General features: G+C 39.9%; 2 protein-coding genes, 3 non-coding genes and 1 pseudogene across 16 annotated transcripts; 4 read left to right on the top strand and 2 right to left on the bottom strand.

The window, feature by feature from the left end:
* The first annotated feature begins 95381 nt into the window (after positions 1-95381).
* Positions 95382-95488, top strand: LOC126032875 (U6 spliceosomal RNA). Its single transcript, XR_007504035.1, has one exon. It is a non-coding gene; the product is annotated as a U6 spliceosomal RNA (small nuclear RNA).
* Positions 95489-99430: 3942 nt separating this feature from the next.
* On the top strand, positions 99431-207944 carry LNX1 (ligand of numb-protein X 1). 2 transcript variants are annotated; one of them, XM_049790121.1, is made up of 10 exons: positions 99431-99837; positions 173944-174185; positions 174692-174844; positions 178263-178465; positions 179564-179935; positions 192052-192186; positions 197065-197242; positions 199287-199512; positions 206866-207024; positions 207387-207944. In XM_049790121.1, the coding sequence occupies exons 1-10, from the start codon at positions 99446-99448 to the stop codon at positions 207520-207522; spliced, it is 2196 nt and encodes a 731-aa protein (XP_049646078.1). In that variant the 5' UTR covers positions 99431-99445; the 3' UTR covers positions 207523-207944. The 2 variants fall into 2 exon arrangements, with proteins under 2 accessions (XP_049646078.1, XP_049646079.1); XM_049790122.1 differs by lacking the exon at positions 99431-99837 and adding an exon at positions 116877-117235.
* On the bottom strand, positions 153835-154086 carry LOC126032535 (proteasome subunit beta type-2-like; annotated as a pseudogene).
* Positions 161633-161739, top strand: LOC126032925 (U6 spliceosomal RNA). Its single transcript, XR_007504084.1, has one exon. It is a non-coding gene; the product is annotated as a U6 spliceosomal RNA (small nuclear RNA).
* On the top strand, positions 190604-190767 carry LOC126033077 (U1 spliceosomal RNA). The gene has a single exon (XR_007504233.1). It is a non-coding gene; the product is annotated as a U1 spliceosomal RNA (small nuclear RNA).
* Positions 207945-208921: 977 nt separating the features above from the next.
* FIP1L1 (factor interacting with PAPOLA and CPSF1) lies at positions 208922-286844 on the bottom strand. 11 transcript variants are annotated; one of them, XM_049790132.1, is made up of 19 exons: positions 286731-286840; positions 285205-285249; positions 285065-285104; positions 275500-275557; positions 273666-273769; positions 266993-267057; positions 265804-265911; positions 264893-265023; positions 264549-264617; positions 253605-253714; positions 247485-247592; positions 238847-238940; positions 236037-236193; positions 224580-224606; positions 222553-222607; positions 219975-220030; positions 217057-217270; positions 211804-211941; positions 208922-209248 (listed from the first exon to the last, which is right to left on the bottom strand). In XM_049790132.1, the coding sequence occupies exons 1-19, from the start codon at positions 286813-286815 to the stop codon at positions 209101-209103; spliced, it is 1812 nt and encodes a 603-aa protein (XP_049646089.1). In that variant the 5' UTR covers positions 286816-286840; the 3' UTR covers positions 208922-209100. The 11 variants fall into 11 exon arrangements, with proteins under 11 accessions (XP_049646089.1, XP_049646099.1, XP_049646090.1 ...); XM_049790142.1 differs by lacking the exon at positions 217057-217270 and having other exon boundaries at positions 286731-286842; XM_049790133.1 differs by lacking the exon at positions 224580-224606.
* Between the last annotated feature and the right edge of the window lie 1514 nt (positions 286845-288358).

Below are 288358 nucleotides of genomic sequence, written 5' to 3'. Positions count from 1 at the left end.
GGAAAAAAAAACACATTGGTTCCCAGTCTACACAGGCCCACCCTCCAGAAGTAAAAGAAAGTGGTTCCTGGAAGGGCAGTCTAGCTTAGCATTTCAAAGGCCACTTCTTCAAAGTGGCAGCTATAGCCACATCTATAAAGGATGAGTAATTGAGCCAGAGAAATAGCACAAAAATTAAGGCACTTGCCTTGCACATAGCTGAATTCATTTCAATCCCCAGCACCACATATGATTGATTCCCTGAACCCAGTGAGAGTGACCTCTTTAAATAAAGAAAAAAATTAATAAATACTTCTCAGCCACTATTTAAGAAACTTTATATCAGTGATTCAAGTGGAAAGGAAAAATTTTTCTAATTAAATAGCAAGTTTCTTCATTTAATTTTGTTATGCATGTTTTTAATTTAAAATCTATTATCCACCAGGCCCTGGACACGAAGTTGTGAATACAAAACAAAGTTTTTGCCTTATGGAAAGTGTATTTCTAGGAAATATTTCGACTAGACCTGAATGAGAAAGCTAAGCAGAAAGAGAGAGAGATACAGTTTTTGTGTTTGGAACAAGATAGGTAGGGGTCAGCATAAGTCACTGACCTCAAGTCACAAGCAATCTATTCTTTACCAATAAAATGGGTTTATTCAGAATAGGGATGATGTTGACCTCAAATAAAAAGCAATCAGTTATTTTACCAACAGAATGGGTTCACTAAGATGTGAGCAAATAAAAAAGGTATCACTTAAAGCATGGTTTTATGGCATGACACACAACTCGTCAGGACTAAAGTCAGCACCTCCTTCTGAGGGTGTCTTACTTACGGGGGCAAGGCACCCTTATGGGGTGCCTTTATTGAGGAGTGTATAAAGAGGCTCCTTCTTCCACTGGATAGAGAAGCAATACCACTTCCTGTTGGAGGCACACAGCCTGTTGAGTCCTATAGTTTTCTTATTGTGCAGACATGGGAACTCTTCTAGTCTTCAACCTTATAAATGTATAAATCTTCTTTATATAAATTGTTTTTACACACAGAAAAAGGTGGGAAATAGTTTGGCTTGTGCAAGGAGCTGACAGCATATTAGTGTGATGAAGTGTTAGAACTAAAGAGGAATAGGTGTACTGAAGTTACTGGTGAGGTAAGTAGAGGTCAAACTCAGTGGGCTAAGTTTGGGGTTTTATACTTCCTCCTTAAAATTGTGGGAAACCCTGAGGCCTTTAGATAGACATTATCTGAACTACTCTTTTAGAATATCTTATCTGACTGCCATATGTCCTATAAGCTCTGACAGGGGCAGAGGGCAAAAAGGGACACAAAGACACCAGTCAGGAGACTAGTATAAAATAATTCAGGTAGAAGACAGCAGAGAGTAGCCAATTGTGTTGCAAATAGAAGGCAAATGTTGCCATTAGTAAAAATTATGGAGTGGGATTGAGGGAAAGTACTCATAGGTTGGGTGGGACATGGAGGGTGGGAAGGTTGAGATGGACTGGCTCCTAAAATACCTGAAAGGTACATTTGTTAACTTGGAAACAAAGAAAACAAAGGGGTGAAGAGTTGTTGGCTTTGGGTCTTAGGTGATGTTTGAGAGGGTTAAGGGACATGAGAACACAGGAGGAAACTTGGAAGAATTGTCTGCTTTGGAACTAGAGGTACAGGATTTATTGGCCCAGGTGATATTTAAAGTCCCAAGATGAGGCTCTGGGCTATAAATCCCCAATTTATAGGTATGAGTAGATGGATTATAATTTATGTGCTATTGGTCAGGAAAGTTCATAATGGTTCAAAGAAACTTTTCTGATTCTTCTTATAAATGATGAATCTGCATTCACCCTGAGTAGCTTGTAGAGTGAGACTAGCTCAGATTCTGATTGTTTTGTCACAGAATACTGAAATGACTCCTCTATCATTTCACATTTTCCAGACTCACATTTCCAGTCCTCCAATAAAATGTACCAAAAATTAGAACAATAAAAAAATGAGAACATTTTGTCAGCACAAAACTAAGCATGTTGCTTTTCTAGAACACTCTATAAATGGGCCATTTATTTTATAGGGAGGTTGAGCAGTGCTTAAGGGTTACCCTTGGCTCAATGCTTGGGTTTGTGCTCCTTTGAATAATCTGCCATTCCCCTAGTTTTTGTTGGTTCTATTTTTCCTTTCTGTGAAAGTTACATTTGCTTCCTCATGCTAAGTAGGATTTTCATTACATCTAGACTTTTTTTTTTTTTTTTTTTTTTTGCTGACTTAGAACCTAACTATCACTCACCTACCATGTCCTCTACCAATAGAAAGGACATTCTCCAGCTATGAAGTTTAAGTTGACCCAGGACTCCATGCTGTGAGCTGCCAAAGAGTGAGTAATTTGGTTTTGGAAAGGGCACATTTGTAAAGTTAAATTAATACATCCTGTCTTTCATTCGTGACTTTTCTCTATTTCCAGTTTTAAACTGTCAGCTGCTTTGATTACATGATCATGCCAAAAAAAAAAAAAAAGTTTGGAGGTGTGTATGTTTATTGTCAATTGCAAGATGGATCAGCTCTTGGCACCAAATCAATCAGTACTGATCCAGATGCTTAAGGAAAAGGAAAGAGAAATAAAGTCCATCTACCATACTTTTCTGAATGGAAAACCCCAAAGATTCTGACAGTTACCAAATCTGCTATCTTTGCTTCCTGGCAGTGAAAAGCTGTGGGACAGATAAGAAATAGCAAAATGTCCAGGAAACTCAGCTCCTTTCCAAATTTTTGGTTTTTAATTTTATACCATAAGATTGAAAAGACCCATTTGATTGTTACAAACTGCCTTTTCTCATTGAGAAACTCTACGTGCAGAATCTATAAATATATCTAGACTGTGTGTTTAGCTGTAAAACATGGGGAAAGAAAAAGAAAATGATGTCTAAATTACATGCTCAGCCCCTACTCAGTCTTCATCTTAATTGCCATAATTTCAAGAAATAAGTCTTCAGTTAACACTAAGAGCAGAAAACTGACCAACCTCAAATTTAAAGTTTTGTATGGGCCCAGAACAAAATACCCCAGAGGTCCACCATACTAAACAGGCAAGAAACTAGGAGAAGTAGTTGTCCTGATATTGTAACTGTTGCAATTACAAAAGGAGCCAGTTTGGACCCTGCTGGGAGATATCTCCTTGTCTCCTAATAAACAATTTTACTTTACTTTGGTGGTTTGCTGCCCATAGTAACGGTCACGGCACCAGAAAGCTAATTGCTAATCCTGGAAGTTAAAAAATCAAGACAAGGGGCCAGAGCAATAGGGCGTTTGCCTCCGATACAAGACAGACCTGGGTTCCATCCCCAGCGGCATCCCTTATGGTCCCCAAGCCAGGAGTGATTTCTGAGCGCATAGCCAGGAGTAACCCTTGAACGTCACCAGGTGTGGTCCAAAAAACAAAACAAACAAACAACCAGGACAATAATCTTCTCAAAAAAGGGCAGTACAACCTGAGAACTAAATACGCATATATTTCTATCTTCTTATGAAGCGGAAGCTTCCAGGTGGGGAACTAAGTGTGTCATTCATTGCATGAGTTATTGATTAAAAGATACTTGTAATAGAGACTCATAAAGTTGAAAAGTACAATTGGAGCCAGACCAAAGCACACAGAGACCGAAAGATAGAAAGTGAATGTACTTCCTTGTTGGTCAGTCTGAAACACATGGCAAATTCTATGCTCAGGGCTTACTCCTAGCCGTCTTGGGACCATATGGATGGTGGGGACCAAATTCAGGTCAACTTCCCTACCTGCTGTACTATCACTCTGACCCCTGGCAAGTACTGAGACAGCGATCAGCACAGCTCTTGGATTCCAGAGGACAGAGAAAGAGCAAGCTACATGCACTGACCCCATGCCTGCTGTATAATGAATGATAAGAGACACACACTGATGGTTCTGGACTGTGATTAACTTAATAAGGACCTGTCTCACAATGAATCACAATTCTGAAGAGAGATCACTAAAATAGCAGATAAGTGGGGCCGAAGAGATAGCATGGAGGCAAGGTGTTTGCCTTTCATGCAGAAGGTCATCAGTTCGAATCCGGCTTCCCATATGGTCCCCCGTGCCTGCCAGGAGCAATTTCTGAGCATGAAGCCAGGAGTTTTCCCTGAGCACTGCTGGGTGTGACCCAAAAACCATACAAAAAATAGCAGATGAGTAATATTTCTGTTGAAAAATGTATTTCTCAGAAGTCTGGGAAATATTACAGGAGTTAAGGCAATTGTCTTGCATGAAGCTGCAATAGCCAAGACTTTGGTTCAAGTTCCAAGCACCATATGTGGCCAAAACACCACCAGAGGTCACTCCTAATCACAGAGTCAGGAATAATCCCTGAGCATTGTCAATTATGGCCCCCAAAACAAATATATATGATCCTCTTGCCAGAGTTAAGAGTGTGTCTAAGCAAACACATTTACTATTGCAAGAGCTACCAGTCAATAGGCGGGAACTTAGAAAATCTCACATCCCAAAAGGCAAGCTCACAGTTTTAAAATGGAGCTAGGTCACTTGAATGGAGTAACTTCAACTCTGTAATACTTACAAGTCTTCATTGATAAAATGAGAATGAGAAAAACAGAGCTGGTAGAAAATGAAGTGAAATAATGCAGTTGACCAGATGCTCAACAATAGATGAGTGGCTAAAGAAACTGTGATACATATACCCAATGAAATACTATGCAGCTGTTAGAAAAGTGAAATCATGAAATTTTTTTATATATGAATGACATGAAAACTATTATGCTGAGTGAAACCAGTCAGAGGGAGAGAGATAGACACAGAAGAGTCTCATTCATTTATCTAAGGAATTTAAGAGAAATAAAAGACAGTATGAGACAATAGAGATTAGGTTTGAAAGAACCAGTCCATGATATGAAGCTTACCACTTCTGGCCACATATGGTGCTTGGAACTTGAACCAAAGTCTTGGCTATTGCAGCTTCATGCAAGACAATTGCCTTGCCTCCTGTAAGATTGGTGAGTGCAGTTAGAGAAATAACTACAACAACTATCATGATAATGGTAGTGAGTAAGAGAAATAGAATGTCTTGAATTTAGGCAGGTAGTGGGGGAGGATGGAAATAGGGAGCATTGGTGCTGGGAACATTGCACTAATGAAGTGGGGTGTACTTTCTTATGATTGAAACCCAAATACAAACATGTTTGTGATCATGGTGCTTAAATAAATATATTAATTATATATTATATATATATAATATTATATATTATATTAATATATAATTATATATATATAATTATATATATAATTATATATTATTATATATATAATATATTAATTAGAATATATAAATATATATAAAATATATTAATTAAAAAATAAAAAATCTATGAGAAGGACCAGATCAAAAGTACAGATGATGGGGTGTTTACCTTGCATGTAGCTGACCTAGGTTTGATCTCTGGCACCCTCTGGTTTCCAGGAGTGATCTCTGACTACAGAGTAAGAAGTTAGCATGATCACTACCAGATATGACCCAAAAATCTCCCCCACCCCAAACATCTATAAGATTCTGTATTATATATCTCTAAGATTCTTGAATCTTAATGACAAAAAACAATTTTAATTAAGATTAAGAGAAAATGGAAGTTCGTTGGTTCATATAATTTGAACAAGGCAGATCTCAGGCAACCATGGATCCAAAGACTCGAGTGCTAGATAGGAACTCTTAATTTCTCTCATCATCTTTTCTCTATATTGCCCATTCTTTAACTTTCTTTCTTCTCTTCCATTTTATTTTTTCTATTAGAAATTCAGTTGAAAAGGGGGATAATTACCATCAAAAATGGGGAGAAGAAATGAGCAGACATTCCCTCAAAGAATAAATACAGATAGCTAAAAGGCACATAAAAGGCACATCACTAAACATCAGGTAGATGCAAATCATAACAACTATGAGGTATCACCTCACACCACAGAAACTGGCACAAAGGACAAGATCAACCAGTGCTGTTGTGAATGTAGGGAAAAAGAAACTTCCATTCACTGTTGGTGGAAATGCCCTCTACTCCAGCAAACAGTATGGATATTCCTCAAAAAACTGGAATTGAGCTCCCATATGATGCAGCAATACCAATCCTAGGTATATACTCTAGGAATACAATACAAAAATGCTCTTTGCATGCTTATGTTCATTGCAGCACTATTAACAATAGCCAGAATATAGAAACAATCCAGATGCCCAACAACAGATGAATGGCTAAAGAAACTATGGCATATCTACACAATGGAATACTATGCAGCTATTAGGAAAAAAGTTTGCCTATGCATGGATGGATATAGAGACTATCATACTGAGTGAAATGAATCAGGGAGAGGAATAGATGTAGAATAGTCTCATTGATCTGTGGGATTTAAGAAAAATAAAAGACAGTATGGTAACAATGCCCAAAGACCATAAAGAAAGACCAATCCATGATCTGAAATTTATCACAAAGAGTGGTGAGCACAATAAGAGAAATATGACAGTGATAGTGAAAGAAAGAGAAAGAACTAGAATGAGTGTTTTGAAAACAGGTAGGGGGTAGGGGAGAAGGGAAATGGGGAACACTGGTGGTGGAAAAGTTTTATTGATGAAGGAAAGTGTACATTCTATGACTGAAACCCAACCACAAACATTTTTGTAACCACAGTGCTTAAATAAAGGAATTATAAATTTTAAAAAATCAAAAAAAAAAAAAGAAGAAAAGAAGAAATAAAAACCAAAGGGGGGGGCAATTAGAACAGGGTCTAGCAGAGTCAGTTCCATGAACAAGCTTCATGAATGGAGCCAAGGTGCCATTGTGATTTCTGCTGTTGCAGAAAATGGCTATGTGGGGATAGACAGTAGAGAAAATTCTCACATAAAAATGAACCCTGTCACTGTAGAACTGAAAGTATCGACTAGTGCCAGTCAGAAACATACTCATTCTGCTTTTTTGTCTGCAAACATTAGTCAGTGTTCAGTTAAGAGAAACTTCCTACAGAAAAAGTCATTTAAGTTTTAGCCAAGCAGATGGCTTGATTTGTTAGATTCAAATTTAGGTGCATACACTTCTTTCCATATTTGTGAGAATAAAAAATCGCCCTGAGTTTTGAGACCCATGCAACACCAGCTAAGGAAGTGATTATCTAGGAACAGGTCCCTGCTTGATGATGTCCCTGGTCTAAGGATGACCTGAAGGGGCAAGTGACCCTATGTTTATTTCCTTTCTGATTTCCCTTCCCTGGCTCCAAACTCATTTTCCCACTGCGTGCAGGAAAACAACATGCAGGGGTGCGGTAAGCCTGACTTGGCAGCCCTTAAGGTGAACAAAAGGATTCTGCCTTTTGGCACAAGCAGAAGGAAGTTGCAGGGCTTCTTAGTCCCATCTAAAGCAGAACAAATCTATTGCTGATGCTAAGGCAAACTCCCTGTGGGCTGCTCTCAGGTTAGTGGAGCTGCTCAGCCCACAGCCCCACAGTAGGGACAGAGGGTAAACTGATTAACCCCTGAATATACCAGGTGAAGTGACTTTCATATATGTCTGGAAGACAGGTCACAACACAGAAAATAAATATTTCCCATGCTACAGCTAAATCAGAAGAACTCAACACCCCCGAAGAAAAAGTCTTCCTGCAGCCTTGCTCAACTGGGAACCTCACTGCAATGCAAGAAGGTAAGAAGGTGGGTTCCTCCTGCAGGAGACAGTTCTCATAATTTGAGAGCACTGTGGCTACCTAGCCCAGCCTCCCAGCCCAGCTTTCTTTGTCTCTCTCTGTCTCTATCTCTCTCCTCCCCCTCTTCTGCACATATGCACACACACCCCTTGTGATTGAGGAGGACATAGATAATTTAGAAATATTCATATATTGTTTCAAAACACCCTGGAAAGGCCTTCAATCATTTTCTCTCTTTATGTTTGGTTATTTTTTTTCTACACTGGTCTTCATAGAAAACTTGTTTACTTAACAATATATATATGTATATATTTATATAAGTTACTTTAAAATTGTAGTCTTTACTGGTATTTCATGGGCATTTGACTCATGTCTATGCTCTGTTATAAAAATAGGCATTGTATCTATAGATTTTCCCATGGAGACAGCAAGGTCTACAGAAATTGTGATTTGTCTAAGAGCTTTGTGGGTAGGTAAGTACGAACAGATTCAGCTCTTCCACTCCTGTGTTTTCACTAGTATTGTAGGCCTCTCAATTTTCTAAATGAAATAATATTAAACCACATTTTCTGCTATATATTCCAACACATGGTTTGATGATAGAATAAAACTTTAGAAACTAGAGCATACCTGGAAAATCCAGAAACAGACATCACAACCACCATTTAATTTATTTCTGTCTACTTGCAATCCTAAGCAGGTAACCCAGTGCAATAGTTTCTGAGACACTAAATGCCATGGGTCAATTTGGGGTCACATCTCAAGGGCTGCTGCAAACTATGTAGCTAAGGCACTAAATATATAAATATTGAAAGAGGCCACAGAGATAGTACAACAGACAGGGCTCTTGCCTTGCATGCAAGATCTCCGGCACCACAAATGGTTCTTGGAGCACTGTCAGGAGTGATTCCTGAGTGCAGAACCAGGAGTAATGCTTATGCATTGCCAGATGTTGCTCCCCTCCAAATGTGAGAATGGAAACGTGTGTAAGTCTTGTGTGTAGGAAGATGCTTCATAGCAGGTGTACTTTATACTTATACTTTATACTTGTCTAAAGTGTGGACTTGGATTCAGGAAGCACATCTCAGATGAGCACCTATAAATTTCTAAGCAAGACTTTGGCAGTGGAGCACAGACTAGGGAATTAGTTCATCTGAACTTGACTCTTGGTTCCACCACCTACTACCATAATAAGATGTAATTCGTCTAACCTGCTAGTCTTCTGATATGAAAATGAGAACATGGAAATTCCTAAATCAGATAGTTGTCTTAAGGTTTAAATCAGAGAATGCACATGTGGTCTCTGCAGGCACATAAATGTTCACTAAATACTAAACCTCTGCTCTGTTTGATCAGACATAGAAAGTTATATGCAAGTAATGCCAAGAGAAGATCTGGTGCCCTCTGGGCACTAATAAAAGATGATAAATGAGCAACTAAATAAACAATCCATTGTTCTATGGGTTTGTCTGAATTTCTTCATGTTTATATTCAAGTTCTTGACTATGTTGTCAAAAGCATCACAGAAATGATGTCGCATTGCTCACTTCATTCTGTAGTGATTTATAATCTTGCTGAATCTTTTAATTAGACTTTTGTTCCCAGGGATCTCCACTATAAAGTTTTTCTCCTTCCTTTTATTTAATTTAAACTAATTTGGGAGGATTTCAAAATCACACCTAGCAGTATTCAGGTCTCTGTGCTCAGAAATCATTCAGGCCCCACCCAGGAAGCCATAGACAGTGCCAGGGACTAAACTGGGTCAACAACCCAGTTGCAGGACATTATCTTACCATTATACTATTTCTTAAGCCCTCCCTTTCTTTGTAAAAACTCATTAATAACAATTCTATAGAGGAGTACTTTGAGATTATATTACTAATCTTATTTTTTGCTGCTGCATATTTCAGTCTGCCTGTGATTCTTTTTTTTACATTTTTAATATATTTTTTATTTAACTAATATGATTATAGTTGGGTTACAGTCTCAAACAGAACACCCCCCTTCACCAGTGTAACATCCCCCCTCAATATCCCTCTCCCCCCTTCCCATCCCCTGCCTGTTCGAAACAGGCATTCTACTATAGTTTTTTGCTTTTAAGTTCAGTAAATTGTTTATTTTTCTTAAAGAATAAGGGTTAAAAAAAAAAAGTAAAGGTTCGACAGTGGCAATCGCCATTGTTTGCATAGGCCCAGAAAAATATGGGGAAAACGGAAAAAATCCTTGGCCTGATTACAAGAAGGCCTCACCCCTGAAGTTTATTGGCATAAGACTGACTCTGGGCTCCAGGCATTCCAATCTGTCCAACCCGAGTCATTTTTCGTGGTCCCGGTGAAACTTTTTCACACTTTAGCTGTTGTTGGTATCACGTTCCTATATTTAAAGATTCTGGATTCTATTCATTTCTTTCATCGAAGTCAGGCTGATGTGAAGCATCCTCTAGTTTCAGCACACCATTAGATGCAGAGCGATCTGCCCTGCAAGCAGGCTGTTGCTGAGTCGTCTGGGTGTTGAGAGCACTCTTTGGAGTAAGTCAATGCCAAAGCAGTGGTAGGTCTTCCCTGGTAGAGGTTTGGATCCTGATAACGTTATAGACAATTGTGGTTGTCCATAGATGGTATACATTGTTCAGGGGTGTATGGGCAATGCCCATTCTTCTGAGGCCTAAGCCAAATCATTATGCTAATGTTCAGGGTATAAAGCCTAACTGCATTACCAAATTTGTGTTCCCATCTCTATTAGATAAGAACTTTTTTGCATATGTATTATTTTCCCATTTTAATGTGCCTATGCAAAAGAGAAACAATGCCACAAGATATTGTTGGTGCATCTGGGGGCTGACGAATAAAATCAAACCTTCCCCATAACTTGGTTCAAACATGAATTTTATACAGAGATACTCTTCTACCAGTATTGCTTATAAAACAGATCTCAAAGGGGGAAAAGCAATCAATCAATCAAATAAAAAAAAACGGTGGACAAAATTGTCACTATATAAGAGGGTATTCGAAAAGAGTTATAGATGTTAAGGGAATACATCTGAGATATACAAAGGAGATACACATGTCCCTTTTATATTTTAAAAATAGTCAAGAGGGATGGTATTGTTTCCGAGACACCACTTTGGTCTGTGATTTGGCCAAACGAAGAGCGCATGGAGCCATGTCATCCCCGTGTTGCCTGCTGAAATTATGACTCCCCTAGAAGTGTTTGCTTCCTAGTTGCTGGAAGCCGGAAGTTCACCAGTCCCCTCCCCACCCCCTGCAGGAACGGGGAAGCCAGGGGTCTCCTTTAAACTGCTCCTCATCGGAACCCATTTTCTGGGACCCTGAGCAGGCAGCCAGGGGTAATGCTGGGGACTGGGAGGAAGGAGAGAGAAGGCTGTGGGGGGCAGTCGAGACTGCATCTTCCCTAAGCTTGGCCAAAAAGCCTACCGCATGGAGCCCCGTGTTGCCTGCTGAAGTTCCAACTCCCCGAGAGGCGTTTGCTTCCTAATTGCTGAAAGCTGGAAGTTCACCAGTCCCCTCCCCGCCCCCTGCAGGAACGGGGAAGCCTGGGGTCTCCTTTAAACTGCTCTTCGCTAGAATCCACTTGCTGGGACCCTGAGCAGGTGGCCAGGGGTAACCCTGGGGACCGGGAGGAAGGAGAGAGAAGGCTGTCGGGGACAGCCGAGACTGCATTATGCTACTTATCTTTTAGCTTTTAATGTGCCCTTTGGAACTTTTTCATAATCTGAAGAATTCTTTCTTAACTTCCTGGTACAAGGAAATACTCCAGGCTTTCTATCCACTTCTTCTCTAAGGGTCTCTAGTACTTCGCATGGAGAATTGTAGAGAATCCCAAATTTGACTGTTGGATATCACTGTTCCCTTGAGCAAATAGCTGAGGGTGTGTATGTGCGTGTGTGTGGTGTCTGTATGTTTAAGTGTGTGATATGAGTATATGAAATAATGTGCATGTGAATATACATGCATGTGAGAATATATGTGTGAAAATATATGTGTGAGAATATATGTGAGAATGTATTTCTTAACCCATATGTATTGAGAACTATAAATACACAGTGATGTGCCTGTTCCAATCTCATGCTCTATATTTCATTCTGCTTTTTTCTCTTCCCATAGCTCTAAGTTTCTTCTCACTCATCCTTTAGAACCATGACTCTATTTAATTTGAATTCATTGCCCCAGTTCTCTGAATTGAGCCAACTACTCTCACTACCACTTGACTTCTCACTGAAGTGCCTTCCTAGCCTTACTCAGATTCCAGTGTTCCATACCAGGCTGCCCCTCCCTGGCAGTACCAGTCTCTGCCCTACGTTCTGGCACTTGGGCTGGGCAGCTTTTGTATGTCTGGGCTGCCTTATCTCCTCCACCCTTACACAGTGACTTCATTTCTCATCCCCACCTAATGACTTTAGAACTAAATGGTTCAGGAAAGAAGGGAACAGGAATATGACATTCAGTCCATTTTGACATTTTTGAGAAGCTCCAAAGTCATAGTGTTCCATGAGACATATTTGTGCACTTATTTAAGTTGTCGTTGTCTTTGCTGATTTTCCTATAGCCAGTGTGAGTCTAAGCTTGACTTTATGTACTATAGAACAGATAGTAAGAAAGCACTTCTAGGACCTGCATACTTGGCTATGTTGGAACATTTCAGACCTTGTTCTCTGTATTCAAAAAAAACCACACACACATAATCCACAGCAAAAGCAATATTTGTCAAACAGTTAAATTTCTGATGGCAAGATACAAAATCAACTAACCCAATAGCCTGCCTTATAAGGCCATCTAAGCAAGAATGGGAGAGCAGAAAGGAAGTCAGAGGTCAACAATGGAAGGATGGGGCCAAAGAGAGTCATGTACAAGGGGTCAATATATACAGAGGGGTTGTAAGGGTAGATGAAGGACAATATGGCTGTATGTTAAACTGGAAGACAAGAGGATTTGAGAGATTTCTGAGTTCAAATTCTGGCTCTTTCATTTATTTACTATATTCTTTTAGGTGAGTTATTATTCTGGGCTGCCATCTCTTTACTGTAAAGCTGGTAATTATAATTTACCTCATGGGATTTGCATCATGATTAAATTAGATTTTTTCCCACAGGAAAAAATGCACGACATAAAAAACATATTGTACATATGTACATATTGTACATAAAAAACATATTGTACACAAGGTTTTATTATTATTTTCAATAGATGAATCATAAAGATACTAAGGAACTCACAAAACAGAAGTGCCATACAATATCATTACTATAAATAATAAGAAATATAAGGGCAGGAAGATAGTTCAAGAGCTGGATAGCTTAGTTTGCATGCTGGAGATCTAGGTTCAATTCCTCATACCAAATGATCACTTGAGCACTGAAGGGAGGATCCTCAAGCTGGTTTGAGGTTGTTTTATTTTATTTTATTTTATTTGGAGTTTTTGTTTGTTTATTTTTGGGCCACACCTAGTAGTGCTAAGAGATTACTTCTGGTCTGCACTCAGGATTTACTCCTGATTGGTTCCTATGGGTTCCAGATATTGAACCCTGGCCAGCCTCATGCAAGGCAAATGCCCTATCTGCTATACTATTGTTCCTGCCCCAAGGATCCCCAAGCAGCCCCTGAACACAGCTAGGAATTATCCAAAAATGTGCCACATTTTAAAAAAATAATAAGATTTGTGCATTAAAAAGAAAAAAAATATCAAGTAATTATCTTAAGAAAAGATCAAACTTTATTTCACTACTATCAGATCATCTTGTGATTTATTACTGTTTTTCTTTTGATATATCTTGGGAGAGAGGAAGTCACCATTATCTCAGGGTTTTGGTCTTTAAATGGCCAAGTCTAAAATAAAATTATTTATTGAAGTATTTTTCTTCTTTAGTGGTACCAGGTGATTAAACCCATGATCTTACATATGCTATATGCTTGTGAGGAACCATCCCCAGCAGTGCTTAGGACTTGTTCTTGACTCTACAGAACTCCTGGGACCATATGTGTTGCTAGAGATAGAACCCAGGTTGACTGCATTAAAGTCAAGCCCCCTATCTGCTGTACTATCACCTCTGTTATTACAATTTAAGCTGCCATTGTTAACTGGTGACAAATAAGGCAGAGTGGTTAAGTGAATGGATCCACCTAGATTGTGTCTTTCTAGACCAAAAGGTGAACAGACAGCTCCAGCTTGATGTTGAATCTGAATCTATAATCAAGGCTTGGCTGAGGGGAAGTTTCCACACATTTGGCTCAGGGGTAGGAAATAGTAAATGAAGCCAAGACTGCTCTTCCTTGATACCTGACAGTCAGCACTGGCTTTCAATCCTGTGACTCATCTCCTGACTTCACTGTATTTCCACAGGGCAGGTGTGGGGTACAGGTAAAGGGGATGGGGTGTCATATATTAGACACAAAAATAGGATGGTAACTAAATGATAGTGGAAGGAAAGACCTTAAAGAGGAAAACAGAAGAGTTTTTGTTCATGGGAAAATCTAGCTATCCTGGTTCTCCATTTATTCATGAATTCACTCAATAAATGGGGAGTGGATTTGTCCTTGACAGGCACTATTCTGGGTGCTAGGAATCTAGAGGAGCAAGATAGACTATGATCAAGTAAACAGATGAATAATTATAGCAATGGTCACTGTTATTAAAAGACAGAGTTGGGAATAAAGTAACACTGCTACATCACAGAATGATCAAAGAAAACCTTTACAAAGCCATAGGCCACACCATGCCCTACTGTTCCACTTATTTTATTGCTTCCTGCAACTTGCCAGGCAATTGGAAGCATCTGAGGTCAAGAGCTCTGGGAAAAGTTATAAAAGGAAATGTAATCAATATTTAAAGTTAGAAACAGGGGAAATACAAATAAGGCATGGAGGAAATAAGAACCTAGTATGGCTGCTTTAAAACCTCAAGTTCTTGGGGCCCGAAGAGATAGCACAGCGGTGTTTGCCTTGCAAGCAGCCGATCCAGGACCAAAGGTGGTTGGTTCGAATCCCGGTGTCCCATATGGTCCCCCGTGCCTGCCAGGAGCTATTTCTGAGCAGACAGCCAGGAGTAACCCCTGAGCAACGCCGAGTATGGCCCAAAAACAAAAAAACAAAACAAAACAAAAAAAACACCTCAAGTTCTTGCAACCAGAGTGGTAGGAAGATATGTCTGATGATGACATTTTCAGAAAATAATAAATAATGTAAGTCAGTCATTTTGGGGTGGGGTCATCCCCAGTAGTACTTAAGGTTACCACCAATGGTTCTCTGTGGACAATGAGGGTCAAATCTGGGTAAAAAACACTTCGTTCTAGCGCTCTGCATTATGTTCCCCATACTAAAGGCATTCCTTTATCGGTACAAAGTTTTCTTCACCTGAACTAAGAGTAGAAGTGGACTGTACCATGCTTTATAATGGGACCCTATCTGTATGTACACATAGTACTCTAGTACATACTCATATGGTAACTCCCACTGTTTAGTTCAATCAAATCACCTTCATTTAGAACTTCATTTAGACCTTCATTAAATGTCTTACATTTAAACTGAGTTTGACCAGCATTGGAAAAAAGAAACAAGATGAAATATAATCACCTTACTCAGACCAAAGTCAAGATAACCAATACAGGCCCCTGCTCCTGTTAATCTCAATCCATGGAGTATTAAGGACAGAGTATTTGTCACTCAAATTATCTTCTTTCCGTCACTCTATCTTTTCTCAGTTGTTAGAGAGTGAGGAGTAGAATTATAATTCTTTGTGTCATTCCTCAATGACAGCCACACCTATTATCGAAAGACAATTTCTGTGACCCTTGGACTTTTGATTAAATAAATAAACTGTCCTTTTTTTTCTGGAACAGCCCAGTGAGAAAACTGATAGCTACACTTTAGTACTGAGAACTGTCTATTTAGAGAATAAAATCCTTAAATTTATTTATCCCTTTCCTACACAAGAGAACTCTGGCAGTCCTGGACTGATCATTACAGTCCAGGAAACCTAGTCTGTCTCCTAGAACATCCCTAGGAAGAGGGATAACCTTTAACCTTCTGGTATCTAAAGTCTTGTAGGATTTCGCTTGCCAAAGAAAGCCAAATGATTCGTTTGTATCAACTCTAGTACTATCCCTCAATGCAGAATTTATCTAGCTTTTACAATGTGTTTTCTGTCCGTGAAAAAATACACTGGAAAAAATACTATTAAGTCAAAATTTTTTGTCTTTAATTTTTGGCTTGGATGCTGCTGGCTGAGTTCTTATCACTTGGATTATCTCTGGCTCATGGGGGGAGGGGTGCGGGGGTGTTTGTGGGCTCCCTCTCCTGCAGTTGGCAAGAATCAAAAGGCACTATCTGCAGGCCAAGGGGAAAGCATTACTTCGCCCTAGCTCTTGAAAACCAAGAACATTTCAACTCTGATGCTTGTAATCCTTACCCAGACTTCCTCCACTCCGTTACCACACCTCTTTGTTTCCTTGACTAAATATCCCCTTTGAGCCAGCCTCGCAGAACAGGTTCTCTGAGTCTGCAACAATGATCTTCCAGAAACACCTTGAGCTCACATGAGCCTGCCAGTCTCTAACTTGACTGTCTAGCCAGAATGCCTTTCAGGTGCCCAAGTAACTGGACCCACCTGAGATGTTTATCCAAGTCATGAGACATGTCCTGGAATAGGATCAGCCATGAGTTCCCAAGGATTTATTGTCACAGATCCAGCTAGTGCTTTTTTTTTTTTTTTTTTTTTTTTTTTTTTTTTTTTTTTTTAATAAATATCCTTTACTGTGCTAGTGCCTGGGTGTGTGTTTTTGCTCTAATTATCATACGATGTAACACACAGGTCCTCAATATTCAATTCAATGAGTTCTGACTATGTATTCACTAATCTTTTTTACTGTCTCTGTGGTTTCACCTTTTGTTTGCTTTTGGATCACACCACTGGGGGGCACTTGGGAGATGGGGGTAGTGAAGTATTTTCTAACAAATCTCATGTCTATTTCTTTCCATGGGCTGCAAACAAATATAAGAAATAGGAGCCGGAGCGGTGGTGCAAGTGCTTGTGCACACGCAGTTCGATCCCCCCCCCCCCCCCGGCGTCCTATATAGTTTCTCAAGCCCAGAATGATTTCTGAGAGCCTAGACAGGAGTAACCCCTGAGCATCACTGGGTGTAGCCAAAAAATTAAAAAGAAAGAAAGAAAGAAAGAAAGAAAGAAAGAAAGAAAGGAAGGAAGGAAGGAAGGAAGGAAGGAAGGAAGGAAGGAAGGAAGGAAGGAAGGAAGGAAGGAAGGAAGGAAGGAAGGAAGGAAGGAAGGAAGGAAGGAAGGAAGGAAGGAAGGAAGGAAGGAAGGAAGGAAGGAAGGAAGGAAGGAAGGAAGGAAGGAAGGAAGGAAGGAAGGAAGGAAGGGAGAAAGAAAAGAGAGAGAAAGAAAGAAAGAGAAAGAGAAAGAAAGAAGAAAGAAATGCAGCTATTCATGTGTGTAATCATGAATATTCACAATATATTGTTTTAGATTAAAACACTTTTTATTCATTTCTTTTATTACTAAAGCAAAGTACAAAATAAAGTGAGTTCAACTTACCATCAGAAATTATGTCTAAAAGGCAAGAAATACCATTCTTAAGACTCTTTTACATACAGGTTTTCACAGACTAATAAAAAATTTGTTACTTACTGGTTAGGAAACACCTACTAGGGTGTTTATGTACAGCAGGTGCTCAGTTCCTGGGGTTATAATCATCAAAGTGTGTCTCTTGCACCACACTCTTCCAAGCTCTTCCCATGGCTTTATGTATGTTGTTTAATTCTCACAGTTCTTTAAAAAATGCTGCTGTGATTTCCATTTGTCAACTAGAGAAATCAAGGTTTCAAAAAATTAAGTAGCTCACGCAAATCACAAAACAAAAAGACCTGGGTTCAAAACTACAGCGTTTACCTTTCAAAACTCAAAGGGAAGGAGAAATGGGAAGATGAGAAAGAATTTGGGGTGAGGAGATCAGCTCTTCATGCTTCCTGAAGTTTCCAGATCAATTCTCTATAACCAAATGATACCCTGGGTCTGATCTGTGAGCAAAACAACTCAGAACGCCCATCCCTCATTTTTTCTGACTATTTCAGTTACCATCTGATTAAATCATCAAGTTCAAGGGTTTTCATTGGAGGGGATGGATCTTTCTTGACTGTGTGACAACTGTCTTACACACAATAGGGTATTTAGCAGTATCCCTGACCTCTATCTATTGGAGAGTTACAACCATATCAAGCTATAACCCTCAAAAAAGATCTCTAGATAATGTCAATTGTCCCCTTAATGGCAAACTATCCAGGTCACACTAGACCAAGGTAGAAGATAAAAGTTTCTAGAGATAATGGGGGAAGGAACCTAGGCAAAAGGTTGTGAGAAGTGTAGGAATTCAAGTGAAGCAATCTCTCTCCACCAGAACCATTCTGACCTCAAAAAATGAAAAAGGCCAAAGGCAGCCTCAGCTCTCCCACCCCATCCCATTCCCAGACTCACAGGTGGTGGAACAAGGGATCACTTTCAAAGATCCCAGTGTCACTTCCCTAAGATACTTCCCAATGTCATCTGTCCAGCAGGAAATTTATGTGTAACTGGGAAATGGCCTTTCTTTCATAGCAGTCTCTGGAGTACTCATTTGTCCTCAAGCACTAACAGATAAAAAGCATCTGTATCAGATACAACTTTAAAAGTACGGAGGGTTTTGTCACATAGGACTTCAGGAGTATGAAGGATTGTGAGAAGTGTCCCAAGCTAGTGCTGTCTCTCATGTTTATTACTAAAAGAGATCTCTGTCATAAGTCCTACATTAGACTAGAATTAAAAATTAGGATATTGTTGTCTTCAATGCTAAAGAGATACATAATTTTGATTGTGTTCCAAAACACTATTTAATTATTACATTTAAAATGTAACATACTTAAATATATTTCTTATTGAAATGACCTTCATTTTTAATATTGCAAGGGCCTCAGAAGGTGGAGTGGCTTAGAACTTCTAGCATGCCCTGTAAAGGAAAGTTAGGCATATGAACAGTGTGATCTCCAAGTCCTAAAAACCCTGCTTCCCCTCATGACCTATGATTTATTTCTCATAATCTCTAATAAGTGCAAAAAATTCTATGAAAGATTTCTATGCGTGCCTTGCATTCAAGATAATGCTTTAAATAGAAAATTTTGGAGAGTACAAAATTTAATCATGAGAAAATAAACAAGTCAGTTTAAGGAAAGGTAAAAGGACATAAATAGTTACTTTGCCAAGTGAAGAAACACAAGTAAACATATGAGAAAGATGGTTATCATTAACTACTCATTACTGAAAAGGAAATTAAAACAAAATGGATACCATTACATATAAATCAGCATGGATAAGCTTAAAAGTGGGCCAACGTTTGTTAAGGAGATGTAGGAGCAAAACTGTGGTAAGAAAGTAAAATAGTGCAATGACTTCAGATAACAGTTTGCCAGTGTCTCAAAAAATTCCATGTACATCAGCCATATGATCTAGCAGTTGCATTTTTATACTTACCCAAGAGTAATAAAAGTTGTGTCTTTAGCTTAGTAGCAGTCTAGCCTAGTGTTTATCAACATTTCTCTGACTGTGGCCTTCTTTTGATCTTATTTTCTTCCTGTGGCCTGCATTTTAACAATTTTCATCCCTTGCCCCCTTGGAATATCTTGGGTGCTCTTAGTTGAGAAAAACGTTTGCAAACCTATTTACAACAATGGAAATATCCCATAATCTTGCCTGTAGTCACCCATTGCATGCACACATGAAGTGAGGCTAATATGAAAAAGAAAGGAGTGGATCATTATTATATAATACATGCTGTTAACATTGATAAAAACAGACAAATAAGAAAGAAAAGAAAAAATAAAAATATGTTACTATATATGCCTAGTAACTACCATATTGGACAGCTTGAGCTGTTTTTGCAGCAAAACTGGAAAAAAGTTTGTGTCCATACAAACACTTATACAGATATTTCATAACATTTTTATTTATGATTGCCCCAAATTGGAAACAACATAAATGCCTACCAACAGATTAACAGGAGGACATAATGTGGTACATCTTTACAATGGACTATTAGCAATTAAACAGAACAGACTGTTGATGTGCAAAATATGAGGGAATCTCAGAATTATTAAATTGAGTATAAAAGGTAATCAAAAAGAATACACGTTGTCTGCTTCCATTTATCTAGAATGCTAAATTATTCAAAGAATGTATAGTAAAAGAAAATAGACTAGATACCAGAGCAATAGCACAGAGGGTGGAGCATTTACCTTGCACACAGCCAACCTTGGTTCTATCCCCAGCATCTCACTTGGTCCCCCAGTCTGCTGGAGTAATTTCTGAGAGCAGAACTAGAATAACTCCTGAGCACCTCAGGGAGTGGCCTCCCCCCTCCCCCAAAATAGATTAAAGGTTGTCTGGTGATAAGATGGTGGAGAAGACTGAAGAAAGAGATTGCCAAAGAGAAAAAGAACACCTGGGGAGGGGAGTGTTATAGGTCATGTTCATTATTTTCACAGTAGTGATGGTTTTAGGGCATATTTGGGTATCTGAATTTATTGCTTGCATTAAAATAGAGGTGTGTATCCCTAAGAGGGATACAGGCACACATTCGCTTGGGCAGTCTCTATTTTCCTCTCCTCAGACTGAGTACTGTGGCCTTGACTCTTTGACACTGCCTGGGTGGTTTTGCCAGAGTGAAATGTGAAACACTCAGAAAAATGAAACCCCTTATAAAGAGGTAAAAGCCTAGTTGTGACACCTACTCAGACTTACTGTAGGATGCCCTTTATCTGGGTGAATCTTCCTGGGAATAAGAGTTTAGGTACAAACACATCAGATATACTTGCCCTAGATAGTGTATTCGTAGAGAATAAAGAGAGTACCTCCTTCTCAGAAAGTGGTCAGGCAGTTTGGGTCCTCTTCAGTATATTTAGCCCAAAAAAAGTTGTACAGTGTCCCAGATTCCATTGAGAAAATCAAACAGAGAGAGAGAGAGAGAGAGAGAGAGAGAGAGAGAGAGAGCAATAACACAGCTTAATCCCTAAGGCTTGGAATTCTGCAGGTGCAGAATCTAATTAGAGCAGTTAAAGTTCCAATACCTTGTCAACTCAAACTAGTGTTGGACCTCAGCCCTGCCAGAGTTCAAGGACTCTCATCCAGGCCAAAAGCATAATAAAACAAAACAAACAAACAAACAAACACTCTCCAAATAATATCAGTTTATAAGAATTGAGCCTGAAGCCATACCTTCATTTTCAGAACCTCTTGTGACCATTAGCTATTGTGCAATATTGTGGAAAATCGTTCATTGATCCCAGAGTAACACCTCCCAACACCCTTCATTTATGAGATAACTTATCATGGGGAGTTTTCTCCTGCAAAGCAAGGTATATATGCATAGTGGTGCACCATTAGTTGTTTCTATCACTAACATCGGGTCCCCCAAGAATAATGTCTTGTTCAGGGTTTTAGATGCAGGGTGATTCTTTTGTAATTGGTGGCTCTTTATCATTGCCAACACATCAAAGTTGAAAACAAAAGTGCTTGTGACCCTTTAATTTTAGCAAAGCGGTGTGTGTTTGATGTGCTTGCCAGTCCTCTATCCTCAGCTGAACAACAGTTAAGACCATCATCATTTTTCCTCATGTTTCCTTCAATAGCTTTTTAAGGAGAAGGTGATGTTGTGACACTCAGTTTAACTCTCAGCAGGCAGCTCTTTTCTGGGGAAGCAGGTTATCTTGCAGCCAAATAGTCCTGTGTGAGCTATCTAGGTTCCTTTACCACCACCACCTTTACTTAAGGGTTGCGTCCAGTCTTCCTGACAATCTCTTTCTTGTTTTTGGTATCTAACTCTTCAAAAGTTAGAAATATTAACAGAAGAGTGTTAGAAACATATACTCCCACCATCCCTGCTATTGTTTTTGTGTGTCCTTCTAGATCTGAGCACTGAGCATATTTTTTGTTTTGTATGTGTGTATAAGAACAAGAGAGAAAGAGAAAGAGAGAGAGAAACAGAGAGAGAACATAAAATTCCTGATTATTCCTCTAATTTGACTTCACTTTGTACTCACAAGATAGGATATAGGCCAGAGAGATATGCCACAGCAGTAAGGCATTTGCCTTGCACATGGCTGGCCCAAAAGGAATCCGGTTTGATTCCCAGTATCCCATATGGTCCCCCAAGCCTGCCAGGAGAGATTTCTGAGCATAGAGCCAGGAGTAACCCCTGAGCACTGCTGGTGTGACCTAAAAACAAACAAATAAACAAACAAAGATTAGATATGAACATATGAATGGCTGATTCAACAATAGAAGAAATGATTCTCTGACATTTCAATGTCCTGACCAGTCCCTTCATGCTAGAGTATAGTAACTGCTCCCAGGAGAAGTAAAGTCTCTGAAATCCTTTCTCTAATTATAATTTTCTCTTTCAACTTGTTTGTTGTTGTTACTGATGTAGTTGCTGAAATTAAACCCAGGACCCCATACAAGCAAAGCATATTCCCAACAATAAAGACAAAGATTTCACTAATTGATCAACTCATAATGTTGGTTGTCATGTCTCTATTGATACATGCATAGTTTAATATGTATTTTGATTTATTAACATAGAACTCATAGCAGTGGCTCTGTACTGGTCCTGAATGAAGTTTAGCTAATACACCACTCTCAGTCAGGTACATGACAGTGTCTTGTGCTTAGAAACAGGAAACGATCCTTCAGAACTACATTTGGAAGCCATTTTAAAACAGTGAAATTTGAACAATTTTAACCAATTAAAAGAAATGTGGCCCAAAAAGTCTGTGAGAAGGAGACTTGTTGAGGGATGAGACTGACACAGCAAATGAAGCACCATCTTCTTCACCTTCAACAGTTTGTGCTCAGGTGACTCCACCTTCCTGCCCATGTTCATAAGTGACCAAAAAGGCTATGTGGACAGATCAATCGTTTATTTCAGTACGATTATTCATAAATGCTTGGTGAGAGCCTATTTCCCTGTTTCTCAAGTCAGCCTCAAAATTGCAAGGCCTAACTGAGTAGGGTCCATTTGGGTTGAAGTCAGACAGTCTGAGTTGGAGTTGAGTGCTGAGTCTTCAGACACAGTTTCTGTTAATGGCCTCACCTTAAACAAGAGATGAATTTTCTCATCTACAAAAGGGAAGTTTATCAATTGCTAAGACACTCCCTTCACTATTTTATCATATCAGAAGCTGTGTGGCCTTTAAGTTTTCTGTGACCATTTAATGATGTGCTGTTTTCTGTTTTCTTTTTGAGTGGTTTATAAAATGCAGAAGCAAATTCCACCTTGTGGCATCTCAGAAATGTACATGAATAGTGATATCTACCTTGTGATATTGGAAAGTAGAGAAAAGTCACAACTTCTCAGAGTTCTGAAAATGTGAATACCGCATATTCAATAAAAGGCACAATCAATGTGAGATGAATTAGCATCACAATGGGAGCTTTTCCTTGCTTCTCTACAAATTGCTCTTTTTCTCTTGAAGTTGCTCAGGAAATTCATAAAGTTTACACCCTGATCTGTTACAACTTTAATTATATTTTTCAAGCAATGGTTGGTATGAACAACTTAGTTTATGGAAGACATTATGTGTATGATCAGAAATATATTCATGAACAGTTTGAGGGGGCAGAGCAATAGAGCAATGGTACGGCGTTTGCCTTGCACACAGTTTATCCAGGATGGACCTGGGTTCCATCCCTGGCGTCCCTTATGGTCCCCCAAGCCAGGAGTGATTTCTGAGCGCATTGTCAGAAGTAATGCCTGAGCATCACCAGGTGTGGCCCAAAAACCAAAAAAAAAAAAAGAAAAGAAAAGAAAAAAGAAAAAAGGCAAAACAAAAACAGTTTGAGAACTTCAAAGTTTTCAGGAAAAAAGTTTCTGGGTAGATTTGAACTGTCGTTCATCTCCATGCCTGTGATGTTGCAACCATCAGGTTGTATGTATACTGGTGATTGTCATCCTTTTATGTGCACGATGAGAGTCTGAATCTTTGGCAGTAAAAACTGGTTTTCTTCTCAAAAGATTGCTTTGTGCATATGTTCTGTCTTCTCAGCAGTAAAAAGAAAGTGAAATTATTGATCCAATATTTCAGCCCTAAATAATTAACTTAAGACATGAGCAGCTGTCAATGTTTGCATGTTCCTTGTTGCAAAGGAACAATATCAATCCAAGAAAATTCTCTGAAGTCTAAATATGGATTTGTGATTGAATCAGCTAGTTGAATGTGTAGAGTTGAAAGCCTGCTGAGGAGTTTCTCACTGTTAGCAAAATGTGGGGGTTGTTTTAGCTATTATTCTGTTGCCAAATTACTGTCAAAAAAAGTGAATAAATACAAGAGAGTAGAAAACCAGGGCAGCTTCTCCAAGTCAGGTACTCACTATAATTGTTTTATTAGATGCTGAATATAACTGTTTGGACTACCTAACTTTAGCATTTACATCTTATGGGCACATGAAAGTCAAGTGCTTTCCTTAAAGTCAAGAAGTTAGGAATAGAATTCAATTCCCGTCTGTAAGTCCAGCTCTCTCTTCTGTCTGGACAAAAATGGGCTAACCAATGTTCCAGTGATATCAGCTCACTCACTTCACACCCACTTTTCCTATGCTCTTCTTTTAGGGTTTTTTCCAACATGTATACCTACCTTTTTCAACTTCGTTCACATTGTCTTCTTTCCTTGGGCAAATAATATAAGCAGATGTTTTTTAATATATTTGGAGACAATTTAGTTTTGTCTGCCCTTCAACCAGGCAAGAATCTCATCCCTTTGATTCCACTACTCCTTCTTCCTTAAAATTAAAATAAAGAAAAATTATTACAAACGCCATTTCAATGAGGTTTCCCTTTGATATCCATTCGAATAACAGGTGTTCTACTCAACAGTTATAATTTTGGGAGTGCCGGCCCATAAAGATGAGTATCACGTTTTCATAAATGTTGAGCTGGAACACAGAGGTCTTAATTGGCCTGTTCAAGGGCAGGCAAGAATTGGCAATGGAGCCTGGAATGGGGCCCAATGCTCTTAATTCTCCTTAATGGTCATCACAACAACACACTGCTATTTTATGCATACTCAGTAAGAATTTACAGCTTTAAATGTCCATCCAGCTACAGTTAGGACAAGAAGCATTTTCTTATATGTATCTATACATACCAAACAGATGTGAAAAGCCTAAGCTTTTAATTAAGCTAATTAAGCCTAAGCTTTAATTAAAGGTACTTAATATGGGGCCGGAGAGATAGCATGGAGGTAAGGCATTTGCCTTGCATGCAGAAGGACAGCAGTTCGAGTCCCGGCATCCCATATGGTCCCCCAGGCCTGCCAGGAGCGATTTCTGAGCGTAGAGCTAGGAGTAACCACTGAGCGCTGCTGGGTGTGACCCAAAAACCAAAAAAAAAAAAAAAAAAAAAAAAAGGGACATAATACCCTTGCAAATAAAGGTGGTAACCCAAAGGTCCTATAATGAAAGACTTCCACTCTGTCCTTTAAACCTCTCTGTCCTAGACAGAGAATCTAAAACTTGATTAAAAAAAAAAAAAAAAAACCACTAACGCTGTGTCTACTAGAGGTGTACTTAAGGAAAAGGATGAGGAAAATATTTACTGTGTTGAGACTTTCTCAGATTTGTGATAGTTTAAACATTTAGTGTTGGGAAAAGTAATCCATGTCTATTGAAAATAAGATGACTGACTTTCAATGTCAGGAATAGCATGTTTATCAAATCATTCCCCTACCCTTCCACAATAATTTTTACATTAACTCCTATATAGTTTACTTATTCCATAATTGCAGTTCATTTATTTTTTTTTCATTTCTCTTTTTAGTCAAAAATGCTTTGAAATGCTAAATTGAGAATTGAATTATAACTGAAATAACTGCAAAAATAGTTCTACAGAACGGATTCATTATATTCGAACATATTCTCTACAATACTGGAAGAACTCCTACAAGATATAAATTTATATTTAAAAATACTATATTCAGGGGCCGGAGAGATAGCATGGAGGTAAGGCGTTTGCCTTTCATGCAGAAGGTCATCGGTTCGAATCCCGGCGTCCCATATGGTCCCCCGTGCCTGCTGGGAGCAATTTCTGAGCATGGAGCCAGGAGTGGCCCCTGAGCACTGCCGGGTGTGACCCAAAAACCACAAAAAAAAAAAATAAAAATAAAAATAAATACTATATTCAGGGACCAGAGCAGTGGCGCTAGTGCATCTGCCTTGCATGCACTAGCCTATGATTGACTGTGGTTCCATCACAAAGCATCCCATATGGTTTCCCAAGCCAGGAGCGGTTTCTTAGCGCATAGTCAGGAGTATCCCCTGAGAGTCACTGATGTGGCCCAAAAACAAAAACAAACAAAAAAAGATACTATATTCTTTGAAATTGCATTTTGAATTATGTGATAGGATTCTAATTAAAATTAACAAAAGGGAAAAAAAGGAGGCAGTGGAATGGAATCAGTTTGACTTTCATAACTGGGAAGTTAGTTCAAAAAAGGGATCTTATCCCAACAGTGTCAGTATTTTCTTTCTCCCTGCACTCTGGATTCTGCCCTTTCCTACTGCCAAGGGCATCATTGGTTCCATTTTATTATCCAACCCTCACATAATAAAAGTGCTAGCAAAATGGTTAGATGGGCTAAATCAATGTTCCAGTGATACCAGCTCATTCACATCACACCCACTTTTCCTGTGCTCTTCTTTGAGAGTTCTTTCAAACATGTATACCAACTGCTGTTTTTCAAAGAGGCAAAGAATGATAATCTTTTACATCTTTTTTCAAAATGCTGGGGGTTAATTTCAATTGACTTTGTAAATGCCCCCTGTGCTGTCAGACTGTGTCAGTCATGTACTATGGTCAGTAGAAGCTGCATCATGTGTTCATTCTTCTTGCAGATGGAGGGGTAGGTAGTGAAACTACCACCCATAATAACAGCTCCACAAGGACCAGAAAATGGAGAAAAAACTTCTAGAGAAAAGGAAGTATCAAGCACAAGATAGAAAAAAATAAGTTGAGTAAATAAAAAAAGAATTAACAAGATCAACCTCTCTCTTTGGGCTCTTGGTGATAACTGATATTATAAAAATCTCAATTGAGCAGCTAGTATTAGTGTTTCAGGCTAATGTGTTACTTCACATTTTCCATCCTCCTTAATATAGATGCTATTATGACAGAGATGATTTATAGTCTAGACCATGCACTAGTAACTTAAGTTACAATGGTTCCACAGTATTATTAACATATATATTAGCAACAAATTACATTGCTCGTAGTCAGTTTCTGCATGGAGTTCAAGTGCTTTCCAAATAATGTGTTTGGAATTCTAAAAAATCCTGTGTGATGTAACTGGCATATATTTTACTGTAGTGCCTTTCAGGTGATGAAGAAACTGGACCCAAAGGAGGTTACACAATCTCCCCTAAGTCCTATACTAGTTTGTAGAAAAAGGCAGTAAAACATAGTGTCAGATTCTGACCAAAGTGTTCAGTTCCTCTGTTCCACCATTTGACCCCGATTTTGAAGACTTAAATTGATGTGGGTTCTCATATCAAACACCAGTGTGATTGTTTTTTAATGACCTTTATTTTCATGGAACAAGGAAAATAGCATATTCTTCCCAGACTAAAATACTACTTCAGGAAAAGTCACAAGCCCATCCCCTGAGTCCTACTTACAAAACTGAAGCCAGCCTAATTTTGCTGAGCTGACAAATAAAAATGATAACCTCACCATAACTTCCCTGGCAGAACTCTGGAATTTTAGTCTTCACAAAACATCTTTCACCATTTTAAAATGGATAAGAGTAAAGAAACCACCATGAAATACTAGGCACAGGAACCCTGAAAAAAAGAGATAAAAAAAAAAAGAAGGCATAAAAGAGAAAGCAGAGGAAGAATGAAGAGACCAAAGAAATAGTAGTGTAGAAGTGATCTAAGAATAGCAGAGAATGACATTTGGAGAGAAGAGGTGTGATCACTCCAGGAGGCATGACAAGTTGGCATTACTGAATTTCCTCTATAATATAGTATGTACCTTCTCGTCCATTTTATTTTATGTTTAAAGACAAAATCAGATAATCTTTACAAAGGATGTGTGGTCATCCCACATCATACAGAGAAGGAAATAGGAGTCCATAGAGTGCTCCATGAATTCCAGCAGCTAAGAAATGATGAGTGAGGCAAAAAATATAATTCAGTGGTAGAGTGTATGTCTCATGTGTGAGAGATCCTGGGTTAAATTTTAACACTGTATAAAGAAATGGCAATGTTGAGGCTGAACTTAAACATACCTAAGTCTCCTATTATATGTTTCTGCCCTAACCCTCATTACCAACATACTATCTTACCTTAAGATAAATTATCTAAAAGCAGAACCTGGGGATAGGATTTCATTACAAAGAATTTCTTGAGGGCAAGTTCTCAGACTGAGAGTGAAGAATAACAGGCTAAGAGAGAAAATTTCCAAGCAACGGAATAGCCTCAATGACACTAGTTTTTTATCATGAATTGGCCTTCAGAATTTATCCCTTCTCCAGGTCAAGGAGTCTGACTTTCACACAGTCAGTCATTGTCTTTGGGTTGTCCCTGTTAGCCAAGGTGTAGCTGGGGTGGAAGTGGTTTATCCTGGAGAAATGGCTATTTTTGTTTGTTTGTTTGTTTTTAGACTTCTGTTTTTGTTTTGTTTTGGGATCACAACCAGTGGTGCTGAAAGTTTACTCCTGGTTCTGAACTTAGGGGTCACTCCTGGAAAACTTGGGGAATCATATGGAGTGACAGGGATTGAACCTAGGGATTGTTCTGCCCATTTCTACCCTAAGAATAAGATTTATTAGCTATGATTATAGTAGTATAAAGGATAAGTGAACCACACAAAAAATGCAGTCTTTGGAAACAACATCCCTGATATTTGCTGCATCTGTAACCCCAAGGAAGTGAGCAGGATTAAGTGCTCATATCAACTCCAACACTATAGCCACAAGTATAACAATCAATCTGTAGGTAGCCAACTTTGCTCTTGAACACTTCCTATGATAGCACCACTCCAGCTCAGTTCCCCACCCCAACCTACATTGTTCTCTTCCATCACACTGACTTTAAGCTTTGAAGAAAGTAGATAGCTCAGAGATTGCAATCTTCGATCTCCCTTTCTTCACATTCATAACTTTCCTCTAATTTTCCCCCTCTCTTCTTGTTCTTATTGGATATTTTTTATCTGAAAACATAATACTATAAAGACCAGCCATTATGAATCAAATTTGTCCTCAGGTATCTGAATCCCACCCATCTACAGCTCCCCCCACATCCCACTTATCCCAACAAATACACATTTCTCCATACTGACACAACCCAGCAGACCATACTTCTAGTCAGTGGACCTTGCTGCAAACATCTCCTTATTTCTTCTTATTGAATCACCTAAATTGACTTGCCTGAAGTGATCTCAGCAGACAAAGAGATTCCAATACATACTGATTGGTTTGTGGTTCTTACTACACCTTGTCTGGATTCCCGCTTCCAATTTCAAAAACATAATAGTCATATCTCAGTATTTCTGATACTCATGTTTTATAAAGTCATTGCAAACATCAAATCAACAATTACTAACCATTGCTTCTAGAGGAAAGATAGGGTTAGTGTTCTGTACGCTCCTGGACACATTTTTCAATCATTGAAAAGTACCTTTGTTTTATACGAGTTTTTGATTACAGAGCCCTTATTTAATATATATTTTTGATTCATTAACATTAAACACACAAGCAGCAACAGTTCAAGTTGGTAATAATTAAGTGCAGTTTACCTAACATACCAATTTTCTCTGCAAGGGAACTGTTAAGGAACAAGTAAAAGACTTCACTCTTTATTCCAGGATAGTGCTTTGAGGATCATTAACCAGCAAAATCCTCACTAAGCAAAATAAAATTAATAAATAGACAATGAAGAAAAAAACCTATTGAGCTGAAATAAGAAGGGCAACATATCTACACATAGCCACAAGTGACCTTGAATATAAGAATATTGATTTTTGTGTTACAAATGACAGGTATCAAGTAGGTGAATTTGCAACTATGGAATCTACAAATATAAGAATCTAGTGCATAAATGTCTAATTCTGGATGATAAGATGTTTTAATGTCTTGATGTTTATAAATATCTGTTTTTATTTATTTTATTTATTTTTTATTTTAATCAAAGTGGATTACAAAGCTTTCACAGTAATATTTTAGGTACATAGTGATATTGAATCAGGGGCATTTCCACCACCAATATTGTCCTCTCTCCACCCCTGTTTCCAGCATGCATCCCATATCCCCCACTTTTACACACACACACCCAGGCTGCTAGTATAGGTGAACCTCTCTGTGTCTAGTATGTTGTAAATTGGGTATCAATTCTATTGTCATTGGCTTTAGATTTGGTGCTTAAGTTTGATCCTTCTTTTATTTCTACTTAATGTTCATATGACTCCATTATTTCCCGCTCCATTTGTGAGGCAGAGCAAGATGGTTCAAGTTGTGTGGTTCTGTTTGAAGAAAAGAGAGAAAATAATCATAATCATAATTGTAATAATAAAACAAAATGGGGCAAAAATCAAACAAGCAAAAAATGAGAGGAGTCCTTCTAGACTAGAGGCTATATCTATCAGTTTAAAAAGGTGTTTGGGGCACACCCACTGGTACTCAGGGCTTACCTGGCTCTGTGCTCAGGGATCACTCCTGATGGTGTTTGGGAACATTATATTATACCAGGGATCAAACAGAATTGAATGCATGCAAGCAAATGCCTAAACCCCAGTAACTATTTCTCTAGCTTTGAGTAAGAGCTTTTGAAATACTATGCAGTTCAAGTAAAGAAAAAAATACCACTTTTTAATGGGTAACAATACTTTTAATCTTTTGATAAAAAAAAATAGGGAACCAGAGAGATAGCACAATTGTAGAGTGTTTGCCTTGCACACAGCTGAACCAGGATGGACCTAGATTTGATTCCCAGCATCCCATATGATCACCCCATCAGCCTGCCAGGAGTGATTTATGAACACAGAGCCAGGAGTAACCCCTGAACACTGCCAAGTGTGGCCCCAAAATAAAAAAACAAACAAACAAAACTATTTGGCAGGTGGAGAAATCCCGTACTTCCAAATAGGTACAGGTGACTTCCAGATCAATGAGACATAATAGAAAAGGTAGTAAAGGTACATTTTGTACATTTTGGCTTTTCAGAGGAGCAGTATTTTGAAATGATGAGAAAGATAAAAATATATTTAGTCTCAATTGTGAACTTATATAAATTTTTTTCTTCTTTTCATAATGGTATAACCAATTTTTAAAAATCCAGTTGTGCCCTTAAGGTAAAACAAAGCAAATTAAAACAAGGCAGAGTGCTATTCAAACCAGTGTTATTGGCCACAGCATTGTCAAACTGAGATCTGCTAGTATGAGATGAAAACTTATCATCACTCCCTCAATCACCCTAAAGATTGAGCAAGCACAGGGAGTGTTTTTCCCATATCCTCAGTCTGGTCTGGTTTGGCTTTATTGCTGCATCTCATTTGTGGGGAAGCTGACATTCTGACTATAGAGAGCAGCCTTAGACTAGACTGAGGTCTGTGTGTAGATGAGTCATTTGGAAGGCAGACTCCCTTTACTACATACCTTATTCTCAGGACTTGGAGTGAAGCCACAGCATGGCACTGCCTGAGACAATTGTGGAAGGGAGGACCAATGCAAGGACAGAAGAAATCAGAGTGAGCTCTTTGCACTGACATTGCCATTTGCCATTGTGGGCATGAACTTACTGTTTCTTAGTATTGAGGACCACACAACCAATACCCTAGTTTTTGATTAAAAAAAAATAGTTTGTAACCCTGTTACCATTTTGTAGGTGCACAGCAGGATAACTAGAGGCAGAAAAGGCAGGACTTTCGATACTTCTACCCTCTCCAGTGGGAAAAAATGACCCCTTTGTCATCCAAAAAATTATTGGAAATGTGTGTGCCTGACAGGCATTTATTCCTAACTCTTCAAAAGAGGGTTATCACTACAACAGTGAGTGATATTTTTATACCTAAAATGATTTCTTTATTAATTTTTAAATATACAAGGTGCTAGGCTGGAGTTATAGTACAATGGGTAGGACATTTTTCTTGCACACAGCTGTCTGGTTTTTATCTCCAGAGTTCCATATTATCCCGAAGCACCACCAGGAGTGATTTCTGAGTGCAGAGCCATAATTAACCCCTGAGTATAGCTAGGTGTGGCCCAAAAACAAAAATTAAAAAATATACAAGGTATTAATATGTCTACTTTTCTAGAGAACATTATATGTTTTCATTTATGGTTGCTATAAAAAAATATACAGATGAGGTCCAGAAAGAGAAGATCAAAGGCCTAGAGTATATGCTTTGCATGAAGAGCCTTGAGTTCAGTCCCCAGTGATGCATGATCCTCCGAGCACAATTGAAAGTGGTTCCCAAGAGTTGCTGGTTATGATACCCAGTAAATAAACAAAAGAATGAATGAATTAAATAAAAGAAAAAAACGTAGAAAAAATGTTGGGTCCTTATTCATATATACATTGTATTCAAGTAACTGAAAATGTAATTGGCCAAATTTCATTTGACCATTTTAAAACAGTGTGCATATTTAAAATATCTACTGTGCCAATGCGTCTTTCCAATATGTGGCTAGTTTGCAAGGACAAATGTTGCATGAAGGTCAAGTTGAAGGACAACCAAGATAAGGCCTGGTAGTAAGGAAAGCTCTCTTGATTCAAAAGCATGAATGTTAATGTAACAATAATTTGACCTGGACTTCTTTGGAATTGGATTTGGACATGCCCCCTTGGGCAAGTCCCTCTGTAATGAACAGGGGTTAATAAGAAAAAAGTTTGACAGTTGGGGGAGCCCAGTGAAAAGACTGGAGTAGATCCTGCTGGCCTGTGGGGAGTGAGGGGAAGCCCATGCCCTCCCAGCTATAGGCTGGAGATAAAGCAGGAGATGCTTTATCTGGAGATGCTGCCTACTTTGCATCTATTCCTCTCTCTCACTCTCTCAAACCCGGACCTATAGGCTTCCCTTGGCCATTTCTACTGATGAATTACATCTCTCTCTCTCTCTCTCTCTCTCTCTCTCTCTCTCTCTCTCTCTCTCTCTCTCTCTCTCTCAGAAAACACTGGGCTGCCCAATGAAAGGGCAACTTAATCTACTGGGAGAGTGGACAATGAGAGAAGGGCCTAGCCTCCTTCCACAGGAAGGAGAAACAAACATATTTTGAAAAAGGCACAAAAGAGTTATGTAAAGAATTAGTCTAAATAAATAACACCAAAGCATGTGCACAGTGAGAAGTGAGTTGGTAAAAGGGAGTGCCCAAGAGAGCTCAAGAAAAGGAGAAGGGGCCAGGGAAACAACTTAAGTTGTGGCACATTTGCCTAGCCTGAGTGAATCCCTGCGTTCCATCCCTGGCACTGCTTATTTCTTCTCCCCTCTGTCCTAGCATCAACAGGAGTTATTCATATTTAAAATAAAGAACAAGACAAAAAGGCAAAGGAGAAATAGAAGAGTTCATCTCCCAGAGACAAACAAAAGAAGAGCACTAAGAACATAGGTTCACAGCTGTCTTGAAAATCAGAAGAAGAAAAAAAAGGTATTCTTTGAGAGCGTTAAACACCAAACCCAAAGCCACGACAACAGAATCAATACCAATCTACAACAAGCTATACACAGAAGGGAGCAATTACACTAGCAGTCCAGGAGGCAAAGGAGAGAGATATGGGATGCATGCTGGGAACAGGGGTGGAGGGAGGATAACAATGGTGGAAGGGAGGACAACAATGGTGGTGGGAATGCCCTTGATTCATTGTCACTATATACCTTAAATACTACTGTGAGAGATTCGTAATTCATTGGTCACAATAAAAATTATTTTTAAAAAAAGTAAAAGTAAAACAAAAACCTATTGCTTGCACTTTGGGTGCAGATAGTCTTAGGTTTAAATTCTGCCTTTGTGTTTATATTCTGTGTAACTCTTCTGGGCTTCGGTTTCCTTCTCTAGAACTAAAATGGTAATCATAATAGAACTACCTTTATGGGATAACTGTATGGGAACTGCAGGGAAACCTCTTGATGATTACAAATACTCAGTAGTGCTGAAAAAATTAAGAGTTGGTTGAAATGATATTTTATACCCTCAGATCCCTCTTCATAGTATTTAGCCACAGTACTCTTGAGAAATAACTGATATGTACATATGATTTGTAAGAATTGCTCTTGACTCATCTTCATTCATGTTAAGCTTCTTTTCTCCCATCTGTGGATATAACTGAGATGATTTAATGCTTCTTATTCAAGCAGCTCACTTGAACCACCTTGGATCTATTCCAGCCATACAATGAACGCAGCACTGAGTCTTCATTCCAGGGTGCTGAGGCCTGAGGGATGACATCAGTACCCCACTATAAAATCTCTTCCAGCCCCGAGCTTGGCTAAGTTAATAAAGCTCTTTATGACTGAATCTCACCAGACAATGTTTCCTCTAATCTTTGCTTCATAAAAAGACAAGCTTTTTCCAACACTCTTGTGCAACTACATGTACTCTGGGCAAAACTCACTGAAATTCACCTCCAAACTAGTTTACTTCTAAGAGAAACAGAATTGTGAAAGAAATCCTATTCCATTAACTTCTCTTGATGTTTGCAGACACTGTGATCTAGTCAATGGGGAACCATGATTCTGGCCACATGGGCATCTGCCCCTGGCCTTCCATTAGCCTTCTTGCAAGAATGTGGTAGTTCAATTAATACAGAGTGAAGGCAACCTATTTTTCCTCCCAACTGTGTGATTCATTTATTTATTAATTTTGGGGTGTTTGCACACCAAGTAATGTCAAGGCTTACTCCTGGCAGGTTCATAAAACCATATAGTGACCTGGGAATCAAACCAAGTTGGCTAAGTGCAAAGCAAATGCCCTACCCATCATGCTATATCTTCTGCCCAATGTGTTTTATGTTGACATCTAAACCGTTCCCTCTCTCAAACATCCTCTTCGTTCTCTTTACCATATCCTTTTGTAATAAAGAATTTTTGTTTTTTAGATGATGTTAAAAACTTCCTTCCTTGCATTCAGATTCTCTCATTAAATGTCAGAATGAGAGCAAATGATACAGTGCTAGCGTTGAGGAGTGAAGTGCTTGGGTAAAGGAGTACTGTGGTCCCCACACCTTTTATGTGTGAGAGGGTATCAGTGTACACCAACAGTGGGTTACTGTTCACTCTGGCAACATAGTGACATTAGCATTCAGGGTGAGCAATGCCAAAGTGGTCAGGATTTTCTAATTAATGCATTCTGAGATGTCAATAGGTTTTCTCAAGAATGCACCTGCTCAGAACAAAGTTGAATTGATCTCAAAGCCAAATTTCTTTCTTGATCATAATCTCTCTTCCTCATTTACAATATAGCTATGAGTATATTTCTAAATATATATAACATTCTTGCTATCTCATAAAAACCTAAATAGGCAATAATATTTTCATATGAAAATAAAGGAAAATAACTTAGTGTAACTTGCAATTTCAAGGGATTTTAAAACTGGTTTGTTTCCTGCTGAATTTTGTTCAAAAAATTTGAATTTCCAAAGGTTGTCTACATCCCAACTAATATGAAAAATTTTAGTACTTAAGAAGAAGATCTACTATACGGGAGTGTGTACATATAGGAATTGCTTGGTCTAACCTCTTGATGAGTAAAGCTCAAAGGACTGGAGATGAAAGGCCTAAAGCAATTCATCATTGGTGGTACCAGATTTATGAGCCCTTAACTGGTGCTTTATGAGGCTCTCAACCAGGTGTTCGTTTCATCCATGTCATTACCTTCATCTTTTGAGGTAGAACTTGTAAATCAAAATACAAATGGTACAGATCTGGAGTCACTGGTAAAATTGTTATAATACACAAGAACTATAAAATAATGACTAATATTGTTAACTGAGAATGCAATAAAAAGTATATAAAAATAAATTATCATGTAAACATTAGAAGTAGAAGTTAGGGCCCGGAGAGATAGCACAGCGGCGTTTGCCTTGCAAGCAGCCGATCCATTACCAAAGGTGGTTGGTTCGAATCCCGGTGTCCCATATGGTCCCCCGTGCCTGCCAGGAGCTATTTCTGAGCAGACAGCCAGGAGTAACCCCTGAGTACCACCGGATGTGACCCAAAAACCAAAAAAAAAAAAAAAAAAAGAAGAAGAAGTAGAAGTTAGATTTCCTTGCTACTTCCCATTTTCTCTACCCCTTTCTGTCTTATTTTCTCTAATGAACCAGACAACTGATGAAAAGTATGTGTGCTAGGGTCTTTGGGAGAATGAAAGTTCTCAAGTGGCATTTACTGGAGATGTGCTACCAATATTAGGTATTTTCATATCATCTTCAACCATCCACTAAGTCATCAAATAAATGTAGACTTTGCACCTGTTCCATGCAAAGTAGCAGATAGTCGCTGAATCTCTGTAAAAGACAAAGAAAAAAATCAAGATTCCCTACTCTGGAGAGGTTCATAATCTAGCACTGAAGGCAAATAAATAAATGGCCCACAATCAACTTGCAGCTAATTTTTTCTCAAAGGAGGGTCAAGAGTTCTGGAAGAGGGTGATAATAAAGCAGTAAGGTGCTTGCCATGCACACAACTGACCTGAGTTTGATTCCCCACCACTACCAGAAGTAATCTAGAGCACAGAGCCTGAAGTAAGACCTGAACAATGTTGTGTATGCCCTCACCCCCCACACAAAATTTTTCCATATTATTTCATTATTATACTTCTAGATATATACTTAATCAGACTGAAAACATCTGCTTGCACAAACATTTTTACACAATCAGTCATTGAATTAAAAGATGTAAAAGTGGGGCTGGAGAGATAGCATGGAGGTAAGGCATTTGCCTTGCATGCAGAAGGACGGTGCTTCAAATCCCGGCATCCCATATGGTCCCCCAAGCCTGCCAGGAGCAATTTCTGAGCAGAGAGCAAGGAGTAACCCCTGAGCGCTGCCAGGTGTGACCCAAAAACCAAAAACAAACAAACAAAAAAAAAGTAAAAGCACTCAAAATCCACCAATTTATAACTAGCTAAGCAAAACATGGTAATAGAGGCATCCACAGTAAAAGGAATGAAGCCCTGCTTTATAGAGTATGCCACGTATCGACTTAAAAACATAAGTGAAAGGATTCCAATATAAAAGTAATATGTTGTATGATTCCATTGGTTTTGTTTGTTTTAGGTGCCCAGATGTAAAACATGCTCTCTACATTGAACTCCCTTCTGAGCCTGTGGTAACTTTCATATAATATGTTTCCAATAATAAAATATATATATATATATAGTCTGGTATTAATATCCAGAGACAACAGAGATGAAGATCAGGAGGACCAGTCCATGGTTGAAAGCTTACCACAAATAGCGGGGGATTGCAGTTAGGGCAGAGAAGGGATCACTATGACAATGATAGTTAGAACTGATCACTCTGGACAAGAACTGGATGCTGAAAGGAGATAAACTGATATGCATGATACCCCTTCAGAAACATTATTGTAAACCGCAGTGTCTACAAAGAAAAGAAAAAAGGAAGAGAAAGAGAAAAAGAGAATGTCGGAACTGTAAGGGTGTTGTACATTGTATGACTTAAAGTCAACTTTGCAATTGTAAAAAAAAAAAGGCAACTATATTATGAACAACCTTATAACCACAGTGTTTAAATAAAGTAATTTTTAAAATGTCCCCAATAACCCTACATGATAAAAAAAAAAATAACAGTCTTTTGGGGCCGGAGAGATAGCATGGAGGTAAGGTGTTTGCCTTGCACGCAGAAGGTTGGTGGTTTGAATCCCGGCATCCCATATGGTCCCCTGAGCCTGCCAGGAGTGATTTCTAAGCATAGAGCCAGGAGTAACCCCTGAGCTGCTGGGTGTGACCCAAAAACCAAAAATATAAAATAAAATAAAATAACAGTCCTCTTGTATTCAAGGCTAAAAAAGAAGGGCCTGTCCAATAATGGTTGCCCTGGAATTAAATAGCCATAGAAGTTGTACAGTTTCAAAATTATATGAAAGGCCTCTGAGCTGGGTTTAAAATCATCATTATTGTAGGATGTAAGTAATACTTCAATGTTAAAAATAAATTTGTCTTACAGGATCATATGGAAGCACAATTTCTAGGATTTTAAGGAATAACCCTATTTTTTCCAAAGAGCCTTGTAACCACAGTATTTAATAAAGTAATTTAAATTTTTTAAAAATAAAATAACTTAATACTAGTCTTGGTGATTAAAAAACATTCATCATAGATATACTATTTAATATGGTAGGCAGTAGTCACAAGTGACTCTGGAGCTCTTGACATAACTGAAGTAAATCACTCTGAAATGTGCAAAATACATATTACAATTCTAAATCTTAAGGTTTTTTTAATGTACATTATATAAATGCATTGTGAACATTGAAATGAGACTGTTTGGGGCATACTTTGTTAACTATAATATAATGATAAATCTAAACTTCCTACTTATTTTCACCTTAACAAAAAAGAAATTATTAGAAACGTTTAAATGGTTAGTTACACATTATCTTCTATTGGCCAGCTCTGCCTCTGATCCTTCCCAAGATACTTGTGTCTTTCTATAGACATATGCCAAGTATGCCTGTAGAGGCAGTAAGACTGGGGGTCTTTTTCCTTTACATAAAGGGCTTTGTACTGGAGTTCCATTAGCTCTGACCCATTAGCATGACTCAACACATGTAAACAGGGCAATTCAATGGATATTTCCAGTTTTTGTTCTTTGAGTAGAAGGCCACCTGCAAAAACAGAGTCTTGTTATCTCAAAGAGCAAGATTCTGGGCCATTATTATTTTAGAAAGTACTTTTTGTGTCTCTTGCTAATGAACTGCACAGCAAGTCATCTGAAAAAGACATTTTTAGGCATGATTTCTTTCCTTCTCATCGTTTCTTCTTGCCAAAGCTTCATCAAAATGCTTTATCAAAGCATTTTTAGTCTTGACATGTATTCCTAGATATCATTGTAAAATCATCATGGGAATTCTCTTGAAAAGGAAAATTATTTTTAAGTAGGCTGAAGACAGTATTCATTTGGTAGGGAGAACAGCAAAAGGCAAATTTCTTGTGTCAGGGGTTTAATAGGTTGGTTGCTTTTTAAAAACCAAGTGTTTGTTATTAAAATAATGCATAAAATTTAATTTTTAAGAAAAATACCAAAAAGTGAAAAAGATGAAAAAGAACATGTTTGTTTTTGTCTTGGGGACATACCCAGCGCTCAGGGATTACTCATGGCTCTGTGATAAGAAATCACTCCTGACAGGCTGGAGGACCACATGAGATGCTGGGAATCAAACCCAGGTTCGTCCTGGGTTAACCACATGCAAGGCAAAAGCCGTATTGCTGTGCTATCTCTCCAGCCCCCCAATACAACATTTTATCCTCCTACAAGAGAGTATTGTTAATATTCAGGTGACTGTTCTTCCAACGAGAGATAAAGTCTTGGTAAGTTTAATTTATTTGATAAATAAGAAAAGGGTCTTACCCTTGATATCAGACCCGAAACTATATAAAACAACACATAGGTAAAACACTCCACGACATTAAGACTAAAGGTATCTTTAAGGAGGAAACAGAACTCTCCAAACAAATGGAAACAGAGATAAACAGATGGGACTATATTAAGCTGAGAAGCTTCTGCACCTCAAAGGAAATAGTGCCTAGTATAAAAAACCCACTCACAGAATGGGAGAAACTATTCACCCAATACCATCAAGACAAGGGGCTAATATCTAACATATACAAGGTACTGACAGAACTTAACAAGAAAAAAAAATATCTAACCACATCAAAATAAATGGGGAGAAGAAATGAACAAACACTTCGTCAAAGAAGAAATACAAATGGCCAAAAGACACATGAAAAAATGCTCCACATCACTAATCATCAAGGAGATGCAAATCAAAACAACTATGAGGTACCATCTCACACCACAGAGATTGGCGCACATCACAAAGAATGAGAACAAACAGTGCTGGCGGGGATGTGGAGAGAAAGGAACCCTTATCCACTGCTGGTGGGAATGCCGTCTAGGTCAGCCTTTATGGAAAACAATATGGAGATTCCTCGAAAAACTGAAAATTGAGCTCCCATATGATCCAGTTACCATTCATAGGGATATACCCTAGGCCAGAGAGATGGCATGGAGGTAAGGCGTTTGCCTTGCATGCAGAACAGTGGCTTGAATCCCAGCATCCCATATGGTCCCCCGAGTCTGCCAGGAGCGATTTCTGAGCGTAGAATCAGGAGTAACCCTTTGCGCAGCTGGGTGTGACCCAAAAATAAATACATAATAAATAAATTTTTTAAAAAAGGGATATACCCTAGGAACACAAAAACACAATACAAGAATCCCTTCCTCACACCTATATTCATTGCAGTCCTATTTACAATAGCCAGACTCTGGAAACAACCAAGATGACCTTCAACAGGCTGGAAGGACCAGCTCACAATTTGAAGCTCACCACAAAGAGTGGTGAACAATGTTAGGGAATTAACTACACTAACAACTATAATGTCAAAGTTAAAGAATGAGAGAAATAGGGCCCGGAGAGATAGCTCAGCGGCGTTTGCCTTGCAAGCAGCCGATCCAGGACCAAAGGTGGTTGGTTCGAATCCCGGTGTCCCATATGGTCCCCCGTGCCTGCCAGGAGCTATTTCTGAGCAGACAGCCAGGAGTAACCCCTGAGCACCGCCAGGTGTGGCCCAAAAACCAAAAAAAAAAAAAAAAAAAAAAAAAGAATGAGAGAAATAGAATCTGCCAAGAATACATGAAGGAGTAGGGGTGGGAGGGGGGCATTGGTGGTGGAAATTGCACTTGTGAAAGAGGGTATTATGTTTATGACTGAAACCCAACTACAAACATGATTGTAATCACGGTGCTTAAATAAAGATTGATTAAAAAAAAAAAGATGCCCTTCAACAGATGAATGGCTAAAGAAACTGTGGTACATATACACAATGGAATATTATGTAGCCATCAGGAGAGATGAAGTCTCTCTATGAAGAGAGAAGTCCTATGAAGTCTCTCATAGGAAAGATGAAACTTTCCTATACATGAATGTACATGGAAACTGCTATTCTAAGTGAAATAAAACAGAGGGAGAGAGAGATACAAGGAATAATCTCACTGATTTATGAGTTTTAAGAAAAATAAAAAACATTATTTTTATAATGCCCAGAGATGAGGGCAGAAGGACCAGCTCACAATTTGAAGCTCACCACAAAGAGTGGTGAGCAATTAGAAAAATAACTACACTAACAACTACCATGATAATGTTAATGAGTGAGAGAAATAGAATACTTGTCTCAAATACAGGCATGGGTGGGGGAGGGGGAAGATCGGGGGCATTGGTGCTGAGAATGTTGCACTGGTGAAGGGGGGTGTTCTTTGTATGACTGAAACCCAACTTTAATCATGTTTGTAATCACGGTGTTTAAATACATTATTTTTTAAAAAATGAGTCTTGATAAGTCAAAATTATTCTACATGAAAAAACCCAAATTCTGTTGTTGCCTCTTGGTCAACGCATAGTAGAACATTAGGTTTTCAGCTATTAAAATAATTCTAGGGCTGGAGCAATAGCACAGAAGGTAGAACACTTGCCTTGCATGCAGCTAATCTGGGTTCAATCCCCCGCATCACATATGATCCTTTGCATTCCTCCAAAAATGACCCTTAAGCACAGGGCTAAGAATAATCCCTGAGTGCCCCGAGTCCAAAAGTCTAAATAAATAATTCTATTAGTACTCTAAAACAGTATTTCTCAACCGTTCCCATACTATAGCCCTGCCAACCTTTTTTCTTTCCTGTGGGCCCCTGTACTACTGGTTGGCTCATAGTCTCATATGATAGCACCCTGTTTGCATGATTTTATTTTATTTTATTTTATTTTTGGGTCACACCTGGCAGCGCTCAGGGGTTACTCCTGCTCTACACTCAGAAATCGCCCCTGGCAGACTCAGGGAACCATATGAGATACCAGGATTCGAACCACCGTCCTTCTGCATGCAAGACAAATGCCTTACCTCCATGCTATCTCTTAGGTCTCTTTTTTCTTTTTTGACCTGTGGCTAGCTTGGAATATTCTGGGTCCACAGATATCATATGGTCCCGGGTTGAGAAATACTCATCTAAATTTTGAGACAATAAATCCAACCATTAAAGGTTTAGTTATATAATATCCCTCTGCCGAAAATTAGTGACTGAATTTAGAGTAATTGTTTTCATTTATTTCCATAGGACAAGAGAGATATTTATATTACTCTCATAGATGATGTGGCGGGCATGCCTCTCTATTTTTCTTTTCTCTTCACCAACAATATTACTTATTTCCTCTAGGTTTCTAAATATGATGTAGTGTCCACGTCATGAAGCAGAAGGGTAGATTATTCCTGGAGTTTTTATGAATTGTTCAAGTGTTTCTGCAGCTGTGTTTACAGCTTTGGGTTTCTAAGCCTCTTGAGAAATAATCAGTTTTGATCATCTTAAATCCCAAAGTAAATTTTCTTTTCTGGAGATTATTATAGGGGAGAATACAGGTTAGTCTGGTCTATCAGGCAATGTTTTATTGCTGTGGCACTCAGAACTAATAAAATAAAAGCTTTTTTCTTATTCTGAGGAAAAGGGAAGTTTTGAAATATGACTCAGATTTCTTGTTGAAAGAGGTGAGAATTCAGAACTCCTTTAGTTTCTCTCTCTCCATCTCTCTCCATCTCTCTCTCTCACAGCTATATCTTGTGGCATTCTTTGATTATTTTACTATATAATTGTGCAAGACTCATATCATCAAAACAGTTTGAGACCCTTTAGAGCTAACATTTATATATAATGTTATGTCTTGGGGCATAAGTTTGTAAGCTTTATATACACAAGATTTGTATATGATGTTGTGTCCTGGGGTATTTATATGCTTTCTTTATGCAAGATTTATATATAATGTTATTTCATAGGCTTTCTACATACACGCAAAGACATATTTTTCAGTAATATTTGTTTACTGACTAATGAGAAGTGCAAGTGATGTTTAAAAGTTTTGGAGATTGTAATGTATATACGTGATCACTTGTTAGGGAACTTTTACAAATGTCTACGTTGAATCCTTAGTTTATCCCTTGAGAAATGACTATAGAATAAACCACAGTTATAACAGAGATTTGCTAAGAGTTTGGGTTTTGCTATTGAACTATGTTCGCTTGGACAGATCAGTGAATCTCACTGTGCCTCAGTTTCCTTACAAACAAGCTAAGTAACAACTGAATCATATTATTTCTTTCTTGTAAAATAAATGACATGACAATTAGTTTATGGATAAGGTGTCAGACAACATTCAGTTTTGCTCTTCTGTTAATGGCTGCTGTTGCTGCTGCTACTAATATTACACTTGCCTTCACAATCTTCCTTAGAGAGCTGCATCTCCAATTAGAGAGATAGTATTCTTGCAAGTGTGTAACTTTGAGGGTTTCACATGTGGAAAATGTAGACCATATCTGTAAAGTTGCCAAGTAAGTCACCAACCAGACTATTTGTTTAGTAGTACGTGTAACAAAAGCAGTGAGGGGCCAGAGAGATAGTTCAGCAGCAGCTAAATTGCTTGGCTTGCATGTGACCTACCCTTTGTCCAATTCCTGGCACCACTTCCCTGAGATGCCCCCAGAGTGATCCCTTACAAGATTAAGCCCTGAGCATTAACATTGTAGTCCCACTCCCCAAAGAAAAGAATAAAAGGGAAAAAAATAAGAAGGGTTATAAACAGCAATAGGAGTCCCTGGTAGGGATGTAATTTTGTCACTACATGCAGTACTGGGGATTGATCTTGGATCCTTGTATGTGCAGCACATGAGCCCTAAACCCAATTCCCTGGCCCACTGCAACCATTTAAGTTTATCATTTATTTATTTATTTATTTGCATCAAAGATACAAGTGTTTTTCCTAGGTGTCTAAGAAAAAAATAGTAAAGGAGCCTTATAATATACAAAAAGCTAGAGAAGAGAACTAAGAGTTTATTATTTGAATATGTAGAAACCTCTGCAGAAAACAATGGTTGCTAAATGGCAAGCCATGTCAAAGCACAGTGGTAAGAAACATGGACTAACTCAGTGGTAGAGCACTTGTATAAGGTCCTGGGCTTGATTCTGGCACTGACTAAACAAACAAACACACACATAAACTCAGTAACTAGAACATCAACATTTACTACTTCTCACAATTCTGGAGGTGACCATTACTCCTCAATGGGTTTTGCCTGGGATACCTCATGAGGCAGCCTTCAGCTCAAAGGTCCAATATGGCCTTATTTGAACATCTAAGCTTTGGTTCTGGTTGTAGGCAAGTGTTTTTCTAAAACCTCCCATTTACCATTAGGTCAGGCTGAGTTTCTTTATAGCAAAGTTGCAAGATGGTTCAAGGGGAAATTACAAAGCTTAGGCTGGAGAATTCCCACCACTTCCCCTGGGCTTATGAAGATTCCCTGCCTTTTGTTGCAAGGAGCATCCCACATGGAAGATACTGAAGGCACAATATCAGTTAACCTATGTGACATTGCCAATTCCCACAAATCTTAATGACAAATCCACAGCATTGTCTTTATTTCTTTGTTATGAAGAATTAGGTCACTGTTAAACTAATCTCCAATTGCCTGTTACCAATATTGGAACAGTGACCTTTTCCCTCAAGTAACATGGTCATTTAATCCTGTTTCTCATCCTTTTGAAGTGTTCCAATAAAAGTAGGACCAAGGTAAAACAACATTTCTTTTTCACTCTTGGAGCTCAAACACAGATGCATGAATTTAGAAAGAGCTCTGGAAGTCAATTCTGCAGAAGAGGAAGTGATGCTTATTTGAGTAGAGAATGGCGGCCAGATTCAGAGAACCATCACACCCAGGGATCTTCCCCCATACTTGGAGCTACCTTTGAAGTCAGGTGATTGCTCCATCTGAAGGAGACTGAGGTGTCAGATGTGAGCAGGGAATGCCCAGTGAGAAAATGGTCTTTGAATGTTAGGAGGCAAAGAAATTGGTAACTGTAAATAGTGTGAGCTGATCAAGGTCCCTCAAGATAATGTTCTTCACAGCCTCTTTGTTTCTGAATATGTTCACAACACAAAGGAGGAGAATCACAGATCAATTGGTGGTGGGGACAACTGACCGTGTTCAAAGTTTACTTCTTTTTTTTTTTTTTTTTTTTTTTTTTTTTTTGGTTTTTGGGCCATATCCGACGGTGCTCAGGGGTTACTCCTGGCTGTCTGCTCAGAAATAGCTCCTGGCAGGCACGGGGGACCATATGGGACACCGGGATTCGAACCAACCACCTTTGGTCCTGAATCAGTTGCTTGCAAGGCAAACACCGCTGTGCTATCTCTCCAGGCCCCAAAGTTTACTTCTGACTTAGTGCTAATCAATCATTCTTGGAGATATTCTGGGAACCATGTGGTACCAGGGATTAAAATAGGGTTGGATACATGCAAGGCAAATACCTTATCCACTGTAATATCTCTCCAATTTTTTATACATCTCACTAAAAACTTAATCACTATTATAATCCTTTTTTTTTTACCTAACCTATAATATAAAGTTGTAAGTACTAAATAAAGAGGACCTATTAAAAATTAAAATTAAATAAAACTATGTCATTTTAGGACCTTTAATTTAAACTTATAGTCATATTCCAGGTTTCCCTGGAAGATATCTTTTCCCTTCTGGCTATTCTGTTTTGGACAAATAAGAACCAAGGCTAGACACGCCTCATGAATCTCCCCCAAATTGCATGATTTATTTTAACTAGAAAGGCTGACTTTTCAGGGAATTATTGCATGACAGGAATTAGTGGGCCCAGGAATGTGGCTCAGAAAGAGTGCAGATCCCTGACAACCTTCACTGTGATCCCCGGCATCACAAGTGTTTGACCCTCAGGGTGCTGCAACCAAGTGTGGGAACACTGAGCATTTCAATCACAGCAAAGCAATGAAGCAGTTGTGGGAGCACAAAGGAAGTAGGAAGCAGCGGGGAGAAAGGTAGAAATTCCCAAGAACATTGATTTCCAGGAGGATGTTGCAGCTGATATGGCTAAAGTACTCAGCCATGGACGGGGAGGCTGAGTAGGAAGGGTGGGTATCGTCCAGATTAGATTTTTTTTTCCCTGAAGAAGATGCAGATGCAATTGTAAGTGGCAAGTTTCCTGAAAATGAAGAGGTCAAATGTAGGTCTTGATTTTGGGGAGGTCAGGGGTGCATGGAGCATTTTCTTAGAGGTACTCAGGAGATCCTGGAAACTCCCAATTCACGCAAGAACTCAAAGATATTGGGGATTTCCCCAGGCCAACCTTGCAGTGCTGTGGGTCTCCAGGACTGCATCTGGTGATCGTTGGGGAACATTGTCATACCAAAAACCTAACTAGGTTGAATCTCACTGTTGTCTTCAAGTGCTGGTTGAAATTGTTTTTATATGAACAGGGTACATTCTTACATGTTGACAGATCAGCATATGATCAGTCCAAGTCTGGGTATAATGTGGTCATGTGTAGAGCTTTCGTTACTTTTTTTTTTTTTTTTGGACTTGTCACATCCTCTCATCTCTTTTATACACTTAATTTTCAAACTTCACATTCACCCAAGTAACTTCACAAGAATAATCTAGCATGTATTCTTTTCTATTTTTACCCCTAGCTATATAATCATATACAGATGCACACAGACTGCTGTCTAATCATTGTTTGTTTAACAAAAACAGATCCACATTATTTTTCATCATTGTGCTTTTCATAAATACAATACCTTCTGCCCTTTTTCCAGCTAGCAAGTCAATTCATTTTTCTTCATGGCTATCTTTCATATTGGCTTGCTCTTTTTTGGTTGAATTATAATAAAAAACAAATTTGTTGTCTGTACTAGAATAATAGCCTACCATGGCCTACTGTGGCTTTATGCTATCTTTATCTAAAAAGCTATATTCTTAAAGGTTAAACATGTCACATACCATACCCATCAACCAGGTACAATTTTCTTTCCATCATTGATCATTAAGTTAATAAATTGTTTTGTTTTTATTGGGGCAGCCCTCTCTACAATTCTCAGTCAATCAGATTTCTGGGTCTATGTGAGGTCCTGAGGATTAAATGCTAATGCTGGGGATTAGATGTAGCAGGATCACACCTAGTTGTGCTAGAGGAGGGGTAAGGCATTTCCTTGTTATGATTTTAACACCAGCACAGCCTACTATTTGGTGGTTAGGCCTAGCAAAATAAAGCTTAGGTTTGTAGGAAAGAGGGTCACTAGCATCACTGGCCAGTGTTCAGGGAACACCAAACTATATCCACTAGTGCTAGAGGATAGGAGTATAAATGGTGCCAAGGGTCTTGCTCAGAGTATTTCAATACTATTGATACCATTCAAGCTTTCTCCACACTGCCTCCACTGTTGGCTTTAAGCCTACTCATTACAACTATTTTTATTACTATCAGATCATTTCAATGACTGTAGGGTGTCTTAAGTTGAGTTCTCAACAGTAAATCTATTTTCTTCCTTTCTTGTACCTTTCACAATTCTGGGTTGGGAACTAAGAGACCATTAAAGCTAAGGGCATTAAAAAATGAGATCAATAACATTTATGTGTGGAAGTGAGCATGTCTCTTTTGGGAAGCTGCTGAAGGAATTTTGTCTGGAACTGCACCACCTTTGGGTGTCATTGCTTTGTTTACCTTTAGTACACCATGGACTTATACTTATACTCTATTGCTAGAGTTATATATATATATATATATGCATATTATATATACATATATATATTAGAATTAGGATTAGAGCAATAATACAGTGGGTAGAAAACTTGCTTTTGCATACAGCTAACTCAAGTTCAATACCTAGCATCCCATAGGGTCCCTAAATCCACCAGGAATGATTCCTTATTATAGCCCACAAGTAACTCCTAAGCACCTCCAATGTAGAAAACACAACAACAATGTTGTTCTATTTATGTTTAATTAGAACCTGTGTTACTAGAGGTTTTTACTTAGTTTTGCTGCTTCAGCTTAAGTGTGAGACTTTTGTTATGATCTTATGCTTTGAAATTTCTGTCTTGTAGACTGCTAACTTCCTACCCAGTGCTTGTTCATAAGATTGAGGCTGGGCTGGGAAGGACACTGGTGTCTCAGGGGTTGAACTCTCTCAGGGTTGCTGTCCCTTCCCCAGTGATAGAATCTTTCTAATGGTCTGGACTGAAGTCAGCTTCCTTTATTAGCTCCAGACTCAGGAGCAATCACACAAAGAATATGGGAGATGAACAGCACTGCAATAGGCAAGAGTTTTATACCAGCATACTGGGATTGACCATCTCCTCAGAAACAGTGACCCTGCCACTTAACAGCAAGCACTTGGTATAGTGAGTATGAGTTTTGGGTTTCTTCCTACTGTTTGCTCTCTAATGCTCTCTAGTTAACCTCAGAAAAATAACGATTATGTAGATTATTCTGCTTTTGCTTTTTCCTTAGGATGCGAGCAATGTTCTTTCCAGAGTCATTATTGTATGAGGAAGTCACTTACTTAGATTTTATATTTAATTTATCGATATTTATACTATGTACAGCTAGAAACAGATTAGAAGAATATTTCTATGACTTACTAATGTTCTAACACTTTCACTGCCTGCCTTGTAAATTATGAGATATAAAGATATGTTTACATTTTCTTTTAAGGGCTAGGAAGATCATTAAGAGCTAGCGAACAAGGCTTGTATGAGTGAAACCTTAAGTCTAATCCTCAGCAAACTTTCCACATACAAGGTTGACCTTTATATGGGAGTGGGGGCTATCACCTTATACGTATGTCCTGATTGTTGTGGTATTTCCTGGTATTTGACCACGAAGTTAGTGGTTGTTAACTTGTTCATGAGGCAAGCTTCTGGAAATTATTGCCCCATTTTTATATTTAAGCCTACACCCTTAGGTTTGGGCCTGCATCTTTGGGTTTCAGGCCTGTCAGCAGTAACAGTCAGCACTATAGCTAAGCTAGGTTACATAAGCAAAACAGCAGTTAATTCCTAACTTAGAGATTCCCTTCTAGCTCTTAACACTTCCGTCTGCTAGGAGAAAGGTGGTCTTTGTTGTTTCTCTTGCCATGGTAGAGATCAACCTTATTTTCTGGAAAGAATAGGGCTAGTTGCTCTTCACTTAGAGTCTTAAGGCTTTTGTTGCAAGAGGAAATAATCTTTTGTAGAGCTTCCTCTTCCTTTTCCCTTGCATAGGCCTGAAATGTTTCCCAAGATCCTCTACTTTACTCTATCCTTATACCTGGTATTCATTTGCCACAAAGAAAATTTGTGGGGGGGGTGGGTGGGAGAAATAGCACAGCAGTAGGGCGTTTGCCTTGCATGCAGCTGATCCAGGACAGAGGGTGGTTCAAATCCAGGCAACCCATATGGTCCCCCATGCCTGTTAAGAGTGATTTCTGAGTGCAGAGCCAGGAGAAACCCCTGAATACCACTGGGTAAAAAAAAGAAAAATTGGGTGTGATTGGGTGTGAATCTATATTATTTAAGTCTTACAGGATATCTGTATGATCAGTGATATTCTAAATTTGACTAGTCATTCATCACAAATTCTTGTTCAGTTTTTCTTACCTTCTTCTCAGGTAGGCATGTCTTCCTTCCCTGCTTTGCTTCAAATGAACTAGAACTCCTCTGATAATTTTCCTAGGAGATATCTCTTTTTTTCTTTTGTTTCTTACTATTGTTTGCTCTATTGCTCTTTAGTGAACCTTAGAAAAATAACGATTATGTATATTATTCTACTTTTGCTTTTTCCTTAGGATGTGAGTATTATTCTTTCCAGAGAGTCATTATTGTATGAGGAAGTCACTTACTTAGATTTTTATATTTAATTTATAAATATTATAATATGTACAGCTAGAAACAGATCAGAAGAATATTTCTTTTTTTTTAGAAGAATATTTCTATACTTACTAATGTTCTAACACTTTCACTGCCTGCCCTGTAAGTTATGAGATATAAAGATATGTTTAAATTTTCTTTTAAGGGCTAGGGAGATCATTAAGAGCTAGAGAACAAGCCTTGTTCTCTAAATCTAATCTAATCCTCAGCAAAATAGTTCCTCAACAGATCCATAAGAGTGGCCCTATAATGCTGTGTACAAGTACTGGGCATTCTGTCCCATTTGGCTGAGTATTGCTGGGTATCGAGTATTACTTGGGAAATTTCTTTTAAGCACTTTAATTATCTGTTGTTCTTCTTTTGTTTGTTTGTTTGTTTGTTTTTGGGCCACACCCGGCGGTGCTCAGGGATTAATCCTGGCTGTCTGCTCAGAAATAGCTCCTGGCAGGCACAGGGGACCATATGAGACACCAGGATTCGAACCAACCACCTTTGGTCCTGGATCAACTGCTTGCAAGGCAAACGCCGCTGTGCTATCTCTCCGGGCCCATCTGTTGTTCTTCTATAATGGCTATCAAAATATGATCCCCATTCCATGTATTCTTTTAGGTGGACTTACTAGTGCCCCATCAAGATATAAAATCTCTTTTCTCATCTCCTTAAGGCTGAGTGGGCCTTTTTACTCCCTCTCCCACTTGAAAATGAAAGAAGTTTACTGAGGCTATTTTAAACATGGCCTTTTATTGACCTAGTAACTGCCTCCTCACTAAGCTTATGAGAATTCTGAGTCTTTCTGTGATCATGCTATACAGGTTCCTTAGATTCTCCTGTATTTTTTTTTATTAATATGTAAACCAACCAAAGGTTGGAAGGAGAGGAAAATTGAGTTAATTTATTTGTGTGTTTGTTTGGGGGACAACTGGATGGTGCTCAGGACTTACTCCTGACTCTGTACTCAGAAATTACTCCTGGTTGACTCAGAGGGTACCAAGAATTAAATCTGGGTCAGCTGCTTACAAGGCAAATGCCCTACCCACTTTATTATCATACTGGCCCAGAAGGGGGAAATTATTTATCTTGAGTCATCTTTTTTGTTACTTGATTCTATTTTGAATGATATTCAAAGATTTTTTAAACAATTTTTATCAATTTTTAAATTACTACAATTATACAAGACCAAGAAGTACCATTAAGTTTTGTGCCTCTTGATCGTATCTAATTTTGTGGTTATAATGCTAAGGTCATTTCAAGATAGCCATACAGTTATCTACTAGAACCATATTTTCCAAGTTGAAGTTTTAACTATATTTCTAATACACTAGTATTTGTTTGATACTTGATGCACTCAAGTGTTTGATACAAACAGAACTGTTATTATTTGCTTATAAAATGTATTTTATCTATGGGACCCTGCACATGGCTGACTCCAACTTGATCCGTGGCATTCCATATAGTTCACTGAATACCAACAGGAGTAAGCCCTGAGACGAATAGCTACTATCAAAATGTACATGCACACATAGACACACACACACATACACACACACATATACACACACACCCCAGAGTTTTATCAAGATAGATGTCCTTTTAAAAAATCCTCTTTAATGTTGTTTTTTAAGTTTCATCATTGTTTGAATTGGTTTAGTCAAAGTACATCTTTGATGCCAATCCATTTTTAAGCAGTGCCAGGTACTGTACCAAAGGCCTCACACATATAGAACAAGTGTTTTACCACTGAACCATATTTTCATCCCTTTGAATTAATAGTTTTTTCTAGAATTTTTATGTCTTTGTATATGCCTCTTTTCTCATGTTTGTTTCATCACACGAACATTTAAATTTTGAGCTTGAAAACTTGCTATTTGCTTATTCATCAATGCTTATTTAACATCTATTATGCCCTAGATTCTATCTTAAGCACTGCTGTATGAAACAAAGATTCTAGACCTCAAGAAATCCTATGGGATGAGACAAGCAATAAACACTGTACATAATAAATAAGCAAAGTTAACATATAAGCATATTTTAAATGCAATATTTTGTCAGAAATGCTAACTGCTGTGGAAGAAAAAAATTAAAAAAGAACAGTACTTAGGACTGGGAGTAAGAACAAAGCAAGGTGATTTTAATATAAAAATGAAAAAATGGTGATGATCAGCACCCTTGGGAACATGAATTTAAACAAATATCATGAGAGAAATAAGCTAACCATGTGAACCTCTGAAGAAAGAGTATTCTGTGTAGGAAAAAAAGAAACAGTAATATCAAGTCAAAAGGTGAAGAGGTGAAGAGGTGATGGCTGTGGGCAAGACAAGCCAGGGCAGATAGAGTAGTGTGATAGAGGAAACATAGGTTGGAACTGAGACTCCCTGTGGGGCTTACAATAGTATAATTGTGTGTAGAGTTTTAACAGCATTTAGTATGGTGAAGACATACCTAATTCTTTTTCTTCTCTCTAATACATGTATTATTGATTCAACTTTCTACATATACCTTCCATTCTTCCTAAAGTTCACTAATTTTCTGAGTGCAATATTTCCTGTCTCAACTGTTTGCACCTTCTGCTCTCCAGCCCTGATGAGAGTTCTGTTTTTGTCTGCCACACGAAGAGACAAAACTTTATTTTTCTTTTTAGCCTCTCTTCCTGCAGTCCTGGGCGTGGAGGAAACAAGAGGCCATGGACAGCCTTCAAGCTGCTGTGTCAGTCTGGGCAGGAAACAGGTGCCATTGTTAAGTCAGGTTATTAAAAATGCTTATGAAGAGGGCTGGTTCCAAAAATGAACACAGAGATTGTGATTGTGTATGTGTTTAAGGGGCCAGAGCTATAGCAAAGTAGGAAGGGCATAGCTATAGTACAGTGGTCTTGTAAGCCACCAACCTAGATTCAATCCCTGGCATCCCATATGGTCCTCTGAGCATTGTCAGTAATGATTATTGAGTGCAGACCCAGGAGTAATCCCTGAGCATTGCCAGAATGCTCCCCCAAAAATGAATGTGTTTGAATAGAATAAATGGAGCCATTATCAGGTAAGAGGAGAGAAGCAGTGACCGTGTGTGTGTGTGTGTGTGTGTGTGTGTGTGTGTGTGTGTGAGACAGACAGACAAACAGGTAGGCAGGCAGGCAGATACAGAGTCAGAGACAGTTTTCCTCCATGAAAGGTCATCACTCCACTAATAAGAAAAGGTCTAATGCTTGTTTCATGGAAGGGTTAATTCATGAGTTGTTATTCCATTAAGAAGTTCAGCACCATCCCAGACATGAGCACAAATCCTTAGTCTTAGGGAATGTAACTTCTAGTTCATTATGTGGAAGACAAATTAGTCTACAGCTCTGAGCTTAGACCAAAATTCATAATTTAGTTTTGGTTATAAGAAACGAATCCAACTACACTGGATTATATGTCAAGTGGACCTTCCTGAGATCCTTTTAGAGTTCTCTAGTTAAACACATACTGAATCCCAGGACTACCATTCAAAAAAATCTGCATTCTCAGTATGACCTCTGTGAATCTGATTTACTTCCTCTTTCTTCTCCCTGCCTCCACCCTCCACATTAGCTTCAGCTCAGCCATATCTGTTTCTGTCCATCTGGCTTGTATGCTCCATTACTTTAGCTGTCTTCCTCAAATATTCCATGACTTCAACATTTTGGTATAAGCAAGGGGTCCAAGAGATAGTAGTGCTTATTTTGCACAGGGCCGACCAAAGTTCAATTCTAATCAATATATGATTCCCTGCGCCCTGCCAGGAGTGATTCCTGAGTGCAGAGCCAAGAATAAATCCTGAGTACCACCAGAGGGAGGGAGGGAGGGATTGAAGGAGTGAGGAAGGAAGGAAGGAAGAAAGGAAGGAAGGAAGGGAGGGAGGGAGGGAGGGAGGGAGGGAGGGAGGGAGGAAGGAAGGAAGGAAGGAAGGAAGGAAGGAAGGAAGGAAGGAAGGAAGGAAGGAAGGAAGGAAGGAAGGAAGGAAGGAAGGAAGGAAGGAAGGAAGGAAGGAAGGAAGGAAGGAAGGAAGGAAGGAAAGGGAAGGAGGGAAGGGAAGGAAGGAAAGGGAAGGAAGGAAAGGGAAGGGAAGGAGGGAAGGGAAAGAAGGAAGGAAAGGGAAGGGAAGGAGGGAAGGGACGGAGGAAAAGAGGGAGGGAGGGAGAAAAGGAGGGAGGGAGGAAGGAAGAGAAAAAAAACTTTTTATTTTGTTCAGTTCACTATCTTCAAACATTATTCAGTTTTAGGAAGTGGTAGCATGAGAAGAGAATAAGGAGAGCACCTGCTAGTATAGTTTTTGTGGGACAATGAAAAAAGAATTAATAGATATTCTTTTTAGAAGGGGCAGAACAGAAGTCAGCATCTTTCCAGGGAGTTGCAATGGCTATTATAGCAGCTTAATAAATTGCCTCCCATAAGTTCCAGAACAAATGACTTTTGATTGGGCCTTTTGTTTCTGTGCCACAATCTGTAAGAACCAGGCATGTCTATGATGACTATATATGCAGAAAGACATATTTTTTGTTGTGAAACCACAACAAAATATTCCAAGAAATATGATAGTTCGTGTAATTGTTGGTGGTTTTAACCAATCAGTACAACACAGACATCAACTAATCAGAATGGATGTGAGGAGTAAAGATTTGGCATAGCTCTATAATGGACCTACCTGAATATATAATGGTTATTTACCCTGTATATATACCCAAGAGCAACTATGCTAATTCAAGTCATTTGTGCCCAAATGCTCCTTTTTCTCTTTTCTTTTCTGGGCTGTATTTTATTCTTTTATGCGCTCATAAAAAAAAGTCGTGGTAAAATCTCTCTGCATTCTCACAGACTAGTTGAATGTTAAATCTCGTCTTGACATGTTTCTCACAGAATCTAAAGTAACCACTAATGGTGCTTCAAGATCATGGACCACAGATCTCACCTTTTAGGATGGCATCCACCCTGTATTCCTACAGAGTCTAACGCCATTCCCATCACTTTAGGCTTAAGAATCAACAGACCTGATTTCTATTTCCCACCCTGCCCCCTTCTCGCATTATGCCAGAACAATTCTGTTGTAGTTCCACTTTTATTCAATTATTGGGCGGGGGGGTCCTGAAACTCAGGGCTTACTCATGGCTATGCACTCAGAAATCGCTGCTGACTTGGGGAACCATATGGGATGCTGGGGGATCAAACCTGGGTCCGTCCTCAGTCAGCCACATGCAAGCCAAATGCCCTACCACTGCACCATCTCTCCAGTCCCACTTTTGCTCAATTTTGATAAAATTTCTCAAGATAATTTTTAGTGAGGACAAGGTACTAATTGAAACCAGCCATTTGAGCATGGTTTAAGAAAATTGTTGAGGGTGAGGGAGAAACTCTGAGATAGAAATAATGGTGATCTATTTAGAGTTTGGTTTTGAGATGAACAGCAAGTAGCACTCATTTTTTGGTGACTTCTGGTCTGTAGTTCTTATCTTGGAGAAAATGTGAAGTTGTGATTTGGGGTCAACTCAGAACTGCACAGACTTATCTTTTAATTTCAAGTTTAAAATAGTGTTATGTTACCTTCATGAATATGTGGACCAATGCCTGTCCTGTTTACCAATCCACAGACTGGAAATTACTACTAAGGCAGTAGATGTGTGGTTTTTAATCTCTCTACACTTTTAGACTGTCATCAATCCATGGACCAGTGGTTGAAGACCACTGGTTTAAAGAATTTGGTTTAAAAGATTTGGTTGTGAAGCTAAATCTCCCTATGGATACAGATGAGGCAGGGATATTTCTAGTCCAGCTGTTGTACTTTCTGTCTAAGCCCCAAGGCAACATGCCAATGAGAAATTAGCATCACACAGCACCCCTGGCTTGCTGCCATTTCATACTGTCATCACATCTGCAAGATCATGGGTGGGGGGATGGAAGAGGAATGGTGTGGATCCAGGTGCAAGCCAATCACCTACAAGTATTTACCAGCCTATGGAGACACATTAGTGAGAGTCACCTGACCTGAGGGAGGGCATGCTGAAATGGTCCTTCTTGGCCACCTCCTGGGCAACTCAGAGAAAGTGAAAGAGAACTGAAAAGGTCATCTGTCCTCTTGCAAAAATAGACTCACCACTTTAAGGGGACAACCTGGACTGGAAGAACTAGCCTACCCATTTTGAGCTGATGGGCACTGCAGATATTAAGCAAGTCTCAAATTAAGACAATGCAAACAGAGAACATGGAAATCTAGAGCCCCGATTATCCAAACCAGTTAATAATAATGTCACTAACACTGCATGCATGCCCCAGAAATATCCACTGAATTGAACAGAATAGATGTGACACGAAACATAGGAGGTGCCTTCTCAGGTAGTTCCCTAGTGAGAGAATTCGTGCTCTCACACCCGGATGCAGCTGAAGCACTTCTGGATCAGTTGAGCTACTTGAGAGGAGACTCCAAGGAAGATTTGTGATCATAACCACACCCTCCATGGCAAGGCAGAGGCTGAGGGAAAAGTACTCATTACCCACTGATAAGCCACCCTTTGAAGTGGAAGTGGAACTTCCGCACAGAACCTTGGAAGAGATGGCAGCTCCTGGGGCCAGAGCCACCAGACACAGACATGGATGGCAGACCCCATTTTGGCATTGCCTCAACACCTGTCTACAACTTCACCTTCCTGTGCCTTCCTAGTGGAGTAGGAGATCAATGGATTAGTAGCAGCTGATTTTGCTTCTAAGTAGAGCTGGAAGGAAACAAAAGGCTCCCTCCCATCCAGGTCAGTCATCAACCAAGTTCAAAAGATGCATCCTTACTGGTTCAAGAGTGAGAAAAATCAAATCAACTATTTCCCAGCCAAAACTCTATTAGAAACTGACTGAGATGCCTCTTATCTGCTAACAGTGAGTAGTTTTCACAACATTCTCTTCTGTTCTTTGAGGTAAAGAATGGTGCTCCCTACTTGGCAGTCATCCCCCTGTTGGAAGTTCTACCCTTTCTTGAGAGGAAGTGATAGTTCACAGGGAAGAACAATATTTCCTCACCTGAAAAATTGACTTGCTTGTGTTCACATCTAAGTACATGAGCAACATGAGTGAGGCCTCTCTTGTTTTTGTTGTCTCTTACTCCTCCCAGGTCAAGACATTTTGTGTCTCTGGATCTATGAGTCATTTGCTGAGACTAATTCTGATTGAGTTTTGACTCCTTCAGTTAAAAATCTGAGGAGGTTAAACTTTGATCTAGATAGCACACTTACTCTGTCAGACATGGCAAGTGTCTGAAGGATTGTGGTGTAGCAAATGGCCCTTGTTCATCATGGAGGACTGAAGAGAAAACATGGAGTTATATGGTATTTAAACCATGTGATTAAAATCTGAAGTAAAGATCTTTTTAAAAAAAGATTTACTAAAATTGCCAATTCTGTCTTAAAGGAATTTTGTTTTGTTTTTGGTTTTTGGGGGCCACACCTAGCAGCCCTCAGGGGTTTCTCCTGGCTCTATGCTCAGAAATTGTCCCCAGCAGGCTCAGGGGACCATATGGTATGCCGGGATTCGAACCAATGTCCTTCTGCAGGCAAGGCAAACACCTTACCGCTGTGCTATCTCTCCAGCCCCCTTAAAGGAATTTTAATTCATGTACATTGCTACAGACATTTCTGGCACTTGAGAGCAACATCTTTTATAGGTGCTTCTCAAGTTTTTCTGATCATCCTGAGTGAGCATGAAATTCTGAGATCTCATTGGCAAAGATATTTCCGCTTACTCTGTGAACCCACCTTTATATTTGTACTTCCTAGCAAATTTCAGAGTTTCTGGGATGATACTTAGAGCAGATAGAGTAGACTGAATCTCAATTCCCAGGACCTATTTGTTTGTTTGTTTGCTTGCTTGTTTACACCCGGCAGCGCTCAGGAGTTACTCCTGGCTCTAGGCTCAGAAATTGCTCCTGGCAGGCACGGGGGACCATATGGGATGCCGGGATTCAAACCACTGTCTGTCCTGGATTGGCTATCTACCGCTGTGCTATCTCTCCGGCCCTCCCAGGACCTTTTTTTTTTTTTCCACCTATCTCAAATAGGTTAACCTCAAATCTAGATTAAATCCGACCTAGCTATATTGAGATAGCTTTGAAGCCGAAGTGAGGCTATGTGGAGATCTGGGGAGTTTCAGCTCTAAGGTCAAGTGGACCACTGCTGCAGTGTAGCCCCATCAGGTAGCTTGATGAGCTCAGACAGGGACTTTTAACAAGTTGGAGTCTTTACATAAAGAAGAAACAAGCCCACCTCACCATCCTAATTCAGGCAACTATACCACACCTCTGTTCCAGAAATTTCCATATATTTTTTAAAACTTTGTTTTTAGCATTGTCTCTCCATTTCTAAACATCCATTGCAGTGTCAGTATAGTGGGTAGGGTGTTTGTCTTGCATGCAGTCAACCTGGATTCGATCCTAGGCAATCCATATGATCCCCTGAGCATCGCCAGGAGTAATTCCTGAGTGCAGAGGCTGGAGGCACCTTTACCTCCAGGTGTGGCCCCAAAACAGACAAATAATTTGTTGCACTAGCATTGGTTTCTAAGATTACATAGGTTTCTGCTATATATTATAATTAGACATTATCATCAACTAAACTCTAACTTCCATTCACCACTTTGAGTGCATTTGCTTTTCCCATCTTACTCACCCTACCTCTTGTCCCTTTCTTCCTTGATACCTTCCATACTGTTGGTAGAATTGAAAGATTTTTCTTTGGTTTGATCTGATTTTGTTTTGTTGTATCTTTCACATGTAAGGGAAATCATTTAGCACTGATCTCCATCTAATTTCTTTTAGTCAATAGAAACCCCTCAAAGCCCATCCATTTTCTAAAAAAAAAAAAAAAACACGTAGGATTCTCGTTTTATAACTGAGTAGTAGACCATTATCAGTAGTAAGAAAATATCTTATATTTCCTTTAGTTTATTAATTGTAAGAGACTTAACTTTTATTTCCACTCCTTTTGATGTTTTTAAAAATAAATGTAACTTGGGGCTGGAGAGATAGCATGGAGGTAGGGCATTTGCCTTGCATGCAAAAGGACAGTGGTTCGAATCCTGGCATCCCATGTGATCCCCCAAGCCTGCCAGGAGCAACTTCTGAGCGTAGAGCCAGGAGTAACCCCTAAGTGCTGTTGGGTGTGACCCCAAAATAAAAAAAATGTAACTTAAAGTGTTTTCATGTTCTAGATTTTTGTTTGTTGATTGGTTGGTTGGTTGGTCGTTGGTTTGTTTTGGAGCCACACCCGGTAATGCTCAGGGATTACTCCTGGTTATGCATTCAGAAATCGCTCCTGGCTTGGGGGACCATATGGCTAGCACGTGCAAGGCAGATGCCCCACCACTTGCGCCACTGCTCCAGCCCTTCATGTTCTAGTTTTAAAATTTTATTTCTGTTGGGCTAATTTTGTATCCATGTTCCAATGAGTAAAAAAAAAAAAAAAAAAAAGCCTGGTTACAATCGTATTACTATTGATGCTTTTGTGGTACAACTTACTTCACCTTCACCAACATCAAAGTTCTAAAAATTCTCCACCACTGTTCTTATGTAACTTTTGGTCTTCTTCCTACACCATCCCTAAGCCTCCTTCCCCATCTAATAGCCTCAGTTCTGTTGTCCGAATCTATATGTATATATATATATACCTAAATATTTAAATATATATATTCTTTAAAGAATTTTCTGTTAATCTCCTTTCCCCATTTTTGTAGAATTGGTTTTGTTGCTGAGTTTTGTGAAACTACATATAGTCTAACTATGTTAGACTATAGAATGTGATTATTTTCTCCCATTCATATGCATATATTCTTTATTTTAATTTTCACTCATTTGTTTGTTTGGGAGCCAAACTTGGAGGTACTCAGAGATTATTCCTGGATCTGCACTCAGAAATCATTCCTGATGGTGCTCAGGAATATAGGGTATTGAGGATTAAATCCAGATTAATAAATGCAAGGCAAGTGTTCTATTCATTGAACTGGCTGGCTTTAAGATGTACATCTTTATCTAATCATAATCAATGGTCTCTAGTTTCTGAAAATACTCTTCTCATGTTGATGTTGATAAACAGCTTAATTGAGTTTATATACATTTATGAATATGTAAGTATTATTGTTAAAATTAGACCCTTCCTAAAGTCTGTAGGCCAAGAATCCTGGGAAAAGGAGAATCTGCCTTGAAATTGTACTTAATGTATATTTTCTTTCTTCACTCATTCCTCTCCTTGTCTCACAATTAATTCCCCTATCCAGTGCCTCCTATTTTCCTTCTGGACACTGAATTAACTTCTGAGGATTTATGAAAAGTCAAATTCTCTACCTGGATATCTGGAGAACAGTTTTCTAAAAGTTACTGTCAGTCAAATAATAACTGGAAAGAGTATGTGGATAGCTTTGAGCAGATCCACGTATCTACTTAGAGAAACTGAGAAAATGGTTTCTCAGTAAAGACCTGAAGATGAAGAAGGAGTAGCTTGGTCTAAAGGCTGAATCCTACTTGAGGCTGAGGACTGCCTGGAACTAGCTGGAGATGGTGTACAAGTCCTTCTCAATCAAATTGTTTCTTTATACTGAGAGGTATCAGCACATGGGGTCTTGACAGACTCCATAGAATAGGGATAGTGTGCGGAATAAAAATCCAATTAATGGGAATGAACAGAAAAGACAGGATATTGTCTCCTGCATTCTAGCCTAAAAGTGAAAGACCTGGATTATTATAGGCACCAACAACAACCACTAAGGGTCCTGAATTTGTTGGTGGGTTTTGATTTTGTTTTGTTTTTGTTTTTCAAGAAGGCTTGTAGAGAGAAAGTCCTCTCTTTCTGACCTGGTTGAAGGTCATTTAAGGAAAAAATAATTATAGAGAACAAAATCTTTTTATATGGTAAAAGCTAAATTGGAGAACAAGGTCTATGGGGAACCTGAGCTTTTATATTCCAAACCAGGCAGATCTAGGCATGGCAACACTCAAATAGAAGCCTGAAGCCTGTCCAGGAAAGGCCCTATTCATGGATCAGCAGAGGAAGCATCTGGCTGCTCCTGGACTCAAAAAGGAAAGCAAAGACAGGCTGGCCAGATGTACTTCTCCATGTTTCCACTTAAGAACTAGCCAGAACAGAGTGAATAATGGGTGGAACACGGTCAGAGTTGTCCCTTGAAATGCTTTCCTGTGAAATGGGGGTAGGGAGAGTGAGAGGAGAGAGCACTTTTTACTAACCTAGAGCTACAGAGCAATGGGAGGAAGGACTATGGTGTAAACAGAAAGAATAAGAGGGTAAAAAAAAAAAAAAAAGAATAAGAGGGTGTTAATGGTAGGCAAGGATCAGCTTCTGAAAAATTTAATAGCTATGAAAATGAATGGAATATGTACCAGTTTCTTTAGCCATTCATCTTTTGAAAGGCATCTTGGTTGTTTCCAGAGTCTGGCTATTGTAAATAGCACTGCAATGAATATAGGTGTGAGAAGGGATTTTTGTATTTTGTAAAAGGAGATTTTGTTCTTTATAATTATTCTTTTCTTAAATGATCTTCAACAAGGTCATAAATAGAGAATTTTCTCTCTACAAGCCTTCTTAAAAAACAAAAATAAATTTTATTTTTGTGTTCCTAGGGTATATCCCTAGGAATGGTATAGCTGGATCATATGGGAGCTCAATTTCCAGTTTTTTGAGGAATATCTGTATTGTTTTTCATAAAGGCTGGACTAGACAGCATTCCAATCAGCAGTGAATGGGAGCTCCTTTCTCTCCACATTCCCGCAAGCACTGATTGTTCTTGTTCTTTGTTATGTGTGCGAGTCTCTGTGGTGTGAGATGGTACCTCATTGTTGTTTCGATTTGCATCTCCCTGATGATTAGTGATGTGGAGCATTTTTTCATGTGTCTTTTGGCCATTTATATTTCTTCTCTGAGGAAGTGTCTTTTCTTCTCCCCATTTTTTTGATGGAACTATATGGTTTTTTTTCTTATTAACTTTTGTCAGTACCTTGTTTATTTTCAGTATTAGTCCATTGTCTGTGGATGCAGCCATCAGGAGAGATGAAGTCATGAAATTTTCCTATACGTAGTTGTACATGGAATCTATTATGCTGAGTGAAATAAGTCAATGAGAGAGAGAGAGAGAGAGAGAGAGAGAGAGAGAGAGAGAGAGAGAGAGAGAGAGAGAATAGTATCACTCACCTATGGCGTTTTTTTTGTGATTTGTCCACTTACACAGTAAATGTTTATTTTTTATTATAATATAATTTTATTTTGATCATAGTGGCTTACATATTGTTGACAATAATATTTTAGGTACATATTTACATAAAATCAGGAGGGATTCCCATCCATCACCAAATTGTTCTCCCTACCCGTCTGTTTTTGTCTTCCCTCCCATTTCTTCTTCCCTCACCCCCAGGGCGGCTAGAATATGTGGTCCCCTCTGTATCTAACCCACTACTTAGTAGTCTTGCACCTGTTTGGTCTTGAGGCCTCCCTTATTTCCCCCTCTAACTGGAGGCAAGACCAGCTATTTCAAGTTACGTGGTTTTGCCTGAAAAAGAAAAAAGTAATAAATTGGGTTAAGAGTCTAATACCCCGAAAATGGGCGGAATCCTTCTAGTGGCTCTCATCATCGATTTGGGAGGTGAAAAGAAAGAGAAGGTGAAACACTCCACCAGTATCAAAAGAAGTGTTAAATATCCATTGAGGACTCCAGCTATATCGATAAGCACCACAAAAAAACAAACAAAAAAACAAAACAACACAAACAAAAAACCAACAAAAACAAGCACACAAACAAAAAAACACACCATGGTCTTGAAATAAGAAACATGGCATAGCACATAACGAAAGAAAAGAGAGGAAGAGAAAAAATAAGTATAACTGGGGACAACAATTTCAATAATCACACCCAAAGAGAGAAATCGACCAAAATAGATAGGTAAATAAAAAAATAATAATAATAAATGAAGGTAAAAAATATATATATACAAATAACCAAGGTTTTGTGCTTTTTGTATTTTTGTTTTTTCCCTCCTGCCCTGGCACAGTAAATATTGGGGTCATTTGAAAAGAAATTCACTTGGCCTAAAAAATATGGGGTTTCTCCGTCCTTGAAGTATACTGTCATGGGGATCAACTCTAGACTTTGCTCAGGATCATTTACTCTCCCGGTGGCGTTTTTGTGGTTGGTAGACTTCTGCTCTATCCAGGGTGATACTATCAGAGCTCTGTGTTTAGAGGTCTCAGTATCTGCACAGATCCAGAGATGGGATTTATGATAAAGTCAGTCTCTGTGATTCTAGAGGTTCTGTTACCTCAGTGTCATTTTAATCCATCTTCTGTGGTTGGTGATCTTGGGCTTTGCACTGAGCCTAGGATGGCACCTAGGTTAGCGTCTTTCTTTGTGCTTCCAGAAGCTCCATTCCGTTACAATTGTCTCTGCAGGACCTTTGGGATTGGGGATCATGCTTATTGTGCAGGTCATAGTTCAAACCCTACACTAGGGCTTTTTTATTGGTCCCAAGATATGTACAGTCTGGTCGTGGTTCTATCAGCCAGTCATCTGTAAATCGCAATCTTGGCTTTTGGACCTACCAAAGGGTGCCAAGTCTTCTGGTTTTGTCTTGTCGTTAGCTGGTAAAGTAGGCTAATCTGCTCTAAGGTCAAGTTGTTCACATTTTCCTCGTTGTCAGGATATCATGTTAGAGCTGGCCCTTGTTGTTGACCCCGCAGTATTAAAGCTGTCCTGGATGGGATTTGTTTCCTGCAGCTGTTGTGAAGAGCTGTGCCGTTTCTATGTCTGGGATCCAGGGTTCAAGGCTGGATGAATGGTATCTAATCACCTGAGGTCTAAGTTGATTCCACATGACATATTTTCCAGGTAGGAGATATCCCTGTATTATTAACAACTGTGAGTTCCTATCTGTATTAGATAAGAGCTCTTTTCTATATGTAAGATTTCCCCTTTATTTAGTGTGCCTTTGCAGGGAGAAATGGTGCTACATTATATTGTCGGTGTATTTGGGGGTGGACAGAGGGGATAACAGAAACAGGTCACATCCCCAAAAACGATAAAAAATAAAAAAAGATAAAAAATGAAATAAAATAAAATAAAATAAAATAAAAATAAAAATAAAATAAATAAAGAAAAGAAAGGGAATGACAATGTATATGCTCACAAATGTATATGTAGGACAGGCATTTGAAAAAATAAATTAAAAAAATAAATAAATAAATAAAAGAAAAAGAAATAAAATGAGTTAGCGAAGCTTTTAAAGGACCAAAGTGGTGCAAAAAACTACCTTACATTTGGGGGAAAGCCGGTAAAGTTGTGGTGTATTACAGGTCTTATGCCTATGTTGGAAGTACAGTTTTTCCCATTGCCTTTTGGGTTTTTCTTGTGGTGTGTGGGTTCTCAGGCATCTTTCTATCCCACCACCTGACCTTCTTCAGTTTGGTAAAAATTTGTGGTAGGGAGGTCTTGGAAGAGTTCTTGTATTGGGGATACTTTTGGACCTAGGCCCGGTTTCAAGAAACAGTCCACGTTAGGGGGAGTTGGTAGGGAGGGCCGCGCAGCATGAGTCCGCAGGGGAGTTGGCTGTCTTTTCTTGCAGGAGACTAGGTGTGGGTTTGACTGGGTGTCCCCTCGCCTGGGTGTTGGGTACTGGTTCGTTGGGTAGGAGGTCGATCTTGATGCCTAATAGATTAAGGACTGAGGGTGAAGAGTTTTAATATGGTGGGAGATCTGGATGGGATTGAGGGGTGAAGGGATAGTTAGATTTCCGGAGGGGAGAAAGGGGAAGGTATATGAGAGGGGTATGAAGGGAGAGAAAAGAGAAAATACCTTATAAAGAAAGGGAGAAGAGAAAGGGAAAAAAAAAGTAAAGAGAAGAATAGAAAAGAGAAAAATGAAGAAAGAAGAAAAAAAAAAGAAAAGAAAAAAGAAAAAAAAGAAAGAAGAAGAAAGTAGTGAGAAGAGAGGAGAGAATAGCAAGGGAATGCTGGATTGGTTGATTGTGTTCGATGAATAGAGCCTGTAGTTTAAGTCTGTACGTCGCAGTTACTGCTTCGGTGATCTGGCTGGTCACGTGCTTCAATTCCTAAAAGAAGGTATAACCTAGAGATAAAGTGTATGTTAAAGATTTTTCTCGCGGCCAACTCGTAGTGCAAGCAAGGTATGGTATCTGTGTAGTATCCCGAGTTGCCATCTTAGTTTGTCCGCCCTTTGTATCCAAGGGTGCCTGTGGACAGAAAAGCTGAGAGGTTATTTAAAATATAGTAAGATAAAGGCATTAAAACATAGTGTTAAGGTATGTTTCCATTGCAGTCAGTGATTTCCCGTGGTGTTCTATACTTGTGTTCCTGTATACGCTCTCTAAGGGATTATTGTGGGCCTTTGTTGTAGAAGTCTGATTACATACCTGTTCTCTCTATGCTGCTGTCTCTGTTGTTGCTGTTTTCTTTGTGGTATACTGTGTAGTCAAGAATTTGCGTTGTTCCTTTTTCATGTATTTTGGACACTGCTCCCAAGTATATGTTGACTATTACAGTGCTCAGAGTTTCTACCCTGTTAAACCCTGTTGTTTGATTGTTAGGTATTAGTTGAATATAAAATATATGTTCTAGGTGCTTCAGAATAGTGCTACCGTTCTGTGTTTATCTTTTGTCTTCTGACTTACTTCGTTTAACATAACATGATCTAGGTCCATCCACGTTGCTGCAAAGTCTGTGATTGTATCATTTCTGACTGCCATGTAATATTCCATTGTGTATATGTACCGCATCTTAATGATCCATTCATCTGTTGTTGGACATCGAGGTTGGTTCCAAGATTTGGCTATTATACTGAGTGCTGCGATAAATAGTGGGGTGCATATGTATTTTGGGATGAATATCCTTTCAACTTGGGGGTATATGCCTAGGAGGGCAATTGCTGGGTCAAATGGCAGCTCAATTCTGAGTTCTTTGAGTACTCTCCAGACTGTTCTCCATAGGTGTTGGACTAGGGGGCATTCCCACCAGCAGTGGATGAGAGTTCCTTTCATACCGCATCCCCGCCAACAAAGGTTGTTTCCATTATTTTTGATGTGAGCCATCCTCACTGGTATAAGGTGGTATCTCATTGTTGTCTTGATTTGGATCTCCCTGATGATGAGTGAAGGTGAGCATGTTTTCATGTGTTTGTTGGCCATCCTTCTGTCTTCCTCAGAGAAGTGTCTATTCATTTCATCTTCCCATTTTTTTATGGCTTTATTTGGTTTTGGGGGGCTCAGCTTTCTGAGTGCTTTGTATGTTCTAGATATCAGCCCTTTATCTGATATGTCTAGTGAAAAGATTTTTTCCCATTCTGTTAACTGTCTTCTTGCATTAAGTAGGGTTTCTTTCGCCATGCAGAAGCTTTTTAGTTTGATGTAGTCCCATTTGTTTATATTTGCTGCTAACGTTCTTGCCATTGGTGCTCCATTCTCAAAGACCTTTTTGGTATATAGGTCTTCGAGTGTTCTGCCTATTTTATTCTTGATAAACTTTATAGATTCAGGTCTGATTTCAAGGTCTTTGATCCATTTTGAGTTGACTTTTGTATAAGGGGTGAGGTATGGGTCAATCTTCATTTTCGTACATGTGGTTTTCCAATTGTACCAACACCATTTGTTGAATAGACTTCCTTTGTTCCATTTCAGGTTCTTGCCTCTTTTATCAAATATTAGTTGGCTGTATATCTTGGGGTTTATGTCTGGGAATTCTGTTCTGACCCACTGGTCTGAGGTCCTGTCTCTGTTCCAGTACCATGCTGTTTTGATTACTATGGCTCTATAGTATAGTTTCAAGTTAGGTAAGGAGATGCCTCCCAGCTTTTTGTTTTTCAGTATGTGTTTGGCTATCCTGGGTCTTTTGTGGTTCCAGATAAATTTTGTGATTGATTGTTCTATTTCATTAAAGAATGGTGTCTGGATTTGGATAGGGATTGCATTAAATCTATATAGTAGTTTGGGTAGGATAGTCATTTTGACTATGTTAATTCTACCTATCCATGAGCATGGGATGTTCTTCCATTTCTTTAGATCGTCTTCAATTTCTTTCTGAAGTGTTTTGAAGTTTCCCTGGTATAGGTCTTTCACTTCCCTTGTAAGGTTGATTCCTAGGTACCTGATATTTTTTGATACTATTTTAAATGGTATTGTATTTTTAATCTCTCTCTCCTCAACTTCGTTGTTTGTATATAGAAACGCTACTGTCTTTTGTGTATTGACTTTGTATCCAGCCACTATGCTGTAGTGGTTAATTGTTTCTAGGAGTTTTACTGTGGACTCTTTAGGATTTTCGATGTATATCATCATATCATCTGCAAATAGAGATAGTTTGTGTTCCTCTTTCCCAATTTGGATTCCTTTGATTCCCTTCTCTTGTCGGATTGCTATTGCTAGGACTTCTAAGGTTATATTGAATAATAGTGGAGAGAGTGGACAGCCTTGCCTAGTTCCTGACCTTAGTGGGAATGCTTCTAGTTTCTCGCCATTAAGTATAATGTTGGCTGTAGGCTTTTCATAGATAGCTGTAACTATCTTGAGGAAGGTTCCTTCTAACCCTATTTTGCTGAGTGTCTTTAACATGAAAGGGTGTTGGATTTTGTCAAACGCCTTCTCTGCATCGATTGATATGATCATGTGGTTTTTGTTTTTCTTGTTGTTGATGTGATGTATAATGTTGATTGATTTGCGTATGTTGAACCAACCTTGCATTCCTGGTATAAAACCCACTTGGTCATGATGTATGATCTTTTTGATGAAGTGCTGGATTTGGTTTGCTAAGATTTTGTTGAGTATCTTTGCATCTATGTTCATTAGTGAGATTGGTCTGTAGTTTTCTTTCTTGGTGGTGTCTTTGCCATCTTTTGGAATGAGTGTGATATTTGCCTCTTAGAAGGAGTTAGGGAGGATTCCTGTTTTTTCTATGGTTTGGAAGAGCCTATGGAAAAGTGGTAGTAAGTCTTCTCGGAATGTTTGGTAGAATTCACCTGTAAATCCATCTGGTCCTGGGCTTTTGTTCTTAGGGAGTTTTTTAATTACATCTTCAATTTCCTCTGAGGTGATTGGTCTGTTTAGGCTTTCCAGGTCTTCCTTGTCCAGTCTCGGAAGAGGGTTTTTCTCCAAGAATCTGTTGATTTCTCCTGGGTTCTCTATCCTAGCTGAGTATAGTTGTTCATAATATGATCTTATGATATGTTGTATTTCTTGGGGTTCTGTTGTAATATCTCCCCTTTCATTTGTGATCCTATTGATTTGGGTGTTTTCCCTCTTTTTTTTTGGTGAGTTTTGCCAGTGGTTTGTCTATCTTGTTTATTTTTTCGAAAAACCAACTCCTGGTCTCATTGATTTTTTGTATTGTTTTCTTGGTTTCTATGTTGTTTATTTCTGCTCTGGTTTTTATTATTTCTTGCCTTCTGGTTGTGGTTGGATTTCTCTGTTGCTGTTGTTCCAATTCTTTGAGGTGATCTTTTAAACTGTTGGTTTTGTTATTTTCCTGTTTCTTGATATAGGCCTGTATTGCTATGAGTTTCCCCCTAATTACTGCTTTTGCTGTGTCCCACAAATTTTGACATGTTGTCTCTTCATTATCATTTGTCTCAAGGAATCCTTTTATTTCTTCCTTGAGTTGTTCTTTGATCCAGCTGTTGTTGAGCAGCATGTTGTTTAATCTCCAGGTATTAGTTTTTCTCCATTGCGTCTTCTTGATGTCAATTTTGACCTCTGTTGCATAGTGATCTGAAAGGGTACTTCTAATGATCCTTACCTTTGTGGTCTTATATAGGTTGGCTTTGTATCCTAGGACATGGTCTATTCTGGAGAAGGTTCCATGTGGGCTTGAGAAGAATGTGTATTCTACTTTTTGGGGATGGAGGGCTCTATATAAGTCTATTAGCCCCAGATCTTCTAATTTTTCATTTAGAGCTCTTATTTCTTTGCTATTTTTCTGTTTGGTGGATCTGTCCAGTGGTGAAAGTGGAGTATTGAGGTCCCCTACTATTATCACATTTCCCTTCATGTGTTTCTCCAGGTTTACGAGCAGTTGCCTCACATATTTTGCTGACTCTAGATTAGGTGTGTAGATATTGACCAGGGTTAGTGTTTCTTGATCCAATGTTCCCCTGATCAGTAAGTAGTGACCCTCTTTGTCTCTAATCACTTTCTTGAGGTTGAATGCAATTTGGTCTGATATAAGAATGGCTGTCCCTGCTCTTTTTTGTTTTCCATTGGCCTGAATAATTACTTTCCATCCTTTTATTCTAAGCCTATGCTTATCCTGTAGCTGTAGGTGTGTTTCTTGCAGACAGCAGATGTCCGGTTTATTTTTCCTAATCCAGTTCTCTACTATGCGTCTTTTAATTGGAGAGTTTAGGCCATTAACATTTAGGGAGATTATTGAGAAAGAGGACTGTTGTGCAGTTGTGTTGTGTAGGGTGGCTTTTGTTACAATCGGGGGTTTGGATTGTGTAATTCATCTCTGAGTAGGTCGTTTAGAATCGGTTTTGTTTGCACAAATATCTCTAGTTCGGTCTTGTTTGAAAATGTTTTTAGTCTGTCCTCCCATATGAATGATAGTTTTGCTGGATATTGGACTCTAGGTTGGAAGTTTCTTTCATTCAGTCATTTAAATATGTCATTCCACTGTCTTCTAGCTTGAATTATTTCGATTGGCAGATCTGGTTTGATTCTTATGTCCCTACCTTTGTACTTGAGGTTTTTTTCTCTCTTATTGCCTTAAGAAGTTCCTCTTTCTCTTTGTTTTTAGCCATTTGGATTACTATATGTCTTGGTGTTGGTTTATTGGGGTCTATTTTATTAGGGACCCTCTTGATTTCCTGGATTTGCCCTGAAGTTTCATTCCAGAGGGTGGGAAAGTTTTATTATCTCTCTGACTACTTGTTCTTCCCCTTTCCCTATTTCCTCCCCTTCTGGTATACCCACGATTCTTAGATTGTTTCTTTTGTCCTTGTTCATTAGGTACTGGATGGACTTTTCCTTCCAGTGCTTTGCCTTTTATTTCTTTGTTGGTTTCTTGGTCATTTTTTGTTTGCAGTTTTCCTTCGAGTTCTTCAATGTGTTTCTCCAACTCTGTGTTTCTGCTAGTAAGGCTTGTTATTTTGTCTGTTAATTCCTTCACTTCTTTTTGTATGGACTCTCTCATGCTCTTTAACATTTCTTCTTTAATTTGGCTAATTTGTTCCTCGATAGATATCTTATACTCGGTAGCTAAGGTTTCTCTCATTACTTTTATTGATTCTTGCATTTCCTTCCTCATTGCTGCTTTTAGGTCACCTTCCCATGAATCTGTGCTTTTTGGCGGACTTGGAAACTTGTTAGGGTTTGTCTCCATATCTTCAGAACTTAGGGTTCTCTTTGATTTACCCATATTTCTTTGTGTTTATTGGTGTGCTTTGGAGTACTGTTCCTTCCAATTTCAGCCTGTTTTGATCCCCTGTGGTGTGGGAATGGGTCCCCTCCCTGAGGGTGGATCTAGGGGTACTGTTGGGTGGGTTTGTTGCGGTTTGGCTCCTCCTGTGCTCTTTCTGTGGCCTAACCCGATGGGGGATGGGGCATGGCGGGTGTTCGCGCAGTCAGCGTGTGTGGGCGGAGCTTCCCTACCTTCCCTGGGGCAAGTGAAACCCAGCCAGACTGGCAGGCCTTTCCCGGAGCAAGAGAAACCCCGCTGGAGCCTGCGGCCGTTTTCGGCTCAGTGTGGGTGGGCGGGGCTTCCCTACCTTCCCTGGGGACTGGCGGCTCACTCGACCCTTCCCGGAGCAAGAGAAACCCCGCTGGAGCTGGCGGCCGTTCGCGCTCACCTATGGGTTTTAAGAAAAATTAAAGACATTATTGTAATAAGGCCCAGAGATAATAGAGTTAAGGACTAGAAGGGCCGGAAGAACTGGCTCACAATTTGAAGCTCACCACAAAGAGTGGTGAATGCTGTTAGGGAAATAACTACAATAACAACTAGCATAACAATGTTAAAAAATAAGAGAAGTAGAATGCTTGTCTCGAATACGGGCAGTGGGGTGAGGATGTGGGAGAGTATTAATGGTGGGAATGTTGCACTGGTGAAGATGGGTATTCTGTTTATGACTGAAACCCAACTACAATCATGCTTGTAATCATGGTGCTTAAATAAAGATTTTATATATACATATATATATATATGTATATATAAAATAAAATGAATGGAAGATGGAGAGACCTCTGACATGAAAGGAGAGGGCACAAACAGCTGGCATTGCCTAGCTGACATGTATAGAAGCACTGGTCTTTTGTTTTGTTTTAGTTTGGGGTCACACCTGTCTATGATCAGCTACTCCTAGCTCTGTGCTCAGAGCCCTTGAGATCTCAGAAGACAATCTGGGATGCCAGAGATCAAACTTGGATGGGCAACATGCCAGGCAAGCACCCTGGACTATCACTGCACACTGTACTATCACTGTAGCCCCAGAGGCATTGTCTTTGTATTTAAAGTTAGGGAAGAGGTTAATGCCATAGTTTCACCAGTCCAGTATCAAGTTAAGGAGGCACACAATTGGAACCCAGGTCAGATAGGCATGAAAGCTATAAGAACCCAATATTATTTTTTTATTTGTTTTAGGACCACACTGACATACTAACTGTGCTCAGGGTTTACTCCTGTGCTTTGAGCTCAGGGATCACTCCTGGAAGTTTTTGAGGTACTTTGTGGTTGCCAGAATGATACCTAGATTGGCCGTGTGCAAGGTAAACACCCTACCCACTATACTATTGCTTTGAACTGGTACCAGATATTATTTGTTACTAATTCACTTTATTTAAAGAGCATATATTACATAGATGACATATTTGATTGTAATACATTTGTTTCTAGATAATTGGGAACAAATTATTTAAAAAAGAAATAAAAAAGGGTAAAGAGAAGAAAAAAGTACAGAGACAAACAAATTTATGAAAATTATTTTATCTCCAATGAGGTCATTAAGTCATTATCAGAAGGTTTAGTAAGCTCTTGTTACTAGATAACCATTCTGTTAATCTATTTGTTTCTGAACATTAGGTCATTTAAACTACACACTGGCATCAAAATTGGTGTGATCCTATGGGGATGACAGTATTAAGCAAAAATTGAGTTGTTGAGTTACCGCAAATGCAGCCACGCAGTCCAGGAATTCGAAGCACTATTACAGATACTGCAGCTTTGGTGGAGCATGTTTCTGGCTACCAAGTCTTCTAGAAATACAAAAATACAAAGAGGGGAAGATGAGTGCTCACACTCACTTCAAAAAAGTCCTGATGATATCAAACCAAATACTGGCATATCTTGGATTATATTGGTGTCTCTGCAGAGAGCCATAGAGGAGTAGAGAATCATGACCATAAGGGAAGCAGTGATTGTGTGTGGTGGATACAGCAGATGTAGTTTTAGCAGGGTGGGGACTTGGGATACCCTCTCCTCCTGAGATTGCCAGCTTTTAATTGCATGGCCAGTAGACTTATATGGTACCAGATATTCTTGAGCAGGAGTCCAGGAACCAGGGAGCAGTATCAATTTAGAGGAGAAGAAAAACTTTATTAGGGAAGTGAAAAAAAAATCAAATGACTTCAAGAATACTGAGAAGCACAGCATCCCAAAGACAGCATCCCAAAGGGTGACATGAATATCCTCTGGGGTGACCCTGAGGATAGGCAACTTACATGAAGAGAAGTAAATGTCATTCTGATTGAATAGCCAGGGATATGCTATCATTTTAAGGACATTAAAGCCCCAGGATCAAACTAAAGTTAGCAAGTAGAAGAGACATATGACATCTTTAATACAATGGAGTGGTGCTAGTCATAGGAGATCTTGAGCAATGGTCTTCAAACCCCTCATCTATGTACTAATGTTGACCTGCAGGTGAAGAAAGGCTGAAAACCATTTATTTGTAACAGTGATTTTAACTGCAGTCTGTGGACTGGTGTGCAGGACAGGTGCTGATCTGCAAGAATGAAAAGGTAGAAAATTCTGTTTTGTATCAAGGAGCCCCCTCCCAAAGGTAGAGAAATCTCTAAAATACCAACATTACCCAAGAATTAAATACCTTACCTGTTGTATGCAAGGACAGCCAACTAAGCAGAAAGATATTGCCAGCTCTGAATTTTAAGCTTTGTGATTATAAGGACAGCAGCAATGAAATTTTTTTTATTTTAAATGAAGTCTGCACCATCTTTAGGAATTGATTTTCTCTGAATTCTTTTGAGATCTTCCATCTTATCACAAAACCCACACACCAGAATTTTTTCCTCCTGCATTATACATCTACAGGGTATTCCAGAAGTTCATCTACTCACTAGGCATCACAGATTGTAAGCATGTAAGAAAAATTCAGTCCTTTTCACATACAATAACCCAGGAGGCAGCTATCACATCAGATGGTACTTATGATTACCCCTATTATTTTCTATAATTATCCTTCTGGGATCTGCTTATTTCAAACATGCGAAGTACTTGCAATTAACCAGTGAACCCAAGATTTGGAGTGGAACTAGTTAAAACCAAACCAAACAAATAAAAAATCTGTGGCCAATACAATGGAATGTATACAGTAATTCATCTTAGAATGCTAAATACTTTCCACCAGAGAGGTTTTATTTTTTTTCTAGAAATGTCGTTAATTAAAATCAGATGGGCTTTGTTCCCTTTTGTTGTGGCATGCAGTCAGCTAAGACAATTGTAGAAATAAAAAAGAGAAGCAAACAGAGGCCAAGGCACTGAAGAGTCTTGAGGTCTGGGTTTAGCGATGTATTCATTGCCGAAGGCATCCTTGAGATGCCAGCCTTCATTGTGGTGATCTAGTTAGGATAAAACTTTGAAAACAGGCCTCTTACCCCCAACTTTAGGTTTCCCTGTCAAGATACATAAAAGCATTCAAACTAATCAAAAAGCCCAAGTGAACTGGCTAGTTAACTGGGATAGGCTTCATCTTAGTTCAGAGAGATTTCTAATGCATTCCACCTGCCTCTCCAAAGAACAAAGTTCACAGGATAGACTGGCTAAAAAAAGGAAACTTGCTTCTAAAGAACAAGGTCATATGGTAGCTACATGACCTCTAAGAGAAATTAAACTCAGTGCTGAAAATTTGTTTGCTCTTAGTCATTGCTCCAAATAGTGAATATCTCTTAGTTGTTTCATCATCATGAGAGAAGTAGCCAGCAGTCAGCAGTAATAAGAAAACCGGAAGTAGTCAAGAGGTGCATTATCACATGGTCCCACCTCACTTATCCATCCAATTTTAGCATGCATGGGATTTCTTTTTTTTTTTTTTTCCCTCCCACCCCCCTCATGGGATTTCTTAATCCAGGGAAGATGAACATTTTTTTGGTCTTTCCCCTTCTCCTAATCATACAACATCTCCTTTACATTTTAGAATATGACTATTCATGTGTGCACTTAGATTGCCCAGCTTGGAATTGTTTACCTTTCTCATAAACTTGCCAAATTCTTCAAGGTACTACCCTTGTTCCCATTCTTCACAGAACTTTCCCCAAAGGCATTATCAAACACATTGATGTTCTTTTCCTTTGTCAAACATCCCTCACATTTACTATCAAACCAGGGAATGACCTGGCTATTATGTCTGGCTGGATTTGTCTTGAAGATGCTAAACAACAACAGTGAAAATGATCATAGCAACAATAATAATAATAAATTTAAGATAAATAAAACTAAATTTATAAAAACAAAAAAATCTGGTGAAAATAATAAAGAGGAGGTAACAGCATGTATGTAATATATTTGCCAATCCCATTCCAAATTATTCTTGTCAGTGTGGTCTATTTGAACCTAATTTTCCATGGTCTCAAATTATCAACTTGCAGCTGATAACAATAATATTTTTATTGTTATTCTCATAATATTTTCATATTTCAAAGTACTAATAATTTTGCTATTATATTGATTTTCCTTGTTAATTATAGTATTAATATAGACTGTTAGAATACTAATTTTATATCAATAATATAGGCTGCTGAAATTATAAAGAGAATTTCCACAAAAGGTGTAATAATTGATCATCAGACAGAATGCTGTTTCTGTTTTGTTTCCTTGGTTTTGGTTTTTGGGCTCATCCGGCAGTGTTCAGAAATTTCTCCTGGTTCTGTGCTCAGGGTTCATTCCTGGCAGTGTTCTGGGACTATATGTAATACAAAGGATTGAACCAAGTTAACCACATGCAAAACAAGTAACCTGCCTGCTGTATTAATCTGTCCTAAAATGTTCATTTTAAAAGGACCCTTCCAGCTGATTTCCCTCTTTGGGGTAGGTTTTATACTCACCCAAAAGATGACTTCCTGGTATATTTCCTCAAAATGATATGTACATAGCTATGTGTGCATACGTGCTATGTCTAGCCATGCACTTTCAATGCATAAGCAAGAAAAACAGTTGATTTTCAAATGATATTTCTTTCCAGAACTGACATGACCCAGAGCTATTTTTCCTTGGCACTTCCTTCTGAAAAGAAGATAAGCTACAAGCTCGACTGGCATCTGGGAGGTTGCCCAGAGAATCAAACTCTTCACCTATTCCTTTCCAAAGATTAAATAGTGACAATGGCACTCGTCCTGCCTCTTGCTGGTGGTGCTGTCCCCAAACCTTGGTTTGCCCAGCTTTGAATTTTTTTTTATTAAATATATTTTTATTTAAGTAACATGATCATATTTGGGTTACAGTCATTACCAGAACACCCCCCTTCACCAGTGCAACATTACCCCCTCCCCCCTTCCCATCCCCTGCCTGTTTTCGAGACAGGCATTCTACTACAGTAATTTGTTTTTAAGTTCTGTAAGTTGTATTTTTTTTTCTTAAAGGATAAGAGTAAAAAAATATAGTAAAGGTGTGATAGTGGCAATCGCCAGTGTTTGCATAGGTCCAGAAAAATGGAGAAAATGGGAAAAAAAATCCTTGACCTGATTACAGCTTTGAATTTAAAGAGAGATTGTATCTCATATATTGGAGTCTAGGGAAAAGTACTTAAACCAGTGTCCAGCACCCAATAAGCACATATTATATGTTAGGTTTTAATTGGGGGAGGGGACACACCCGATGACACTCAGAAATTATTCCTGGCTATGCGCTCAGAAGTCGCTCCTGGCTTGGGGACCATACGGGATGCTGGGGGATCGAACCGCAGTCTGTCCTAGGCTAGCACATGCAAGTCAGACATGCCTTACTGCTTGCACCACCGCTCCAGTCCCACATGTTAGGTTTTTGTTTTGTCTTGTTTTGATTGGATCACACCCTGTAACATTCAGGGGTTACTCCTGGCTCTACACTCAGAAATCACTCTTGGCAGGCTCAGGGGACCATATGGGATGCCAGGATTTGAACTACCATCCTTCTGCATGCTAGGCAAATGCCTTACCTCCATGCTATCTCTCCAGCCCCATATGTTGGGTTTTTATGAGTATCATTTACACACTTTCTTCTTTACTGTAAGAATATTATTTCCAACATAGAAGTTTTGGGGCTTGGGGTGGTTTTGTCACACCCAGCAGTACTCAGGGGTTACTCATTGCTCACGGGTCATTCCCAGCAGTGCTAGGGACCATATGAGAAGCCAAGATCAAACCCAGGTTTGCAAAGCAAACACCCTAATTGCTGTGCTAGAGCTCGACCCCAATAATAGAATATCTTTAACCCTTATAGATTACTACAAACTCTGAAGTTCTCCACAAGCAGCATCTCACATTGGAAGTTTGTGTGAAATGCCATGTTCATATTGTCTGTTTCATACACAGTACGTTCAACTCAATCTTAATTCATCAGACCACAGACACAGATCTGTGTGTGTGTGTGTTTGTGTAGCAAAGAAAACCCATAGTCTACAGACATAAAACTTTATGCACTTTCATTTGCCTGCAAATGCTGTTTCCTGAAGTCCCATCCACTCACCTACCCCTTGCATGTCAAATCCTGAAATTGTTTGCAAAAGAGAAGGGCACACACACACACACACACACACACACACACACACACACACACACACATACACACACACACACACACACACGCACGCCAAACTAGTAGGCTGGAGTTTCTTGAAAGTTCTGCTGTAAAAGAAGTTTTACTTTCTTGGAATTTTGTTAGTGCTGGTGTTGAAGTGGTAGCCATACCTGCCTTCATTTTTACTGGTTATAAGACTGTGAATGGGCTTTTATTTTCTTTCTTTTTTATTTTATTTTATTTATTTATTTATTTATTTATTTATTTATTTATTTATTTATTTATTTATTTTGGCTTCAACTCCAATCCAAAGGTATCAAGTTTCTAGGTGGAGAGGGTTAAAGCCAGTCTGAGGCGACCCCAGAGCCTCTGGCACTCGCACCTCTAGCTTGAATTTCTCCTCCTGGTTGTTTTATGATGTATCCAATGACTGGCTGCTCCTAGTCCAAGCCCAAGCCAAAGGAACGGAGTCAAGATATCCTCATTCACCCTCCTGTCTCTCTCATCCTCCTCCCCTTGCAACCAAACACCTACCAACCAGCCAGCTCCTGGGTAAACTGAAGTAATAACATTCTAACTAAAATATCAGAGACAGTGGCGGGGTAGGGTGGGGGGTGAGAGGGGTACAGGGGGCTGCACAGAGCAAAGTTCATCTTTCTTTTTTATCAACAGTGAGCATGTGAGGGGCTTTCTGAGCAAGCAAGCCATCTTCCCAGGTATGGGTACCCAGTTTCCCAGGTAGCACATTCCAGAGAGAGAGAGTCAATCTTCCAGGGCACAACATTTAGATACAACGATGTTCACAATGCTCTGAAAGATTCCAAGAGCTTCTCAGATACCTAGTAACTGCTGAGCTGGCCTTATTTACATCCTTCCGAGCTGGAAAAGCTGAACACTTACTATGACTTGCCCAGGATCACACACCAAGTTTGGGACAAAAATCATTCTGACTTCTTCCTCAAGCCTTTAGCCCCACGCCACCTTATTACTATGCTATCATTCAAATCTGAATCATTGTAATTGCTCCTAATTGCAGGCCTACGGTGAACTGTAACTGCCGTGTGACTGCCAGGCTGAGTTGAGGACCAGAGTTTTACAAACTCTGGGGACATGGAAATACTTAGGGGAGGGACAGGGAGACTTGAAAGTGTCCCCCAATCCACTCGGAGATTGTTGACAAGGACTGGGCTTATTCCTTTTGTTTTTGCTTGTTTGAGGTCCACACACTGTGGTCCTCTGGCTCTGTGCTTAGGGTCTGGCAGGGCTCCAGGGCTGGAACCTGGGACAGTGGGGTACAAAGCAAGTGCCCTGCTGGCTATACTATCTCTGTTACCCCAAGATTTCCTTCTTTCTCATAAACTTGGAAGAAAGGCCATCCCAAAAGATATGAGGAGAGTGTGTTGCTGATATAGATTGCCCAGCTGTCCATCTGCACCCCTGCTTAAGCCCACTAGCTAAATCATTGACTTCTTTTGGGGTTCGGACTCCCCTTTTCATGCTTTTCTAGCTTCTCTGGGGAAAGGGTTGGCTGGAAGGGAAGGGGTTCGGGTTGGGAAGGCCCAGCCACTTGGCTTAAAATTCAGCTCAGTCCAAGGGGCTGCCAAGGAGCTGAAGTTAAGAAAGAAAGTAAACCCCCTTCTTTTCCCTCCCCCCCCCCCTTTCCTGGCAAATTGCTCTAACTGATTCATTAGTCCGCGCTGCGACGCCACCTACCTGCTCGCAGGTATTCAGGTAAATGACAGGTGGGCGGGGCCTAGGGACTGTTTCAATAGCTAAGGTCCCAGCAATGTCTTATCCGTCCCGGCTCCCGGACTGTGCACATTTCCTGCTCTTCACCGAGCAGTGCCCTCCTGCTTCCCCTCGGCATCGGGGGGGCCTGGACGTGAAGCCGGTCCTCTCCCCAGCTGCTCCGGGCCGGCTGGATTCCATCACAAGGCCTGGATTACTGCTGCTTTGAGAGCCAACTAGCAGACACCCTCAAGGTGAGTTTGCGCCTCTCTTTGGTTCGGGCACTCACTCACCCTTTGCCGGCCCCTGCGAGCTCTCAGTTGAGGACTGGTACTGGAAACCCGAAACTGGAGTGGCCTAATACCTTGCACTCCAGAGAGCAGCCCCTTTGAGAGGGTGCCTTTTGGCATTAGATTTGCACTGGAAAATTCTTCCGTGCCAGACATTTAATCCTAGAGGTCTCTCTCCTCATTAATCTGGCCTCTGCTTGCCTGGGAAATCAATCCAGTTTTTTTGTTGTTGTTGTTGTTGCAATTGTTTGTTTGTTTTTTTAAGCCCTGGAGGTTGGTTTCCTTGTTTGCTTGTTTGTTTTGTTGTGTTTTGTTTAGAACCCCCCAAAAGTGCAAACCTCCATGGTCCTTGGTGTGGGTGGGGGAGGCCAATTGACTGAATTCAGAGTGAAATGTTGGCTTGCTATGACCTTCCTGTTTGCCTTCATCTATTGGGGCAACTTCTATCCAAACCCATGAGCCTTCTTCAGTTCCCCCAAGTCTGTTTCTCTAGCAGGAAAATGCCTTGTTTCCCTCAGAAACACCCCCAGCTAGTCTTTCATATTTTTTCCCTAATACCCAGCTAGAAGCTATGGTTTTCTGTCTTTTGTTGAACACTTTTTTAAAACCACATTGCTGTCCTGATTAGGATTGTTTACATTTGCCTGCTGCTGTCAGGCTGTAAAGTAAAAATTATTTCCTCAGTGCTTACATGAGCAAGAGGGCAACATCGGGTTCAATTTTTTTTTTTCATTGTTTGGAACACTTCTGCTTTTCTCTTTTTAAAAGCAAAGATATTAAGGCAATTATTAATTAATTATTCTGCCTAAAACTGTCTTTTTTTTTCAGGAATCTATTTTTGTTTTCTTCCTCCAGGCCACTGGTCCCAGGATAATTTCTCTTTGTGGCGGTTCAGTAGCCTGATCTAGGGGATCCCCCTTTGTCAATTGTTATTGAAAGGAAAGAAACTCTTGGAAACCCTACTGTGAGGAGCTAGGAAACTAGAGAAGAGAGATCTACCTTCCAGGGAAGCAATTCATTCTGAATTCTTTTAGCTCTTGTTTCCCTGATATTTCACTTAGCAAGTGTGTGCGCCAGGGAATAGTCTGTTAGGAATCAGGATCTTGTTTCTCCGGGAATTGAAACAAGCTAAGGGAAGTTTGGACAATTGATCTCAGTGCTAAGAACATGTTCTTGATCTTAAGGTCTCTCCTCCTCCCAGCCCCATCTGTGGGGCTCGGAATTGACCTTTGCCTTCTGCATATTGTAGTGTCTGCCACACCCCCTTTACTTGTGTTTAGATGGATTCAGAGTTTTCTCCAAGACAGAGGGAAAAGCACTTAGATCTTGAATTTTCCAGACTTGAAAACAAAACAAAACAACAATACAATCTCCATCATGTGGCTCCCTGGGCACCACTCAAGTAAAACCCTGCTGTCCTTTACCCCCACTCTCCTGGGAATAATACCCCACACACATATAACAAAAAGCATGTGTGGTTTGAGAAGCTACCGCCCTTGCCACTAGATTGCTTTCCCTTGGGCTTATCATGGTTCATTAGTTCTTTGTACAGAAGTTCATTTATGATTAAACAAATCATTGTATCCCTCCAGGACAGTGTCTCCGGTTATCAGAATAATACAGTTGTGGTTATTATATGCCAACTTTTCCAAATTTTTTAAGTTTTCTTTATTAAATAGAGATTGAATTCAGAGTTTCTTAGAGTTTCTCTAAGTCTGGTTACTCAGTTGGGGTCTTTTGGAAAAGGTGCAAAAGATATTGTCCAATGGGCCAAAATGAGAACAAGACACAATATTTCCTGCCTATAGAAACTCCTTCCTTGAATCAAGCAGCAATAACATCATATTGAAAAATGTACAGCCTCTTCCCTTTATGCCCTTGGGCAAGTTACCTCTTTGGTCCTCAGACTCTTCATTAAGAAAATGGAAGATATTCTTTCCTGGGTAAAACGTGGTCATGGTCTTTATATGAGGCAACATCCAGTGAATGCTGAGCATCCAGGGTCTGGTGCCCAGTGCTGCCAGGCCCTTCCTTCTGGATGGAATTTTCCTGGTGGCATAGAGAGCTAGTTTGCTGATAGAGATACAACATCGCAGGTGGTTGCACTCTGATGGTTCTTATTATGGTTATTAATTGTGTAAATAACTCTAGCCATAATTATTCAATGAAAGAAAACAGGCAGGAGAATGGTCAAACTGTGACTTTAAACCAGTCTGGCTGGCTGGTCTGTTAGCTTCCCAGGACTGGTTCCCTAGTTGCTGTCTGCTGCTGGGACTTCGGCCTTCCCCCATCCCACCACCACCACCACCACCACCACCACCACCACCACCACCACCACACTCCCATTACAGATAGTCCTCTCCAAGCTTTCTAGGCTAATGTCTTGTTTCCATTGCTGTCATCTGCCTTGCCAGACAGATCTTTCTGCTTTTATCTGTATTATCTTGAAGGCAGGCTAGGTCTCCTCAGCTTCTGCTGTGAAGCATCCCCCTCAGCCTTGGAGAGCTACTGTGCCAGTCACTAGGAGGATAAGTGAATGAGCCTGTATTGTGCTGGCAAAGGGGGCATGTGGATCCCTTAGAATTGAATGCCTCCTCATGGAAAATATCCTCTGAGCCCTTTAATAATCTTGATTTATTGTATTTAGTGTACCCAAGCTTTGAGGACCTCTCCAGGTCTTCGCTGATCCCAAAAAGAAACACATTTTGGGGCTGGAGAGATAGTTCAAGAGTTAAGGTGCTGTCCTTGCACACAGCCAATTCTGATTTTCTCCAAGACACCACACGGTTCTCCAAACACTGTTGGGAATGACCTGTGAACACTGAGCTGAGAGTGGCCTGCAAACATCGAGTGTCTGCTGTTTACTAGCTGTATAACCAAGACCAAGTATTTAACCTGGCTTCTCCGCAGTTGTAAGACTCACTGTGAAAACAAAAAGAGTTAGAATATAGAAAGTGTTCAGAACAGTGCCTGAAATTTACTGACTCTCATTAATACTCTTTTCTTTGAAAAAACACAGTGGATAGAATCAGAATTAGTTCAAAGTTTGAAGCCTGGTTATGCCTTGCAATTACCAAACTAACTAGATAATTTTATTTTATCATCTGTTCATTTTATCATTTGGAACATAGAAAAACTAACCTGGGAGCAGTATTGAGAATTAGTTGAAACAATTCTGTGAAGTTTTTGCCATTGATAAAAGGTTTAATACATGTGAATTAATGATAGATTATTGAAAATAGTATTATATGGTTACAGATTTTTCAAATCATGCCACAATATAGACAGATTGATGATGACCAAATTAAGTTGAAGACCAGAGTATATGAACAAATCTGATAACTGGAAAGACCTCTACAGGGTTAGAAGGAAAACCAGTTAACAAAGACTATCTTGTTTATTTTGGCATGTAGGATTCTGGGCTGTAAATAAAGACTGGATTCTTCTGAATCAGACATTCCTGGCTTCCTGGTGTCCAAGGTCCTCTTTCATGATTCAAGTTCCTCATCAGCAGTGGATAAATAGAATTTTGATTCCCTAAAGGCATCCTATGCTGCCAAGGGAGGCTGGATAATTTGTCCTCCTCACTGCCTTAGTATTCATGGACTTGCTGACATTACATCACTGCACCTGATATTTATGGACTGACATCCCAGAGACTCACTTTTATGTGGGTGGCAAATACATTGTCCTGTGACGTTGCCTACACAGTATTAAGGGCTATTTGCAAAGCTATTTGGAAACAAGACAACATCACTCTTTCTAATGGAACTTAACCCTCTATTGTCCTCTGAGAATGAAGGTTAACATGAAATGCTTACAAAGCTTGTACTATAAAAACTTTACAGAGCTAAGAAACACAAAATTTGGGTTTTCTCTATTAAACCTCTGACAAGCTCTACACCCTAGGGTCTTTTTTGTCCTGAGTGACAGCTGAGCACCATAGTAAACTATTGCTTGCTTACTCAGACACATATCAAATCAACATCAGGGAAAACTTTGTAAGAATTAAAGTTGTCTAAATTAATTTACTAGATGGGCCTGGGTTTGATCCTTGGCATCTTATATTGTCCCTCAAACCTGCCAGGAGCAATTTCTGAGTGTAGAGCCTGAAGTAACCCCTGAGTGCTGCTGGGTGTGGCCCCAAAACAAACACACAAAAATTTAATGGTTGAGCATACACTGATACAGTGTGTGAGGAGACATAATACAGTGGTGAGGAACTTACCTTTTAACCACCAGCCCTGGATTCAATCCCCAGCATTATGCTATGGTCCCCTGAAAAAATGCTAGAAGCATTCCCTGAGCAGAGTCAAGATTAAGCCCTTAGCACAGCTAGGTATAGCCCCAAAACAAAACAAACCCAAAAAATGAGACCAAAAATGAAGAAGGTTCTCTTTGTAGAACACTGAGGTCTATAAAATTTGCCTCTAATAGGGTACTAAATTTTTTTTAGTGAAGGTGATTGTTTTGGGGTATATTTAGGTCTAGTATGTGACTGATGAATGAATGAATTCTAAGCATTATTTTTCTTTCCCCTTTTTCTCTTTCTTGAAGGGCTATCCCTTACAGTGCTCAAGGTTTACTACTGACTCCGCTCAGGGAACTATATGGAATGCCAGGGATCAAACTGCAATCATTGTGTACAAGGCAAACACCTTAAACTATACTATCTCTTCAATAACTAAAAACTTATTTTTTCAGCAGTGTATTTACTCATCTGTAGAATGAAGATCTATAAGGTCATTTTAAATATCCAATGAGAAAATAAATGCCAAGTATCCAGTAGAGTATCTTGTATTGCAGGAAATTACTTGTTTATCAGAATTATGATGTTCTATTTAATATTCTAGTCTAAAAAGGAGTGGGGAGAAGGGAATACCCTTCAGTTTCAGAGCAGACACAAGTACCTCCATTGTTTTTCATGTTTTATGATTGTCTCTTTATTCCTATCCTTGTCTCCCCTACTCTCTTTCTCCATCTTTTTAGAATTTTCCTCTTGTTCTAGGAGCTACATTTCTGGACCTAATGATTTGACAAGTACCTTGACAAGTACCTTTCAATAGGGGAAGTAGGCAATGTCCCAATTAACCAGGGACTTTTTTTTTCTCCCCTTCTAATCTGTGACCTAGCAAGTGTGGGTATGTTCCACCATGATGGTCCAATGACTTAATAGTTGCTGGTGTTTGAGACATTGGTCACGGGGACACAAGAGACTTCACCAACAGCAGAAGGAAAGCTCTCCAGGAATTTCCTTTAATAGTCTCTTGGCAGAATACGTGGCAACAACACAAGCATGATGGCAAGGTCTAAATATTTCATTGCTAGCTGTTGAGAGGATTTACATAACTTGCTTATGACAGCTTGTGTCAGTCACGTGGCCTTTTTTGACTAGAACGCTGCATGTTCAGGCTCCTGCATGCTCACACTAATTCATGAGTCACTTCGTGTTGTTAAACTCCTCATCAAGTATTACTGCTTTATGTATGTACATCTCTAGCATACACACATACACACACTCTCTAGCTATTCTATACATGATCTCTTTCTTCCTTAGGGCCTTAGTCAATTTTCATAGTCATCTCTGAAGACTTTTTATGTTCTAACTTAGCAATGGGACTACAAGGAAGTTACTATATTTTTATACTAGGGCAGAACTGCCCTCCCAAGTATGTAGCAGTATAAATGGCTGTCATACCTACATATTTTCCCTCAGCCACCTAGGAAGTATTGGAGTGGAGCATTATGAGGATGCCCACCCCATTCTAGGGGGGTGGGTGGAATGCCTGGGAGATATATGATCTGTATATTATTATTTATCAAGGACTACTATTATAACAAGTTACTATAAACCTGACGACTTAAAACAACACAGCTGGGAGGCCCATAGTCTAAAATCAAGGTGCTCAAGGCTGTGCTCTGACAAAAGGCTTTTGCTGTTTTTTTGTTTTGAGGCCACACCTGGCAATACTCTGGGGGTTACTCTTGAGTCTATGCTCAGGAATCACTCCTGATGGGCTCGGGGGACCATATGGGATGCTGAGGATCAAACATGAGTCAGCCCTGTATAAGGCAAAAAACCTACCAGCTGTACTATGACTCTGGCCCTCAAAGTGCAGTCTTGAAGGGAAGTTCCTCCTGATCCTCTTCCTCTCCCAGAATCTGGTGCCACTAAGGTACTACTTCGCTAAAGATTAGTTAAACCTCATTCCCTTACTCTCTGTGTTTCTCCTCAGATTCTCTAAATCAGTGTCTTTTCTGTCTTTAAACACTTGTTTAGTTTCAGGACAATGGTTCTCAAAGTAGGCAATACTGGCTGGCCCTCCTGGGGAATCCTACAAATGATTCAGAAGAAGGTATTAGTTCCAGTGGCATTGTGGGGTATCTTCTGTTTGTTCATTTAAAGAAGGCAGATGTCCACAGGGCTGCTGAGTGACTTTTTTGTTCTGAAAAAGGGTAAGTAGATCAAAGAAGTTTGGGAATCTGACTTAAGACTTCCCGGATAGCCCATGTTGAAATAGCAGCCTCTTTGCTATTTCCCTAACACCAAGTTCTTTAGCTTAATTATATCATCAGAGCAGTTTCCTTGTAAAGTTACAGTCAGAGATTCTGAAGGGATGTGAATATTTTTTCCCATCATTCTATTCTCTACATCCCTAAATTTACAATCCTACACAGGCGCCTTCCACTTTTATGAAGAAGTTGGTTTTTTGTTCACTTGGAGGTTAATACTGGGCCAATCATAGGCAAGAAAGCATCACTCCCACCACTTATTTCTATGATCAAGGCATAGGGCACAATGTTTTTGTATAATTAGAAATATCAGGGCCGAAGAGATAGCATGGAGGTAGGGCATTTGCCTTGCATGCAGAAGGACGATGGTTTGAATCCCGGCATCCCATATGGTCCCCTGAGCCTGCCAGGAGCGATTTCTGAGCTTAGAGCCAGGAGTAACCCCTGAGTGCTGCCGGGTGTGACCCAAAAACCAAAAAGAAAAAAAAAAGAAAGAAAGAAAGAAAGAGAGAGAGAGAAGGAAGGAAGGAAGGAAGGAAGGAAGGAAGGAAGGAAGGAAGGAAGGAAGGAAGGAAGGAAGGAAGGAAGGAAGGAAGGAGGGAGGGAGGGAGGGAGGGAGGGAGGGAGGGAGGGAGGGAGGAGGGTGGGAGGGAGGAAGGAAGGAATGAAGGAAGGAAGGAAGGAATGAAGGAAGGAAGGAAGGAAGGAAGGAGGGAGGGAGGGAGGAGGGTGGGAGGGAGGAAGGAAGGAAGGAAGGAAAGGAAGAAAGGAAGGAAGGAAGGAAGGAAGGAAAGAAGGAAGAAGAAGAAGAAGAAGGAAGGAAGAAGGAAGAAGAAAGAAAGAAAGAAGAAGAAGAAAGAAAGAAAAAGAAAGAAAGAAAGAAAGAAGAAAGAAAGAAAGAAAGAAAGAAAGAAAGAAAGAAAGAAGAAAGAAAGAAAGAAAGAAAGAAAGAAAGAAAGAAAAGAAAGAAAAAAGAAAGAAAGAAAGAGAAAGAAAGAAAGAAAAAGAAAGAAAGAAAGAAGAAAGAAGAAAGAAAGAAAGAAAGAAGAAAGGAAAGAAAGAAAGAAAGAAAGAAAGAAAAGAAAGAAAGAAAGAAGAAAGAAAGAAAGAAAGAAAGAAAGAAAGAAGAAAGGAAAGAAAGAAAGAAAGAAAGAAAGAAGAAAGAAAGAAAGAAAGAAGAAGAAAGAAAAAGAAAAGAAAGGTAGGTCACGGTTTATTTCAGTTCATAGTTTAGACAAAAAACTGTCCCCCCACAACCCGAGTCCATCAAACCACAACTGTTCCAGATGCTGTTTTGAAAACAACCTTAGCAAATAACTGGCATCCTGGATGTACTCTTTATTCCTCGAGAAGACTACCTCTCAGAGATTGAGACTTCGGGGAGAAAGCTTGCTGTCCTGTTTTGAGGGAGTAACTGTGTTCTGTGTTACACTGAAAGGCAGAACAAAGGTCAAGTTCAAAGTCAAAGAAGGGAGCAGCTGCTATCCAAAGACTCGGGTTCCCTGCAAGGAGAGTATTTCAGGCAGAAGTGCAATGTCCTCCCTCAGGACCTTGTAAAAAGAGTTCCAATACTGAGTGAGATTTCAAAGTTTTGTGGCTTCCAAATAAAAATCCTCAAATCTTGTGTGGAAAAATATCAAACAATAATATATGTTTTCTTCCTTGCTTGAGGAAATTGCTCATGTTCTTTCCTTACCTGGATTCTTCCCACAGTTCCAAATCCCATTACTCCTTGAGGACCCCCCTGGAGAACCCTATAGTCCATGAACTTTTCTTGACTGTTCTGGGCCACAATGCACAGTTTTTGTATTCCAGAATTGTCTTCTCCAAAGCTTATCCTGTCAACTTTCTGGGAGTGACCATATTCATTGTGTAGTGATTGTGTGTGTGTGTGTGTGTGTGTGTGTGTGTGTTTTCCCCAAAATTCAGAAAAGACTTTATTTAGAGGAAAGGGAAGAAAGTATAGACTCTCCCAGATCATAGGAGGGCTCTCCTGAAGAATTCTCAACTTGTGATGTTTTAACGTACATGTAAGTTTCATTTTCCTAATAAAGCTTATTTCTAATAAAGCATATTGAAAATGAAATTAAATGAAATTCCCTGTGAGAAGGTGCACAGAATTTAAGACAAAGGTCTGTCATAGATGGAAGAGCTGGTCGCCTAGAGAAATTTAAATGTCAAAAAAATAATTGAAGATGCAAATATAAAACTAAATATTTTTGAAATATGTTTCTCAACCTTATAGTGGAAAAATGCCAGCTCACTAACTTTTCTCTGCTTCTCCTCTAGCATTAGCCTTTCCTCTGTTATCCAGTGGCAACTAATTGAAAGATCAGAACCCTTGCTCAAAGCAAAATCTGCCTTTTCTGCCTTGGGGTTGAGGTTGGCTCCCATTCACCATGTGGATGGACCAGACAGAGCAGAACAGCTTTTATAAGACCGAGTTCTTACACAAGCCCTAGCCTGAGAAGTGGGCCAACAGCCAAGCAGGAGTGTCAGAGCTCCTCTTTCTCTGTCTGGCTTCTAAAGCTCATCTAATTAGCCAGCCACTTGGGATGCTCTTTTCATTTACCGTATTTCACTGCATAATAGTCGCATCCTTCTTTAAATTTTATTTTGTTTTGTTTCCTTTTGGGCCACACCCAGCGTTACTCAGGAATCACTGCTGGCGGTGCTCCAGGAACCATATATGATGCTGGGAATCAAACCTGCACTGGCCACATGCAAGACAAGCGCCTTAACTGTTGTAGTATCACTCTGGCTCCTCATCCTATTTTTCACACACTCTCCCCTTCTTTTTCCCTCCCCCAAAGAATACCACCACAATTTTTTAAGCCTCACATAATGGTTACACTCCACTGAGGAGGAAGTGAGGGAGGAGGGAAAAGGTCATAAAATCTCTGATGAGGGGCTGGAGGGGCTTGATCGATAGTATAGCAGGTAGGGGGAGTTTGCTTTGCACTCAGCTGACCCAGGTTCGATTCCCGGCATCCCATCTGAGCTTGCCAGGAGTACCCCTGAGTGCTGCTGGTGTGCCCCACCCCCACCCCACTCCCAAATTGTGATGATCATGCAGCGAAATATGATAAAATACAAATATGGAACCACTTTCCTTGTTCCTGACTTTCTAATATCTATACTCAAAATTATTATTAACTACAGATGTATGACATCTCATTTTAGTTCAAGTCTCCTTTAATATCCTGACCATGTTTCCACCTTTTTAAAGACACCCCTTCCTCCTCCCCCCACCATGTCCTTATTACTATTGGTGAGCTGTGCAATTTCACGTCATTTATAGGTTGTATTAAGGAATTGCTTGTTGCCATTGGCTTAAGTAGGGGTAGAACTAATCCTAACGTTTGCCAGAACACTTGCCTCCTCTTGCTTCTCTCCTTTTTCTTTGCCAATAGATAGTCTGGTACACTATCCCCCATCCCCTGCTATTCCCCACTTCCAACCCTGGCTCTTGGTTAAAGATAGTTTTTTGATCCCAAGTGTGGCTACTAAAGCACCAAATTCCTCTCTATTGTGTCTGTGTCTATATCTTAAGGCATATCCCACAGAGCAACAGTCTATTTTATTAGGGAACTCTGTTCACACCTGGTATTTATTATTTATTTATTTATTTATTTATTTATTATTTTGGATTTTGGGTCACACCCAACAGTGCTTAGGGGTCACTCCTGGTCTATGCTCAGAAATCGCTCCTAGCAGGCTCAAGGGACCATATGGGATGCCGGTATTCGAACCATGGTCCTTCTGCATGCAAGGCAAACACCCTACCTCCATGCTATCTCTCTGGCCCTACGCCTGGCATTTATTATTTTTAAAAAATTGATATGTTATTTATGCCTTCAATTCTCACTCAATTATCAACCATTTAAAATGTAATTGTAAATTTACTCTGCTTCAGAGAGGTAGATAGTTAGCCCTAGACATTGGCAATAGTTCTCCACTCCCTCTTATAATCTAATTTAAAAGTCCAGCCAGGACCAAACCAGACAAACATGCCTACTGGGTAATTATTTTAGGAAGAGAGCCAAGGTCACCCTGAAAAGAGTTTACAGCAGCCGTCCATTTTGCACCAGCAGGTAGACTGCTGGTGTTTGGGGCACACAAGGATCTTCCTGGCTAGAACTAGAATGGTGGCACACAGGTGACACTGCCTCATGACTAGTGTGGCACCAACTCTGCAGCCTTTCCACCTCACTCCATGTCATTTACATTTTAGGGAAATCCTCAGCAAAAATAAAACCAACAACAACAAAACAAAATGAAAAACAAACATCAAGTTCTGTGACTTGCAGTGAAAAGTTACTTGGCAAGTTATTCATGTAAGGGTTCTTAGTCTTTCCCTGTTTGAGAAACACCATTGGAAGGAGGAAAGGAATTTGATCAACATGAAATAAGTCAGCAAAAATGACAAAGCAAACATGACCAGGGAAAATAGAATCACACACCTATAAAATGTTACCATCCAGGTGTCAGTCTTGCCTGGAGAGATGCATGTAAAGCCCTTGGCTGGGCTCGCTCCTGTGTGTATATACAAAGAGCTCTTCCTGGCCACCAAACGTTTTGTTTTTTTGTTTTTTTTTTTCCCTAATCTTTTGGAGAAGAAAAGGAGAATTGACTTTAGACTGTCTTTCTTTCCCTTTGAAACCATTTTTCTTACTGACTCTCAAACCCTTGAGAAAAATGACCCTCCCCCATGTCTCTATCCAGTACCACAATCAGTTGAAGAGCAACCCCATTTAGATTTGGATAAACTTATTTGACACACTTCTGTGAAATTTCTGGGTTTTATCATTTCACCGGGATTGAAAGCAGAAGGAAAAGCATTAGGTCCACAGAGATGGTTGGGAGCAGGCCTGGATTCTCACCTCAGCATTTTGTGGTAGTTGTGTTAACTTTGGTTTGGAGGCTATATCAGCAGTGCTTGGGAACTTTACCATATTGGGGATTGAGTTTTGGGCTTCATGCACAGCATGCATTCCAATCGCTGCCTTCACACTCTAATCTTAATGCCACACTTTTTCTACTTTTCTAAAATCAACCTTCTATCAACACCTGATACAAATGCTGCAATCTGTGTTACTTATGCCACATTCATATGTGAACTACTGGTAGTACACATTGGCATCATCGTGTCATGGTGAGGACAATGAGACGCTCAAATTTGGGTGCAAAATGATGGGTACACCAAGTAAAACTCACTAATCACCATGTGTAATGTTTTGGCACAGCATTTAAGATTTAAATCAATGTCAAAGTATCGTAATGAACAACATAATAGATTTGATTTAAAGAAAAATAGCTAAAATTTAAAAATAAATTTGGTGGGGCTAGCATGGAGGTAAGCCATTTGCCTTTCATGCAGATCGGTAGTATCCCATATGGTCTCCTGTGCCTGCCAGGGGCGATTTCTGAGCATAGAGCCAGGAATAACCCCTGAGCGCTGCCGGGTGTGAGCCCCAAAAAACAAAACAAAATAAAATAAAAATAAGTAAATTTGGAACTGGAGACATGACACAGCAGTCAGAGATCCCTGCTCTATATGTGCAAGACCTAGTTTGTTCCCCAACAATACATGGTCCCACCAGCACTGATGAGGTGAGGTGTTTTTGGTCCCTGAGCACCACTGGGTGGCCCAGTTAATCCCTGACACCACAAGGCCTGTAAAATACTAAATCCTCTGGTCCTCACATTGAACCACCAGTAATCACAGGAAGGGGCCCTGGATCTCCCTAGCACTGCAGGGGATTTCTCCCCTCTGCACCCTCTCCCAAATAAAATTAATTAACTAGAAATACTTAAGTGATTGTCAAATGTGTCAATTTTCTCATTTGAAAAGAACATAAACCAAATGGTAAATTTTGAAAGTTAAGTTGGTGAATTTGCTTTCATTAGAGTGAGGAAAGTAAAACTGTGTGTGAGATTTATTATAAATAATATATTTTATTGTCCATGTAAATTTCAGTCACTTTGCATGTTTTCAACTACTTGTATATGGGGGAAAATAACTATTTTGAAAGTCACCAAAAGATGTTTATCAGGATATACCTTCCTGATTTTTTGCTGGGCCCACAAAAAAAAACCCCAGTAGTTATACACTGAGGAAAAACTTCTACACCAGGGAATATTTCCATTGACTTTCCCTAACATGTCAGAGGTCAAGAAAAAAACTGTCCATAAACAAGGCTTTCCAGCAGACTCTTACCTTTCCAGATAAGGTAGAAACTAATTGTCTGAGAAGGCAATTTCCTATGTAAACCCCTTTTTTTGGTCACTTGTTCACCTGTTTCTCTATGGAGTGGGTGGGTAGGTGTGGGTAGGAGCATCAGGAGCTGCAGGGTTCTGGTTTGTCTCATTGCCCCTCCACCATCTGCCCCTGGACTGGCAGTATGTTCACTTCTTCATTTCTAATACTAAGCAGGCACAATAGTTCAGTGAATAGGGTGTTTTGTTCACCTTGCATGCGGTTCATTCCCCAGCATCTCATATGGTCCCTCGAGACTGCCAACCTTGATTTCTTAGCTCAGAGCCAGAAGTCACCCCTGAACACTACTGGTTGGGGCCCAACACCCCCATAAGCACATTAATACTGTGTGGAAGTATTCTTCTGTGTAGAAGACCTCTGATTTGCTTTTGAGACTATGTGTTCAATGGTTTTAGTTTCTCTGGAGTTACCTCTTAAGTTATTATTTTTTGTATTTTTTTTGCTTGTTGTTTTTGCTTTTGGGCCACACCCATTGACACTCAGGGGTTACTCCTGGCTGGTTATGCGCTCAGAAATCGCTCCTGGTGTGGGGACCATATGGGCGCCGGGGGATAGAACTTGGTCCATCCTAGGCTAGTGCTTGCAAGACAGACACCTTACCTCTAGTGCCACCGCGCTCCAGCCCTATCTTTTGTATTTGTAATTAAAAATAAAAGTTGTGGCCACACCCAGTAATCATCAGGTTTACTCCTGGCTCTGTGCTCAAGGGCCATACCAGGCCATACGTGGTGCCAGAATTCTAACCAGCTCTGTGGCCACAGATGCATGTTAGATCAGTGCCTTATTCTTTGTATTACATTGCTAGTTCTTAGATAAGTATCTATAAGAACAAGAGGATTTATCAAAATATAGGCATACTCTCAAAACAATAGGAGAGTTCCAAAGCCACAATATCATCTTGGGCTCAAATTTTGAGGAATTACAATTCCAAACTGATTAGCTTTCTTCCTCTTCTGCAAACCCACCTAGTGTCACTCACTGACATTGCATTTTTCTGTGTTCTTATAATAAAAGCTCCAACTTTTCACACTTTAGAAACCCCCGAATTTTCTTGGCCAAGAATAATTAATTACTTTCTACAGACTTTAGAGCTATGTTTCTGTCACAACACACCAGGATACAGTATCCTGCCATTGCTACCAAGAAGCTCTGCAAATACTCAGCTTCACTCATTTTTTGTTTGCTTGTTTGTTTTGTTTTTGTGTCACACTCCATGGTGCTCAGAGCTTACTCCTGACTTTGTACTCAGGAATCACTTCTGGCAGGCTCAGGATTCATATGGGGTATTTCTAGGCAACAATATGCTAGGCAAATACCCTGCCACTCACTTGTGGTAGAAGAGACATGATCAGTCAGTCAGGGAATCTGCAGAGCATATTTGAAGGAATGCCAGAGAAGACAGAGGATCTGAAACCTGGCATCTTTGTCTTAAATAATTATAAGATAAAAGAAATGAAATATATTTATTCTAAATAGCTCCTTGAAAAGCACTACGCCCCATCCCCCAGAAGAAAGAGGTGGATATATGCTAGAAAAGCATGTTTTTGAACTTAGAAAATGATAAAGGCTTGTTTCAGTTAAGAACATTCTCTCAGAAAACACCTTTCCACTGGGAAAACTGGCCACAGCGTTTCATCTTTAACAAGGCTAAGCAATGCCAATTACATTGCTTCTGATTCCAAGGAAGGATTTTTGGAGCCAGTATGAAGTCCCTTTGCTCTTGTTGGAAAACTGTTTCATCCAATACTTCAAACTGTGTTTTTGAGTGGCCTTAGCCTTTCAGTGTGAGGGAAATGTGTGACTGTCAGGGCAGCAGTCGGTGTTATTGTCTAGCCATCATCTTTCTGTTGGAGAACATATATCTGTTCTTGGTGACACCAGCCAACCATTTCCTATAAAGTCAGGGTGCATTTAAAGGGGAATGGACAAGAACAAGTTGCAGCACACAGGGCCCTATTGTTCTTCTGGATTACCTCCTGCAGACCTGGTCCTTTTTCAAAACAAACTCTATCCCAAGTCTGTCTTCTGTCTATTGAATTGTTCTTGCAGGTAACAGACCTTTAACAGCCTTGGCCTTCTTGGTGTCAGACATAGTTGAGTTTTCAAGTTGCCTAACTTGAAATTTCAGAATTTGTAAGTTGGGTTAAAAAGATTTTAAGAGTTGTTTTTAATATTGTTTTTGAACTGTGTCCAGTATGTTTAGGGCTATTGCTTGTTCTATACACAGGGGTTACTCATAGCTGTATTTGGGGGACAATATATTGTCCTGATTGATCCTGGATATGTTAGACACAAGGCAAATTCCTTACTCTCACCATATTATCTCTCTAACCCAAAACTTGCTCTTTAAAAAAAAAAAAAAAAAGAATACATTCTCTCTTGGGTCCGAGTACTGCTGGGTGTGCTTCCTCCAGGAAAAAAATACATTTACTCTAAGTGGTTTTTTTTATTTTTATTTTGGGGTCTCACCCAGAGAAGCTCAAGAGCAACTTCTGTCTCAATGCTCATAGTAGGGTGGAAAGTCACTTCCAGCAGTGCTCAGGGACCATACAGGGCCAAAAATTAAAAACTCATACTCCAACTCCCAAGAGCGTCTCTAAAATTTTCAGGCAAAACCAGAACTGATGGGAAAAGAAACAATTAAGGACAAACAGAAACAGCAATTTTTAGTTTTCCTGGCACTTCTCTCAACACTGATGAACTTCACATGCATCACCTTTGGTTTCTGTTTCACCCAAATCAAAAGAAATGGAGAAAGGATTATTCCTAAGGCACCACAAAGGGGTCTCGAGGAAATGTAAGAGATCCACCATATCCCTGTAGTACAATCAGGAGGAAACTTAAACATACCCCCCAAAACTACAAAACTGCACATTCTACCTCTTTCTTTTCTTCAGCCCAGGCCAAAGCAAAAGAGTGACCCACCAAGGCAAGTAAATGAACTCAAAAATGACAAACTGTCTTGTTCACTTCTGGGGAAGAAAATCATTTTCCTTTTAAGCTTTCATGATTTTTGACAACTTCTTTTCAGTTCTGTACCAGTGCTCCTTTAAGTTCAAATACATGATACAGCAAATTTTTTTTTTGTCTTGGGGCCACACCAGGTTGTGCTCAGCTTAGGTGAACTCTTGGCTCTGCTCCCAAGGATCACTTCCGATGTTGCTCAGGGAACCATGTGTGGTGTAAGGATAGACCCTGTGTTTACTACCTGTTTGCAAAGCAAAGCTCTTACCCACTATAATATCTCTTTGGCCAATTTATTTATAAAACATAAACTAGAAATAGGAACATTAGAAAGATAGTAATCATATATTTAAAAATCTATCTTGAGTCAGAACTGCTTGTTTGGCCAATTCTCTCAAATTAGTATCTACTATATTTAGACTAGCTCAATGTCATAAATGAAACACAATATTTTTTGAAACACAATATTTACATTAAAAGCATATTAGAAACTGGGTCATAGAGGTAGTTCAAAAGGTTAAGTACATGTTTTGTGTGTGGCCCAGATTTGATACCTCAGCACCACATGGTCCCCTGAGTAGAGAGCCATATCCCCAGCATCACCAGGTATGGTCTCAAAAAACAGAAGGGAAAAAAAGGAGGAACTGCCTTTTTCACAGGGATAAGAGCTAAGTAATTAATATTTCTGTTAGGCTGGAAATAGTATAGGGGTAAAGAAATATACCTTGCACGTGACCAACCTTAGTTCCATTCACAGCACCACATATGGTCCACTGAACACCAGGAATGATCCCTAAATTAATTAGTTAATGAAAAGAAAGAGAGGAGAGAGAAAATATAGAAAAGAGAAAAGAAAGAAAAATGGAAGGAACGATAGAAAGGAAAAAGAGAAGAAAGTATTAAAGAATATAATTGGGGCCTTAAAAGTGACATTTTCGTGCTCGCTTCGGCAGCACATATACTAAAATTGGAACGATACAGAGAAGATTAGCATGGCCCCTGCGCAAGGATGACACGCAAATTCGTGAAGTGTTCCATATTTTTTAAAAAAAAAAAAGTGACATTTTCACTTGCTCTGTTCTATCTTTTGGGTCTCAGGCATTTTAGCACTCAGTAAAATCAAAGAAATTTTATTCAGAGCTCTTGAGAAAAATCTATTTGCAACAGGGTCTAAAACCTAGTTCCCCAGAACTATCTATTCCAGTATTAGTTACAAAACTAAAATCTGGTTTTGGTTTTGGTTTTTTTTGGGGGGGAGGCCACACCCAGTGTACTTAGGGGTTACTCCTGGCTCTGTGCTCAGAAATCATGCCTGGCAGGCATGGGGAACCATATGGGATACTGGGGATCGAACCTGGTTCCATCTGGATCAGCAGCGTGCAATGCAAACACCCTACCGCTGTACTATCACTCCAGCCCCACAATATTGAAATCTTGAACAGTCATAGTCAAGAAGTTTACTGGGAGAATAATTGCAAAATGCTTTAGAGAAGAAACTAGATTCCAATCTTTTCCAGATTTGTTTTATTTTTATATAACTGTCAATTACTGACATGTTATACTTCCATTTCTTCCTAGGTTAAATGGGAAAAAAAATTCTGGAGATTTGGAAGTTTAAATAACATAATAAATATTCTATCCCCTCAGCATAATACTTGACATGTGATCAATGCCCCTAAAATCTGTGATAAAAAGCACAGAAAAAAATTTTCCAAAAAGTCAATATCTCCAAATACCTCAATTTTTAGAATTATGGAAATATTGAATTCTGCTTCTAAAAAAAGACTTTACAATAGCTAATCTTTACTTTTTTCCCCCAACCACCCATCCCCCCTCAAACTAAGGTTCTTCTGAGAATATTATGAGAAGCCTAATTTGTCAAAGAAAAGACAAGAAAATTGGGATGGGGTAGAGGAAAGGAGAAGTATTCAGGACATCATGCTTCCTTCCCTGGAAAGCTTTGATAAAATTCACTGCTGGAACAGTTTGAAATTAAAAAAACAACAACTCAAGTATTTGACCATACCTACCATTCACCAAAAAGGGCAGAGCCCTGTAATGCAATGCTACCTTAATTACCCCACCCCCACCCCAGAAATATATGGTACAATACTGCAACCTAGCAGTGAGGAAAAAGAGATGATACAAACGCACAATTTCAAGCTCTGAAAAACTTGACAAGATCTAGAGCTTCAGTTCACAATATAGTTTTTGTTTTTTTTTTTTAATTAACATCTTTATTTAAACACCTTGATTACAAATATGATTGTAGTTGGGTTTCAGTCATGTAAAAAACACCCCCCTTCACCAGTGCAACATTGGTGATGGGAAAGTTTTTCTTGTTTTTAGGTCCAAACCAGCTCTGTAGAGGGAAGAGGGGAATCACTCTAACAGGGGTCTTCAAACTCCGGCCCTCGGGCTACATATTGTATTTATTCCCATTTTGTTTCTTCACTTCTAAATAAGATATATGCAGTGTGCATAGAAATTTGTTCATAATTTTTGTTTTAACTATAATCTGGCCCTCCAACAGTCTGAAGGACAGTGAGCTGGCCCCCTGTTTAAAAAGTTTGAGGACCCCTGCAAGAGATACTTCTGGGTCCAACCCAGGGCTCCTGCAAGCAGAGAATGCCCTGCAGCCCTTGAAGCTATCTCCAGAGCCTGTAAACCACTTCCTCCTCTGTAGTTGATCATGATCTTTTGGGTGACCCATTTCCATTTTCTTGTTTATTTTTCAAGTGTTTTTCATGCCACATAAAGCATTTCCTGTTTGGCTTGAGTGCCTTCTCTCAGCCTTAAAGACAGATAGCAGCTGTGTAGGTTTCCATGTGAGTGAAAACAATTTCACCCTCTCCTGTCCCCTCTACCTTAGTCTTCTGTGGTCTCTTTTGAGGCTGGATAGAGGTCTGTGATGTCTAAATGTTTTCACATGAGGGGCATTTTACTGCAACTTCTGAGTAGAGTGTTCTTTCAGGCATATTAGCAAATGACAGAAATGTAAACATAAAGCAGATCCAGAGAAAGTTTGAAGTCGTATTTTCATTTTTTGTGATAAGGCTATGTTTGTACAAACAATCTTGGACTTTAGTTTGAAAAGGAGAAAAAAATAGGTAACACTGTTTATGACCACTGTTCCATTTCCAAATATGAAAATGTTTCCTGTCATGTTATTCCTGTGTCTTTACCATCTTGTGGAACACTTCAAGGTTTTTTCATCTTGTCTCCAAAAAGAAAAAGGTTGGAGCAGCACACTGGTGTGATTCTTAGTGAATCTGAGTTTGAATCAGACACACCCGGTTGTTTCCTCTGTCAATGTCTTACCTGAGCTTCCAATTAAGGTCCCTGTTCCCTGGACTAAGGACACCCAGAAAATATGATCTCTAAGGCTTCCTCAAAGGCCCCCCCTATACAAACTCACCACCTTGCTTGTTGGATTTGGTGCTTGAAAAATATTTATTGGCTGATCACCCAAAAAGACTTCCTAGATCAATCAAACATGCTGTGTTTGGACTCAAATATGTTGAGCTCTTATACTGAAGTGTTACCATTCAACTACTTTGAAATATGTCTATATAACTGAATAAAAAATTAGAGCAAAGCAAAAACAATCCCTTACAGAAATTCTGCTTTTCAGTGTCCAGGCCACTTGGTGTAGTTCATGATAGGAGTACCTAGATAGGAGACAAAAAAGAGCTCAGTAAAAAAAAAAAATATATATATATATATATATGTGTGTGTGTGTGTGTGTGTGTGTGTGTGTGTGTGTGTGTGTGTGTGTGTGTGTGTGTGTTGTGTGTGTGTGTGTGTGTGTGTAAGAATGGTAGCTACAATTTATTGAGACCTTCTGATATGTCAGGAACAAATCTAAGAGTTTTATTAATTATATTCTATTTAATATTTACAATGTGATAGACTGTTATTCCTACTTAACAGATTTAAACACAGTATTTGAGATCATTGGCTCATAGTGGTAATGGTATCAGAATCCAGATAGTTTCAGAATCTTCTTCAACAATAGGTTACTGACTTATTGGATAAAATATGTGCAGAAGTAAGTAGTGCTTTCACCTTAGTGAAAACAAGACAGATTCAATAACTCTCATTGCTTCTCAAATGATTCTGCTCCTACCTTTTCATAGTTTAGGAGAAATGTTTAGGAGAATTTAGGGATGAAAGATAAGAAAAAGTCATCAAGGGGTTGGAGGGTGAATACAGCAGGTAAAGTGCTTGCCTTGCACAAGCCCAATCAGGGATCAATTCTCAACATCCTATATGAACCTCCAAGCACCATCACAAGTAATTTCTGAGTGCAGAGCCAAGAGTAACCCCTGAGCATCACCAGGTAAAAAATAATAAAAATAAAGGAAGAAAGAAAGAGTGTCTGAGAGATGGTACAGAGTTTAAAGCATTAGCCTTGCTTGTGATTTGGATTTGATCTTAAGTATGGTCTCCGGAGCACTGCCAGGAGTGATCTTTGAGCACAGAGCAGCAGTAAACACTGAACACTGTCAGATATGACTACCTCATCTCTCCCACCCTCCAAGAAAAAAAAGTCAGAACTTCAACTATTTTCCTTGTCCCTGACAAAAATTTTAAATCACTGGTTTACTTAAGTTTGCCAACAAATTAAAGTTCAGAGGGCACCTCGGAGTTGGGTATATCTCAGCAATTATCCAAATAATTTTTACTACACCAACATGAGAGTGCTAAAGGTCAGCATTCTTCCTGATGGGATAGATGGTAAGAGAGGCATCAGGAGGCAAATTCACTGCCCTAGGTCATGTCTTTGGGTGGATTCTCAGCCTGACTTTCCTCACTAAAGTTCAATGCCAGCACTGTGTCCTGCCCATACCAAATGAAAATCTTTTATATACTATGACCACTAATAGACCGCCTTGCTCTCTTTTAGGCTTACGGATGGCTTCTAGAAGATCTTGATTTGCTCCTGAAGAAATCCTATTTACTGGGCTTTTCGTCACATTGGCCCCCTCCTGGTAGACCATGAGTCAGCCAGATCTTGTGGATGACTCGGATTCCAGTCCTGCACCCCTGTGTGTGGTATGTGGCCAAGTCCACTCTTCGGAAGAAAATCACTTCTACACGTATAAGGAAGATGTGGATGATGACCTTATCTGCCACATTTGTCTGCAAGCTTTGGTGGACCCTCTGGATACTCCCTGTGGCCACACCTACTGCACCCTCTGTCTCACCAACTTCCTAGTGGAGAAGGATTTCTGTCCCGTGGACCGCCAACCAGTGCTCCTGCAGCGCTGCAAGAAGTCTAACATCCTGGTCAACAAGCTCCTCAACAAGCTGCTGGTGACCTGCCCATTCATGGAGTACTGCACTGAGGTGGTGCAGCGAGGGGATCTGCAGCAGCACTTTCAAATGAGGTAGGACCCTCTCAACAGCACTGAGAAACAACATGACCCATTGGTTGCTCTGAGGATGGGTTGGGCATCATAGTGGGATGTGCCACACCTGGGATGTGGCATTTCAATGTTGAAGTGGTTTGCCAATGCCTGTTCCTTTATTAGCTTTTACAACCAATGAAAGTGTTTACGTATTCAAAATAAGAGAGCTGTGTTTATGATTGTGGTTCAGAGTGAGGCAACAGCATATGGTAAAGTTTTGTGTTTGTCTGTATATTGCAAAGGTTTGGGAAGAGGTAATTTTTGTATGGAATATGCAAAATGTAAAGTTTACCATTTTAATTTGATTACATAATTTGATTTGGTTCTGGGATCAAACCCAGAGCCTCATTGTTTTAGTTTGTTTTAATGAAATTCTACTTTATTAAATTTATTTTAGTTTTAATTTTTTATTGAAGTAGCATTGCATTATAGACGTTTGAGATCTCCATAAATATAAATCAGCATCTGTTTATACTATATTAAGTTCACTAAGTCTGAGCCCATCCTTCATCATACAATTGACCCTTTTGCCCATTTTACCCACCCACTCCCTTCTGGTAACCACTGATGGATTTCATTGTCAAAGTTTGTTTTTGCTTTATTTAATTCTTTCATTTCTTTATGTGCCACATGTGTACATCATATGTATTTGTCTCTGTCTGACATTTCACAAAGTATAATACCCTGTAGGTTCACTCCTGCTGTTGCAAGTGGCAGAACTTCAATTTTTGTTATCATAGCTGAGTACTATTTCATGTGAGGAACCATTTGTAACTACTGCCTACCATTGATGTTTTGTTCTGTTTGGGAATGAATTTATTTTTAGCCATTTAATCAAATTAAATATATTGGAGATGAAGATAGTACAGTAGAGAGGGGACAGGCCTTGCACATGACCAACCTGGATTCAACCCCCAGCATCCCAAATGGCTCTTGAGCATCACCAGGAAATAGTTCCTGAACATAGAACCAAAAGTAAACTAAATAAGATAGACATTTTGAGGCAATCATCACCACCATATGTTGCCAAAGCTTATTTTATTTTATAGAAACAATGCACTATCTAGTAAACCCCAAACTCCCCCTTTTCTCCTTCTAGCCCCTAGTAAGTACCATCCTACTTTTGTCCTGATAAATGTGACTATTTTATTTTAGGAATTTATTTTAGGAATAGGATATGTACTGAGTCATATAATATCTGTTCTTTCGTGACGGGTTTTGGTTTATTTCACATGTATGCAATTTGCATTTTGGTGGGGGCACAACTAGCAGTTCTGGGGCTACTCCTGGTAGGTGTGATTAGGAGATCATATGCCAGGGATTGAATTCATGTTGTCATGGTCTAACAAGCACCTTAACTTGATACCATATCTCCAGACCCATATGCATACACCTACATATGTGGAAGATTCTAGAAAAGTGTTTTGGTTTCTGATTGGTCAAGTGTATTTTTTCATACAAGAAAAGTAAGAACCTATCATTTTGATCCATGCTTATTGGAATTTCCTCTGTACAAGAATTTGCAAACCCCAACTATTCTTTGAAGAGATATTAGGTAATTTCAAGGGACAGAATTTCCAAGCAATGTTCAGGGATTCCCGTGACCATTCCTAGTAGAACTCAATCAGGCAGTCCAGTTTTGTGCTCAGGTCTGATGATGTGAGGCTGCTTGAACCTGGCACTGCTGAGCCACCAGAGCCACATCTGGTGGTGCTGTAGGGCAAGGGTGTAGGTGGCATAGTGGGGAATGGGAAAGCATTCAGAGATGGGGCTCAAACTTGGGATCTCCTAGATGAAAGCATGTACTCCAGTCCCAGCTCCTTAACTAAGTTTTTTTAATTTTATTTTAGGCATCATGATTTTATAGTTTTACAAATATTATCAATAGTAGGGCTTTATGTACACAATATTCTAACATCAGACCATTCACTGAAGTACCTCTTTCCCTCCACTATTATTTCAAGGTTCCCTTCATGTCACCATCCTCATCCCTTTCTCCACTTCTCATTTCCCTAATAAGCTCTTTTCTATGGACTAGTTAGTAGAGTCTGTTGATTTTGCCCATTTGTTTTTCCCTTACTATGGGTTTTTATAGCCACATAGTAGTCATAGTAGTGATCACTCCAAAGCTGTCTCTCGGTTGATTTCACTCAGCAGTACCCTCCAGTTCCATCCTCATAGTGACAAATCAAACCTTTTCTTTCTATTATTAATGTGGTTTTTTTGTTTTGTTTTGTTTTGGGGCCACACCCGGTGATGCTCAGGGGTTACACCTGGCTATGCACTCAGAAATCGCTCCTGGCTTGGGGGAACCATATGGGATGCCAGGAATCAAACCCAGGTGCATCCTGGGTCAGCCACATGCAAGGCAAAAGTCCTACTGCTATACCACCACTTCAGCCCTATTATGAATTTTAATTTAATCTATGATATATAAAGTTACAGAGTTGTCATTTCATCTTTTCTTATAGCCAAGTGGTCTTCCATTGTGTATATATACCACAATTTCTTTATCCAATCACTTGGATGCTTGATTTTTTTTTCCAGATTTTGACTTTTACTTTGCAATGAAAATGGGAACACCTTTGAGATGCAGAAGCTTTTCAGCTTAATATAGTCCCATCTGTTTATCTCTGCTTCCACTTGCTTGGAAAGTGCTGTCTCCTCCTTAAAGATGCCTTTAGTCTCAATGTCCTGGAGTGTTTCACCTACATGTTGTTCTATATACCTTATAGTTTCAGTTCTGATATCAAGGTCTTTAATCCATTTGGATTTTACCTTTGTATATGGTGTTAGCTGGGGGTCTGAGTTCGCTTTTTTGCAAGTGGTTAACCAGTTGTGCCAACACCACTTGTTGAATAGGCTTTCCCTGCTCCATTTAGGATTTTTTGCTCCTTTATCAAAAACAAGGTGGTTATATGTCTGAGGAACCTTCTCTGAGTACTCAAGCCTATTCCACTGATCTGAGGGTCTGTTTTTATTCCAATACCATGCTGTTTTTATAACTGTTGCTTTGTAATACAACTTAAAATTGGGGAAAGTAATGCCTCCCATATTCCTTTTCCCAAGGAGTGCTTTAGCTATTCGAGGTTGTTTGTTGTTCCAGATGAATTTCAGAAGTATTTAAAAGCTTCTGCATCTCAAAGGAAATAGTGCCCAGAATACAAAGGCCACCCACTGAGTGGGAGAAATTATTCACCCAATACACATCAGATAAAGGGCTAATATCCAAAATTTACAAGGTACTGACAGAACTATACAAGAAAAAAACAACTAACCCCATCAAAAAATGGGGAGAAGAAATGAACAGACACTTTGAAAAAGAAGAAAGGCAAATGGCCAAAAGGCACATGAAAAGATGTTCAACATCACTAATCGTCAGGGAGATGCAAATCAAAACTACTATGAGGTACCACCTCACGCCACTGAGATTGGCACACATCACAAGAAAGGAAAACAAGCAGTGCTGGCGGGGATGTGGAGAGAAAGGAACTCTTTTTCACTGCTGGTGGGAATGCCGTCTAGTACAACCTTTATGGAAAGCGATATGGAGATTCCTTCACAAACTGGAAATTGAGCTTCCATACGATCCAGCTATACCACTCCTAGGAATATACCCAAGAAACACAAATATACAATACAAAAAACCCTTCCTTACTCCTATATTCATTGCAGCGCTATTTACAATAGCCAGACTCTGGAAACAACCAAGATGCCCTTCAACAGATGAGTGGCTGAAGAAACTGTGGTACATATACACAATGGAATACTATGCAGCCATCAGGAGAGATGAAGTCATGAAATTTTCCAATACATGGATGTACATGGAATCTATTATGCTGAGTGAAGTAAGTCAGAGGGAGAGAGAAAGACGCAGAATGGTTTCACTCATCTATGGGCTTTAAGAAAAATGAAGGACATTTTTAACAATATCTCAGAGACAAGAGAGATGAGGGCTGGTAGGTGCAGCTCAGGACATGCAGCTCATCACATAGAGTGATGAGTGCAGTTGCAGAGATGACTACACTGAAAACTATCATAAAATGTGAATGAATGAGGGAAGTAGAAAGCCTGTCTCGAGTACAGGTGTAGGGGGGTGGGGAGGAGGGAGATCTGGGAAATTGGTGGTGGGAATGTTGCACCGGTGAAGGGGGGTGCTCTTTACATGACTGTAATCATACAACTATAATCATGTTTGTAATCACGGTGTTTAAATAAAGATAAAAAAAAAAAAGAAAATGGGAACACCAATGTCTTCTCTAAATCAAGTTTTTGACACTTCAAGTTGGTGCCTAGCAGTGAAATTGTTGGGTCATAACCATTTTTAGTTTTTGAAATATGTCCATATTGTTTTCCAAAATGATTGTACAATTCAGCATTTACATCAGCAGTTGGGTAAATTTATAAAAGAGAAATTTAAAAAACTTGTTTTTTAAAGGGCTTGCTCTGCATGTTTTCAGCCCACGTATATACCATGTAGCTGAAACAACTTCTGCAGCCAACTTCACATGTCCACCTTTTACTATGCCAGTTACCCTTCCTGTTTGAGGCCATTTCTCTGTAGACAAGGCAATCTAGTTCTCTTTCCACATCAGAACCAAAGAAGGAAGGTGAAATATATTAGCGAAGTTCTTTGTAAGAAGTCTGGAAGTTGCTGTTTATCTGGGTGCTTCTGATGACAAGTACAGGGGACAGGTGCAAATGTATTTTTCTGAAGGTCACATACTTTTAGTGAAGCTCAGCCAGTGCCCTGCATGACAGACTGATCTTCCAGTGTGGAGCTTTGCATCCAGAGCTAAAGTCTGGTAATGAGGATTCACACATGTATTTCTAATCACACCAGGGAGATCAATTTTCTCCCCAAGAGGTTGAGCCAAATGTCTCAGAGTTAGGTTTGTGGGTTTCCTCTGATCTAACTGTTCTAATTGATAATTAGTAGTCCCTCTTCTGGTTCCTGGGAAGGGTGTGGCCAGAATAGAGACAGGGTTAATTACAGTCTATGTTGGAAGTTTCATCCAGGTTGGAGAGGCACTGTCTGGGGGTCATGATTCTGGGGTCAAAGTTGAGGAAGAGGCTGACAGGTGCAGACTTGAAGCCCACACTGTGAAAGACCAAGGAGGAAATCACCCTCTCCATATCCTGCAGACTATTGCAATAGATTCATCTGTATGTTGGAGCTATGTTCATTTCCTATTGGTGCTATAGAATTTGATTACAAAGTTAGTGGGCTTAAAATACTGAGAATGTGTCTGTTATAATTTGGAGGGTTCAAAGTCCATCATCGTCTCACTGGACTTATGTGAAGGTGTTGAGAGTTCCTTTGGACTGACCAAAAAATACTTTGCTGTGCCCTTTCCAGTTTCTAGAGCAGTCTTCTTTGGTTAGTGGCCTCTTCCTTATTCTTCAAAGTTGGAAGATAGAAGTATGCTTTCTCTCTGTCTTCTTTTTCTTTCTACTTCTTTCTTTTTTCTTCCCCCTTATGGGGGTGTCTTCCAAGTGATAATAAGGAGACCCAGGGGATCCCACCAACAATTCTCAGGCTGTCAGGTCAGTCCAAGATCTCAAGGATATGATCACTCTGCTTAGATCCTACAGTGCGGGGGGCCTCCAGGCAATACTTGAGGATTATATGGAGCCTCCAAAGCAATACTTGGGTATTATATGGTGCTGGGAGTCCAACATGGGTTGGGCACATACTAGGCTGCATTGTTCTCTCCTACTCTCTTTCTTTCTCTCTCTTTTCCTTTCTCTCCCTCGTTACTTTCTCTCTCTTTCTTCCTCACCCTTTCTGTCCTCCCTTTCTTTCTCCATTGGCTCCCCCATATCCCTGTTTGGTGACACTGACCTTGTTTTTCTCTCGAACATTTGTGATTAAACTGAGCCTATCTGGATCATAAAGGTGTCATTGCCTCTCTCAACATCCTTCACATAGTCACACCTACAAAGTCCTTTTTGCTACATACAGTAGTTTATTCTCATGGTCTAAGGATTGGAAGATGAATGTGTTGAAGAGGAGTATATTTTCCACCCCAAAAGTATTGTAGGGGAGAGATGACAGAGATGAGAGGGGAGGAGAGGAACGAGGATGCTCTGGAGGGAAAATGGTACTGTACTTCCCTGCCTCACCCCCTTCACAAGAACTGATCTGAGTGAGGTCTAGGATAGGTTGAGGAATAGGAAGCAGGGAGGCCAGAGTGGAAGTGGGGCAGGGGGAGGTCTTGGAAGAATCTGCTGGTGACCATTTGGAACTCAGGAGAGATGACGTAGGTGCCTCTCAGCTGCCCCAAGTGGGAACTTCATTCTCCTGCCCACGCAGCCAGAGTCACCCACACTCTTCAAGGAAGCCCGGGGAAAAGGCTGTGTGAACACTCAGCTGATACTGACACACACTTCTGAAAAAGTGCAGTGAGGAAAGATCCCAGAAAAAAGGGCAGGCACCTCTCTGCTCTGTGGCCTCCTTCATGGCATGCCTGAGCCATTCTCTGTGGAGAGAATTCCCACCTGCTGGAGGTGTTTGTTGAGCTGTGACACCTCTGCTCAATCCTCTCCACACAGCTGCTTCCTAAGTAGGTTGATGCCACCAATTTTAAAAATATACTGTATATATTAGTCACCAACTGCTTAATATATACTCCCTCATTCCTGCTCTTCCCCACCCCACCCGTGGGGCATTTTCTTGGCATGGATTATGAATATGGAAATAATTCAGAACCTTAATAGAGCCTTCTAAACTTCGATATCATCCCTGGGCCCCTAGACCATCAATTCCGCACCTCTGAGGGATTATGAAGATTAAACATTACTACCCTCTGGATTTCCTGAACTATAAAAACAAAGAGGTTTTTAGGAGGCACAAGTTTTCTCACATTTCTGTGTGAGAGTCTCCAGTAGAGGCAGCATATCTGGGAGTCTTGTCATTCCTGTACACTGGGAGATAGCATTGTTTGTAAACTTTGTACTCCATCTTGGTATTTAAAATATAATGAGTTAAGAAAACATTCTTAAGAGCTGAAAATATATGCAGCCATCAGGGGTACATACCTTGCATACTCAGGGGCCCAAATGTAATCCCTCCTTTCTCCCAGAATACCACTGGGTGAGATCCTGGAGACCCCAAGGAGCATGGTCAGGTTTGAGTAGCACTGCATTGCCAGACCCAAATATCAACCTATATAGACTCCTGACTGGCCAAGTATTATTTAGAGTTAATGACCCTTGGTACTCTGATCACTACTTGGGAAGATTTCTCCTAAAATACATATATGTGCTTCATTGTATGACGCTTTAATGAATATGGACCTACATAGGACTCTGAATCAACCTACAGCAGGAAACCTAACTCATTACAATACTGTGGATCTTTTATTTAACTTTATTGATTGATTGATTGATTGATTGATTGACTATGGGGCCACACCCAGTGGTGCTCTGGCTCTGCACTCAGAAATCACCACTGGCAGGCGGGGGACCATATGGGTGCTGGGAATTGAACCAGGTCCCTCATGAATCAGTCGCATGCAAGGCAAATGCTCTACTGCTGTGATATCTCTCCAGCCCTATACTGTGGATCTTTGAAAAGATCCACATACTCCCTTTCAATAAGTTCCAAAGAACCAGCAGTCCTGGGGCTTCTTGGATAGTACCAGGCTTTGGCTTCAATTTACCCCTGCAAAATGGGATTTTAGTTCAGTCAGAAGCAACTTAAATGCAAAGAGCTTGTGTAAATGAATCATGTTTAGAGTGTTTGCATTGTTTCTTTTGGAAAAAATGTATTACAGAAAAACTTTCCCCCTAAGCCACTGTTTCTGATCATGGCTTATCCACAGACCCATGTCTTTGGTATTAGTGTTAAGTGGAGGAAGCTCCCTGTTTTCTCCAGAATGTGTATACTTTGTAAACATTGCTATCTAACTGTCTCATATTCCAGTAGAATGTAAACCCTTAAGTAAAACATTGAGAAGTGACAGGAGTGTGTGGCTGACTGGGCCAGCAGCACATTGGACAAGTATTTGGATGTTAGTCTATGGACTAACATGAGAATTTGCTTGAACCCATGAGCTAATATTTGAAAGTTTCTGACTAATTCTGTGGACTTATATGCTCACAGTCTCCCATCCTGTGGGACTATGGCAATGAAGGTGAAGGACTTGTGGAGTTGGATGGCCATATTCCTAACAAAAAGGACAGGACCGCAAAATGTAGCCAGTGTACTGCAGAGGGCCAGACTTATGCATAGCTCTTCACCAGGATACCAGAGAGGGTGAAGCTTTTTTCCTTGATCCTGAATGAGAATTGGTTAGGACTTAAAACTATATTCTTTTTCATCTGTCTTTGTAATATATATTAAGGACCCTCCATAGGCCAGGCCTTGAACAAAACACAAATCTACTCTGAGGACTTCAGGGGAAACTTCTACGTCTGTCTGCCTGTGCCTGTGCTTCTGAATCCTCGAAAATTTCCTCAGAGGCCTAGGGAGCGAACCCCAAAAAAACTGCATTTTGAAGTAGCTGAGTGAGTACATTCTGGCTGCGGGGGTCACTGTCCAATAAGCTGAGGTCTCTGGCTTGTGGAGGCTCAGCCCTGCTGTGCCTTTGTTCACTCTGAGGACTTCAGGGAAAACTTCTACGTCTGTCTGCCTGTGGTTGTGCTTCTGAATTCCCGAAAGTTGCCTCAGAGGCCTATGGAGCGCACCCCCAAAAAAACTGCATTTTGAAGTTGCTGAGTGAGTATATTCTGGCTGTGGGGTCACTGTCCAATAAGCTGAGATCTCTGGCCTGTGGAGGCTCTGCCCTGCTGTGCCTTTGTTCACTCTGAGGACTGTCAACTAGAGGCAGCAGAAGAGTGCGGCCACTTCGCTTCACGGCTGCGCACTCTTTCTAACCAATGAACCCCACCACAACACGCAGGAAAAACCACACTACAAGTGTGACAATGGGGAAACCTCGCAGGCAAACACAATCCACAGAGAATGAAGATGAAAGCTCGTATGACCTAATAAATTCCAACCACCTGATTAACCTTTCAGATAAGGAGTTTAGAATAGAAATATGAAATATGTTTGTAGAACTCAAAATAAGCATAGATCGATCTGAAGAGAACACAAAGACAGAAATCAGAAAACTCCAAACTGAAATAACAGATCTGAAAAACACAGTTGCTCAACTGAAAACCTCAAAGGATAGCCTCGCCAACAGGGTATCAGCAGCTGAGGAGAGAATCAGAGTACTGGAAGATATGATGCAGAAAAACTCAACACAACAGAAGCAATTGGAAAAGAACCTTAAGACAAACGAACAGGCAATGGAAAAAGTACTCAAGGCATGCGAATAGATGAAAATAGAAGTCTTTGATAAACTCAACAGAAACAACATAAAAATCATTGGAGTTCCAGAAACCCAGGAAGGAGATCTCCAGGAAGAATCACCTGTCAAAGACATCATCAAAGAGATACTCCCAGGGTTAAAGACTACATGCAATCAAATCCTGCATGCCCGAAGAGTACCAGCTAAAAGAGACCCAAAGAGAAACACCCCAAGATATATCCTCATTACAATGACAAATCCCATAGATAGAGATAGAATACTGAAAGCAGCAAGATCAAAAAGGGAAATTACATTTAAAGGAGGATCCCTAAGACTTACAGCAGACATGTCACAAGAAACTCTCAAGGCCAGAAGACAGTGGTGGGATATTGTGTCAACACTGAATGAAATGAATGCCTCACCGAGAATACTGCACCCAGCCCGACTCACGTACAAGTTTGAAGGAAGAATACACAGCTTCATGGATAAACAACAGCTCAGAAACTTCACAGATGATAAACCAGCCTTAAAGGAAAAACTGACAGGTCTATCTTAGACAAGAGAGACCAACAAACACAGCAAACTTATCTACAAAGATGACATTAAATCCTATGACAATCATCTCCCTCAATGTCAATGGACTAAATTCACCAATTAAAAGACACAGAGTGGCAAAATGGGTCAAAAAGATGAATCCAACCTTCTGCTGCCTACAAGAAACACAGCTGAATAGTCAGAACAAACATAGACTCAAAATCAAAGGCTGGAGGGAAATTATCCAAGCAAACAACACCCTCAAAAAAGCTGGGGTGGCCATAATAATATCTGATGACACCAACTTTATACTTAGAAAAGTGGTAAGGGACAAATATGGATACTATGTACTAATCAAGGGATATGTGCAACAGGAAGAAATCAGACTATTAAACATATATGCACCCAATGAGAGACCAGCAAATTATCTAATACAATTACTGACAAATCTGAAAGAAGAAATCAGTAATAGCACAATCATTGTGGAAGACTTCAACACAGCCCTATCAGCACTTGATACAGACTGAAACCCAACAAAAACATACTAGCCCTGAAAAGAGTTATGGAAGAAAGAGGACTAGTAGATATATACAGGACACTCCATCCAAAAAAAAATCTGGATACACATTCTTCTCCAATGTACATGGGTCATTCTCCAGAATCGACTACATGCTGACACATAAAACATACCTCCATAGAATCAAGAGAATAGAAATGTTGCAGGCTATCTTTGCTGACCACAAGGCTCTGAAATTAGATGTGAACTACAAAGCCACACAGAAGAAAAACTTTAACAATTGGAAATTAAACATCCTGCTACTGAACAACCAGTGGGTCTGAGATGAAATCAAAAAGGAAATCAAAACTTTCCTGGAAACAAATGATAATGAAGACACAAACTGCCAGAATCTATGGGACACAGCAAAAGTGGTCCTGAGAGGAAATTTTATAGCTCTACAAGCACACATCAGGAAGGAAGAAGGAGCATACCTGAATAACTTAATGACGAAGCTCAAAAAATTAGAAAATGACCAACAAAAGGAACCAAAAATAGGGAGACCAGAAGGAAACAACAAAGCTGAAAGCAGAACTTAATGAAGTGGAAAACCAAAAAGCAATCTGAAAGATCAACGAAAGCAGAAGCTGGTTCTTTGAAAAAAATAAACAAGATTGATAGACCATTGGCAAAACTCACAAAGAAAGAGAGAGAGAGAGAAATCTGATAACCCATATTAGAAATGAAAAGGGAGAGATCAAGACAGATATTGCAGAGATCCAAAGGGTAATCAGAGACTACTTTGAGAAACTTTATGCTACAAAACATGAGAACCTAGAAGAAATGGAAAAATTCTTGGACACTTATAACCTTCCACATTTAAGTAAGGAGGATATAGCATATCTAAACACTCCCCTCACTACTGAGGAAATTGAAACTGTAATCAAACATCTGCCCAAAAAGAAAAGCGCAGGCCCAGATGGTTTTCCTAATGAATTTTTTCAAATCTTTCAAGAGGAGCTACTACCAATCCTAGCCAAGCTCTTCCATGAAATTGAAAAAACGGGAACACTCCCAAACAGCTTTTATGAAGCCAACATCACCTTGATACCTAAACCAGACAGAGACACTGCCAAAAAAGAAAATTACAGACTAATATCCCTGATGAATGCTGATGCAGAGATCTTCAACAAAATCCTGGCAAATAGGATCCAATGCATCATCAAGAAGATCATACACTACGACCAAATTGGTTTCATCCCAGGAATGCAAGGATGGTTTAACATCCATAAATCTATTAACATCATACACAACATCAACAATAAGAAAAATAAAAATCACATGATCATATCAATAGATGCAGAAAAATCATTTGATAAGGCCCAACACCCATTCTTGATCAAAACTCTCAGCAAGATGGTAATGGAAGGAACCTTTCTCAATCTAGTTGAAGCCATCTACCACAAGCCAATAGCAAATATTATCCTCAATGGAGAAAAACTAAAAGCCTTTCCTCTAAATTCTGGTACAAGACAAGGCTGTCCTCTCTCACCACTCCTCTTCAACATAGTACTGGAAGTTCTTGCTATAACAACCAGGCAAGAAAAAGATATCAAGGGAATCCAGATAAGAAAGGAAGAAGTCAAGCTCTCATTGTTTGCAGATGACATGATACTCTACTTAGAAAATCCTAAAGACTCTACCAAAAAGGTTCTAGAAACAATAGATTCATATAGCAAGGTGGCAGGCTACAAAATCAACCTACAGAAATCAATGGCCTTTTTATACACCAATAATGATAGGGAAGAGATGGAAGTTAGGAAGGTAATCCCATTCACAATATTGCCACACAGACTCAGATATCTTGGAGTCAACTTGACCAAAGATGTGAAGGACCTATACAAAGAAAACTATAAAGCCCTGCTCCAAGAAATGAGAAAGGACACATGGAAATGGAAACACATACCCTGCTCATGGATTGGCAGGATTAACATCATTAAAATGGCAATACTCCCCAAAGCATTATACAGATTTAATGTGATCCCCTTTAAAAATACCCATGACATACTTCAAAGAAGTGGATCAAACACTTAAGAAGTTCATCTGGAACAATAAACAGCCTCGAATAGCTAAAACACTCCTAGGGAAAAGGAAAATGGGAGGCATTACTTTCCCCAACTTTAAACTGTACTACAAAGCAATAGTTATCAAAACAGCATGGTATTGTAATAAAGACAGACCCTCAGATCAGTGGAATAGGCTTGAGTTCTCAGAGAACATTCCCCAGACATACAATTACCTAATTTTTGACAAAGGAGCAAGAAATCCTAAGTGGAGCAAAGAAAGCCTCTTCAACAAGTGGTGCTGGCAGAACTGGTTAGCCACTTGCAAAAAAGCGAACATAGACCCCCAGTTAACATCATGTACGAAGGTCAAATCCAAATGGATTAAAGAACTTGATATCAGACCGGATATCATAAGGTATATAGAACAACATGTCGGTAAAACACTCCATGACATTGAGACTAAAGGCATCTTCCAGGAGGAAACTGCACTTTCCAAACAAGTGGAAGAAGAGATCAACAGATGGGAATACATTAAACTGAGAAGCTTCTGCACCTAAAAGAAATAGTGCCCAGGATACAAGAGTCACCCACCGAGTGGGAGAAACTATTCACCCAACACCCTTCAGATAAAGGGCTAATATCCAAAATATACAGGCCACTGACAGAACTTTACAAGAAAAAAAACATCTAATCCCATAAAAAAAAATGGGGAGAAGAAATGAACAGACACTTTAATAAAAAAAGAAATACAAATGGCCAAAAGGCACATGAAAAAATGCTCCTCGTCACTAATCATCAGGGAGATGCACATCAAAACAATGATGAGATACCACCTCACACCACAGAGATTGGAGCACATCACAAAGAATGAGAACAATCAGTGCTGGCGGGGATGTGGAGAGAAAGGAACTCTTATCCACTGCTGGTGGGAATGCTGTCTAGTCCAACCTCTATGGAAAGCGATATGGAGATTTCTTCAAAATCTGGAAATTGAGCTCCCATTCGACCCAGCTGTTCCACTCATAGGGATATACCCTAAGAACACAAGAATACAATACAAAAACCCCTTCCTCACACCTGCATTTATTGCAGCACTATTCACAATAGCCATGCTCTGAAAACAACCAAGATGCCCTTCAACAGACGAATGGCTAAAGAAACAGTGGTACATATACACAATGGAATATTATGCAGCTGTCAGGAGAGATGAAGTCATGAAATTTTCCTATACATGGATGTACATGGAATCTATCATGCTGAGTGAAATAAGTCAGAGGGAGAGAGAGAGATGCAGAATAGTCTCACTCATCTCTGGATTTTAATAAAAATAGAAGTCATTTTTGTAACAATCGTCAGAGACAATGAGAGGAGGGCTGGAACACCAGCTCACTCCAGGAAGCTCACCACAAAGAGTGGTGAGTACAGCTATAGAAATAACTATACAGAGAACTACCATAATCAAGTGAATGAATGAGGGAACTGGAAAGCCTGTCTGGAGTACAGGTGGGGGTGGGGTTGGATGGAGGGAGATTTGGGACATTGGTGGTGGGAATGTTGCACTGGTGAAGGGGGTGTTCTTTACATGACTGAAACCTAATCACAATCATTTATGTAATCAAGATGTTCAAATAAAGAAGAAAAAATATAAAATCTAGATATATTTGCTATTTGCTATTATTATAAATACATAGGAATGTAGAAGATAAAAAAAACATAAATCTATACCTGCTATGATTTGTGACTCTGAAGAAGCGACCTTTTAAAAATAAAGGAAGAACTTTAAAGCACAGGCACAGTATATTGTTAAACAGCACACATTACTTTGCCCCTTAGGTTCTATCTTTTGGAAGATAAAAATGGGTAGTAATGTTGCTGACTCTTCCTGAGTATTTACTGACATGCACAACATGAGCACTGTTCACTGTTCTGAACCCAGCCCTGAATGATGACTTGGTGGAATTGGCCCAAGACATACATGATTGAAGGCTCTCTGGGATTATTATTCTTGGTTACCTTTGTACTCCATGTCCTGGGAGTTTCCTTGCCTGAGATTTTTCCCTAGAGCCTCACTTGACCTCCCTTGTCATGCGCTCTTTTCTGTGTTGTGCCCTACAGGTTCAGGCTCAGCACAGTGTCTATCTATGGTGCTGAACTCTTGCTGTCAAAGTGAAGGTCTGGAGAACATTTACTTGAAAATGTTATCAAGTTTCCAATCTCAAATATTGCAGTCTGGCTAAATGTCTCCTTTATAATTGTGCTTTGTCGACCATTTTTCATGAGACTTTCTAACCCAAAACCCAACTGCTTCCAGGCTGCTAGTTAGTTGAGAGCCTCTGGAAGGCTCTCTGGAGGTAATTTCTCTGCATTTTATTCTGCATGAACCATTGCTTTTCGATAGGGCCAGGCTCTCTGCAGTTCTGCAGTTGACACGCTGAGACTTTAATCTTAGAAATTGTTCTTAACTTTTTCCTCTCTTTGTGGACATGTATTAACTATCCATATAAATGACTAGCTTCCCTCAGCGTAATGCTCTTCAGGTCCCCCCATATAGCAGTAAATTTCTTGACTTTATCTTTCCTTATGATCAAGTAATCGTCTATAGTGTATATGTACATAGTTTCTTTATCCCGTCTTCTATTCTTGGACACTTAAATTTTGGCTATTGTAGATAGTACTACAAGGAACATAGGGATGTGAATGTCTTTTCTCTGATTTGTTTTGGGCTCGTGGGTATATTCCAAGAAGTGGCATTGCTGGATTAAATGGAAACTCAATTCCTAAATGTTTTGGGAATATCCATATTGTTTTCCAGAAAGGCTGGACCAGTCAACATTACTACCAGTAGTCCCTGAGAAAGCAAAACTTTTGAAGAGAGCCGCTGAGCTGCCAGTGAAGTTCATCTACGAATCTGAGCAATTTTCAATAACAATACTAGCAATCATAGCTTTATTAGGGCTTTGCTCTTTGTAGGCATTATCATATTCCACTTTCATAGTAATACTCAAAGTTAAGGATTATTACTATTGTTCTTAGTATTTTTTCTTTTGGGGCAAGTGGGTTCCCAAGCAGTACTAAGGGCTACCAGGGCTTCACTGGGTAGTATCCAGGTGTCCACATGGTGCTGGGGACTGAACCTAGGGCTTTATGCATGCCAAGCATGCACTCTTATCCTTCAAGCCATTGCTTCCCAAAAATTAGTGTCTATCTTTACTAGAGGAGGATACAGAGATTCAGAAAGGTTAGACAATATGCCAGGGAGACACAGCTAGCATATAGAAGAGTAAGTGCTCAAAATTCAAGCCTGTTTTTTTTTGGCTCTAAAGGCCAAACCTGATTTCCTTTTGGCAGCTCTCACACGTCTGACTCACTCTTGCATACCAGGCTTAAAGGGAATGAAATGGAATCCAAGATTCAACAAAATTATAAACCATTTTTATCAAAGTTGCTGATCTTTGATCTAAACTTATATCTGCATATTCTAAGGGCCCATAGTATTGTAACTTCTTTAAAACTGCCTCAGATGAGTAGGGATTGCAAATGCCAAATTCCTACTTACTACATGGTTGAACACATTTGGTCTCATACCACAGAGTTATTCTGGTCTTCCCATCTAGAATAGAATATGTCATTCATTTTTACTAACTGTCACCTTTAAGTCATTTGGAAATATGAATTTTAGTCTTCTTGAATAGAAGGTGGCCAATCCTTGAGGCTTCTTCTGTGGCACTGCAAAACACAGGAATAATAAGCATCCTACTGGTTTAGAGAGATAATACTGAACAAGGCACTTGCCTTTTATGCAGATGAACTGGTTTGATCCCCAGCTCCACATATGGTTCCCCTGAGCCCTGAGTATAGAGGTAGGAGTAAGCCCTGAGCAATATAGGGCATAGGCCAACAAACAAAAGAGAAAGTCCTACTGTAGAAGAGTTAGTACAATCTACAATGACAGCTCTGAAAACTTGAAGGGAGGGTGTGGTTCAGCCCCTGAAGAAACGGATGAGACTGCAGTCATTATATTTGAAGATGAGCCTCTGGACACTGAGAAGTGTAACTGAATTCTCCTACATCTGAGGTCAGAGTTTAATTCACCTCAGGAGGAAGAATGGGTAGGAACCTTTGCAGCATTTGGGTCAAACTTGACTGCACCTCTCTATGGCTCTCAAGGAGAGTGGCGCAGCCTCTTTATATGCAGGGCCAGTCATCAAAATGAGCCAGGCAGTTATCTCTCTCCTTGGAATTGTCAGCCTGGTTAAGTCAGTGACAGGTAAGCAATCTTACATGCACGTTCTTTTATGCACTTAGTGGCATTTGAATTTGGATTGAACCTGCCTGGTCTCACTATCTGCAGGCACCTTGGAGCCCACGTCTCCGCACTGCATTTTAAAAGACTCTCCTTTTTGACAGAGCCTTCTCACCAACCCAGAGGACAGACGGCTTGGGACCAATTTGCTCTTTCACACTGTGGGGTCTGAATGTGCCATGTTCATGCCCTCTTCCAACACATTTTAGCTGCCAGCCCATCTGCTCCCAGCCAGTGATGTAAATGTACCAGCTGCTTCCTGAGAACCAGTCGGCTTTGGGCAGGAGGGGGCAGGTCCCTTTCTCAGGCATCAGCCTGCTCGCTCACAGCCACAGCACCGATGCCAACCATGGTGGGGCTCTCCCTTTCTGTCTCTCATCATCTGACACTCCAATGGCATGATGCTGGGTGGACCGGCCCATGACTGAGCAGCAGCGTGGCTCACTCTCAGGTCTCCAAGTCCCCTTCTCTGCAGAGCCACTGACTGTAGAGACATGGCAGGTTCTGTTTAAGAGGGGCTTAGCCAGGCCCCTGCAGCTGATACTGAGAAGGTGGCCAGGAAGAAAACAGCCCCTGCTTGGACAATGAAGGCTCTTCTCTTGCTCGTCTTGCCCTGGCTCAGTCCTGCCAACTACATTGACAATGTGGGCAATCTGCACTTCTTGTACTCGGAACTGTGAGTCCTCCTTCCCACCCTACCCTGCCTGCTGCCTGTGTTTGTGTGTTGGTGTTGTCCCTGTGGTTGCACCTGAGTTGGTTCCCTGGCTGGGGTGTCTCTGGAGATGAATATATTCTACTGACATGCACGAGCTGCACTTGGAACCAACGCACTGCTCGCAGTTTCCAGCAGCCAGCTGAGCTGTCTGTGACTTAACAAAAAAAAAGAAAAGACAACACAAAACACCCTCTTAATGTTGTTCCCCTTCCACCCAGGCTCTTTTCTTCCCCCACTTCTGTGCAAACACTGTTTTATCTTTTTCTTTTTTTATCTTGTACTCTGCAATTTTTTCTCTCCATCAATGTGTCTCCTTTTCTTTTCTATAAATAGAACCAAAGAGCAGTTATGAGCCGAGCTTGCATGCCTCGATCTGCCACCTTCACTGGGCATTTCAAATTGCCTGCACAATTCTTCCTTTATAGAGCAACTTGGTACTCTAGACCTGAAATCACATGGAGAATCTCAATAGGGACAGGTCATCTCGGTATGAATACCAGGCCCATTTCCTTTTCCTTCCTTTAAAAAGATTTTTTTTAAAGCAGAAAGAATGGGGTGCTGGTAGACCCATCACGTATATTGAATGAGGAACATTCTGCCACTTTGGCGTCACTGAATTGATGTCTTGGGCTAAAATGGCTTTGAATAAATTGCAGCCATGGTGACACTTTACCCTGAAAGACTTTGCTCTGCAGCTCTAAAAAATAAAGACGTTTTCCTATGTGACCTCAGTCCATTTAATAAGAGGAAATGACTCATGTCCCCAGACTTGACAGTGATATTTTTCTGGCTCCCTTTGTTAGGAAGCTTTAAAAGAGATTGTCAACAAAGGCAAACAGCTTCTAGCAATCCCATAAATAAGTGTGTACCTCTGCACTAAAATGTACTAAATGTATTCCTCCATACATTTTACCAGCCAAGCAGGAACAAATTGTACAGATTAGCTTAGTCAGGGGACAAATGAGAAAAGGACTCAAAATAGAGTCCAGTCCACAGAACGCAGACTGAAAAGGCGGAGCTTCATAATCATGTGATGATATATTTGACTAGTATCTTTAGACACAGATACCCCCGTTCATAGGTGGTGATAAACACTGCCTCTTTGTAATTAGTTATACTAACTAATTTGTCTGGCATTACAGATATGCAATAACTGCTTGCTAAGCCTTTAGGACAATCTCCATTTCTAGAGCATCTAGTCCTAGTTGATTGGAAGATAACCCAGTCTCACCTCCATCAGAAAGCCAAAGCCTGAACAGTAAGAATCTCTGAGGGCATGATGACCCTGTGTAATCTCTTCTAGAAAACCACTTAATGACAGAGCTAGTCAGAGTCAGGAAGAGGCTTCTTCCCATTCCTTGTTAGATGCAGAAGCTGGTTTCTCTGAAATGCTGGGCCTGAGCATGCTGGCACTCATTCTTCCCCCACCTCACAGGCTCTCCTTGATCTTTGCTTCCCAGGGATTTGATAACAAATAGACACCCATTTTTGGTGGCTAGAACCATATATTCTCCCACAGTTCTAAAGGCTAGGAACTTGAAATTCAGGGCTCATGGTCTCTGTAATGGTCCTAGACAATAATCCTCTCCCGCTTCCCCGTGGCACTACACTGCTTAGCTTGTGGCTATGTCACATCATCCTCTGTCTTCTTCAGTTCTCCCTGGTTCTGCCTGCTCTTCCTATAAGAATACTTGTTTTTGGAGTTTGAGTTCACCTAGCTAATCCTAGGCAGCCTCATTTTGAGATACTTTGGTTTAATTGTATCTGTAAAATCTTTTTACTTTTAAAGTGACCTTCAGTTAGTTTGAAGTGAGCATATCTTTTCAAAGGTAACATTCAACCAACACTAGTTCCTACTGAGGAAACTTTCCACTGAAGTACTTTTCATTTTAGAGTTCAGTGGAAGGAAGAAGGCTCTTGGTAGAGGCCAAAAATGATTCTTTTCTACAAGTTTATGAATAAAAGAAAGCTTTTCCCTTGAGTGGATGTGAGCAGATTATTCTTTCCAGAATGGGAATCCAGAAGCATGTTGCTAGGGAACTGCCAAGACATGGTTCATACACTTCTTGAAGCTTTCAGTTCCTGTAGCTGTTTGATGAGAGACTTTGTTGTTGTTGTTGCTGCTGTTAAGAAACAGAACTTATTGTAGTGAGGGCATGGGTGGGGAGCAGAGTCTCAGGATGTAACTCTGAGACTCTCAGGAGTACAGTGCCTGTCATTTGTTCAGGGTGGTTTGGGATGAAATTCATCCCATAGCCAACTGGGGTGAGCCTCTTTTCAGCTCGCTGTCTTCAAACTCATTTGCATAAAACTTGAAAGGGTTTTACTTCTTTGAGATATATTTCTTCTGGCTCCTGGAAAACTTGAACTTGGCCTGTCGCAGAGCTGCAGTCATATGCTCCTTGGTCTACAAATTGATACAGGTGGACTATGACTTGGCCAATGTGGGCTCTGTGCCCTGTGCCCTGGAACTTTGTAAAGGCACTCTGCATTTCTGCTTGGAACCTAATCTTGGGCCAGCATGCAAGCAGATATGAATATCCCATAGTAGAATATCCACTGTCTTCAAGGTCTTTAGAACTGCTCTTACTAGGAGGTTGCCACACTCCCAAGACTGCTTGTTTTCTGTCTTTGCACAGCAGACCTCATGAAGCAGAGAGAATGAGACGTTTGCACAGTTATTTTCTGTTGCTACCTGTGAGAATAAATCATCAGTGGTTTAATGTCACGTTAAGGAACACAGGCAGTAAACATCAAGTCCAGTATTCACCCTCAAGTAGGTGACGATTTAATTATGAAGGAATGTGTATATGTCAGAAATAGCAGCGATGAGTTGTGAAGTGGTGAAGAGAGATTGTCTTCTTCTATAAAATTAGTCAGGGGAAGCTTCTCCAGAAGGTAGTTGCTGCATCTTTTTTTATTTTTAGAGATGGGTGGGGTTTGGGCCATACCTGGTTGTGCTCACAGATCAGGATGCTTAGGGTCTCAAGGGATCAGACACCATGCCTTGGATCAAATTTGGATCAGCTTTGCCTGCTGTATTCTTTCTGGCTCTGCTGCTTTATCTTGAAATGATGGGGCAGAAGCAGGGAGGAATTTGAGCTGAAAATAAAAAAACAAAGTTTTTCCTTCATCTAGAGTAACTTGTTACAGTCCTGGCGAGCACAGCTTTGGAAAACCAGGAAAAGCCATGCATGGGGCTGCCTGTTTGTTAATGCTTTTAGGGGCAAGCACTCTGCGTTAGTGTCTGAATGTCCCCAAGATAAAGAAAGCCTTTCACTGGGGTCTCAAGGCAGGCAGAGCATGAGTGCTCTCTGAGAATGCTCTGAAGTGGAACTTATTCAGACTATCCCAGTCTGAGCTTTGCTGCCCTGCCTTGGTCAAGGAGGCTCATGTCCCCTGCTTCTAATAGCTAAATCCCTCCTGGAGTGCCCTTCCTCTTGACTCCCAGGATCCTCAGCCTGAGTTTTGTTCCTTGACAGGCCAGTTGAGGAACTGACCCAATAAGTGCAGGTTCTGGTTCTTGGACTCCCTTGTCTACACAAATCATTTAACTCTAAGACACATGTGAAAGGCAGGGAGGTAGTGTAAGGTCTGAAGCACATGCCTACCATGTGCAAAGCACAATTGGACTCCTGGTATTTCATTTCTCACTCTTTTCAAGCACCACTGGGTGTGGCTCTGGTGGCCAGTAGGCATCCCCCATGCCAAAAGCAGTGTACCACTGAAGCTAAGGTAACTCTCACTGTGTGACTTGTTAGAAATTCAATAGATAGAGACTGTAATTTCCACTCAAATATTTTTGGTATTTGAGTATTATTACCAATCATTTTCTCACCCACTGCTGAGAGAGAATGGATCATTCACTCCTGGGACCCTATCCAGAGAGCCTGGTATATTCCCCTTGGAGTGCTGTGCTCAGAAAAATTAAAATGAGGGACTCATTTTCAATTTGAATCAGTTAGGGCAGTGAAAGGATGAAGGCTCCCAGAGCAAATGCCAAGACTGCAGGAGTTCAGAGCCAGCCAACCCTGTGTGGGTCCTTCCAGACAAGTGAGGCTGGGTTCCAAAGTCAGAGACAGAAGAACACCCACCAAGTGTCTTAGTACTAAGGATTCCATCCAGCTTTCCTCCCCTTTGCTGACAGAGCTGCTCATAGACCAACATGATAGAGGCCATTGACAAATCTCACTGTCTTCTCAGTCAGACCCTTCAGATAGAGAGAGCTAAGGATAGCTAGCCTACATGCAGAGACACTTGCCCTTGCTTGTATACCATGCAGCAGATGCTTGCCTAGTTTCTCTAGGTCAGGTCCTGGTGACCTCATGTTTCTTCTCAATAACCTCAGTCAATAGCCAAGACACCAGCTACCTATTACGAAGTATCTTTTAACACTTTGGGGAGGCTCATAGGTGGTAGTCAAGCAGCCTATAGTGCCTACCCCTCCCCCAATGATTCTTAGCCAACTTAGTGAGAGGTTCAGTGCAAGATTCTGAGGATGCAGCTGTTTGAGCCCTGAAGTGTCAGAGATTAACTGGGCCACCCTGGCCTTGTTTGTTTGTTTGTTTTTGTTTGTTTTTAAGAACAACTTTTAAATTTATTTTCATATAAAGGGAGGAGTGTTCTCAAGTGGTGGTCATAAAGTCTGAGGATTTCACTGATTATTGTTGGCCAAAAGGGTCATTGGTTCAGCATAAAAGTGTGAGAATAGAGAGATACGTGAGTCCTATAATCTGAGGATACCCAGGCCATACTGGTGATGCTCAGGAGTTCAAGGAATGCATCTGACTAAGCCTCTTGTTTTTCCTTTTTTTATTTTTTTCTGGATGTGAAACCTGTTGATCCACATTCAGCTGTGCTCAAAACTACTCCTGACAGGACTCAGAGAACCATATGGGGTGAAAGTATCAAATCTAGAACCACCATGTGCTTAGGCAAATGCTCAGCCCATTGTACTTCTCCAGCTCTGAAGCATCTTTGTTAAAGCTTTGTACTAAGTGAACTTTGGAATGAGGCAGGACTTAGTGGTTGCCCTTGAACTCTTTCTTGTGAGAAGAGGAGGGACTAGAAAGGCATGTCGCAGGCATGCTCAGTCTTCACTTCCTCCTTCATTTCATTGTGTTCCCTTCTAGCACTGTCCACGTCTAAAGGCAGGGAGTGAGCTCCTTAGATTTGCCAGGAAATGCTTTCCAAGTTGAAGTTCCAACACTGTGTTTCTTTTTTCATCATTAACTGGACAAATAAAAGAAGCCACGGATAACTGGTGTTTCTGATCATCTGTTCTGAGGGTCTGAAGTTAATTTTGGATTAGGACCTGGAAGGAAGGAGCTAGAGTTGATAAAGCAAATGAAGGGAGATGAAGAAATCATATTCCAACAGAGCAATAAGGGCCCATCTCAGGGAGCAAAGCTAGAGCCCACTTGGGTTCAGTAATTCTGGATCACTTTGAAAGAAGGCCTTTAGTATATCAAGCCACTCTTTAAATCTTCAAACTTGTGTATCTTGGAGGAAATAAAGGCTTATTCCTTATTCCATGCTCAGGAACCAGTCCTGTTTCTCAGAGGACTATATATGGCACCAGGTATCAATAGTCTGCTAAGTGTCTTAACCCATGTCCCATCTCTCCAAGCTGTAATGATTTTTTTTTTGTCCATAAAGCAGAGCATCCCTGTTCAGTGGTCTTCTCCCCCACCCCTCCCAAATTAACAAGTCCTCTTTTGCTAGCAGGAAAGCAACTCTTCTTCTTACTCATTTACTTTCTAGTATAAAATTCTAACTCTGGGAGCTTCTAGATACCACACAAAGTCCCTTTTGTTGAGGCCCTTGACTATGTCAGTTGGATGAAAGGCAAAATGATAAAATGGGTGCCTCTGAACCCATAATCACACCAACTTTTATGGATTGTTTCATGTTGACTTGACTTATTTTTCACTTCTCCCAATGGATCTTCACCCAAAAGTAGAAGGAAAACAATAACCAGCCCTCATTACTATAATACTTGCCTTTACAATAATAGATTCATGGATCTCTTGTTCTATTTGATGGTTTTAAAGCAAATCTCAAACATCTACATAATACTATAAGCAAGGTTTTGGTATTTGTTGTTAGAGCAAGGTGATCCATAATAGCAATGCCATGACAAAATCAATCAACTATGATTTCTTCACAACAAATAACCCAGCTGTTCAAACTTTTTCTGTTATGGGTCAGGAAAATGACCTAAAGGGCTGAAGCCATGGTCTGCACTCATGAGCCCTGGGGCTTAATTCCTGGCACCACAGGGTCCCCTGAGCTAAATTGGCAACTAAATTGGCTGTGACACCAAAACCAAACACTTAAAAAAATAAATATTCTAATATTCATTGTCATAACTTTTCACCATTTATTTAAAACCAAACCAGATGAGTTCTGCATATAGCAATTTGTGGTCATTGCCCATATGTCCTCTCTCCCACTTCTATACACCACTGATTCCAAGTTCTGAATTCAATGGGATTGGAGAAACAGCAGAGTAGGTAAAGAGCTTCCTTTGCATGTAGTAGCCCTGGTTCCATCTCCTCCATCTCATGTGGTTCCCCAATCATAGTTAAGTCTGCTCCCCAACCTCCATCAAATTATTATTTTCTGTGGTTAATTTTGAGGAATATAACTTTGGCAAGCTCTAGATACTGAATTAGTAAATGAAATAAATAAATTGAATGAAATTAATTATTTTCTATAAAGTTGAGGGGAGCATGAAGAGGAAACCCCCAAATACCCTATCAGTTAAATTATGGTTTTAACCAACCCATATTTCTTGGATGACCTTTTCTTGGATAATGGGGTCTATCTTCTCCCTTGGGTAATCATCTCTATTTTAATCATAGTCTATAACAAATAAAGAAATTCAGGTATTGGAGTGATAGTATTTGTCTCACATGTGGTCAACCATAGTTTGATTCCTGGCATCCTATATTGTTTCTTGAGCCTGTCAGGAGTAACCCCTCTAGCACGGCTAAAGAAAAAAAAGGGGGGTTCTTAAATTCATCCATAGGACTGAATCTTTTAGGACAAAGTTGTCCCTAAAAGATATGCATGTTAATGGTATTAAGGTTGCATCCCTTATAGGACATACACATAAATACGAAAATAACTGTTCAAACTCATACTTAGTGTGTTGCCTGGGGGATGGGTGTTGTCACTTCATAGACCACCAAAGAAGAGAGGCTCTGGGAATTCAGTTGATTTCAGGACCCCACCCTTTAAAAGCAAACAAATCTCCTAGGGCCTGTCTATGAGGTTGGTCTTGGAGTAAGGGGCAGGAAATAGTTCAACACTGCAGTCCAAGGAGAGCATGTGGATCTAACATCAGATTCCCTTCTTTCAGTGATGATTCTCTTTCACTGTCTTCCCTCTTCTAATCCTTCTTCCTTCCTATGTTCCCTGTTCCCCCAACTCCCTCTCCCCTCAACTATACTGCCTTTATAACATTCAGAGTGGAGGACAGGAGGTCTAGGTTTGAAACACCTAAAGGACTTACAATGTTGTGAGATCTTTTTTTGTTTTATTTTTTTATTTTTATTTTGATCATAGTGGCTTACATATCTTTTACATTAGTATTTTAGGTACATATTAACATTGAATCAGGGGAATACCCACCACCAAATTTGTCCTCCCCCCTTCCTCATTCCCTTTCTGCAACCCATATCCCCCACCATCACCCCCCGGGCTGCTAGAGTAGGTGGTACCCTCTTTGTCTAGCTTACTATCAGTGATCATACATCTGTTTGGTCCTGGTGCCCTCCCTTGTTTCTCCCTCTATTTGAGAGGCTAAGCTAGATAAATCGAGTTATGTGGTTTTGTTTGAGGGAAAGAAAAGCAATAAAATGGGGTAAAGAATAAGAAAAAAAATTAAAATATGCTAAAAATGGGCGGAGTCCTTCTAGTGGCTATCAACCTCAGTTTGAGAGAGGACATGAAAAAGGTAATTGAAATACCATAACAATACAAAAATAAATGTCAAATTAAATATCCGGTGAGCCCTACAGCAATAAAGAGAAGCACCACACAATAGTCTTGGTTCTGAAATCAAATCATGCCAGAGTGCAAAAAAGAAAAAGATAAGATAAAATAATATAAAATAAAAAGGAGACATCAATGATATGAGATCTTTTTAAATAAATAAATAAAAGTGAGCTTGCAGTAATCCAGCCATGCTTCTCCTGTGGAGTAGGTTGAAAGTTCATTGCTCAGGGTTTGTCACACAGAGCTACTCAGTCTGATGGTACTATGGTGAGGAAGGGTGGGGGGGCTATCAGGGCCACACTTGGTGGTGCTTGAGGGATCATATGGTACTAGGGACCAAACTCAGGGCTTTGCACATGGTAGGTATGTCCTCTACCTCTGGAGCTATCTGCCCTTACCCATAATGAGCCCACTTTATTTATAAAAAGACAACAACATAAACTTTTTGCTTTTGGTTTTTGGGTCACACCTGGGAGCTCTTGGGGTCTACTCCTGGCTCTACACTCAGAAATCGCTCCGGCAGGCTCTGGGGACCATATGGGATGCCGGGATTCAAACCACCGTCCTTTTGCATGCAAAGCAATCGCCTTACCACTGTGCTATCTCTCCAGCCCCACTACAGCATAAATTTATACTTGCCGTATCCTCTATCATTCATATTTTTGGAGATAACCTGTGCATTCCCTGAAGAGTGACCATCCACAGACTCTGTGTGCACTGAAGAGTCCACCTCCATGTACCCATATCTGTTCACAGAACTGGTGCTGGGAATTCTGAATCCTTTCCAAGTTCATACTTGCAGACCCAAATATAGAACATTATTTCTAGCATCCCATGCATGAGCCATGAAATCCTTCTTCTCACCTTCCTTCATTAGTAACTCTATGCAGAAGAGTAATAGACCCAGGCAATGAATAAGTTCCTGTGTCATTCAAGGACCCTAATCTGTGGCCTCCCTGAGTAGGTTGGAGGTTAGATAACTTGATGATTAAAGCACATCTGCTAGCATCAGGCTGACTCGGATTGGACCTGGGTGACCTTGGGCAAGTTATTTAACATCTCTGAGCTTTTCTAGGCTACAAATGGGGGTAGTAATATCTACCTCACAAGTTATTGTCATATTAAATAAGACTGTCAAGTATTTCATGCAGTTCCTGGGACACTGCATGCCCTTTACTACTGGTATTAGCAATAGTTGTAAGAACATGTTTCATCACTTCGAAGATACTTTTCCGTATCTTTGAGCATCAGCACATGTTAGAATTGGTGGCAACACACAATGAAAATAGGAGTAATTTTCTCCTTTGGAGATCAGTAAAATCCTCTTAGAGTGGACAGTTTTCAATAGGATGAGATTTGATAGTAACTACCTTAATCTGTGGTGAGCATGAATAGGCTGAGATCCAGAAAATGCACTTCTCGAATTGAAATGCTGTGGTCTCGTCTTTGCTCTCTCACTGAAGAGTTAAGAAACTAATGCTTCTGAGCTGAGAAAGGGTTTTCTAGAAGAGAATTTTGAGTTCTGGACCATCCAGGAGGGCCAGTCCACCCAAATGGAGCTGGCAGGTAGAAGAATTTAAAGTAAATGTACCCTATCCAGGATCACTTACTTCATCTACCCATGGATACCAGGGGTTTCTCAGGTATTACTATGTAGCCTTGGAGGTCCCAAGCATTACTGAATAGCCCCATGGCAGTCCCTATACCTCAGGGGTTACAGCATCCTTGGATCCATGTGTTGAAACAATGGCCAGATTGATCTAGATTTGCTGGAAGGAGCCCTTTTTGGGTGTCTGCCCTCATAAAAAAAAAAAAGGAAGAAATGACAAAAAAAAAAAAAAACAGAAATCAGTAAATGTGCCTTTCCTTCAGTTCTGTTTTCCAAATATATTCCTCTTTACCACTCCCTACCTTTTTACTACTGCCAGCCTCCCTACCCATAGTCCTCCTTTAGACTCTGAATGATTTTTCTTGTTACCTCACTCCTACTGATTCTATTTCTTTCTATCCTCTGTCTAGTATCCTTCTCCCCCAGCTTGATGAGAGGTTTGGATGCAATGTATTATGTGACTTGTGGAGTCGGACCAGAACTACAATATATTTTAGAGCTGAAGGAGGCCAGGGAGATGAATTCACCCCATTTCCTCATTTACATATGAAAACTGAGGCACAAGAACTAACCCAGATGACTCAGTCTTACCAGGAACAAGTTTTATGACCTCCATATCTCATGACATTTTTTGAGAAATTACAATACTGCATTCATTACTTAAATGTATCCTTGAGAAACAATAAAACTGGAACTAGTTGTTAAAATTTTAAACTAACAGCTTTGAGCAAAGCAGTGGCATCAGTTTGTTTCAATGATGCATGCAGACATTACCTCTTAATGAGCTGAGTGTCCTCAGAGGTATCTGGCCATCTGGGCACACTCAGAAAATGCTTTCCTGGAACTTCCTGTCCAATTTGTATAAAGGCAAGTTGGGGGGGGGTGTTATTGGAAAAATAAAATTTGATATTTGAGTAGGGCATGCCCAGGATTTCCTATCTTTCCAATGATTTCCTGTTCAAAGGATGGATGGCAGTAGAGAGGCAGGGAGGAGCCCAATCGTGAAGCACTTAAAAACTCCAGGTTAGGGCCCGGAGAGATAGCACAGCGGTGTTTGCCTTGCAAGCAGCTGATCCAGGACCTATGGTGGTTGGTTCGAATCCCGGTGTCCCATATGGTCCCCCGTGCCTGCCAGGAGCTATTTCTGAGCAGACAGCCAGGAGTAACCCCTGAACAATGTCGGGTGTGCCCCCCCCCAAAAAAAAAAAACTCCAGGTTATGATTTAAAAAAATGAACTCTAAAGTCACTCAAACCTGAATTCAAATCCTGTCACATTACTTCACAACTATTATGCAACTGTGGCTAGATTAATATCAGTCAGATCTCAAGTTCCTTATCTTTAAATAAAAGGTCTTACTCAGAGAGTAGGAATGAGAGAGAGTACATACAAAGTGCTCAGAAGATGCCTTAGAATGTTCTATGTGCAGCTATCTCCACAATTGGGATAATAAATGATTTGAACTTCCAGCAAATCCCCTTCTTATCACATCAAGGAAGCTTTCCCTAAGCACAGGCACCCTAATTTTAGGGCTTTTTACATTGCATCTCCCTGTGTTGCCATGGAGACAGCCTAGTTGGATGAGAAGTGGGTGTTGCCAGCTTGCTCCAGGCCTTTATAATTTTAAAGCCAGACTAAAAGGACTGAAATAAATTATGAACTCCCCCACCCCCAATTTGACCAATGAAAATTTTCTAGGTTGAAGATTTGGGTAGTTTCAGTTAAAATTATATTGATGATAGAACTTTCTAGGCGACTTTCTTTAAAGTGATCAGCCAAAATACATTTGGACTTTGCGAGTTAATTGTCAATAGAGAGGATCTAAGCAGTGAGGTTCTGTTGCAAATGTATTAGGATGTACCCCTTCCTTTCAAGATGCAGTTGTAGGTTTTATAGAGAAACATCAGGGTACTATCAACAATTTATTCACTCCTTCCTCTCTCACAGGCCATTGACCTGAATTGTCAATTCCATATCAAGTACACAGATCTCTCTCCCTGCCCACCCTTTGCTCAATGTGAATGCATGCTCAGTCTTCTCAGCTCCAAATAACATTACTTTCTATATATCTTCAGTTACCTTAGTCTGTGACTCAGTCTGTGGAATCCTAATTGGCAAATGTTTAGTCTAGGTTACTTATCTTTTCTACTTCCTTCTTGTGTCCTTTGTGACCTCTCCACCCAATTGTCATTTAGACATTTGCTGACTTCTCATCCCATATCTCCTGATGAAGTGCTAAAACACCATTGGTTTGTTATTTGTTTTGTTTTGGGACCACATCCAGTGGTGCTCAGGGCTTGGTAGATCATATGTAGTGCCAGGGATCAAATCTGGGTTGACGTCGTGCAAGACATGTATCCTCTTTGCAAAACTTCTAGGACTATTCTTGATGCCATGATTGTGTGTGCATTGGGTCTATTCATAGCCCTCCATTAAATCTTTGGGCAAGTTCATGAGCAATCTGACCCAAGACAGAGATGTTGTCCAATGGTTCCTAGAAATTCTTAACTCCCATAGGAGTGTAGTGACCCTTCTGGATCTTCTCCAGGTCTTGTCCATGGTGACCTCAGGGACAGATGTGCTTTGCTTATTCACTCCTGGTTTTCCAAATCTTTATTTGGGGTAAGGGGACACCAGCAATTTGGAGTTCAATGCAAAAGCCTGAGAATGCCATGCTTCTTAGATGCTATAGTGCCTGGGTCACACACTCCAGTGCTGTGGCTCCCTGGTCCAGTGAACTTGGGAATCATGTGGCTCTGGACATAAAACTTAGGTCAGAATGATGTTAGTATATGCACTAATGACTGTACAATCCTGGCCCCTACCAGACCCCTTTAGTTCTACCACTCTCATGTGTTTTTTAATTTTTTAATTCTACAGTCTTCAGAACTTAGAGTCTCCTCTCTCACACAGCTTTTCCTGAATGTTTCCTCTCTATCCAGTAATCAAGTGTTGGTCTTCTGCCAACACAACATCCCTCTGTGTGCAAGGTAATTTTTCAGATGTAATCATTCATCTTCACTGTGCTGTTCTTTAGTAACAGATTCGTCAAATTCCTCCATTCCCTGTAGATTCGTGCCATATACAGCAGCTGTGGAATGTGTGTTTGTGCTTGCCAAGCACTCTTACTTATTTTTGGACCAAATTTATCTATATGGACTCACAATTCCTCAAGTTTCACATACCATTAAGCTTTTTTTAAGCGAATCTTTAGTATTTCACATTTTCAACGTTTTAATTCCATATTGGTCTCTTCTAAAAACAGATTAGACGTGTGTGCTTTTGAGCTCTTCTATGTATGTTTTATGTCTGTTGGTGAACTGACAGGTTTTAAAGTCATTGCTAAGTGTGAACGTCCTTCTGTTTGAACTTGGGTGTTTTTCTCTCTTGAGCCTAATGGATACAAACCATTGTTTGGATGTCTTTCTTGTTCTTGTCTCAAGTATTGAAACGGTGCAGTGATCCTAAGAGTTTCTGACACATGAATAGCTATCTGCTTGTTTCATTTGAAAATGAGATGAAAAGAAAAGACTTAGGCCTGGTGCATTTCTTTCAGTGGAATTTACTTATTGATCAGCTTCCTAAAAACTATAAACTCTTCAATCTTCCCAGAGTGTAGAACTCTCCACTGGGCAAATAAGTAGCTGGACACTAATTATTTATTCTTTTCCCCAGAGAAATCACTTGACTCAATGCAACCTCTCTTTTAAAACCTAATCCTGCCAGTCAACTTAATTTTAGAAAACTTTTTGCTGATGTTGACTCAATTGCTATCTGTTTCCAAACTCAGTAACTACTTTGCCCACCCACTGGAGAATCCTAAACCCATAGACTACATTTCTGCCATTTATTTTTAAAATAAAATACAACTGCCTTATTTTACTAAAGACAAATGTTTGACCCCACTGATGAGGACATTTCAATGTGTTGTCATTTTATGCCAGGAACCACTCCCACAGAAAGCTGTTTATACTGCAAGAACTCTGATTCTTAACAAGCTTTTATAAGCTAGTGTCACTCTTGGCTTTGAGCTTGGTGTTGGAGTACTTTTAAGAGAAGCCCCATTGTCATTTGGAGCTGTTCCCCTACTTAGTTGCTGTGCCATTTTATTGCATTCAAATGGCATTCAATTTGGTACTAATTAGTAGCCTGAGCAAAGATAATTGAAGCAATTGTAAATATTAAAATTTCAGTTTTAACCATGGCCAAGTCACCATGGCACAGATGCCCCATGCGAGGACTAGAATTAAATTAATACAAATTCAGCTAGTTTCAAAGAGGGAGGAGCCTGGCTCTGGGAGATTCCCTGTAGCTTAAAAAGAAGCTGTTGTCTCAGTTGCCTGAAAGCTTATACTTTTACTCTTAAGACCTGCAGCCATCCATGGAGTTGATCATGTTAGTTTTAGGTAACAGCACTCCTGGTATTTGGAGACTTATTTCAACAGATACTTCCAAAAGATCAGAGCAGAGGTTAATCAAACAGACTGGATCTGAATCACTTTCTGCAAATGAAAAAATGTGCACGTGAGTCATCTGCTCATGATACATTTCAGTGCTCTAAAATAATTACCTACCAAATTTTTTAAATCTTAAAAGAGCAAATTAGCAATTTCTTGGCCTAGTTCTGGCTCAGTCAGGAAATATCACTATGTGACTAACCCTTGAGCAACAGAATTTGTGCAGCATGTGTCCCTACAGGGAAAGCTTTCTTTCTGAGGGGTTCCCTCTGTGTGAGCTCATCAAGGATGCAGAATCCACAGTTAAAAGTAAAAGGTACAGAGACAGATGCAGGTACAGATATAGATAAAGATATAGGTACAAATGTAGATATGGATATAAGTATAGGCACTTACTTTGTGTTTTGTTTTGTATGTATATTTGCAGTGTCAGGGCTCAAACTCAATACACTCCTAATGCTTGAAGGCTTAGCACCCCTAACTCCCCAACTGTTCAAGGGTTAACTGTACTACTTTTATGAACAGAGGACAAACTAACTTCCCCATTCCTTAAGACCCTGTATGACCAGATAACCAGATCAGTTTTGAAGACTCCCCAGAAAGGGGGCAGTGGAGATTTCTCTAGTCTCTGATCCCAGCTCCATGGCTAAAGGAGCCCTTGACTCATGGAGTTGCTCTGCTTTTGATCAAAGCTCTGCTTTGGTAGACTGAGATTTATCACACAACCATCCTGTCTTAGGAGTCCCACCTTTGATCGACCTTATTGAAAGTGTAAATCAAGCCAGACATGGTACTAGACTTGCTCAATACTCAACCCACATGTATTGAGTCTCAGGAGCTAGAGTTCTTTTTCTGATCTTTTCATTCAGCTCAGCTCTCCTGGATTTGTCAGATGGAAACCCCCAAGTTAAGTGATTGTTTGGCTCTCTCTGATGACTTTTAGAAGTTGTAGAATGTGCTGTCCCAATTAGGGGTCTTTCATAACCCATATTTCCCTTTCTCTACCCCCAAAGGACCCTTGCTCTGATGTAACCATGTCCGGCCCTGCCTGGCCATGACAATAATGCAACTGGACACTGATGGAGGCTGCAGTTGCAAATGCCGTGCAGCATCCACAGAGACCCACACACCTGCGAATTTGAAAGCAATTTCCATCACAGCTTTGAGTCAGATGAATGGAGTGAGAACAGGGAAGAATGCTTCACCAAACACATACTGGGACACTAGACTTAAGTCATCAGACAGAGCAAACAGATTGACTCTTATTTTTCGAAAGTGGAAGATTTGTTCAGATTAATTGGCCCCAAGCTGCAAGTTAGTGATTTTTCCAGAGAACAACATGGATCCATTCAGAAAAGAAGTATGGGGGTGTTGACCTCATACCTCTAATTACATGAATGCCTCCTCTCTGCACTCCCCCAGAGCTAGGAGGGGCCCCAGTGCAGCCAAATTATAACACAAAGCTATTTTAGGGAGCAAAACTGCTGCCAGATGAGTTTGGGATTATTTTTGGTTTTCAATTTTTCTGTTTTGTTGTGTTTTATCACTACTGATTCTGCTCTCTGGCCTGAAAATGAGGTTCCACCCCACATAGTGGTTTTGTGGCCAGTCTAGGAGCAAGAGTGGTAGAGAAAATTAAGCCGTGTGGTGTCTCTCCCAGGATTCATTAGTTGTTCCTACATGTGTGGGTTGATTACTGGACTCTCCATTCCCTTCCAATTTTCTGTGCTCCTAAACTTTTTTAAAATTTCGTTGTTTTGGTTTGGCTTGGAAGCTACACCGAGCAGTGCTCAGAGCTTTACTATTGGCTCTGTGTTCAGGGTTTACTCATTCCTGCAAGGCAAGTGCCCTATCCATGTCTCTCGGTCCTGCTGTTTTTATTCTACTACAACCATCCTGTCTTTAAATAATTGAAGCTTTTTCAAATAGTTTGATGTTAGGGAGTATGATGCCTCTATTTCTTTTTTTTTTTTTCAATTGTCTTGACTAGTTGGGGTACTTTGTGATTTCATACAAACAGAATTTTCATTGCTCCTTGAAAAATGCCATTGGTAGAGTCAGAAGATTGTACAGAAGTTAGTACACATACTTAGTAAACACTCAGCATGGTTTAATCCCTGGTACCACATGGATTTACATTCTCTAAGTAAACAGAAAGTGCTCCTAACTGCACCTGAAGCTTTTATTGCCCCTTAATCATTTCAGTGCCTTGTTGGATGAGTGGTAGGGGTGATATCACTCACTTTGAGAAACCCTTTTTGATAAATTTTTTATTCCAGTGGACATTTTTTTATTTCATATACTACCTACGATTGAGATCAATCTGATATTTGTCTTTTTCCTTCTCACTTATTTTACTTAATATGAATCTTCCCACCCTTAGTTCTATCCGTGTAATAACAAAAATCTCAAGACTATCTTTTTTTTATAGCTGAGTAGTTTTGCAGTGAGAATTATACCACTGTTAAAAACTAGAAGAGAAAGATAGCATGGAGGTAGGGCATTTGCCTTGCATGCAGAAGGATGGTGGTTGGAATCCTGACATATAATGTCCTCTGAGCCTGCCAGGAGTGATTTCTGAGTGTAGAGCCAGGTGTAATCCCTGAGCACTCTTGGGTGTAACCCAAACCCCCCCCCCCAAAAAAAAAAGCTAGAAGGGAGGGGCCAGAGCGGTGGGGCAAGTTATAAGGCATCTGCCTTGCCTGCCTAGCCTAGCCTAGGACAGACCACAGTTCTATCCCCCAGTGTCCCATATGGTCCCCCTAGCCAGGAGCGATTTCTGAGTGCATAACCAGAAGTAACCCCTGAGCATCACCAAGTGTGGCACAAACAAACAAACAAAAAGCTAAAAGGGAATGTTCATTTGAAACTAACTGCTATTTGCTTCTGTAACCCTGCCTTTACTTTAGACATAAAGACTTCCATAACAGGCCTCTGATATGTGGCAGAAGGGACTAGGTCAGAACAGCCAATTTCCTTCCAGGGCATATACCAAAACAGTTAGATAAACTAGCAACACCTGGGGCTCTGCAGGCAGACAAGATCACAGATGCCCAGTGGGCAAACCCCAAAACCCTATAATCCACAATATTTCAATCTAGATACTTAGCCATAAAAGGAAACACCCTAGACAACAGTCAATCAACTTAAAGGTTAACTGTGATGGTTTGAAACCTCTGTAACCCAATAGAGAAGCCTGAGAGCTCAGTAAGCAGTCGTTGCCTAAGATGGGTGACCCAGCATGCTGGTAAATAAACTCACATGCCTTATTGCAGTGTTATTTGTCTCTTTGGTGATCTTTGTGAGACAGATATTGAAATCAGAGTTTAGACCACACCTTTACTCATCTGTGGTTGGGTTAGTTCTAGAGCTTAGCAATTCTTACTAGTGCTGCACGTTTTCTTGTCTTGACTATAACTCCCAATACTATTGAATAACAGAAAGTACAGTGGGCATCCTTGCCTTGGACTTAATCTTCAAGGAAAGGGTTTTCAGATTTTCATTTTGGTATAATGGTTGTTCTCTGTTCATTCTGATGTTGAGATAAGTACTCCTTATCCTTATTGTGTTGAGTGATTTTACCATATATTAATGTTGAATTTCTTCTGTTATTGTTCATATCATTTTCCTTTTTGTCTGAAAAAGTCTTTAAATTTTCATCATGTTTTAATATTGACTTTGTAGGTAAAGTAATCTTGGATGAAAGTTTTAATCTTTTAATAATATCAGTGTGTCATTGCACCCCCTTCTAACCTGCCAGTTTCCTGCAGAGAAGTCTGATGAAAGCCTAGTAGAGTTTTCCTTTGTAAGTTTTTTTTTTTTTTGGTCCCCTTTGGAATTGCCACTATTTTTTATCATTGACTTTTGATCATTTAACAATGTCTTTATGTGGGTCATTTTTGGATAAGAAATTGGGTATTCACTCAGCTTCCTAGATATATATATGGTGAGTTCTTTTCTAAGATTTTGAAAGCCTCAGGTATAATTTCTTTAAATGAGGTCTGAGTTCCCTTTTCTTTCTCTTTTTCTTCTCATATGCCCATCACTGAAAATAAGGATTCTGGTGATGCAAATTGTATACTTTGCCAGGGAGAAGCAGCAAGGAGCGCAGCTCAATGAAAGATCTTCCCACTTTCAATGACATTCTCTTCTTTTACTGTCTGAGAGGTGTGTGTGTGGTTCCTGTTAGAATGAAAGATAATGCAGAGGCAATTTTCCAGGATTGGTCACTTATGTGGGCTCAAAATATTAAAGAGTCTAAAGGATTTGAATCTGAAGCTAAACAAGCTCCCCATAAAATTTGATGCAAATTGGACTAGAGAGGGTAAGAAGGTAAAATATTAAAGAAATATAAAAAGTACCTATATTCCTATCCTTTTTGACTATTCACTCTGTGTGTGTGTTACTGTATGTGGAATAAGACTAACCAATGCTTTGCAAAAAACTGGCTATACCTGTTGATAGAGGTACTACCACCTTCCTCCCTTCTTCACCCAGGAACAGGGTTGAATGTGCAGATGATAACTCAATCCTTGGACAAAAGATTCAACCAATTAAGAAAGGGTGGATCTGAGGCTATTGTACTTGTAGGATTTCAATGGTATTGTTTACCATTTCAGAGCATTCACAGGCATACTCATAATTCCTTTGTAATTTGCTGAGTGACTCCATAAATATACCAGGTATTCATGTAATGTAGCTTCTTATAAAAATTATGTCTATGTTTTTGTATTCACAAATACACCCTTTTCATATGTTTTAAGGCAAATAACTTCATGGTTGCTTGGGGGCTACTCCTGGCTGTGCTTAGGGCTTACTCTTGGCACTTTACTCAGGGGTCACTCTTGGTGGGACTCAAGAATGCATAGAGGGTAACAGGGATTGAATTCAGTTTAAACATAGGCAAAGCAAGTTTTTACTTGTGCTTCACTCCAGTGTAAGGCAAATCACTTGATGACAAAATTAATATACCTACCCCACGATCTGCCTAAAATGCAAAGAAAACTGACCTATAGCTAAGTCTTTCACCTAATAGTGTGGAAAATTAAGTACTAACTTGAGCTATTAAATGGAGCTGGAGAGATAAGCACAGTGGTAAGGCATTTGCCTTGCATGCAGAAGGATGATGGTTTGAATCCCGGCACCCCATATGGTTCCCTGATCTTGCTGGGGGTGATTTCTGAACATAGAAGCAGGAGTAGCCCCTGAGCGCTGCTGAGTGTGACCCCCTCCAAAAAAATAGCAGTTAAAAAGAGTAGATTTTCATAAGTAATTAGGAAAATGACCCCAAGAATTTGCTACCAACAGAAAATGACCATAAGATTAACATTGAGATTTGACATGGATATTTATATTTATATCATAGAGTAATGAATGCAATCTAACACATTCACTTTGCGTTATTATTGTATAAGTCAATTTATCATTAGCTTATAGAATCAAGAAGAGGAAGAAAGCCACCTAATTATAGAAAGACAAAAGCATGATTTCTTATGAACATTTTGTGCTTCTGCAATGTAATCAAGGGCTCTTGAGAGACATTTGAAATGTTCATTCAAAGAAGCTGTGACACATATATAAAACTCTGTATAGAAGGTGATGTAGGAACAGAAGTACCAGCCTAGGAGCATAGAGATCCCAAGTCTAAGCCCAGAGTCGATAAAGCAGGGCTGCAAAATAAAAGTTATAAACATGTTGTGTTCTATGAGAAAAGTGGAGGAGAAAGGGGGAACTATGGTAAGTAAGGAGTTGTTTATAGTCTAATGACCTTTTCTCCCAGAAGTCTGTCCCAGATTCTTAACTATATTTGTGCTCCTCTTCCAAAGTATGAGTTTCTCAGGGATACCTTTGGTGACTTTGCCCTTGGTGTTTAGATCAATTCCCCTCAGATTAGTTAGGAAGTTGTACAGGGAGAATGTCTTCATCAGTAGTGAAGGAAAGAAGGCCTTGTGTATCCAACTCCTACGAGACATTTCCAATGAGAGTATGTAAACTGAATTTAAGAAATAGGCATTGCATTTCAGTAGAAATGGTCTCAGTCTTCCTCTTTCCTCCAGTTTAAATAAAGAAAAACATGCTACTCTATTATATGAAATAACTAATGAAACAACAGTAAGACAATTACAGCATGGTGTAACATTCTTATTAAAACCAGGTGGAAAGCTTGGATTAGGGTCAAGTGATTTACCCATAAGACTTAACTTGGTGCAGTCTCGAAATTCTCATGAGTGCTGATCTTGACAATGTCTAATATTTGTGGTATTGAGGGTCCCATTTGAGAAAATGAGGCTGCCAGTGCCTTTGTCAAGAGTTACTAGAGCTATAGCTAATGTAGAAGTTAAGTGAGTCCTGGACCAATGTGTCCATGAGCTGAGTCAACAGACATATGAGGAATAATAGAGGAAATGATGAGGATCTGGGACTGATCATTGACTCGCTCGTATTTGCCTGGCTCTCATCATCCCACATCTCATTCCAATCTGTATCAAGGGATGGTCATGTTTCTTATGATTGCTAGTCAACCTTAACCACTGAGACCATTAGTATGTTGTGTTAAAGTATTAATAGAATGACATGCTAAAACTAATCATTAAAAATCAGTCTCTTGGGACCGGGAACGTGGCGCTAGAGGTAAGGTGTCTGCCTTGCAAGCGCTAGCATAGGACAGACCGTGGTTCCATCCCCAGGAGTCCCACATGGTCCCCCACCCCAAGCCAGAGGCAATGTCTGAGCGCATAGCCAGGAGTAACCCCTGAGCGTCAAATGGGGTGGCCCAAAAACCAAAAAAAAAAAAATTCAGTCTCTTTATACAGCAGTGAGCCAATTTGTTTTATTGAATTGGTTTCTCATGTGTCCTTGAAGTAAGCAGGGCAAAATAAAATAGTCTATTCTGGGTGGAAATGAGATATTTCTTTTGTGATCACATTAGGATGCAGCTTTTGTGTTTTGGAAATAACATTGCATGAGAAAGACAATGATGGCAATAGAATTTGCAAAATGAACAAAAATAATCAAGCCCTTAGCAAAACAAAACCCAAAATGAAATCTCAGTTGTTCATGGGGCAAACATCATCATTTGTCAGTGAGCTTTAGGTGAATACAGGTTCCAAAGGATAAAAGGTAAAATATTCAAGGAGACCATAAATGAAAATTGATCAAATATATTGGGGAAGCACAGCACAAGACTAGGGGGTGAATGATAGTTTAGGGAGACAAGTTTGAAAGGTGGCCATGAATGAGAAAGAGGTTGATAAACACTGTACAACCCCAAAATTCTTTGTTTGTAATGGTAACAACAGTATTGGTGGGACTTAGCCAGTTCTTACTATCATATGCCTTCTAGTCTTCTGTGTTTCTTTAAAATGGCAGGTTTAAACTTTAAGTTATATTATATAAAATTTTCCTTTTGTTTCTATTTTTTGCAGCCTTGCATGTATATGTGTGTATTTAATGACAAACATCCTCCCTAACTTTATAGAAAAAACATTTCGTTTACAATATGTTAATCCTACAAGCTTCTTTCTTTTTCCTATGCATGACTATACTTTACCATTAAAAAAAGTTTTCTTCTTTTATACAGATATGGGGTGGGTGGGAAGGTATGCCAGGTACTACTACTCCCAGCAGTGAATGGTAATTGGTACAGGTGTGAAGCTCAGACCTGGGCTTCTAAATGCAGAGTATATGTTCTGGCCCCATGTTCTCTGTCTCTCTGTCTCTTCTCTCTATGTGTCTGTCCTCCTCTGTCTCTGTCTCTCTTTTCTCTCTCTCTTTTCTCTCCCTCTCCCTCCCTCTCTCTCTTTTTTTTTGTTTTTGTTTTTGTTTTGTTTTTTGGATCACACTCAGCACCCACTCAGGGACTACTTCGGCTCTACACTCAGAAATCACCCCCTGCCAGGCTCAGGGGGACCATATTGGATACTGGGATTCAAACACTGTCCTTCTGCATGCAAGGCAGAAATGCTTTATCTCCATGCTATCTTCTCTGGACCACCTCTCCTCTCTCTCTCTCTCTCTCTCTCTCTCTCTCTATATATATATTATATATATATATATATATATATATATACCACCCTAACTACCTATCTAAAATATAATATATATACCTATCTCACAACCCCCTGTCTATCTCCATAATAAATTTTTAAAGGGTCTTTTTCAAAAAAAAAAAAACTTTATCTCTAATTCTTGCCAATGTTTGGTTGAGTTAAACAAATCAGTTCTATGTAGGTCAAGAATACCAAGCAGGCAGAGTGGTAGCGCAGGTGGTAGGGCATTTGTCTTGCACATGCTAACCTAGGACAAACCATGGTTCCATCCCCCACAACATTCCATATGGTCCCCCAAGCCAGGGATGATTTCTGAGTGCATAGCCAGAATAACCCTTGAGCGTCACAGGATGTGGCCCAAAAACAAACAAAAAAAAAAAGAATACCACGGGCAGAGGCCAGGAGAGCTAGTATAAGATTATAAGGCACTTGTCATGCATATAAGTGGTCCAAGTTCAGTTCCTAATAACACATATGGTGCCCCTAAACCCTGCAGAGGGGTCAGAACGATAGCCACAGAGGTAAGGCTTGCTTACCTTGCACACAGTCAACACAGGACAGACTTCTGGTCTGTCCCACATGGTCCCTCGAGTCCTGCCAGGAGTGACTTCTGAGTGGCAGAGCCAGGAGTAATTTCTGAGCACCACCGGGTTGTGACCCCAAAATAAAAAAATAATAACCCTGCCAGAAGTGATCCCCAACTGTATATCAGGAGTAATCCCTGAACACTGCTGGTATGGCACCTTAAAATAAATTAAAATTAAAATTAATGTAAAGAATACCAAGCCCAGCCTGGTCAGGATATAGCTTCTGGATGTGAAGAGGAGATTGGGATAGTAGGCTCTTCCAACTCTTGATATATAAAACTCTCTTGAGAAGTAAGAAATAGTTGGTGTTTCTCCTTAACTCCTTCCACATCTTTTCTCAAAAGCCAATAGATTCTAATCTCTGAGACCAAAATACAAATCTTATGTTAACTTGCAGTTCCTCTCAGATACAGCTCACAGTACTTACACATGCAGATAAAGACCTGCCCACAGGTGTCAACACTTGAGAAGGCATTTCTCAAGCTCACATAGACAAAGCCAGACTCAGCATATGCCTTGAGGGGTAAAGCACAGGACTGTCCTATATGAAGATTTGGGATTAATTTTTGGCACTGACTACCCCACCTCTGGCATCTTCCAGATGTGGCCCTACAACCAAAAGTAAAGTGAAACAAAAGTAAAGTGACCAAACTACGATAGCAATTCAAGAAACTGGCAGTGAGGGGCTTCTGGGAGAATGTTGGGATCCTGAGCACATCTTACATTCTGCTTTAGGGTAAATTAGCGTACTTGGACATACTTGTGCCCACTGATATTTTATAAATCTTACCATAAGCATTTTTCATGATTTTTCTTTTTATTATTATTATGGTCACATGTTTATAATAATGTTTATGGTTTTGATGTATAAATATGGCACCTTCACCACCACCAAAGTGTCCAAGAATCTCATGCCACTATTTCTGTGTGGCATTTTTAGCCTCTCTTCATTCACCCCACCCAACCTGCCCCCCACATACACATACTACAGCTTTGGGATCTCAATTTTGTAGACTAAGGTCAAGGATTTGTCATTATTTGATGTTGCCAATTTCCTTGTTCTGTTTATATACCTCAGAGGAGTGAATAATCTGGTATTTGTCCTTCTCCCTCTGACTCATTTTATTTAACATGATTTTCTCTAGTTCCTTCCATGTTGCAGCAAGATTTCATCTTTTCTTATAATTGCATAATATTTCATTGTGTATATAAATCACAGCTTTATTTATTCATCCGTTGCTAGACATTTGGATGGTTTCTATAGCCGGACTATTTGTAGCCTGTGCTGCTGGGAACATAAATGTGCATATATCTTTTTCAAGTTAATGTTTTTGTGTTTTGAGGTGTGAGGCCAAGAAGTAGAATGACTGGATCATATGGAAGCCTTTCTTATTACTTGGTTTCTTTTATTTTGTTTTGAAGCAATCTTTATGCTATTTTACAAAGAGACTAAGTCAAATGACTTTCCCACCAACAGTAAATAATGATTCCTTTTTACCCTCTCCCTGCCAGCACTATTGGTTTTCTGTATTTCTGATCTATGCCATTCTCACTGCATGAAATGATACCATATTGTTGTTTTAGTTTGCATTTGCCTGAATAATATTTGAAGATGAATACTTTTTCATATTCCTCTTTTCTGTTCATGTTCACTTTGAGGAAGTGTTTGTTCAACTCTCCTCATGTTTTGATGTCATTATTGGGTTTTGTTGTTGAGCTATTTGAGTGCTTTCAAAGCTTGGATATAAGCCATTCTCTGATGTATTGTTCCCACAGTGGTCTAACTGGGAATTTATTTCTAAAGTAGGCTGCCACTCTCTTTATGGCATGAATTTGTGAGTACTCAAATACTCTCCCATCTACCTCTGTCCACCCTCACAGATCCAGAAATCTAATGATCTCAACTAGTTGCCAAGGTGTGAACAATGTCCTGAGGCCTTGGGATACATTCGATCATCTGGAGAGCACATTTCAAAACAAGTACTTGGCATTCGTGCAACCCCTGGAGTGAGGCTTCTCTTCCACAGCACTATTGATATTTGGGCTCAAATAATTGAAGGAAGGATAACAACTGTCCTGTACACTGATTAAGCTGTTTAGCACCATTCCTTGCCCCCTTTCCAATGTGAAAACTCAAAATGTCTTAGGACACTATTAAATGTGTTCAAGAGAAAATTCCTCCTGACTTCGAATATATGACTTCCCAAATGAAGCTAGAGTTCAGCATTCAATTTCCACAAGCCAGCAAACCTGATTCTATGTAGCCACTTAAAGCAATGGTTTTCAATGGCTGGTTTGTATACCACTACCAATCCACAAGTATAAAAGAGTTTAAAATTTTGGTCCACTCATTTCATATTTAAGAAGTTGGGAGTTGTGCAGAGATGGTGATGAAGGGAGACTTCCATGCAGTGCTCAGAGGACCATCAGGACTAGAGATTGAAACAGGGTCTCTGCGTGTGCTCTAGTCCTTAGAGCTATGTGTCCTTTTGTTCCTCCTCATTCATTTTAGAGCACTAGTTTTCTACCACTGTTTACAGTTTAAAGGGCAAAGCACAGGTCTTCCATTCCCAGCTAGGTCACTAGAATGCAATTTACTAGCTAAACCAAATTCTGTTTCTTGCCTTTCCTGTCATCTAAGGAACATGTGTACTTACTTATCAAGTCCTTTAGGAAATGACCCTGCTGCTGTTATATAACCAAGGAAAACAATAAATGGACTCCTGGTGATTATCTTTGGAGTCTAAGGGGGAGAGAGAGAGCACCAAAGTAGTGGGTTTCTGGAGAGAGAGAGAATGATTAGATACAAAAGGCTCCTGGCAGCATGAAGCCCTCCTTCAGGGGTAGCTGAACCTGAGTCCCCCTGCAGGTGAGACTGCCACTAGCCCAAACCAAGTACACTGGCTTGGCATCAGCAAAGCCAAATCTGACGCCTTCTTTCTGACATAAATAATTTGGAAGCTTCCAGGAATTCACTGTTTAGTCTGTCTCCTGTGGTTGGAACTTCCTCTCCAAATGGTCACATTGGGGATGTTATTTTCCAACTGGCATGAGGAGAATTTCCGGTGAAAACCATCAAGCGTTGTGTTCTGCAGAGCTGAGCCATTCTGGCATAGGAAGTCTTTGGGGATATGGGGAAATAGGGACTATTCTGCAGAACCCCTTGGCAGTTTTGCATCAGGAAAGCTTCAGACTGCTGTTTCATGTGGAGAGCTTTCAGCTAAAGTGCTAATGGATTGTGTCAAGAAGTGCTTTTTCTCAGTGTATGGATGGCTTTTGAAACTCTGACCTACTCCTGTCTTTTTTTTTTAATAATAAGTTCTTTATTTAAGCACAGTGGCTACAGAGATGTTCATAGTTGTGCTTTATGACCTACTTCTTACTTACAAGTTAAGCCACTGCCAGTACACCTAGCAATGTCTCACTAGAAATCATGAGTAGAAGCTTGGGGTATCTGATACTATGGTTTAGCTAATTTAGCTAATATCAAGACCAGAGAGCACTTGAACTCCTTTAAAGCCAAAGGAACTATTGAGGCAGGAAGTGGGGATCCAGTCCTCAAAGAGGCTATACTGTGTGGATCTCCAAACATTCTGGGAAAGACAGAAATAAACACCACCAGAATTCTGATAGAACAGAGAATGGCACCACCCACACTTCACGGGACTCTTCTATGATTCCTCTTAGAACTAGTAGTGTTCAATAGGTTCAATGTCAAGAAAAATGAAGTGCAGGAATTGTGGCTTACCAGCAGCTTGGTTCAAACAGAAGAAAACATGGAGAATTTCAGTCTCACGTTTAATCCTTTGCCACAGTTTATATGACGCCGATGAGTTTATTCACCTCCCTTCACATGCTCCCAAGCTGCTATGTTTACATGGCAGGGAAGCGTCAGAGTTAGTGAAACCAAACAGCTAGCTTTAAGCTAAAGTAATTTATACTAGAAAACATTTGGAAAGTTAAATATTGTCCTAACCCACTGTCTGTGCATGTGAGCCTTGTACAGGGAGCTTAGGTTATAGTAAGAGAATCAAGCAGAGCTATATAGGTTATTGGAGAAACTGGAGAAGGTCCAATTTAGTCTCAATTTCTAGATAAGAAAGTTGAGGTCTTAAAAATCCCTTGGTCTGCCTGAGGGCATCCTCTCAGATCTTATAGTAAAGAAACCTTTTTTTTTATTTTATTTTAGCACATTTTCCTGAAAATTTTGGAATTCTATGACTTGTTGGAGTATTTTCTCCATGCCATATCCATAGCACTTTCTTTCTAGAAAAAAAATAAAAGAGAATTCCCACCAGCACCAGTGATGTGTGACTTATAGAAACTAAGTGCAAAATGGCCACATTAATTTGTGTGTGTGATTCATCAGAGCTGCCATAACAAGGACCAGTGGAGTATTAAATACTCCACCTGGCTGGAGTATAAACCAACAGAAATTAATATTTCCACAGTTCTGGAGACTGGAGGGCAGAAGCTCATGACCCAAGTGAGGACAATGTCTTCTGAATTCTGTTTGTAGCCTGCTCTTCTTGGTTTTTCTACCTCTCTGTGGCCTGAGACTTCATGCCCTACTTTTTTTTTTTAAAAAAAAAATACTGCTCTTTAAATTTTACTTATTTGTGGTGCACAGTTAAACCCTAGGATACATGCTCCCCAGAGCTACATTCATATCTTCTTTGTTTTCTCTGACAAGGACTCCAGTTCTATTGGTTTAGGGCCTCCCCTATTGACCTCACTTAATCTCAATGACCTTCAAACATCCTATATCCAAACAGAATCATATTCTAAGTTACTGGGCTTAGGGTTTTACCACAGGAATCTCAGAAAAACATAATTCAGTTCTAAGAGAGCATGTACATTCACAACTATTATGAAAAAGAAATAGAAATAGAGACAAAATGTAAACAGGAGCAGGAGAACCCTCTGAAGTCTGTTGGGAAGCATGAATACAGACTGCCTGGATAGGAGATAGATGGAGAAGAAGAAATAAGATGAGAAGCTGGCACTTCTCCATGGTAAATATTTGGACCTTAGAGCTCCAGGGCATTGTCTCAGAAGGCCTGGTACATTTGAACTCAGTGTTGTCACAAGACAATTGAGCAGGCAAGGAGTTAGAGTCTCTATGTTCTAACTAGTTGCCAAGCAATTGGACAACTCAAGAACCCAAAATATAGGGCGATGGGTTTCCAAAGACTGACTCTAACTGTCTGTTTTGAGAAACAGCAGGCTTGTTGTGACCTTTGAGCATTGAAATGTCACGGATTTTTGGCCCGGGAAGAATGTACTGCAGATGTCTTGCATGCAACCACCTAGCAGGAGTGATCCCTGAGCTCAGAGTCAGAAGTAAGCCTGAGCACAGCCAGGCATGATCCTAGCCCACCTGACCCTCAACATCAAAAACAAAATGTTACACAAAATCTTGATCTGTCACAATTTTGAACATAATATATGAAAGAAGACCTATTTTTGTTTTCTATGCATCTATAGTTTTTGTATGCTTGGATAAATATTATTAAAATTTTACTTGTTTTCACATTTTTGTTTATAAATTTTCTAGTAGAATTATATAATATAAGGTGGTTTTTTGTGTTTGTGCTTATGTGTGGTTCTAGGGATCACACCAAGGGCTTTTCACATGCAAGGTATGTGCCCTACCACTGAACCACAAATCTGATTCAAAGTTTCTTTAGTACAAATCTTTTTTAGGCTGAATTCTTAGAGGTAGAAATATTTACTATAGGTAGGAGATTTTAAATTTTAGTGTATATTCTCAGAAAAGAGTGGTTTATGCATAAAAAGGTTAATTCATGATCTACAACAACCCAATGTCATACTCTACACCCTCGAAAGAAACAGCCCAGATCCACAACTTAATTTTATCAAACTTTCAAGCCATCAAATTTGTTTTAGATCTATACATCCTGGATCAATAGTCCACACAACACCTTAATATTTTGTAGTAGTGTCAGCCCAGGAGTATTGTAGGAAATCTAATGGAAAAGTCACATCATAATCTACTATTAAAGTCAGCCTAAACAATAACACAGATGGCTCAACTAGCACCAACCACAGTCTAGTAAATCCTCAGATACTGACTTTAGTAACAGCATGGAGAGATAACAATCATTTCAAACTGGCCTGTGTTGATCTAAGTTTTGATAATTCCATTTGTTTGTGTGTTGTAACATAATATGAAGTCAGTTTATTGTATCTACATGGAGGCAGTATGTGGTGGATGGGATACCAAGGACACTGGTGAATAGAAAGTCACTCTGGTGGTGGGATTGGTTTTTGAATATTTAATGCCTAAAATGACTGCATTATGAACAGCTTGGTAAATCCCAGTATTGAAATGAAAATTATTTTAAAGTTGATGCATATGCCAAATTGTTCTCTAAAAATTTACAGCCACCATTAGTTTTTATTTAAGCTCTTCTCTTGTCACACATCAGCAGCCCTGAATTCTAGTAATGTTAATTTTATACATGAAAATAAAACTCCAGATTAGTTCTTTAAGTATAATTTTATGCTTCTTTAGTTCTATAAGGACTCATTTTTTTCTCTTTGACTTTTTTATTGACCAATGCAGAATTTGAGGATGAGGTTGAGAAGTGCTATTTTAATATACTTACAAAAGGAAAATATATTCGTGAAAATTTTTTGTGGGTTATTTGCTTATGTTTTGGGGGCACAATGATAATGGTCAGGGGTTATTCCTCACTCTATACCCAGGAATCACTCCTGACATGCTCAGGGGATCATATGTGATACTAGGAATTAAGCTGTATTATATTGAATTATATTATATAATATATATTATATATTGTATTATATTGAGCTGTATGCGAGGCAAATGCCCTACCCTCTGTACTATCACTCTGGTTCTATTCATGGAAGCTTTATCTCAATTTGTAAAGATAAAATGGAGTTAACCTTGGTGCTAAGGATATATAATTCTCAGAACTTTAAACCCTCAATCATATATTATGGTTTTTACTGATGTCTGTAATCACAAACTTGGATTGGCTTCTTCTTTTGTTTTTCTCAGTTTGGTTTTGTTGTTTGGCAGGAAAGTGGAAGGAAGTCTGTAAGCCTATTTTAACCAGCAGGTATTTGATCTCTCATCATTTATGCAATAAAATTCCTATTCCCTATTTTGAATCTTATCTGATTACTTTTGAACGATGATACACCTAATGAGGAACTCATTCAATAATTTTATTTTGTAAACATGACATAAATTCCATCAAGTCAACTATTAGGGATATAAAGGTTTTAAGATATTCAGAAATATAACTCAGTAATAGGGAACTTATTTGATGCCCTGAGGTCAATCCCTGGCCCCACAAAAAAATAATAATAATAATAAATATTTTGATTTATAATCTCTTTATTTAAACACTGTGATTACAAAAATGATTGTAATTGGGTTTCAGACATATAAATAACACCCCCTTTATCAGTGCAACATTTCCACCACCAATGCCCTCGATCTCCCTCTTCCCCCACCCCCTGCCTGTATTCGAGACAAGCATTCTACTTCTCTCACTTATTAACATTGTCATCGTAGTTTTTAATGTAGTTTTTTTTACTAACTGCACTCACCACTCTTTCTGGTGAGCTTCATATTGTGAGCAGGTCCTTCTGGCACTCATCTCTGGGAATTATAACAATAATGTCTTTTATTTTTCTTAAAACCCATAGATCAGTGAGAATATTTATATCTCTCTCCCTCTGGCTTATTTCACTCAGCATAACAGTTTCCCTGTATATTCATGTATAGGAAAATTTCATAATTTCATCTCTCCTGACAGCTGCATAATATTCCATTGTGTATATGTACCACAGTTTCTTTGGATATTAAAGATTTTGAGATATAATACTTCTGCCACAAAGATGGTCATGATTTCAACCAGAGAGACTGATCAATTCACAACTGACAGGTGTCAAAAGTTACAAAGGCTCAAATTTGAGAGACATGAAAGACTTTTAAAAGAGAACACTCAAGTTGGGTCTGGAAGGTGGAAAGGCATTTCCATGGGCAAGGAGAAAGGAAAGGGCTTTTTAACCAATGGAAAGGCAGTTGTTAAACCTCTTGTTCAAGTAGGACACTGTTCACTTGGCCTCCGTATACTATTGGGAATAGTTGTGCCTACCTGCTTTTTACTTTATGTATATAAATATATATAAATACTTTTATACCAATGTTTCTACATTTTATTTACATTTAATTTCTACAAATTAAATTAGCAATGTGTCCAGAGACCAGTGCAATAGCACAGCAGCAAGGCATTTGCCTTGCATGCAGCCAACCTGGGACGAACCTGAGTTCAATCCCTAGCATCCCATATGGTCCCTTGAGTCTGTCAGAAACAATTTCTGAGTGCAGAGGCAGGAGTAACTCCTGAGTGCTGCTGGGTATGGGCCAAAAACGAAAGGAAAAAAAGAAAGAAAGAAAGAAAGAAAGAAAGAAAGAAAGAAAGAAAGAAAGAAAGAAAGAAAGAAAGAAAGAAAGAAAGAAAGAAAGAAAGAAAGAAAGAAAGAGAGAGAGAGAGATAGAGAGAGAGAGAGAGAGAGAGAGAAGAAAGAAAGAAAGAAAGAAAGAAAGAAAGAAAGAAAGAAAGAAAGAAAGAAAGAAAGAAAGAAAGAAAGAAAGAAAGAAAGAAAGAAAGAAAGAAAGAAAGAAAGAAAGAAAGAAAGAAAGAAAGAAAGAAAGAAAGAAAGAAAGAGGAAGGAAGAAAGAAAGAGGAAGGAAGAAAGGAAGGAAGGAAGAGAAGAAGGAAGGAAGGAAGGAAGGAAGGAAGGAAGGAAGGAAGGAAGGAAGGAAGGAAGGAAGGAAGGAAGGAAGGAAGGAAGGAAGGAAGGAAGGAAGGAAGGAAGGAAGGAAGGAAGGAAGGAAGAGAGAAGATATCCAATGGTAGCTTTCTCATTGTACTTATCACCATTGATTAAATAAGATTTCTTGCTGAGTGTAACTGAAATTAGTGTGCAATTTTTATTAAATGTTTTTCTTTTCTACAAAGTCCCAAACATGCTATAGTTTTTTTCCTTTAGATGGTTTTCAAACAAGTGTCCTGATTTTTTTAAATGTGCATGCTAAGTCAAGGAATTATTCTGATTAAACAAGAATTAGATACTGGGAATTTGAAAAGTCCAATTTGAAAAATTGCCCCTTTGCTCATTTTGAAAATGATAGGTCACATGCTAACATTCATCAGGTAATATTTCTTTTTTAAAAAATAGGACTGAGCTAAACAAAGAACTTTATTCTTTTAGCTTCAGCCCAGCTTGCCTCTACAAGCCCCAGCCCCATCCTGGCTTCAGTGCAACCTTCCTGAAAGAGAGAAACTATTTTTTAAATAATATCTTTATTTAAACACCATGATTACAAACATGTTTGTAGTTGGGTTTCAGTCATAAAGACACCCCCCTTTACCAGTGCAACATTCCCACCACGGATGCCCCCATCTCCCTCCTCCCCCATCCCCTGCCTGTATTCGAGACAGGCATTCTATTTCTCTCACTCACTACCATTATCATGATAGTTGTTAGTGTAGTTATTTCTCTAACTCACACACCACTCTTTTTTTTTTTTTTTTTGGTTTTTGGGCCACACCCGGCGGTGCTCAGGGCTTACTCCTGGCTGTCTGCTCAGAAATAGCTCCTGGCAGGCACGGGGGACCATATGGGACACTGAGATTCGAACCAACCACCTTTGGTCCTGGATCGGCTGCTTGCAAGGCAAACACCGCTGTGCTATTTCTCCGGGCTCACACACCACTCTTTATGGTAAACTTCATATTATGGGCTGGTTCTTCCAGCCCTCATCAGAGAGAAACTATTTTAACAATAGGATAAAAGTATTGCCTACATAAGGCTAGTGTGATAGTTACAGCAGTAGGGCATTGCCTTGCATGTGACTGACCCAGCACAGCCCCAGGTTTGATTCCCAGCATCCCATATGTTCCCCCAACCCTGTCTGGAATGATATCTGAGTGCAAAGCCAGGAGCAACCTCTGACTACTGCCAGGTGTGCCCCACCCCCCCAAAAAAAAGTTTCCTACTGTATTTTTCATCCAATTACCTGCAGGTAACCTATTTGCAAGTTCCTATATCAAAAATAAGTTAGGCAATAGTGAATCTACCTTTAAGAAGCGTGTTGTTGTTGGTTTTTTTTCCTGGTCACACCCAGTGACACTTAAGTGTTACTCCTGGCTATGCACTCAGAAATCACTCCTGGCTTGGGGACCATATGGAACAATGGGGTATTAAACCACGGTCTGTCCTAGGCTCGCGCATGCAAGGCAGATGCCTTACCGCTTGCACCACCACTTTGGCCCACTTTAAGAAGGTTTTTTCCCCTTTTTTCTCAAAAAGCAAACTCTCCAACTTGAATCAAACTCTGTGAATTCCACCTAATGATGCTATAATGGCAAGAGCTGCACAGAGTAATCAGCTTCTTTTTTATTTTTTCAAGTTCTGTGGTTTCCTTTAGTTTAAAAAAGTGATAGTTTTATGGTTTTCTATTTTGTACCAGCATGACAGCTAATTTTAATATTATTATGGACAATAAGTGGCTTATCTTCCTATGTTGACTTGATTGTACTAAGATCTATCACAGAAACATTTTTAAATATGTCATAAATACTTCATAAGATTTTTGTAGTAAGTCATACAACCAAAAATAATTTGAAAGACACACCTAATATATATCTAATAAATGCAAACCTAAGTATAAAAATAAAAAAGAAGTTTTAAACAGTTTTGTCTCCCCCTGACTTGATGTCTAGAGATTTCCATGACTGACAAACAGAAGTACAGTTGATCTTTGAATAACACAGATTTCAATTGCACAGTCACTAACACAGATTTTTTTTTTGCGTAAAAGAATTTTTATATTTTTTTCAATTAATTTTTTTTATTTAAACACCTTGATTACATACATGATTGTGTTTGTGTTTCAGTCATGTAAAGAACACCCCCCATCACCAGTGCAACATTCCCATCACCAATGTTCCAAGTTTCCCTCCTCCCCACCCGACCCCAGCCTGTACTCTAAACAGGCTCTCCACACCTTCTTAACAAAATCAGTTTTAATATGTTTTACTGTAGTTTAGGCTATATGCTTACAATCATGTTGAGTCTTATGAGTTTCGTGTGCACCATTACCTCACCTACATATCAAAAAAATGTCCAACGCTCTTGACTCCTTATATTATCACCAGTTCTGCTTCCTTATCCTCTCTATGCCCTCCTCCCCAAACACACACTCACACACACACACACACACACACACACACACACACACACACACACACACAAACTCTCCTCCTTCCTTGACATTCTCATTTCATAATCCAGGACCAAGTGTTTGCCATCATTTGGTACCTTCCACTCCCTTGTCTTTCAATACTGTGGAACACGAATAAATGAGAACATTTGGTATTTGTCCTTATCCCTCTGAATTACTTTGCTTAATATGACGCTCTCCAATTAAACCCAGGTTGCAGTGAACTGCATGGGTTCATGCTTCTTATGCATAGTATTCCTTGTATACAGTTTTTGTTTGATGTAAGGGTAAGGAGGATCTCTGAACGCATCCCCCAATTATTCAGGGTCAGATAGATTTCTAAGATTGTGGGGGCGGGTGTGCACAGAGAGCAGGAATTAGAGGCAGGAAACCTAGTGTCCTTGACATGTGTGTTTAGTGAGATAAACAAGGTTAAACTGGAAACCAAGAACTACATCGAGGTAAGTCAGGGTGGAGGGTGAAAGATAAAGACTTAGACTTTAATCTTTTGGTTCAATAGCCTTATGTAAGTTTATGCAAGTGGCAACACATTTGAGCCATAGAAAGTGAGCTCCTAACCCACAGTGAAAGACTTTGGGAATTTTAAAGAGGAATTAAAGAAAAGTACCAAGTATAGCAGCAAAAAATATAAAATATGGACTACTGCTATTTTCATGAGGACTTTCAAAAAGCTTCCAAAGCAAACATACATGCTCAGCTGTACAGTCTTATTTCCTCCACACGAGACCTTCAGGTCATGTGTAATAAAGAAGCACCCTTTAGCAGGGGCCCTTCCTCCCAGGAGAAGTTCCTTAGCTGCCTGTATACCTGAAAAGCACAGCATCAGCTGGATTGAGGTCCCACTACCTATTTCAGCTGCTCACATTTATGCAGAATGCAAACTTTCCAACTTTGTATGTTTTATCTATACATATTCCAGCATATGTTTGTTTTACATATTACCTGCATATCACCTGGAAAAGTATTGAATTGGACATACAGGTAACATTTACTGGTAGAAAGATGTGAGTTTGAAGTCATATCTATTCATTCACTAATTTCTCAGCCTTTTATCTATGAAATGTTTTAGAATTAGAAAACTTGGGGCCGGAGAGATAGCGCTAGAGGTAAAGTGTCTGCCTTGCAAGCACTAGTGTAGGATGGACCGCTGTTCGATCCCCCGGCGTCCCATATGGTCCCTCCAAGCCAGGAGCGATTTCTGAGCACATAGCCAGGAATAACCCCTGAGCGTCAAACGAGTGTGGCCCAAAAACAAAAACAAAAACAAAAAAAGAATTAGTAAACTCAGGGAAAATCTTCTTTGCCTTTTTGATATGTGGCCTTGGGTGAGTGATTTAGTGTCTCTGAACATGTCACCATATGTTTAACATAGAAAAAATCACATTTGTCTCTAGATTTAGTGGTAAGTCTTTGATCTGACACAAGTCACGAAAGATGTTTGTGCCACTGAGTTACACTTTACTATCATCTGCAAATCTGGCTGTTGGGCTATTACTGGGATAAGTTTTCTCTATATCAGTTGCTTTTCAATTTAATTTCAAGGAGATATTTGACCATAGAGCTCTCAAGATCCAATACAAATCTTGATTGTCATTTAAAATCAGAAAGTGCAGTTACAGTTACCAGACTATAGAAACAACCCAATTTGAGGAGTGGAGAAATAGGTTGTGGTAAAACCAGGATGGAGCTCAATATGATAGCTGTTTGTTGTTTTTAGGTTGTTTTAATGATATAAGCATCAATTAACAGAAAATATGGCTAGGGAGGGAGAGTTCACTTGGCAGTGTGCAAACTCAGCAAGTAAGAGACCTGGGTTCAATCTCTATCACCTACCAGTTCCCAAACACCACTTGGGGCTACCACGTACTGAGCCAGGAGCAGCCCCTAGCACCACCAAAGTGACCCACCCCCACAAAAAAAGGAAAGAAAAGAAAAGAAATAAATATAGAAAAAGGAAGAAAAATAATAGCCTATTTTTCCCCAAGAAAAGATTTCAGTAGTGACTGGGAATTTGATTTGAATTTTTGGAGGATGTTGATCCGTAACCCAGGTATTAACCTGTGAGATCTGGAACTCAGTGTGAAAATGCACACATGCACTCACTATTGGGCTACATCCCAGCCTTTAACTAGTAGGTTTCATCTGGAATATTGAGAAAAGATATTTTTGAAACAAGTTTTCTTTGTGAATCACTGCAGAGGTAGTCACGGATCACTTATGTGGGGCTTGCGACCTTATGTGATGCTAAGGATCAAACCTGGGTCAGTCATGTGCAAGGCAAGTTCCCTGCTCTATACTATCTCTCCAACCCCTGAAACAAAATATTTTGAGGATAAGACCCATAATAAATACCGAGCCTCACATGGTCCCTTTTATAATCAAAATAGAAAAGCTATAAAGAATGAGAAAGAAAAGTTTTTAATTTGGTCAAATTTAAATTTGTTCTTAATTTATCTCCTAATCAAGAGTACATGTCAAAAGAATAGAAAAAAAATTAAGGAGCCCATCAAAAATAGTTTTCTGGCAAGTGGGAGAAAGGGCTTGTTTAGTGAAAGGAGGCCTGTTTAGTGAAAGAAATGTTGTCCAGGTCATGGATGTCATTTTTGTCAACAATTCAAACACTGAAGGTTGGCAGATTCAGAGTGAAGCGATTTTGGAGCTCCGCTAGACATTTCTAAGATGGGCCACTGCATTCTGACATGTTATAATTGATGGATGATATCAGTCCAAGATATTGATACTGAGACATAGCCATGGGCTGCAAAAGGGGCCTGGCCAAAGCTGCCAGGTGGTCCATATAGTAGAGGGCCCTCATACTCATCAGAGCCAGCCAGAAGGAGATTGACATGATATAGGGTCCAACTCTGAAGACAGGCAGCTAATTTTTGGCTCATAAAATTAACTGCTGATGTGGAGACAATTCATGACCATTTTGCCTCTTATAAAGCTGCACATAACGAGATACTATGCAGCTATAAGAAGTGAAGAACTCATACAGTTTATAGCAACATGGATGAAACTGCAGAGCATCTAAGCAAAATAATGTCAGAGGAAAAAGAACAAACACCAGATGATCTCTCTCATCTGTATCAGCTGAGGAATAAGGAGAGACAAAACAAAGAAATAGACATCACAAACCAACCCTTAGCCTTGATTTACAAAACTGATCAACAATTGGTGGGGAAAAGGTGGAAGGAAAGAGGATCACCTTAGAGGTGACATATAGATACTTTTTGTAGTCTTTGTCAGGCACACAAATACATATACATGCTTAGGTTGTCCTTTTGGGGGGAGAATTTCAAAATGGTTGTGCCTTTAGCTAAAAGTTTATGCAGTTTTCATTGTATTTATATTTATAATGCATAATATGCCTATAAATGAAATTTTAAATATCTAGAAGGTATGTTGACATTGAATTCTACCACATGGAGACGCAGCTCTTTTCTGCTTGTGACAATATTCTACAGCTTAATTTCCCAGTCTCTTGTCTGCATTGTTGGCACATAGTTAATTTTTTGATTTGGATCACTTAGAAAGTACACACTGCCATAATAAGTTTAAGGAATCTATTTACTCCCTCTGGAATAATTGGATAAGTCAAAATGTTTGACCCTACTGATTTCACTGTAGTATTCTAGTGGTGATGGATTTTTAGTTAGGAACAGTTGGAGTAATAAATTAGATGGCTGGCAAGTGGCCAATGTATAGGTTTTACTTACATTAGGTTTTGTTTTTTATTCCCTTTCTTTTTTTCTCTTTCCCTAGACACTATAGAATTTGTAGAAACAATAGAATTCCTAGAGTTAAAGGAAAAAAATAAAATGGTTTGAAAGCTAAAGACAATCATGCAGCCCTCTAGTGATAGCAAGGAGGTGAGGTGTGTATACGATTGAATTATGATCTTAGGAGACACAACTAAACATGCCAATGTCTATGATTTAAAAGCAAAGTGAGGTGTCTGGGAAATAGCTGGGGGGTCAGGAGCATATGCTTTATATGTGCGAAGACCCAGATGTGAGCCCCAGTAACACATGCCCTCTTTCTCTGCATGTAGAATATGTCCCGAGTGACCCCACCAACACCACTGGTTCCAATAAGCACCACAGCACCAGCCCAAACAATCACTGTTAGGTCTGGTTGGTTGGGATCACTGCCAAGGATCAAACCCAGGTCTGGCACATAAAAGGTAAACATCCTCTTCACTATATTATAACTCTAGCCCTATTTAATTTGTTTAATATTTTCACAAATATCTTTCTTAAACTTCTTGCTTTTAAATTTTTCAAGGGACTGTCTTATTTGATTCTAATGAAACTATCAAGTTCTTCATAAGTGTCTGTCACAGTGTATGAATGGCAAAGAGTACAAAAGACAAAGGTCAACAAAAGGCAGTGGTCTGAAGAGCATTCTTTGCCACTTGTCAATGTGTGATAAAAACACTAGGATCCTATGATTGGGTAGGTGGATTCACAATGGGCTTGTTTGTCTCCCTTCTTCTGTGCTGATTGATTGCTAAAAAAACAGGCTTAAGAGGACTTGGCCTTGGTTTTCCATTTGGTGGATGTTAGCTGTCTCTCAGAGTCATATATTGCTCATTGACAGATTACAGCAATGTCAGTGGTCCCAAGAGAAAACATCACCTAGCCTGATAGTAAAATAGACTATACCATCTAGAATGGCCAGATTACACTCTGTGACATTCACACAGCAAAATCAATTCACCCTCTAACATATTTCTCACATTTCCATTACTGATGTGTGGAATTACTGAGTCCCAGAAAAGAGCGACTACATTGAGTCTTCAATAAAGAGCGTGGAAGTAGAAGCAGACCTTAAGAAAGATGGGCTGGGCCCCGAGAGATAGCACAGTGGCGTTTGCCTTGCAAGCAGCCGATCCAGGACCAAAGGTGGTTGGTTCGAATCCCGGTGTCCCATATGGTCCCCCGTGCCTGCCAGGAGCTATTTCTGAGCAGACAGCCAGGAGTAACCCCTGAGCACCGCCGGGTGTGACCCAAAAACCAAAAAAAAAAAAAAAAAAAAAGAGGGCTGGAGTAGGGACCGGAGTGATAGCACAAGGGTAGGGCATTTGTCTTGCACACGGCAGACCCGGGTCGGACTTGGGTTTGATTTCTGGCATCCCATATGGTCCCCCGTGCCTGCCAGGAGCTATTTCTGAGCAGACAGCCAGGAGTAACCCCTGAGCAACGCCGGGTGTGGCCCAAAAACCAAAAAAAAAAAAAAAAAAAAAAAAAAGGATGGGCTGCCTTTGAAATGCAGTCACTCCAGGTGAAAGGCCAGAAATCTGCCATAAGATGGGGTGGAGGTTGATGCAATAAGGGACAGTCTCTGAATGTGTCCAGTGGCAAAAAACCTTGTCTAGCACAGTGATGGCTAAGATCTAAGAGTTCAGCAAAGCCATAGACAAAAGGAGACATAGGTAGGAGAGTAATGGAAAAAAGAGAACTGGTGTAGTGACCCAATAAGTTAAATTTTATTCTTTGGGCAGGAGTAGTTGCTTCATTCTCCCTAAGGTAGAACATAATTTAGGGAAAATGAAATATTCATAGGAGTAAAGTCATCTTCTTAAGTATATCAAAATGAAGGAAGGTACTCCTTCAGCAAATAGAAACTGACTGAAAACATGGAATTTAGTTTCATGCAAAAAAATAATAAAGATTTGGCCCATATATTTGCAAGAAATATTCTGAAATACACTGAGGAAAAAACATGTTTTGTCTATATCTGAGTGTCATATCAGGCATGCAGGGGGCTGGTGACCTGCAACCCAGGGTCTAGGGAAACACAAATATTTTATAGTAATCCTCTAGACTCTAAATGAAGTGTACTTTGAGAAACAAAGGGCATGTTTTAAAGGGTCATCTGGCTGTGCTCACTGTAGTGCTATTTACAGTACACAGATATGAAAACTACCCAAAAGTCCAACAACCAATGAGTCAACGAAGAATTGTGATTTGGACACACAATGGAATATTATGTAACTGTAAGAAAGGATGCTTTTTGTAGCTTTTGCTACAAGTTGGGTGGAGCTAGAAATGAACGGTCTCATTAAGTGAAATAAGACAGAGGGAAATGAACAGATACCAGATGATCTTACTCATATATGGTGTATAAAGAAACAATGAGAAAGAATGGACAGGATCTAATGAAAACAAACTCCTGGACTCTGACAATTTGAATGTTACCAAGTAGTGCAGCAAGGAAGAGATGAACTGGAAGGACAGAGGTGGTAGGGGACTAAGGTGGTGAAGGTAGTAGAGAATCTTGTACACTTTGGTGGTGATGAAGGTACAATAACTTTCTACATCAAAACCATAAAGGTTAACACTAGAGTACCTTAACTGTAATACAAAGAAAAGAAAAGAAAAGAAAAGAAAAGAAAAGAAAAGAAAAGAAAAGAAAAGAAAAGAAAAGAAAAGAAGGGCCCGGAGAGATAGCACAGTGGCGTTTGCCTTGCAAGCAGCCGATCCAGGACCAAAGGTGGTTGGTTCGAATCCCAGTGTCCCATATGGTCCCCCCGTGCCTGCCAGGAGCTATTTCTGAGCAGACAGCCAGGAGTAACCCCTGAGCACCGCCGGGTGTGGCCCAAAAGACAAAAAAAAAAAAAAGAGAAAAGAAAAGGGGGAAAGCCTGTGGGAATGATTTTTACTCAAAGGCCATATCTATCTGTCCAACTCCCCATGCCCTGGCTGTATCAAGCTCAGGGACTGTGCAGACTTCACAAAACCTGAAGACTTGCAAACCAAAACCTCATCCCAGGCCTCTGAAAGGATGGACTCTTTTCGAGCTAGTTGAGAAACCTCACCAGGCATTCTGTAACATCCAGAAACCCTGACAGCCATGAGTTCCACCCCTTCCCAGTTACTTACTTTACAAGCATTTCCTAGTCAGTCCTGAAATAGAAAGCACGGTTGATCCAGAGCCCAACTTCCCAAAAATGAACAGTCGGACTCTGGTCACTGCCAAGTGTTTTCAAACTCAAGCTGTTATTTCTGAATGAAATCAAGAATTGCAAGCAAGTGTTAACCCAAAGGACCACCTCCCTACCCCCACATACAATCTCTCCAATTGCGGCTGACAGAGAAGTATCTGTGGCCTGGGAATTGTCTGCCCTCCTCGCCCAGGAAAACAGCTCAGTGACCCCAAAGATGCCAGAGAGTCCAAGAGTGGATAAACGATGGCATGTCTCTGAAGAAGTGACCTGGCATGTGGAAGATGCCCGCGCCTGCAGCCATCTCTCATTAACCACTGTCAGCCACACATCTGGTTTGGGCTTTGGAATGCCCTGGCGTCACCCCAGGAAGCAGCACTGGTATTTATCATCCTTTTCTGACTATCAGCTTGCTTCTTCCACACTAAACGGCAGGCATGATTGTTCTGGTTGCTGGCAAGTCATGGGATTTCATACGGTTTGAATTTGTGAGGGTGGCCGAAAGGCTCTTTGTTGAAATTGGCAATTTTGGGGGATGGATCTGGATGCCCATCTAAGATGGGTGTCATGTGAGCACACACTGGGAGGTACAAGAAAGCCCTTACCAAACCCCCTTCTGTCTCTTTTTGGACAAAACATGCCAAGGAAAAGATCATGTGTGTCATGGTGAAAAACATTATTTGGAGTCAATCTCTTGAATGACCATTTCATCCTTATTTGTCTAAGATGACCCAAATGGGTTTGTTTCTTCATTTTTTTGTTTTGTTTTGTTTTGGGGTCACACCCGGCAGAGCTAAGGGGTTACTCCTGGCTCTATGCTCAGAAATAGCTCCTGGCAGCTTGAGGGGCCATATGGGTTGCCAGGATTCGACCCACTGACCTTCTGCATGCAAGGCAAACGTCTTACCTCCATGCTATCTCTCTGGCCCCTGTTTCTTCATTTTTTTTAATCTTTCCACACATTTATTTATTGATTGATCGATTTTTTGACATCTTTATTTTGGTGTAGATATTGAAGTTGATATCTCCAATTTTATTTTATTTTATTTTATCTTCTCTTTCCCTTTCTTTTTTCACTTCAGCATGGTTTGATTTCAGAACCGAGACTATTGTGTGGTGCTTGTCTTAATTGCTGTAGTGCTCACTGGATATTTTTTTTAAATATAATTTTTATTTTGATCATAGTGGCTTACATATTGTTGACAATAATATTTTAGGTACATATTTACATAAAATCAGGGGGAATTCCCATCACCAAAACAACCTCCCTATACCTCCATTTTTGTCCTACCTCCCATATCCTCTTCCCTCACCCCCAGGGTTGCTAGAATATGTGGTCTCCTCTGTATCTAGCCTATTACTTAGTAGTCTTGCATCTGTTTGGTCCTGGTGCCTCCCTTATTTCCCCCTCTAACTGGGGGGCAGGACTAGCTAGTTCAAGTTACGTGGGCATTTTTATCTTTAATCATACTGAGTAGGGATGAGGGGGTCTGAAGGGTTCCAGTTTGCTGGGATTTGTGGTTGCTCCTGAAGCTCGGGGACCATGTAGTGCCAGGGATCAAATACAGGCCTCTCTCTGGCATAATAACCTGCACTAATCTCATTGAATGTAGCCCTGGTGCAGTTTTAAAACTGAAAGCCCCACATCTCAAGATTCTAGCCTGACCTAGGCAAACAGGGACCCTAGATATGATGACCCTGTGCCAGTGAACTTAGTCAAAGTTTCCAGATCTGCAAAGTGGGAACAACAATCCTATCTTTATTGTAGTTCACTGGATGGATTAGATAGAGCACAAAGTACACTATATTGCACAAATAAGGCCTTCTCTATATATTAATAAAACTTGATACTTAAACATCACACTTTTAAAAAGCCATGCACAATTCTAGGCAGGAGTATAATTAACTTTCAGCTTCTTTGCTTTAGTGCTGTGTCATTTGGGGTGCATTAAACCTCATTAACATCTTTAAGCCTCATCTGTAAAATGGGGTGAACATAACTCAGCTAGAGCAGAGTTGGATAGAATAAGTGCCTTCCCTAACCCTTTGCAGAGTGGTAAAGAACACACAGGGAAAATAAGGAACCTTTCAGATGGTTATTATTTTGAAGCAGGACTCCTGTCCAAGTAGGCTGGATATATCCTGTTTTCCACAACAAAGACTGATTTCTTGCAACACATTTGAAGCTGAAAACGCCATTCTTGCAATAATAATTTTCAGACACAAAAGAGAAAAGAGCTGGAAGTTACAGCTCACCTCATGAAGCTCACCTCAAACAGGGATGAGTTTAGTTAGAGAAATAACTACGTTTGAACTATCCTAATAAAAAGAATGTACGAGGGAAATAGAAAGCCTGTCTAGAGTATAGGCGGGGGTTGGGTGGGGAGGAGGGAAATTTGGGACATTGGTGATGGGGATGTTGCACTGGTGATGGGTGGTGTTCTTTATATGACTGAAACCCAAACACAATCATGTATGTAATGAAGTTGTTTAAAAAATTTTTTTAAAAATGAGAAGTACAGATGTTACGAAAAAAAAAGAAAGAAAGAAAGAAAGAAAACGCCTAGGCAGAGGAGCTCCCTCTAGAGGAGAAATTAGAAAATCACCCAGAGAAGCTCACAGGACATCCTTTTCACTGACTACTTCGTTGACCCCTCCCCTCAACCCCCTACCTTGGGAGAGACAGTAACAGGATTGATTGGGGGAGAAGAAAAATATCAGGGAGACAGCAATCCTGAGGACACCCCCCAACCCACCAAGCCTGCCCAGCTGACTGCAGAAATGAAGATCCCAGCAGTATAATGCTCCCAACTCAGGCCTATCCTTTTCAGACCTGCAGATGCTGGCTTGGTTGGGAGAGGCCTCTCTTGCCTGCTTGTGCTATTTGTATTTATCAGAGTAGCTGGTAGTGAACAATATCTGTCATAAAAACCAAAAGGTTATATATAAGCTACTTTGAATTCTGCTTGCTTTTGCCCCTGCCTCTTCTGTGGCAGTCCCCTCTGAATTAGCATCCAGCAGGATAGCATCTTGCATTGTCTCTCTCTGCTTGGGGCTCAAATACCAGATCCTCTGCTGATGGGAATCTCTGTGGTGATCTTAGGGAAGTTGCTCATTTTATCTGTGCTTTATTAGATCATCAGCAAGATGGTTGTAAGGATCATGCTTATAGGGATCATGAGAGGACTGAACAGGTTTCTATTAATAAAAAGGCTGAAGAGTACAAGGCTTAAGGCACTTGCCTTACATGTGGCCAGGCTTGGTTCAGCTCCTGGCACCACATAATCCCTGAGCACCTCAGGGAATGACCCTCAGGTGCAAAGCTGGGAATTGCTCTGAGCACTTCCCTCTGTATAAAAATAAACAAATAGATAGTTTTAAAAAATAAAAGAGAGTGCTCACTTCGGCAGCACATATACTAAAATTGGAACGATACAGAGAAGATTAGCATGGCCCCTGCACAAGGATAACACGCAAATTCGTGAAGCGTTCCATGTTTTTAAAAAACAAAAAAAGAAAAAAAAGAAACATATGACTAAAGTGAGTGGGCAAGATAGCTTAGGGGTCAGAAGAGCATGACCTGAGTATAACCCCAGAACTGCATGCCATATCTCATACAGCTCTGGAGGTCCCTGATCACTACTGGGGTGGCCCTTGACGCCCCCAATATTTCTATGCCAAAGCAACAACACATCACCAGACCCCAGCATTATACCACTTGGTTCAGTTGGCTGATAACTACTGAAAGTGGTTCATGGGGGCCGAAGTGATATCACAGCAATAGGGCGTTTGTCTTGCATGAGGCCAACCTGGAATGGACCCAGGTTTGATCCCCAGCATCTTATATGGTCCCCTGAGACCCGGCTTTGATCCCCAGCATCTTATATGGTCCCCTGAGCCTTCCAGGATCGATTACTAAGAGCCAGGAGTAACCCCTGAGCACTGCCAGGTGTGGCCTAAAAACCAAAACAGAAAAAGAAAGTGACTCATTGTGCACTGAGCACTGCTTAAGAAGATTTCTAGGTAAAAATATGCAGCCAGTTTATCCTACTCTTAACTTCAGACTCGCAGTAGACACTAAGAGAAGTAGAAAAGTAAAGGAGAGCTGCTCGGTAAGGGAATACCTTCTCCTTGATTCCACATCCAACCTAGGAATACTGCACACACCAATCACAAGTTTCTCCTCTGAGTTCAGCATTGGTTGTGATGAGCTTTGGTATCTTGGGTAAATTGAGTTAATTGTGCTTTCTTCAATTGATGTTGGACAGTTTGTTTTTCCTGTTTTAATAAGAAACATTGAGAGACACTGCACCCTGATCTGGTCAAGAAAGGATATTAGGGACCTTGCTGCCCCAAGCGAAGCTTAAATTTCTATAGTCCCTTCCCTTCTAGCTTGCTTTTAATTTTCTCTTTCTGGTATTCATTAAAAGGCAAGGCAGGGGTGGTTGGAATTGCTGGGGACTTTTTCCCCAGTGGTTTGGAGGCAGAAGAAAGGGGCTAATGAGAGGACAGAATGTGTGGTTGGGTGATGTAAGGGGTCCCTGGCTCTCCTGAGTGAGGAGGGTCTTTCAGGCTCAAGTTCATGTTCCAGGTCTTAACTGACTCCCAGACGATGGGTATACCCTGGCCATGACCTCTTTCACTTACTTGTTAGTGTTTCCTTCTTTCGAGATTGCGCACAAGTGCTTGTGGATGTGTTCATGGGCAGTTTCTGAGAGTTCTGAATGACCATGTAATTCTATCCTGGAGAACATAGGACTTCACTTATAGGGGTGAGTTGTAATCCAAACCAAGAATAATGGCTTTCCCTAATGAGCTTAGGCTGAAGAAAGATTTCTTAAGAGCTTCAGGTACCATGAGTGAAAGGTGAAAGTAATGAGCCTGTCAGGACTCCAAAGCTCCCCAGGGGCCCTGCATCTAGCACCAGGCCCCCTGCACCAGCAGCATAGTCGTAAGAAGTCATATTTCTGTGACTTGAGCCTCTTTCAAGGAACATGATCAGGACTTCATTATCAAGATTATGTCTCATGTGAGGGTGGCCCCAGAAGAACTCCAGTGGGACCATTCTGGAAAATGATGCCTGAGGCATTTATTTTTATCTCCAACTCTTGGCATGAAAAGGGTCACACAATATTCATTGCATACTTAGAATCCGTTGCCTGCTTTCTTTCAGACCCAAAATCCAGGCAGCTTACAATAATTAAGGCCTATCAAAGTCAGTACTGGTAAGAGGACAAGTAGAAAGCTTGAAGTAAAGGACCTCAGGAACACAAACAGCCCCTATTCCCACTTTATGTTTATGAGGGCTGTCCACAAGCTCCAACATTTAGTGCTTGGCTGAAGTTTGACACTCCTGGAAACTTTCATCTATTGTGGAAAACAGTCATTTAAAAGGAAAGTGAAAAAAAAAAAAAAAAAACCATGCAGAATATTGCCCCAAGATGTTAATAGCAAGGGAGTCTCATCTGATAACTAGCATAACAGGAGAAGTCTGAGACCAGCATCTCTTTAAGGGGTGGCACTGAGTCAGCCAGCCTTAGCTCCAGTGCCTTGTTTTCTCTGCCCTCTCCTGTATGGGCCTCATGCCTCTTATCCTCACTATGTCCTATCCCAGGGGGCTGGCTTAGCTCTTCCCAATGCCAGAGGAGTAGATGGACAGAGACAGGCAATATAATGTTTGTGCTGTTGTTTGTTTGTTTGTTTTGTTTTGTCTCCTACCCTCATTCCTTGCCCAGGAACATCAAGAATGAGAAAGTCTAGCCTGAACCCAATCATGGCCCCTGTCAAGCTCACACTCCTGGGTGCTTGCTAACATGGTGCCCATCTCTGGCCTGTTCATGCCTGTCCTTTCCTAGACTCACTTCTATTTCACTAGCAATGAGTGTCTCTTTTCTGAGATCTCTCAACCCCTGGCTCAGGCCTCCAATTCTGATCCTGAAGCCTGGCTATTTCTCTGTATTAATAACAGCCACCTCTGGAGGCTATAACCTTCATGACCTTGTCTCTCTTTCTGCCTGAGGTCTGTCCTTCAGGCCACACCTCTTTCTGTGTTGTTCCTATACCCTAGAGGCTATTCCTACACCTAGGGTTGCACTGCCTGAATCTTGAAATTTTAGAGTCTGTGAGCACCTGAGAAATTGGAGACCTGGTAAGTGAGACTCAGAGGTATGAACACAGCCAAAGTCACATAACTATAGCTGGCAGGCCCAGAGCTGCCCCACGAGATTTTTAAACTGGAAAACCTTTGCGAGTCAGCTCTGCCCTTCACTGCTTAGAAGTCATGAAAATTTGTTCCAAAATCTGTTCCAGCATCATCAATGAAAAGAAAGATACATGGTGATTCTAGCTCTTTGGATCTTAGTTAATCTAGATTTAAAGACTTTTACAGTCATTTAAAAAATTATGCAACAGGAAAGAGCACTTGGAAGGCTAGATATGTAAGTAGTTCAGTGGTAGAGTGCCTTCTTACAATTGTGAGGTCCTGGTTTTCATCCCCAGCACTGCACATATACACCAAATATCTCCTTTAATTGGCATTTGCTGAGAGAATCTGCAATTCTCCAAGAGGCAACCAGGTTATCAAGACATTGTCTGGGTCTTACAACTTCTCAGAGGCCTTTTAGGCAAGACAAGTCCATAGTGAAGACAGACATGGCACTCCAAAAGCTCTGCTTCCCAGTAGAAAGATGCCTTGTGGCTCCTACAAGGACAAAGATTTCAAAGTCTGGTTTGAGACTTGCCCACCTACTTGGACCTAATAGGCCTTTTATAAAGAGAAAACAAGCAGGGAGTATTTGTGACTTGCAAGTAAAGAAGTCTGCCATTTCCAATTGGGATTGAGTCACATGCTTGCAGGACCAGTAAGGACTCTGGGGAAAATACGTTCTGAATAGCAGCAGTCAGTGTCCCCCAAAACAGGAATATTTGGATAGATTTGAAGAGCAGTAGGAGGTTAGCAATAGTGAGGGCATAAGTAACAGGTCCAGAGGACACAGAGTACTGGAGGACCTTATGTTTTAATAAAACAAACAGTCATTTGGTCAACTTCTCTAGCCTATTTTAGGGACCTAGCCTAAATGCCTAGGAGTTGAGCCTGATGGTTCAGTGCTTGGGCCCAGGGATGCTGTGGACCTTAAGGGCTCAGAATCCAACTTCAGGCCTCATGCATTCCACCCCTCTTTGCTCTCCTCTTGAAGTGTTATTTGGGAAAAGTCACTCTAAATATCCTGTGGGGAGTAGATGGGAGGAGGAAATTTCTTTTGAGATAGTAGAATACTTTAGGCATCATAGATGGTGCCTAAGAGGGTGGTAGGGTGGGAAGAGAAGTGACAAGAAGTAGGATTTTGGACATCTAATGCTGACTTGTCTTTGGAGCATACCAAGAAAGAAGGTACCAGAGAACACTCAAGTTTTTGGCCTGCCCAACAGGATGTAAGGATGTAAGGTGCCAGTTAATAAAAATAGAAGAGCTAAGGGAAAAACTGGTTTGGCAGGAAAGATGAGGGTATTTGGATACATAAATTTGGAAATACCCATTAGCATGGACCTGAAGACAGGATAAGCAATTTGATCTATGAGACTGGAAGGAAAAGCTCTGGGCTGGAGGCCAGCCCATGGGAGGGGAGAAAGTCAGGAACCCTCAGGCTGGATCCTTTTCCAATTTTGCTCATCGAGCAGGGACTGGCTCTCCCTGCTTCTTACCTCTACCACTTTATCCATACTGTGCGGGTAGGTTTGACCATCATCAGACAGCTGAAAGGATTTAAGAAGACCCAGTATAAATAAATCCACCAATAGCGTCTGTCCTCTCCCCAACTTCCTTTCAGACTGCCATACACAATCGGAAGCTCCAGATCCACATGCCCAAGGGCATGCCAGCCTGGGGGTTAGGGAGGCGGGGGGGGGGGGTGGGCACTCCCATTCTACAGACAGTGGGATTATATTATGGGAGCTTTTTTAAAATTTTTTTTATTTTCTTAATAAATGTTTTACTTGAATCACCATGTGATATACAATTACAAAATTGTTCATGACTGAATTTCAGTCAGATGATTTCCCAGCACCCATTCCTTCACTAGTGCAGGTTTTCCACCACCAATGTCTCCAGTTTCTATCCCACCTAGTGTGCCTCTATGGCAAACGTTTTTCTCCTCTCCCTCTCTCTTTCTTCTCTCTCTCTCTCTTCCATTCTCTCTCTCTCTTCCCTCTCTCTTTCTCTTCTCTTTCCTTTAGACACTGTTATTGCTGAAGGGATTTCATGCATATTACTTTACCTCCTTTCAGCACCCTGTCCAGAGTGATCTATTGTCATAACTATACTCATAACTATACTATAGTCATTGTCATAACTATACTCTACCCCCTCTTTGGGTTTTTTTGTGTATTTTTTCTACCCCCTCTTTGGAACAAGATTCCTTCCATGGACTAGTCCCCTAAGCCCTCATCTATATTGTCTTTGGGTATTATTATCACACTCTTTTATTTTTTAATATTTCACAAAGAAGTGTGATTATTCTATGTTGATTCCTCTCTCATGGGAGCTTTTGAGGACTGTCAGCGTATGGCTAAGATGGAAAGAACTAGGAGGACTGATGAAGGACAAATAATAGCTGGCTTTTACAAAACCAAGGAGATCAGATATCAAGATGCCTTGGCAGTGGGAGTTGGTCCTGAAGATGAACTGGATACCAAGTACAGTGACCAAGACCCACCCTCCACAATACCCAGCCACCTGGACTAAACTTCCAAGAGCCTGCCCCCAGTTGCCTTACCCAAGTACATAGGAAACCCTGTTGGTTCCTCTCAACCATCTCCCAGCCTGGCCCTTGGTGTCTTCAATTGGTGTCAGGCTCAGCCGAGATGCTAACGCCTGAGTCTTGCAAAGCACTGGGAGACTTGCATCTCTCCTGTGTCACTCTGTCTTGACCCTCTTTGCCAGAAAAAATGAATCCATTCACTAGGGTTGAAGGTCACCCCTTCCAATTTAGTAATATGGGTCAGCGAGTATCTAGTCCAGGAGGTAGAGAGACTAATCATTAAAAAATTCAGTCTTGGGGCTGGAGAGATGGCATAGAGGTAAGGCGTTTGCCTTTCATGCAGAAGGATGATGGTTTGAATCCCGGCATCCCATATGGTCCCCTGAGCCTGCTAGGAGTGATTTCTGAGCGTAGAGCCAGGAGTAACCCCTAAGTGCTGCTGGGTGTGACCCCCCTCAAAAAAATTCAGTCTCAGGGCCAGAGCAATAGCACAGCAGGTATAGCAATTGCCTTGCATGCAGCCAAACCAGGTTTGATCCCCAGAATCCCATATGGTTCCCTGAGCCTTCTAGAAGTGATATCTGAGCACTGATTGCTCACATCTGAGCACCACTGGATGTGACTCCCCCCAAAAAATTAAAAATAAATAAATAAGAAATTTAAAATTTTGTCTTAGTCTTCAAACTGAGTAAGAAACTCCATTATTGCCCCCCCCCCCAATTCTAATGTTCAGGGTCAGGGAAGCTACAAAAGGACTCAGAGCATGTAGTTGACCTCAGTTTGATTCTAATGTCCTCCCAGAACCTCCAGGAGTGATCACTGAGTACAGAGTGAGGAATAAACCCTGATACTGCCAGATGTGGCCCTACTCCTGCTCTCAAAAAGGCAACAAAAACTGCTGCTCAAAGTTGCTTTGTTAAACAGAGAATTGAGGCAAATAATGCAAGGGGAAACCCTTTTCTGCACAGCTCATCTAAGAATGCACAAAGCTGTTCACACAATCTCACACAGGGAGAGAGAACAAGAGGAAAGTGTTGCTTCCAGGTGGACTAGAAAACGGACCCAATCTAGAAATCAGGGCAGTTTTATTTCTGTGCTTTTTCCAGGGGTTGGAATTTTGTCATCCCTTAAGATAAATCTGGCCAACAGCTGTCTTTTGTTCGGCCCACACAATGGGCTTTTAAAAATAAAAACTATTGCCAACTTTTAAAAAATCAAGACTTCACATGAAAAGCTGGGTTTTGGTTTCCAAGCTGCACACTCCCCCCCACCGACTCTTTTCTGAAAGACAAGCTGGTCACAGCTGTTGTCCTTGAACCTGAATAGTGAGGCTCAGGCTCTGTGGGGACCCACCTGCCTCACCTCCCATCTTTCCTCACCTGACCTGCGCATACGTTTGCAGGACCTGGCTGAAACTGAAAAGAGCTGAGCCTGGGCAGTTTTAACGAAAGGCCCATTGCATGTTTACCACATTTACGAGAGAATGAACTGACTGAGGTCATGAGAAAGCCTGCAAGCTAGGTGGACTGTTGCAAGGAAATGGAGGCCGGTATTCTTTTTTTTTTTTTTTTTTTTTTGGTTTTTGGTTTTAGGGTCACACTTGGCAGCGCTCAGGGGCCACTCCTGGCTCTACGCTCAGAAATCACTCCTGGCAGGCTCAGGGGACCATATGGGATGCTGGGATTTGAACCACTGTCCTTCTGCATGCAAGGCAAATGCCTTACCTCCATACTATCTCTCCAGCCCTGAGGCTGGTATTCTTGTGGACAACTTTTAGTCAATGATGAGTAAGTTCATCAGAAGGGAAGTAGCTCCTTCTATCCAGGTTCAGAGAATAAAACACCCAAACTTTGGAATGATTTTTTTTTTCTGGTCTTCCACAACCTTCTCCAAACATGAGTAGACTCCCATGAGTGGAGAGATCGTGTACTTAGGAGTCTGTGCGAGAAAGAATTTTATTTTCTCTTTTTACTGTCTTCCCCACTTGCACACAAGGACAAAATTTTGACAACATCCCTAGTGTCAGTCTTCTTAGATGAAGAGTGATTTTTCTCTGCTCACTTTTTTTTTTTTTTTTATCTAGGGGCTCAAGATTCCCCTGGCAAAATGCTCTTCAAAGTTGGTCATTAAACAGATGGCATATCCAAGGTACAGGGTTTGAAAAGTTGAAAATGGTTGAAAAATGGCTCTCCATGTTCCCTGAGTTCATCCTTCAAGTTCAGGCCATCAACCATCACTGCCAAGAGTATTTCAGGCTCTGGAGAACTAAACTGGAGAATAAATCCTGTTTGCTTTGAACACAGCCCAGGGGTCCCTGAATGTTTGCAGATGGGACAGTTCTCATCAGTGCTTTCCCTCTACTCTCCTCTTCATGCTTGCAAACCAAGAGGCCCTGGTATTAGTCTCCACAAGATAATTAGTGAGTACAAACCACTATCTTCAGAGATCACCCTGAGATTCAGATTCAATCTATGCCAAGAAGCAAAGACTACTCAAGAATAATGTGCCTTAGCAGATCCCTTGGTATACAAAGGTTGTGAGTCTGAGTGTTTCATCTTGGTTCCAATCCCTTCCCAGCTGTGATAGAAAGGCCATTTGGCCACTTCACGAGGTTTGCTATTCCTGAACTCATGTCTTTGGAACCTTCCGGGTGTGAATCAATACAGGTTTTGTAGTGATTCTGTCTTGGGATTCAGATATTTGAAAACACTTCAGTTGTCCTCCCATGTGGCAGCAAAAGGAGATGTCACTTTCTTTCCATGAAATGAGCCATTTTCTCCTCCCTAACCTCCCTGCCCCCAGCAATCTGTGACTTGTGCCTTGGACGGTCATTTGTAGAAGTGGAAAATTCATTTCTTGCTCTGGCATGTGTTCAAGGGCATTGCTGCACCCCCAAAAGAAAATGTCTTTCCAGTCCAGCTCCTTCGTCCTCCTGTGCACTGCTGAACTAGTGCTGCTGGCAGTCCAGGGTAGGGTCTGCCTGTGTGTGTGTGTGTGTGTGTGTGTGTGTGTGTGTGTGTGTGTGTGTGTGTGTGTGTGTGCAACTCTTGTTTCTTTTTTCCATCACAGTATTGCTTTCTGTTTTTGAGTTTCTCACATCTACCATTTTACTTGGGAAAGGCAGGCCTGAGCAGGAAGGGCCTGTTGGGTCAAATTCATTGGTGTTTAGTGTTTATTACTGGTTCTGTATTCAGTAATAGCTCCTTGCAGGGCTCGGGGGACCAAATGGAATGCGGGGGATTGAACTTGGTTGACCATGTGCAAGGCAAGCACCCTACCTACTGTACTATCTCTCTGGCCTCTCTTGGCTAATTTTTTAAGTAGCACAATTCCAAGCTAAAATAATTTGTTTGGATTGTAAAACGATCTTACTGTTTTAAACAACAGTCTGAATACGACCTGTGAAGGAAACAAGGGAAGTGGTAGCTCGAGGTTAGTGGGATTTTAGAATTAAAGTTTTTTTTTGATCCTATTAAAAACTCTATCAAGAGACTCTAATAAGAAATATCATGTGGGGGGCGGAGTGATAGAACAGGAGTAGAGCATTTGTCTTGCTTGTAGCCGACCTGGGACGGACTGGGTTCCATCTCCAGCATCCCATATGGTCCCCAGAGCCTTCCAGGAGCGATTTCTTTTGTTTGTTTGTTTGTTTGTTTGTTTGTTTGTTTGTTTTTGCTTTGGGGGGCCACACCCGGTGACGCTCAGGGATTACTCCTGGCTCTAAACTCAGAAATCGCTCCTGGCTTGGGGGACCATATGGGACACAGGGATCAAAACGCGGTTCCTTCTAAGTTAGCGCATGCAAGCAAACACTTGCATCACGTTCCGACCCCCTAGGAGCGATTTCTGAGCGCAGAGCCAGGGTTAACCCTGAGCACCGCCGCTTGTGCCGCACCCAAAAGAAATATTATGTGTATCAATATGGACCTTTTCTTTGAAACTGCTACTAAGATTATTTCCAAACACATTTGAAGACTCCCCTATGGTGCAGAATTGGGGCCCCGACCCCTCCACCTTCAAACTCCTGTGGCTTTGAAGTTCCTTCTGATTAATTCGGTGACCGCTGCTGCCCTCTAGTTGTGTGGGTTGGCAGGAAATAAATCATTCTTTTAGCATGATCTCAGTAACAAAATATTAACACCACTTCTTAGCTCTGTCCGAGGGCCTTGCTCTCCGTAAGCCCATAAAGCATTTGCTTGTCTCTGCAAAAGAATTTGGAATGATCAATTTCTGTCTATGACTGTTCACCTCATCAATATTAAGTGTACTTAACGTTATTTGCTTCTCTCCTTCCTCTAATTGTGCCATTTCAGTTTGCCCTATAGATTCTAATAATAAATAATAATAATATTATTATTATAATATGTTAGAAAAATAATAAGTAATAAACATTAGAACTCTTGGGAGAGTTCCAGATAATAACACATATGTTTTGTACCTATCCAGTTGGATGAGCCAAATTTCATTCATTTCCATTATTTTACTTATAATCAATTAAATTGCTTCCAAAAATGCAATAAATGGTTATGTCACTGCTGTTTTGTAAACTTTTGTTGTGGTAAAAACTTAAAATAAAATTGACCATTTTAAAACATTTTGGATTATAAATTTAATCGCAATAATAATATTTCTATTGTTATGCAATCTTCATAGCTATCATAAATATGCATGTTTTATATTATTAATATTTTGTATAAGTATATTATTAAATATATATTATAAGTATACATGTATATCATTAATAGTTATATGTGTGTTATTAAAATGTATTATAAATGTATTATCAATTTACCTATACCCAAATACCTATACCTATACCACACATTCCTCTCTTTTTTTTAATTTTTTTATTTAAACATCTTGATTACATACATGATTGTGTTTGGGTTTCAGTCATGTAAAGAACACCACCCATCACCAGTGCAACATTCCCATCACCAATGTCCCAAGTCTCCCTCCTCCCCACCCAACCCCCGCCTGTACTCTAAACAGGCTCTCCATTTCCTTCATACATTCTCATTATTAGGAAAGTTCAAAATGTAGTTATTTCTCTAACTAAACTCATCACTCTTTGTGGTGAGCTTCCTGAGGTGAGCTGGAACTTCCAGCTCTTTTCTCTTTTGTGTCTAAAAATTATTATTGCAAGAATGTCTTTCATTTTTCTTAAAACCCATAGATGAGTGAGACCATTCTGCGTTTTTCTCTCTCTCTCTCTGACTTATTTCACTCAGCATAATAGATTCCGTGTACATCCATGTATAGGAAAATTTCATGACTTCATCTCTCCTGACAGCTGCATAATATTCCATTGTGTATATGTACCACAGTTTCTTTAGCCATTCGTCTGTTGAAGGGCATCTTGGTTGTTTCCAGAGTCTTGCTATGGTAAATAGTGCTGCAATGAATATAGGTGTAAGGAAGGGAGGGAGGAAGGAAGGGAGGAAGGGAGGGAGAGAGGGAGGAAGGAAGCGAGGAAGGGAGGGAGGGAGGGAGGAAGGAAGGGAGGAAGGGAGGGAGGGAAGGAAGGAAGGAAGGAAGGAAGGAAGGAAGGAAGGAAGGAAGGAAGGAAGGAAGGAAGGAAGGAAGGGAGGGAGAGAGGGAGGGAGGGAGGGAGAGAGGGAGAGAGGGAGGGAGGGAGGGAGGGAGAAAGGGAGGGAGGGAGGGAGAGAGGGAGGGAGGGAGGGAGGGAGGGAGGGAGGGAGAAAGGGAGGGAGGGAGGGAGGAAGGGAGGGAGGGAGGAAGGAAGGGAGAGAGGGAGGGAGGGAGGGAGGGCGAAAGGGAGGGAGGGAGGAAGGAAGGAAGGAAGGGAGGGAGGAAGGGAGGGAGGGGAGGAAGGAAGGAAGGGAGGGAGGAAGGGAGGGAGGGGAGGAAGGAAGGAAGGGAGGGAGGGGAGGAAGGAAGGAAGGAAGGAAGGAAGGAAGGAAGGAAGGAAGGAAGGAAGGAAGGAAGGAAGGAAGGAAGGAAGGAAGGAAGGAAGGGAGGGAGGGAGGGAGGGAGGAAGAGAGGGAGGAAGAGAGGGAGGGAGGGAGGGAAGAAGCAAGGAAGGAAGGAAGGAAGGAAGGAAGGAAGGAAGGAAGGAAGGAAGGAAGGAAGGAAGGAAGGAAGGAAGGAAGGAAGGAAGGAAATTTCCTGTTTTTACAAAATCTATGGACGCTTGTTTGGTTGTCTGTGACTGCATCCTCAACATAGTCCAATGAAATAAATCATTGCTATTTGACCAAAACCCTATCTATTAGGTGAAACAACTTTTCTAATGTCATATTAATGTGTATTTGTGGCAAAATATGGGTCTATACCAGATTAAACCTGGTCTCTTGATACTTAACATGTATAGGGAAGGAATAAGAACAATATGTTTCTTAAGACCATGGAAGGTTCTTTACTTACTCTCTTAATATAAAAATTAAAAAAAAAACAAAACCCTCTGGGCATTCTTAGAGCTAGCCCAGAGGAAATAAGTAGAAGCTACAAAGGGTGCCTCTAAAAATAATGATACTGCGTAAGTGCCAATGGCTTTACAGTGTGAATGATTTTATTTCCAAGAAGAGTCAAAGATGGCATTTGGAGGAGCTTCCTTAATTAAGTGCTTTGGGAGCAAAACCCAAAAGGAAGAGCTGCGAGTGTGACTCAGGGCTTTTGTGGTGAAAATATGTATCAACAAGAAGGAGTTACTGATTCCAAAAAGTTCACTAATCTTAAACCATAGTTTTATGGATACCATAACAGCTTTCATAAATTTGCTTCCCAAGGGCCAGTGTAGAAATTGCTTGAGGAGAAAGCATTAAGAGTCTTCTAAAAATCATTTTCTCAAGTCATTCATTCATTTGATCGAACCTAACATATAAAAAGATTAAGAGAGAAATACTCAAGTACCAGTTGTACCTATAAAGATCTATGAATACCCAGCTGAACAGTGAGCATTTCTGACCTCCCATTGGTCTTGTTACAGCTGTAAAGGTGCCTCCCACTATGGACTGACAAAGGACAGGAAGAGGCGCTCCCAAGATGGCTGTCCCGATGGCTGTGCAAGCCTCACAGCAACAGCACTGTCCCCAGAAGTTTCTGCAGCTGCCACCATCTCTTTAATGACGGATGAGCCTGGCCTAGACAACCCTGCCTATGTGTCCACAGTTGATGATGGTCAACCAACAACCAGCCCAACAGACTCGGGTCGCAGCATCAGAACTAAGGGTGAGTCAAATGGTTGTTTGTCTGGGAATGGACTCTGCCTTGGGATTGCCTCTGTGGAATATGCACCATGAAAAATTCTAGAAATATTCTTTTAACGATCAACAATTCTGGCAGTTTGGGTAGCAATTCAGTGCCCAATTCTCCAAAGTGAGATGAAGCCACAAGTACCTCAGGTCATTAAAAAGATGTATAATTTGACTTGGTGGAAGGGTTGAAAGCTAGATCCAATAATTCATCCCTCCCTCCATATCAGTACCTCCCAGCCATGCTGCTCCAGAAAAGAGATCTACAGTCCAGCCCAGAAAATGAGACACATGGAATTTCAAACATACCATACCTATTTCATTGTCAAAAACTTAGAAAAGACAGCTAGACAATTCCTATTATCCTACCACCTCAATGTAAATCACATTTCATGTTTTGTTGTATGTATCTTTACCAAATGTGCATAAAAGAGGATTTCTATGAATTTCTAGCTGCTTTCCTCTCTTTTCTCTTTCCCTTAGCCCGACCCTTTGAACGATCCACTATCAGAAGCAGATCTTTCAAAAAAATAAATCGAGCTTTCAGTGTTCTTCGAAGGACAAAGAGTGGAAGTGTAGTTGCCAACCCAGCTGACCAGGGTAGAGAACATTCTGAAAATACCACTGCCCCTGAAGGTAAATAAATTTCCCCACAAGGCTGGGGATGGGATGGGCTTCTAGAAAGTCTTCAGGTGTGCTGACAACCTGACCACCACCAACCTTCTATGCTACCTTCTTCCTTGAGGGCATAACTAAAGGCAGAACCTTGTTTGTCTTTTAAACAGTTTGAAGGAAAAGGTATTAGAATCCTTATTTTCAGGTGCTAGATTATAATTTGAATAGTGCTTCGAACATAGAAAATGTTATAGAAATTTCCCAATGACAGTTATGAATGATGTATGGTCTTGAGTATTTTCTATGCATAAACTCATTGTAACCCAATGATGGCACAATGAAGAAGGTCCTCTTGTTATTACCTCTGTTTTATACCTTAGGAAATGGATGCATAATTGCTTCTCTTGCTCTATTTACCACGCCAAACTGAGGGAAAAGATGTTACTATAGAATTCATGCAAAGGAAGTCACTGGATCTTAGATTCTATGTGTGTCTTCCCTAATATAAATAGAGTTTTTCTTTAATATATTATTTTATGTAAATACAAGCATACATCTTCCTTTTCATTTTATATGTATATATTAACAATAGTAATAACAAAAACTGATGAGGTTAGGTAACTAACCAAAGTCTCCCCTCATAGAAAATGTTAGAACTCCATTTAAACTGGAACACTAGCTCTAGAGAATGTTATCTGAAACCATCTGTCATCTCACCCTCTACTCCAGGGAGTGGAGGTAGAACACAAATTCCTGTCTTTAGCCTACCTTCAAAGAAGTCCCCATAAGCCATGTAAAACTATTGCTTGCTTACTCACCACCTCTCAACTCTCCTCTAACTTCTCTCACTTCAGTTCAGGCTTGTACAGACTCTCATACTCATCTCTGTGCCGCTCTCCAACCTATATTCCTTTTCACCTGTTAGCACCAGGAAGCGACAGTATAGACAGATACTTACATACAACTTACAACCAGCCCAATATCTTACATAAATTTAAATCTTATTTAGGATTCAAAACCCAATTTACAATGCCTCAGGCTGCTTCGGATTACTAAATAATTTTCATCCTTTTTGTATTATTCCTAGGTCATTGAATATTCATTATTGAGCTCATAGTTCATTAGGCATAGCAAACTCATAGAACTAGGCCTGTATGTTGATTTTCCCAGGATACTCAGAGCAAATATAGCATCAATAGCTACGGAAACATGTAAGCTATCCCCACCTGGGGAGACCCATTCCTGGGTCTCAGGAATCCCAAAAAACTTCAGGAGCCACTTCTTTCCAAACCCAGGAGCAGCATAGCTCTTATTTTATGGGATTCCTCCTGTGTTTTTCCACTTAAAGGATGAAAGAAGGCAGTTGGAACTGCTGGCTTATCTATTTGTAGGGCAAATCCTCTGTAGAATTGTCCTGACTATATAACCTTGGGTCACAGATAGTCTATTACAGGTAATAGGAGACAAGATCATCAGGAGCTCTGGGCACTAAGGGGTACCCATTGTTGTTCACCTCCAGTCATCATATTACCTCCCCTCTCCAAATTCAAATCCCTTACTTACAGTAAACAGTTGGGGTGAGGGTAAGTCAATAGCTTCCCACATTCAAGACAAGCATTTGACCCTGGAACTCTATTCCTGGCCCTGAGTACAGTCTGACACTGATGCTACAGTGCCATCTATAGAGGCAGATGTGTTGACCTGTGAAAGATTCCATGGAGAAGCAGAGTCTTAGATGAAGAGATAGAAGCATCAACCTGAGTGATCTGGGTTTGTTTTCAGCTCAAAACTGCATTTTTTGACAGACCAAGGACCTTCTCTTGATCGTGAATCAGGAACCTTTGACTTCCCTTCATTGACAAGTATATGGTGGGATGGACTGTGATTCTCTTCTGAAAATGCGGAGTCTTACAGAAAGAAATCTTCAAACAATCTGACAAAGAAAAAGAATAGATTTTGTGGCTGGAGAGATAGTACAGCAGTAGGGCTTTTGCCTTGCATGCGGCCAACCTGGGACAGACCTGGGTTTAATTCCTGGCATCCCATATGATTCCCCCGAGCCTGGGAGGAGCAATTTCTGAGTGCAAAGGTCAGGAGTAACTCCTAACTAACCACCTAACAACGTTCAGGTGTGGCCCAAACACCAAAAAAAAAAAAAAAATAGATTTGTCCTGTTTCAACTGACCATAAACAAGTGACAAAAATGCAATACATTTATCCATGCACTCATATTCACTTGATAATCAATAACTGACATCTGTGCAGAGATCTCTATGGAGGAGTCAGAAATTATCTTCAGGGATTTTATAATCCAATGGGAAATATAAAGAAGGAGAGCAAAGGCCCAGAGAGATAGCACAGCGGTGTTTGCCTTGCAAGCAGCTGATCCAGCACCAAAGGTGGTTGGTTCGAATCCTGGTGTCCCATATGGTCCCCGGTGCCTGCCAGGAGCTATTTCTGGGCAGACAGCCAGGAGTAACCCCTGAGCACTGCCAGGTATGGCCCAAAACCAAAAAAAAAAAAAAAAAAAAAAAAGGAGAACAAATAGCAATAGAGGGTTGAGATAAATGAGAAATAAAAAGAAAGAATATGAACATGAGATGCTCAGACCAATGCTTTCAACTCCTTTCAACAGATCACAACTCCTTTCTGACCTTGTTTCCTTCCTAGACTCCCTGTTCTACCAGTTGGTTGCCTAATCTTGTACCTCCTTTCCCCTCATTTATGCAGTTTCACCCAATGCACTCTTAGAATTTACTGCCTTAGAAGGATGATGGTAGATTTAAATTGAAAGCGATCATTTTAGCCAAGACTTTAAGGGAAAATATTCTAGAATAAAAATTCAGTGAGGAGTTGGAGAGATAGTATAATGGGTAGGGTGCTTGTATTACACACCGCCAACCTTAGTTTTATTCCCAGTAGCCCATATGGTCCCTTGAGCACTACCAGAGATAATTCCTGAGTTATAACCAGGAGTAACCCTGAGCATTGCTGAATGGAGCTTCAAAACTAAAACAAGCATTTTAGTGAGAGGAACTTACACTGACACCAGATAGAATAAACAAAAAACACCAGTGTAAGACAATGAATAGGTTAGTTTGACTTCTAACAAGGTTTGGTCAAAAGAAGAATGGCTCATTATCTAAAAGGGAAAAAAGAGAGAGAGAAAGAGAAAAGAGAGAAGAAAAATGTCTACCCCAAAAGTAGTCACAGGAGGAATCTGGGATACTGGTGGCTGGAAATGTGCACTGATGAAAGGTATAATACCTTTCAATCATGAGCATCTTTGTAACTGTGAAAAAATAAAACCCAACTGTATTATGAATAACTTGCAATCACAGTATTTAAATAAAGCTATTTTTATGAAAAAGAGAGAAGTGGCTAAAATAGTCGTTTTTAAATAGATGTTTTTAATAAACGCTGTCCTGGTTCATTTTAGTCTTCCCGAGGTTGCATCACCTCATTCCAGATGGTGAAATCACCAGCATCAAGATTAATCGAACGGATCCCAATGAGAGCCTGTCCATTCGACTGGTGGGAGGCAGTGAGACTCCCTTGGTCAATATCATCATCCAGCACATATATCGTGATGGAGTGATCGCCAGAGATGGCCGGCTTCTGCCAGGAGACATCATATTAAAGGTAGGAGCCACTGAGGGGCTTGTAAGAGGGGCTTTACAAAAATCATTTCAGAACAAATAATTGGATGGATGGATGGGTAAATAAAATACTCCAATAAATATGGAGTTATCACTTTCCAACATTATTATGTGCCAATGACTCTTCACATGGTAACTGAAATTCATAAAATTGGTCCTTATAACCAACTTGATAGATCTTGATACAATATAGAACCTTTAGCTGGCTTTTTTAGACCAAAGGGCAGCAAGACCTTCTTTTAACCTGAGCTTGATGGGCAGGAAGCCAGGCACCAACTAAAGTGGTGCCAACAGAGATTTAAGCTCACTTGTGCTAAGTCAATGGTGATGAGCCTTGTCTGTGCAAGAAAAAAAGCCCCATCTTCCCTTTCCATTCTTGAGAAGCTGAAGGAAGACCTTATTACACAGCTGCATTCTAAAATGTTTTTGGCCATTGGCTGCAAGTATAAGCCAGTGACATTCAAGAAGATTATTTCTCTTTGGTGGCATCTCTGTCCTTAAACATAGATAGTAGCATTGTTATGAAGTGGTTTTCTTCCAGCAACCAGCTACCACTGGGAATAAGAGCCTTTGACTGAGATTCCTAGCTAAAATAATGAAAACAAGACTATCCTGTAGATCAGGAATGAGGCACAAATAAGGAAGAGGAGAAAGAGAAGGAAGAAGAAGAGGAGGAGGAGGAGGAGGAGGAGGAGCAGGAAGAGCAGCAGGAGGAGAATGACCAGAATGATCTTACCTTGCACACATCTCACCTAGGTTCTATCTCCAGCATTCCATATTGTCCACCAAGGCTGCCAGGAGTAATTCCTGAGTGCAGAACCATAGTAACTGGTAACTATTGAGTACTGCCAGGTCTGGCAAGCAACAGAAGGGAGACTAAGACTTGATCAGTAAACCAAAGGACTGTCAGTGAGCCAACGTTGACTTGGTACCATGTTCAAAGTAGGCTTAAAAGTCGAGAATTCTGGGACGTTTGGACCCAACACAAGGTGACAGACAGAGTAAAGTGACTTTGCAGATTTGGGGTGAGTGGAACATGTGGGTCTGTAGCTCCCAGTTCTGAGGCACCTTTTCCCTACAGGTCAACGGGATGGATATCAGCAACGTCCGTCACAACTACGCGCTGCGCCTCTTGCGACAGCCATGCCAGGTCCTGCGGCTGACCGTGCTGCGCGAGCAGAAGTTCCGCAGCAGGAGCACCGGACAGGCTCTAGACACCTACACCCCACGGGAGGACAGTTTCCACGTAATCCTGCACAAAAGCAGCCCTGAGGAGCAGCTTGGTATAAAACTGGTGCGCAAGGTGGATGAGCCTGGGGTGTTCATTTTCAATGTGTTGGATGGAGGCATAGCAGGGCGCCATGGGCAACTGGAGGAGAATGACAGAGTGCTGGCCATCAACGGACATGACCTGCGGTTTGGCAGCCCGGAAAGTGCTGCTCATCTGATTCAGGTGGGTTTCATTTTTCTGCATGAGTGATCGTGTTTCTCATGCCTCTCCACCACATGCCACATGAGATTCCTTTCAAGGAGCCAGGTAAGAGCAATTACTCACACAAAGGCTGGGTCTTACGGTTGTGAATGTTTCTGGGTGTTTCCTGCCAATTCAGCCTGACTGTGGGTATTCCCTGTGGACTATGTGCTGCACAATCCATGTGCTACAGCCTTACTAGCTTCATATCACTCAAGGTTAACAGGGTTGTATCAGCCTTTTGCAGGGTTATATCACCCTGAGTACAAGTATATTCAGGCCCAAGGGTCAGTCTGAGACATTCTGGATACATCCAAGACTGCAGTTGTGATGATTCTCCTATCAAGCTGTTATGTACCCTCCAGGGATCCTGCCTGCAGAGACTAGTATAGGATTTGCTAAATTATCTCCTGCTTAAATCCAGGTCTTCAGAAAGTCCATGGAAACACAAATATGAACTTAAAAGAAGCCGCTTTAATTAGAAAGATATAGGGGCCAAAGCGGTGGCGCAAGTGGTAAGGCATCTGCCTTGCCCATGCTAGCCTAGTACAGACAGTGTCCTAGGGTCCCATATTGTCCCCCAAGCAAGGAGTGATTTCTGAGAGCATAGCCAGGAGTAAACCCTGAGTATCACCAGGTGTGGCACAAAAATCAAAATAAATAAATAAATAAATAAATAAGAAAGATATAATATTCATCATTAAGGGAGATGAAATTCTCAATGATCTGACATTGTCTTACAACAGACTGTATGTGAGAATCCTATATTCTATCCCATTCACTCATTCATTTTATTTCGTCAAAAATGTGTTCAGTCTCTCCTGTCTGCCTCACTCTGAGTGAAGAGCAGAAAGGATGATTTCTTATCATCTTCTATCTCAAAGAAGACTAAAATGTAATCATTTGGGATAGAATGTATTTTAAATAACTGCATCTGGTGTTACAGCGTTGTATTTGAGAAATTAAATAAGTGGTGCTATGCAAAAGAAAGTTTCACTTGAATGGACCTAGAAATTCTTCACTAAAAAGAAAACTCTTAAACTGGAGTTTTGAAATATCAGTAGATGTTCACTAAATTAATGAAGTAGAGAAGGCTATCCCAAGGGAATCCAACACAAACTGAATAAATATAGGTCTAGAGTGGTAGTACAGTATGTTGGGCATTTGTCTTGCATGAAATCAGCCTAGGTTCAATTCATCATCACATAAGATCCCTTGAGGCTCACTCACTGGTAGGTGTGATCCTGAGCTCAGAGCCAGTAATATGTGTTGAGCACTGCCAGCTATGGCCCAAAAAAGCAATGAAAAGCAGGAAAAAAAGAATTGTTTCTCTTCTGGAGTTGATGCCATTATTTCCCAGTTTATTAACCCTGCCCCCAACTATCTCCATGTGGGTGCCTAAAACATTTAATGTTTGAAATCAAATCTCATGATCTCCTCCTTGATAAGCCTGTTCTATTTTATTTTTCCCAGTATCTAGAAATGATAGTACTTGGATCAAAAAGACTCTCTCAATCTAAAATCCAAATATAAAATCTCCCTTTATACAGTTCAATCCCACTGCCTCCAAAGCAGCTATCTGTCAGGACTCTGGGCTAGCCCTTGAAGAAAAGAGATTCTTAATGCACCTTCTTGTTTCTGCATCAGTTCCCCTAACATTTCCTCTGCATACGTCAGAAGGTGAATCTCTTAATGTCACTTTCTTGTGCTCATCCGCCCTGACACTCCCCAAAATACTTGACTTAAAGTTACAAATCCTTACAATGGTCTTCAGAGTCAGATATAATCTTGTCTCTGTTTTCATTTCTCAAGCAGACAGAAGAATTTCTAGTATGTTCTCTCTCGTGGTTACCATGCTTTTTTACTCTTTTGCTATTTTCAGGAACTCTTTCAACTTGAACTCTGGATAGAGTCCTGCCTAAATATCTGCCTAAACCACTCCCACATTTGATTCAGACCCCTCTTCGAATGCTGCCTCCAGAGGGAACTTCCCACTAAATCTCTATTCTCAACTTTAGAGCTTCCAATCTGAATTTTTTTCTACCAACTAATTATTTTATTTCTACCTATTTATAATGGTATAGTGTACACTATTGTGGGTTAATTTTATTTTTGTTTTGCATGCTGGGGCTCCAGCTCAGAGATTCATGCATGTAAGGCATGAAATCTACCTTGATCCCTGACAAAGTATAGATCCCTGACAGATATAGGGTGCAATATTCTATATCAAAACTTAGAGAAGTTCCTAGAAATGTAAATATGCATAAGACAGAAATTTTGCATTTATTCCATCTTGTATAGATTTGTTTTTGAACTATTTATCAAATAATAAGAACCAAGTTCACTTTGACATGCTGTTTGTCCCTAGGATAGAATCTCCTTGAAGCTCCTTCCATATGACAAGGGGTATGCAGTTAAGTGGTGAATAAGTGTATCACAGTTCTTAGCCTTTCCAGAGTGTGGCATTTTTCCCTTCTCTCTCTCTCTCTCTCTCTCTCTCTCTCTCTCTCTCTCTCTCTCTCTCTCTCTCTCTCTCTCTCTCTCTCTTTTATAATTTATTTGCTTTATTTAAAGAACATGCATCACATAGTTGATATAGTTGACCATAATACATTTGTTTCCAGATAAGTGAGAGGAAGTTATTTAAAAAAAAAGAATGGAAAGAAAAAAATTAAAAGAAAAAGAAAGGGGGCCGGGAAGGTGGCGCTAGAGGTAAGGTGTCTGCCTTACAAGCGCTAGCATAGGACGGACCTCGGTTCGATCCCCCCGGCGTCCATATGGTCTCCCCAAGCCAGGGGCGATTTCTGAGCTCATAGCCAGGAGTAACCCCTGAGCGTCAAACGGGTGTGGCCCAAAAACCAAAAAAAAAGAAAAAAAAGAAAAAGAAAGAGAAGAAAGAAAATTTAAAAAAAGAAAAAAAAAGACAGTGACAAGCAAATCTATAAAAAGTATTGTATCTCCAATGAGGTTATTAAGATATTGGCAGAGGTTAAGCTCTTGTTGATTGCTGACCATTCTGTTATTTCATTTGTTTCTGAACATTAAGAGACCTCCACTACACATTGGCCTCTAAATTGTTGATGACAGCATCAAACAAATGAAGTTGTTCAGGAATTCAAAGCACTATTACTGCTGCCACAGTTTTTATGGGGTGTAAAGGTGCCCACAAAAAAAAAAAAAACCCTTATGAAATCGATCCAAATACTGGCATACCTGAAGTTTGGTGAGATTAGTGTCTCTGTAGAGAATCATAGAGGAGTGGTAAAGCAGGACCATAGGTAAAGCAGTGATTCTGGATAAAAGATGGAGCAGGCATGGTTTTGGGAGTACACAGGGGATGGCCCACACTATCCTCCCCAGATAGCTAGCTTTCAGCTGTGTGGCCAGTGTACCCCTGATTTTTCACGGCTTGGTTTACATCCCTTTCAAGAAAAGAGGGATTCTATGGAGCTGGCCCAGTATGAATATGGCAACCCTCCCTTATCTTTTTATCCGTTCAACCAAGGAAAGATAAAGCAGATGATGCTATGTCAGTGGGGGAAACCAAAAAATAATCTACCTTTATTAGCTTGTGGGAGAAAGAAATTCCCTTCACTTTCTCCATCATAAAAATCTACACTCTAATCAAGCTTCTTTTTTTCCTTTTTCTTTAACAGACTTTTGAAGCTGGCATTACACTGACTAACTCCCTGTAGAGTCAATCATAGTATATAAAATGTCAGCGAGAACTTGCCGTGTATAACTTCCCAATAGACCAAAGGAAAACTCCTCTACTTAGTTATTTCGAAAGGGTTTGCTTATAAGTAGTATTCTACTTTTATAAATTAATAGTAGAAGAGGAAAATTTTTCCCTGAGGAAGTCCATTCCTGAAAGGAAATCAAACCTTCCAGCAGGTCTTATTAAGTCTCTTCACTCATTAGACAAAGCCAATGGGCTTTATCAGCAGGCAATTGGAGCAAGGCAACTTAAAAATAAATGGAAAAAAAAAAAAGAAAAAAGAGTCCGTTATGGAATTGAAGGAGCAGATTTTATTTATATGATACTTGTAATACACACCAAGCATTTGGGGGGGATGCTAAACCAAATATACATCAAAGGTTGAGGTTCAGGTTTCTAATCTGTGGCTCCATGGCATAGAGTTGCCTTACAGAGAACTTCCCAGACAACATATCCTTTGGGTTATGTTTTCTCCCAAAGCACCACACATTCTGCCTTTTTCTACGTGATTTCGGGGAAAACCTTATTACAGAGAAGCCACAACTGTTTTAAATTTGACCAACTTTACATATGTGCAACCCTAACCTCAGCTTACTCAGCAGCAGCCCTGATGCCAGGTCCCAGAGTGAGCTGCGAGTCAGAAACTCAGGGAACAGGCACTTTAAATAGGAGGTGGTTGGCTTATTTAACAACCCAGTATTTTTCTTTTTCTCCAATGTCAATTTTCAGATTTGGAGGCAACAAACCCAGAATAACAGTATGAAGAGACAGCATGGGAGTAGTGTCCCAGATCAGGACTACAATAATAGAACTAAAAAGTAGGGACCTATGGAGTAGGAAGCCTATGGAGGAAACAAAGATCTCCACTATCCAAACTTTCCAGAATTAGATTATTTCTACCTAACAATTCATTCTGAAATCTCTGGCCTGTTTTGAGATGTGCTCATCGATTAGTGATTCTAAATCAATGGATTCCTATTTATCTCAGACTTTAAATACAGTAAAACTAAGCCAGAAAATAATGACAGAATTTAAATTTGAGCATCCCTGAAAAGGATTCCCTTTTCTTCCTTGACAATTTCCAAACTTGAGGCTAAAGCTCAAAAGATGCAAAACCCTTGTGGACAAGGTAATATAATATGAGTACTCATGAAAAGACCATGTATAATTTTTCTCTATATGTTTTAATGGCTACAAAAAATTATTTCATCAAAGAACAATTGATAACTTGCTCATCAAACTTTTAAAACAAATACGGGAGCCAGGGATGTGAGTTAGCAGTGAAACTCTTGCCTGTATGTTTGAGGCCTGGGTTTGAGCACTAATACCACAAATTAATAAACTAAGAGTAAGATAAGTCTTTAGACAGAGTCCAAAATCAAATAATGTACCACCCACATTCCTGCCTCTGAGTTTTACAGCATACCTGGAACAAAAGGCCAAACTATCACAGTTATTGAAACACTCAAGTTCCTTGGGGCAAGTTAAGAATCACCAGGGAAATATGTCTGATAGATCTGTGTTTTGTTTTCTTTTTAACAGAATCACACAGTTAAACATACAATCAAATCTCTATTTAAACAAATTTTCTTAGCATGGTATTTTGGTAAATACAATGCACATAGACTAAACAATATATAAATTTTAAAAACATTCTTGTTAAGCTGAATTCTCAAAGTCCCATTGATTATTCATAGGGTTCCAAATGTCATGATTTGAAAATCATGTCTACATAGGTAGACTCTACAGTTTTTCAACTCAGAATTTTATGACTGGATCACATACAGAGCAGTACACTACAAACATTAGGAGAATCTTAGAACTGTCCTCTCTTCAAACTATGTATTCCCCACATGCATGTTTGTTTGGTTTTTGCCAACAGATAGTCATGAGAGTAATATGCCATAAAAATATTTCAGGCAAAGAAGATGTAATCATTCTCATAACACAATCATCAGCAAATTCAGGAACTCAAGAATTCAACTTTCGGATTTCAGAGGAAAAGAAAGAATTCAACTTTCGATTTGGCCTCATCACTGACATCTGTTTGAGTCTCTCTATGTCAAATTATTGTCAATGTTGATTTCTTTGCACCTTAATGATTTGCTTTTGGGTCTGAAAAGGTGAATGTGGAGCTACACACTAATAGGAGAAATAAACTCATGACTTTCAAATTTCCTTTTTCATCCCATCACCACTTTTACTCAAGTCCATTGTCACTGGGGACATGGATACATGAACTGTGTGGCAGCATGGCAAGGATTTTATAGAAGAATTGAAGGATAGGATGTAGAGGAGATGTTGAATTAGATGCTATCTAACATCTCTTCCAAATTCATGACTGTCTAACCTCTAGAACTTGAGCTCCTCAATTCCTTGGACTTTAAAAGCACAGGATAGATAAGCTGAGAATGATATTTGAGCAGCTGCTGGAAGAGAAGCTATTTGGGGACTGACTGATCCAAGATTCTTGAAAGGTTCACAGTGAAAATTAAGTTAATACCAAATGACTGTCATCCTTGGAAAAGAAGTTAGTGCTGAATTTAGATGTGGGATAATTTTATAAAAATATAAATAGTTGTTAAAAATTCTCTGATGTTTGGTGCTAGGGAGATAGCTCTGGAGTCAGGAGCAAATGCCTTTTATTGCATAAGATCCCAAGCTCAATTCCCAGCACTTAGGTGTACCCCTCATCATCCCCTATGCACTGCTGACTTCACAGCACTGACCACCAGGTCCCAGAATTGAAAAGGACAGAACAACTGGGCTAAGTATCACTGGGGAGACCCTGGGACCACTGAGCACTGATAGAAAACTACCTCCTACGATGGGGGGAGGGAGGGAGGAGGAAGAAGAGAAGAGATGGAGGGAAGGAGGGAGGGAGGGAGGGAGGGAGGGAGGGAGGGAGGGAGGGAAGAAGAACCTTATAGGCTTTAATATAGTCTGCTTTAAATCCAGTCTTCCTAATGTCCAGAGAACTAGTACAGTAGGTAAGGAGCTTGCCTTGCATGCAGCTGACTAGGGTTCAATCCCTAACATCCCATATAGTCCCCAAGCCTGCCAGGGGTGCTTCCTGAATGCAAAGCCAGGAGTAAGCCTTGAACATTGCCATGTGTGATCCAAAAACAAACTAAAAAAAAAAATCCAGTGTTACAGTTGTAAAGGTAAAGCCTTAGACTTAAAGCACAGCTATTTTATCTATTCTTATTCTGCCTGGTTATCACTGGTCCCTACTGGGTTCTGAGCAGTGATTGGATAGAGTTCTGTTAATATGTCTATCAATTCTTGTACAGTCCCATACAAAAGGCTTCCATTCCTCTGCTCTGTGCAGTTTCTGGTCCATGTTGCATCCTAACATGAGCAGTTTTAATGAGCCAGAGTGGCTTTCAAGGTGAAGGAAAGCTTCCAGGCTAACTCAGAAAGAAAGAGAAGCTCACTTGTAGTCTCCCAGTGCAACACGCTGAACTCTTTCCCACCATCAGAGGTGGGATTGTATTGTCATCAAAAAAACAAAGAAGTTGTTAGACTTTGCTTACTCCCATTTCGAAAACAATCTCAAAAAAGAAGATAAACAATTATGAAACAAAACAATAAGAAAGCAATCCTTTCCATCAGAACCTCCTTTTTATCTCCCTCTTGTTTTATCTGAATTTTGTGGGTTTCCTATTTTCTTAACTAAAAGTGGTCACTTTTAGTCCTTTGGGCTCTGATATGTGTTTCCTAGTCTCTTCTATGGTACCTGTTTCTGACTGTCTCAAAGGAGGGCAGGTTCCATGTGTCCCCAAAGCTTTCAGGCAGGGCGTTTGTTGGGAGCTTTACAACAAGCAAAGGCCCATCAGGTTAAATATGGTCACCCAAGGGAAGGAGTAAAGACTATATGGTACCACTGCAAGGCTCTGCAACTCATAACTTCTGTATACAAGATTTACCTGAATTCAAACTACGGAAGAGGAAAGTACAGGATGTTTAAGGGAAGAAGAAAAGAAAAATATCAGGAGTTAGGGAGCAAGGAGATGGCTTAATAGGCTGGAACACCTGCTTTGCATGCAGTAGCTTAGATTCAATCCCCAGCACCACCTGGTTCCTCAGCACTGTCAAGAGTGAATACCAGGGGCCGGGCGGTGGCGCTAAAGGTAAGGTGCCTGCCTTGCCTGCGCTAGCCTTGGATGGACCGCGGTTCGATCCCCCGGTGTCCCATATGGTCCCCCAAGCCAGGAGCAACTTCTGAGCACATAGCCAGGAGTAACCCCTGAGCATTACCGGGTGTGGCCCAAAAACCAAAAAAAAAAAAAAAAAAAAAAAAAAAGAGTGAATACCAGGCAGAGTTAGAACTTGTTCCTAGCAAACACCAGGTGTGTGTGTGTGTGTGTGTGTGAGAGAGAGAGAGAGAGAGAGAGAGAGAGAGAGAGAGAGAGAGAGAGAGAGAGAGAGAGAGAGAGAGAGAGAAGAGAGCACGAAGAGGAGAGAGAGAGAAAGAGAGAATTGGATTGTTGCATCTATTACATGGGTAATCAAGTAAATCATAATTTGCCCTTCCCCCCTCTAGTTTTTTTCATTCTCTCCTTCACACTTGATCTCACACTTCACACCTTTAACAAGAAAGACTCTGGCCTGAAGAGCTGTTTCTTGACATGAAAGCTAGCTGCTCCTCAGATCAAGAGCCAGAACAAAGACATTAGCCCATTGTCCACTTTATGGCTTCCAACACTGGCAAAGTATTTTGAATACTCTCCTGGTGAGCGTTTTACTAGGTGACTGGTAGCAGCCCTGGATCCAGCCTCATAGAGAATTTATTTCCAAGTACATTGATACCAGAGTTCTTTATTAGAGTCCTCTTCCTGCCAACAACTTAATTCTGAAGTTGGCATTTGAAAATCCAGCAAGAAAGTTGAGCTCAAGAATGTGTCGAACCATTCCTGCAGGCTGCTCCTTAGCTTTTTATACCTTGGACCTTTGCCTGGCTAGTGCATTCAACAGTCGTATCTCACACTCTCTCTATCCTTAGAAGGTGCTTAGGCTATGTTGCTTATCCAGAATGAGCATAAGACACAAATGTTCTGTGGCAAGCCTTCAAAAATTAGTGTTTCCCTGAAGAAAAAGTGCAATTAAATTTTCACTTGGGTGTTTGCCACTATTTTTTTCCAGTGCTGGGGATAGAACCTATGTCCTTAAACGTGCTAGACAAATGCTATCCTACTTAGCTACATACATGACCTGACTACATCTTATCTTATAATCAATTTTTCTTCAGATAGTCTCCAGAGATCAAATCATGAAGGTGAGTGAAGCTTAACAGTACAAAGAAATGATTGTAATAAAATACCCTTCAAACTACTAAATTTAGTTGGTGAAAACCATAGGCCTTCTACTAGCTTTTTGTAGATGGGTCTGTGGTGTTTGTTTCACTCTGACATGAGCTGTAGGTGTTAGCAGAGGCATCAGAGATTTTAAGAGGAATAGATCAAGGGGCCAGCATATAAGCAACAGTTGAGAAGCACAGGAAATGATGTCTGAGCCAGATATGAAGACAAAAGTCAAGGACTGAGGCAAAGCGATATGGTATTCCATGAGGTTGGACTTTATAAATTGATGTGAAGGGAATCAACACAACTATGCCCTGTAATTCATCAAGATTTTTGTACAGCCGGAGAGATAGCATGGAGGTAAGGCGTTTGCCTTGCATGCAGAAGGACAGAGGTTCGAATCCCGGCATCCAATATGGTCCCCTGAGCCTGCCAGGAGCGATTTCTGAGTGTAGAGCCAGGAGTAACCCCTGAGTGCTGCCGGGTGTGACCCAAAAACAAAAACAAAACAAAACAAAAAAAAGATGTTTGTACAGAACCCTTCCCATACAACTGAGGTATTACTAAAATGGCAGGCACTGAATGACAGCAGGTCTCCAGAGAGTCCTGGAAAATAAGAAACCAGAGAGACAATACAAGGAGTTTGGGTGCTGTCTTGAAGATAACTGACCCAGGTTTGATCCTGGCACTGTATATGGTCCCCCAAGTATTTCCAGGAGTGATCCCTGAACACAGAGGCAGGAGTAAGCCTGGTGTGGGCCCCAAACCAACATCCAAACACAGATACAAATACAAGGTTCTCTTGATACCTGCTTCATTTATGAGGTCTTGGGTTCAATGACAGGCACTTGCCCCACATGCATCTAGGAAGATCTAGGGGTTTTGCTGTCTGGGAGCCCCTGAGTCACTCCTGGCTGCATTACAAATGTGTGTGTTTATGTGTGTGTGTGTGTGCGCATCGTGCATTACACCTAGAGTGTCAAGTATCCCAAGGTGTGTGTGCAACCTCCCTCTTCACCTCCCTCACTGCAACAATTATAACAAAAAGCAAAAGAAATTATAATATAAATACACACTTAAAAAAATAAATCAAGGTACTCTTTCCTGAAAGTGGGCATAAGTTATAGACTATGGGAAGGAAGAGGCAGGGAGACAGGAAGCTGCTCTTTTCATTCACACAAAGAATTCGTGAAGAAGAGTGTGACCTTTGTGTGGTTTCCCTTTATGACCAGATTTTTTCTGTATCTGATAAGCTGTTATGAAGAGGAAGGAAACAGGCTGGTCCTGCTCTGACATTGTGGTTGTATGTGTCCCAAGAAATGGGAAGAAGAGACTAGAATAATTCCTTTCTAGATCTACCCTTGGAACTTACTTTTCTACACCTTCCTGGGCACCAGACCTAGTCTCTCTACAGTCCCATAGAATATCTAAACCATGCATCAATCGCCCACGGATTTTACTCACAAGCTAGAAGTAGTCCTCTGGCTACTTATGCTCAGTCCATCAGGAAGACCGATTTATATTGTTTATATCTCTTTACAAACCTTCCCCTGGAAGTGAAACACACACAGAGAGAGAAAGAGACAGAGACAGAGTGAGAGATATGTTGCTACAGAAATGCTAGAAACCATACTTACCTGGCAGGGGAGGTACCATGATCGCGAAGGTGGTTTTCCCAAGGTGAGGCTTATCCATTGCACTCCGGATGTGCTGAACCCTGCGATTTCCCCAAATGTGGGAAACTCGACTGCATAATTTGTGGTAGTGGGGGACTTTGTTCGTGCTCTCCCCTGAAAAGAAAAAAAAGAGAAAAAAAAAGAAATGCTCGAAACCTTTCCCCCCCTTAATTTAGGCGCCATGATTTATGTAGTTGCTTGCGATGGGTTTTTAGGCTTACAATTGTAAAATTACCCATGTGCTGTATCTCCAAGCCCAGGTAAACAAGTCTGAATCAGGGTCACACAAGAAATAACCCAGAATAGGCTGAGGAGAAAACGCATATAGTGTGGCAGTGGCACTCAGGTATACAAGTAAGGCAATCTTTGTTTTGGGTGAAACCAAGTTGTAAACAAACAGATACAAAGAAACAGGAAAAACTTTGTTTTAGGTAAAATAAAGTGTAACCCAACAACAATAAACCACCCTATGTTCCCATCCTTCCACCATTTACCCCGACTTCCCTCCCACCCCACAACCTGATTCTTTGACAGTTACATTTTTAGTGTAGTTATTGTGGTTTGGAGCTTACACTCATGGGATCATTCCATCTAGGGGTTTAGATGCTTGCAAATATTGCATCTTTTCATCACAGAGGAGCCCAAGGCCCCTGGCCTTATCCCTGTGATATAGCAGACCTCTTCTTCTTGCTCCCCTTCTAAATTATTCTATTTCCTTGGCATTTATGATTTTGTAATTCAGGGGGAAAAAAAAGTGTATTTCCCACCTTTGCTATTCTCTAAACATTTTATTCTATGAACTGCAGATTAGTGTGAACTAATTGTCCTCATCTATTGTAAGATCCTCCAGTTCCATCCAAGTTGCAGCAAATTGCATAAGTTTGTCTTTTTTGTGGCTGCATTCTCTATTCCTGAACATATAGGTCTCTTCCATGTGTTTTGGCTATTGTACTATATGCCATAATGAACATGCATGTATAAGCATCTTTTCAAATGAATGTTTTTTGGTTCTTGTGGGTAGATACCAAGCAAAAGGATTCGGTCATCTAGGAGCTCTATTCCTAAAATTTTTAAGACTCTCCAATATGAAGAAATCATTCATTGGTTTCCTTTTTTTTTTTTTGTTTTCCTTAGTTGAGGTAGCAAATTCAGTGGTTCTCAGGGGCTATTCCTGGCAATGCTCAGAGGACTCTATGTGGCAGTGGGCATTCAAACCAGAATCACTGCCACCAAGCCCTAAGCAAAGCAAGTGTTTTCCCTCCTGAGATGTCGCCAACTCTAGAAAACTTTTTTTTTGTTTTGTTTTTTGGTACACAAAAGGTAAAACCAAGCTCACATCTTGAGCTCACTATGCTGGATAGGGGCTCCTTTAGTGGCTGACATCTATGTCTTCTTCCTCAGGCCAGTGAGAAGCACGTTCACTTTATTGTGTCACGCCAAATTCATCTGCAAAGTCCTGACATCTTTCAGGAGGGCAGCTGGAGCAGCAATGGCAGCAGGTCTCCAGGACCAGGAGACAGGTGCAATACTCCAAAGGTAAGGCTCAGGGAGGGTCCATGCAAAGGGAGCACTTTCTGGGGATGGCTGCATGCTTTCATGTTTTTGAGTGTATTCTCTGGCCATCATCACACACAAAAAAAAACACTATTTGACCTGCAAAACTAAAAGGCCTGCATTCCAACTTCTGATTCTGCAAAGATGACAGGTGTCTTGTGTCCAAGCGTGAACAGGGAAAATGCAGGACCTCAGAATGGGACCAGAGGTTTAGCATAAATCAAATAGATGTCATGTTTTTCCAACAGCCATTTTAGTGAAAGGCTGGTTTCCATTCACTTTGAAATGAAACAAGTGGTCGGCTTGGTTTCTGGCTTTTGAAGTTCCCTGTCTGCCTAAAAATGGAAATAATGCAAGAGGGCTTGCACCTTCCAGTTTGTTTCTGCAGAAAGACCAGGAAAATAAGAGAATCTCTGAAGCTCCCCCAACATTAAGAGGGGCTTGGGATTTACAGATTGGGGCCAACCTGAGATGGCATGTGCTGTTTTATGTGTTCAAATCCTGAAAAGATTTGAAATGCAGAATAGACAGCATCAATCTATTCATAGATGAAATCCATTCTTCCAGCCTGCAATTTGCAGTCTGTCTTTCAATTAGGTGACTCAATCTAGTTTGTACTTGTGTTTGGCTAAGGCCTCCATTGGGAATGAGTGTCTAACAATGTTGCACTGACTAGAAACTGATTTTTTTTTGAGGGGGGGCACACCCGGCATTGCTCAGGGGTTACTCCTGGCTGTCTGCTCAGAAATAGCTCCTGGCAGGCACGGGGGACCATATGGGACACCGGGATTCGAACCAACCACCTTTGGTCCTGGATCGGCTGCTTGCAAGGCAAACGCCGCTGTGCTATCTCTCCGGGCCCCTAGAAACTGATTTAAGGTGCTAGAATCTATCCTGTTGGGATCACAATGAACTTCTAGCCATCATTTCTCTTAGAATCTAGTTATCACAATCACTTATATATTATTTTAAAATGCAAAAGCAGCCTTAGATGTAGTCCATTATTGTCCTAGTTCTAACAGAGCCTAGAGAATGCCAATGTTGCCCGGAGGGAAATATTTTGGTTTTGGAAGAAGTTACAAATTAAATTTTTGAGTTAAGTATGCAGAAACAAGTCAATATTTTGATATTTTTCAAGAACATCTGCTTTATTTACACAACTTACAAGGCTACCTCCCCTTTCCTTGATCTGGCCAGCTTTGTGCCATAAATCTATAAATTCAACTTTTATTTGCAATAAGCCATCTAAACAGACCAAGTACATCCTGCTAAAATATTTTATGGTTAAGGACTCCCTGGTGTCTTTTCACTAGGAAATATCATTAGCATGCTTAAATCAAACTAATGGTATTTGGTAACAAAAACTAGTGTATTCACTTAATTAATTATGGTTTTCATCTAATTAGAGTTGAATTAACTAGTAGATGGTATTCTAGTCTAGTGTAGTAGACCATGAGGAAGAAGGCTTGTTTCAGGACTGTGGTTTTAGAACATCTAATCTCTCCAATTTACCCCTTATGAATCATGCAAAGAACCAGTAGGATTGGAACACATTTTTTGCTGTGCTCCCACCACCTCCCTCCCCCAATATGTCCACTTCCTGAAAAACATGGATAACAGACAGGTCTAGCTGGGAATGGTGATTATTTTAATTTTATAGTTCTATCTGCCTCTGCAATTCCCTCGCACGTGCACACATAGTGGCATCTTGGAAAAATAAAACTAAGACATATGGCTCTTTGATTTCATGTTTTATGATCCTACTAAAGTTTTGTTTTATTTAAGTAACAACAGGACTTTTTGAAAAGCAGTAGCATAAATGATTCAAAGAAATACCAGAAAAGGCAAATCGGGATTTGTGGGACAGGAAAGTGTTTTGCCAAAGGAGGACTGAAAGTGAGAGGCCTGGAATGGAGGTTAAAGTTTTCTCTCAGGGAAAGTTTAGGGTTGGGGGTGGCCAGACAGAATCATGGAAGATTTTAACCAAACACAGAGTGCACAGAATGTATGTTTCTGACTCAGACTGTTAGGGATTGGGTAGATCTGATACTCAATGCAGTTTTCTTAAAAAAAAAAATGTGTTTCATCCAAAGCAGACACTCTCTAATTCAATAATTTTATAGCTAAGGGATAAGTATACAGGGACCCATGATATTTGTTTGTTTTGTTTTGGGGCCACACAGCTTTACTGGCTCTATGTTCAGGATCACCCTTATATATGGTGAGGCTTATAGTCATACATGGTGTTAGAGATCAACCCCAGATCAGCCACAAGCAAGGCAAGCACCTTACCAGTTGTACTATCTCTAGTCTTTTATAACATTTTAACTAGCTTGAGTCATTTCACAATGAGTCACAGTTGTAAATATTAAAGACATCTTAAGGCCTCCAAAGGAGGAAAGGGCATGGAGTTGGAGAATATCCCTCACATATCTGTTTCTTCTCCCTGTGTCATGCTACCTTGAGTAGAAAAGAATTGTGGGAAGAGGGCTTGGATTTTTTCATTCCTAACGTGGTCTCTATTCAATGGCTTTTGGATACAGTGGAAATGTAGATGCCTCTCTTATTCCAGGTATCTGAGCTAGCCATTTATACTGAGCCCATAGTTGTCCATAAATCTTCTTTGCTTCTATACAAACTGAGTGTTTAGAAAACACCAAGAGCTGTGAGAGAACACAGCTCTCCAGAAACTTCTTGTCAATAAATAATACACTCTACAGTTAGTAGCACATCAGCTTAGTAGTCCCATCTTATAGGTCATGAATTATATTTTTTTAACAGAAGTGGATTTGGATGGTGCTCTCTAGCCAAAATAATAGTTAAGCTCTTTTGGAAAAATTAGGTCATCATCTTTTCTTACATTTTTCTGACAGCTGAAAATGAATGGTTCAGTTGATCTTACATGTTTATTGCCTCTAAAAGCAGAGTGGTGTTGCTGAGAAAACAGAGGACAGAGTGAGACACCCTGGGTTTTAGTTGGACTCAATTTCCCTTCTGCCATTATGTTCCAAAAGTCCAATTTTTTAAAATATTTTGTCTCGGGGCCAGGAAGGTGGCGCTAGAGGTAAGGTGTCTACCTTGCAAGCGCTAGTGTAGGACGGACCACGGTTCGATCCCCCAGCGTCCCATATGGTCCCCCCACACCAGGGGCGATTTCTGAGCGCATAGCCAGGAGTAACCCCTGAGTGTCAAACGGGTGTGGCCCAAAAACCCCCCCAAAAAATTTTTTGTCTCAGTTTGTCTGATCTGGCCCAAGTACTATTTTCTTTTTCTCTAAAATTGAATAATAATAAAATTGAACAACTCATGTTATTCAAACACAAAATAAACAAAATAAGGTTTCCTTAATTCATAAAGAGGCAGGAGAGAAGTAACAGTCACTTTTGGTGCAGCTTATGGGGCATCATTTTGGTGCTTTTGAATAAATTTAGTAACAAGTATTTTTAAATTTTTGTTTTTGTTTTGGGGTCACACCCACTGGTGTTCAGGACTGACTCCTGGCTCTGCACTCAGGGATCATGCCTGGGGATACGAGGGATTGAACCTAGGATAGCCACATGCAAAGCAAGTTCCCTATCTGCTATATTATTACTATGTCCCTGTGTGTGTTGTTTTCTTTTTTCTTTTTTTTTTTTGGGGGGGGGAGGGAATTTTGGGTCACCCCGGTGGCATTCAGGGGTTACTGCTGGCTCTGTGCTTAGAAATCACTTTTGGCAGGCTTGGGGACTATATGGGATGCTGGGGTTTGAACCATCATTGTCCTTGGTTGTCTGTAGGCAAGGCAAACATCTTACCACTGTGCTATCTCTTTGGTTCCCTGTGTGTGTTTTTAAACATGAAAAGATGCCTTTGTTTTCTCCACCATACTGTCTTCTAACACATCACTTGGGAAGATTGACCCACTAACATTTTCCTTGCTCCTCATCCCCAGATAGAAATAATGGAGTTAAGCTTTATTTATTTATTTATTTATTTATTTATTTATTTATTTATTTATTTATTTTTGGTGAGGATCAGGGCATAAGTGCTTTGGAAAGATAATCAGGAATGAGCTGAAACAACAGAAGAGCCAGGGATCTCACAGTATAACTTTCAAGTCCATTACTTTTCTCTGAGGATTTCTATAATTAGTTGTCTAAATTAAAGTGAGGTATATAGGGTTGACAGATAGTAGGGCACTTGCTATACATGCTTCCAACCCATGTTTGATAACTAGCACTATATATGATCCTCGAGCCTTGCTAGGTATGATCCTTAAGCACAGAGCAAGAAGAAAGTCATAGCACAGCCATGTGTGGTTCCAAAATCAAAGTAATAATAATAAATGTTAAAACTTGGATAATATAATAATTCAATACTATTTGGATATGATTATTTTTTACAACTTGCAACACATTCCTGCACTGCACAAACATTGACAAGAGTTTTATGAAACTTTGAGTCACTGCTTTCAGGAATAAATGAGTCACTAGAATTTGAGAATACAGTTCCCCTTCCATAATATTTCTCCTGCTACCTCTAACCTATTCCTTCTTTTATTTCAGTGGGCCCAAGTAAAAAGTAGACAATGGTTGAGTCAATCTCCCCTTTTTGAGAATGTAGAAAGGCTTCCCTAATTCACACATTCTCTCTGTGTGGCTTTCTTTGTGTCCTGGGATCACCACCACATGTTTTGTTTTTTTGGGTTTTTTAGTTTTCATGATTCCTGAGCTAGGGATCAAATCCAAGGCCTCCTACAGGTTTGTACTGAGCCACATACCGGCCCCTAATGGCACAGATGAACTTGAGGGGAGTGGGTGTTACCTGTAGTAAATGCAAGGCCGCTGTGAGCACGAGCCATATCTGTTTCTCTGTTTCCAGCCCCTCCAGCCCACAGTCACTTGTCTTGAGAAGACGGTGAGTGTCCGCAAAGACCCCAGCGACTCCCTTGGCATGACAGTGGCAGGGGGAGCGTCTCATCGAGAATGGGACTTACCTATTTACGTCATCAGTGTTGAGCCTGGAGGAGTCATAAGCAGAGATGGAAGAATAAAAACAGGTAAAAAGTAGAGAATTAAAGTGCTGGGGGTGGGAGAACATTTAAGGAATCAGCAGTACACTGTGTCTTAGGAGCCTTTCCAGAATTAACAGTGTAACCATGAGGTGCTCTGGCAGGGATGTTTATTCTCCAGGGTCATGATTAGTTTGCATCTGAGTGTGGGATTCGCCCCCTCTTTATTCCTGAGGGCTTCATGAGTCATCTTCCTTACTGGAAAAGCTGGAAACTACACATGATTCTGAGACCAAACAGACAACCGCTCCAGTTCAGAATAAATTTCTTAGCTTAAAAGATGGGGTGCATTGGTGGTGGGAATGTTGCACTGGTGGAAGGGAAGTGTTTTCTGTGACTGAAATCCAACTACAGCCATGTTTGTAATCACAGTGTTTAAATAAAGATAAAAAAAAATGTCCAATGCAGATTCACTAATTCTAAGTGATTCCTTGCTGAGCTGATCCAGGGATAAAATTCATTCCTGAGTTGTCCCAGTATAGGGTTGCAGAGCAAAAATGAATCAATCAATTTAAAGACTTTAGATGAGGTGCAAGTACCTGGCTTCACTTTTGTGTCCAGAGCTACTGAAAGTGAAGGAAGGAGATAATAAGTCTATATTCTTGGTAGCCTCATCAATTTACAAGCTTGGGAATCACTCGGATGGTCAAACTATTATGCCATGTCCAAACTATATTCACACTCGAGGGGAAAATGGAAACTGTTACAAGAACCATTTCGTTGTTTTCAAGTGGAAAAGAGGACAAGATAAAAGAATTGAAAAAATGGAGTTGGGGGATTACTTTTGTTTCTTTTGCTTTTCATTTCACCCAAACAATCATCTGGGTGGAGAGCAATGTGGTCAACCAAGAAAGGATTTTTTTGTTTGTTTGTTTTTGTTTTGGGGCCATACCCAGGGATGCTCAGGTTACCCCTGGCTATGCCCTCAGAAATCGCTCCTGGCTTGGGGGACCATATGAGATGCCAGAGGATCGAACCACAGTCCATCCTAGGCTAGAGCATGCAAGGCAGATGCCTTAAAGCATGCACTACCACTCCAGCCTCAGCTTTACACTAAGTAGAAATATTGACTCCTTGTCATAATACAAAGGTTAAGGCACTTGCTTTGCAAACTGCTTACCTGAGTCCAATCCCCAGCACTGCTCATTAGTCCACAAGTACTACCATGAATCTACCCTAATCACAGAGCCAAGAATAAGCCCTGAGTACTGTGCGATATGATCCATAAACAAAAAGAGAGTGCATAGTTCCAGGCTCATTTTTCTCAACTGCTGGACTCCTCTGCCGCATGCACTCATGGGGAGTTTCTTGTTCATACAATCCATAGCTTCTGGGTACTTCCCAGATGCTAAGCTTCATGTGATAACTGGAGGCTTTTGTGCTAAAACAGGACACAGAGAGTGAGTAGATTTTCCTTCAAGCCTCCCTCCCTTATAAACATTCAAACACTTGGGCTGGAGTGATAGCACAGAAGGTAGAGCATTCGCCTTGCACACAACTGACCTGGGTTTAATCCCCAGAGCCCATATAGTCAGTCCCGTGAGCATGCTAGGAGAAATTTTTGAGTGCTGATCCAGGAGTAGCCCCTGAGCATAGCCAGGTGTGACCCAAAAACCAAAACCAAAAAACCACCAAGAGCGATGCTTTAGAAATCCTACAATGATACTCTAGTCCAGTGGTCAGCAACCTTTTTTTTCAACTGAGCCAAATCTCGCTAAACCCACGATTGAAATTTATTTTGAGAGCCACACAGGGCACGACTGACAGAGGCTAGAAGCAGAGTTTTGACTCCTGGAGGGGCCGCCAGGCACACAGAAGAGCCAAATTAAAAGTGTAAAGAGCCACATGTGGCTCGCTAGCCACAGGTTGCCGACCACTGCCTCGTCTATTCATACACACTGATCACTGCTGGCAATATGGCAGTTGAGAGGCTAAGAATGAGGCCTCCCAGTCCATTACTGCCCCTTTGATTGCTGCAGAAAGTCCTGTTCATGCTCTTACTAACTATGGCTTCTACTTCTCTGGCCAATAGGGGATATTCTGTTGAATGTGAATGGAATTGAACTAATGGAGGTGAGCCGGAGCGAGGCAGTGGCTTTATTGAAGAGCACATGTTCCTCGGTGGTGCTTAAAGCCCTGGAAGTCCGGGAGTGTGAGCCTCAGGAAGACAACTTCCCAGAGGCCTTGGACTCCAACCACAACATGGCCCCGCCCACCGACTGGTCCCCCTCCTGGGTCATGTGGCTGGAGTTACCACAGTGAGTCCTAGTGTGATGTCCTTGAGAAGAGGTGTGTGTGTGGGAGGGGGTGTTCTCATTCTCAGACCATCCTTTCTCTGGCTGACTCATAGCACTAGCATCTTAATGAGGCCATGCTGGTTTATGGGACTATTTGAAGTAATTCTGTCTTCTCTTTTTAGAAATCTTGGTCAGGGGCCAGAGAGATAGCATGGAGGTAGGGCATTGCCTTGCATGCAGAAGGACGGTGGTTCAAATTCCTGCATCCCATATAGTCCCCCGAGCCTGCCAGGAGCGATTTCTGAGCATAGAGCCAGGAGTAACCCCTGAGCAAAGCCGAATGTGACCCAAAGCCCCGCCCCCCCCCAAAAAAGAAATCTTGGTCAGTCATCCATGCTGAGGGATGGTTTCTCAATGGGTCTACTGACGAGATTTCGATTGAATAGTGGGAGGTTTATATTCAGTAAGCATGAAGAATATTTCACTATCAGAAATCTTGGTCAGTCATCCACACTGAGAAGGCTTCTCAGTGGGCCTATTGACGAGATTAGATAATGGGAGGCGATAGGGGTGGGACCAAGGCTGCATACAGAACCACTGTTAGGATTCATATATAAAAGCTCCCAGGGTTTCCCTGTACATTTGTGTCCGTTGTCCATGCAGCAAGTTCAGCTGACCTGGGGAAAAGGGCTAAAGGGCAGTCTATGTTTGCACACCTTCTCCTGGGGTACAGGGGAAGGTTGCCCTTTCCCTTGTTGGCTAGTGGCAGTTGTAGGGTTGCTGAAATGACAGACAAAGGTTGACTACCTCTTGTGGCTTATCTCTTTCTTTATAAAGCAATGCTGCAGACTTCTTTGCTTTCTCCCAATGTTTGAGCACAGATAGAGACATTTCTTTGGATCTCTACCCCTGGCTATTGCAGTTCCTCTAAGCAGCTTCAGAAATAGCAGCTAGATGAGCATTTCATGAGATGTATCTTGTCTCATCATGTAACCTGGAATTATTCAAAGAGACACTTTAGAAAAGGATTTGGTGGGGAGCTGGGGAAATTACCTTATACAGACATGAAATACCCAAAAGACAAATAGACTGAAGGCTGATGACCTGCATTAGAGCAGATGCTCTGGGTGTGCACAGACTTGCCTTCCTCATTGCACAAACAGGATTTCTATGATCCTTGGTAGCTTCAAAAGATAACAGGCCAGCATAGGATTAAGTGAAAGAAGCAGGATGTTTGGTTTCCATGCATTTTTCTTGAGGGTGGATGGGTCTGCTTTCTCGTTTTCTCTTAAATTTTAAATGAGGTCTAAAATAATCCCTAACTCAAATCCAGACTGACCTAGATTCCTTAACTCAGTCTTTGCTGATTGATTCATTCTTTAAATCAGTGTATTTAAAAAAATAATTTCAAACTGAGCATTGAAGATATTTCAAAAATTTTAAACATGTTAGAATTGAGCCTGGAGGAGCAGTTTTGTTTTCTTTCTTTCTTTCTTTCTTTCTTTCTTTCTTTTTTTTTTTTTTTTGTTGTTGTTGTTGTTTTGGAGAGACCATACTGGTGGCACTCAACAGTTTCTCTTGACTCTGCACTCAGAAATTACTCCTGGCAGGTTAGGGGGTACCATATAGGATGGTGGGGATTGAACTCGATTGACCACAGCAAAAAAAAAAAAAAAAAAAAAAAAATGAACACTCACTATACTATTGCTCCAGCCCCAAAGAGAGAGCATGTTTAATTTAAAATTTATTATTATTATTTTTTGGTTTGGGGGCCACACCCTGTGATGCTCAGGAGTTAATCCTGGCTATGCACTCAGAAATTGCTCCTGGCTTGGGGACCCATATGGGAAGCTGGGATTTGAACCACCGTCCTTCTGCATGCAAAACAAATGCCCACCACCATGCTATCTCTCCGGCCCCTAATTAAAAAATTACTAAAAGAAAATCTTTCTGAAACTGGAATCTATTCCAAAATTTTTTTTAAAAAAATTTCATGATTCTTGAAGGTGTTCCTGTTCTGTGATTCAAATCCTTCTCGCTCCTGTAGGACAGGACCTTGGGAGATGCTCTTCACTCTAATATAGCTGGAAAAATGGCTTTCCCTCCTTCTACTTCTACTCTTTGTCACTTGGCCTTAAATGAAGCCCACAACTTGTCTGCTCTTTCCAGAACCTATATTTTTACTTACTTTCTCTAAAAGAAGAGTGGGGGCTGGAGAAATAGTACAGAGGTAAGGCACTTGCCTTACCAAGTTTCAATCCCCAGCACCACATACGGTCCTACAACCCAACCAGGAGTAATCCCTGCGCTCAGAGACTAGAGTAAATCTTGAGCACAAATGGTGTGGCCAAACAATGAACAAATAAAAATGAAATAAAAAATGTAAAGGTTAGTCAGAGCTTTATAATATGTAAAGCTTTGTATCCAATCTCCAGCAAAAATTATAGTAGAAAGAGCCAAACAATGGCTGTAGATAGGGCACTTTTTCTGTCATCCTGGCAATTCTAACTTTCCCTTGTTCCTCTTCCATAGTTACATGAGTACAGGGAAAATTCAGAGGGCACCAACAAGTACACAGCAAGGAAAAACTTGTCTCCTAGCCCAGTGCTCTAAGCTCCTGCACAGAGGTCAACAGGAGCTTACAACAAATCCTTGTGAGTTCTTGCAGGGAGAGTCCATCAGGGATCTGATGGTTTGTCTTCAGGAGCATGCAGCTATTCCTAATGTGGGAGCATGAAAACAGCCAGGGGCAACAAGTGGATAAACGGGTAGATTTACTCCAGGGGTCTCAAACTCATGGCCCGTGGGCCGTTTGCGGCCCTCCATACAATTTTGTGGCCTGTGGCCGGCCTTCAAATATCACAGTATTCACAATTATTTGCTTGCAGAATAATCGCAATAAAAATCGCATTAGTAAGGAAAAAATCACATTAAATATTCGCATACCCCGAGCAGTTCCTTTCAGGGTATGCAAATGTTTAATGCGATTTTTTGTGATTTTTTTCTTATTAATGCGATGTTTTATTGCGACTTTATTTATAAGCGAGGCCCTGCCTCACCCCGACTTTGACTCCTGCGGCCCCCAGGTAAATTGAGTTTGAGACCCCTGATTTACTCCCTGTATTTGTTCATTTGGGGCCACACTCAGCCGGGCTTAGAAATATTCCTGGCTCTGTGCTTAAGGATCACTCCTGGTAGTGCATGGGGAAGTGTAGGTAATATTGTGGATCAAATTTAGGTTGGAATAATCCTACCTGATGTAATATCTCTCCAGCCCCTGTATTCCTATAGTTCACTTGCAAAAACAGGTGTCTATACTGGGCTGGCCCCTGATCTATACATACATAAACTCACATACACACACAATAGTAACATACATACTATTACACTATGTTGTGGCTTTGCAACTCCAAACATAAATCATAGGTTTCATGCACCTCAATACAGATCAATCCATGTCCTCTCTGTTACTGGTCTAATCTTTGGCATGGACACACTGTCACTTGTGAAAGCAGGGCCAATGAGCAGATCCCTAGCTTGCTTTTCATCTTCAGAAACCAGCCTATCAGAAAATCCACAACCATGCACAGAGATCATCACCGTAGTGCAATTGTCTCCACTGCCAGGAGGAAGCACTTCTACAAATTGAACCTATCTACACCTCTAGGAGACATGCTGCCTGGAAAGACTATAATCAGATTATACTTTGCACTGACCTGAGCACATGCTTTGTGTGTGGGAGACCTGAGTTCCCCACCAGAACCAAAGTCTGCCAAGCACTGCTTACTGTGGCTTAACTATCAAAGACAAAAGGAAAGTTGGACTTCTTTCCTTTAAGACTTTTTGAAGTATTTTGTCTATTAACTCATTAAATAGTAGTGAAGGATCAGGGCCTATCAAATTTCTTTCCTTTCTATATAGATTGTTTTTTTTTTTCACTTAATATTTGCCGTTACTGTTACCTCAGTGTTACTGACTTTAGCCATTTTTTCCTCCTCCCTATTTCATTCTTTGTCAACTTGTTCTCTGCTTGTCTCAGACTGTCCTTGAAATCTTCTATTTATGCCCAGTCCCCTTGTTTATATGGTAGAATTTTCATTAAGTTCACAGTGATATGGTTGTTTGTAAATTTCATTTCCGCTAGCATTTTCTTTCAATGGAATTTTCTGGTGTTTTTTCATCTCTTGCCAGTTTGATTCATTCCCCCCCTTTCTTTGGAGCATGTCTCTGCTGGTTCCTTATCAGTCTCTTGCTAGTTCAACATTTCAGGAGGCAGTTCTGTGCTGCAGGGACGGAAATGGGAATGTACTCCAGCAGACGTACACACAGTGTACATTTTACTCCTCTCAGATGTCTTTTTCCACTTTACACCATGAGACTCTGCCTGCACCAGTGTGTTATCTGTGTGGGGTCTCACTGCCTCACTCAGGCAGGCCTTGGCTGCTCTGCTCAGCAGGGTCACCTCTTCCAAGCAATCCTCTGTGGAGTGTGGGTGTTTGTTCCTGGGATCAGACCAATGGTGGAATCCGAGGACTTTGCTGGCTTTGTTTTCTCTGCAGCTGGGGTGGATTCCTCTCTTCCAACTTGCTGTTAACTTCCACTGCCTATGGCAACCCTCCTAGTGACTTCAGTAATGTTGAAGATGGAATTTGTGTTTCCTTTCTTCCAAGTCTCCCAATTGTTTTTTTTTTACATTTGTTTAAAATGATAACCCTACTGTTTAAATGGGTATGATTGTGAGAAAAGCAACATTTGAAGACTGAAAGTGAGGGCTAGGCTGGAGGGCAGGCTTAGGATGTGGGACTCTCCAATTCGGTTCCCACTTCTATGTGACTATATGACCCACTAGATGGGAATGTCCCTGATGCCAAGAAACATTAGTGAAAGCGGTAGGTTGTAAAACTTTTTTTTTTGGTTTTCGGTTTTCGGGTCACACCCGGCAGCGCTAGGGGGTTACTCCTGGCTCTATGCTCAGAAATTGTTCCTGGCAGGCTCGGGGGACCATATGGGATGTCAGGATTCGAACCACTGTCCTTCTGTGTCAGGCAAACACCTTACCGCTGTGCTATCTCTCCGGCCTGGTTGTAAATATTTCTATAGCCTCTTTATAGGTCTGTTGCTGCTGACAGCCGAGTAGAAAATAAACACTCATTCTTACTTGGACATTACATTGCCAGATTGCCCACATGTTCTTTGGAAATGCCACTATGTGCTACTAGGAGTGAAACAGCCAAATCATCTTTTAGGATAGCAGTATTCTCCCTCCCCGCCATTTACAAAGTTGTTCATGATTTTCAGTCAGTGTCCAATACCCATCCCTTTGCCAGTGAACATTTCCTACCACCAATGTCCTCAGTTTCCCTTCTCCCTGCCCCACCAGTCTCTATGGCAAACATTTTTCCTCTTTTTTTCCTTTTAGACATTGATTTGTTACTGGAGGGATATCATGAGTATCACTTCGCCTTTCAGCAACCACTTCTTGTCCCAAGTCTTCATCTCAACTATATTGACATAGTGGTCCCTTTTCTGCCCTAACTGCACTCCTTTGCTATTTGTGGCAAACTTCGTACCATGGACTGGTCCTCCTGGCCGTGTCTATCGTCGTTGAGTATTATTACCATATTCAAGTTATATTCCACAAGTACAATTCTGTCTATCCCTCTCCCTCATTTCACTTATCTATGTATAAGCCAATTTCATGACCTCATTTTTTTCTAATAATGTGTAGTATTTCATTGTGAACCAGTTTCTTTATCCACTCACCCATTCTTGGGCACATGGGTTGCACCCAGATTCTGGCTACTGACAGTGCTCAAAGGATCACATGCTCAGTCTAGGGATCAAACTGAGTCTGGACACATGCAAGGCAATGCCTTAACTCCAGTATTGTTTCTCCAATCCATTTGTATTTTTGTCATTGTATTTTAAAGAATTTCAAATAGGAAATATGGCATATACTTAGTCATAACTTTAGGCAATTATCTATTTCTGTAACTCTTTACAAATGAGTAAGATGGGAATGAATAGTGAATAGTCTCTGGGGAACACTGAACTACTTGATTTGTACAAAAGCAGACAAAAATGGAGTTGCTGTTGTTAGTCCACACCCAAAAGTACTCAGATTATTCCTGAGTTCAGGAAATTACTCGGGTAGGGTTCAGGGAACCATATGGGATGCCAGGGACTGAACACCAGTTGGCTGCATGTAAGGCAAGCACTCTACCTAGTGTAGTCACTCTTGCCCTGAAGTCAGTTTTTGGCACCTCAGAGTTCCTACAGGATTAATTTACTATTGAAAAGATGGCAAATGGTATTTTATAGTAAAATGTGGTTTAACAAATATTACAGAGGTTATTTTTTTCTTTTTGGTTTTTTGGGCCACACCCGTTTGATGCTCAGGGATTACTCCTGGCTAAGCGCTCAGAAACTGTCCCTGGCTTGGGGAACCATATGGGACGCCGGGGGGATTGAACCGCGGTCCTTCCTTGGCTAGCGCTTGCAAGGAAGACACCTTACCTCTAGTGCCACCTCGCTGGCCCCTACAGAGGTTATTTTAGCATGGGAAATTGATCCCTGTATTAGTGTGGCATTGGGTATTAAGTCAAGTTCATTTTACAACTTTAAGCTTACTTGTTAAAAACTTCCGTTTGTTTCATTTCAAGCAAAGGTCAGCAACATTGAACACGGTAGCAACTTTGACTAGCAAAGTTAGTAGCAACTGTGATCAACAATCACATAACAGAACATTTCACAAAATATTACAGATTTTTTTTATTTAAAGGCAGTATTTTAAGCTAGTTAATAATGTGGCAATGTTGGGTTTTCACTGACATAAAATTACAAATTTTCAGGGATGAACTGATAATACAAGTTAGGGCATTTGCTTTGCACATGGTCAACTCAGATTCAATCTCCAGCATCCTATATGGTCTTCCAAGCACTTACAGGCATGATAATCTTGAACACTGCTGGGAATGGCCCCAAAACAAAACCAAATAAAAAAGGAATAAAGGGCCAGAACTGGGGAGGGGGGAAGGTTGTCTTTCAATTGGCCCACACAGGTTTGATCCCTGGCACCCACTGTACTATTTCTCTGGTCCTAAGCATATGCAACTTTTAAATACAAATTGAAATATCACGGTAAATATTTAGGCCCAAAGTAGTTTTTTATTTTTGTATAAACTGAACCTAGTAGAAGGTATTTTTAAGGGTGTTAAGCTATTGAAGGATCTTAATTAGAAAATGCCAACGGAACTAAAAGTCCCTAGGAAAAAAACCATTTGAGATCCATTTACTACTACTTAGTATTAAGAGAATAGGACATGAGTCAATAATTATGCACTAAGTCAAACTCAAACGTGAATACTATTTCAGGTACTTATTTAACTGTAAAGATGTTATATTACGAAGAAATACAGCTGGAAGTCTGGGCTTCTGCATTGTAGGAGGTTATGAAGAATACAATGGGAACCAACCATTTTATATCAAATCCATTGTTGAAGGAACACCAGCATACAACGATGGGAGAATTAGGTAATCATAGTCAACTATTATTTTATGTTTGGCTGCACTTGGAAAAGCTGTGTGTTTATTAAACTTGTTGTATTGCTAAGAAATTTAAAATATTTAGGTAGCATTGTTTTCGAAAAATACAGTTAATTAATTACTCTTGGTCCCATACAGTAACTTCTTAGATATTTGTATCCTTTACAATGCAATATGCACGGATACGGAATTTGCAACTATGTTAAGAGAAATAGAAAACCTTCAGTTATAAGGAATACAATTAAAATTGATAAATGTAGTGAGAACTAAGATCTCCAAATAAAATGCACTAACTTCCAACTGCAAATTAAAAAGTTAATAATTTTTTTCTGGTTTTGTTTTGTTCTTAGATGTGGCGATATCCTTCTTGCTGTCAATGGTCGGAGTACATCAGGAATGATTCATGCTTGCTTGGCAAGGATGCTCAAAGAACTTAAAGGAAAAATTACCCTCACTATTGTTTCCTGGCCTGGCACTCTTTTATAATTTCAATGAAAGGAAAGGGTAGAAAGGGAAGCAAAATTCCAAACAGATACTGTTGAAAACTGCATTTTGTCAATTTCTGTATTTAAAGAATACATTGTAAAATGTCAGGAACAGTAAGTATGATCTAATGAAAGCCAATTTCATCTCACAAAATTAGTTGTCAAAATATAAACATTACTACTAGTTTTTATTCAATGTGGAGGATTTATTACTCTACAACTTTAAGTTTATATTTTTCTATTCAATAAAAAGTTCTTAGACAGTCAAAATGGTTTGTATGCCCCCAAAGAATTCAACTCAATAAAAAAATTGCTGGTCTGTATTTAAATGTTTCAAAAATTGAAGCCAGAGATTTTAAAAATGCATTGTAAAATAAAGTTCATTTCATCAAATGAGAAATAAATATTTTTCAAAAACTGTAATTGTCTTTCAGCATATGATACTAAGATGATTCCTACTGTCACAGAAGATGTTCCTCATTCGTGTTACCAGTCACTGACAAATATTTAAGGGTTATCCCTATGAATGTTCAATAAGTTACAAATTTATATCTTCTAATATTTAATACTAATAAAATGACTAAAATTCTTATCCATAATATTTATTCATAATATCACTCAATTAACTTAAAAAAATACTGTGTGCCATTTGACCAATAAGCCTTACAAACACAGAGGCAAAAGCAGCCTACTTGTTCCTGGATCATGGTAGCTAGCTGACCATGAGGCAGTTCAAATTTATGTTACTATCATGAATGCTGTTCATGAGCCTGCTAGAAGCTGAACGTGGGGCAATTTAACTCAAAGATGTCACTCATCAAAGCATACTTGGATTTTTATTAACTCGCATATGAAAATTCCACCACTTTGTTTTACCATGAACCCAAATTTAAACCACTGAAAGACTATGAGAAAGTTGTGATATCAAAACTGTATGTGATAAATAGTAATCAGAAAAGACTGGCTCGAATCTCTAGAATAAGAGGTGCCTTTTGCAATAGAGCCTCCTTAAAAGATGAGTATTTGATTAGCTCAAGGAAATACTAGCCCTGACCTGTTTATGTATACAGGGCTAAATGCAGGAAAACTCCCTGCCAAGGGACTCAAGTCACCTTCTTGGGTATAAAATCATTACTATCTTTAATTTTTGGGGTTTTTTTTTGTTTTGTTTTGTTTTTAGTTTTTTTTGGGGGGGGCCACACCCGGCGGTGCTCAGGGGTTACTCCTGGCTGTCTGCTCAGAAATAGCTCCTGGCAGGCACGGGGGACCATATGGGATAAGGGACACCAGCATTCGAATCAACTACGTTTGGTCCTGGATCGGCTGCTTGCAAGGCAAACGCCGCAGTGCAATCTCATCGGGCTCACTATCTTTATTTTTTAAATATTACAAGACAAAGATTTTTAACTTAACATGAAAAATCCATTTTTATTTTTTGGGGAAGGAGGGAAAGGCTAACTTTGCATACTAACAGAACAAGATTAAAGGTAAATTTCTTAAACATTATCCAGAAAATATAACAAGATTGGTATTATCCATTTCTGGCACTAATATACACAAAAGGCCACCCATCCCCAGGTTACTCGGCTGGTGCGGCTTCAGTGTTCTCCTGCTCAGGGGCAGGCTCACTGCCAGCTTCTTTTCCTTCTTTGCTTCTTTTCGATTTTTTGTGTTTGTGTCTCCTATGACTGTCTCCTTCTTCACTTTCATGACGACGTCGACTATTACTGAAGGAAAGAAAATGTAAGCACCTTAAGTAATGGTTAAGGTCACAAGTTTAACATAGCAACTCCATAAAGTCTCCACATAACACTGTAGTCTATTTACCTAAATTTTATGCAGGTATTATATTAACATCTTAAGTTCACATTCATTGATTCCATCGTAGATTCACAGGTCCTATATACTTTATTCTGAATGACTATTATCAACTAGAAACATTGAATCAAAACAGAAAGTATTTTCTAAGGCTGATTTATTTTATAGGCAAATATATTAAATTTTATTTAAAATTAAAACTTTACTAAAATAGAATATTTGGAGACTATTGAATCTTCTCATTAAACTGAACACTGCACTTTCACCATTAAACATTGGCTCATAAGGAAAAACTTTCGTTTCATAACAAGAAGTTAAAATATTACCCATTTCATGCTACTTATGGGTATTGAATCTAAGTATAGTTAGATTTAAGAATTTCTGTTAAGGGGTCTGGAGAGATAGAATGGTGTGTAAAGCTTTGCATATATCCAACTGGTTCAATCCTCAGTATGTCATATGGTCCCCTGAACCCACCAGGAATAATTCCTGAGTGCATTCAGAAGTTAACACCTTAGAATCGCTGGGAGTGGCCCTAAAACAAAAAGGAAAAAAAAAAGAGAAGAGAGGGAAGGGAGGGGAAGGGAGGGGAGGGGAGGGGAGAGGGAGGGAGGGAGGGAGGGAGGGAGGGAGGGAGGAAGGGAGGGAGGAAGGAAGGAAGGAAGGAAGGAAGGAAGGAAGGAAGGAAGGAAGGAAGGAAGGAAGGAAGGAAGGAAGGAAGGAAGGAAGGAAGGAAGGAAGGAAGGAAGGAAGGAAGGGGTAGGAAGGGGTAGAAAGGGGTAGGAAGGGGTAGGAAGGAAAGGGAAAGAAAAGGGCCGGTGAGTGGCAATAGAGGTAAGGTGTCTGCCTTGCAAGCGTTAGCCAAGGAAGGACCGCAATTCGATCCCCCCATAAAGTCCCCCCAAGCCAGGGGCGATTTCTGAGCCCTTAGCCAGGAGTAACTACTGAGCATCAAACGGGTGTGGGCCCCCCCCCAAAAAGGGAAAGAGACGGGGGGGGGGGGAGGAAGGAAGGGAGGGAGGGACAGAGGGAAGGAGGGAGGGAGGGAGGGGGAAGAGGGAGGGAGAAGGAAGGAAGGAGGGAGGGAGGGAGGAAGGGAGGGAGAGACAGAAGAAAGAAAGAAAGAAAGAAAGAAAGAAAGAAAGAAAGAAAGAAAGAAAGAAAGAAAGAAAGAAAGAAAGAAAGAAAGAAAGAAAGAAAGAAAGAAAGAAAGAAAGAAAGAAAGAAAGAAAGAAAGAAAGAAAGAAAGAAAGAAAGAAAGAAAGAAAGAAAGAAAAGGGAAGGAAGGGAGGGAAGGGAAGGAAGGAAGGAAGGAGGGAGGGAGGGAGGGAGGGAGAGAGAGAGAGAGAGAGAAAGAAAGAAAGAAAGAAAGAAAGAAAGAAAGAAAGAAAGAAAGAAAGAAAGAAAGAAAGAAGACAGAAAGAAGTAAGAAAGAAAAGAAAGAAAGAAAGAAAAGAGAAGAAAGAAAGAAAAAGAAAGAGAAGAAAGAAAGAAAAGAAAGAAAGAAAGAAGAAAAGAGAAAGAAAGAAGAAAAGAAAGAAAAAGAAAGAAAGACAGAAGAAAGAAAGACAGAAAGAAAGAAGAAGAGGGAGGGAGGGAGGGAGAGAGAGAGAGAAAAGAAAGAAAGAAAGAAGAAAAGAAAGAAAGAAAGAAGAAAGAAGAAAGAAAGAAAGAAAGAAAGAAAGAAAGAAAGAAAGAAAGAAGAAGGAAGAAAGAAGAAAGAAAGAAAGAAAGAAAGAAAGAAAGAAAGAAAGAAAGAAAAAGAAAGAAAGAAAGAAAGAAGAAAGAAAGAAAAGAAAGAAAGAAAGAAGAAAGAAAGAAAGAAAAGGAAAGAAGAAAGAGAAAGAAAGAAAGGAAAGAAAGAAAGAAAGAAAAGAAAAAGAAGAAAGAGAAAAGAAAGAAAGAAAGAAAGAAAGAAAGAAAGAAAGAAAGAAAGAAAGAAAGAAAGAAAGAAAGAAAGAAAGAAAGAAAGAAAGAAAGAAAGAAAGAAAGAAAGAAAGAAAGAAAGAAAGAAAGAAAGAAAGAAAGAAAGAAAGAAAGAAAGAAAGAAAGGGGAGAGAAAGGATAGGGGTGGGAAGGAGGGAGGGAGGAAAGGGCTGGAGCAATAGCACAGCAGTAGGGCATTTGCCTGGCATGTGACTGATCTAGGACAGACCTTGGTCCGAAACCCAGGTGTCCCATTATGGGTCCCCCAAGCCAGATGTGATTTCTGAGTGCATAGCCAGGAGTGACCCCTGAGCATCAATGGGTGTGACCCAAAAAGGAGAGAGGAGAGGGAGAGAAGAAAAAAGAAATCTCTGTTGAAGCCTAAAGGAACCAAGTATTTCAACAGGTTATCTGAATTTTCCAGTTAAAAACTTCTGCAGATGGTCACTGGGGAATGTTTGCTTTTATCTGCGAAAGCCAATTACTTCTCTTTGCCTCAAAGTGGGCCAGTGATTCACTATATTATTAAAGTACAAACCTTCGAGATGACTTGTGTCTTGTTTCCTCTTTCTCTCTGTGTCGTCTTTCCCTATGTCGTTCTTCTTTCTCTCGACTTGCTCTGTGACGCTCATAGCCTCTTTCTGCATATTCTCTATATCTATAGCGTTCTTCATCACTGAAATTGAATAAAAAGAATTTTAAAGCAACCAAACTGTAAATTCTAAGTATATTCACACTGTAAAGAGGAGATGGATGAGTCCAAACCAGAGCCTCCTATAGTGTTTTGTATAAGCAGTTGGCAAAATAAATGCTGAATTAACTAGTACTAAATATAAGGGTACAAAATATGTAATAATTATAAATCATGCTAAAGAATCATTTTTGTTCTGCCTACAAAAGTTTATGGGGTAGAACTTTTAAAGAATTGTTTCTTCAAAAAGTGGGATCTGTAACTAATTTAAATTTTAATCAGCAGCTACATTTCCTTATACTGCTTTTAGAAAGAGAAGCAGGCTCATGTAAGCTTATATTCCTGAAACAAAAATCCTTATATTACTTATACAACCTTAGGCACAAAGTTAATAGTCTAAAATATATTAAAATTGTACTCACAATGTCTACATATTTAAAAGTAAATGGATTTTTTTCTTTTCTTTTTTTTTTTTTTTTTTGGTTTTTGGGCCACACCCAGTAACACTCAGGGGTTACTCCTGGCTATGTGCTCAGAAGTTGCTCCTGGCTTGGGGGACCATATGGGACACCGGGGGATCGAACCGCGGTCCGTCCAAGGTTAGCGCAGGCAAGGCAGGCACCTTACCTTTAGCGCCACCGCCCGGCCCCAGGATTTTTTTTTTTTTTTCAATAGTCTATTCATCTAGCAGTGGTCCTCAAACTATGGCCCGCGGGCCACATATTGTATTTGTATGTTTTGTTTCTTCATTGCAAAATAAGATATATGCAGTGTGCTTAAGAATTCGTTCATAAGTTTTGTTTTTACTATAGTCAGACCCTCCAATGGTCTGAGGAACAGTGAACTGGCCCCCTGTTTAAAAAGTTTGAGGACCCCTGATCTAGTGAAAGGTATGAAAAGAGGAACACAAAAGGAATTTCTACAATATCCACATGTAGGCAAATTTCTACAATAACCACATATAGGTAGAAATATGGTTATCATCACTAAGATTTTTACATTTAGAGGTATAGGCAATGTACAGAACAGACAGTGGAAGAGAGCCTGGGAATAAGGACTCAAGTCATCATCTCTGATTCTGAGTGTGACCTAAAATTCTCCTCCATTTTCTCATGTGGCATCTAGCAATCACGGTGGAGGATCAACAATCTCTCTCTCTCACACACACACACACACACTCACACACAATCACGGTGGAGGATCAACAATCACACACACACACACACACCTAAAATTCTCCTCCATTTTCTCATGTGGCTTCTGGCAATCAATCTCTCTCTCTTCTCTCTTTTCTCTCTCTCTCTCTCTCTCTCTCTCTCTCTCTCTTTTCTCTCTCTCTCTCTTCTCTCTCTCTCTCTCTCTCACACACACACACAAACACTTGTTACAAGACTAGGCCACAAAACTACAGACAGACAGACAGACAGACAGACAGACAGACAGACACACACACACACACACACACACACACACACACACACACACACACACACACACACTTGGTACAACACTAGGCCACAAGATAGGTCTGGCCTATACCTCAGGCACTCATTGTTTAATCTATTTTCTGGCACCATGACAAATAATTAAGTCCATAGTCTCTCTATGTAACGAATCCAACAGGATTTACAGAAAATAAGGTTAGTTCTCTCATAACTTGTCACTTTTAACCCCCCCCCCCTTTTCCCTCATCCAAACATTAGACTCTCATTAATTTTGAGGTCTTTAAAATCAGGAAGCAGCCCTAAATAGGAACTTTTCTGCAAAGGGCAGAAGAAATGATTTCATGTGCAAAATACAAAGGCCCCTTCTTCCATCGATTTTCTGTTCTTCCATCGCTTTTCTGATCAGCAGCTGCAGTGCAAAGGTTTTTCTGGGCCTGGAAATCATTACAAGTCATTTCAAACACCCTAGAATGAACAGCCTTCCTTCTTCATGCCCACAATTAAGCTGCCTAAAAAACAGATGTTGAAACTGGTCTATAATTTTCCAAAACAATGACCCTATAATTTGTAACACAGCTCATACTATATGGCATATTGTTAAAATGTATGTCTTGGGCAACTAGAGGTGGGAGAAAGTTCTTGACTTCTATTTCACTTGAATTTTTCCAGAAAACACTTATTCCTGTCTCTAGAACTGCACAATCTCCCTCCAACTTTTGCTTCTCTAACCTTGACATTTGAGTCAGAATTAATCATTGACTCCTAATGCCCAACAGCCGAGCCACTTGAAAAGCAAAGTGTTCATGTGGGTTAACTATTAATACTTTAATTTCAATCAAAATTAAGTAAAAATTAAAACAGAATCAAAATTTAGACACATATATTCTACAAAGACATCATTTACAAAAGGAAAATTTCGGACTTCTAGTAAAAGACTTCTAGTCTTTTCTTTTCTTTTCAAGATGTCTAGGAGTGCTCCTCAGAGTCACTGAGCACCACTGAGAAGCATCCCTCCATAAAGGAACTTTGGAATTTACTATGTAGAACAATACATGCTAATAGCACATAACATGGTGAATGAATTCTTTTAGACTGCATTGTGATTTTTAAGCTCCTTAACAGCTCAAAATACATTTATTTAAACTACAGTAGAAACAATTAAAATACCTAGAAAGCAATGTCCCTGAATTGAATGAAATCTTGCATGTTAAAAGTGACTCAAGTTAACAAATCCTACCCACAAACTCAAAACATGCACACATCTGTATGTATACATCATAGTTTTACTTAATAAATCTAATTATGCCTACACTATGTGATCCATTTATTAGGTACATATTAAAGAAGATTGATTGATCCTGAGTTCCTGCTTGCACATTTTCTTAATTTTCAATTTTAATGTATTAATCCTTCCTAGTCATGCTAACAGCAGTAGATCATTATATTTGTTAGGTCAATATATGATTATTTTTCTGTACCTTTCAGTATATAATTCTGTGCTGGTACATAACAGAAAATTAGAAATATCAGATATATAAATAAAAGAATGTGCATCCTCCCCAAGAAAAACTATCAAGTGCATTAAGAAGTACAGTAAGAATTAACAAACCATCAGCTACAGAATTTTAAGACTAGAAAGATCTGCAGTAATTATCTGTCTTTCTACTTCCATTTCCTCATCTAAAAGGTCAAACTCTACACTAGATAAATTCCTAACAGGCCTGTAGATCAAAGAAGTCTACAATTATATTACAATTTAATAAAAACAAATGCTTCCTGAGTCAGGCGTGAGCCCACATCCAGAATTAAGATGGCTTCATTTCATCCAGCAAAAATCAGAAAACTTTCTTTACACCTTACTTTATTTGCCTCACCCATTAAAATAGGTGGTCTCTTTCTTACTCTGGACATATCTCAGAATTCCTTTCAATAAAACTATTTTGCTTTACACATAACTGTGAGAAACTTTATTATTATTATTATTATTATTATTATTATTATTGTTATTGTTATTGTTTTGGGGGTCATACCCAGCAGTGCTCAGGGGCTATTCCTGGCTCTGCACCCAGAAATCACTCCTAGAAGGGTTAGGGGATCATATGGGATGCCAGGAATCAAACCCGGGTTATTCACATGCAAGTCAAACTAGAAGTTTGTGAGGCAGTAGGAACAGCTCTGCATGATCAGGCCTTATCACTGGTCAGCCAAGATGTCTAGGAGTGCGCTCCTCAGGGCCACTGAGCACCACTGGGGAGCATTCCTCCATAAAGACCCTTTGTAATTTACTATGTGGAACAATACATGCTAATAGCACATAATATGGTGAATGAATTCTTTTAGACTGCAGAGAGCTTTAGGAAATCCATTTCTGATATCCAACTTCTGTCTTTATTCTCTACGAAGTCTCAACTGTCCAAAGATATATACCTGCAGGTAAAATATTCCCCTTCTTGGACTCTCCTCTCCTCTTATAGTCACCCTAGCCCTCTCATAGGCTTTCATCCATTTTGCAATGATACTTTGGCTTAGCATAAAAATCAACAGAAGTTGAAGAGATACTACAAAGGTAGGGCCTTGTACTGGCTGACCTAGGTTCAATCCTCAGGCACAGACACAGATGATCTCCTGGGCCTATCGGTAGTGATTCTAGAACACATTAGCCAGGATTAAGTCCTGAGAACCAAATATAGCCAAAAAACAAACAAGAAAAGCCCACTACAGAATCAAAAAGGACTTACTATAAAATAGGAACGTCAATAAAACCTATGTTATTCAAAGAAGAAGTTTTTTTTTGGGGGGGAGGTGAGGTTTACTTATCTTAAACACATTCTGTTAAGGAAACAAGCAAGAAGTAACTAAGTTTTTATTTTAGTTTTGGCCACATTGTAAAATGTTAGTAGAGCCTCACGTTAAGAGGTAGTACATATATTTTTGACCCGAGGTAAGGTGTTTGCCTTGCATGCAGAAGGACTGTGGTTCGAATCCTGGCATCCCATATGGTCCGCTGAGCCTGCCAGGAGCAAGTTCTGAGCTTAGAGCCAGGAGTAAGCCCTGAGTGCTGCGGGGTGTGACACAAAAACAAAAAAACCCTTAAAATACACTTTATATTTCCATAATTATCTGGCAATAAGATTTAATAAGATGACCACCACAAAAGAGCATTTTCGAGGGGTCAGAGAGATAGCATGGAGGTAAGGTGTTTGCCTTTCATGCAGAAGGTCATTGGTTGGAATCCCGGCATCCCATATGGTCCCCCGTCTCTGCCAGGAGCGATTTCTGAGCGTGAAGCCAGGAGTAAACCCTGAGTGCTGCTGGGTGTGACCCAAACAAAACAAAACAAAACAAAACAAAACAAAACAAAACAAAACAAAAAAGAGCATTTGAGATAAAAGTACATTAGAATAAAATTTATGACAGAAGAAAATTTTAAATTCTCTAAAGTAAGAACTTGACTAGAAATTTTCAACTGTCAGAGACTAAGGTGCATTTTAAATGTTTTCAGTATACTATATCTGGTATATCTCAGAGGTGACAAAATAACTGGAAATCACCATTTCTAAGCAATCAATTCCCAAATGAACTGGATTTTCCAACTTCCCAACAAGCCCTCCAAGAGCATGTAATATAAACATGCGTTTAACAATACTCCACACACCTGTTGAAAACACTGGGTGTTGGACTGTGATCCCGCTCCCGCTCCCTCTCACGAGTGCGTTCTCGTTCTCGATCTCGGTCCCTATCTCGTTCACGGTCTCGGTCTCTGTCTCGATCTCGGTCCTTCTCTCTTCTGGCATAATAGTCCCACTGCTTGCTGGTGTCCACAAGACTAGGCCAGGAAGGAGCAGAACCAGGAAGGTGAGGGAATGCAACTAAAGGGAAAAAATGAAAAATAAAAATCATGGTACTAGAAAAACAAAGACAAAATAATAAAAGCAGTGAAAAAAAGACAAAATTCCATCCATAAGCTTCAATAAATTATTATGAAGTATATTATAAGTACAAAAGTATAATAATATGATATATCCAGTTTTAGGCGTTTATTCAGAAACCTAAAATATACAGTTGGGTTTTTTTTTTGTAAAAGCGGGAACCCCAAAATTCTCAAAATCAAAAATAAAAACCAGAATACATTAGAATATCTTCTAAAGTATTGAAAGAAAGCAAACTGTGTAAGTTCTTACTTCACATCACTGAAAAAATGAATCTAAATGATCATATAATGAAAATAAGTCCTTATATAATACCATTTTGTTTAATATCCAGTGGAAGAGGGAGAGAGAAGTGAGAGAAGGAGGGAGAGGGAGAGAAAGATATGGAGAGGGAGGAAGAAAAGGAAGAGAGGAAGAGAGAAGGAGGGAATGGGAGAGAGGAAGAAAGATGGCTCAAAGACTAGAGGGGCATGTAGGAGGTCCAGATTCCATCACCAGCATTATATTGCAAACAATGCAAAAAATCAATCCTAACCAAGAATCCCTGAGTACTAGATATTAAAAAATTTTCCTATAAAATTCAGATACATTTAAAAAGTAGTCATTAAAATACAAATTAAAAAGTAATTAAATAAAATGAAATTGTAAATTATCCAAAATAAAAATTTTAGGATCTAGAGAGATAGCACAGCAATAGGGCGTTTGCCTTGCACGTGGCCAACACAGGATGAACAATGGTTCGATTCCTGGCATCCAATATGGTCCCCCAAACCTGCCAGGAGGGATTTCCTTAGCACAGAGCCAGGAGTAACCTGAGTGCCATCGGGTGTGACCCAAAAAGCAAAACAAAACAAAAATCTAAATTTTAAAAATAACTGTTTATTACAGCACTTCTTTCAAGCTATGAAAACAATCCAAATGTCCAGTGATAGATAAATGAAAGAAATCATCCTCCCCCCGAAACCATGGCACAATGGAATACTTCACAGTCATAAAATAATCTGCAGTTTGCTGGAACTTGGATGGAACAAAAGCATAATAATCCAAAGAGAGGGACAAATACAGTATATATCACTCACCAGTGGGATAGAAACAATTCAAGGAAGATACCAAATGGTAACAACCCCCTGGTCCTGGGACTATAGAACTGAGAATACCAAACAAGAGAGAAATGGGTAGGAAGGAATAAGGAAGTGGTCTGGAAGTAAATATAAGAGCAGTGGTGGAGAGTCTTGGGCACTTTGAAGTGACATACGGTATCTATACAACAAAAGTATATATGTGAATACTAGTATAAACATGTAACCTGTAATAAATTTTAAGCACTGCCCTGACAAAAAAGGCTTAGAATGGGGAACACAGTTTTGAAAAGTTCAACAATCTAGTCTGCTTACCCCAATCAATGTCATTTAAAAATATTACCACCTACAATAAGATATTCTAAGAACTCTGGAAGACCACAGTTACATATTTTATTAAGTATACTGTTGTTTTATTATAGTTTGGGAGCCAGAGATAGAAACCCAGGCCTCATACCTATGAGCATATACACTTGACCACTCAGCAATGTCCTGTAACCGTTCTAATTTATCATTAGCAATGGCCTACTGTGTCTGTTTATAAATTAAACATTATGAGGTATAAATGTATAATAAATAAATAAAATAATAAAATGAATAAAAGCATATACAAGAATCAGAATATTTGAATATGTTCCACGTGAATTAAGAGAAGGTCACTGTAATATAAAACAGATTGTATTGGGGCCAGAGTGATAACACAGTGAGTTGCACTACTTGGCCAACCCAATTTCAATCCCAGCATTCCATATGGCCACCTGAGGCCTGCCAGAGTAATTTCTGAGCACAGAGCAAAGAGTAACCTTACATCAAGTGCCGCTAGTTGTGGCCCCCAAACAAAACAAAAACAACAGACTGAATTTACCAGTTAAAAGATTATTTACTTGTCCTTTCAAAATTCTAATTATTGTCTCAGTATTGAGAGAGAGAGAGAGAGAGAAAGAGAGAGAGAGAGAGAGAGAGAGAGAGAGAGAGAGAGAATACTTTTACATACTAAATAAAAGAAGACATAAGACAGTCAGCAAAGCTTCCACTTTCACTTAGAAGAAAAAGGAAGAAGGGCCATGGCTCAGAGAGCACTTGCCTCTGAATCAATACTCAGTACTTCAAAGGGAGGCAGGGAAATAAAAAAGTGAGCAAAAATCTAAACAAACAAACAAAAGTAGCCTGAAACTATGTGAGACCTATTAATTATTTAAAAATTTCTCTTTAAGAATATTTCAAACCACGGATGTATTTTTTATTGCTTAAGTACAATTACTTTTAATTTTATTTTAGACAACATGATTTATAATACAGTTAATGACAGGGTTTTATGTAGACCACATCTCAGCACCACACCCTCACCTGTAGGCCAAGTCCCTACACTGTACCAGAGCTTTTGTATATTCATCAGTCCTGCTGCAACCCACCCTTGTTCATCTAATCTAAACCCTTCCTTTCCCTTCCCTGTGGTATGCTTTCCACTAAAGGCCATGAAATCCAGCTCTCAGTTTCTATTGCCTCTGACAACCTACTTTTCCCTATTTCAAAATTCAGTCTACACAATTCAAAATAATGCTTACCATTGCCATATGGAAAAGCACGTGCAGAACGACTATCATAACCGGAGGAATGTCCACTGTTGAAGAAAAATATATATTCTTAGGTGTATTGCAAATAACCTCTAAATTTAAACAGCTATATGCAAAGGAAAACATCAACTAACATATAATTCTAAGTTTTAATTCTGTAATTTTATAACACAAAATTATAGGCTTTTAAGTTCAAAATTAATATAAAACCTATTTATAAATATGAAAAATACAGCTTATTAGAACATTCTAATATCAAAAGTCCAGTCAATCCAGCATAACTCACATATAAGGAAATAGAAATAGAAGTCATATTAATGATTATAATTTAAAAATCTCAAAATTCAATCCAACTGATAGCAACAACAGATAATGCCTTTAAATTTGGGGGCGGGGCCACACCCACAGCATTAGAGGTTACTCCTAGCTCAGAAATCACTCCTGGCAGGTTCGAGGGATCATATGGGATGCCAGAGATCAAACCCAGGTCTGTCCCAGATTGGCTACGTGCAAGACAAACGCCCTACCATTGCGCTATCACTGTGGCCCTACTTTTAAACATTTTTGGGAAAACAAAAAAGTTGTTTAAACAGAAAAGTTAAATAAAAACCTCCTATATTATCACAACTCATTTTGCTGAAATTTTATTATCTCCAATTGGTAAGAAAATTGAGTTTTAAATGTTAGTGGTAAGAAGGCCTCATAATTTTCCTGACTTTTTATGCAATTCTGAATAACCTTTTCTAAAATATATTATTTTTATAATTTGTACTGATGCTAATAATAAGGGTTTACAGCGGGCAGGGCAACTGCCTTGCATATGGCCAATCCATGTTCGACTTACGGTACCTTGTGTTTCCTCCAAAGTACCGCCAGGAATGATTCCTGCATGCAGGGCCAGAAGTAAGCCTTGAGCACCGCCAGATATGGCCTCCAAACCAAACCAAATCAAACCGAAAGGGGTAAAAATGAAAACTACCATTTTCTTTTAGTGATTTCTGCTAACTGCACCACTACTAAATTCATTAGTTGCTTGAACTGGAGACATAGCACTGGTTTAAAAAAAAAAAAGTGCTTTGGAAATAATAAAATCCCGAGTTCATGTGTGTCATATGCACATGCATGCATACACTCCTCTCTGAATCTTCACAATTCTATAAACCCTAGCACGTGAAAGGAAAATTATTTCAAAGAATAGTTATGAACCTTGTGTAGCCACATGGGAAATGGAGCCACAATCAGATATGGGAAATGTGACTCCATAGCTCATGCTGTCAAACCTCACTAAGCTGTTAACAAGGAAAATATTCTTTAGTACAGTATTCCAATTAACAAACCCTAACAAGGCAAAGACTATGAGGCTACTGACATGTCATGGATCCAATATTCCACAGGAGGGCAAGAAAGAGACTTTTTTCAGGTTTTTGTTGTTGTTGTTGTTGTTTTGATTTTTTAGGTCATACCTGGCAGTGCTCAGCTGTTTATCCTGGCTCTCTGAAATTACTTGTGGCAGGCTCAGGGGACTATAAGGGATGCTGGGAATCGAACCCTGGTTGGCATACAAGGCAAATGCTTTCTTTACCTGCTGTACTATCACTCTGGCCCTCCAAGAGCTATTTAATAGTAAAACAGAGATATATGTATTCACCATAAATTCACATAACTTTTTTCAAAAAATACTGATCATTGCCAAGTTTTAGCAATCTATAGGATTTTTAAAAAATGGTATGTCATGGGGCTGGAGCGATAGCACAATAGTAGAGCATTTGCCTTGCACGCAGCAAACCCAGGACGGACCCAGGTTTGAACCCTGGCATCCCATATAGTTCCCCGAGCTTGCCACGAGTGATTTCTGGGTGCAGAGCCAGGAGTAACCCCTGAGCGCCACAGGGTATGGCCTAAAAAAACTAAACCCAAAAAATGCCAAATAAAACCCACACACAACGCCCCCATTAGGATGTCATAAAAAAGGCAAGATATTTCAGAATACTATGATTTAGTTTCCTTGTTTATTTTATCATCAGGCCATAAGTCCACCATCTCATATTTAAAAATGATTATATAGGAAGGGGGGACGACTATGGACTTATATTAATGAATTCAAAAGTAGTTGATGGGCTGGAATGACAGTATAGCAGGGCACTTGCCTTGCATGCAGCTGGCCTGAATTGGCTTGATCATATGCTCCTGCAAACACCACAAGGAATAATTCCTGAGTGCATAGTCAGGTATGGCCCCAGAACAAAAACTAAAGTGCTGGTGTTGTTTGAAAAAAAAAAAAAAGGAAATCTTGGGGCCAGAGCAGTAGCATAGTCGTAGGGCATTTGCACTGCACGTGGCTGACTCAGGGCGGATGTGGGTTTGATCCCCAACATCCTATACGGTCCCCTGAGCCAGGAGCGATTTCTAAGAGTAGAGCCAGGAGTAACTCCCCTGAGCACTGCCGATGTGGCCCAAAAAAAAAACAAAGCAAAAGGAAATCTTTTAAAATATTACCATGATAGTATATGAGCCTTCTGTTATAGCCTACCAAAGACAAAAGTAATTTTCAGTAGTTATAATGATTTACCTTTCTATTGTTGGTATAAGAGATGGAGGTGGTGCGCCTGGAGGAGGAGGAAAACCTGAAACATTCAATCATAAGACAAAAAAAGTTAATAGACCATGTGTGTGATGTAGGATGAAACAGAGTTGCTGATTATCACTACGTTTCTCTGGGTACATAAACGTGCTTTTCTATGTTATAATGGACAGAAAGAAATGGAACTTAAAATTATGAACAGTTTGAAGCAGAAACTTTAAATGAATAGTCTGGTCTAAGACACAGAGCACAAACAGGAGTCAGGACACCCGGTCTTATTTTCAGCACCACACACAGCCCATTTTTGGGAGGATAAGAGGTGTATCTCAATTCAATGCCTTACCTTTTCCATATATAAAACAGTTGTAGTATTGTCACCATATATTATACTTGATATGTTTTAGAAGAAAAGCAAATAAAACAGTAATTACCTCTCTCAAAATTGAATTTTAAATGTATAGGAATTTTCCTTTAAATAGATAAAATTTTACCAGAAAATATAAACACTTGTCGCTAAGAACATTCAGTATAAAATACCTGGAAAAGCACACAATCCTACATAGCTTTTACAAGGAAAGGCACATACATAATTTTGGATTAGTCTGGAAAGAAAAGAATTGTTCCTTTACATCTGTATTCTCAATAATTCATAGTATCTATCTATATGAAATACTGCAAGGTATGGACAAAAGGAACCATAAAAGTTAATCTACTCTATGCTTTCATATTCAAAGTCACAAAAATGCATGCAAACAAAACATAACTTATACCAATTCCTAATGACATCAATTCTTTCCAAGTTTTAACAACCCTTACTACGAGGAAATGTTTTAAATTATATTTCAATCTCACAATATAGCCTCACATTGCTGTCCTGACAAGGAGGAACAAACCATGCTATATTCTCTCAATAGCTACATATTTGAAAACACTTACACTACACTTTCTTTTCAGTAATCCATATGAAAATGGATCCCAGTATTCTTAGCCCTGCTCCAAGTTACATGCAAATCAGTACTTGACCCTGCTCCATTTATTTCAGATTCACCATGCATTTCTTTACTGTATCCAGTTTTAGATTCCATAACTCCTTTTAAACACCTTTAAGAAGTATGCCTGGCAATTATCACTTTAGTCCCAGAGTCCACAATTGTCACATTAGTCTTAGAGGCCACAATCTTGTATAATACAGTTGACATAACATTACTTCTTAATCTAAAGGCACACCAATATCCTCTATGGCTTCTCCACATAAAAGCCTCTTTCAAAAGCCACATTTGTACACACTCACTGACTTTATCTCATGTCTAGTGTATGCTACCACACTGAAAGTTCATTGTTTCTACTAATCAAAGTCATTTTAAATTTAGAGCCCCTTCCAAACATTATCACCTCCCATTCATTGTGTACTCCTTTCTTATATTATTACTAAACTCACTCAATAAAATACACTTGCAGTCACATTTGCACTATGCTACAAAAAAAGGGGAACAACAATCAATCATAAATAAACTCCCATTGATCAAACAATTTCAACAAAGAAATTTATTCATCACTCTAATATCAATCTTCCCAGCTATCAATACATCTTAACTGTGTGGTTCAGAATACATTTTCTCATGTACTGGTTTACTATACCACCAAAGTTTTAAAAAATGAGAAACGATAATAGTCAAGATGATCTCTGTTGCTGTCACTTTATCATATTAGGAAAAAAAAAAGTCTTAAATTTTTTAATGAAATCTACATTTTATATTCTATACTTTTTCTTCAACATATTGATAGAATTTCCTCAGAATCTTTATCTACAGAAATGGGTAAGACAGGTGTCCCAGAAACTAAATTATCTTAATCAAAACTGGAATGAAGCAAAGGCAGAGCTGAAAATAGGACCTTGAAATCCCAATTTCCTACTCCATATTCTAACCACATCAACACTCTCCCTCCTATAACTGTAAGCTTCAAATTTCATGTTTATTAACAATGATGGAAAAAAACATGAAAAAAAGTTTTACCTGGAGGTGGTACAGTTATTGGAATACCTAAAAAACAAGTGATGAAATTTAATATAGTAATTGGATTTCATAACCTGTTATGTATTTATGCCATCACCAAACAAACTTTGAAATAAAACCCCTTGCCTCCTTTGTCCTGGCTTATTCTCTCAAAAGCTAAATTCTGTTTGCTTGCAGAAGACCAACAAATAAGAGCTGACCTCCTGATAAAAGCCCAGACTAACAACTTGATAATGAGAGTTGTAAACACAGATGAAATTGCAGATCAGTTTAAAAAGCACACTGTGCATACATAACAAACTCCATGAAATTAACACTAAGTTGGATATGCAACATCTAAACCTGTTATTTTAAACATTTTAAAATAGGAAAATTGATCAATAGGTTTGTTACTGCAAGGAGTACAAGGTCAATGAAAATGATGGATAGTCACTACAGTAAAGCTTTATGAAATGCTTAAGAACCAATTTGGACTGTTAAATTACTACTGATGGGAACAAGAAAAGTTATTTCTCTTGTTTTCTGGAAGTGATAAAAGAAAATGGATAATTCGTGTTTATTGTACAAACCTATGTATGTGTCTCTACATGTAAATGTGTATAGATATACACACACGGTACATTAAGAAAAATGAAGATGATTTACTTCTACAGGAGTCATTAGTCATTCGTGACTTACTCATTTGCACACATCATAAGTTTCAAGAACTATAAATATTCTCAATTTAGATTAGTCAAATGTGCTCTCAAATCTTAATGTAAAATTTATTAAGCACCAAAACGTGACATTTTAAATTTAAGAGATAGATGAAAGGCAATTATGAGGCATGCAAATTATAAATACTACTTATATGAATCAAATGACATTTCTAAGTAGAAAAAAAAAACATTTAAAATTTTCATGAAAAATGTTAGACCACAAGTAACTTCAATAGTTGAAATGGTTTACAAAATCTATCTTAAAAACCAGAATCCAAATTGCTAAATTGCATTTGAAAAAAATAATGAAAATAAAACCACTTGATTTTTTTTGTCTATGGAAGCACCTGCTAATCATTAACTTTTTTAAAATTTGAGCATATTATACCTGAATAAGAGGTTTCTATAAAGATCTGAAAGCAGCAAGTGACCACAAAATGGAGAATGAAGCACCTGATTTAACCACCCAAATATAAAAGGATATTCTAGACTTAAAAAAACCAACAAGACTGAAAAAAGGTATGCAAAGCAACCACCCTGTTTCAAAAACCATGAGACACAACTCTACTAAACTGATCTATACTTTACTGTAATTCTCATCCATCCTGAGGCTGCCTAGTTGCCTCCTAAATTACTAAACTAAGAAAATCCAGCACAACACAAACTAGCAGAACCCAGATGCCAAACTAAATGGAAGCAAAGCAGAGAAAATTAAATATCTGTAATAGTTCATTACATGATGTTCTTTAGAACAAATATACATTTTCTTATCAAAGTTCAACTCATCTAGTTTTCTATTTAAATACACATTTTATTGGGTATAGAATTTTATTGTGGCATAGAATACTATACCACATTTGGCTACCATTGTGGTAGATCATCTTATGATCTGAAAATCATTCCAAGATCACACTAATAACTTTATGTAAATACATATGCACCACTTCAATTGGTATTCATGATATAACTTAACTGAGAACCCATTCCTACCTAGTCATCTTAGGTTGTCTTCAAAAATATTCGTCAAATTTTCACAATAAATATGCGGCCCAAATGATTGGTTATAGTTTTAACTAGCTTCGAAAAATTTAACCTACTAGATTAGGTTAGGATTGAATTCATTAGGATGAATTTTTAAAAATTAATTAGAAAAAGTTCAGAAAATTGAAGTAAATTATGGGGCCGAGAGATAGCATGGAGGTAACGCATTTGCCTTTCATGCAGAAGGACGGTGGTTCGAATCCCAGCATCCCATATGGCCCCCCATGCCTGCCAGGGGCGATTTTCTGAGCATAGTGCCAGGAGTAACCCCTGAGTGCTGCCGGGTGTGACCACCCCCCCAAAAAAAAAAGCTAAAAAAGTAAATTATCCTCCCCCCAAAAAAAAGCTAAAAAAGTAAATTATCCTGCAAATATAGATGTGTTTGAAATGAATATCTAAATATCAGAAAATTGGCACAGGAACTAAAATGGATCCTTTATATGAAGGATCTACTTTACATCAAATACATGAATGCCAGTCTCTACTGGTAAATATTCATTGAAGTTAATCAATAAAGTTGAAGCAACACTGTACCATATATTATGACAATTACCAGATATATTTTCAGAAAGACATTAAGAAATTTCAGTAAGTGATAACATGAAGCCAACATAATACTTAAAAAATAAAATCACCATTCAGCAAATGGCTTTCTTTCACTAGCAATATATAAACAGTATACGAATAATGAAAGAGAAAAATCCATTTCAAAATTCCCTGTTCTCTCATCCTCAATACTCCCACGTTCCTGGCATTTGTTGCCTAGCTAATAGACTTGAAAGATACAAGGCAAGAACTGTTTTTTTGCTGTCATTTCGTATATAATGAACAGGGAGAAAACTGTTTACCTTTCAGGTAAGCCAAACATAAGAGTAGTGAGATTCCTAGTGCTCCCCAAAAGTAATGTGAGCTCTAACAGGTCCTTGGATGAGTGGCTTTGAAAACAAAGCAACTAATCATCAGAATCACCCTAAATTTATTACATAGATTACTGAACCCCTCTGAGAATTTCTGGTTCAATCTGCAATAGATACAGAAAATTTGTGTTCTAACAAAGAGAAAGAAAGATCATGTTGCTAATCAGGGATAGATCATAGTCAGTGGATGACTCTAAAATTTTGTTAACTGCACAATTAAGTACTTTAATATTTGATACAAATAAATCTCATTCCAATTCTTTATTAAATAAAGCAAGTGATACTTTTTTCATAATACAGTTGTTTTTAGTTCCATAGTTAAAAAGTTGTTCATGACTGAGTTTCAGTCATACAAGACATGTCACCAGTTTACATTTCCTGCACCAATATCTCCAGTTTCCCTTCCTCTCTGCTCTCCAACTGCCCTCTCCCCTGCCCACCTCTTTGGCAGGCATTTTCTTTTTTCTTTCTTCCCTCCCTCCTTTTTGTTCTTCCCCTTTTCTCTTCCTTTTAGACACTGGGTTGCAATATTGTTACTAAAGGGGTATCATGCATATCATTGTACCTCCTTTCAGCACCCATTTCTTATCTAGAGTGATCGTTTCCATTTCAGTCCTAATTGTACTCTCCTGCTCTCTGTTGTAAGCTTCCTATCAGGGACCATTCCTCATGGTCCCTAATCCCTATTGTCTTTAGGTTTTAATATCATACTATCTTTTTTTAATTATTCTTTATCTATCCCTATCCCTATTCTATGTCTATCCCCATTCTTTGTCTATCCCTCTCCTGGCTCTACGTTTTTAAAAAAAGAAAAAACACGTAAGTTTCTCCTCAATGGATTCCATGAAAAATCAGCGAGGTTTGCTCTTTAGACCATATTTTTCATTGATTACAAATCTCACTGTTTGTCTCTATGTATCTCTGCTTGCCTTTTTCAATATCCCTTTCTTGAACAAGCAATTCCTCTCCCCCCGCCCCTCCCTTCTTTTTAAACAAGTTTCATTCAGTAAAAGCTATCTAGGGGCCACAGTAATAGTACAGTGAGTAGAGAAGCTGCTTTTATGTAAGCCAATTTGGGTTCAATATGGTTCCGCAAACCCTGTCAGGTTTGATCATTGAGTACAGAGCTAAAAGTAAGTAAGCCTGAGCACTGCTGGGGGGTCGATATCCCTCCCCCCACTTCTCCCTCTCCAAGGCTATCTCTGATTTGGCTTCCAATGATCTGTCTTATTATATTTCAGTTGGATACAGATGTATTTCTAACAAGCAAAAATGATAGGATGCCACTTCTGTCACTAGGTTACAAAAGACAGTGATTTCTGTTGTGCTGGTATCCCCTTTACTGCTTTCTGATTCAGGCTTTGCTGAAGCAAACTGCTGAATCTTTGCTACAAAGAGGAGTGAACCTGAAAATGAGTCTTTTCTGTTAAACTTTAAAAGATGACCATCTTAAAAAAAAAAAAAAAAAAGATGACCATCTTAACGTCTCTAGGAACCTTGAAACAGAGAACCCCCAGCTAAACTGTTCCAACATTTCAAAACCACAAGAACTGCTCAATAATTGAAAGTAGCTTTGTTGAAACGATTGTTTTATAGGAGTTTTTATTCAGCGATAGCTAACCAATACATTTACTAATCCATGTCTGTAATATTCAACTAAAAGGAAAAAGCAGTAGAAAATTACATGGACAATGTTTTCCATGCTCACTAATAATTCCAGAACTTTATCAGCACTCTCTTAAGACAGAAATAAGACTGATTACTTTCCTCACACCTCACCAATCTATTTCAAAACCTAAAGCTCATATACAAAGAAATTAAAAATAAAACATGAAGACTTAAAATAAATCTTTAATTAAATACCTTCCACACTGATGTTAATAAAATCACTTTTTAAAAACACAGCTACTGTAAAGGTAGTCATTTGTAGGAAAAAAGACATCCAAAATTAAAACCCTAAAAGATTTTACTTATAAAATAATGAAATATTCTCTATTTCAAGTATAAAAAACTAGCATGTGATTATTTTAATATAGAAAAACATAAGAGAAAAGAAGTATAATTCTAAAAAAGTAAAAAAAAAATTTTCCAAGTGAACTTTTGAAAATTACTTCTATAAAAATTCTCATTTTTTTGACAAATAACATTAACTAGCTTATGAGAATTTGCTGTTAGAAGACCAAAAGTTGGGTCCAAGAGATAGTTACAGTGAGTGGGTTCGATCCCTAACATTCCATATGATCCCCTGAGCACTGCCAAGAGTGATTCCTGAGTGTAGAACAGGAGTAATCCCTAAATATTACCAAATGTGGCCCCAAAACAAAACAAACCTAAAACCAAAACCAAACTAAAACAAGACCAAAATTCTTCTAAATTATAAAATTAGCTTAATGTTATATTCACAAGACAGCTGCTTACTAGGACTGAGGAGATTTTTCAGTGGCTCGAATACATTCAATGCAGGTGTAAAGTCCTGAACTCCATTCCCAGACTCCATAGTCCACAGTCCACAGTAGGGTGGCTCTGTTGGTCCTATTGCAATATCCCTGGAAACTAGCACCTCCAAAATCTGCATAGCGGATAGCGGACCTAGCATCACAAGAAAATAGTGCCCAGACATCCCCTGCTAAGCACTGCTGGGGAGGTAAAAAAAAAAAAAAAAAGGTAAAAAAAAACCACCATAGGGTCGATGAGGTGGCGCTAGAGGTGAGGTGACTGCCCTGCAAGCGCTAGCCAAGGAAGGACCACAGTTCGATCCCCCTGCGTCCCATATGGTCCTCCCCCGCAAGCCAGGGGCAGTTTCTGAGCGCTTAGCCCTGAGCATCAAACGGGTATCCCCAGCCCCCAAAAAAGAACCCTACCATAGGGGCTGGATAGATAGCATTGAGGTAAGGTGTTTGCCTTTCATGCAGAAGGATGGTGGTTCGAATCCCAGCATCCCATATGGTCCCCCGTGCCTGCCAGGGGCGATTTTCTGAGCATGGAGCCAGGAGTAACCCCTGAGCGCTGCTGAGTGTGACCCAAAAACAAAAAAATATATAAAAATAAAAACCCACCATTATCAACAAGGCTGCACATCAGAAAAACAAAGTACACTTTGCCAAGGGTGCTAATAATCATTATCCAAAACAGAGCAAGCTACTGACAAAGTGGGAAAGAGACCTACCTCAGGAACAGCCAAGTTGGGATCTCAGTAAATCAAAGAGCCCTCTCTGACTCAGAATTCTATTCAGAAACTAGATTTCAAATGTTCCAGAGACTTACAGAACCTCAGAGTAATGAAGAAAATACTAATACAGTAAGAAATGAGTTAAAATGAACCTGTCTTCTTTCAAAAAACCTTATATATAATGAAAGATAAAAACATGAAGACCAGGGGCCAGAGAGACAGCATGAAGGTAAGGCATTTGCCTTTCATGCAGAAGGTCATTGGTTCGAATCCTGGCATCCCATAGGTCCCCCGTCTCTGCCAGGAGTGATTTCTGAGCGTGGAGCCAGGAGTGACCCCTGAGCGCTACCGGGTGTGACCGAAAAAACAAACAAAATACACGCACACACACACACACACTCACACCGGGTGTGACCGAAAAAACAAATACACACACACACACACACACACACACACACACACACACACACACACACACACACACACACACACACACACACACACGAAGACCAGACCCAGGGAGACACTCTCGAGAGCTAGAGCACATAAAGCCCAAGCAGTGAAATGATCAGCCCCGTATCACCTGGTTGCTTATCAAAGAGAGTTGCTGATGCCCAACTACACACACACACACACACACACACACACACACACACGAAGACCAGACCCAGGGAGACACTCTCGAGAGCTAGAGCACATAAAGCCCAAGCAGTGAAATGATCAGCCCCGTATCACCTGGTTGCTTATCAAAGAGAGTTGCTGATGCCCAACTACACTGGGGAGGCCCCTAACAAAAACAATAAAGATTCCAAAACTGGCAGCATAAAATATAATACAGTCAGAACAATCGTTCTTAAAAATTTGCTCAGAACAGTTATTTTAAAGGTAGAAGTAAGCCAGAAAGAGATTTGGGGTGTATTTGGGCCATACCTGGCAGAGCTCAAAGGTTACTCTGGTTCTGTACCAAGAAATTATTCCTGGCAAGTTTGGGGGACCATATGAAATGCAGGGAGAGAAATGGTGTCAGACACATGCAAGCAAATGCCCTACCAGCTGTGTTATCACTTCAAACCCAAAAAAAGAAATATTGTATGGCTCCATTTTATAAAAACGTAGAATAAGAAATCTGAGTGAGACTAAGAAAGAACTAAGATGTTTAATGAGAACAAAATTTTTGTTAGGGACAATGAAAAATATTTATGCAGAAATGGTAGTGATATTACATGTCAAGAATATTTAATGCTGGGGGAAGGGTTAAAAAAGAATATTTAATGCTACAAAATTATGCAAGTGGCTTTTAAAGAAGGTACTAATTCTATTACATACATTGTTTCTTGCAATTTTACTATTTTTCTCCAGTAAGTATCACAAAAATATCTTAGCCCTGGTTTGGTCCCCAGCATCATGTGGTCAATTAAATACTACAGGGCGCAACTGTCAAGCACAAAGCTAAGGTTAATGGCCCCCAAACAAAACAAAAAATATATGGAAAAGAAAAATCTGGGGCCGGGCGGTGGCGCTGGAGGTAAGGTGCCTGCCTTGCCTGCGCTAGCCTAGGATGGACCGCGGTTCGATCCCCCGGCGTCCCATATGGTCCCCCAAGAAGCCAGGAGCAACTTCTGAGCGCATAGCCAGGAGTAACCCCTGAGCGTCACAGGGTGTGGCCCAAAAACCAAAAAAAAAAAAAGAAAAATCTGATTTGTGTCCAGACTCATGCTAATTTCCTACCCACACAAGTTCTTGAGTATCAAGAAAATACTTAAATTTCAACAGTACATTAACAGCAGTGGTGGTTCTGTTTGTTCGTCTTAACATAGAAAGATTGACTTCGGGCCCGGAGAGATAGCACAGCGGCGTTTGCCTTGCAAGCAGCCGATCCAGGACCAAAGGTGGTTGGTTCGAATCCTGGTGTCCCATATGGTCCCCCGTGCCTGCCAGGAGCTATTTCTGAGCAGACAGCCAGGAGTAACCCCTGAGCAATGCCTGGTGTGGCCCAAAAAACAAAAAAAAAGGATTGACTTCAACAATCAGAACAGACTTTCAAGCAAAACTTCCTGAAGTAGAATTTTTTTCTTTATTAGGAGGGAGGAGGGGGAAGCTATAACACACTCAATCTCAATGGACCTCTCCCATTAGTGCTTGGGGGTGCTGGAGATTAATCTGTGATCAACAGCATGCTGGAAATAAACATGTTGTAAGAAAACAAACAAAATGTCCCCCCCACTGCATTACTACCACCACCTCTATCCTCCAATCTATTATCCCCCCTGGATCTTTCCTGCACCTCCCATACTAGTCCATTTTGGGAAATACTGAATTAAATCATCTCAATTTACAAATATTATATAAATTGATATATCACTACTCCTACTCTAAGTAAATATAACTGAGTTGGGCAAATTAAGCCAGTTTTAGAAGTCAGCTGATTTTATGTTCTCATAAAATGATGGCAGGATTGCATACAAATGCCATTTAAGAATAAGCATCAAAGGAAAAATTGGAAAACATGTTTATGAGAATTAAAATTAAATAACAAACAACATCCAATAATTAAAAAAATCAGTGGTACTTTATGTCATACATAAACTAAATATAATTAAAAGATATGTCATCTTTAGAATCAATTCACAACAAAGAAACGGAGGAAAATTTGCTTAAAAAAATAAGTGTACCTCATAAAAACACAGCCGCCATGTCTCAAAAGCTTCTAAGCATACCATTTACTTTGTATTATCTAACTATGATTACTTGTGTTAACCTGAATAAAATGTTAGAATATATTTTAGTTAACTTAAAAACTTACATAGTTTTCTAACCAGGGATCAAACCCAGGATAACATACATATAAAATCTGTGCTCTATCACTGAGTTATACACTTCCTGCCTCATAAAAGTTTCTTTTAATTCACCATTAGTGCCCAGCTAAGTTTAAAAAGGTCACAAAAGCAATCTAGCAAAGGACTATTATCAGACACCTGGATCAATTTCTAGTCTCAAACCAGTACTATTCAAAATTAACAATTCTACTTTTTTTTTTTCTTTCTTTTTTGTTTTAAATGATTGCCTGGGCAACTCTTGGTACTACTCTGGAATCACTCCCAGTAAATACCCAGGTGAACTCACTGTTGAATAAAGCCACACTCCTGCATGCAAAGAATGAGCTCTAGGATGGCTCTTTGCACTATTTCCCTGGCCACATTTACTTTTTTGTTTTTGTTTTTGTTTTTGGGTCACACTCGGCAGCTCAGGAGTTACTCCTGGCTCTATGTTCAGAAATCGCTCCTGGCAGGCTCGGGGGACCATATGGGATGCCGGGATTCGAACCACCGTCCTTCTGCATGCAAGGCAAATGCCCTACCTCCATGCTATCTCTCCAATCCCCATATTTACTTTTATTAAGGATAAGAAGTCAGTTAGCAATCACTAAGTCAATATTTCCCTTTTCCATTAGTTAATTTTTTTCCTTTTCTTATTAAAAAAAAGTTGCAATTTTTTAATTCTTTTTTCTTTTCTTTATTGATTAGTTGGTTTGTTTTTGGCCACACCCAGCGGCGCTGGTGGCTACTCCTGGCTTCTGCACTCAGAAATCAACCCCCGCAGGCTGAGAACCATATGGGATGCTGAGAATCGAACGGGTCCATCCTGGTTCAGCCTCATGCAAGGCAAACACCCTATTGCTGTGCTATCCAGCCTTTCATTAGTTAATTCTACATATATAAGTCTCAGCAGAATACAGGGACAAGGCAATCAACTCTGGTTTGATCCTCCTTGCACCAGACATGAACTCCCAAGCACTACCAGGAATAAATCTACAAGATCGGGGCCTAAGTACCATCAGGTAATGGGGTGATGGCCACCCAAAATTCTAAAAGTAGGGATCCACAATCATAATTTCTGAATGTTACATGATTCAAAGTAAGAAATTCATTGAATAAAAATTAGAGATGTTATCTAAAGGGGGGACAGGGCAGGAGGATGTGGGACCATATTTGGCAAAGTTCACTCAGTACTTCATTAAATGCTAGCAGCCCAAGCATGCAAAGCATGTGTACTAGCCCTTTGAGTTTATCTCTCAACACTTTCTGTGAGTTTTATGACAACAAATTCTATATAAAGCATTAGGTATTTTCCATGATAATTTTATTTTAAAGACAGAGGTGACGGGAGGAGAATCTCTGGGGATTTTTTTGTTTGTTTTTATTTGGAGGCTCCTGGCTCTGCACTCAGAAATCGCTCCTAGCAGGCACGGAGAAACATATGGGATGCTAGGATTCAAACCACCATCTGTCCTGAATCAGCTGCGTGCAAGACAAAAGCCCTACTGCTGTGCTAACTCTTCAACCCAGAATCTCTGGTTTTAAGGTCAAATTGATAGCTCATATTTATAAGTCAAGGATAAACAACTATAGTGACTCTATTAGGTTATGTTTTTGAATCACAACTGGAACTTTCAAATAGACATCCTGCAAAAGCAAGGTGAGATTAAAGCAAGGGTTTTAATTTGAACCGATTTTTTTAATGGAAAGCTAATTATAATGTGTTTATAGTTTTTATTAGGACCAACAGCAAATCATTTCCAATGACATTTTCCCTAGGAAGAAAGTACTGTCACAAATCATCCTTGTTAGCATCACTGAAATTGGCTAGAAAGACTGTGCAGAGAAGATAATCCTTGCCTTACATGTGCTAACCTGGGTTCAATCCTTGTCACCCCACATGGTCAGTCTTTGAAGCCCACCAGGAGTGATTTTGAGTGCAAGGTAATGAATAATCCCGAGCATACCTGGTGTAGCCCCAAAACAAACAGCAACAAAAATTGTAGGGAGAATATTTAAAATTCATTAAGAATAAAATTTAGGGGCCGGAGAGATAGCATGGAGGTTAAGGCATTTGCCTTGCATTCAGAAGGATGGTGGTTCAAATCCCGGCATCCCATATGGTCGCCCCCCTCCCCCAGCCTGCCAGGAGCGATTTCTGAGCGTAGAGCCAGGAGGAACCCCTGAGCACTGCCGGGTGTGACCCAAAAAAAAAAAAAAAATGAATAAAATTTAGAAAGCCTCTAGATGAAAAGTTGAAATATAACTAAAACAGAATTAGAGGGTTATTAGAATTCTTCAAACTCACTAATCTCATTTTCTTAAATAACTAGAAGTGGCTAAAAATACAATGTTTATTTTTCTATCATGCGTTAAAAAGGTATTCAGATGTAGTGTGAATAAACCAGAAGACCCAGACTTAAATTATGTCTCTTCAGAAAATAAACTTGCTGACTACTCAATTCTACAGCCATTTTTTTATTTTAAAGAAGTCTTACAACTCAATATGAATTTAAAATATAAAACTAGCACCTTTAATTTGAAGATCACCTTTTTGGATCACAATTTTATTAATTTTACACTATACTTCGGTAAAATTTCTTTGCTATGCTAAAATAGCAAGAGACGCCTATCCATTGCAGAGTAAATCTATGTTGAAAACATATTGTCTTTCCATGACTTTTAATATAATGTAATCAATGAAGATATTTTCAAAAATATTTTCCATTAAAAAACACTCAAAGGCTAAACAAATGTTTTTAAAACCCAAGGACTCTTTTTTCCTTTCAAAGGCAAATGTCATATTTACTAGTTACCTGGTGGAGGAATCAGAGGTGGAGCAGTGCTAACAGTTGGAGGTGGTGGGAGAAATGGAGGCGGTGGCAGATGGGTGGGAGGAGCTCCTGGTGGGAAAAATGGAGGTGGTTTGCTAAAATTGTTGTCAACTTCAGTGGCTGATCTTTCAGCTAGGACCTAAAAGCAAACCAGAGTTCATTATAAACACAAATAGTTAATTAAAGAACAGTAAAAATTTCACTTAGATAATGTGTTTTCATAAACACAAATTTGAGGTCACACACACACACACACACTACTGATTATTCTGGTTTTTTGGAGGACACACACACACACACACACACACACACACACACACACACACACACACACTACTCAGCAGCACTGAGGATTTACACACACACTACTGATACCCAGCAGCATTGAGGATTTACTCCTGATTCTGCCCTCAGAAATGTCTCCTGGCTGGCTCAGGGAACCATATGGGATGCCAGGAATTGAATCTGTATCCATCCCAGGTCAGCTGCATGCAAGGCAAACACCTATTGCTAGCCAAAGAGTGGTATAATTTTAGCTTTTAATAATTTTTATTTATTCATATTCTTTGATTTTCAATACTTTTTTGGGGGGTGGAGGTTGGGGCTACACCCAGCAGTGCTCAGAAATTACTCCTAGCAGACTCATGGTAGGGGACTAAACCCACAGTGGTGTCAAGGAAAGCAATCAAAACATATGTGTTTAGTCCCAAACATCACATGCATCCTCTTATAGCACCACAGGGTACAGCTTTGATGGCCCCTAAGCATCAATTTAAAAAAATGGCAAATGGCCACAATTTAAAAAAAAAATACCCTAAGAGCTGTACGATTTTTTTCAGTCTGCATGTACTTATGTTCTCAAGTGTTTCTATGTATGTTGTATGTATATAAAAAAACACAACAGTAGAGTTAGATACTCAATAGATCAGGAACTGTCATCACCAACATTACTAAACTTGACTGGAAGAAACATCAAAAGGATAGAAGAACAGCACCAGAAAATGAGCCCTGCATTTGTGCAAAAGTTCACACCCAAAAAAGTCCAACTGTTCTTACAAAATAGGAATGTGTACTACAAAATAGGAATGTGTATAACAAATAAAGAATGGGTATAAAACCCACAGCATAGAAGCACTTGGAAACATGGACTTTCTACAAGTTCCTGAGAATTCGAGTGTGCAATACTATTTGAGGAACATCAGAAACAAGCAATATGTATATATACACACACATATATATACATATATATACACACATATATGTATATATATATATATATATATATTTTTTTTTTTATATACACAGTGGCTTTCTTTTCCTTCCTTAAAAATTTTTTACAAACAAAACCAAAGTTTTTTGGGGGGAGGAGTTCACACCCGCAGCGCTCAGGGGTTACACCTAGCTCTACGCTCAGAAATCACTCCTGGTAGGCTCGGGGGACCATATGGGATGCACGGATTTAAACCACTGTCCTTCTGCATGCAAGGCAAACGCTCCACCTCCATGCTCCAAAACCAAAGTTTTAAGTTATAAACAAAAGTCTTCATAATAAAAGAATAATTGTCAGTCACACCTTAAAAGTTAAAGTGACAGGGGGCCGGTGAGGTGGCGCTAAAGGTAAGGTGTCTGCCTTGCAAGCGCTAGCCAAGGAAGGACTGCGGCTTGATCCCCCAGCGTCCTATATGGTACCCCCAAACCAGGGGCAATTTCTGAGTGCTTAGCCAGGAGTAACCCCTGACCATCAAACGGGTGTGGACCCCCCCAACCAAAAAAAAAAAAAAGTTACGTGACATCTAAAATTACAAAAAAATTCAACAAATTAAATCAGAATATGGGTATATTATTTCAGTTTAAAAAGTAAATTTTAGGGGCCGGGCGGTGGCGCTGGAGGTAAGGTGCCTGCCTTACCTGCGCTAGCCTTGGAAGGACCGCGGTTCGATCCCCCGGCATCCCATATGGTCCCCCAAGCCAGGAGCGACTTCTGAGCGCATAGCCAGGAGTAACCCCTGAGCGTCACCGGGTGTGGCCCAAAAACAAAACAAAAAAAAAAAAGTAAATTTTAATACCAGAATATAGGGCACTTGCCTTCGTTTCACAGAACTAATCTGGTTTGATTCTTGGCAATACAATATGGTTCCCTGATGCTGCTAGGTGTAAACTTTCCCTCAAGACAAAAATTATTAATTTTGGGGGCCAGCGAGATAGCATGGAGGTAAGGCGTTTGCCTTCCATGCAGAAGGACAGTGGTTCAAATCCCAGCATCCCATATATTACCCGGAGCCTGCCAGAAGCTATTTCCGAGTGTAGAGCCAGGAGTAACCCCCGAGTGCTGCCGGGTGTGACCCAAAACCAAAAAATATATATATTAATTTTTAAGGGTCAAGAAATACTTCAGGGACTGGCGAGGTGGCGCTTGAGGTAAGATGTCTGCCTTGCAAGTGCTGGCCAAGGAAGGACCGCGGTTCGATCCCCCGGCGTCCCATATGGTCCCCCCCAAGCCAGGGCCAATTTCTGAGCACTTAGCCAGGAGTAACCCCTGAGCATCAAACGGGTGTGGCCCGAAAAACCAAAAAAAAAAAAAAAAAGAAAAGAAAAGAAAAGAAAAGAAATACTTCAAAGGATTGGAGTGCAAGTTTTGCATTCAGGAGCCCCAGGTTCAATCCCCTGCATTACATGTTTCCTTAAATCAGAAGCAAGAACTGAATCGGGAATAAGCCTCTGTAGTGTTGGGTTTGACCTCCAAACCAAAATAATAACAATAACAGTACTAATAATTACAATAGACACTAAACCTGTATGTTGCTGTTTTCATTTGCCCGTCGCCTTCCTTCTACTCTGCTGATAGTTATAGTCTGACCAATAACATCAATTGCGCCAGATAATCTCCTGTAACAAAAAATTAAATCAATTAAAATTTTAATAAACATCTAAAAAACAAGTGTTAGGTAAGAATTATAACATGAAACCTTTTGCATTGTACACTATTATAATGCTGCTATAAAAATTATATTTTATGGGGCCGGCATGTGGCGCTAGAGGTAAGGTGCCTGTCTTGCCTGCACTAGCCTAGGACAGACAGCGGTTTGATCCCCCGGTTCGATCCCCCGGCGTCCCATATGGTCCCCCAAGCCAGGAGTGACTTCTGAGCACATAGCCAGGAGTAACCCCTGAGCGTCAGCAGGTGTGGCCCAAAACCCAAAAAACTATATATATATATATATATTTTTTTTTATTAAGCTGAAACCAACACATAAAATTGACCATAAATGTTTCATTTTTAAGTACTTTTATAGATTTTCTTCCAAATTTATTTTTAATAATATTTTTCAACTGGTTCTTTGTGTGAATAATAATTGCTAAACAAAAAAAAAAGTCCATCAGGCTTGAGAGAGAGTACAATGAGTAGGGTGCTTGCCTTGCACACAGCTGTACCATGTATGGTTCCCAAAGTATACCAGGAGCAAAGCCTGAGCACAGGGTCAGGAATAAGCCCTGAGTTCTACCAGGTAAGGTTCTGAAACCAAATATACAAATATGTGTACATATGCTTAATTATATAGTGTAGTTTTATTGCATCATCTTTAATTTGCTAAGAAAGCTCAGAACAATGCTCAATTTGATAACATGGGCTATTTTTCTTAGTGATTTGTTATGAGCATTAGAAAGCATAAAATCTGGGCCCGGAGAGATAGCACAGCGGCGTTTGCCTTGCAAGCAGCCGATCCAGGACCAAAGGTGGTTGGTTCGAATCCCGGTGTCCCATATGGTCCCCAGCGCCTGCCAGGAGCTATTTCTGAGCAGACAGCCAGGAGTAACCCCTGAGCACCGCCGGGTGTGGCCCAAAAAGCAAAAAAAAAAAAAAAAAAGCATAAAATCTGAATCAGCTTGTCATTTCTAATACCTTCTCTCTAGAAAAAAATGCATAAGTGCCTGCCCAACCTTTAATTGTATTTGAAATTCCTTATGTAGAAAGTCTACCCAAAAAAGCTGCAAATTCCAAAGGAAAAATATCAAACAAATAAAATTTCTAAAAGTAAAATAATGTTAAAAAGGCATTTAACATTCAAAACAACATTGTAAAGGTATATTTACCTATAGAGAAGTTACATGTAGGAAAGACAAAGAACTCTAATTAGATAACTTTGTCTTTATCTATGTTTTTGTTTGGAACAATTCTATCTATAACAGTTCTATCTATAAAACTACAGAAATAAAACAATGTACCATATATCATTCCACAGTCACCACAGTTCCACGTTAAGTTCGTTTTTTGTTTTTTTGTTTTTTTTTTTTTTTAGTTTTTGGGCCAAACCCGGCGGTGCTCAGGGGTTACTCCTGGCTGTCTGCTCAGAAACAGCTCCTGGCAGGCACGGGGGACCATATGGGACACCGGGATTCAAACCAACCATCTTAGGTCCTGGATCGGCTGCTTGCAAGGCAAACACTGCTGTGCTATCTTCTCCGGGGCCCTTTATCTTTTTTTTTCTTTTTTTTTTTACGTTAAGTTCTAAACTGACTAATGACAGCAGTTATCAACTGTTAAATGTTTACATATTATCACTAAAACTCACACTCAACCTTAACTTAAACCTGACTATATACTTATTCTAGATGACAAAACTAGTGCCAATAAAAACACAGAACTCAAAAATAATTAAATGGCAAAACATTATTCAAACCTATTGCCTTTCAGATTCTAAAGCCAACAGAACTGTTCCTTCCTATGAATTTTGCAGCCTTTCAGTAATATAACTGTCCTCGAAGCCATTTAATACTCCTGCTGGGCAAGAACTGGTAAGTCTAACGCAAATGAACATTGGAGATCTTCAATGATAAGAACTAAAAATAAATTAAAAGAGCTCTATAAAAAGCAAACAATAGGGCAGGAGCTATTTAATTTTATTTGTATTTTTTTTTTTTTTTGGTTTTTGGGTCACACCCACCAGCACTCAGGGGTTACTCCTGACTCTCCACTCAGAGGTCGGTCCAGGCCCAGGGGACCATATGGGTTGTCAGGATTCAAACCAGGGTCCGTCCTGTGTTAGCCACATCCAAGGCAAACACCTTACCCCTGTGCTATCACTCTGGCCCACAAATGAACTTTTATATTAATTAGGAATGTGAAGCTATCCTTTTTCCCCCCAGAAATATTAAATATATTCTAAAGAGACAAAAGTACATGATATGTAACAGATGAGTAATTTTCAAAATACAATGGTAATCTAATGCTACATCATAGAAAGTTATATTAAATCATTTATATAATTTGGCAAGTTTTTGAAGTTTTTACTTCAACGCATAAAATTATTCAGTAGGGCTTCATCATGCAAAGAATTTATTCCAACTTCAATTTCCACAAAGAACAGGTTATCTGGGATAAAAAATGTTTTCTAGAAGGTAAACTGCTAATACAGCTAGCAAAATCTCTTTTCTATACTGGATTCAATCACATCATTAAAAAGCTAAAAAGGGAAATTAATAATGGTAAAGACCTAAAGCTTCATTATCTACAATTGAATACAAACACTGACTAATCCTCTATCTTTGTGTCAAGGACTAACAAATAGAAAAACACCTCTAAAATTATTATAGAATTAAACCAGATTACAATTAAGATGCTATTTAATGAATTTGAGAACTGCTTATAAAAATGTAACAGAAAATTTTTAAATGTCAAAATCAGGTCAAGTGAACATAGACATAAAATTAGCTTATTAATCTTTTGTCTCAAATGTACCTGAAATTTTTTTTATTTAATAGCCAAAACAGACATTACAATTAGCAAGATCTTAATATATGTAAAATTAAAATAAAGCATTGCCTCTGAAAACCTCTTTTTCTGCTAGTAATATCATATGCTATCTGCTAGGAAGGCTGGGGGGTTTTTGTTTTGTTTTGTTTTGGGGCCACACCCAGTGACTCTCAGGGGTTGTTACTACTGGCTCAGCGCTCAGAAATCACTCCTGGCTTGGGGGACCATATGGAACGCAGGAGGTGGGAGTGGGGGTGGGTTCAAACTGCAGTCCCTCCTAGGTCAGCGTGTGCAAGGCAAACGCCCTACCGCTGCGCCACCACTCCTGGCCCCTAGGGAGCTGTTTTAAGGGCTACAAATTTCTCAAAATAACCCTCATGGTAACTGTTATTCCCATTTTACAGTTAGGAAAGCTCCGTCTTAAGAGAAACTGGGATATTGTGGTTTTTTTTTCCTCAAAACACAGTTTTTTAAGAACTATACTTTGCAGAGCAATCCAGTACATTTTATATGAAAACTGAGTTTATAAAATGTTCCATAAAGAGTAACATTAGGGGCCGGGCGGTGGCGCTAGAGGTAAGGTGCCTGCCTTGCCTGCGCTAGCCTTGGACGGACCGCGGTTCGATCCCCCGGCATCCCATATGGTCCCCCAAGCCAGGAACAACTTCTGCGCGTATAGCCAGGAGTAACCCCTGAGCGTTACTGGGTGTGGTCCCAAAACAAAAAACCAAAAACCAAAACAAAGAGTAACATTAAAATCAAATGATGTATTAAAAAATACAAGAAAAAAATAGACAAAGATTTTAAAATCTGGTTAGAACCATTCAACTGACCAAACCACTACAGAACCATAATCTCCAGTTCTCAAAAGTACTGAAATAGAGGCAAAATCTCTTGATATTATTATGACAATAAAAGTGAATCTCGGGGCCGGAGAGGTAGCATGGAGGTAAGGCCTTTCATGCAGAAGGTCGGTGGTTCAAATCCCAGCATCCTATATGGTCCCCCGAGCCTGCCAGGAGCAATTTCTGAGCGTGGAGCCAGGAGTAACCCCTGAGAGCTGCTGGGTGTGACCCAAAGACCAAAAACCAAAAACCAAAAAAAAAAAAAAAAAGTGAATTTCACAGTTCTATATGAGAGTGTCTCTTAAGTCTGGGTAAAGCCTATTGATGAAGCTAGACCATTCTGCCTAAGTGGTGAGCCCTCATAAATGGCAGTCTTGATCTGAGAATATACTAGTAACAAAATCAATTTTACCATCAGCTAATGGACATGGTAATTCTTTAACACCATCAAGTTCTTGGAAACAGCAAGTTTGAGAGCAAAAAATTGTTTAAGGACCTTGATGCACTTTTGAGAAAGAAAATTCTTTTTTTTTTTTTTTTTTTTTTTTGGTTTTTGGGCCACACCCTGTGACGCTCAGGGGTTACTCCTGGCTATGCGCTCAGAAGTTGCTCCTGGCTTCTTGGGGGACCATATGGGACGCCGAGGGATCGAACCGCGGTCCGTCCTAGGCTAGCGCAGGCAAGGCAGGCACCTTACCTCCAGCGCCACCGCCCGGCCCGAGAAAGAAAATTCTTAAGGAAGACATTCTAAATGACACTGAACCTAATTATACGCAAGTGCATACACACACACACACACACACACACACACACACACACACACACACACACACACACACACACACACGGTGTTCAAGATTTGGCTGTGGGGCCGGCGCGGTGGCGCTAGAGGTAAGGTGTCTGCCTTGCCAGCGCTAGCCTAGGACAGACCGCGGTTCAATCCCCCCGGCATCCCAAGCCAGGAGCGACTTCTGAGTGCATAGCCAGGAGAAACCGGTGAGTGTTACCAGGTGTGGCTCAAAAACCAAAAGAAAAGAAAAAAAGATTTGGCTGCAAATTTTCAAAGTAGCTTCTAAAAAAAGTTACAACCTCTCTTCTTAGGAAAGTGATTAAATCACATGCCCTTGCAGTAATCTATAAATACTCTGACAACAGAGCCTCTAGTAAGAATTGAGCAGCATGGAGTTCAAGGGTATTTTCTGAGGAAAAAAAAACCACCAGAATGTTTGTTATTTCATTATTCCCAGATGCAAGATTCATTGATCTGACGGTCTAATAAATCAGGGCATCTAAAATGATGGCTAACAATTCTGCACAGAAGTTGGTATCAGAGCTTTTAAGAAAAGATGAGTCTTAAAAAATATGAATTGATTTGGTCCATACAAGAAAGGGAAGCCTTTCTGGATAGAGGGACAAAGATAAGCAAAGAATAAAAATAGAGAAAACGTTATGTGCAGGATTATATTTAATAGCATTAACCACTTTGCAACAAAGGAACAAGAACACAAGAAGCAGGAAATATAAACTAAATGAGAATGATATATAGAAAAGGGCTCTGTGAGACTATAAAATGCTTTGTATATGCTAGTTATCTCATTGTAGCTACATCACTTTTCTTTACAATCCAAAGTGCTGAGTAAGGCTCCAGTCTCTAAATCCCTGATTCTCAACTTTACCACACATAAAAATCAACTAGGGAGCTTTTCTGACATCCATTACAGAGTACATGCCAAGCTTTTCATATTAGATTTTCAACAGCAATTTTTAAAACTCCAATATATATATATATTTTCAATATATATTCAAAATATATATTTTTTCAAACTCCTATATATTTTTTTAATATATATTAATGCTGAGGACAACAAGGCAATGCCCAAAAGAATTATCAATATCTTGCTCTGTTCTAAAAAGGCCTCAAGTAGCTGAAAAAAATATTTAACTCTAATTCTGGGCTGGAGCATAGTACCTAAGGTGGCCAACCCATGTGCTGGTTTCCAATAAAGTCCCCCAAGCTGGTTTCCTATAAAGTCCCCCCAAAAGTGATTCTTTTTTTTTGTTTTTGTTGTTGTGTCACACACAGCAGCGCTCAGGGGTTCTCCTGGCTTTATCCTCAGAAATCGTTCCTTTATTTGGGTGTTGGGCCAAATATAAAGCAAGAGATCAAACCAGGTCTGCAATAAAAAGAGCGCTTACTAAATCTTCTGCTAAAGTATTAATAAATTTCCTGGAGATACAATAATTTTCATAAATATACTCACTACTGAGCTTTCTTTTTCTTTTTCCTTCTCTTCCATTTTATTTTTTATTTTTCCTTCCTATTTTATTTTTATTTTTCTCAATAACTTTGCTTTCACTTATCTTTATGATCAGTTATGTCAACTATATGATGCATTTTCTTTAAATAAAAAAAAGGGTGCTCTTCCAGATGCAGGTTGGGGATGGAATCTGAAGATGAAACCTGCAACTTGGTGAAGGGAAGGTGACAATAAGGCTAGTTTTCAGTTCTATTAAAATTTAAAACAAGTCAGGGGCCGGTGAAGTGGCTCTAGAGGTAAGGGTGCGGTTTGATCCCCCAGCGTCCCATATGGTCCCCCCAAGCCAGGGGCAATTTCTGAGCGCTTAGCCAGGAGTAACCCCTGAGCAAACGGGTGTAGCCCATAAAACAAACAAAAAAAAAAATTATAACAAGTCTATGGTGTTCCATGGTTTGCTTACAAAACATTTAAAACAAAATGATTTCAGAAAATACCACTTACAATAAATTAACAAAATACCACATTATTTACAATAATCGCAAGCACTGTAATCTAATTATTCTACCTTATGTTTTAGGCAAGTGTGTGATACATGTGCATGTATATATGTAAAAACAACAAATACACGACACGTAAAAACATCTTTAACTGCAGTTTAAATCTTATTTTCTTGTATTCTTGTTTGGGCTTTTTTGGGTCACACCCTGTGACTCTCAGGGATTACTCCTGGCTCAAAAATCGCCCCTGGCTTGGGGACCATATGGGATGCTGGGGATCGAATCAAGGCTCGTCCTGGGTCAGCCGTGTGCAAGGCAAACACCCTTGTCACTGTGCTACGGCTCCGGCCCTAAATTTTCAAAATCACAAGATAAACTGAAAATATCCTGTCAAAGTTTCTACTATTTATATTACCTAAGATTAATCATTAAAGTCAAGGGTCTGATACTTTCTGTGTCTCAAAAGATTTTTGTGAGAGAAAGGAGGAACAATGTAGTGAACAATGAGCTACATCATTTTCAGGTAAAAATATATTCCGAGGAAATAATCTATTGAATGGAAGCAGAACTATCTTCAATTAAAACCTGTAAATAAAATAATTGGGGGCTGGAGCGGTGGCGCAAGAGGTAAGGCGTCTGCCTTGCCCGCACTAGCCTAGGACAGACTGCGTTTGGATCCCCCGGGGAACTGTATGGTCCCCCCCACCCCCCGCCCCAAGCCAGGAGCAATTTCTGAGCACATGTCACCAGGTGTGGCCCAATAATCAAAAAAAAAAAAAATTGATATTAAATAAATTTAAGGTATAAAATAGTTGCAAAAAATTTACCTAGATTAAAACTATATGAAAGAAAAACTTGAGTATTCCATGCCATTACATGTGAAACCCTGCACAGAAATTAAAAGGCAGGGAAAACAAGGAACGCTAGTCCTGTGTTTGTATTTCATCTCCTCCTTCCAAGCAGTGTTCAAAGAACCTAGGAACTTCACCTGGTGATAGCTGGGCCAGCAATATAGGCCTCAAAGTTCAGTTATTAGAAGCAGCAAAGATGCCAGGACCATCCCATTAGTGCACAAGAGACCACTAAATTCAAGGACCAATCCCAGGCTTCAGCATCAATGCACTGTATCCCCTTGAGCCGCCTTCCCAGTTTCTTGTCTTTTAAATAGCTATAAATGTTTGCTTGTTGACCACACCCCATGAAACTTTTAATAGACTATTCATGAAGTCCCTAGGTGATGAATATATGATGAATATGAATATATGATGAATAAAGTGTAGCCTACAGGTCCTAAACACTGGCTTAAGAGGCTACATTTTATTCATCATATAGTGAAAAGCACCTAGGGACATTTTGAGTAGAGTCTATTAAAAGAATAATTAAGGACCTGAAAGTGGCAAAGATAAGGCTTATTGTCTTGAACACAGTCCCCACCTATATTTGATTCTGGTATCCCATATGGTCCCCAGCCCAGCCAGGAGTGATTCTGAGTGTGGAGCCAGGAGTAAGTCCTGAGTACGTAGGGTATGGCAAAAAGTAATTTTTTTTTTTTTGGTTTTTGGGTCACACCCGGCAGTGCTCAGGTGTTACTCCTGGCTGTCTGCTCAGAAATAGCTCCTGGCAGGCACGGGGGACCATATGGGACACCGGGATTCGAACCAACCACCTTTGGTCCTGGATCCGCTGCTTGCAAGGCAAATGCTGCTGTGCTATCTCTCTGGACCCAAGTAATTCTTTTTAGGGAACAATTAATCAGGAATGAGACTCAGCATATATTGAATATATGAAGTCAAATTTAATGCCTAAAATCCCCTTCAACCACCTCCCTCACTCCATTCCCACCCCTACCCCAGTAAACCTGCAGTAAGGAAAGAGCAAATGTCAAAAACATCAATTGCCAAAGTTTCATGCAACTGATATAAAATCCCTCAATTCTATATGGGGAATGGGGATGGGACCTTAATTTAGGGGCTAAAAGTATGATCATCTAATCAAAAGGCATTACTTTAGTGCTAAGACAAAACAAACACCGATGATCTAAACATCAGGGAATATCCAATGTTTAGAAATAACCTTACCTTAGATCAGGCGATTCGGCCCTCCCATATCGGTCCTGCCACTTCCCAACGCTTGAACTGGCTTTTCTGGAGGCAGTACTTGTCTGAGACTGAGAAGAGCTGCTGTTTCTGGTGAGATAAATTTTCTATGTTTTTTCATAGATGTTGTTGTCTCACACCCCCCTTTCTGTCTTTTTATTCCCCCTTGGACATGCTTTTTTCTACAGAATTTTGGTTTGTTCCTATATATTTATTTTCTCCAAGTCACATAAAATGATCTTTATAAGGATTAAGACTGCTAGTATATTTGAAGAGATGTGTCATCAACATTTTTATTAACTCTAAAATAATTATAATCATATTTTGATGTGGTGTGATGTCAGAATGCAGAAATGTGAAAAGAACCAAAAGCTTATTAAGGCTCTATTATCAAATAAGTTTCTGTGGTTCTGTAATAGTAAATAACCTTTACTTCTGCAATTTCACAAAATTTATTTAAAAATTGTACTTTCTATAGTCCTCAGTAGTATTAGTGTAATCAGTTAAAAATAACATTGATGTGCTTTATTAAATTCTACAATATTTATTTCATAAAAATTATATTTCAAAATAATCTTTCAAAGTTAAATCTAAAGAAAGTTAATTTTTCTCCCTGGTGACATATCCATGAAAATCTCTGCTACTTACATTCTCAACAATTCTTTAAAGAACTAATAAAATGCTCTTTCAATGCAATAGGAAAAAGATAACATTTGTGTATTTATTTATACATATATATGTAAAAGAAATCAGATAAAAAGTAAATAGGCATTAGTACAAAAAAAATCTCAGTATATCTTTGATTAGATATGCCTCAGAAATTATGTCTAATGCTTTATAGGAGAAAAACAATTACTAAGTCAAATAAGCATAAAAAAAGTACTAAAACTGCAAAAACAAAGAATATATTCATTATGCTTCAAATAATATCCTTTTAAAGGAAGCTATTTTAAAACAGTTTATGACTTAAAGCCTCAATTAAACCAATGAATATATGCTGAAATTGCTTGGGAGCAGGTTCCAATTGTGGAAGTTGCCACATGTATATTTTTAAATTAATCAGGGAATCATGTTTCTTTTACTTCCAGTTTGACATTACAGGGTTACGGTTTGACTTCCCTTTTCCTGGGCCATGTCATGTCTTCCTTTTTCCACAATTTGAAAGATTATTTTATCAGTAGTATAGCTCATTATACCCTTAAGTATCAGCTATTCAGTTTCTATGTCTTCATTGATTAAAACAAAAACCAAACAAAGTTCAACACAGAATCTTTTCCAAGTCCCCAGTTTTCCTTCTACTAACAGCAGCATATAAAACATCAATTTTACCTATCTTGCAAAACTTTTAGCCCTCTAATCCTATATTTCCAGCTACTGCTTATTAGAGTGACTCCTCTAATCTAATCTCATTTACCCACTCCAAATGACTAGTACTATCCAAGATGACCTGCTTTAGAACGCTGCTAAAAAGTATCCCCCTTCACACTTCTTGAATCATTAATTTTTATCCTTTTTAATTCACTCATTCACATTAATGTAATTTGTTTGACAAAAATATTGTAAGTTAAAAAAAAATTTAATACGGGCCCGGAGAGATAGCATAGCGGTGTTTGCCTTGCAAGCAGCCGATCCAGGACCAAAGGTGGTATGTTCGATCCAGGTGTCCCATATGGTCCCCCGTGCCTGCCAGGAGCTATATCTGAGCAGACAGCCAGGAGTAACCCCTGAGCACCGCTGGGTGTGGCCCAAAAACCAAAAAAAAAAAAAAAAATTAATACAATTTGATTTTGGAAAAAACTCCTCCAATCCCTCATTCCCTCTAAATATTATACAATATTCCTACAGCTTCTGGCCCATTTCTCCACCCCTCCCACAAAGAGGGGAAAAATGCTTTCCAAAAATCCAGGATTGGAGAGAGATAACAGTTAAGTTGTTTGCCACGTTAAGTGGCCAACTTTGATTCAATCTTCACCATACTACATATGGTCCTAAAGCACTGGTAGGAGTGACCTCTGTGCACAGAGCCAGGACTAAGTCCTGAGAAGAGGAAGATGCAATCCAAAACCCAAAACGTTCTCATACCTCTCCTTTTGTTGTCTTTTATCTCATTCCAGTCAATGGTTCAGCAGTAGAGCACTTACTTGCCTTGCATATTTGTAAGATCGTGAATGAGTTCGAACATGACCTTACACCACAGAAAAATCATCCTGGCCAGGATGTCCATGACCTTCATTCTAAAACCCACTGGTCATCTTGATCCTCATCTTCTTTTTCTTTTTTGTTTTGGGGCCATACTCAGAAATACTCAGAGATTACTCCTAGTTCTGCACTTAGTAATCACCATATGTGATACTGGGAATCAAACCAAGGTCAGCTGCCAAGTGCTATGCAAACGCTCTACCCACTACTATCACTTCATTCCCTGCTCTCATTTGATGTCCATCATTCATTGCTAGAACACCTCCTTTACCTTTACTTGTTTTGTGTGTGTGTGTGTTCTTTTACTTTTGTGTGTGTGCGTGTGTGTATGTGTGTGTGTGTGTGTGTGTGTGTCACACCCAGCAGTCTTCAGGGCCTACTTATGGCTCTGTGCTAAGACATCACTCCTGGTGACAAACACCTCCTTTTCAAGACATGTACTGATTTTATAATATAAATATCTAGCTATTCTTTTATTGTCTTTATTTTAACAAGTTCATCTATATTTTCCTGACCTACAAGGTAGGAGCGCCCTAAAGATTTTGTCTTCCTAATACTTCCCTAACTATACTTATCTCTTTAAAATGGAAGTCATTTTGTAACTTCATTTAAATACTATTAAATTCTAATCTTACCCAAACTTACATCTCCAATCTAGATTTTTCCCCATCTATTTCACATTCATTTAACTACTACTTACATACATTAATTTAAAAAAAAAAATCACTCCTGTCAGCTATAAAAGACCTTTGGCATTTAATACATACCTAGTATTTAACGAGTTTTCACCATATGTCATTTTAGTCCAAGTCACTATTTTCTGTTCCTGACAATTTTTTACCACCTTACTGGATTTCCCACTGCTGCCTAAGACTCTCTAAAGTTTAACTTAATAAAATTAAACAGAGGGCCCGGAGAGATAGCACAGTGGCGCTTGCCTTGCAAGCAGCCGATCCAGGACCAAAGGTGGTTGGTTCGGATCCCGGTGTCCCACATGGTCCCCCATGCCTGCCAGGAGCTATTTCTGAGCAGACAGCCAGGAGTAACCCCTGAGCACTGCCGGGTGTGGCCCAAAAACCAAAAAAAAAAGAAAAAATAAAATAAAATAAAAAAATAAAATTAAACAGAGACTTTAAAAACCTAATGCAGATATTTTCATATCTCTATTCAAAACTAATGGTGACTTTTCATTTATTTCATTTACAGTAATGACACCAGGTCCTTTATAATAATCTAAACTTTTAAAATCAAAAGTTGAAAGAAAACAAGTATAGGAAAACTTATCTTTTTTAAAAATTTAATTAGTCATAATAAAAGCAAAGAGTATTCACTATGTATGAACCAGAACTATTCTAAACAACTACATAATCAATTTAATAAACACAACTACCCAATGAAGAAAGTACTTCTAGATACAGATCAGAAAAAGAAAGAGTAAAAGATAAGAAAATGCCCAAGAACTTAAGAGCTAATAAAGCTGCATAGCCAGAATTTAAGCCCAAATAGTCTGGTTCTAAAATTTAAGTTCTTAACATCACAGAATATGAAAAACTCAATGAATGAAAGCTGACAAAATTAAAAACTGAAAATACAACATTTTATAAGAAACAGGGGCCAGAGCAGTGGCCTTGCCCATGCTAGTCTAGGACAGTTCGATCCCCCAGAGGCCCATATGGTCCCCGAAGCCAGGAGCGATTTCTGAGTGCATAGCCAGGAGTAACCCCTGAGCATCACTAGGTGTGGCTCCAAAAAACAAACAAACAAAAAAAGAGAAACAAAATTCTGTAGCTATCAAGACTTCTTAGACAAATATTTTGAGATTATATTAACATAATCATATTTGGAACCAGTGAGATAGCACATGTTGTAAAGCACTTGCATATGGTTGACCCATCAGATCTCTGAAATCTCAAAAGGTCCCGGGAACACTGTCAGGGGTCTCTCCTGATGACAAAGTCAGGGTTAGCCCTTGAACACTGCTAGGTATGACCCCAATCCCACCCCACTGCTCTCAAAAAGTTCAAATGTAGAAAAGTTTTTAATAATCAATTGTTACGATTTAAAAAAAATTTAAAATCCTACAAACTTAGGCAGGAGAGATAGCTCAAAAGGCTAGGCATTTCTTTGCATGTAGGAGGCCTATGTTTGATTCCTTGCACTGCTTAACCTTCTCCTCTACCCTACCACTGCCAGAAGAGATCCCTGTGCAGATCTGAAAGCAGCCTCTGAGAACACAAAATATAGCTTCAAATGCAACACCCCTCTCAAAAAGAACTACAGACTGAAAGTTTTAAGAAAACTTTATATTAGAGCTAAACTAATTCTCACCTAAGGTCTCTTCTCCTGCACATGTTTTAGAAAATATAATTTAATATAGACATTCAAAGTTATAGAATAAAGGGGCCAGAGAGATAGCATGGATATAAGGCGTTTGCCTTCCATGCAGAAGGACGGTGGTTCGAATCCCAGCACCCCATATGGTCCCCCGAGCCTGCCCTGAGCGATTTCTGAGCGTAGAGTCAGGAATGACCCCTGAGCACTGCCGAGTGTGACCCAAAAACAACAACAACAACAAAAAGTTATAGAATAAAAAAATTTAAAGCTATATATATAAACAAGTAATACAAGAGGTAATAATATAGCTAAGATCTAGTAGAAACGGGTTATAACTGACTTGATTCAGGACCACAGAAATAACTCGAAGATATCTTGATTTAGACAAAGATTAAACTACTAACATCAAATATTCCTAGTACTGGGCCGGGCGGTGGCGCTGGAGGTAAGGTGCCTGCCTTGCCTGCGCTAGCCTAGGACGGACTGCGGTTCGATCCCCCGGTGTCCCATATGGTTCCCCAAGAAGCCAGGAGCAACTTCTGAGCGCATAGCCAGGAGTAACCCCTGAGCGGCACAGGGTGTGGCCCAAAAACCAAAAAAAAAAAAAAAAAAAAATATTCCTAGTACTAACCTACATTGACCATCTTCTGGGGAATAGGCTCATCACTTTCCTTGTATACATTAAAAGGGCATTTATCTCTTGCAATTAGTATCATGTGGAATTCAAAGTTACAAATAAATAAAAAGAGAAAAGGAAAAATGTTCGACTGGAAAGATTTCCAAGACTAAGATTCTACAACATCTTTTTCTAAAATTAGAAAAACATCTTTTAAGGCAGCAGACCTAGACTTAAATCCAGTAAACCCTTAAGTCAATAATAAAAGTAAGAAACAAAGTGATGATACAAATAAAGCACTTGTATAGCCAACCCAAGATCATTCCCTAGCACCAGGTATGGTCCTCTGAGAACCACCAGGAGTGACCTCTGAACAGAGCGAGGAATAAGGACTAAACACATGTGAGTGAGCTACCTTCACCACACTCCTCCTCCTCCTCACACAGTTTTTAAAAGAAAAAAATAATAATAATGAAAAAAAGCACAGAAAGTAAGACCATCGTTACCATCTCTCCTGAATATGAGCACTGTCTCTTAATATATATTAACTATATGTCATGCTTTATTTCTTAGTGTTTTTAAAGAGAGCTTAGGAGAACTTAACATAAAAGATGCATTTTATATTGCATCAAAATAGAATGTTTCTGCATTTAGGAGGTAGTTTTATTTGTTTATTTTTTTCCTGGTAGAACATCTAGTGCTTTTATTGCCTTTTTTTTTTTTAAGTTCGGGTTACACCCAATGCTAGGGGTTCTACACTCAGGAATTATTTCTGGTGGTGTTTTGGGGACCATATGGGATGCAGGGATTGAAACGAGGGTGGGCATGTACAAGGCAAGCTCCTTATCCACTGGACTATCTCTCGAGCCCCCATCCAGTGCTTTACTGCCTCTTAAAGCACTAATGTGATGTGAAATGCCAGCGTTTTCAATAAGATTAACTGTCTCACTTACCTGCTAGGTGGAAGCCCAGTCTTGAACAAAGAAGGAGGAGAAGTAAACTCAGTTTTTGTAGATGGAAGTGCTGCTTCCTTCTCTGAATTTCCAGTTCTTCCCTGCTGTACCTTAAAAGAGTCATTAGAACTTGTTTAGTAGAAAACTCAAAACATGTTACAATGAAGATGGTAAAGTATTCAATGTTAAAATAAATTTAATTTGTAAGTAAGATTGTTTCATTGCTGAATATTTTAATAAAACTAACCTATTTTAAAACAATCTGCTAAATGGACAAAAAATGGAATATGGGATTAAATGGTTCATATACCATCATAATTAAACTACTATAAAAGGTTCACAAAATGTTACTTTAAGTCCAATAAATCATAATTCTTTTGGACTTTCATAAATTCCCTCAGATGACTAGATGGTCCAAGATACTAAGTTAGGACCGATATTTCTAAGCTGAAGAGAAGCTTCAAAGAATTCTGCCCTTTCAGAAGTAGCATACTCATCTAAAAAAGTAGTCAGGGGCCATTTTAATCAGGCTGATTATTTTCTATTCACAATATGGCATGCTATAATACCAAGCACTGGCTCTTTTACTTCATACCATGTATTTCCTGTTTTGCTACCATTACCAATAGAATCAGTATTTTACTTATTATTAATATACCCAATGTTTAATGTCAGTCCTCTCTTAACAGCTCTTCTCTCTATTTCAAACCTGGTATCTACTTCATAATTTTCCCAGATTTGTCAGTTCTTTCTTTCTTTCTATTCCCACCAAGTAGTCTTGACTATAGCCTAAGTACACTCTTTCAAATGAGCTACCTTTTTTTACACTCTTGCTTTTATACTCACCTTGTTATCTTAAAATTTGTCAAATTATGGAGTTGGAGAGCTAGTACAGAGGATTGAATACATTTCTTACATATGGCCAATCCAACCCCTGGTACTGAAATGATTTCCCCAAAGTTCAACAGGAATGATTCCTGAGCACAAAACTAGGAGTAAGCCTTGAGCACAGTCAAGTGTGACCAAAAACAAACAAACAAAGAACCACAAACAAAAAAGGCAGAACAATAAATCAACTATCCTGGAGTTGTCCTATATACTTTAGTAGTATCCCGTATAATTTATGCCCTATTATACTGTCCCTACCTTTGAGTTTTATCATCACTTTCTTTCCCCATGATGCAAAGGAATCTCCTGTGGCCAGAGGACACCTTGATTCCGGTATATGTGGAACCATCGACTTAATTCCAGCAACCAACTATCTTTAAATAATTATGTGTGAAGAGGAAGAGGAAACCTTAATGTATTAAAAACACTATTAGTGATGAGCCCAATCTCTAATAGATAGCTTCATATATTTAGGATTAAACACGTTTTTTTAAAAAATGAGCCCACTGCTTTAAAGAAAAAAAACATTAAAAATGCACTAATCCTAACTGAGTTATGACGATAAGCATTAAAATGAGAAGAGATAAATCAGAGATGAAATTGACAGATAAAATTAACAAAATTGAAGGACATACACATGATTCATTTATCAAACATTTAACAACTATCACTTACCAAAATGAAAACTTGTGAGAAGTACAAGAAAATTTCAGTTTGTGGGAAAGACAGATACATGATCAAACATAATAATAAATGCTGATGGAAAGAAGCTACTGTTAAGATAAAAAGAATACTAAGGGAAAACCAAGTCTTCTTTCTAGGTTTGTAAAGAGGAGCCAGTGCTGGTACCACGGTGTGAACTGTTCCTGTAAACTGATTATCTACACATAACTTCTTATACATAAGCCTTACATAACTATGGCCTCCCTATCTGCCCTTGCTTTCCTTTGTGCCTTGCCAATTTACCTACTGTATGCTAATCACAATGAACTTTTAGCTTGTTCTTTTTAAATATATAAATTCATTCTTCATCATAGAGCTTTTACATTAGATGTTCCTTCCATGTAGAATAGTCTCTTCCAGATGCACTTTTGGACATAATTTCAAGTTTTGTTCAAATGTCTTCTTGGAGTTGCACAACATGGCATTTCCCTAATAATCTCTATTACTGTACTACATTTCTCTGAAGGCATTTATTTTCTTTTATGTCTACTGTCTTTGCCACTATAAAAGAATCTCTTAGTAGTATTGGAGTCAGAGAGAACTCAAGCAGTTGAATGAATGCTCTGCATATTCACGAGGCCAGTATTGGTTCCTAGAACACCTCCTGGCATTCCCAAGACAGGTAAACAAACAAAACGTTAGACTATCCCAAGTACTTTTTCCCAAGTACTCAAAAACACTTCTTTTTTTTTTTTTTTTCTTTTTTTTGGGGGGGGGGGTTTTGGGCCACACCCGTTTGACGCTCAGGGGTTACTCCTGGCTATGTGCTCAGAAATCGCCCCTGGCTTGGGGGGACCATATGGGACGCCGGGGGATCGAACCTCGGTCCGTTCCTTGGCTAGCGCTTGTAAGGCAGACACCTTACCTCTAGCGCCACCTTCCCGGCCCCTCAAAAACACTTCTTGGCATGCAATGTACATTTGTTATTTGACTGACTTTGAGACTCAGCTAGCAGGTCACTATGCAAAATCAAACTTACCTTTCTATAGGCTGACTCGTATTTTTGAAATGATTAATACCTGCCTATCTCACTGTCATACACTATATCTAAAACGAGAAAATGCTAATATCTGTAATTCCTATCTTTATACTTGTCTAGGAGAGTTATATACCAACTAAAAGTTAAGAAAAAAAGGGGGGCCAAAGAGATAGCATGGAGGTAAGGCGTTTGCCTTTCATGCAGGAGGTCATCGGTTCGAATCCCGGCGTCCCATATGGTCCCCTGTGCCTGCCAGGAGCAATTTCTGAGCCTGGAGCCAGATATAACCCCTGAGCACTGCTGGGTGTGACCCAAAAACCACACAAAAAAAAAAAATTAGAGGAAGAAGGAAGGTCAAAAAACAGTTAAAGGGGGCAAAAGCTACATGCCCAGTATATAAAAATAATTCTTTACAATGATTAATAAAATGTGGCTGAGGGCCTGGAGATAGACAGCGGCGTTTGCCTTGCAAGCAGCTGATCCAGGACCTAAGGTGGTTGGTTCGAATCCCGGTGTGTGTCCGGTGTGTGTCCGTCCGTCTGTCCTCATCTCTCCCCCCGCACCCCCCTCCCCGGGCCTGCCAGGAGCTATTTCTGAGCAGACAGCCAGGAGTAACCCCTGAGCACCGCTGGGTGTGGCCCAAAAACCAAAAAAAAAAGAAAAAAAAGTGGCTGAGGAAAACTGACAACACAGGTGGTGGGAATGTGCACTGGTAAAAGGTGGTATACATTGTATGACTGAATCTCAATCATGAACATGCTGTTAAAATAATTATTTTTAAAATGTGGCTAATACTGACCCAAAAATAAATGAAATACAAATAAAACTTAAGCTTTAAAAAAAATGAATGACAGGGATAGTGCCCTAAGTAGGTAGGGCAGTTGCCTTGTATGCTGTTGACTGGGTTTGATCCCAGCACCCCACATGCCAGAGCATGCCGGGTATGGCTGAAAAACAAAGTTGAAGAAATGGAAGAGAAACTTTTATAAAATAATGGGTAACTATTCATAGAGGGAGATGTACAAAATGGTTATCAGAAGGAAAGACTACATTTTTAAACATGTCAAAATGGAGTATGTATTTTAATTTATTATTTTCTAAATTCTTGGAAGTCATCCCATTAATAATACTCTGAAAATTCTCACCATTTAAATACTTCAACTCAACTTGCATTATCAAGGTTTGTCTTCATATGTTGTATTCAGTAATATACAGGCTCAAAATTAACAAACAGAACATAAAACTTTTCCTACACAATATTATTAATTTAAAAAAATGACTTTTAAGGAACCAGAGATAGCATTATGGGATAGGGCAAGGGCACTTGCTCCGCACACAACAGATAGAGATTTGATCCCTGGAAACCTGTACGGTTCTGAGTTCTTTAGAAATTACTTCTGATCACAGGGCCAGGAATAAACCCTGAACACTGCTATTGTGGCAGCAAACCAAAAAATAAAAATAAAACAAATAAAAATTACTTTTAAGACACCATGCAAAAAAAAAAAGAAAAAAGACACCATGCAATTGAATTTCTAAAGCAATTCCATGTCAGATTTTACATATCTAAAGGAAACTTGACTAAAGTCTATAATCCTGAGAAACTAATTATTTACCCAAATTATAGTACTACTGAACCTTGTCCAACTTCCTATATATAGTAAGTACTACTGTACCTTGTCCAACTTCCTTCAATCAACATTCATTATTTATAAAAACTTATTACCAAAAAAGGGAAAAAACAAATTTGTTTCTAAAGACTTATTTTGTTAAGATTGTGACCCTGGGCCCGGAGAGATAGCGCAGTGGCGATTGCCTTGCAAGCAGCCGATCCAGGACCAAAGGTGGTTGGTTCGAATCCCGGTGTCCCATATGGTCCCCGTGCCTGCCAGGAACTATTTCTGAGCAGATAGCCAGGAGTAACCCCTGAGCACTGCCGGGTGTGGCCCAAAAACAAAACAAACAAAAAAAAAAAGATTGTGACCCTAATAATTTGTTATTCAACTTTAAAAATGGTATTAAAGGGGATGGAGAGATAGCACAGCCATAGGGCGTTTGCCTTGCAAGAAGCTGACCCAGGGCCAACTGTGGTTAGAATCCCAGCATCCCATATGGTCCCCAGTGCCTGCCAGGAGCTTTCTGAGCATAGAGCCAGGAGTAACCCCTGAGCACTGCCGGGTATGACCCAAAAACAAAACAAACAAAAAAAATGATATTAAAAAAAAGTCACTCAAGGAAACATTTATTTACCACAATACACGAAGGTGAAAAAAACAAAAATTAGAAAGACACCTAAGTTATCACAACTTTATTTCAACCCATAAGGCCAACAACAAAAAAAAGAAAAAAATAGAATTTTAGAACTATGAAAGCCGGAACAATTTTATTATAGAAGACCAAAGTAGGGCCCCAAGAGATAGCACAGCGGCGTTTGCCTTGCAAGCAGCCGATTCAGGACCAAAGGTGGTTGGTTCGAATCCCGGTGTCCCATATGGTCCCCCGTGCCTGCCAGGAGCTATTTCTGAGCAGACAGCCAGGAGTAACCCCTGAGCACCGCTGGGTGTGGCCCAAAAACCAAAAACCAAAAAAAAAAAAAAAAAAAAAAAAGAAGAAGACCAAAGTAAATTTGAATCCTAACTAAACAATGAGAAAGCAAAAACATACTGATTTTCATGACAGAACCCCCAACAAATTCAGATGAACCAACATCATTAGCTCCCAGAAGAACACTAAAATCATTCCTAACCTATTTTGGGGCAAAGAAAAGGCTCAGGGTGGCCAAGTACCTGCTTTGAGATTCCTAGCCAGCACATACTGCCATGGATCCCAGCACTGCTGTAAGTGAATAATATTAAGCAATACACCTGGAAGAGCCAACCAGACCACACAAGGGGGTCTTTGGGAGCGAGGGGAGTGCACATGTGTATCCTAAAGTGAAAAAGCCACCTATGCAGCAAACTAGAATGTCTCCAGCTAACAACCAGTTTCTACACAAAGAAAGAAAAAGGCATACAACCAGAAAACTATCCTATCACTACAATGATAGTTACAAATAGCAAGTGCTAGTCACATGCACAGAGCTTCCAATCAGTCTCAGTAGCACAACTCATTGAAAAGGATCAACATTGAGAAAAGACAAAAGTAACAAACTTAAAAAAGTAGCAGACAGGCCCGCTTGGTAGGACATTTGCCTTGTATGCGGCTAACTTATGATGGACCACCTATGATGGTCCCCCAAGCCAGGTGCAATTTCCGAGAGCACAGCCAGGAGTAAACCCTGAGCATTATGGGTGTGGCCCAAAAACCAAAAAAAAAAAAAAAAAGAAAAGAAAGAAGAAAAAGCATAAAGAAAACAGGCTATGTAGGAACAATGGTGGGAAAGCTCATATATAGAGAGGAAAAACATCTACACATATATGCACACAAGGTGCAGAGAGGTAGCTAAAATAAATGAGAAAAATGTGTTTGGTTTTGGACCACACCCAGCAATGCTCAGGAGCACTATTAGCTCTGAATTCAGAATTAATCATGATGGGGCTCGGGGGACCATATGGAATACCAGGGATCAAAAAGAACAAGCACCCTACCTGCTGTACTCTTTCTGGCCCCCTTTTAAGTTAAATCTTAAAGTGATGTGTTTGTCTTTAGGAATTAATAAAAATTTAGAGTAAGAAATATATTACGGGCCCGGCGTTTGCCTTGCAAGCAGCCGATCCAGGACCAAAGGTGGTTGGTTCGAATCCCAGCGTCCCATATGGTCCCCCGTGCCTGCCAGGAGCTATTTCTGAGCAGACAGCCAGGAGTAACCCCTGAGCAATGCCGGGTGTGGCCAAAAACAAAAACAAAAACAAAAACAAAAAAAAATCACAATGATACATGCTTATATCACTTGTATCACAGAGCACATGCTTGGTACATATGAAACCCTTTCCTAAATTTGATATCTGACAATGTTCCTCAAAAAAAGTCTTTGCATTTAGATAAAAATAAAATTTAGATTATGATTCTTGGGCCAGAGATAGCACAGCAGTAGGGCATTTGCCTTGCACACGGCCAACACAGGATGGACCCTGCTTCAATTCCCGGCATCCCATATGGTTCCCTGAGCCTGCCCTGAGCGATTTCTGAGAGCAGAACTAGGAGTAACCCTGAGGGCCACCAGGTATGACCCGAAAACAAAACGAAAATAAATTATGATTCTTAATCCTTTCTCTGTTCATTGCCCAGTTCAGGCCATTGACAATTATATTCCTAGTGCACTGGAACAATTCCTATCTAGTATCTGGTTTTTAATCTGACCTTTACATGCGATTTATTCTATGAGATCTTTCACATAGTTTCCTACTGCCCACAAATGTCTACAGACTAATTTAAAATGAAGCCCTTTCATGGCTCCGTACCATTTCTGGACTTCTGCTCTCAGTATCTGCCATCTCTCCCAACTTCTGTATGCTATCTGGTTTGGATCATATTGTTCACTGTCAAAATATATTCCCCACATACCTACTAATAAAACCTACACATCTTCTCCATGTTCAGCTTCCATTCAGATCCCTTTGAGACTGAAATTTCAGATAGCCCAGCAACATTTGTCACAATATGCTGCATGAGTTATTTCAATATGAGCTCCTGTCTCAATAGTTTCTCAAAGGAAACTGAAGACTTTTCTTTCTGCTCATTCTGATCAATTCTAGTGATTCTAATACAAATAATGGACATATAAAAAAGGCGTGACCTTTCTCTTTCCAACCACAAGACACTATACACTGCACCCTGTTACTAGTAAGTCATTCTCCGGCAATTAAGAGGGAAATAAACAGACAATACCTTAGATACCTATTCTTAACTGCTAGAATTTCTTAAATTAAAAGTTGCCACCATCCCCTTTCTTTTTTTTCCCAAAAACTCCTTCGATGCAATAAGGTTGATACTTAACTAATTCTCATATTCCATTCAGTTAAAAGATATTTCCTTGCCCAAGTCAATTCCTCAATCTAGAATACTTTTTATACTCTCATATCTGGAAACTAATATATGCTTCCCTAATATTGCTTGCATTCTATTAAAAAAAAAAAAAGAAAAATAATGGGTCAGAGCAATAGTACAGTGGGGTAGGGAGTTTGCCTTGACCCAGGTTCAATCCCTGGAATTACATATGGTCCTCCAAGCACCACCAGTTCCCCAGTATGACCACAGAGCAAGAAAGAAAAAGCAAAAACAAATAAAAATTTGATCTACAGACTGAGCTTATATGGAGGTGGGGGTTTTGGAAGTCCTTGGAGCACTAATGGAGGGAAGCAGTCTCCCTGGTGATATGTGTGGTACTGCAATGATGTATGCATGAAAAGTATGATTTAAAGTGTTGTAGGGGCTGGAGCGGAGGCACAGCCGTAGGGCGTTTGCCTTGCAAGCAGCTGACCTAGGACAGACCTCAGTTTGATCACTCAGCGTCCCATATGGTCCCCCAAGCCAGGAGAGATTTCTGACACCAAAGACAGGAGTAATTGGTTGTGGCCCCAAAACAAACAACCAAAAAAAAACCCACAAAAACAAATAAGAGTGTTGTAAATTAGTGGTAGGGTGTTTGCCTTGCACGTGGCCAACCTGGGACAGACCTGGGTTTGATTCCCAACATCCCATATGGTCCCCTGAGCCTGCCAGGAGCAATTTCTGAGTGCAGAGCCAGGAGTAACCCGAATGTCGCCAGCTGTGACCCAAAAACACCACACATACACATACACTCAGTGTTGTAAACCCTAGTAACACAATAATGATAAAATTTTTTAATAATTATAGAAACTGTATATAACATTCTATATAATTTTACATAATGACTCATTTCAAATTAATTCTTGAATTTCTTTAGCAAATAAAAGTATTTTTAAAATATGCCTTTTTGCATTTACTATCTCTCAAATTCCTGTTCTCATCTGCATTACCAATTAGATGCTTGTAACATTTTTTGTAATCTCCATTTACATGATACATGGTAAAAGACAACTTAATTGCTCCTTAAAGTAGGAATAAGAACTAACATCTGCAGAAATGTGAGTGAACTAACAAAAATTTAAGGTGGCAGTAACTTTTCAAAACTTATTGTGACCTGCAGTTTTAAAATAGCAACTTATGGAATTGGAGCAAAGGTGCAGTTGTAGGGTGTTTGCCTTGCAAGCAGCTGACCCAGAACAGACCGTGGTTCAACTCCCCCAACATCCTGTATGGCCCCCACAAGCCAGGAGCGATTTGAGGGCAGAACCAGGAATAACCCCAGAGCATCATCGAGCATGGCCCAAAAATTTAAAAAAGGGGGGGAGGGGTAGAAAGATGGCTCTAGAGGTAAGGTGTCCGACTTGCAAGCACTTGCATAGGACGGACAGCGGTTCGATCCCCGGCGTCCCATATGGTCCCCCCAAGCTAGGGGCAATTTCTGAGTGCATAGCCAGGAGTAACCCCTGAGCGTCAAACGGGTGTGGCCCAAAAACCAAACAAAAAAAAAAGAAAAGGAACTGCTTAGAGTCAGAGTGATAGTGTGATAGTAGAGAGGGTAGGGCATTTGACTTATATGTGCCCAAGCAGGGTTCGATTCCCACATCCCAGTCTCCCAGCACCACCAGGAGTGATTCCAACAGTACAGCTAAGACTAAGCCCATAGTATTGCTGGATGTGGCTCAAAACCAAAACAACAACAAAATACCAACCCTAGTCATTAGTTCCACATTTCAAACATTATCAATATAATAGATCCTAAAGACCATGCAAAAATGTGAGCTATACACACTGAGATAGCCAAGGAACCAGAAAGAAAGCTCAATGGGCTTAAGTATGTGCTTTGAATGCAGGAAGCCCAGGTTTCAATCCCCATTACCATAAGGTCCCCCACCATCAAAGGAAGTAACCCCTCAGCACCAATAGATGGGAGTCCTCCCCAAGCACCAACAGATGTGACCCCAAAACAAACAAAAATACATATCCTATTCCCAAATCTGTATTTCTACAAGACAGGCAATATTTAATCAAATTATCCAGATAAGAAAAGTTAACAAGACTATGAGTATCAAACTGAAATCCTTACTCACTCAGAACCAAAAATGAAAATATGAACTCTTTTCATTAACCAAAAAAAATTTCAAAACAACTTTTCAGTAGGTAGTATGTAGATCAACAAGGTCATTCATAATGGCCATCTTCAATGGAAACCAGTCTATAATTTTCTTTTTATTCTTTAATTTCAGAAGTCTACTATAAAAAGACAAAAGCAGGGCACTTTCTCATTTCTATTCAAAAATATTAAAAGACACCACTAAAACTAATTCATTTTTCAGACAATTTTTCTAGTCTTTATAATCATATAGATATATTCAATGCCTTAAAAGGTATATAATTAATATCACCAAAATCCAATCCTAGTGATCATTTAATAGGAAACATAGCCCTTTCAAAATATTTACAGCAAAACAAGAACCAAATACTTACCTAAAGTAGGATGTAAATTAAAATTAAATTCTCTAGAGAGAACTGTGTCCAGCAGAGCAGCTACATCTGCAGATATAGCATATGCATTGCATAAGGTAGAATTTGTTGGAAAGGGCTGTAGTCCTAAGAAAGGCATAGAAATGTTCCTGCCCACAAAAGAGTTTACTACCCAGTCTAAAAGTTATTCCCAATCTTCATCCAGGTGGCATTCAGTAAAAGAAACAAGAATCAAGATAAAGGAAAAATACACAACCAGGTTTAGAGAAAACTTTGTGTTGTTGTGTTCTGCAGAAGTATTAAGATATATTATTTTGAATTGTATGTGATTGAGATGGAGTTATCAGAAGTCAAACTCCATACCCACATGGTAGAATCAGCCCAGTCTCTTATATGTACTCTTTTAAATTTAAATGTTAAAAATCCACAATTTAAGAGACTCAAAGAATGGCCAAACTATGAGATATACAACATTCTATGTCATTCAGATGTTCAGAATGCCATCTTCCTTCCGATTTAAAAGAAAAAGACTAAGAAAAAGCCTCCAATTCTGATTAAGATTATATTATGATCTATAATGACAGCTCAACCTGTTGGAATAAACTTTTATATCCAACAAACAATAGACTATGACTCAAAATAAAATCGACAAAGACAAGAGCAAGAACTTTACTTTTCATTTGTTAGTATAATAGGGTACAAATTCACATGCTTGCAAAAGTGAAGATAAAACAACAATCAGCAAATTTGTAAGTCACCAGGAAGCTGAAGGTTTGGAAAAAAGGAAGCTATTTCCACTTTAATCTTGTCCCTTGAGTAGTGGTATGGGAGCAGACTCGAGAACAAAAAATGAGAGCAACCAAGGATAATTTACTAAAATTCACCTTAAAAAGATTGAATCTGCCATCTTGGATCTCTGCACCTGGTGTAACTTCCATAGTACAGTCTTCGGCCTAAGTTAAATAACATATTCCCCATTAAGATACCATGTAATTTTTAATGAATAGGCCATATAAAGACAAACTAGCTGTGACTATTAAGTGACTTGAATCTAAATATCAGATAATCATTAACATAAAACTCTGAAAAGAAAAAAACATGGCAATAAAAAGAATTCTAAACAATCATATATCATTTATCCACTTTTATAGGGGTAAAATTATTTATTTGGGGAGTAAAAGTGGGACAGTAGAACAGGCAGGGGTATTTTGAGATATTTACTAATTACCGTAATTTTATTTGTAGTTGAGGTAACTGGTATAACTTCAAGCCCCATTCGTATCCTCTTTTGTTTTTCACAGTAAGCTTTCCAGGTATCTTCGTTAAACCCATAATTAAAATAATCAGAAAGATCAGCACCTAAAAAGAAGATACCATTTCTTAGTATACAAATACGTCAATCCTACTTTTATGCAGCAAAAAAAAATAAATGAGCTATTGAAATATAAACAATAAGTTCTAACAAGCTGAACACCTCTTTGAATTTTACCAATTCCCTAATTATCATCCTAATACTATAGGACAGTAACTATTTTTAATGAAAATTACTTCCTTATAAAGGTATAATAATAAAGTAACATGCCATGCAAGTTAAAAATAATGCTCTCACTACAATTAGTTATATAGGTCATTATTACTACTTATTTTTCTTAAGACAATTATAATGAATTTTTAAAATATTTATTGTTGATAGTGAAAATTATTTTTCTAATGACTGTATAATAAACATCTTTTAAAAATCCACAATACAGAGTTAAGTTAAAGGGCTGGAACAAATGCATTGAATATAGATGTCTCAGGTATAATCCTGAGTGCACGTGGTTCCCAAGTAATGCTAAGAGTAGACCTCAAACACTATAAATTGTGAGCCAAAAAAATCCACTTCTCTTCTGCGGGGGAAACAGCTCAAATATTAGAGCACATGCCTAGAGCACTCAGTGGAATTGAGCCCTAATTGCTGGCACCACAGAATGATTATCCTACTCCCCCCAGCCCACTGTCTCCCCCCAACCCCTGTTAGTAACACCAAGTGAAGACTTGGAAGACTGAGCATCACACACTCTGAGGGTCTCACAATCTCAAGGGTCATGGGATGTATAGAAGGGGTATCTATGAAGAGAAAATTATTAATCATCTTACCAGGTTTACGCCATGGTTTATCTTCAAAAGAATCCAAATCTACTTCCAAGAGTGGAACTCCATTAATGTTTCCAGGTGCATCAAGATCTACCCCTTTGACTTTTGTTCCTATTTACAAATACAAAATAAAGAAGAAACAGTAACAAGATATGAGGGAAAAACAGAAAACATATCTCTTAACTACTGCTAGCTTTAAGTATAGCAAAGCCTTTAATGACAGCTTCAGATCCAGGAACGCTATATAAAAGCATACTTGGGACCAGAGAGATAGTACAATGAGTAAGGCAACTTGCCTTACATATAGAGGACCTGGGTTTGATCTCTGGTATCCCATATGGTTCGCCTAACGCGCCCCCCCCCCCCAATGATTCTGGGATACAGAGCCAGGATTAACCTCTGAGCACCACCAGGTGTGGCCCAAAAACAAAAAAAAAAAAAAAAGAAGAAGAAGAGTAAGCATACTATAAATAAAGTAAGCTTAATCAGGGCCAGAGAGATAACACAGCAGTAGGGTGTTTTGCCTTGCACACAGCCAATTAAGGACAGACTGATTCTCAGCATCCCATAAGGTCCCCAGAGCCTGCCAGGAGCAATTTCTGAGCGCAAAGCAAAGCCATGAGTAACTGGGCCAGGTGTGACCTGAAAACCAAACCAAAACAAAACAAAAAGAACAAAGCTATTAACTTCAAAAGAAGCTGTTAACTTTTACATTTTTAATCACCTCTTTTGTTTGTTTTTGTTGTTTTGTTTTTGAAGCTCTGAGATTATTCCTGGCTATGCACTCACAAATTGTTCCTGGCTTTCACAGGGGACCAATTGGGACAACAGGGGTTCGAACTGAGGTTCCTGGGTCAGTCAGTGCAAGGCAAACGCCCTACCGCTGCGCTATCACTCCGGCCCCTTAAACCACCTCTTTTGTTTACTGTGAACTAAAATAATTTTTCAGTGTTGTAAAGCAAACAAACTACAGTAACAAAATAAGAAGCTGTGACCTTCGAATTCTACAATATGTATTCTCTATCTAGTCCTTCAAAGAGAAAGTCTAACCCTCCTTAAAACACTAGTCAAAAACCATTCTCTTCAAACTGAGCTGAAGTGTTTGATCTGCTGTTACAGCTACTACCATCTATGCTCTATTCAGATATTGTGATTACTTTCACACTGAATCAGGAACAAATAAAAATTTTACCTGTAGTTCCATAAACTCTTCCTCCTGTCTTGATATTAAGATTAACTGGTGCTGTTCCGTAACTCCTAAGAACAACAAAGATCATCCTAATAATCTTGAAATACACAACATAGTAATATATTCAATGTATAGAAGTAACACATACATATTAGACTGACACTAATACATTTTTAAAAAACTGATGAGCAAAAAAGTTGATGGATGGGGACTTCCAAGTAGTATTCAGGGAGCCTAAGGGCCCCTTCCCAGCCACTACTGTGGTCAGCAGCAACTCAATGCTGTGAATTATCTGGGTTACCCAATGGTGCTCAAAGACATCAGAGTCAAATGAGGAATGCGCAGGGAACCACATGGTGCTGAGTATTGAACCAGGGTCAGTGACTAGCAAGGCAAATGACAACCCACTGTGCTATCTCCCTGACCCCTAGAGAAATATCTTTAGTTAATTTTAAGTCTGTCATACATTTAACAAAGATTAAGAAAATTATTTGGGGGCCAGAGTGATAGCATGGAGGTAAGGCGTTTGCCTTTCATGCAGGAGGTCATCAGTTCAAATCCTGGAGTCCCATATGGTCCCCCGTGCCTGCCAGGAGCAATTTCTGAACCTGGAGCCAGGAATAACCCCTGAGCACTGCCAGGTGTGACCCAAAAACCACCAAAAAAAAAAATTATTTGGGGATCAGAGAAAGAGTATGGAAGGCCTCCAAGCAGCATGTAAGCTCCTAAGTACCACTGCAATGAACCTGAACCGATACATCCCTGGCACTCAAATTATGTCACCTGCCAGATGGGATAAGAATCACTTGCTATGAGTCCTGCAGTCCCTGAACATTGCTAGGTAAGCCCATCTCTAAAAAAAAATTATTTTTTGGGCCAGAGCCCAAAAAACACACAGCACAACAGTAGGGCGTTTGCCTTGCACACAGCTGACCCAGGACGAACGATAGCTCGAATCCTAGGATCCCGGTATCCCATATGGTTCCCAGAGCCTGCCAGGAGCAATTTCTGAGCGCAGAGCCAGGAGTAAGCCCTGTGCCGCCGGGTGTGACCCAAAAACAAAAACCAAAAAAAAAAAATTTTTATATGGTTTTGGTCTAAAGATAGTGTATTATTGGTTGGGGCATATGCTGAACTCCCATCTCCAGGATACCTGACACCCAGGACAACTGAGCCACAATACATCATGAAGTCATTACCCAGGACCCAGACCTCAAGCCAGGACAATCCTGGTGGTCCCAGTACCTCATGACACAAGCAGCACTATATCCACATGCCATAGCACTGACCAAACAGCCAAGAATCAACAAGAGGCCTCTCCCACCAAAATTCTTTCCAGGGTTCTAACTTTGAACACTATATGGGAGCCCCTGCCCCTAAATAAATTTTTTAAAAGTTGACTGTGTTCCTACTTAAAAATATACCAGCCACTCCAGGGCTGGTGTGGTAGTGTAGTGGATAGTGCATTTATTTGCCTTGCCATGTAGCAGACCCAGTTTTAATCACTGGTACCTCATATAGCCCTGAGTCCACCAGAAATGATCCTTCAACACATAGTCAGAAATAAACTGTGGGCACAGCTAGATATGGCCTGCACCCCCCTAAAGAAACATCCAACCATCAAAGTCCTACCATAACTTTCTAAGAAATTAACTGAAAAAGACAAAGTAAAATATATACACCTTGTCCTCACATAATCTGCTACTAGTTAATTCAACAATCAGCAGTCATGCAAGAATGAATTTCTCAATGACCTCTTTTTGGCTCTTAACTATATATGATACTGTTGGTAAATCATCTTTCAAATACATGGAATACTTTAGTGCATAAAATAAATTCATGAAACTAAAAATATCAGCCTACACTGAAAACAGAGCATATGGTGGTAGCAAGTGGTTAATGAAGGAGAAACAGGGAACAGGTTTCTAGAACTTTCCATATCCCAATTTGGGTAGGAAAATCTACCATGGGGGAGGGGGAGAGACTAAATTGCTTTTAGTACCCTGAAACAAGAGGGGAAAAACCTAAAATTTAACACAGACCTTAATTCAGATTAAAATTGAACTTACATAATATTACTTACATACTATTGTTCTAGGCCTGTAGATGTTTTCATTAATTCTGATATTTATAGAAAATACCCCAAAATTCTGTACTTGGTTCCACAGAAATGAGTCCAAAGAAAACTCCAAAGTATATCAAAACATTTTAACATACTTCTCCCACATTAACCATACATGGTGATATATAGTTATTTTCTGGGAATATAGTATTATGGTTGAGAAGATAGCTCAAAGGGCTGGAGTCCCAGGTTCAATACCCAGCTTTACTAGACGGTCCCTTACAGAGAGTAACTGCTGAATATGAACTGGAAGTAGTCCTAGAACACCACCTGGTGTGGCCAAAAAGGTTATCTATATTGCCAGGGGTGTGGATCAGTGGTAGAATACCAATCATCATATATCTGATCCTCCTGGACTTGATTCCTGGGAATAACAAAAATCAAGAACAAACTTGCTATCCAATTTTTGTCAACTCAGTTAAGATTCAATGTTAAAGGGGGCAAAAAGAGATAGCTCAAAAAGTAGGTTTAGGTTTTTTGCCTTGCACAGAGGTAACCTGGGTTCAATCACTGGTATCCCACATTGTCCCAAGAGCTTGCAAAAAGTAATTATTGTATGAAGAGCCAGGAGGGGTGTGGAGTAAGTTCTGCTTAAAGCCCAAGCAACTCCACACAGAGACACATCCAATAGCTGCTGCCATGCCAAAGGCAGCTTCACCACTTTCCACTAATTGCTTCAAAGGCTGCTTACAACCCAAATCTCCAGGTATGGTAGTTTTATGGCTGAGATTTCTAGGTTCTCTTCAGAGCCAGGGTGGGTCACCTGCCCCATACCACCATCAGCACCTCTGAACTTCCAAAAGTCCTGGCAGGAGCTGATATGATAGCATAACAGTAAAGAGTCTGTTTTGAATGCAGCCGACCCAGGATAGACAGGGTTCGATCCCCAGCATCCCACATGGTCCCCCAAGTCTGCTAGGAGCAGAGCCAGGAGTAACCTATGAGTGCCACCGGGTGTGGCCCAAAAACAAAACAAAACAATAAAGTCCTGGCCGCCACACCCATAATCCAGAGCCAAATGTCATGCCTGCCTATCAGACCAGAGCCACATATGTATCTAACTCTTGAAAGAGAGGCACAACTAACAGCAAAAACTAATGGATATACAAGCAGCATAGCTGATCACATTGGAGTCCCTCTAGAAATGGGTGGGACAAATACCTTGCCCTGCTAAAGCCCAGGTAATTGTTCACACAGAGATCCACTCTACAACAGCTGCCATGCCAATGACATGCCACTGCCCTTCCTCTAATCGCTGCAGACTCCTAGCCACCAACACCAGGTATTTTAGTTTGGGGCTGACATCTTCAGGGACTGTGGGGCCTGTGCAGGCCGCCTCCCATGGTACCTCTGTATTTTCAGGAGTCTGAGCAACCACACCCATGAACCACCATTGCTCCAAGAGGTCACAGGCAAAGCTCAACAAATCCTCACAGTACTGGACCAGCCTTGCAAGGCTGTGTGACACCTCCATAAATGTAATACTGACATCCCAGTAGGATTATACCAAATTAGATGTGAAGTTACAGAAGCTACATAAGGTCAAACGAAACCAGTAACAGAATGCCAGCTAACAATAAACAGCTTGCAAACCTTCAATGAATCAATGACCCTATTTTTAGATGATAATTTTCACAAATTTTCTTTCAATAAATTATTTTCTTCAATGATTCTATTATCATTTAGTTGGTACATTAAGTAAGTATTCATATCTGCTAAGGAGCAGGCTTCAAGTAGGTTGGGAAACTGGGGGCAATGGTGGAGGAAATGTTACAACGGATGGTGTCATGGTGTTGTTGAAATACTGAATGCCAGAAATAACTATTATAAGCAACTCTATCAACCCACGTTTAAATATAAGAAATTTAATTTAAAAAAATTTTACAAGACTACTAGTAAACAATGATGCAATTAGGAAGATATTTACCTCCCAATAAATACAGCATACCGTATTATCCGGCGTTATAAGACGACTTTTGAAACAAAAAAAAGCCAACCGAAAATCGGGGGGTCGTCTTATATGCCGAGTATATCCCGAAAAAATGTTTCAATATGCCGCTAAACGAAAATTGTCTGAATATTGCCACAAAACGAATTTTCCCAACTCAATCCTGCACCCATCACTGCAAGGCTGCTCAGACCGCCTCTTAACTCAGCCAAATCCAAGCAGGCTTTTGATGCTCGCAAATTAGACAATGTTCTGGACCCGAATTTACACTGTCAAAAGCTCTGCTCAGATTGGCCAGAGTCAGAGAGGAAGTCTATTTGCAGTATAACCTTTGAACCTTTGCTTGTTGTGATTGGCTCACTGTGGTACATACAGTTGCAGCACAGGAACGTTCTGTCTGACACAGCGAATATAGGCCTAAACCTATGGTCTTTTTTTTGTGTGTGTGTGGTTTTTGGGTCACACCCGGCAGTGCTCAGGGGTTATTCCTGGCTCCAGGCTCAGAAATTGCTCCTGGCAGGCATGGGGGACCATATGGGATGCCAGGATTTGATGACCTTTTGCATGAAAGGCAAACGCCCTTACCCTCCATGCTATCTCTCCGGCCCCCTAAACCTATGTTTTAACTGCAACATTAGGGGGTCGTCTTATACGCCAGCAAATACGGTACATCCAATTTGAAAATCAGAAAGCAAGCACTGACTGCCATTCAACCACCTTATCAAAGTCATAATTTGTATTTTATTCTCTTCAGAATCTTTCTTTAAGACTTTATGTTGTAAATGAGGTAGTAAAATGAGGTAAAGCACTTGACTTGCAAACAGCAAACCTCAGTTTGAATCTGCAGCACCAAATGTGGTTCCTCTAGCCTAAGTGGTCACCCTAAGCACAAAGGCAGCAATAGCCCCTCAGAACTGCTGAATGAGACTCAAATTCCCACCCCATACCTGCAAATAAGACTATTGGATATATGAAGGACAATCCATTCACTTAATCTAGTTTACAGAATATAAAACTTAGGGGCAAAACAACTGCACAGCAGGTAGGGTATTTGCCTTGCATGTGGCCAACCAGTTCGATCTCCAGCATCACATATGGTCTCTCTACTCTGCCAGAAATGATTTCTGAACAGAGACAGGAATAATACCTCAGTGATGCCATGTGTAGCTCCAAAACAAAACAAAACAAAAAATTTAGAAACAGAGGATCCTTGCCCTGCATGAGGCTTACCTGGGTTGTGTCTGGCATGCCATATCCCCAAACCCACCAGGAGTGATAGAAGGGCACAGAGTCAGGAGTAAGCCCTGACTAACACTGGGTGACACCTCCTTCCCTACCAAAAAAAAGGGGGGAAGAGGCCGGAGAGATAGCTTGGAGGTAAGGCATTTCCCTTGCATGCAGAAGGATGGTGGTTCGAAATCCAGCCATCCTATATGGTCCCTGGAGCCTGCCAGGAGCGATTTCTGAGCACAGAGCCAGAAGTAAACCGCTGAGTGCTGTCCGAATATGACCCAAAAACAAAAACAAAAATCCACTAACCCTCAACCACCATTACTTACCTAAAAAGTGTAAAGGATAGTTAAAAAACTTGAAAAAAAGAACTACAAACAGTTAAAAATACTTTTGCTTTTAAGTGGATAAAAATATTAAAATCCACGGCCCGGAAAGATAGCACAGCGTTGTTTGCCTTGCAAGCAGCCGATCCAGGACCAAAGGTAGTTGGTTCGAATCCCGGTGTCCCATATGGTCCCCCGTGCCTGCCAGGAGCTATTTCTGAGCAGACAGCCAGGAGTAACTCCTGAGCACCACCAGGTGTGACCCAAAAAACAAAAACAAAAACAAAACAAAAAAACTAAAATCCTAGAAAGTAAATAACTCAAATAAAAGCATATGCTTAATATATGAGGTCCTGTGGTTAATTCCAGTCAGCACATGGAGCCTGAATTCCACCAGAAATATCCCCAACACCACCAGTTATTGCCCCTATTTAAAACTATGTATGTGTAGCTACATACACATACATATATTCACATATATGAAAAACCAAAACTCAATAATAAAATGATAATAAAATAATAACTGAAAGAACAATACTAATTGCAATTTGTTTTCTAGTTCTAAATTTAAAAACATGTAGCACTCATTTACAAAAACATTTTCATTTCTGGAATTAGAAACTGCTGAGTCCATGTAACTTTTATAATTAAATTTACATTAGAAAATAAAACATTTCATGATCAATTTTTTAAAATATAATGACATAACTCGTATTTGTTTTAGGTACTCATATTACTTAATATACCATAGAAATTACAAAATTATCACAGCAAGCTTAGTTAACATCATCACCACAGTTACAATTCTTTCTCTTATGAAAACTTTAAGCGACTCTAAAAACAAAAATTCTTGCATATCAAGGTACAATGAAAATTTACAAAAAAAAATCAATCATTAAGACTTGATAATGGCATACAACTGTTGATACACAATTCTTACTTAAAGGAGTAGAGGATGCAATTCAGTGGGAATTGCTACCTCAAATGTATGAGGTCCTGGATTCAAGCCCCTACACTATAAAAACTAAAATTTTAAATTTAATGACTCACCCATACTGTGGGGCTCCAGTTTTAATGTCTCCTATAGTGACATGGACATCATCCTCATCATCATCACTGTCACTATCACTATCATCTTCCGTTTCAGTCACTTTCTATACCAACATAAACAACCAAGATGTGTTAAATAATTTGCTTCAACACCAACACAATCAAAATATATTTAATAAATTGTTTCAACATTAAAATTACCAATGTGTTTTATCTATGGTTTTATAGTCACAAAATCAGTGTTTTTATTTCATCTCCTTTATAAATTTAATGTTTTACAAACTAAAAAGGGATAAAAATGTGAAATAAAACCTTTCAGCACATTTTTTGAAAAGCTAATTCATGCATTTTTATTATTTAAAAGTCTCTCTTGCAAAAATGATCTAAGGCAATGTAGTTAAGATATCCAGAAAAGGGCCCGGAGAGATAGCACAGCGGCGTTTGCCTTGCAAGCAGCCGATCCAGGACCAAAGGTGGTTGGTTCGAATCCCGGTGTCCCATATGGTCCCCCGTGCCTGCCAGGAGCTATTTCTGAGCAGACAGCCAGGAGTAACCCCTGAGCAACACCAGGTGTGGCCCAAAAACCAAAAGGAAAAAAAAAAAAAAAGATATCCAGAAAAGAAAGCCATATAAAGTAGTTATCTGAACAACTATTGGCAAATATAAAGGTTAAGAGAAAAATAATTGTACTAAGGCTAGGCTCTGTGTTGTCACAAAGCAACAAAATGTTACAAAATTGCTCACTAACCACTCAGAAGAGGCTTTGCAAACAAATAACTGAACTGTAGGGAAAAGTTTTTTCCTTAAAAAAACGTAGGCCTACTTAGGAAAGTGTTATTTGGCCCTAAAAGGTTATTTTGTATACAATCACCTACTAGTTAACTTTTAAAAAATAGGCAGATCACCTAAACCAGCCTTTCTCAATCAGGAACCATAAGAGATCAGGATAGATCAAGGGGCCACAGGTAGAAATCCCTCTGATGGGAGAAAACAAGAGACTAGGGGGCCATTTAGCATGAGAAGGAGGGTTACAGGAAGGAAACAAGGCCAAAACCCCCCCCTGAAAAAAGACTGAAAAACATGAACCTAAGCAAAATACTTTTTCTAGAATAAGTTCAATCCTGCAGAGTAACAATTTCTTTCTATTATGGGATTAGATTATAATGTTCAAAAGAAATGAATCCCGCAAAATAGAATTTTTAAGGTGAATGAGGTCAGCTAAATCTTTTTTTTTTTATAAAAAAACTATGATAATCTAAGTTTCAGAACTCAACTGAAATATTTTTAAAAACTCTTTAAGGGGGCCTGGAGAGAAATCACAGTGGTAAGATGTTTGCCTTCTAAGTAGCTGAACCAGGAGAGATGGTGGTTCAAATCTCGGCATCCCAAAAGGTCCCCTAATCTTGCCAGGATCGACTTCTGAACACAGAGCACCGCCTGGTGTGACACCCCCCCCCCCAAAAAAAAAAAAAACACGTTAGGGGTTGGAGCAATAGTATGTCAGTAGGGATTTTGCCCTAAGTGCTGCTTGGTATGACCCAATCGCCCCAACAAAACCTTTTTTTTTTTTCAACAAAACCTTTTTATAAAATAAAAAAACTATGATAAGTTTCAAAAGTCAATAAACTGTGCAAACTTTGTTTCTGAATCTTTTCATAGTATTAATTTTCGGTATGCATCAGAAAAAGATAAATGAAAACCAATTTATGCATGAGAATATTTATGAATTCTTATGCATAAGAAAAGTTACACTAAATTTACTTTCTTCCTAGCTGAACTACAAATTGACAGATATTAAACACAGAAGAAACGGAATTTCAAAGCCTTATGTTACCGGTTTAGGTACACCATTTTCAGCAGCTTCCTCTTCAACTCCAGATGGAGGGTTAGCACTACAAATAAAAACAAGTATATATGTCCAATATTATTTTTTCAGAAGTATAGACAAATTATACTAGTTATTTGGTAGCTCCCCTAAAATTATCTTCATTGAGTGGGCAAAAATAAACAAGGATAATAAAAGCTGTTTATTTCTCTATTCCTAATATCTTGCCTTAAGTATTAAACATTGAAAAAATAGTAGATGGGGCCATAGTAGTAGCAGAGTGGGTAAGGCGTTTGTTTACCTTACATGTGGCCAATCCTGGTTAGATTCACAACATCCCATATAGTCACCCGAATATGCAAGGAGTAATTTCTTGGAGCAGAGCCAGGAATAACCGAGCACCATTGGGTGAGGCCACAAAAACAAAAATTAAAATAAAAAAGGTAGAATAAGAAGCCGGAGATAGCACAGTGGTAAAGTGTTTGCCTTGCAAGCAGCCAACACAGGACAGATCTCAGTTTGAATCCCGGCAACCATTATGGTTCCCTGAGCGCCGCTGGGTGTAACCCAAAAAACAAGATTTGGGATATTAGGATTTGGTGATGGGAATGTTGCACTGAATAAATGGACTACATAAAAATAACAAGCTTCTAAAAAAAAAAAATCCCACAAGTTTCTGTATGGCAAGAGAAACACGGCTAAAACTAAAAGACAGCTGGTGGGCAAAATATTTGCATCCAACACATCATACAAAGGGTTGTTACCTAGTATATACAAAGTACTCACAAAGGTTAACCCTACAAAACCTAAAACCCCATCAAAAAATGAGTTGAGTAAATGAACAGAGACTTCTCTGAGGAAAACCAACAGATAGGCAAAAGACACATGAAAAAATGCTCATCATCACTTGTCAAAAAATGAGATGTAATCTTGCACCAGTGAAGATAGCACATATCAAAAATACTGGGAATAATTTGTGCTGATGGGAATGTGGTGAAAAAGGAACTCTCATTGACTGCTGGTGGGAATGCTGCCTGATCCAACCCCTATGGAAAAAAGTATGGAGGGTTCTCAGTAAACTAAGAATCGATCTGCCATATGACTCAGCAATACCTCTCTTGGGTATCTGTCCCCAGGATAGAAAAACACTGATCTAAAAGGATGTATGCATATTGCTACTCATTGCAACACTCAGTATCATATCTGACTTGGAACCAATCAAGATGTCGAACAACAAGATGAGTGGATCATGAAGATGAGTTACATATATATAATAAAATACTACACAACTGTGAAGAATGATGCAATCATGCCATTGTGCAACATAAACTAGAAGATACTATATTAAATGAAGTAATCAGAAGAATAAATACAGAATATCACTTACATGTGACATTTAGAATAACTGCATGAAAGAAATGGAATGGTTTAAATGGGGGTTGTCAAGAACACTAGTGTCCAGAGTACAGTGTGAAAGAGGAAAGAAGTGGAGTGAGGAGAGATGAAAGAATAGGGGATAGGGCCAAGAGGTCTCAAGTGCATTGGTGGAGTTAAGAAATGATAGATAGGGGCCAGCGCGGTGGCGCTAGAGGTAAGGTGTCTGCCTTGCCAGCGCTAGCCTAGGACAGACCTCGGTTCGATCCCCCGGCGTCCCATATGGTCCCCCAAGCCAGGAGCGACTTCTGAGCGCATAGCCAGGAGTAACCCCTGAGCATCACCGGGTATGACCCAAAAACAAACAAAAAAAAGTAATGATAGATAGGGGCCAGAGCAATAGTACAGCAGGTAGGGCATTTGCCTTGCACCTGGCCAACCTGTGATCGATTCTTAGCATTCCATATGGTACCCCAAACCTGCCAAGAGTGATTTCTGAGTGCAGGGTCAAGAATAAGTCCTGAGTACTGCTGCTTGTGGCAGAGGAAGGAAGGAAGGAAGGAAGGAGGGAGGGAGAGAGGGAGGGTGGGAGGAAGGGAGGGAGGGAGGGAGGGAGGGAGGGAGGGAGGTAGGTAGGGGGGTTGGGAGGGAGGGGGGGGGCGGGGGGGAGGGGGGGGGGGAGGAGGGGGGTGGGGGGGGGGGGGGGGGGGGGGGGGGGGGGGGAAGGGGGGGGGGGGGGGGGGGGGGGGGGGGGGGGGGGGGGGGGAGGGGAGGGAGGGGGGAGGGAGGAGGAAGGAACGAAGGGAGGAAGGAAGGAAGGGAGGGAGGAAGGAAGGAAGGGAGGGAGGGAGGGAGGGAGGGAGGGAGGGAGGGAGGGAAGGAAGGAAGGAAGGAAGGAAGGAAGGAGGAAGGAAGGAAGGAAGGAAGGAAGGAAGGAAGGAAGGAAGGAAGGAAGGAAGGAAGGAAGGAAGGAAGGAAGGAAGGAAGGAAGGGGACAAATGAAAATATCCAAGCCAGAATCAATAACAACAATTAAATCATTAAATACACATGCACACACCCTGCATAAAAGGGCCTGTTATGCAGCATACTGGGGGCCAAGGGACAGTGAGTGGCATGAGATGAACTCTGGGAATACTGGTAGAGGAAAGTTGACACTGGTGATCAAATTGGTCCTGACACATTATATGTCAAACCCAACTATGAATAATTTTGTAAATCACTATGATTTAAATAAAAATTAAAAAATATTTGGCGGGGCCGGGCGGTGGCGCTAAAGGTAAGGTGCCTGCCTTGCCTGCGCTAGCCTCGGACGGACCGCGGTTCGATTCCCCCGGTGTCCCATATGGTCCCCCAAGCCAGGAGCGACTTCTGAGCGCATAGCCAGGAGTAACCCCTGAGCATTACCGGGTGTGGCCCAAAAACCAAAAAAAAAAAAAAAAAAAAAAAAAAAAAAATATTTGGCAAGAAGTCAAACATAGAAAAAAGTTTAAGAAATTCTGTTACAGTATAATTAATTAAAAAAAATTTAGGGGCTGGAGAGATACCATGGAGGTAAAGCGTTTGCCTTGCATACAGGTCAGTGGTTCGAATCCTGGCATCCCATATGGTTCCCCAAGCCTGCCAGGGGCGATTTTTGAACGTAGAGCTAGGAGTAACCCCTGAGCGCTGCTGGGTATGACCCAAAAACAAAACAAAAAAATTTTAATTCAGGATCCAGAGCTAGAGCACATCAGTAGGGCATTTGCCTTGCACGCAGCCAACTCAGACAGACCCGGATTTGATCCAGGTTTGACCCGCATTGCATACTCTGTCTGAGCCAAAAGCAATTTCTGAGCGCAGAGCCAGGAGTAACCCCTGAGCATCACTGGGTATGGCCCAAAAATCAACAACCAAAAAATTAATTCTGATAATGGGAATTAATCATTAATTCCATTTTACAGATATGAAAATTAAAAGTACTAAGTAATTAGCTCATAATTAGCAGGAGTTCTATGTAAAATATCAAAACTTTTTATTAAGTTACTATTAATTTCTTCAAAATTTAACTTTAAAAAAGTTTCTTTAGAAGTCCATTTACTTTATAGTGGTATTTTATAATAAAATACACAAATATAGCAAAATGAAAGATTAAAACTGAAAAACTTGTTAAACTTTCATTGAGCTTGACCCAAGGAAACAAAAATTGCAAGCATGTACTGGAGAGCTAGTACAGCACATAAGGCGCTTGCCTTGAACGAAGTAAACCCAGGTTTGATCCTCAGTAGCCCATATGGTCTCCTGAGCACAACCAAGAGTAATACCTGAGCAAAGATCATGAAGTGAGCTGAGCATTGCCGGATGTAGCCAGAAATCAAAAACAAAATAAGCAAACATAATTCCCTAGTACATTTAATTACTTACTGTTTCAATAAGCTTAAGCACATTCACTTGCTTTTTATGTCACTGAATAGTAGAAATGACCAAAACTTGAAAAATCAGGGGCCTGGAGAGATAGCACAGCGGTGTTTGCCTCGCAAGCAGCTGATCCAGGACCATAGGTGGTTGGTTCGAATCCCGGTGTCCCATATGGTCCCCCGTGCCTGCCAGGAGCTATTTCTGAGCAGACAGCCAGGAGTGACCCCTGAGCACCGCCAGGTGTGGCCCAAAAACCAAAAAAAAAAAAAACTTGAAAAATCAGAAGCTGACATAATGCAACAATAGTTAAGAACAGTAATCCAGTCAAAAGAGGCTACAGTATACTTAGTAGTGGTCTTCCATTTGAACCACAAAGTGATCTATTTACCAACAAGAATAAAAGATCTGTCAGAGGGGCCCGGAGAGATAGCACAGTGGCGTTTGACTTGCAAGCAGCCGATCCAGAACCAAAGGTGGTTGGTTTGAATCCCGGTGTCCCATATGGTACTCCGTGCCTGCCAGGAGCTACTTCTGAGCAGACAGCCAGGAGTAACCCCTGAGCACCGCCGGGTGTGACCCAAAAACCAAAAAAAAAAAAAAATCTGTCAGAGTTGCCTGCCCCAATCAACTTTCAGAAATGTGCACTTTTTTTTACCATTAATACAGAGGATGCATGATGAAAGTGACTTTTTCAGAAAGGTTTAAAGGTAAATCTGTTAAGTAAGAACATATAAACCTAACAGCATTTCAAATGTAATATCATATAAATCTAACAATTTAACAAGGAATATAAAGAAATATTGGGGCTGGAGCAATAGCACAGTGGTAGGGCATTTGCCTTGCACACTGCTGAACTGGGTTCAATTCCCGGGAATCCCATATGGTCCCCTGACCCTACCAGGAACGATTTCTGAGCACAGTGCCAGGAGTAACCCCTGAGTGTGGCTGGGTGTGACCCAAACAAACAAGCAAAAAGAAATATTGACAGTTATGCTCAGGGAAGGCAGAAGACCTATTGCTCCAATAAATGCAATCAAGCTGGATAATAAGGAATATAGGGTCAGAGAGACTGCATAGCGGGGTAAGGCATTTGCCTTGCACGCAACCAACCCAGATTTGATCCCCAGAATCCCATATGGTCTCCCAAACCTGCCAAAAGTTATTTCTGAGTACAGAGCCAGGAGTAACGTCTGAGCACCGCAGGGTGGCCCAAAAACAAATAAACAAAAAGAATATAAAATATTCAAAAAATAAACAAAATTATAGTCAGTAATATTAAAAGAAATATGTACCTAAAAGGCATTGATTCGTGAACTTTCATCTCTATGTACAAACAAAAAAACCTTTTAGTTAAGATTAGGGTGAGAAACTAGGGGCCAGCGAGGTGGTGCTAGAGTTAAGGTGTCTGCCTAGCAAGCGCTAGCCAAGGAAGGACCGCGGTTCGATCCCCCGGGTGTCCCATATGGTCCCCCCAAGCCAGGGGCAATTTCTGAGCGCTTAGCCAGGAGTAACCCCTGAGCATCAAATGGGTGTGGCCCAAAAAAAAAAAAAAAGAAAAGAAACTAAATTTTATCAATAAACTTTAAAACACCTGGGGGCCAGAGAGATAGCATGGATATAAGGCGTTTGCCTTGCATGCAGGACAACAATGGTTTGAATCCCAGCATTCCATATGGTACCCCGAGCCTGCGGGAGAGATTTCTGAGCATAGAGCCAGGTGTAATCCCTGAGCACTGCTGGATGTGACCCAAAAATCAAAAAAAAAAAAAAAAAACAAAGGAGCCTTGTAAAGTAGCCACCCCCCATTTTTCCCTACCACCAGTCTTGGGAAACCACAAATCTACTTGGTCTCTATAGATTTGCCTATTACATAACAGACATATTAGTTAATACAAACAGAACCAAAAAGTCTTCACTGGATTCTGAATCCTTAATGTCTTCAAGGGTTCAATTCAATTTGGACTGTGCTTTTTTGTTTTTGGCGTTTTGGGCCATACACTGTGACGCTCAGGGGTTACTCCTGGCTATGCGCTCAGAAATCGCTCCTGGCTTGGGGGACCATATGGGACGTTAGGGATCGAACCAAGGTCTGTCCTGGGTCCGCAGTGTGCAAGGCAAACACCTTACCGCTGTGCTATAGCTCGAGCCCCTTTAACAATTATTTTAACACTGATTTTTACTATAAAATGGTGTTCTTGTTATAGAGCTATATTATTGAACATGACAGACACCTGAGTTGTTTTAAATGACTATTAGGAACAAAACTGCTACAACTATTCACTCATATACATGTTGTGTATACATATATGCTTTCACATCTCAAGTGTATGGATCTAGTAGAATTTCTGAATCATATTAATAACTCTTTTAACTTTCTCAGTACCTGCCAGATTTTTCCAATCTAGACCAGGATTCTAGTTGCTCCATATTATCACTAATCTTGACTTTTATTTCTCCTGATTGTATAGCCCTCCTTTATATCAATAGCCCAAATTGTCTTTAAAAGTTTTTTCCGAGGGCCAGAATGATAGTACAGCAGGTAGGGTTCTTGCCTTGCAAGCAGCCAACCGGGTTTGATCCTGACACCCATATGAGCCTGCCAGGAATGATTCCTAAGCACAGGCAAAAGAAAGCCCTGAGCACAGCATGGTACGGCCCCAAAACAAAACAAAAAAGGTGTTGTTGTTGTTGTTGTTGTTGTTGTTTTGCAATCATTCCTCCAAAAAATGTATTACGGGATCTGGTCAAAACTATTAAATTCAGCATATTACAATTCCTATAAGGACATGCATGACATTTTTCACAAAAATAGATTAGACACTCCCAAAATTCATATGGAATAAGCCTTTATGAACAGTTAAAGCAAACCATGGAAAAAAGATCTCTTTTCCCAACTTTAAACTGTACTAAAAAGCAGTAGTCATTAAAACAGCAGATAATTGAAATGAAGACTGACCCTCAGATCAATGAAATAGACTTGAATACGCTGAGACTGACCCTAAGGTGTGTGTGTATGTATGTGTGTGTGTGTATATATATATATATGTACATATATATATGATCAATTAATCTTTGATAAAAGGGCAAGAAATACAAAGTGTGGGGCCAGAGAGATAGCACAGCAGTAGGGCATTTGCCTTGCATGAGGCCTACCCAGTACATGGACAGTGGTTCAATTCCAGGCATCCCATATGGTCCCCTGAGCCTGCCAGGGGCAATTTCTGAGCACAAAGCAAGGAGTAACCCCTGAGCGCCATTGGGTATGACCCAAAAACCAAAAACAAAAAAAAAAAAGAAAGAAAGAAATATAAAGTGGAGCAAGGAAAGCTTCTTCATTTTCTGCAAGTGGTATTTGGGAAAACTGATAAACTACATGCAAAAATGTGAATTCAGACCTCTTTAATGTCTTGCACATAAGTCAAAGCAAAATGATTTTAAGACCTCAATATCAGACCTGAAACCGTAAGATACATAAAGGAAAATATTAGCAGAATACTCCATGACATTGAAGTGTCATGGTACTCAGCATCTTCAAGGAAGAAATACCACTGGCCAAGCAAGTGAAAGCAAAGATAAACAAATGGGGCTACATTAAACTGAGATGCTTCTGAACCTCAAAGAAAACAGACTAGGACACAAAGACTATTCACAAATGGGAGAAACTAGTCACACAATACCCACCTGATAAAGGGTTAATATCCAAGAAAACAAGGCATCGGTAGAGCTTAGTAAGAAAAAAACATCTAAAACCATCCAAAAAATAGAGAGAAATAAAGAACAGACATTTCCTCAAAGAAGAAATTCAGATGGACAAAAGATACATGAAAAAAAGTTCCACATCATTATAATCACAGAGATGCAAATCAATACAAGCTATCATTTCACACCACAGAGAATGACACATATCACAAAGAAAAAGATCAGTGTTACCACAGATGCAGGGAGAAAGGTATTAATTCTTCGTTAGTGGGGATACAATTGGTCCAGCCTTTTTGGAAAACAATATGGATATTCCTCAGAAAACTTTAGAAATTGCGCTTCCATTTGACCCAGAAATTCCACTTCTCAGAATATATCCTAGGAGCCCAAATATATAATGTAGAAAAGCTCCCACATCCCAATGTTTATCACAGCACTATTTACAACAGCCAGAATCTAGAAACCCAAGTGACTGAGAAAAGCAAAGTGTAAAAAGAAACTGGTACATTTACACAATAAAATACTAGCAGCTGTTTAAAAAAAAAGTCATGAAGTTAGCTTATACATGTAGAAATATGGAGAGCATTCTGTTGAGTGAATAAGTCAGAGGAATAGAGATAGACATAGAATGATCTCACTCATTTGTGGAATTTAAGGAAAAAAAGATAGTATGGAAATAATATCAAAGGGATGGAGAGATAGCATAGTGGTAGGGCATGTCTTGCATGCAGCCGGTCCAGGGCAGATGGTGGTTCAAATCCCCGATATCCCATCCCCCAGCCTGTCAGGATCGATTTCTGAGCGCAGAGCCAGAGTAAACCCTGAGAGCCATTGTGTGTGACCCAAAAACCAAAATGATGATGATGATGATGATGATGATGATGATATTAAAAACAATAGAGATAAAAGCCAGGGATACTGATCCATGAGAGGAAGCTTCCCACAAACAGCAGGAGAGGGCAGAGAAGGGACCACTATGACAATGAAATGATCACTCTAGGGGCTGGAGCAATGGCGCGGAGGTAAGGCCTTTGCCTTGCACATGGCTGACACAGGATGGACTAAGGTTCCATCTACTAGCGTCCCATATAGTCCCCCAAGCCAGGAGTGATTTCTGAACTTGTAGCCAGGAGTAACCCCTAAGCATCACCAGGTGTGCCCCCCCCAAAAAAAATTTAAAAAAAGAAATAATCACAAGAATTAAAATGGACAAGAATTGGAGGCTGAAAAGAGATAAAATGATGGAGATGATACCCCTCAGTAAAAGTAATGCAAATCAGTGTCTAAAAGGGAGGAGGTGAGAGAGAGAGAGAAAGGGAGAGGAAGGGGAAAAAAGAGAGAGAGAAAGGGGGGGTGCTAATAGGCAGAAAGGGGAGGAGGAAAACTGGGGACATTGGTAATAGGAAATGTGCACTGGTGAAGGGTGTTGTATACTGCATGACTAAAACTCAACCATAAATAACTTTCTGTGAAAAAATAACTGATTATGAACAATCTTGTATCCATGGTTTTAAATAAATTAATGAAAAATAAAAATGAACAAAAATTCAGGATATAAGTACTTATAAGTGCTATTTTGAAATTTACAGCAAAAATGTTCTTTTTTCAGTTTCTTTTATTGTTTCTCGGCACAACCAGTGGTGCTCAGGGTTTACTCATACATAGCTCTGCTCAGGAATTAATCCTGGTAGGCTTGGGGAAACATGAGATACAGTAATTGAACCTAGGTCAGCTGGACGCAAGACAAATGCCCTCCTCACTGTTCCATAGCTCCAGCACCAGAGGAAATTCTGGTTTCCTTTATTTATATATACATACACATACTTATAATATACATATACACACATAAATATATATCCACATATATTCATAGCTTTCTGTACTCTAGGAAAGGAACACCATCCTGTAACAAATTCACTAATTATACTTTGAATTAAACACAAAATCCTGAAATAGTAGCAATCTCTTGAGTACATTGCAACTTTGAGTCAAAATGTCGAAGTCACGTTAATGATTGGAACAAAGAAAATATAAAAATCTGTCAGCCAAATGACACTTTTATCACATAATCGGGTGCATGAAACCATGAGAAATTTCCACTAACCTGGCACTTTCTTCTTCTGGCCTTTCAACTTCATTTTCATCTACCAAAAAATGCAAAAATAAATATATTTAATGTAAAACAAATCACGCTTAAGAAAGGCAGTATTATGAAAATCTGAAGTTATCATCACAAGCACTAACCTAGGTCCTTTGCCAAATCACTGTGCACATGCACGTCCCATGGGCCTATAAGCATATCCAAAGTTAGATCACCTTATAATGACTTCACATGAAACGTCTTTTATCGAAAAAAAATTCAAACTTTACTTGTGTAAAAATCTTTCATTAAAACAAAAGGTCATTTCTAAACGTTTGCAAAGAAATTCTGCATGTTAACAATTCAGTGTGTCACAATGATGAAACCCTTACACCAGAGATCACTAATTGTTGAAGTTTCTCCAAACCAAGAGTTTTTGAGTCATTATCAAGCTGCCTAGTACCCACACGTGCCATTTTACGCTACTCTTTCAAATAAAAACAATAAAAAATAAATAAAATCTTTCAAAAACCAGCAATGACTGTGACTTAAAAGTTAAAGAAACAGATGCCCGGGGCCGGAGAGATAGCATGAAGGTAAGGCATTTGCCTTGCATGCAGAAGGAAGTTCGAATCCCGGCATCCTATATGGTCCCCCGAGCGTGCCAGGAACGATTTCTAAGCATAGAGCCAGGAGGAACCCCTGAGTGCTACCGGATATGACCCCAAAACAAAACAATACAGATGCGGGGCCGGGGAGATAGCATGGAGGTAAGGCGTTTGCCTTTCATGCAGGAGATCATCGGTTCGAATCCCGGCGCCCCATTTGGTCCCCCGTGCCTGCCAGGAGCAATTTCTGAGCCTGGAGCCAGAAATAACCCCTGAGCACTGCCGGGTGTGACCCAAGAACTACAAAAAAAAAAAAAAAATACAGATGCAAGCAAGTCCCCATTCAAGTACAAAACGCGCTAAATCTATTTCAAGAAAAGTGCATGAAACTCTGAAGTCTAAAGATGCAAAGAGGTACTTTCATGATGGGGGGGGGGGATGTAAAAAAAAAAAGCCATATCAAAAATAAAAGAAAAACGTGGGTTGACAAAAAAAAAAAAAAAACTTCACCTGGATGCAGGAGAGACAACTCGGGGTTTTCATTAAGGACCCTACTATATATATATATACATATTGCATCTCCTTCTTGAAATGACTTTTATTTTTACGAAGCACCGACTTGCACGAAGCAAAGAAACCAGGAAGGAGCACAGATCTCCCTCGGGCAGGTGCCATCCCTCGCTACACGCCGACCATCCGGAAACAAGACGCGAGGGGCTTTGGGCCTCGATTTTGTGTCTCGCCTTTATTTTTCAAGTGAGCGGCGGCTTTCCTTTTCCTTCTCCAGACAGAAGGGAACAGCATTGAACGTGGAGGGGTTCAGGGGGTCGGGCCAGGAGGCGACCTGCACGCAGCCCGGGGGCCACGGGAGCGGCGCTCGTCCCCCGGGCGGGGCGCAGACGCCCCAGGAGGACGGAGCGCGTGCGGGGCGCGGGCGGGGGGCGCGGGCCCGCGAGCTCGGCCGCCCGAGGCCCGGCCGGGGCAAGGCCGAGGCGCCTCCCTCGCACCGCAGGCCCGGCCCCGGGAGCTGCGAGGAGCGCGGAGCCCCACCCGGCGCTTAGAAGGGACGGGGAGTTCCGTACCGCCATAGAGCCACTCTTCCTCCTCATCCCCTCCGGTCCCGCCGCTCAGGTCCGACACGAGGCGCTCGACCTCGCCGGCCGACATGGCCGCCCGGCCCCTCCGACCCCGACCCACCCCAACCTCGCTCGCTCGCTCGCTCGCTCGCTCGCTCGCTGCCGGCCGGGGCCGCGACAAGGGAGGCGAAGCCGCCGCTGAGCGAACCGAACGAAGAAAGCGCGCGGCTCCTTCCCAGAGCCCAGGAAGGCAGCCGCGGCGGAGACGGCCGCGGCGCCTTAGAACCTGCTCAGGCGCCGAGGAGGCTCTTTGCGCATGCGCAGCGTCGACCCGGCGCAGCGGCGTGAGGTGTTTACTTCCTTCCGCCGCCGCCACCTAAGGTTGAACTGCGCCTGCGCGCTGCGGAGGCCACGCCCTCTCCAGGAAATCCCGCTCGGCCTCCTCTGCTTGGCTTGCTCGCCCGCGTCCTGTCTGCGTCTGCTCCGCTTCCCTATTCCTCCTCCCCATCCCGGACCTTTAATCACCGCTCTGGCCTCCTTAGTTAGGCCCAAGGGTCCTTACTTAATTATAATGATTTTTGTTTCATTATCAGTTTCTCTCCCACCCCGAAAGATTGGGCTTTCAATTGACGCCTCCTTGATGGGGTATGGCTTTATTTTAGTGCCCTTTGGAGGTTTCCTGTTTCTCATGAAAGAAATAAATCTTGTTTTTTGTTTTTTGTTTTATTTTCTTTTTCTTTTCTTGTTTCTTTTATTTTGTTTTTCTTTTCTTCTCCTTTATCTTTTCGTATATATATCCAACAGAACCACATTGTTGGAATCATCTTGTTCAGCCTCACAATTTGAGGGGGGGAAATGGATGGTATCAAGACCAGATGGTGGAATGAACATTTAGTGGAAATAAAAAATGATGAGACTTGAACACCAAATCCGTAGTCAACGACAACAGAATCGATACCCAATTTACAATAAGCTGTACAAGAGGGGAACAGTGACACTAGCATTATAAAGGAGGGAGATATGGGATGCATGCTGGGAACTGGTGGAAAGAAGACAACACTAGTGGTGAAATGCCCCTCATTCATTGTCACTACGTACCTTAAATATTTCTGTGAAATAATTGCAATTCACTGTGATCACAATAAAAATTAAAAAGAAAAAAGAAACAATCATCACTCATGGTTGTTTGGAAGATGAAACCACCACTCAAAACAATACTATGATAATAAATGCATTCTCCCTGTTAAGGCATTACAGATCAGGTAAAAGACCTTCTATTTCTAGACAGCCCTTGTTTTCTGGGAGGGGTGTGCCTAGTTCGGCAGTTTTCTCTGCATCTGCTTCAGATGTGAGCGTTGTTGTGAGCAGGAAAACCTGAAATTGCCTGGAGTTTTTATTAAAGACCAGTACTGGAGGGGCATCCCAGGTGATTTCCCCAGATTTCTGTCAGGAGTGATCTCTAAGTACCAAGCCAGGAGTAACACCTGAGTAACACCAGAGCAATAATACAGCGGGTAGGGCAATTTCCTTGTACAGAGCCAACTGGGTTTGATTGTCAGCACCCCATAAGCTCCTCCACAAGCAACTCAGGAATAAATCCTGAATGTAGAGCCAGGAAGAAACCATGAGCACTG

This window comes from Suncus etruscus, chromosome 16 (assembly GCF_024139225.1).
Source record: "Suncus etruscus isolate mSunEtr1 chromosome 16, mSunEtr1.pri.cur, whole genome shotgun sequence".
NCBI lineage: Eukaryota > Metazoa > Chordata > Mammalia > Eulipotyphla > Soricidae > Suncus > Suncus etruscus.
Note: the sequence above shows the minus strand (reverse complement) of the source record. Positions and strands in the feature narration are given on the sequence as shown.

What these genes read in the sequence shown, in the direction of transcription:
- LNX1 (XM_049790121.1), top strand. Translation starts at nt 99,446, where the DNA reads ATGAGTCAGCCAGATCTTGTGGATGACTCGGATTCCAGTCCTGCACCC. An exon ending in CAGGAGACATCATATTAAAG is followed by an intron (nt 178,466 to 179,563) that starts GTAGGAGCCACT and finishes TTTTCCCTACAG; the next exon opens with GTCAACGGGATGGATATCAG. An exon ending in ACAGGTGCAATACTCCAAAG is followed by an intron (nt 192,187 to 197,064) that starts GTAAGGCTCAGG and finishes CTCTGTTTCCAG; the next exon opens with CCCCTCCAGCCCACAGTCAC.
- FIP1L1 (XM_049790132.1), bottom strand. Translation starts at nt 286,815, where the DNA reads ATGTCGGCCGGCGAGGTCGAGCGCCTCGTGTCGGACCTGAGCGGCGGG. An exon ending in ACTGGAGCCCCACAGTATGG is followed by an intron (nt 267,058 to 273,665) that starts GTGAGTCATTAA and finishes TGTTGTTCTTAG; the next exon opens with GAGTTACGGAACAGCACCAG. An exon ending in AAGAGTTTATGGAACTACAG is followed by an intron (nt 265,912 to 266,992) that starts GTAAAATTTTTA and finishes ATTTGTAAATAG; the next exon opens with GAACAAAAGTCAAAGGGGTA.